General features: G+C 43.7%; 10 protein-coding genes and 4 long non-coding RNA genes across 23 annotated transcripts; 11 read left to right on the forward strand and 3 right to left on the reverse strand.

Moving 5' to 3' along the window:
* Window positions 1–2,856: 2,856 nt before the first annotated feature.
* On the reverse strand, window positions 2,857–9,973 carry aspa (aspartoacylase). Of its 3 annotated transcripts, none has more exons than XM_056409907.1 (7): window positions 9,888–9,973; window positions 9,401–9,698; window positions 7,458–7,653; window positions 6,672–6,765; window positions 6,436–6,543; window positions 4,119–4,228; window positions 2,857–3,987 (listed from the first exon to the last, which is right to left on the reverse strand). In XM_056409907.1, the coding sequence occupies exons 2-7, from the start codon at window positions 9,643–9,645 to the stop codon at window positions 3,796–3,798; spliced, it is 945 nt and encodes a 314-aa protein (XP_056265882.1). In that variant the 5' UTR covers window positions 9,646–9,698; window positions 9,888–9,973; the 3' UTR covers window positions 2,857–3,795. The 3 variants fall into 3 exon arrangements, 2 of the variants coding, with proteins under 2 accessions (XP_056265882.1, XP_056265889.1); XM_056409914.1 differs by lacking the exon at window positions 9,888–9,973 and adding an exon at window positions 9,777–9,780; XR_008830978.1 differs by lacking the exon at window positions 2,857–3,987 and having other exon boundaries at window positions 4,144–4,228; window positions 6,040–6,543; window positions 9,401–9,964.
* A 776-nt stretch (window positions 9,974–10,749) lies between these two features.
* LOC130190464 (myosin-10-like) lies at window positions 10,750–16,707 on the reverse strand. Its single transcript, XM_056409894.1, has 5 exons — window positions 16,285–16,707; window positions 15,934–16,198; window positions 15,691–15,818; window positions 13,837–13,879; window positions 10,750–13,754 (listed from the first exon to the last, which is right to left on the reverse strand). The coding sequence occupies exons 1-5, from the start codon at window positions 16,476–16,478 to the stop codon at window positions 11,136–11,138; spliced, it is 3,249 nt and encodes a 1,082-aa protein (XP_056265869.1). The 5' UTR covers window positions 16,479–16,707; the 3' UTR covers window positions 10,750–11,135.
* Window positions 16,708–17,077: 370 nt separating this feature from the next.
* Window positions 17,078–19,965, forward strand: c3h11orf54 (chromosome 3 C11orf54 homolog). Its single transcript, XM_056409925.1, has 8 exons — window positions 17,078–17,213; window positions 17,310–17,408; window positions 17,797–17,870; window positions 17,956–18,057; window positions 18,371–18,547; window positions 18,761–18,910; window positions 18,998–19,114; window positions 19,222–19,965. The coding sequence occupies exons 1-8, from the start codon at window positions 17,147–17,149 to the stop codon at window positions 19,366–19,368; spliced, it is 933 nt and encodes a 310-aa protein (XP_056265900.1). The 5' UTR covers window positions 17,078–17,146; the 3' UTR covers window positions 19,369–19,965.
* Window positions 19,966–20,011: 46 nt separating this feature from the next.
* Window positions 20,012–30,341, forward strand: LOC130191782 (ester hydrolase C11orf54 homolog). 3 transcript variants are annotated; one of them, XM_056411473.1, is made up of 9 exons: window positions 20,012–20,543; window positions 24,074–24,549; window positions 24,638–24,736; window positions 25,516–25,583; window positions 27,925–28,026; window positions 28,393–28,569; window positions 28,825–28,974; window positions 29,073–29,189; window positions 29,313–30,341. In XM_056411473.1, the coding sequence occupies exons 2-9, from the start codon at window positions 24,483–24,485 to the stop codon at window positions 29,484–29,486; spliced, it is 954 nt and encodes a 317-aa protein (XP_056267448.1). In that variant the 5' UTR covers window positions 20,012–20,543; window positions 24,074–24,482; the 3' UTR covers window positions 29,487–30,341. The 3 variants fall into 3 exon arrangements, with proteins under 3 accessions (XP_056267448.1, XP_056267450.1, XP_056267449.1); XM_056411475.1 differs by having other exon boundaries at window positions 24,074–24,161; XM_056411474.1 differs by lacking the exon at window positions 24,074–24,549.
* Window positions 30,342–31,243: 902 nt separating this feature from the next.
* akap10 (A kinase (PRKA) anchor protein 10) lies at window positions 31,244–44,117 on the forward strand. The gene is made up of 15 exons (XM_056411513.1): window positions 31,244–31,436; window positions 33,677–33,724; window positions 34,076–34,261; window positions 37,423–37,914; window positions 38,134–38,232; window positions 38,326–38,410; window positions 38,533–38,656; window positions 39,062–39,198; window positions 40,610–40,754; window positions 41,136–41,303; window positions 41,550–41,659; window positions 41,888–41,970; window positions 42,727–42,779; window positions 42,909–43,001; window positions 43,086–44,117. Exons 1-15 carry the CDS (start codon window positions 31,415–31,417, stop codon window positions 43,089–43,091), a joined length of 1,851 nt encoding a protein of 616 aa, XP_056267488.1. The 5' UTR covers window positions 31,244–31,414; the 3' UTR covers window positions 43,092–44,117.
* A 1,990-nt stretch (window positions 44,118–46,107) lies between these two features.
* Window positions 46,108–158,367, forward strand: LOC130190775 (LHFPL tetraspan subfamily member 7 protein). Of its 2 annotated transcripts, XM_056410383.1 has the most exons (3): window positions 46,108–47,276; window positions 84,645–84,783; window positions 155,743–158,367. In XM_056410383.1, the coding sequence occupies exons 1-3, from the start codon at window positions 46,920–46,922 to the stop codon at window positions 155,967–155,969; spliced, it is 723 nt and encodes a 240-aa protein (XP_056266358.1). In that variant the 5' UTR covers window positions 46,108–46,919; the 3' UTR covers window positions 155,970–158,367. The 2 variants fall into 2 exon arrangements, with proteins under 2 accessions (XP_056266358.1, XP_056266366.1); XM_056410391.1 differs by lacking the exons at window positions 84,645–84,783; window positions 155,743–158,367 and adding an exon at window positions 51,317–51,715.
* LOC130190791 (uncharacterized) lies at window positions 52,873–54,190 on the forward strand. The gene is made up of 3 exons (XR_008831037.1): window positions 52,873–52,954; window positions 53,449–53,492; window positions 54,061–54,190. It is a non-coding gene; the product is annotated as an uncharacterized LOC130190791 (long non-coding RNA).
* On the forward strand, window positions 55,415–56,461 carry LOC130190801 (uncharacterized). Its single transcript, XR_008831039.1, has 2 exons — window positions 55,415–55,480; window positions 56,006–56,461. It is a non-coding gene; the product is annotated as an uncharacterized LOC130190801 (long non-coding RNA).
* Window positions 58,541–60,018, forward strand: LOC130190788 (uncharacterized). Its single transcript, XR_008831035.1, has 5 exons — window positions 58,541–58,734; window positions 59,112–59,219; window positions 59,531–59,626; window positions 59,761–59,783; window positions 59,970–60,018. It is a non-coding gene; the product is annotated as an uncharacterized LOC130190788 (long non-coding RNA).
* Window positions 64,533–65,107, forward strand: LOC130190795 (uncharacterized). The gene is made up of 2 exons (XR_008831038.1): window positions 64,533–64,757; window positions 64,836–65,107. It is a non-coding gene; the product is annotated as an uncharacterized LOC130190795 (long non-coding RNA).
* Window positions 158,368–158,465: 98 nt separating the features above from the next.
* LOC130190761 (spermatogenesis-associated protein 22) lies at window positions 158,466–163,837 on the reverse strand. Of its 4 annotated transcripts, XM_056410358.1 has the most exons (9): window positions 163,331–163,837; window positions 162,323–162,444; window positions 161,843–161,930; window positions 161,453–161,590; window positions 161,008–161,197; window positions 160,346–160,715; window positions 160,119–160,239; window positions 159,931–160,028; window positions 158,466–158,910 (listed from the first exon to the last, which is right to left on the reverse strand). In XM_056410358.1, exons 3-9 carry the CDS (start codon window positions 161,880–161,882, stop codon window positions 158,719–158,721), a joined length of 1,149 nt encoding a protein of 382 aa, XP_056266333.1. In that variant the 5' UTR covers window positions 161,883–161,930; window positions 162,323–162,444; window positions 163,331–163,837; the 3' UTR covers window positions 158,466–158,718. The 4 variants fall into 4 exon arrangements, with proteins under 4 accessions (XP_056266333.1, XP_056266343.1, XP_056266350.1 ...); XM_056410368.1 differs by having other exon boundaries at window positions 162,332–163,837; XM_056410375.1 differs by having other exon boundaries at window positions 162,328–163,837.
* Window positions 163,838–164,260: 423 nt separating this feature from the next.
* On the forward strand, window positions 164,261–171,419 carry stip1 (stress-induced phosphoprotein 1). Its single transcript, XM_056411603.1, has 14 exons — window positions 164,261–164,354; window positions 166,622–166,831; window positions 166,922–167,063; window positions 167,396–167,537; window positions 167,838–167,994; window positions 168,093–168,219; window positions 168,664–168,766; window positions 169,256–169,376; window positions 169,491–169,587; window positions 169,687–169,811; window positions 169,890–169,926; window positions 170,045–170,148; window positions 170,648–170,820; window positions 170,902–171,419. Exons 1-14 carry the CDS (start codon window positions 164,346–164,348, stop codon window positions 170,972–170,974), a joined length of 1,620 nt encoding a protein of 539 aa, XP_056267578.1. The 5' UTR covers window positions 164,261–164,345; the 3' UTR covers window positions 170,975–171,419.
* Window positions 171,420–173,265: 1,846 nt separating this feature from the next.
* Window positions 173,266–184,810, forward strand: rps6ka4 (ribosomal protein S6 kinase, polypeptide 4). Of its 2 annotated transcripts, XM_056409220.1 has the most exons (18): window positions 173,266–174,204; window positions 175,171–175,242; window positions 175,630–175,697; window positions 176,150–176,300; window positions 176,525–176,640; window positions 176,835–176,942; window positions 177,064–177,144; window positions 177,619–177,722; window positions 177,978–178,128; window positions 178,234–178,395; window positions 178,602–178,727; window positions 179,387–179,520; window positions 179,841–179,934; window positions 180,094–180,264; window positions 181,450–181,641; window positions 181,735–181,894; window positions 182,150–182,313; window positions 182,414–184,810. In XM_056409220.1, exons 1-18 carry the CDS (start codon window positions 174,114–174,116, stop codon window positions 182,672–182,674), a joined length of 2,406 nt encoding a protein of 801 aa, XP_056265195.1. In that variant the 5' UTR covers window positions 173,266–174,113; the 3' UTR covers window positions 182,675–184,810. The 2 variants fall into 2 exon arrangements, with proteins under 2 accessions (XP_056265195.1, XP_056265204.1); XM_056409229.1 differs by lacking the exons at window positions 173,266–174,204; window positions 175,171–175,242; window positions 175,630–175,697 and having other exon boundaries at window positions 176,217–176,300; window positions 176,493–176,640.
* A 57,079-nt stretch (window positions 184,811–241,889) lies between these two features.
* On the forward strand, window positions 241,890–255,501 carry flrt1a (fibronectin leucine rich transmembrane protein 1a). The gene is made up of 2 exons (XM_056406743.1): window positions 241,890–241,971; window positions 251,240–255,501. Exon 2 carries the CDS (start codon window positions 251,316–251,318, stop codon window positions 253,371–253,373), a length of 2,058 nt encoding a protein of 685 aa, XP_056262718.1. The 5' UTR covers window positions 241,890–241,971; window positions 251,240–251,315; the 3' UTR covers window positions 253,374–255,501.
* The last annotated feature ends 1,404 nt before the right edge of the window (window positions 255,502–256,905 follow it).

Genomic DNA, 256,905 nt, shown 5'->3' on the forward strand with positions numbered 1-256,905 from the left:
GATATATATATATATATATATATATATATATACGGATAGTAAGACGTCATGACAGCAGCAGGTGAATGGTAAGGAGCTGCATTAGGCACCAGGAAACATCGTTTTTATACTGTAAGATTGTATGAAAGTAGGATAAAGTTGATTTATTTTGTGTATATAGTTAATGTATTAAATAAAAATCAGAAGAAAGGAACGATACGATGTCACGTTATTTTGCGTAAGGAAACTCATTGTGTCTTGTTAATATAAAACTGAATTATTGAAGGTTTTGGTTTGTTGCAAGCTCCTGCAAATTCAGAATAACAGCACGTAGCAGCTGGAATATGAGTCTGAAAAGAAATATGTCTGCATCTCAAGTTTTGCTACACGTATAACAGAAATAAATATATACATATATATATACATACATATATACTAGTGCTGTGAAAAATAACGCGTTAACTCAGTTAATTCAATTACAGGTTTAACTAGTTTTTTTTTTTTTACGCATTTAACGCATGCGCAGAATGAGCTTCCAATCCGTCTGTTGTTGGTGGTCGGGACGAAAAAAAAGTAACTTGCAAAATGAGCTTCCAATACACCACTTCAATCTGAACTCTGTCCGCTCTCATGCAGACGGTCTGTTCATCGGTAATGATCCTTCCGCAGGTTCACCTCCGGAAACCTTGTTACGACTTTTACTTCCTGTAGATTAGGGGTCTCAACACGTCGATCGCGACCTGCCAGTCGATCGCGGCGTAGTGTCTGTAGATCGCATGACATTAAAGAGATTGGCCCGCCCCCTGACATGTTCTCTATAGCACAGGGGTGGCCAACCAGTCAGAGACTAAGAGCCACATTTTTTACTGTGTCACCGCAAAGAGCCACATCAGAGGGCGGCTTTAGCTCAGTGGGGGGGAGGCCGCCCACACACACACACACACACACATCTCAGTTCAACCAAAAGTCCAAACAAAAAAGAATATAAATAAATATAGCGTTTTTCTTTTTACTATTACGTTGCATGGGACTTAGATTCCTTGCCTGGATCCTGCCTTTCTTCAAACTGGCTTAATTCCGTTGTTACCGTGCGAGCAATTCCTTCATGGGTGTCAATCAGAACAGGTGTCCGAAAATCGTCGAAAAATGCGCCATGAATGCTGCATTATATGGCATTATGGGTAATCAAACGCCCAACCAAGTAAAAAGCCAGTCGGAAGATGAGGTTCGATATTCGATGCTTTCCCATGCAACTTTAACAACACCGTGCTGGCTGTGCGGCTGGAAAGCTGAAAGCGTCTAGCTTATGAACTAAGCTAGCCAGTAGTGCGGGCCATCTCAGCGTTCATGCAGCGCGCGTTCATGCAGTGTGTGCACATCTTGTATTCCGTAACGCTCATCTTGCTTGCGCACGGTTCATTACCCTCCATTCGGATCGAGAGTGGTTTCTTCTCCGCTTTGGCCTTTCAAAAAACCCCATGCGCTCCGCGTTTTTCATTGCGTTTTTGACACTTTGACGTAATGAACTGAAGAAACGCAACGACACTTCACAAATACGAAAATGAACAAAAAACAATATGAACGTAGGCGAAGAGCTATGCTGCTCGCGAGTCAGAGATTGGCCACCTGCAGCACGTCTTTGTTCTTTTATTAAACTAAACGTCTGTTGTTGATCGTATCTCCACAGCAGCATGTCATTTCTGTCTCTTCGCGTTGCGTTAACACTTATCGATCTCCGTCTCGCGCGCCACAGAGCTCCGTGCGCGCGCATCGGGACCGAGCAAAAAAAAAGTCACTTGTCCGGGCCGGTGAGGTTTCAGCTTTGCAGCGGTGTCCCCGCCGTCCCTTTCATCACGGCCCAGTTCATGAAGAAAACCCACACAGTCAGTTTGCCTCAGCAGCTGCTAGAGGAAGACTAGAGGCCTTTAGATTGTATCATGGTGGAGTTAATGGTTGACAAACAAGAGAAAATGTTCTGTTTAACCCTCCTGTTACCTTTACATTTACTAACATATTTTACCCTCTGGGTCAATTTGACCCCAGCAATTAAAACCTCCAGAAAATTATTAGAATTAATATTGCTTCCCAAGTTTAAGTGTGAGGTACTTTATGTTTGTTTGTTGACAACCTAAATAGCCCTTTAAATAAATAAAAAAGTTGATATTTCTTATATGTTTGACACAGTGAAAAACAGCCTGGGGTCAAATTGACCCCAAAGAACACCGACATTAAACATTGAATGGGGTCAAATTGACCAGAAAGGTAACAGGAGGGTTAAACATTCTGTTTAGGATGAAGATGTATTAATGTTCCATATGGAAGAAAACTGCTAAATAACTGCTGAGTTGCAGCACCATTGTATAGAAGAATGTATAAATGTATATATCCGTCTTTTGTCATAAATCTCTATGTTCTCACAAAATATACCGAGAATATCGGTAATATGTGATTAATCATGATTAATCCACAAAATCTGTGATTAACCCGATTAAAAATTTTAATCGTTTCACAGCCCTAATATATACATATATACATATATATTATATATATACACATACATATATATATATATATATATATGAGGATTCCAAATATCTTTTGAAAAACACATTTGCTGCATGGACATTCTTCCAGATATATTGAACACAAGGAACGTGCATGCATATTTGAATACAAGTGTACAGTTCAGGGTAACGTGACTGCATGCCGCCTGTCATGTATCGACGTACCGTGTGCAACTGGCTCCTCCGGTAAAAAACTTCTTTCAGTGGGCGTGTGGCGCCCTCTAGTGGCTGCAGGTGCAACATTACATGACAGAGAGGACGTCAAAGCAACACAGTGTGAGAGTGCGCCTATAAACAATAGCATAGCACAGTGCAGAATAGCACTACATTTATTGATTGGGTCTTCTTACACAGGACTTAAGGACAGCAGATGTTACTCATCAGATGAATTGGTGGCACACAAAAATATGTTGCTCGTTAAAAGACCACAGCGATGAACTTTGACATGACAAATACGTCGGCTATATTAAAACGGACATATGATTTCCATTACTCAAGTACTATATTTCACTTTTGATTCAAACAAGTATATCAAAATAGACACAGGTATATTGTTATAAATACACGTTTCAAACTGCATCTCAATTGTTTAGGGGAACAGAACATACCCCATTTCATATCAAACTTATATCGTTATCCAGCACGTATAATCTACAAACTCCACTCCAAAGTTGTTGTGCAATTCTTTGTTTTGTGTGTGTCTAAAATATCTATTAAGGCAACGATAGGACAGCACCACAGATGTAACCGCTGGAGTTACAGGTAGGTAGTATCAAAGGCCACAAACACCCTCCCAAAGACATTACAAATATATAAAAGAGGGAGAACAACTACAGTTTTGGGTCAAAGGTTTCCGGTTATGATCCTGAGCAGAAATAGGAAATTTAAAGAGAGATGGTTAATGATTCATACATCACCAATGATCAGGCCTGGCCCTTAATAATATATAAAAAATAAAAAAACTTTGTTGATTTAATGTAAATATATATATATATATTTTAAAATAAGTTTCATAAATACTTAACACAGCAATATACTTCTTCAGATCTAAAGACATTTGTTCACAGCCTCACACACGTTCTTTGCATAGTTAATTATTGTATAGTAAACGCTTGGCAAGCTCAACCGATGTAAAAGACGGTTTAGTCATTACGTGAGGGGGAAGCTCTGTCATGTGCGAACAGGGCGCAGAATCTACACGCAGATCGCCGACCAGCGCTCTTGGTTCTCCTTTGGGCTCGCCCGCCCGTTTTCATACTTTTCCGATGGCGCTCGCCACCAAGGCTTCTCGCCCGGTGGTGACAAACGCCTGTTGTTTTTCGTAATAGGCGGCCTCGTTGATGAATGTGGGGTAGACGGTGCCCGAGCCTTGGTAGCGGATGGTCTTCCCATCAAACGTCTGGAACATGGGGTCACCGGGGTTCAGCGGCTCCCAGTCACAGTCCTGCAACAACAAGTGTGTGTGTGTGTGTGTGTGTGTGTGTAGGGTAAAACAATACACTCTCACACTGACCAAAAGACGTCTCATTTCCTCTTTCTGCCCGTGGTGGGATAAACAGGCCGCTGAGGTGTTACCTGCAGATTGGGGTGCACCATGGCGATGATGTTTCCGTTGGCATCTCTGGGGTAGTCAACCCTCTCGAGGACCCGGAACACTTCCACCATACAGGGAGGGAACTCCATGCCTGAACAACACGCAGACAACAACACCCCCAGCATGGTGAGCGTCCTGCAACATCCTGTATTCCAGAAACTATTGAGGACACTGACGAATAATGGGAACAAAATGTTTCAACATAATTCCTTCTAGAAATAACAAAGATCATGAAGAGAAAGAAGAAAGAATGTTAAAAATAAAAAACTCAAATAATCAACTTCCTGTCTGCTGTGATTCCCGAGCTAACACTTTGATCTATGATCAACTGATCTGAAGAGAACTCAGGGCCCTAGTCGATGTGTCCTTGAGCAAGACACTTAACCTTGAATTGCTCCCCGTATGATTGTAAGTCGCTTCGGGTCAAGAGCGTCGGCTAAATGAAATGTAATTTAGGTTATATCCGAATAATTTAATAAATAAAAACTAGGGCTGTCAGCGTTAACGCGTTAATCTATGCGATTAATTTGGCCGCGTTAACGCACTAAAATATTGTAACGCAATTAACGCAATTTTTTTATTATTTTTTTTAATATTATTTTTTTAACCGCGGCACGTTTTCTTGACCGTGTTTGTTTTTTTATTTTAAACAAAATAAGGAGAAATAAAAGTCATAAATCAGTTAAGGATGAATCGTGGTTTCCTCCTCCTCCTCCTCTCTCCCCTCCTCCCGTCCTCCCTCTTCCTACAGAGGAACGAAGAACGACGCGGTGTGAACCGACACGCGCGGGAAACAACTCGTCACACGTCCCTTCACCGTCAAAACAACTGTCAGTTGTCTTAAAACACAACGGGGAAAAAACAACCAATGAACACTCAGTAAATCACAGGCGACCTCCCACCTTTAGCAGTAGCTCATAGCAGCCTGTCAGTCAGAGAACGAGAGAACACGCAGCCTCATGATTGAGCTCATTTGAATGTTGATTGTGTTCTGAATGGTTTGTGTGGGTGTCGGAACGTGAAGACTTTTAAAAAAGACTTTTTTTGTAAAATGTATAAATGAGCCCAGCCTCCAGAGGGTTACGTGACATATATTTTGAATGTCAGTCAGTTACCAAGCCACTGGTCTCTGCTGTTTTCTGTTTAAAGATGACAGGACCACAATGGGGTCTTTTTTTTTTATCATCCACGATATTAAATACCTCTGGCACTGTATATATGTAGGCCTTTGAATAAAAACAAAGACCAGTGGAAAGAAACATGTTTCTGTTTTGACTGAAGGATGCCAATTCAGATTCTATAAATATAAAAAACCAATAATAAAACCATCTATGAGGCTATTGCTGTATTTTAAAGTGTGTGTAGTTCATTTCAGATATACATTAAAGCTAACATGTCCTTTCTTTGAGTCCAAGTTATGTTTATTGTTATGCACCTTTCACAGTCAAATAAACAATTCTGAGGTCAAGTCCCGTAAGGTTGTAATTAGGGTTTTATTACATGTGAGGAGTTCATCACTCCTTTATCTCCTTATCTATTCACCTGGAGTATCGGCATTGATCAGCTGTTGGCATATGATCATTTTGTTATCTTAATGCAAGAGGAAGAAGAAGAAAACGGTCTCTCTGTCCAGTCTCAAATCACTGTGTGTGTGTGTTCTTTGGCAGAGATTGGACCTTAGGTAAGTAACTACTAAGCTGCATTGATATGCAAGCGACAGCACACTAAGCGAAAGAAAAAGAGAAAGAAGAAGGACGAGCAGTTTTCTCAGCGGAAGTCATTTCCAACTGTAAGAACAGTTCAATGTCTCTCGGCTAAACTTTCTTCATGCTGCTCGGCTCCTGGACACAGGAACACCGATTCATCAGCGCCCCCCCGCCCAACGACAGAAGATTACCGCACCATTGGCAGCCGGACTCCGACAACAAGCGGGCCATTCAAGGGTCCGGGCCGACAGGAAGCCGGCAGACACGGGAGCGCCACGTCAGAAAAAGGGGAAAAGGAAAGATGGAAAAAAGCAATGCGAACGCTCAGGGGGCGATGAGCCAGATGCAGGTACATTGAGAGATCTGGGTGCAGGTGCATCTGGATGAATCAGACTGGCACCCACGGGCGCTTTGTCACAAATATGTCACTCGTCGAGAGGACATCCTGGCTGACTTGTTTCTTCCCCTTGCAGAACAACGCATGAGTCACAATATGTGTGTTGTCCCGCGTCGGGGCTTTCCCTGCCATCTTTGATCTTAGCCGCCTCTCTTCCCACCGTGCGACGGGTCCCGTTGATGCCGTGAAGAATACCTTCGTTAAACAGCTCGATGAAGTCCAGCGCGTGTTTCAGGAGCACCCTCATGGCCTCGAAGACGTTGCTCCTCAGAACGCCCTGAGGCTGAGGCCCCACTTCCAGACCTGCAGTCAAACAATTAGAACACACATTTATCTTTTCTTCTTCTCGCTGAATGTCAAAGCGGACATCTTTGGGGTTAGGTCTTTTCCGTTTGCCCCCCGGAGGGCCTCGGGGGCTTGAGAGAACTCACCGACGGGGTGCTTGGCGACAGAGCGCGAAGTGGAATATTTCAAAAGGGGATGTTCGTTCAGCAGAACGAGGCAGCTGGCTGGGGCGATGGCTTTCTGCGACACCGAGCCAAACAAACAAAAACAACAACGGAGCAAGTTCTCAGAGAATTACAATAGAAAGGCCGCTGACCACGCAGAGAGATTTGTGATTGTTGTTTCCAGAAATTAACCCAAAGCTCGTGAACTTCAATCTACAGCAGACTGTTTGATCTCGCTGGTTTTGCCTGAGTCCACGCTTTTAGATTTGCGTTTCTTAAAAGTTATACAAATTTTAAAAAGCATTTCTCATGACCTCCGTTGATGACAGTCAGCGAGAGAGTGTTGTTTCTGGCTTCTCTTCTCCTCCCTGGAGTCGCTCTTTGTTTTGAGAGCCGCTTACAGACTTAGTTCAATATGTGAAAGAACTGCCGAGCAAGCCAAATTAATGATCGTCACCAAAAGTTTGGAGTTTAAATAAGCTTAAGCAAACGTTATGTGGATTTACAGGGGTTGAAATATGTGCCGGCCTCTTCTTTTTGTGTATGAAACTAAAATAATAAAAGCGTCCTCTTAGGATGGTTTGAACCTTTAAATGAAGAGACACTGGCGAAGCGGCCCTCTCCGGAGAGACCTCAGAGGAGAACGTTGACTTATTAACACACACACGATGACTTGGAAGTTAGCGGTGCGCAGACACCAGACCACCTTCCCCCTTCAGAAGTTACTAAATGTTTTGTGCGACCTTTGGGGGCAAAGAAGGTCGTCACCTTGATGTAGTTCATCATCTGCAGGTTGAAGTGGTCTGTGGAGCTCTCCAGGATCAGAGTGCAGCCCATGTTGGACGTGGTGTTGTGGAGGTCAAACACCACGTCGTAGGCCTCCGGGCTCCCTTTGGGCCCGAATATCCTGTTGATCTCCTGGGCCCGCTGCACCTCATAGGGCAGGTCATCTCCTCCCGGGGCACTGGGGGGAGGAGGAGGGGGGCAGACAGACACACAAACCATAAGAAAGATGCCAACACATCTGATGTTCTTATCACAGCTTATCAGACACTTCTCCAGAAGGGACTATGAGCTGTGGTGCATGTTAATGATTCACACACGGCTGTCTTCTTGTGTGTCCTACTTAGCCTGCAGCGCTTTCACCCGACTGTCGGCCGCAGTGTGTGTGTGTGTGTGGTGAACGTACGGCTTGTATTTGTCTTAATAATTAACTTGATTCCATCTAATCTTTGATGCAGGAGAATCTTGCTAGCCATGAAGTTGTGTTGTGCCCTGGTTCACATAAGCTGGACTCAGCAGGGACCCCCCCCCCCCCTTCTGAGAGCAGAAATCTGAGCCACTTTCTCCAACGCGTGCATTGCTGCTCTTAAGAACCCCTGAAAGGTTTGTTTTATTAGCCTGGATAAAGTTTCCCCTGCCCTTTTTTCCCCACTTTCTCTTTGTTCTTTTTGAAGCGTTTCAGAACAACCAGTGAGTGGTCCAGGACGTTCTCCAAACTACAGTAGAACAGCACCTCTGCTGCGCATATTGTCTCGCCTCCCTCACATCTGCTCTTTAGACAACAAACATCTGGCGTTGTCCGGACGCCTTTGGCACACGAGCACATTGTGTGAATGACAGCTGCCCCACAGACAATGTGAGGGGAAGGTGAAGGTCTGCCAGTCCGTTTAGGTGGAGGGAAAGGACGCCGTGAGCTGTGGTTCATCTTCTTACACGTTGTCGGAAGAGATACTAAACCCTGAGCCACGAGAAGACCCGTCAGAGATCGTTTTTAAATGTGCTGAACGAGGCAGTGACTGGAACTGTGATCCTGGCTTTTACCATACTTTCAATTTCAAAAAAGGAAAACACTAGAGAACTTGAAAATACTTTAAAGGGAACCATGGGGTAAATAATGGTAGATCAGATAGAGTCCAAATAAAATGATGGCGACAGGCCTCAATAATCTTTGAGGTTGTTATTACATGGCGGTGATTTCTGAGTGGTGTGACCCGATGATATTATCCAATCACATTAGTAAATAGGCTGCTGTGTATTTATGCAGGCGGACAATATGAGCCAGCGTTATATTTTTGCTGCTGCAAGACTATATCTTCTGGTACAACGCACACGAAGAGAGACCAATGCAACAAGAAAAAAATGTAAGAGAAGAAAATCTTCTTTATTCATCTGCAGCTCGGTTGCGTTCCCCCTGCTGGCTGATGGTCAGCTCGAGTCAGGATTGGACACGGATGGTAAGCCCACACACACGTGTAGGATTTCATTCCCATGAGTGTAAATCATGTTGTTTTTTTGGTTAATTCCTCCGTGTTAACCATCTTTTTACATGCACACACAGCCACAGACACACACACACAGACGCACACGCACAAAAACACACACTCAGGGTAGCAGAGGTCATCAGTGATCTCACATTTAGAGTTGTTTCATTCAAAAAGAAAGTACACAATATTATTCAGATACTGTCATATATATATATATATATATATATATATATATATATATATATATGTATGTGCACATGGTTTATTTTTTTATCTTTTTGTTGTCATTAATCAAATTGAGCTCAAACCCCAATCAGTAAAATCCTAATAGTTCAATAAGAACCTGTTTGGTGAGTCCGTGCCAGGACAAAGTTCCTGGCTATACACCTCTGACAGCAGCCAGAAACAACAACAACAACAACCCATCACCCCTGCCGCGTTTACCTGAGGTTCTCCGGGGTGAAGGCTCGGTTCAGGTCCGTGTCCACGTATCTGCTGCACTTCTCCACGGCCTTCGGGTTGGTGATGAACGGCTTGGTCTCGACCCGTTTCCTCTGGATCTCGGCGCCGTTCTTCATCCACAGGTTCACGAGCGTCACGCCTGACATTTCGTTCCCGTGCGTGCCCCCGAAAATAGCCACCCGCCTGGCCTCGGTGACACGCGCGCTGTTGCCGCCGGACGTGGACATGGTTCTGGATCCCAAAGCTGCGCGGAGTCCGACTGGAGACGCGCTGCTGCTCGCTGTCGGGGCAGAGTAAAAGTTGTTCTGCCGGAGCCTCGCAGCCGCACTGTTGAAATGCTGTGTGGCTGCGCGCTTACGTAACGTGCCCGCTGGGATCAGTCCCCGTGCGTAAAACGCGCCCAGTTCGCGCGCGACATCTCGAGTTACGCGCGAAACCTCCCAATTAACACGGTCCTCTCTTTGTTTACCTTTTCATTGGCCAAACCCACTGGAAGGATTAACTAGTCGTTTCCGGCCATGTTCCTACGAGATAAAATAAAATCAACGTTTGTACGCATTGACAAGGCTTTTCTCTTTTTAGCTGGACTTGTCGGGACGCGTTACTTCCGGCCATCGCCTTCAAAATAAAACCCCATTGACGTGTTTAAGAGAAACAAAATGCCAGCGGAAATAATATTCCCCCACACACACACATCCACACTATACATTAGCCTAGGATCGACGATTAACACACGTTGTTCGTAAAACATGACATTAATTATTACACATTGAGTTACACATTACTGTTCCCAGGTTATTGCTCCACTAGCAGCAATCACAAATGCAGAAGTAGATAGATATATACTTTATTAATCCCCAAGGGGAAATTAGTTCTCTGCATTTAACCCATCCTTAGTTATTAAGAAGCAGTGGGCTGCAGTGATGCGCCCGGGAAGCAACTGGGGGTTCAGTGCCTTGCTCAAGGACACTTCGACTTGCAACTAATGGGGAGAGCCGGGATCGAACCGACAACCTTGGGGTTGCAGGATGACCCCCTTACCCCACTGAGCTACAGCCGCCCCTTAATAGTAGATGAATAGGACTCTTTAAAAAATGGTGGTCTGCCAAAACCACTCAAATTAAATTTGAGAACATGTTTTACCTGAAGCAGTGGCTCGGTATTACTTATCAATACGGTACACATGTGAAACGCCGATATCAGAGCATTTGCAATAAGCGGGCACGGGTTGCTGCAGCAGTGGTACGTGGAGGAAAGCGTCTGGATTTCCAAAACACAGAACCATTCATCTTTTTACGCATTTCTTTTTTTTTGGTGGGGCAAAACAATGCAAGTTTAAGGAAAGACACCAACTTCCCCTTCTATGAGAGCCAAATGCCCATTAGGTAGCTGTGTACATGGTTGTCAACCTGAACAGTTGACATCGGCTTACTGCATATTAAAAACAGAAAACATTGCATTTTGTTTCACATTCAAGAGTGATCACAATTTAATAAAAAAAGGCATGTAATTTTATTTTAAATAACTCATTAGTCTGTTGTTATTTTTCAGTTCACCGCAACACCGAAAAGGTTGAGAGCTGTATCAGTAAAATGCTTTGATACAAAACAAAATACATATTCAAACACAAAGTCTTTTCACATCAACACAACACAGGAAGTCGATTCCGCCACTGATCAAACTCAAGTCTACAACTCATCCAATCAGCGAGTTCAAACTAGGACTCATAGAAGGACTCCACGGTTGGATTAAGAAGTTTCCGCTTGAGCTTTCTGTGCTTCTTTCTCAGGGTGAGAGGAGTCTCCGATGTGACGGCGCCGACAGGCGGCTGCTCGCTTCTTTCCTTCCCTCTGGTTTCCCCGGGCTCGGACTCAGCCGACTTAGTCAACAACTTTTCATCATTTTTTCTTCTTCTTTTTCTGGTCTTCGTGTCATTCACCGTCTCTGAAGATGCTAAATCACATTTGACCGAGGTCAGCGTTTCCGTGCTCGCATCACAGTTGCGTTTTTCCTTGCGTGAAACCGGGCTTACGGTCGTGGCAGTCGGAGGAGCCTCTACTATCACACTGTTACACACTTTCTTCTTCTTTTTCAATACCACAGCCTCATCATTGGCAGAAAACCCTGCGTCAGCTGCACTGTCCAGTCCTTCGCTTTCATTTCCCGTGCGTTCCATTTTCCTCTTCCTCCCTGCGCCGGCCCGGCACGCAGAGGGAGAGATTATGTACGTCTGTGCACAACTTTCCTCTGCATCAGCAACGAGGAAGGACGAGTGCCTCTTCTTTCTCTTAGACACTGAATCATCGCTTTGCGCCACTCTGTCTTCAGATACACCCCTGCTCAAAATGTCACTCTTTTTCTTCTTCTTAGTCACCGACTCAGTGTTTTGGTCCTTAAGGCCCTCATTTGTTTTCTGGTTGGATGCGTTTTTAAACTTCACATTTTCTTTCGGAGTGTGAAAGACATTCATTTCTTCAAAGAAAGTTTTCCTCTTATTCTTCGATGAACATTTAGCCATGGTCACAGAATCCTCAGGAGAAAAGCTTACATCCACGCCCTCTTTTTCGTCTTGAGTGGCGTCATTAGAGGAGTGATGTTTCTTCTTGTGTTTTTTCGTCTTGACCAAACTGGATCCTAATGGTTCTTGAGGAGCCGCAGTATTTTCTAAACAATTTCCAGACTCCTCCAACTGTTCTGTTGACATCGGCGGCAAATCCAAAGTCCCATTCGATGCCTCCTCTTCATTTTCCTCCGCTATTTCAATTCTTAATTCTTTTTTCCTCTTCTTCTTTTTCTTCTTCTTCTGTATCTCAGCATCATCAATTTGAGGTCCTGCTTCTGCACCGGACTGTAACTGCTCAGCATCCTCGGCGCTACCTTTCATCTTCTTCTTCTTCTTCTTTATCTCAGCATCATCAATTTGAGGTTCTGCAACTGCGCCAGATACTGTATACTGTAACTGCTCAGCATTTCCGGCACTACCTTTCCTCTTCTTATTCTTTTTCTTCTTTTTCTGTATCTCAGCATCATCAATTTGAGGTTCTGTAACTGCACCGGAATGTAACTGCTCAGCATCCTCGGCACTACCTTTCATCTTCTTCTTTTTCTGTATCTCAGCATCATCAATTCGAGGTTCTGTAACTGCACCGGAATGTAACTGCTCAGCATCCTCGGCGCTACCTTTCCTCTTCTTCTTCTTCTTCTTCTTCTGTATCTCAGAATCATCAATTTGAAGTTCTGCAACTGCACCAGAGTGTAACTGCTCAGCATCTTCAGCACTACCTTTCATCTTCTTCTTTTTCTGTATCTCAGCATCATCAATTCGAGGTTCTGTAACTGCACCGGAATGTAACTGCTCAGCATCCTCGGCGCTACCTTTCCTCTTCTTCTTCTTCTTCTTCTGTATCTCAGAATCATCAATTTGAAGTTCTGCAACTGCACCAGAGTGTAACTGCTCAGCATCTTCAGCACTACCTTTCCTCTTCTTATTCTTTTTCTTCTTTTTCTGTATCTCAGCATCATCAATTTGAGGTTCTGTAACTGCACCGGAATGTAACTGCTCAGCATCCTCGGCACTACCTTTCATCTTCTTCTTTTTCTGTATCTCAGCATCATCAATTCGAGGTTCTGTAACTGCACCGGAATGTAACTGCTCAGCATCCTCGGCGCTACCTTTCCTCTTCTTCTTCTTCTTCTTCTTCTGTATCTCAGAATCATCAATTTGAAGTTCTGCAACTGCACCAGAGTGTAACTGCTCAGCATCTTCAGCACTACCTTTCATCTTCTTCTTTTTCTGTATCTCAGCATCATCAATTCGAGGTTCTGTAACTGCACCGGAATGTAACTGCTCAGCATCCTCGGCGCTACCTTTCCTCTTCTTCTTCTTCTTCTTCTGTATCTCAGAATCATCAATTTGAAGTTCTGCAACTGCACCAGAGTGTAACTGCTCAGCATCTTCAGCACTACCTTTCCTCTTCTTCTTCTTCTTCTTCTTCTTCTTCTTCTTCTGTATCTCAGCATCATCAATTTGAAGTTCTGCAACTGCACCAGAGTGTAACTGCTGAGCATCTTCAGCACTACCTTTCCTCTTCTTCTTCCTCTTCCTCTTCTGTATCTCAGCATCATCACTTCGAGGTTCGGCAACTGCGCCGGACTGTAACTGCTCAGCATCCTCGCCGTTACCTTCGCTTGGTTTTATATGAGGCCTCTCGGTTTCTCCTCTTCCTGATGTTTCTCGCCCGGCCTTATGATCTTTACTCCTCTTTTGTCTATTTAACTGGTTGCACCATCTTTGTTGACTCGTTCTTTTGGACGATACCAGGAAGTGTTTCCTCTCCTGTAAAGTGACACACGGATTACAGCCAAATGCTCAGTTGAAAACATGCAACAACGTGTAAGGTGGTTAACAGCCTGCTTACCACCACTTTGATTTCTTCGTCCTCTGACTTCTCTCCATCATCTCTGGAACAGAATACGTTATACATTTAAAACCATGTTGGAGCGAGAATAACATGTACGGATGTAAAAGGGTAGTGGCCCTGAAATTGATCCTTGAGGGGTCCCACAAGCTATTTAATTATTGATCTCTTGCAACAGAGAACAATCTCTCTGAAGGATAAGAGGCAACACTGTTAAAAATTGCTGCTGCAGGACCACGGATGTGTTCCTCAAGGCTATTTTGAATAATTTTGGGATCAACTACATTCTTCCTAATATCATTAACTACTATTACAAGGGTTGTCTTTGTACTAAACCAAAAAAAATCATTACTCTAAACTGTAGAGTTCCACTCAAATTGGACTTTTAAGCAGGAATATTAGAGAATATTCTGTTTACTGGGAGTTCATGTATACAGGTCACAAGAATATATATATATATATATATTAGGGCTGTGAAACGATTAAAAATTTTAATCGGGTTAATCACAGGTTTTTGTGGATTAATCATGATTAATCACATATTACCGATATTCTCGGTATATTTTGTGAGAACATAGAGATTTATGACAAAAGACGGATATATACATTTATACATTCTTCTATACAATGGTGCTGCAACTCAGCAGTTATTTAGCAGTTTTCTTCCATATGGAACATTAATACATCTTCATCCTAAACAGAATGTTTAACCCTCCTGTTACCTTTCGGGTCAATTTGACCCCATTCAATGTTTAATGTCGGTGTTCTTTGCGGTCAATTTGACCCCAGGCTGTTTTTCACTGTGTCAAACATATAAGAAATATCAACTTTTTTATTTATTTAAAGGGCTATTTAGGTAGTCAACAAACAAACATAAAGTACCTCACACTTAAACATGGGAAGCAATATTAATTCTAATAATTTTCTGGAGGTTTTAATTGCTGGGGTCAAATTGACCCCGAGGGTAAAATATGTTAGTAAATGTAAAGGTAACAGGAGGGTTAAACAGAACATTTTTCTCTTGTTTGTCAACCATTAACTCCACCATGATACAATCTAAAGGACTCTAGTCTTCCTCTAGCAGCTGCTGAGGCAAACTGACTGTGTGGGTTTTCTTCATGAACTGGGCCGTGATGAAAGGGACGGCGGGGATACCGCTGCAAAGCTGAAACCTCACCGGCCCGGACACGGGGACAGATTGACAAGTGACTTTTTTTTTGCTCGGTCCCGATGCGCGCGCACGGAGCTCTGTGGCGCGCGAGACGGAGATCGATAACTGTTAACGCAACGCGAAGAGACAGAAATGACATGCTGCTGTGGAGATACAATCAACAACAGACGTTTAGTTTAATAAAAGAACAAAGACGTGCTATAGAGAACATGTCAGGGGGCGGGCCAATCTTTTTAATGTCATGCGATCTACCAACACTACGCCGCGATCGACGTGTTGAGACCCTGATCTACAGGAAGTAAAAGTCGCAACAAGGTTTCCGTAGATGAACCTGCGGAAGGATCATTACCGATGAACAGACCGTCTGCATGAGAGCGGACAGAGTTCAGATTGAAGTGGTGTATTGGAAGCTCATTTTGCAAGTTACTTTTTTTTCGTCCCGACGACCAATAACAGACCGATTGGAAGCTCATTCTGCGCATGCTATAAATGCGTTAAAAAAAATAACTAGTTAAACCTGTAATTGAATTAACTGAGTTAACGTGTTATTTTTCACAGCACTAATATATATATATATATATATATATATACACATACAAATACATACATACATACATAAACACACTTAACTTCAAAGAAGCATTACTATACCTTGAAAGAAATATTCCTTGCAATAAACTTACTCTGACAATGGGGATATGTCCTCCCCATCCATGTCAACTGTTGGGAAAGATGACTCCAGATTCGGTCCTCTCTGAGAGCTCTGCCTCAGCTCTCCAAGACATTTAAAGAAGCCTCCAAGGATGTAATACTGGGGGGGAGGAAAGACTTCAGCGCAACATAAAATGTACAGAGCCCCTGTTTAAAGTTCTAAAGCAACACCAGCAGGCAAACAAAATGTGTGTCCAAGTGTTGGTCGTCCTTACATTGAGGCTTTTGTTCTGGTCGGGTACCGGACTGCTTCTGAGCTTCCCCTCCCGCTTTTCGAGGAAAGGGAAACTGTATTTTGGCAGGGGGCAATTCTTTCTTCTCCCTAACTTGGAAGTTTTGAACTCTCCACTGTGAGAGACGGATGAGGAACTGCTTTCACTTTCCTCTAGATCTCTGATGTATTGATGTAGTCGGTCTGACCTCACATCCTTAGGTAGCGTTGCTTCCTTTTGGGTTATGAACAGGCTGTCTCCTGAGTCACTGCATAGGAACAAGCAGACATTGTTCAGGCTGCCGTTAAGGGGGAAAGGGTTATCATCAGTGTGACATGTAAAGGACTCCCTTACCTTTCTGCTTCAGCAGGACCAGTGGATACGTTATCCCGTCTGCCTTGTCCCATAGAAGACGAAAGATATCGCGATATTTTCTCCATGTAGTCTGGAGGGGAACTCTCCAGGACAACGTGGTATGACCCCTCTGTGCCAACTTGGCCCATTGCGTCGGGTTGAGTCCCATTTAGGAAATTATGGACTCCAGTCATTGTGCAGATTTGCAAAGGGCATATATTAAAATAGAAGAGTTCTTTATTGGCAAGAAATAGTGGATGAATGGATCCGCTTGTAGCCTCGAACAAAAAGACGCTCTAAATGTGTTCGTTGCCTCCGATTAAATGTAAATGGACGCGGAAGATCTTTTTTAACTCAACATCTCGCTAATGCGGCTCAAGGCCGTGTAGCTTCACCAAAAACAAAACGTAAAAAATGAGGAGAAGCGACATGTGTGTCTGTGTGAACCAACCAGGAAGTCTTCGACGTGACGCGACCAGCGGGCGGGAGGTTTCCCCCTTTCTACTTCCGCTTTGTCTCTTCTTAATACGAGCCGCTCTCAATCCTCCGTTTTCTCACATTAACAAGTGATCGTTACAATAAAAGCACATGGTAATCAGGACCAATAGAGGCACATTAGTGAGCATACTCTATTCATATTATAGTACCCAAGGATAATATATCTATATATATCTTAAATTGAAGAAGTTGTGGTAATAAATGGGCTGCATAGACGAGGAAACAAACCGTGTGGAGGTAGGAACTATCTTTCTAGTATTTACTCTTCGGTTAGTCTCCACCTACTCGCTGTGAGCTCGCTTTAGCAGTCGACTCTTCCTCCTGCACCGCGGACAGCCTTTGGGTACTTTTATCTTCAACAGTTATGGCAGATATTAGCAAAACTGAAAAGGTTCAGCTGCACGTGCCAGATTTAGAGGAACTGCGTGGCGGTAAGGTCATCAGTGACACAGCCTAGACATGTTTATATATTCACAGAGAGAGAGAGAGAGAGAGAGTGAGTAATAATGACTTATTGCTTGTTGCAGTACTGCAAGCAGGACTGGAGGACAACTTTGCCGAAGTTCAGGTGAGTGTTGTGGAGTGTCCTGATCTCACCAAGGAGCCCTTCCAGTTTCCTGTCAAAGGTAAGAGCCTTACGTTCAAGTACACTGTGTTCTTCAACAGTCTGCAGTCAGATATCACATAATGTAAAAAACAGCCCCCTCTGTGTGCATCTAGGAGGCAGAATCTTAATAGAAAAGGCAAATCAACTCCTTCATGCATCCCCTACATTATGTATTTAGTCCAATCATGCTTATTTTGACATTGTTTACCCTTATAATCCCAGGCCAAGAGCTGCCTATTTGAACATGTTGATTTATTTGATGTTACATTATATATATATATAATAAATTCTAAGCTCGTCAGGAAATAATGTTTACATAACGCAATTAATCAGAATTGTGAAGTTGTCAAATAGGATCTGTGTCATGTTGGTAATCTCCTAATGTCCCCCCTGTCCTCATATTGCAGGCCTGTGTGGAAAGCCGCGCATCACTGATGTTGGTGGGGTGCCGTACCTGGTCCCCGTGGTTCAAAAGCACAAGGTAGTTTTCATGACAAAATATTGTGTGGAGTAACCATCAAATGGCCTGTAATGCATTCTGATATAGTTTCCTCTCTTCCTCCTAGGAATACAACATGAACACCATATCGAAGGAGCTGGAGCTGCCAGGAGCCTTCGTCCTCGGTGCAGCAGCTGTTCCCAGCAGGATTGTTGGAATGAATGCAGAGGTTAGTCTTTCTTCTGGAGTGGAACGCCAAGATAATGATTTGGCAAAGCAGTGGCCTAAAAATATATATATTTTTTTTAACTGGTCCCTGGAAGGGCTTATGTCAGAGTTTTATTCTGTTGTACATGTTTTTACCAGCATGTCTGAGTAAATATTGAACAACTAAGTTTGGCTGTTTGGAGTTTGGACTGTATCCAATTGAAAGCTGCACATCTGTGAAGCACGAGACAAGTTGCTCTGCAGTGAAGCAGGAGTCACTGGCTAAATTCAAAATGGAAAACGAAGAAAAATACACTAAATATTCTCGCCCACAGCTGATTCCCCTGGTTCTGACCGAAGCGGAGGGAAGGCCCGCAGTGAACGGCAGCTACTTCTCCTCCATCAACCCGGCTGACGGACAGTGTCTGCAGGAAAAATACAGCAACAAATACTCTGACTGCAACTTTGGGCTGCTGGGCAATCTGTACGCCTGTGAGGGAAAGTCTGGAAAGGTATTGAGTCTTTATCAGATCAGACAAGATCTGCAGCTTCTGCTTTCTCATTTTGTCAAATAGCGAACACCTATAAACCGTATACCCATTTATCTGTATGTTAGTGTTCTGGGTAAAGTTGTTACGCGTGAACTTCAGCCCCACTATATCTGTGCTCTCGACATCCCGAGAGGATAAACATTAACAAAAGTCATGTCCTCTTCCCCTCTCCAGGTCATTGAGGTGCGGGTCAAGAGGAGGACAGGAGGCCACAGTCTTGTGACGGCCCTGAGGAAGACTCTAGAAGGTCGCTACCCTGATAAAAGCTTGGCTCTGGGGGGCACCTTCATCATCCAGAAGGGGAAAGCCAAAATTCACATCATGGTAAATATTGGAGATTTTCAAACACAATAGTTTCCTGATAGTTCGGCGGCGGGATTTCTTTCATTGAGAATCTGCTCACATAAATAGCCGAGAGAGTTCTCGGCCTGTCCACTTGACAGCGACGACGACGTCAACGACTGGCTGCAGCACTTTGAAGTCAGCGCCCCACTCGTCTGCCTGTCGGTGCTGGTGTCCAGAGACCCTGTGAGTACAGCACACGCTCGTGTCCACAAGGCGGACGATGCCAGGCGAGCATCAAACAGCTAAAGTACAGGCCGTGTCGTCACGCGTTTTACTGTGTGTGTGCACAGGGTTTGGACCTGCGCGTGGAGCATACCCACTGCTTCAGCCACCACGGAGAAGGTGGCCACTACTACACAGACACCACGCCGGACAGCGTGGAGTACCTGGGATACTTCCTGCCGGCAGAGTTTGTCTACCGCATCGACAGACCCTGAAACACGCACACAGTCGGGCGAGACTGAAACACAAATTAATTGAAATAAGTAACGTCTGCGTCTGCTCCTAAATCACTTTTATGGAACTTCGTATGCATTTCTTGTAAACAAAATCGGCACATTTGATTTAACAAAAAGCATGTTCATCCAGATAGTCATGGCTGTTTGCTCAATGAATGCAGTCGAGTAGTAGCCTACATGTGGGACCTTGAACTGCATTGTTGGCTGCCCACTCAAACAGACGGTGGCGGAGAGGAACTTACAATCTTTTTTTTATTTTTTTAAACATACAGGAGTTTTAGGAAGCGCTTGCTCGATAACTGCTTCATATCTTCTCTTTTTAGGCTTCATGGCGGATAGCATCCAACAAAAGCTGCATTACCGCTACCTACTGTATTGGGGTGTGAACCAGAGTTATCTCAGTTAAAATATATATACAGGACTGTCTCAGAAAATTAGAATATTGTGATAAAGTTCTTTATTTTCTGTAATGCAATTAAAAAAACAAAAATGTCATGCATTCTGGATTCATTACAAATCAACTGAAATATTGCAAGCCTTTTATTCTTTTAATATTTAATATTTTTTAATTGCATTACAGAAAATAAAGAACTTTATCACAATATTCTAATTTTCTGAGACAGTCCTGTATATATATATATATATATATTCATCCACTCAATCCTGTTTCTTTCAAATATTGCAGTGCCTTAGTTGTTTTCCAGCTCTTTTGCTCTCATCCCATTATGACACAGAATTTGTGTCCCTCCTTTAAGCGCAATTCCTGCAAAATGTTGATAAAAGGTGCCGCCCCAATCCATATTCAAACTGACAAATGTTTCCAAAATATACATAGCGTACTGGTGTCAAGATATTATGGATTTGGCCTTTAGTAAACAACACACACTTGTGGTATAGTTGTAATACGGCTTTTATTTGATGCAGTTCTTCACACGCGGATAACAGCAAAACACTGATAACTTTGACGATGTCTTAATAATTAACTTGATTCCATCTAATCTTTGATGCAGGAGAATCTTGCTAGCCATGAAGTTGTGTTGTGCCCTGGTTCACATAAGCTGGACTCAGCAGGGACCCCCCCCCCCCTTCTGAGAGCAGAAATCTGAGCCACTTTCTCCAACGCGTGCATTGCTGCTCTTAAGAACCCCTGAAAGGTTTGTTTTATTAGCCTGGATAAAGTTTCCCCTGCCCCTTTTCCCCACTTTCTCTTTGTTCTTTTTGAAGCGTTTCAGAACAACCAGTGAGTGGTCCAGGACGTTCTCCAAACGACAGTAGAACAGCACCTCTGCTGCGCATATTGTCTCGCCTCCCTCACATCTGCTCTTTAGACAACAAACATCTGGCGTTGTCCGGACGCCTTTGGCACACGAGCACATTGTGTGAATGACAGCTGCCCCACAGACAATGTGAGGGGAAGGTGAAGGTCTGCCAGTCCGTTTAGGTGGAGGGAAAGGACGCCGTGAGCTGTGGTTCATCTTCTTACACGTTGTCGGAGGAGAGACTAAACCCTGAGCCACGAGAAGACCCGTCAGAGATCGTTTTAAAATGTGCTGGATGAGGCAGTGACTGGAACTGTGATCCTGGCTTTTACCATACTTTCAATTTCAAAAAAGGAAAACACGAGAACTTGAAAATGCTTTCAAGGGAACCATGGGGTAAATAATGGTAGATCAGATAGAGTCCAAATAAAATGATGGCGACAGGCCTCAATAACCTTTGAGGTTATTATTACAGGGCGGTGATTTCTGAGTGGTGTGACCCGATGATGTTATCCAATCACATTAGTAAATAGGCTGCTGTGTATTTATGCAGGTGGACAATATGAGCCAGCGTTTTTGTTGTTGTTGCAAGGCTACATCTTCTGGTGGTAGGTCCTGCAGGAGTAAATCCTCTCTCCATCTTGTGGTCGAGGCTGGGTTTAGCACTGCAGTCAATAGAGTCTTTGCAACTCTTTGATGCTTTATTTTTCCATTGGCCAATGGCGTTAATAGTATGTTCCAGCTCTTGTTCTTCTCTGACCGCCTCTCTGCCTTGCTGCTCCCGGTAGGCCGTGGCAGCCTGTGCCCTTGCTTGTGCGTCTCATTCAGGTTCCAGCGTATTTAGTCCGGTCATCCTGTGTGGGACCGATGCATCCATTGATCCATCAGGCTGACTGTAGTTTGCGCTAGAGCCTCTTGGTGGCAGGCATGTCTCCCTTTCCATGGAGGGACCAGGTTTGGCCTCTGGTGTTTGTAGGTTGACGGGTCCGTTCCATGAGGCAGCTGGTCCACTTGTTCTGTCGGCTTCAGCTTCACTTTTTAATGCTGTAATGTCACTCTTCCCCCACTCGACCTGGACCAACTCCCCCGGATTTCCAACCCCCCATAGCCGTCGCGTTTGTCCGATTCACGACAGCTGTAAACCATATAACATTTCTTATGGATACAATGTATAGACTTATTAGGATAATACACACACACTGTTTCACCCGTGCACCTCAGAGAAACATATATACATATTTAATTATATGCTACCTCAACAGTTTCCAGAGGAATTTTTAACCCAACCCTAACCCATACATCACTCAGGGTATATGTGAGTTCATGGCCAAACCTCACATAACAATTCATACCAACAAGCATGCACATGTTAAAACAGAACAGAACATGAGCATTTTTCCTTTCTCTCCGCATTTCACACACACACTCAACTACTCGCACACCTTGTAATCTGTAATAATTCTACACAACAGTAATATTGTGCATGCATTTCACAGATGTTTGATTCAACATTTGCAACAGCGTTGTTGCAGGGACCTCATAATAAAAACAAGCCTATATTTTCCTGTCAACAGCCAGTCAGTCTTATTCACGTTTACCCAAAGAAGGCTTTATGTGTTGGGTCTGGATTTATCACATTTCTACAAATGTCCTCTCATTTAAATTGTATAAAAGGATTTATAAAGTTTTCTATTAAAGAAGGATTCATATGTTGTAGCTTCATGGCTTTTTTACAAACGTCCTCTTTATTTTGATTAGAGGCTCATTTGCTTTTTACAAAAGGTCTTTAAGGAGTTATGTCTCTACCTCATAGTATTTAAGAATTATTTCGTCCGTACCTACACAGTAAAATTTGGAGTGTCAATGTAACACTTAAAGAGTACATTTTAACACTCAGCCAGTGAACTTATGACCCTTATCTTTAAAGTGTTAAAGTAACACTGAACATAGTGTTAACATTTCAGAGTTAACGCAACTCTGTTAAGAGTTATTATTTTACTCCTCACTACACTGAGAAGTGTTAATTTTGACACTAGTGACACAAGTGCTATTAGTTTGACACTAATAGCACTTGTAGTGTTATTTCTACACTTCGCAGTGTAGAATAATAACTTACCAGAGTTGCGTTATCTCTGAAATGTTAGCACTATGAGTGGCAGCGGGCAGGTGAAAGGAATGAACAATCAAGACACTGGGGAGAGACAGGCCGTTTATCAATTCCAAATATGCCGAGTACAGACTTGTGTACATTTGGAGTTTGGACTTTGGAGTTTGGTCTTGGGATTCCAGACTCCAAAGGACGGGAGGACAGACAACGGTCTTTCTGCGATAGGAACAGCAGTTGACTTGACGTCCCCACATCAGCTGTTCTTGCTCATGAGTTTACTCCAATTATTCACTGTAAATAATTTTTTACAGTAAAAAAATATATTTTTCATTATACTTTAAATCTAATTATTTTATTTTTAATTGTATATATATATATATATATACACCCACAATAAAAAAAAATACATACATATAATTTGATGTATATCGTTTAAAAATTAAACAATATATATTCTGTTTAGAAATATAAATATATTGTGTTGAGAAATATATAGTTTATATATAATACATATGTTATATATCTATATATGTATGCATACATATATATATTTGTGTGTATATATATATATATTTGTGTATATATAAATAAATAAAATAAAAAAGTTATATTCCACATGTAATTGCAAGCAATTCGGTCAAAAGTAAAAAGACACCTCTATAGTTCTATGTTAAAGTTTAATTAAATATTAAGTTATGAATCTTAACCCTCAGTCAAGCTGAGCCAGCAGAGCATTTTTTAAAAAGAGATCAGGCTGCTCTCGGCGGGCACACAGCGAGCTGACCGCCCGACGCCACAGAGCTCACTGGTCCCGCAAGCAGAACCTTAAATCTACAGCGTAAAGAAAGTGTGGGCACCCCTGGTGTAGAGGGAGAAGAGCAGTAGGGAGAGCACATATCCTTGGGGGACGCCAGTGTTTATAGTCCGGGTGCTATATGTGATTTTTTACCAGCCTCACCTGCTGCGTCCTGTTTGTTAGGAAGTTTGTGATCCACTGACAGGTGGAGGTTGGCACTGTGAGCTGGGAGAGTTTATACTGAAGTATCTCCGGGATGATGGTGTTGAACGCTTAGCTGAAGTCCACATACAGGACCTTGCATATGTCTCTGGGGAGTCCAGGTGTTGCAGCATATGGTGCAGTCCCATGTTGACTGCATCATCCACCGACCTGTTTGCAAGGTAGGCAAACTACAGGAGGTCCCTGTAATGTCCTTCAGATGGGTCAACACCAGTCTGTCAAAGGATTTCATGACCACAGACGTCAGGGCGACGGGCCTGCAGTCATTTAATCCTGTGATGGAGGATTTCTTGGGCACAGGGATGATCATGGAGTGCCTGAAGCAGGAGGGGACTTCACACAGCTCCAGTGATTGTTTGAAGATCTGCTTGAAGATGGGGGCCAGCTGGTCAGTATAGACTTTCAGGCAGACTCTCACATTACCAAGTGAATGTGACATAAATGCACATGATAATCAGTACCAAAAGAGACAGATTAGTGAGCTAACTATATTCATACAATAGTACCCATGGACAAAATATATATCTTACATTGAGACTTCTGTGGTAATAAATGGGCTGCATAGACGAGGAAACAAACTGTGGAGGTAGGAACTATCTCGTATTTACTCCTTAGTTAGTCTCCGCCTACTCGCTGTGAGCTCGCTTTAGCAGTTGACTCTTCCTTCTCCACCGCGGACAGCCTTTGGGTACTTTTATCTTCAACAGTTATGGCAGATATCAGTAACACTGAAAAGGTTCAGCTGCACGTGCCAGATTTAGAGGAACTGCGTGGCGGTAAGGTCATCAGTGACACAGCCTAGACATGTTTATATATGCACACAGAGAGATAAAGAGAGTAATAATGACTTATTCTTGGTTGCAGTACTGCAAGCAGGACTGGAGGACAACTTTGCCGAAGTTCAGGTGAGTGTTGTGGAGTGTCCTGATCTCACCAAGGAGCCCTTCCAGTTTCCTGTCAAAGGTAAGAGCCTTACGTTCAAGTACACTGTGTTCTTCAAGAGTCTGTAATCACAGATCACATAATGTAAAAAACTAACAGACACTCTGCATCAGTGGAGGCTGCCAACAGAGAGCACCTCGGGGCTTGGCCCCACCCAGCTTGAGCCACAAAAACAAAAAAAGCTATAATAAGAATATTAATATTAATGATAAATTATTCAAATTGTCAATATTTGTGTTTTCAAAATATGAAATATACCCAGTAATATTTGTAAAAATACATATCTGCGCAAAATATATTATTTTTCTGCACTTCCTGCACGCCCTCTCCGCCTGTCGGCAGGTCTCAGCCGAATCGTTGTATTCAAACACGATTCGGAATAAATAAATGTAAAATATTTAACTACAAAGCAAAAATACGTGTTTGATACTGCGCATTTAATCATACTGGGATGTTTGCTGAAATTGATCGGATGGCCCTACCAAAGAAATTCCACCAGCCGCCACTAGAGACAGAATCTTAATTGAAAAGGCAAATCAACTCCTTCATGAATCCCCTACATTATGAATTTTGTCCAATCATGCTTATTTTGACATTGTTTACCCTTATAATCCTGGGCCAAGAGCTGCCTATTTGAACATGTTGATTTATTTGATGTTACATTATACATATATAATAAATTCTAAGCTTGACGGTAAATAATGGTTACATAAAGCAATTTGTCAGAATTGTGAAGTTGTCAATTAGGATGTGTGTCATGTTGGTAATCTCCTAATGTCCCCCCTGTCCTCATACTGCAGGCTTGTGTGGAAAGCCGCGCATCACTGATGTTGGTGGGGTGATGTACCCGGTAGGCGAGATTCAAAAGGTCGGCCAACTAGTTTTTATTATGAAGTGATCTGAGTGTATGTGTTATTTTCTCTAACAAATTGCATTTCGTCATCCATCGCATTAATTCATTCTTTTGAGTTGGATGAAGTTACAGCTTCCCTGAATGTTAGGGGTACATTGCACATTAATCTGTAACAATAATCTATGTTAGTCAGTATATGATCATCATTCTCCCCATCAGATACATATTCCCTTAAATGCTCTGGTTTTGTCCTTGTGGCAGCTGTGGAGGTGTGTGGGGGAGTGGCTCGGGGACAGGTGCTGCAAAATGGGCCTAATTGGCCCCAGATGTGGGGCATCTGTGTGATTAGCCCTCAGCTCTATAAACTGGAGGGGAGATGGAGGGAGAGGAGAGAGTGAGCAGAGCAGAGGCACAGTGTGCGGTCTGCTGAAATAAAGCATTATTACCAAATATGGTGCTTTGGGGTGGAAACCTACGGGTGACAGCCACGGACGTGTCACAGTCCTCTCTCTAGAAGGGTATTGCCTCGGCTCACAGTTAGTTTCCTTGGTTTGTGCTTGGCTATTCAACTCAGGAACAGTTACTGGAACCTGGCCCTGAGTATGCCCTGGATTCGCATCAATATTTGGTCTGGACTTGTTAGTCCTATTCTGGATCTCAAAATCATCCTCACTCGGGGTCATGTCAGTTTGTGTTTGCTGCTCTGCAACTGTTTTGGTCACAAACTTCACCAACCTGTGTTTCGACACTTTCCCCATGTTTGGATAGTAGACCATGTATGCTGGGCTATTCTTGTCGTACCCAACAAAGATTCCCTTCTCAGACATTGAGTCCAAATTTATCTTGTCCTGTTTATAGGCATAACACAATGAGCAGTACCATTCTGCTGAGTATGGTGCTGAGGTTTCATGCCTAATCCCATTTCATCCCAAAATAAAACTTTATTGACACACGTCAACCTCAGGATCTCTAATTGGCCATTCTATTTGTCCATCAAACAGTAACTGAATTAACCCTATAAAGCCTGCAATATATATATATATATATATATATATATAAACAGTAGTGCTGTGAAAAATAAGGCGTTAACTCAGTTAATTCAATTACAGGTTTAACTAGTTTTTTTTTTTTAACGCATTTAACGCATGCGCAGAATGAGCTTCCAATCCGTCTGTTGTTGGTCGTCGGGACGAAAAAAAAGTCACTTGCAAAATGAGCTTCCAATACACCACTTCAATCAGAACTCTGTCCGCTCTCATGCAGACGGTCTGTTCATCAGTAATGATCCTTCCGCAGGTTCACCTACGGAAACCTTGTTACGACTTTTACTTCCTGTAGATCAGGGTCTCAACACGTCGATCGCGACCTGCCAGTCGATCGCGGCGTAGTGTTGGTAGATCGCATGACATTAAAGAGATTGGCCCGCCCCCTGACATGTTCTCTAGAGCACGTCTTTGTTCTTTTATTAAACTAAACGTCTGTTGTTGATCGTATCTCCACAGCAGCATGTCATTTCTGTCTCTTCGCGTTGCGTTAACACTTATCGAGCTCCGTCTCGCGCGCCACTGAGCTCCGTGCGCGCGCATCAGGACCGAGCAAAAAAAAAGTCACTTGTCAATCTGTCCACCTGTCCACCTGTCCGGGCCGGTGAGGTTTCAGCTTTGCAGCGGTGTCCCCGCCGTCCCTTTCATCACGGCCCAGTTCATGAAGAAAACCCACACAGTCAGTTTGCCTCAGCAGCTGCTAGAGGAAGACTAGAGTCCTTTAGATTGTATCATGGTGGAGTTAATGGTTCTGTTTAACCCTCCTGTTACCTTTACATTTACTAACATATTTTACCCTTGGGGTCAATTTGACAATTAAAACCTCCAGAAAATTATTAGAATTAATATTGCTTCCCAAGTTTAAGTGTGAGGTACTTTATGTTTGTTTGTTGACTACCTAAATAGCCCTTTAAATAAATAAAAAATTTGATATTTCTTATATGTTTGACACAGTGAAAAACAGCCTGGGGTCAAATTGACCCCAAAGAACACCAACATTAAACATTGAATGGGGTCAAATTGACCCGAAAGGTAACAGGAGGGTTAAACATTCTGTTTAGGATGAAGATGTATTAATGTTCCATATGGAAGAAAACTGCTAAATAACTGCTGAGTTGCAGCACCATTGTATAGAAGAATGTATAAATGTATATATCCGTCTTTTGTCATAAATCTCTATGTTCTCACAAAATATACCGAGAATATCGGTAATATGTGATTAATCATGATTAATCCACAAAAACCTGTGATTAACCCGATTAAAAATGTTAATCGTTTTACAGCCCTAATAAACAGATATCTCTTCCTCCCAGGAATACAACATTAACACCATATCGAAGGAGCTGGAGCTGTCAGGAGCCTTCATCCTTGGCTCATCAACTACTGCCAGCAGGATTGTTGGAATGAATGGAGAGGTTAGTCTTTCCTCTGGAGTGGAACGCCAAGATAACAATGATTTGGTAAAGCAGTGGCCTAAAAGTAATAATAAATAAACTGGTCCCAGAAAGGTCTTATGTCAAATAGTTTTGTTCTGGTGTACATGTTTTCACCCGCATGACTTAGTAAATATTGGATTGAAAAAAGAAGAACAACATTTTCTGTTTGTGGTATTTCTTTATGTTTGGAGTTTGGACTGTATTCAACTGAAAGCCGCACATCTGTGAAGCACGAGACAAGTTGCTCTGCAGTGAAGCAACTGACTTGATTCAGGCAGGAGTCACTGGCTATGTTCAAAGATGGAAAAAGAAGAAGAAAAAAACCCTGAATATTCTCGCCCACAGCTGATTCTCCTGGTTCTGACCGAAGCGGAGGGAAGGCCCGCAGTGAATGGCAGCTACTTCTCCTCCATCAACCCGGCTGACGGACAGTGTCTGCTGGAAAAATACCGCAACAAATTCTCTGACTGCAACTTTGGGCTGCAGGGCAATCTGTACGCCTGTGAGGGAAAGTCTGGAAAGGTATTGAGTCTTTATCAGATCAGACGAGATCTGCAGCTTCTCGTCTGCGAGAGCGAACATGGCGCATGCACTCGGGTTCCTTAAAAAATTAATAAAATGCTTTCTCATTTTGTCAAATAGCGAACACCTATAAACCGTATACCCATTTATCTGTATGTTGTTGTTACGCGTGAACTTCAGCCCCACTATATCTGTGCTCTCGACATCCCGAGAGGATAAACATTAACAAAAGTCATGTCCTCTTCCCCTCTCCAGGTCATTGAGGTGCGGGTCAAGAGGAGGACAGGAGGCCACAGTCTTGTGACGGCCCTGAGGAAGACTCTAGAAGGTCGCTACCCTGATAAAAGCTTGGCTCTGGGGGGCACCTTCATCATCCAGAAGGGGAAAGCCAAAATCCACATCATGGTAAATATTGGAGATTTTCAAACACAATAGTTTCCTGATAATTTGGGGGATTTAGTGTTGCAGGATTTCTTTCATAGAGTATCTGCTCACATCAATAGCCGAGAGAGTTCCCGGCCTACCCCCTCAACAGCGTCCACGACATCGAGGGCTGGATGCAGCCCTATGAAGTCAGCGCCCCACTCGTCTGCCTGTCGGTGCTGGTGTCCAGAGACCCTGTGAGTACAGCACACGCTCGTGTCCACAAGGCGGACGATGCCAGGCGAGCATCAAACAGCGAAAGTACAGGCCGTGTCGTCACGCGTCTTTTGTCTCACGCGTTTTACTGTGTGTGTGCGCAGGGTTTGGACCTGCGCGTGGAGCATACCCACTGCTTCAGCCACCACGGAGAAGGTGGCCACTACGACACAGACACCACGCCGGACAGCGTGGAGTACCTGGGATACTTCCTGCCGGCAGAGTTTGTCTTCCGCATCGACAGACCTCGAAACATGCACACAGTCGGGCGAGACTGAAACACAAATTAATTGAAATAAGTCACGTCTGTGGCACAGCGCAAATCTTTCCTCTTAAATCACTTTTATGGAAATTCTTATGCATTTCTTGTAAACAAATCAGCACATTTCATTTAACAAAAAGCATGTTCATCCAGATAGTTATGGCTATTTGTTTAATGAATGCAGTAGAGTAGTAGCCTACATGTGGGAACTTGAACTGCCAACTCAAACAGACAGTGGCTGTCACATCTGTGACACTACAACTACAATCTTTTTTTTAAACATATGGGAGTTTCCACTTCCAGGTCTATTTTTTTTTTAGGAAGGGCTTGCTCAATAACTGCTTCTTATCTTCTTATTTTAGGCTTCATTGCAGATAGCATCTAACAAAAGGTGCATTACCGCCCCCTATTGTAGGCTATTGGGGTGTGGGACAGATTTATCCATCAGTAAAAAAAAATTAAAATCCTTCCACTCAATCCTGTTTCTTTCAAATATTGCAGTGCCTTCGTTGTTTTGTTCAGTCTGGATAATATATTTTCTTCTGTAGTGCTTGCTCTGGTTATACTCCCTTTGACAACTTCCTTCTCCCTCATATCTCACACGGTGAAATTTATTGAGGTGTGACGGTAGAGCTCTAATCAGCCATAAGTAATAACACCTGTGCTTGTAATTAGATAGCGACCAGGTGGAAAAAAAACAAAAAAGAGGCAACTCATTTTTAATGACTTTTATAAGTGTTACAGTGTATACAAATATTTTTATGAGAAGCCACAAATTGATTGTCAACACTGGACATGAAAGGAACACATCAAAACAGGTTAAATAATGTGTGCATGTGCAATATGTAATAAAGGCTCATTTACAAACCCACATGTTTGTATTGTCCATTATTCTGAATTCCAGCTCTCTTTTATTTCTAATGAAGCTTTTTTCTTCTTCTTTCCTTTAAGCGCAATTCCTCCTAAATTTAGATAAAAGGTGCCGCCCCAATTCATATTCATACTGAAAATGTTTCGAAAATAATACTGGTGTCAATAAACGATGGGGTTGTCCTTTTGAAAACAACACATACAATTGTGGTATTAAATATAACTGGGCGAGTGGAAGTAATATAACATATAGTCATTATGAAGAGAAAAACTGTTATGACCTTTGGTTCATGGTCTTTGATTTTTTTTTTTACTGTTTTATTTATCCCTTGCGATTTTTGATTATCATATATTGATACTATCTTCTTGACATCAACTATTTTTTTCCATTCGTATAACATTTTTATTGTGTATTCGTATTTAAATGAATATATTCAACGGTAGAAACCATATTTTCTCACAAAATAATTAGATTTACCATATTTTCTCCTGCACTTCGAGCGAATCACTCGAAATCCAGACTGTTTGCTGTCTTGGCTCCTCATTGGTGGAATGAGCCATTCCATTTTTTCCGACTATCTGGATTAAAACACAGATTAGCACTTCAGTGGCACTTAAATGGCTCTTATTGTAGTACTTTTGTTGTTCGACTTTCTTGAAGAAATGTTACTTTCTGTATTCTTGTTGTTTTTAGTTTGTACTCTTGGTTGAATGCACTTATTGTAAGTCGCTTTGGATAAAAGCGTCTGCTAAATTAATGTAATTCAGCTACAGTAGTGTGATTCTTAAACGTTGAAATGTCGCCATCTTGCGACCAGAGCAGGTAACGACGCACCATTTCCCACAATGCTGCTGCCGCACCAGCCCGGAAATAAGACGTTTATTGACAATATGGCCGCTGAGCTGGGCTCGGATTTGGCGAAAATTGGGATTTGACAGCACTCACCAGGGCTGCGATAATAACCCATTTCCACTTCAGGAGTGTGCGGAACAGATGCATTTGAATGAAGGGACCCGCGGATCCACGGGATGGTGTCAGTGAGCTGAGGAAACGGTCAGAGTGTGAAACCCGTCATGTCGTTTTTCAAGAGGAAAGGTGAGGAAGCTCCCTCTTGAGTGCTGCAACGTCAACGGCGGTTAGCAGCGCAGTGAGTCCGGCCGAGGGGACAGCGGTCCCCGTAGAGATGCGACGGACGTGGTCGAGACTGCGGCCGCAAGCGAATTGCCCGGAGACACCGCGGTGCTCGTGGGAACGAGCTTCCCCGCCGCTCGCCGCGGTAACATCGTTAGCTTAGCGGTGGCCTCTCTGCCCTCCCTGCCTCACCTCATGTCACACCCGGGTGGACACGCACCCTAACCCGCATAAAGCTGTCAGCAGCACGTGGTACCCGCGGGACCCCTTGTGTTGGCACGAAACGGCTCGTTTTCGCGTGAAAGACTTAACGAGCAGCGTCACACGTGACCGCCATCACTTGACACAGGTGTCGAACTGTGCGATGGCGGCTAGCGTTAGCTAGCTGCACCAGAGCTGTTCATAGACGCGTTAACCAGCGCGAGGTGTGAAAGCGAAACTTTACAACGGCCCGTTGTCTGAAGTAGAGTCTTTGAATATCTTCAATTAAATACATTCAATGTGTGTAACGTTGGTTAGTCCTCATAGAGACGCGGTTGACCCAAAGTGATGGAGCCAGTCTGACGGGAAGTTGAAGGAACTGATTGATTCGGGACCTGAAAGTGTTTAAACCACGACAGCTCAACCCGTCTCAGTTCCGACTCCTGAGTGAAATACGTGACATACACGGGTTTGTTCTACAGCTCATCATCCGCTGTTTGTGTTACATCTCGCTGCATCACTGCCTCCACGATGGCGACACTGTTTGTGTTTGTCGAGACCGTTACAGAGACATTGACTCGGCTCCGTTTAGAGGCCTCTAGTTACATGTTGTCGACGCCATTGTGAAACGACAGCGTTGTGAAACTGATTTCATTCATGAAATCACCAGAGCAAAGGGACTAAACCTCAGTTGTTCATCTTCAGTGTGTGTGTGTGTGTGTGTGTGTGTGTGTGTGTGTGTGTGTGTGTGTGTGTGTGTGTGTGTGTGTGTGTGTGTGTGTGTGTGTGTGTGTGTGTGTGTGTGTGTGTGTGTGTGTGTGTGTGTGTGTGTGTGTGTGTGTGTGTGTGTGTGTGTGTGGTGTTTGCTGGTGGGCATGGTTGAATTGTGCAGGTAAAGTTTGACTGGAGGGACAGTTTTGCAAAGACATTCTAGCACTAATCTAGTCAAATAGTAATTAGCCACGTGGAGCAATAGATTAATCAAATTGCCACTCGTAAATGTAATAAGTGTGTTGTCACTGTTAGCTGTAGGTTGTTGTACTTTGTTCGTTCAGGCGTCGCTAAAGTTTGTCTGCTATCAGTCAGATTCACTCCATTCAGTTGTGTTTGGCTCATTCACTGCAAAACATCCCGATGCTGTGAGTGGAGCAGCTTGAGACTTAAATTGAGTCCTTGTGGTGATGTTTTTAAAGAAAATATCAAGCTGCTGTTGTTTTATCTCCGATTGCGCTGCACGTCAATGCTCTCTGTCCATTTTGCTGGTAGTACCACAGACTTACTCTCTGAGCTGTGACACGTATACCCTTCAACACCGTCCAAATTGTACCGCTCAATGCGCATTTGGCCAGGCCTCCCGGCCCATTTCGTACCATCAGTGCCTGAAATTGATACGTATCCTGGCCACCTCAGCAGCCGAATCTGAAGATATGAGCTGTGAGTCACTCGTAATGAGTGGCTGCCACCATGTCTGCCCCTGGGCACTTCTTCCACTGCAGGCAACATATTACATTTTTTATTTGACAGTCGGCCTCAGAGCTTTGGAGGTGCTCACAAAAACAGTTTTGCATTAGACCACACGATTTTTATTGATGATGGGTTTTTAGTTTTAGGAGACAATCAGCAACTCTAAGAGGGCTTCAGGTGGAAGCTGCCAGACACTCGACCCACCGGAGCTGATGGACCAAGGTCACCACTCCTAATGTTGCCACATTAGCAGGACTGAGAGGGCTTTTCACATGTCAGAGCACGGCTTCTCTATTTGCCTTCTAGTCTGTCTGCAGCAGAGGGGGCGGAGCTCTGCAGGAAATATTTAGTTAGTTTCTCTAGTACATCACTCTGTCAATATGTAAGTGGATCGTGAGCTCTGGCCTTAACTTTAACTCCTACATCAATGAATATCACCGCCTATGCACTGCACACTCTTCTGGTCTTGCCCTGCATTGTGAATAAAATCGCTGTATCCTTCTCCAGTTACATCTCAACTCTCGTCTTTCTCCCCGCAGCCAAAAGCAAAGAACCCGAGAGAGTGTCGGAAGCTAAAGCCAATAGAGGTGAGCTTATCATCACAGATGTGTGCAGACATTTTTTTTTTTTTTTGCATGTGTGAAGTAAGATGAGCCTCATACAGAAGTGATTCAAGTGGCTCTCTGCTACAGTTGGTTCATAATGTTTAATGATTTCTTGCCATACTGTCACAAGGACCGACATTTCTTTTTTTAACCTCAAGCTACTGAATAAAAGGCATTCAGCTCACATTCAAACCAACACTGAGCAGCCTGTCCTCTCAAACACACTCATCACTCTAGAGGCCTCTGGAAACGAGCCCTTGGAAAACCTTCACAAAAAAAGTCTCCTCTTCTTCATCTGCCGCCTCATGCCTGTCTTCTGCCCTCCTCCCACAGCCTCACCCAGCCCTCACTCTCCATCACTCGGACTGGGGAACCACCATGCCGTCCAGCAAGCTGCCGGGCCCAGCCATGTGGCCATCAACGCCATCTCTGCCAACATGGACTCCTTTGCCCGCGGTCGCACGGCCATCCTCAAGAAACAGCCGAGCCACATGGAGGCTGCACACTTTGGAGATCTTGGTAAGGCGCCAGCCTTCATGTGTGTTTGTATTTTGCTTTTAGTGAGAGCGTACGAAGGCCTAACTAAACATTGGACTGTGTACATCTGAGTATAATCTGAAAAATCTGTTTTTAGATGAAACGTCAGCAGAGGGGGGAAAAGGGAAAAACACGGAGCTACAACTAACTTGTGATTTTCATGATTGATTAATGTGCTCATTCTTTTCTCAGTTAATTCTTTCGTCGATCAAGTGAGGCTTTAAGTTCAAGTTTTAAAACCCAAATTGATTTGTATTGTTGTCATTTACAACAAAGTCTAGCATCAAATCCTCAATGAGTTCATTTACCTGAAAACCGTAAGATTAATTGATTCATCAAGATGGTCACTGATTCCTTTTTGATGATTTAATATAAGGAATTGGAAGCGTGGCAAAGTTTGCATGTTATGCTGTGTTCACACCGAAAGCGGCGTGATGAGATCCCATGCCAAGTCAACGTCGCTGTCAACGTGGCTGTCCTGCCGTTTTTGAATCGGAACAAGCTGGAGGACACACTCATGGTTGTGGTTTGCGGGCACCTGTAGCTCTTTAATACAACCTCTTATGAGTACCGGAATCACAGAGAATAAAACGGGCACGGGTGACGTTATGTGTGTGTATATATATATATGTGTATATGATTTAGTGTTATGAACCCAAACACAAGGGCGTTAGATGTTCCGCTCTCGTAGAGCTGGAATCTGAAGCCTTTCAGACGTAACTGTGTGAGCTGACGGGTGATGTCATGAACCCAAACACGAGGGTGTTAGATATTCCGACGTTTGTTGGATTTTCACATGAAGTATAATGCGGCAATAGTGTTTATTCCTTCCATGGCGGAATGAAACGACTAACTTTACGGAGACAAGCCGTGGAGATAAGCCCCGCCCCTCTCAAAAATATCTTGCCGCTTTTGGTGTGAACACGGCAAATGGTCGTGCGAGTAAACTCACGCCTTTTGGTGTGAACGCAGCATTAGGCTCCTATTTAACCTCAAAGGGATAGTTAGGTTTCCTGTAGTAGCGACAGAGTGTGACTTCACTAACATGGCTTCAGTGGAAAACACTCTTTAGTCGTGTGTGTCGCACTTGCATTCCTTCACACGTCACGTTTTAAGACGAGCGCCCGGACATTCCGAAGCATGACAAAATACGGCGGTGAATCCTGAATGGCATGTTGAGAAGTGCACGAGCAAGTTGCTCTGAGAATAGCTGGGGTGAGTCAGGCGAAGGTGGCCGAACCCGTACGGCCGCCCGTACAGCATCTGAATGAGAAGCATCAGTGTTTTTAACACAAGATGAGAGAGGAAGGAAGGAATCAAGGAAGGGAAGCAAGGGAGGAGGATTCAAACAGGCCAGATGGGTTTGTTTCATTGACTGCTCGTAGGCGGCCACGGCAGTTCAGCCGAGAGTTAGTTAGGCCTTTGTATTCCTCTCGGATCATAGGCCATTGATGAATTGGTTCCACCCTCGTCTGTCCCGAGCCATCCTCTCCATCTGTTTCCACGTCAGCCCCTTCTTCTTGAATTCCTGCTCTGTGCTCCTTCTCCAGGTGTTTTTGGGTCGTCCTCTACCCCGTTTGCCTTGTGGGTTCCATGTCAGTGCCTGTTTTGTTATTGCTGTTGTGTTTCTTCGTAGTGTGTGTCCAATCCAGCTCCATTTTCTCCTTAACGGCTGTATATTTATCTGCTGTTGAGCTGAGAGTCAAAGCCGTAATGGCAGCGAGAAGCAGTCCGTGAAACATGGTGTGAGGATTCATCTTCTCTTTTGTTTGGGGCTGAGAGAGCAGAGAGCAGAACGTCGAACAGACGTGGACCGACTCAAAAGATGTTCCATTGAGGCTCTTTTTTGTTGTTATGATCCAATGCAGACACAGATTCCTGTGCTGGTCTTGAGGAATCTGACACGGCTGATTGATACGCTTCTCACACTCGGTGACGCCTCTTGCGGCACTATTGTGTTTTCAAAGAGCAAACAAAACACCCAAGAAGCCTCAGCCCCACGCTTCAGTCCAACTACAGCTGATGTGCTCTGATTCATAATCTGATTCATAATCCCAGAGCTCACTAGGTTTCGTTGTTTGTATTCAGTGAGCGCACTACCTTGTTTAAATAAAAATAAAAAATATATACACTTTTATTAATCCCCAAGGGGAAATTAGTTCTCTGCATTTAACCCATCCTTAGTTATTAAGGAGCAGTGGGCTGCGGTGAAGCGCCCGGGAAGCAACTGGGGGTTCAGTGCCTTGCTCAAGGACACTTCGACTTGCAGCTAATGGGGAGAGCGGGGATCGAACCCACGACCTTGCGGTTGAAGGACGGCCCTCTTACCCCACTGAGCTAAAGCCGCACTGTAAACACTATTTACAGAAGTGTGTGTGTGTGTGTTGTCTGTTTGAGAACCATCCCGGTGGATTTTACTCAGACACTCAATTTGATACCACGTAAAGTCACATGATACAGCATCCCTGGTCGCCAGGACTTTGGGGTCTGTCGAATGTTGCCATGGCTGCCAGTTATTGCACACACGCACACACACACACGCATACGCACACACACACGATGGAGACGTGTGTTTCTGGATCAGTTTTTCCAGGTGAAATCATCTGTCCAACGCTGCTTCTAGACATATTGAGAGCCTAAAATGTACAAAGCTGCAAAACCCCGACATTCAGCTCCCGTTCCAGCCTTCAGTCATAAGAGAGCCGAACACAGAAAATCCACTTTTCACAAAAAATGGTTTTACTTCCCTTCATGTTGCAAACTCCCATCAATATACTGCACAATGTATGTTCCTTCTATGATGGAAGCTGCAACCTGGACATATAAGAGAGTGCTGCTCAGTTTGTGATGGGAGTACTGTCGGGACTAATCTGAATTTAAAGGCAGTTCATGTCTTACTCCCAAAAAATACTTTTTTCAAGTTGTATCATATCCAAGTGCGTTGAGGCAATGGCCTGTGTTCCGCGCAGGTCTGTCCAGCATCACAGGGAACAAGTCATCAAACGTTGAATTGAACACACTGCATAAGTAATTAGTTTTTTCCTTCAGATTCTTTAAATAATTTTTAACAAAGATTTCCCTTTATGTATTTTAGTGACGTGCACAGTCAATAACTTAATTGTTTGCACATTTGTACGTTGCAGGTCACTCCAGCGTGAACTATCACCCCCAAGATGACCGCTCTCGGCTGTCCAAGACGGTGGAGCACGTCCTCCGGGACAACGTGGCGATACCGCACTACATGCATTTCATGGAACAGCAGGGCGCCGACCACCTGGTTCGGTTCTGGCTGGAGGCGGAGAGCTTCCGCTCCGCCAGCTGGTTGCGGGTCCGAGCGCACAGCCTGAACTCTGTCAAACAGAGCTCTTTGGCCGAGCCTGTCCCCGCCTCCCCCGATGGCTTGGAGCCGCCGGGGGAGACCCAGCGCGTCCCCAATGCTCTTAGCCGCGACAGTAGCAGTGAGCGCCCGGCGGTGCCCCCCGAGCGGCGGGACTCCTCCGGCGCCGTGGCGGGCCTGAGACCCGGCACTCCTCGAGCAGAAACCCCCACCAAGCAGGCACACTCCAGGACGGGGACCCCCTTCAAGGTGCAGTCAATCAGCACCCTGCAAGACCTCTCCGACCAGCTCATGAAAAGTGAGTCAGCTTGACACACGATTCTCTCTTTATATTTGTGTTTCTGCAAGAATTAGTATAAGTTAATCTTCTTTAAATACCCAGAGGGCAAGTGCAATGAAAACGGAACAAATCATGACGTTTGTGAGGCCCGAAAAACCCATCAGATCTGTGTGGAGCGAGACGCTGTATGTTGTCCCATCAGTGCATCATCAGCGATTCGTTTTTATTTCCCCCCAGGTATAGAGAAAGATGCAGTTACAATCTTCACCAAATACATCTCTCCAGACGCTTTGAGGCCCATCCCTGTCAATGAACAGATGAGAAACGACATAGTTGGTAAGATACGGACAACGGCAATAGAAATGGACGGGTTTCACTCACTAAAAGTCATCCCTCATAGACGATATATCTTTTCCCCCCTCCGTGTAGCTAAGATATGTGGCGAGGATGGCATGGTGGACCCAAACTGCTTTGTCATTGCACAGTCGGTAGTCTTCGCCATCTTGGAGCAACAGTGAGTTTCAGTCCCTTTTTATTTTCTTGAGGAGTTAATACTCACAGTGGGGTTTCACCAGGTCTCTACTTTGAGATTAAAGTACTACATCCCGCAGTAGCTCGTCTCTTTTTCGTTTCCAGGCACTTTAGCGAGTTCCTGCGGAGCCACCATTTCTGTAAATACCAGATCGAAGTGTTGACCAGCGGCTCGGTGTTCCTGGCTGACATCTTGTTCTGTGAGTCGGCGCTCTTCTACTTCTCTGAGGTGAGCGGGCCCGGTGCCTCCCAAACCGCGACTCATTTGTGGCGCTTCATTATGAAAACACTGTTGTCGTTGTTGTTTTCACACCGATGTCATTGACTCTCCATCTCACACACACACACACACACACACACACACACCTCGACCACAAAACGTTGTCCATCAGTTGTTTAATGTACCTGTTCTATTGACACAGCAGTAGTGAGCTGAGGACACGGTAAACAGAACTGAACACAGAACCCCACCATGCAATCTTCCAGCCCACTTTTCTGAAGTAACGCTTCATTCACAAATACAGTCGGAAGCTTTCAGAGTAAATGCACAGAGGACATAGTAGTATAGACATATAGTGTTGACAAAAACCCTGAAGGCCGACTCTATCCGTGCTCTCCATCTCCTTCCCTGCAGTACATGGACAAGGAGGAGGTGATGAACGTCCTGCAGTTCTGGCTGGCGGCGGACAACTTCCAGAACCAGCTGGCAGCTAAAAAGGGCCAGTATGACGGCCAGGAGGCTCAAAACGATGCCATGATCCTCTACGACAAGTAGGTCTCCAAAACGCCCCGTTGTTTGTGTGGAAAAGAATGAGTTTGACTTGATACCTGGAGGTCGCCGCTATGATGCAATCATTCAGTCAGTTCTGGCTGATAGAACTTACGGGACAGCGCACTGAGAGCGAGTCGTTGTAGAGAACCCATCTAAAAGTTGATGGTGCCGTTATGTTGTGCAATCAGCATTTACTTCATAATGATAAGTCCAAGAGAAGAAAAAGAACAACCCTCTGTTGCCACTTAAAATGATTAATTTCAGTCCAGTGTTTCCGTTAATCTTTTAATATACCGGCCGGCTTAATTAACAACATCAGTTTGTAAGTCGTCTGTTGAAGGGTACAGCCTGCCCCAACAGGTACTGACCAATCGGATCGCTGGAGATAATCAAGCCATCAATCCCACAGGAACCGGCATGGACGAACGAGTTTATAAGTAAGAGAGTCGTGTTTGGCTTTATCCAGGTCTGCTCGGTCTGAATTCATAATGATGATTATAGCTGCACTTTAATTTAGCAAAGATTATTTTATTCCCGAGAGGGTTCCTGATGGTATCGATGCTTTTACGCTCTCACGCTTGTTGCGTTGTCTCTTTTGTCTTTTATTAGAAAAGTAATCCCCACGCTGTTAATTAGCTCCCATGAATTTGAATGCATCGTTTCAGACGGAGTTTATCAGACATTACCTTCTTTTCTTCTCTCTCTGCTTCAGCTGCGAAACATCTCACATCCCTTTTTTACTTTATACTGTGCATTACTCATTCGCTCTCGTCAAAACACTCACACTTATTTATGGCATTGCTTTTAATATTTAAAAATCATCTCCAGTGTTTGCACACCTTGTTGTTATGTTCCTGCGCTGGGATTATAGTGTTTAAATTACACCTTGTTGAATATCACTTGTTGCCGTCACTACAGTTCCTACCATATTAATTACTTCACGTCACCTCCTCGCATCCAAATCCGTACTCCACGGAGCCAGAGTCCTGCACGACGAACCAGGGTTTTGGGGTTAGCGAGGTAGCTTCAGGGTTAACTCCGTTTTTTCCAGTTCTTCGACGGAGGTTCTCAAGCCGGACAACCTAAAGAGACCCTGTGTATGTTGAATTATCCTCGTAATTGTCATTCTTTTTGCTGTGAAAACGTTGTTGTCGTCCAACTCTCCTCCTCGTGAGCTTGGTAAGTTCCAGTTGAGTGAGGCTGAGAAGGTAAAGGAGACACTAGCAGCAGTAACAGGAGACTACAGGAGACTTTCTTGGTGCATTTCCTGCCACTGTTTCATTAATATTGAGATATTATTTCATATTTAAAATGACACGCAGCCTTACAGGAGGACGGGCCGACAGCCTCAATTAAAGGGCAGGTGCCCTGGTCTGAGTCGAGTCGCTCATCGCTCTGCTTCCTCTGCAGGTATTTCTCACTCCAGGCTACCAACCCTCTGGGCTTCGGCGACTCTGTGCGGATGGAGATAGAGTCGAATATCTGCCGGGAGGGGGGGCCGCTCCCCGACTGTTTCACCACTCCACTCAGACAGGCCTGGACCACCATGGAGAAGGTCCGATTCTCAAATAGCCCCACGCCAAGGGTCTTATCTTAGGTTTTTTTACTCTGCAGGAAATTATTAAACCATTAATTGATTTAAATGTTCCCTTTTTAAAAATTGTAATTAGACCTTTCCTAAAGAAAGAAAGAAAGATCATCTACTTGAGCTGTTTCCCTGAATTCAATTGGATCCTCCTAAAGGTTTTGGGTTGCAAGTCACTGATGAATTGTCCCATTACACTGCTGACAAATGAGTCTCATGCAAATGAAATGAGGGCTGAACACGGTTGTGAGCGCCCGAAGGTCAGGAGCAGACCTTTTGTAACTTGTGGCCATAAATTAATCCCGAAGCTCATTATTCTCCAACAGCGAGTGACGTGTTGCCTCTGTTCAGGTCTACATGCCGGGCTTCCTGTCGAGCAACCTTTACTACAAATACCTGAGTGACCTCATCAACTCGGTGCGGGTGGACGAGTTTGTGAATGTCAGCGCTGCAGGTCAGGGCGGGCCCGCGGACGGCGAGCGCTCCAGTTTAAATGCCGGCGAGGGCTCTCAGACTCAGGTGACCCGCCCCCGCCCTCCCATCCCTGACTTTAACCCACATCTTCAGCCCCTATGGGGGTGCTCCTCATCTCGCCTGCTGACATTTAGAGCTGCTCCGCCTCGTTACATGAGATCTTTCTGTTAATGCCGAAAGGTTGTGGTCGTCCCCGTCGTTTTTAGTTGGACTTTACATGAGAAAAACAACTGGAGCAATGTTTACTGTAGTGCTGCCAAACATTCAGTTCACGGTTTCTTTACTCTGCAGCAAAGTGCCAAAAGGGCAGAGATCAAGATCCTGAAGAACTTTGACGAGGCCATCACGGTGGACGTGGCCAGCCTGGACCCGGAGTCCTTGTACCAGCGGCCCTACGCTGGGTGAGTTTTGTGTGGCGAGTGGATCGGACGGCTTAAACCACCAGTTTGGCCTCAAGCCGGCTCAATCCGTATTTTACCGCGCTGCCGTTCACCTTTAACGCCTGTCATCGATGTTGACTCCCTCTTCATGAGCTTTGAAAATGTTCTGCACGAGCATGATGTCATACATTGAAAAACAAAGCAGCCGTCTGTCGGATCTGTCTTCATCCCTCTCCTCTGTCTGCTCAGAAGGATGACGTTTGGGAAGGTGAATGAGATGGGCCAGTTCATCAGGGAGGCCGAGCCGGAACCGGACGTGAAGAAATCCAAAGGCACGATGCGCTCACACCTGTCTGTCTGTCTGTCTGTGTGTGTCTCTCTCTCTCTCTCTCTCTTACCTGTTATATGGGGGCGGCTGTAGCTCAGTGGGGTAAGGGGGTCGTCCTGCAACCCCAAGGTTGTCTGTTCGATCCCGGCTCTCCCCATTAGTTGCAAGTCGAAGTGTCCTTGAGCAAGGCACTGAACCCCCAGTTGCTTCCCAGGCGCATCACTGCAGCCCACTGCTCCTTAATAACTAAGGATGGGTTAAATGCAGAGAACTAATTTCCCCTTGGGGATTAATAAAAGTATATATCATCATCATATTCTCTCTCTCTCTCTCTCTCTCTTACCTGTTATATTCTCTCTTACCTGTTATATTCTCTCTCTCTCTCTACCTGTTATATTCTCTCTCGCTCTCTCTCTAAATGTTATATTCTCTATGTCGCAGAGAGCTTTTGCCCTCACGCCGTCAGGTTTTTATCTCAATTATCCTCGCAGTGAAAACCTCATTTGTGGCTGCTCCCATTCTCACTGCAGCCTTCTGAAATATTAAAGCACAACCCAGCCTCCACTGCCCTTCCAACACACTAAGTCTTTATGTATCATGTCAAAGTGTCCTCTCTTGGTCCACAGTGCAGAATAAGTAGGCCAACGCTCCGAATACTTCAGTATGTCAGCAGTCGCTCACCTTGAGTTCTTTGTTCAGTTTCTTTGCTCAGATTGAGCAACTGAAGTCTCACTCAGCCTTCCCTCTCCTCTCCATGTAGGTTCCATATTTTCTCAAGCCATGAAGAAATGGGTCCAAGGCAACTCCGACGAGGTGAGGCCACAAAGATTCAGGGCTCTTAGTGGCACATATTCAAATTCCCTTGAAGGCATCCGCAAAGGATTTCGGTCCGAGCCCGTGGTCATCGGTGTTGTTGTCTGTGCCCTTTCTCTCGGCGTCCAGGCCCAGGAGGAGATGGCATGGCAGATTGCCAAGATGATCGTCAACGACGTCATCCACCAGTCGAATCACGACAGCCCCGGCAAGGCCACCAAGGTACAGAACCTCCTTCCTTCCCGTGCGGCGATGTGTGGGACGACCTCAGCTCTGCCCTAATCGTTCTCTTTTGTCCGTCCGCAGTTATGACCCCACTGAGGAACCGGAGGGGCGTCGCTCCACCGCCGACGCTGGCCAAGCCGCTGACGAACTGTACGCAGGGTTCACCCGGCGTTGAACCGCATCACTCCGAGAACAAACGAGGCGTTTTATCACCTCCCTCCCCGCCTCCCAACCGCTGCGTGGACTCATGGGAAAAGTTACATCAACGTTTCAATGTTCCGACTCCATGACACTACGAAGGTACACAAAGTAGTCGACTAAAGGAAGCCAGGAAGCGTACAGCGCACGATGGAAGAAAGCCGTCATGAAGAAGCCGCGCGTCAGCGTGGAGAGGACCTACGGAGGGCGTGACAAGGACTGAACTACCCTCACGACACGCCTCCTTTTATAACCATTCCTTGTTTTTAGATGAAATTCCCCCTTGTGAGGGTCGGCCACATCAGGCAGATGAAAATCAGTTGTTGGCACGCGCTTCCATCCGCCCGCCCGGAGTCGTGTTGTCTGCTGTTCACCGACCCTCCCTCCCCTCCCTGTCCCCCGGCTGTTTATTTTCTGTACTGTAGGAGATTTGGAAATGAAACAGAAGAAGAGACGACTCGGTCCTCGGATCGGCTGACCTCCTATATGAACCTCCCGGCACCTTTTTACAGAGGGTAGACGAAGAAATACTCCCCTAACGAACTGAAGTGCTCCATTTGTGTCGGAAAACCCCAAACTCCATGACCAAAATGTAGATTTCTGGTTTACCCCATATATTAATGTTGGTCCTTTTTTATAGTGATCGCCGTTTTTTGTTTTTGTTTTTTTATGCATCTCTGACACCAATGTCAGTGATGACCGGACTGTTCAACTGGAAAGTGTGCTCAGTGAATAAAACCCCTTTTTTTTTTTTAAAGTAATTATTTCTTTAGAGCTTTACCAAGATGTGGAAAAGAAACAGAAAAGACTCTTGGTACTATGTACCACTAATGTTTTCTGACCTGTATGTATGTGTACTTAATCTATAATATATTTAAATTGTGTTTGATTTAAATACATATATTATGAAATGTTTGTCTGTCCTCATTTATTTTTGTTTTCCTTTTGTGTCAGTGTTTGTATATTATTGCGGTTACGTCCTACTGCGTTTGTTATTTTTACACTTATGTTTACAGACATTTATTTTATTTTATCATTTGACAACAGCTTCATGATTAACTGTTCTCACCTCTGACCAGCTGGGGGCAATGTTGGCTGCGTTGCAATGTGGGTGGAAAACGGGGGAAAAGAACATTGATAACAGAATATTAGGTCTGCGTCTGTCCTAAGAACCAGTGTGTCTACGTCTTCAACCCTGTATCATAAAAATCACGTTCCCCCAGAACTAAAACGTATTTCTCTCCAGATTACGTTTGTATTCGACGAATTACAAATACGTCTCTAATCAACGTATCTTTGCCGTTTGTCTCTTTTCTACAATGCTGTTATGAATTGGAAAAAGCGTTATCTAGTCTTATTATTATTTTATATGTTGTTTCGCCTGCGTATTATGACAGCAATAGGCGTTATAACTGATCCCCGTATATGATCTGGCGTGAAGACTTACTGCTGGTGACGCTCCTTTATTTTCTTTCTTTAGGTGACAATACATTCATTAAAACTCGTAAACTATCACCACCTTATCACGACCTTAAGAGAGTTAGCCTCATGCGGGTCCAATCAACCATTCAACTTTTTTATAAAATGCGCATCTGTCCGTGAGATCTGTAGCCGTATACCATAAAGTTCGCATTTTAACATTAAAACATTTGCGTTTCTTTTTAACCTTTCAAAATAAAATTCCGATTTATCTGTTAAGCGGAAGTAGTATAACACGTCTATATTTATTCAAACATTACAATATAAAAGCCATAGGCCTACATCAAAATCAATAAGGAAAATGCTAAACAGTCAAACAACTCAAAACAATAAACCCTTCATGGGGTTATTTAAAGGCGTGTTTACTTCTCATCAAACAAAAAGCAGGCATCCGGAAGAATCTGGGAAATAATTTGGGAATCGTTAATAAAACATGATTTACCCTTCATCTTCCACTGATATGCATGCTAACTAATACATCGTAACTCAGTAAAAAATGTTACGTTTAATAACTGCAATTTAATTCATAAAAAATATCCTCCTGCTAGAGGTAATTGGTGTGATTATTGGTCTTATTAATTAAATTAAATTAATTTAAATAAACATTAGCACAACAGCAATATGCTATCTCGCCTCGAATAGCTAAATGTTGCTTGGAAGCCCCACGAGCTTTACACTCAGGGTACCTGCACGTGCAGGGCAACGCCCACCTCGAGAGAAACGGGCACTCCCTCGCCCTGATTGGCTGAGATGCTGTTACAATAAGACGATTGACAGCGCAACAATGAAACAGGAGTCATTCTGACTACATGTCGATGCTGAAAAGTTTTTGTTTTGCAGTATAACATTGATTCGGATTAGATAAAGTTATTTTCTGTTTTAAATCAAACGTCTCTCGCGGCCTTAATGAAAGCCTTATCAATGCGCATACTAAATGTAAGTACCAGCGACTGGACTGTCAAGTTTTAAAAAAGACGACCAAAGCACAGGAAAAGTGAGCATTTGCTTTTCAGAATAAAAGTACATTTCGTTCTTAACGGCTCTCCTGCCACAGGTCCTGAATCGAAAACATTTTCTGCCAATCAACGTTATCAACCAGAGTGAACCTTACCGTCAACATGGACTGCTGCGTTCCCCAAATTCAGCAAAAAACACACCAAAAAAACCCTTAGGTTGTTATGTTGCAAGTGTGTTTATATCCACTTTTACTTGTTGTTGTTGTCACTGTTGATCGAGGACGGAGTCTATTGTTTAGCTCCATAATATGTTGAGAATAAGACATGATAATGATAAGAATTGTTTTAAAGGGGTATCCAGCAATTTGGTGTTGCAGTTCCAAGAAGTTGGAGGACTCACAAGATACACAACTGATAATAGATCAAACCTATAGGCATGACCTAACTTTTCAAATTCTGATCAACTTTATTATCTCAGACGGGGAGATGAGTTTAGTCCAAGTGCTCCATGACATGGGGACACAATAAAGTCCACAGTAAAAACAATGTAGCGCAGTTTGATGAAATCCCCAGAAGTATTTTGTGAGGCTTTTAAAAAGCAACATAAGACAAAGAATCCTCCTCGTCATCGTGAGTTAACTAACATATATTTGTAAACACCGGTGCAGTGGCCTCTTAATAGTAAATATATAAATGTCGTCCTTGTTTTGCTTTGAGGGCTCTGTGATAGAGCTCTGCCTCAAAGTCTGCTCTCGGAGTTTTACTTTGAAAGTCCCACCCGGAGGTAGTCCTTTTAACCAGCGCGAGCTTGACGTGATCCAGACGCACTCTTTCTCAAACGCAAAGTGCGCTGTTGTCTGTCTTGAGGTGGAGCAGGACAAGTAGCACTCGCACGGAGGAGACCGACGGCTCCTGCACGTGCCCGGTCTGTGGGCTTTCATCCAGCCGCTCCTCCACCTGCACTGGCATGACCACTGCGCATCCAGTTTTGGGTGTGATCTCGCGCGTGTGCGCCAGGCTTGGTCTTGTTTTCCCCATCCAAGCTGAGTGGAGACGCGGATGACTTTAATTTAATTACATTTTTATTGTGTTATTATTGTATCGCCACCACTCCTCCTGCTGACGTGTTCTGGACGTTTCCTCAGCGGGTTGTCTGTCCAGAACAGATGTTCCGGAGACGCACACACGCACAGACACACCGCTGCGGATGTCCAGTGATCTCTTTGCTGATGTAGTCCTAGTCAGGGGGCTGAAGTCCTGCTATTGAAGGCGTGAGCTCCAAATGCATTCGCTCCTGAGCCGGGAGAAGAAAGAAGAAGAAGCCGGGTTCGGGATCGATCTGGGTCTGTCTCCGGGCTTTCTGCCCCAAGCTGCCACCATGTTCAGCTGCGTGGGCTGCTTCTGGGTGCTCCTCTCCTCCGCTCTGGTTGCCGTGTGCAGTTTCAGTTTCATATCCCCGGCCTGGATTGTTAAGGACCAGCTGAGGAACAACCAACACCACCAGCACCAGCACAACAACAAGGACTCCGTGAGCTTCGGCTTGCTGTGGCACTGCTCGGAGTCTCTGGATCACATGTACCGCTGCTACACCTTCGGAGGATTGGGCAAATTCGCAGAGATCCCCTCCAGCTCCTGGCAGGTAGGTGACCATGCACGCCCATCGCATGTGGACAGAGCGCGTGAGAGCGTGTGGGGTTTCACGTGGGGTGGGGGGGGGGGCACACAAGTTGGGAAGCAGGGCAACACCCTTTTGGGAGCCAAGCTGATCCGATCTGAGCAAATCACCAAACTTTCATAATTGGATTCAAGTCTCATTACTGCCCCCAAAAAACAATGACACCCGATTAAAGAGTGAGACATCAAATCAAACCTGTTGATGTTTGCGCACAAGTTCAACTTCAAACAGGTCTAAACGTTTACTCCGCCAGCTGTTGCCCCGCGCATCATCAGTGGGTCATCAGGTTTTCCAGATGTTTTGGGAAGTGTTCATCTCAGTGTCGTTGTTCACTGACCCCTCACGACGAAACTGTGTGCCACACAACCGCCCCCGCCCCCCCCCCCCCCGCACACGCACACACACACACGCATTTCTACCCAGCCACTAATGAGAGTGTGTTGTGAAGATCCGGTCCCATCACGTGGATCCGTGTGCGCAGGGTCTGGATGCTGCGGGTTGATGCTGCGGGAGTTTCTCAGCTTGTTAGAGTAAAAATAAGTTCGAGGAGACTGTTCGTGCGAGCTGTGTGATCATTACATCCACACTAAAAACACCGACGACACCAGCCACCTCTAAGTTATGATTTATGCATAAAGGGGAATTAGCATTTGAAAGAGATACATTCATAAAGCGCTCGTGTGATTGTAGCGCGAGCGAGCCAACACGGAGCAGGTTGTGTGTCATTAACGACACGCGCGTCCTCCGCCGGGCTCAAGTGTTCCAGCCTCGCGTGCATGGCTAAAGTCGGCAGACTCGGCACTCCTTTTTTTTTTGCCAGTTAGCGGTCGGTCTGGGAGTCAGTTATTGGCTCTGGTTATGAGCTCCCCCCCCCCCTCCCCCTCCTCAGTTTGTTCGTAAGCAACGCGCCTTATTGCTGGCGGTGAACCCAAGCGCGCGATCCGGCTCCCGCAGCTCTTTAATACAGGTGAAGGGGCCATTACGCTTTCATCAGAGCCACTTTATTACTCCGCCACTCCTCGCTGATGTGCGCGCGTCGATGTGCTGACGGCCTTCATTTTTACCGACTTGTCGACAACAACATTTGTATGCAGAGACACAAACCTGCACAGCGCATGGGCTACACACACGTACTCACACGCACGCACACACACAGACAAACACACCTCAACACACCCCTCAACACGCACACACACGCGCGCGCACACACACACACACACACACACACACAAAGACACACAGACACACGCACATACACACATGCCATGTGTCACATTGTGTGTTTGTACCTGTGCATTGAGCTCAGTGGCCTCCGTCAGAGTGAGAGTGTATCCTCTTGGCTCACTGTGGGAAGACAAGATGAGGCTTGCAGATGCTGTGGGAGGGAACCCGAGGAGGATGGGGACAGGATAGAGGCTGGAGGAAGAGGAAGAGGAAGAGGAAGAGGAAGAAGCCCCTTGAAAGGATGGCCTACTTGAGCTGTCATTCGTTTCTCTGGGCTCTTTCACTGTGAAAAAAAGATTTCGCTTGGACCCCGCTGCGGTTCAGTGCTGCTGGCGTCAGGAGCCTGTGTTGTCTCAGTCGTTGCCAGCCCCCCCACACACTCACGCAGGGAATCGGTTACAATGTGGCCAATCTACTGAATTCCTTTATCAATCTGAATACAGTATACATTACACAAAGGAATTTTAATTGCAGTTTCACTTTTAATAAATTAGTTTCTGCATTAAAAAGGGAAGTACTGAATACATTGATTTCCTTATGTTTTCCTGATAGGTGTGAAGGGGGGGGGGGCGATTATTACCAAAGGTAATTTTATTAAGAAAATCATCACCTGCAAATATGGTCAGTGTCTTTAGTTACCCTAGAATAAGCCCCATTTATCTTCATACGGCCGGCCGCCATGTTTGTACGGTGGCCCATAACGGACAAACCAAACGCTGCTCTAAAGAGGAGCCAGTTGCGTTTTCGCATCGGCCACCGTAGTTCTCGGCATAATCCAAGATCTATAAAAGTGTTGATCATGACAGCGCCCGTTCAGCTTCAGCACAGCTTTTTAGAGGAAGGGAAAATATAAGGAAGAGGAAATCCTCTGACACACGAGACAAAACAATCGGTCCGCGCTGTCCTGCCTGCGCTAAGAAGCCTAATTTCACCGGGCCTAACTGCCGGCTACCTATGACGAGCACCTACTGGTGCCTAAACCCTGCTAGAAGCTCTAAATGTCATTTCAACACCCAGTGAGCCACAACTAGGTTGAAGTAGATGGATAACTCATTTCATGGAAATCCCTTCTTTTGTCTTGCTGCCGCTCAGCTCCTTTATTAACGTCAATAGTTTCAACAGGAAACTGGATGTTAATTCACTTAAAAGATTTATGTAACTTTGCTGTAAATAGTAAAGATGATTTTAAAGCATCGGCAAATGCCAATGTGTCACTTTTACACTCCCCTGAGATAGATACATATACTACAGGTAGTGCAGTATATATTAAGTAACTATATTCAACTGGACCTGGCTGTGCCTGAAGCCGGTCCTGGCTTCTGGGTTCTGCCCCCTGCCTCCTTGCCCCTGCTTCCTGCATCCAGCCCCTGGCCTGGGCCTGGCCTCCTTCCCAATGGCCCGGCCTCTTTCTTTGAGCCTCCTGCCTCAAGGGCCTGGCCTCATTGGTCTGGTCTCTTTCGCGATGCTTCCTGCCTCCTGCCACCTGCTTCCTGCCTCCTGCGACCTGCCTCCTGCGACCTGCCTCCTGCGACCTGCCTCCTGCGACCTGCCTCCTGCCTCCTACCATGGCCCTGTTGTGCAGTCCTACTTTCTTAAGTCACCTTTCATTGATGCTATTGAAGTTCAATCTGGCTGATTCGATTTTTCCTGGACTTAGTGGGTGTTCATCACAGACTATAATTGATTGACATCTTGTTAGGGGCGGGACACATGGCATCTTTTCTTTCTGAGATAGGTAGATGGAGACTTTGTCGGTACAGCAGGGGAGGGTGCTTCCTTTTCTATTCTCCTCCTAAGTATAAATACATGTCAGCCTTCCTTGGCAACAGAGTTCATAGTTCCATCAGACGGCTTCCTCTTGCACCGTGGCTCATAAAGGTGCAATGTGCCGCGTGGAGAAGAGCTTCAACATGTCAACATGGGTTATTATTTATGTGGACATTGGTGCTGCATTCATATTGAGGAACATGATTAACACACTGTTCTATCATTTGGATATTGTGTGGCAAAAGTGTTGCAGTTTCTTTTTCCTTCTAAGTCAAGAGGAAGGTTAAAAAAAAACAGTAATAACCCGAGAGGTGGGGGTTATTCTTTTTTTTTTTTTACAAAATGAAACATACCTCAACCTCACCACCCCAATCATTTCTGTAGAGTCCCTTAAAGGAGAACTCCACCGATTTTACACTTCAAAGTGTGTTTACAGGTCTTGGGGAGTAGTATTGCATACTGTATGTGAAAAAAGAGAAAGTAGTATGAGAGCTGAATGGAATCTGATCCATTCAGTGTCGGTGTGGACTGGAGATGAAGAAGAAAAAAAGAATCGGGCGTGTGTGGATAGAAAGAAGTGAGTTTATCAGACCTCTCATCACACAGCCCCTTAAAATAGTCTAGTTTGAAGTCCTCTTAGCCTTTTGAAGTCATCCAACAGTATTCAAGAAAGTCAATAACATAAATTTCGATATTTTGAAGGCTTCGCATTGAATTTGTAACCAAAGGGAGAGATAAACAAGACATTTTGCTCAGATTTTCCTGACGGCAACATTCGTCATCTCAAAATCGGCTCACAGTCTAACAGTCTCAGCGTTGCAGAGATAAGTCGATTAGAACATCGACGGGAACTATTTTAACGAGAACCTAAAAAAAAGAAAGCGTCCGAGTTATTAAGAAAGAAAAGAATAATGTGCTGGAGCCCCACACTTAAATGGGCCGCGCCGAGAAGAGTGAGGTTGTTTACAGAAACCCTGAAAAGAGTGACTGTGCTGCTATTTCTCCATAATCAGATCGGACATGTGGCCTCCCAAGCAGAACTCGCTGGTGTGCAGTTGGTGGGCAGCCGGTTCAGACGGACCCTCGCCAGTGTGCCTAATAACAGAAGGATGGACACGTCTGGCCCCCGACCCCCTGGACAACATGAGAGAGAACGGAAGGGTCTGTGCTCTAAACTGGCACACACACACACACACACACACACACACATTCCTTGCCCCTTGCTGACAAATTCGTCGGCTCAACGGATTGGCAGAGGGGCCGTGAAGCCTCCAGTGAACAGGAAGCCACCACTCCATTCCTGATGCAGGCTGGAGTCGCTCCTTTATATTTACCATACAGAAGTGAAGCTCCTCTCTCTCTCTCTCTCTCTCCCCCTCTCTCGCAGCCTCTCACATTAATGCTAATGGTGGAACCTCTGCGGTGAAAGCCATTTGTGTGGAAGTGTGTCTGCCTGTTATAAATGATGTTATGAGGTCTAATGCGCATGTTGTATTCCTGCTGCCTCCCACCAACCCCCACCGACCCGTGGGGGAGTCCACTGCCCGGTTTGCACGAGAGACAAAAGGCGGACTCGTCTGGCTGCTTTTTCCCGCTGACCTCATTCTGTTTAGAGCTTCGTGTGCAGGGCTTTACACGGAGACACATTCACCACACTCATGTATGATAAGACAACACAAGAGTGACTGGATGCACCTACACACGCAGGCATGCACACACACACACAGACACACACAGATGCACACCCACCCACCTGAGTGTGAGCAAAAGAGACGTTGTACACTGTAAAAAAAGATCCTAATTTTACGGTAAATAACTCTAAATATTTACAGTATTTTTCTTTCTTTTTAAATTACATACAAAGCTCTGTGAAATTACAGACATTATCTTTAAATTAACAACCCAACTGTTAATTTAAGTTTTATGCTCATAATACAAAATAACATTTTTTTCCCATTTTTAGAAGAAAATGACTGTATTATTAATACAGTCTTTTACCGTTTTCTTAAATGACATACAAATTCATGTAAAACAACAATTATTACCTGTAATTAAATGTTATATGAAGGTTTATGTCCATACTAACAATTTAACGATTTTCTTTGTAATTTTAAGGTAGATCATATTATATTTATATTAATGTGTACTTTTACATTCAAACTCTGTAAATCCGAATCTAAATGTAGCTAACTTTTGTCATTACATTAAACATATTGCATTTTTGAAGAGTACAAAGTAGAAGAAATAATAGGTTTTGATACTTGTTCTTTATAGGAGCATTATAAGTATTTGTCCAGTGTCGGTGTCCCGGAGCGAGACATCTAACTTAACTGTAAGTCGCTTTTGGATAAAGCGCCAGCTAAATGCATGTAACATGCTTGAAAGTTTCAACCTCAAGAGAGCAGTGCAGCAGAAACTTGCCATATAGGATTTAGTGTCAACTAGAAATAAGACCGTCACAATGGCAATGACCACCACGAGCGGAGAGCATCCCAGATAGCAGTTGATCCTATCCGCCTCCTGTCGCACTCGGTTTGGTCATGCCAGATCCGCGCACCATCAGACAGCGGGATGCTCCAAGTTGTTGCCCTTCGACTTTTCAAACTGGTATTTTCAAAACTGCAGCTCTTTGCGCCAGAAGTACGAGTTAGGTAAGTGTTGAATTGTGTTGCTACTGTCGAATTATGGCTCGTTTTCTTAAGAGTTCCTCTTCTTTTGGCTGCCGCTAACATTGCTTTGTGAAGTTTGAGGTATTGTTAGACTTCAACGTAAATAAGTTATTACCGTAACATCCCGGTTTTAAAAGAAAAAATCGTATTTAATCACACACAGTTGGTGATGGTGTATAAGCTGATGTTGCTACTGCACGTCCCCTCTGCCAGGGCTGGTCCAGCTAACTACCAGGTGTGGTTCTCATGGAGCTATCTTCTGCAGCTAGCGCTGAATTGTCAGTGGTTAGGTTACTTAAGCTCCAACCCAAGGGTGCGCGATGGAAGCTGAGCGAGCTAACCCGCCAGCCCGCGAGCTAATAACGAGCGCTTAGCTCGCGAGCAGCCATAGCGCCAGCACAGACCTGTTTTAATTTAATTCTGCATGTATTGAGTTCTCAACACGTAACTTAGAATTTGCAATGTCATCCTCACAGTTGTACAGAAGTGACAACACTTGATCGCCATCTCTACAATTCAGGTAAGCACACATTCTTTGGAAGGAAATGTTTTCACAGCAACTTAAAGACACATTTGAGAGGGAACCGTATAACCTGTTTAACTTTATAATGACCAGATTTGTATTAATTCATTAAAATACTATCTTAATAGCGTAGTGTTTGTTAGGCTCTGTGTGTTTCCTGTTTTATGTTGAAGTCCCTGTCTCGTTTCCTGTTTTCCTGCTCTTCCCTCCCTGTGCTTGTCTGTTTCTTTCCTGATTGTTTCCAGACACGCCCTGATTGTTTCCACCTGTGTCTCGTTCCCCTGTGTATTTAATCTGTGTCCTTCTGTTTGTCTGGTGTCAGATCGTCTTTTTTCGTTCCCGTGTGGTGTTGTCCGTGTTCCTGTACTGAGAATAAACTCAGTTTTCGTGAAACTCTGCTGCGCGGGTCCTCCACACCACGCATCCGTGACAGTGTTTTTATAAAAATGACTTGACATGCTATATAAGCACTACAAATTAATACAATTGAGAACAAATAGATATTGTATATTTCCTGAAAGAAAAGATGCATTTCAAACATTGTTTGTATTTTGGTTTGTTTTAGATAAAATGAACAGAAAGAATGGGCCTGTCTCCAGCGCCACCATTAGACGGAGGGTCCGTCAAGATGTTTTGACTACATCACTGTGATTGATGGGAAACTGAATACAACTTTGACTGTTCAGTAAAGTTTCTTCTCTTCAATGTGTATATAATCTCTTTTTTACGGTATACCTCGTGTTTTCAAACACAAATTTTCATACTCCTGGTTATAAAGAACTTTAATAGTTGCAAAATATTATTTTTCAAAGTTCTTGGAACAGAAGGTTATATTTCTGTGACAAGTGACACTGTTTGTTTCTTTCCTCTGTAATTAAGGATGTTCCACTTCATAATTAATTGTGATCTAACAAACCAGTAGTAGTGCCAAAGCTATACCAGCTTTGTGGCCCTACTGCTACCGCTTTGGCAATTATCCGAGGATAAAGGGTGGACAAGGCTGTCAGAAGCGAACAACCTGGACCAGACTGGCAGACACGTGACGTCAGAGTAATTGGATCATGCGGTATTATATTAATATTGTATTAATTGGCCGTTTTAAACGGATATAAAAAATCACTTTGTTATATATGTTGGGGGAAACAACATTTTAATCACATTGTTCTGTTTATAATTCTGTACTTTTTCATTGTTTATGTGACTTAATTTTTAGATAATTACTTGGTGGAAATATATGTCTTATGCACATCAGATCTCCAGTCAGAAGAGGAGGCAATTTAAAAGAGGAAGCCAATGCCGGTGTGAGTAAATATGTATACATTTTATTCTTTAGAACACTTTTACCTTAATAAAATAAAGCGCCTGTCATTCTTTTTCATAGTAGGACCAATTAGTTTTTGTCTATCACTTTCTAGCCATTTCTATGGAGAGTCGGATGGAGACAGTGAAATTGAAAATTCCCCACAAAACAGGGGTCCAACCACTAGCGGGACAGTTGTCCCTCCAATCATTGCCTCCTCCTAACTATTCCATGTACTCCATCACCAGCAGGACAGCGAACACGCCAGGGACACGCCCACCGTGGTTCAGACACCATTGCCTGCTGTGGTGAGCAACACCTCAAACGGCTATGGGATTCAAATTGAACCTTTTAATCATTTAATTTTTTAAATGTTAACAATTGTTAATTGGATACAAGACATGCAATACACACTGTCACATTGAATCCAAGTGAATATGATTATTATGATTGCATTAATGAAATTGTATAAAACTTGATATTTCCATATTTTATGTAAAATCTCTTAATCGTTACATTTTTTAACTGTTTTCGAATGGTTTTATATAGGTGTTCCAGGTCAAATCCTAGGCATGCTGGAGACAATTACAGAGGTGAGAGACCCGGTTCCGTTTCCGTACCACAATGGAGGAAGTGGACCTTTTTGAGCAACGGCTCAAAGATCCCGTCAACATTCTAATGAGTGGTGAGTTTTTTTGTTTTAAGAATCTCACGCAAAGCTGATTAAAATCTATTGTATGTAATTAACACTAGACAATACCATGTTTGATGGAAATGTTTTTTCAAACATTCTGTAAAGTATCAAATATTAATCGTACTTTTTCGATCCATTTTCGATTTCCTGACATGATGCCAAACGTGGAACATCCCCGAATGAATGGAAAAATATTCAGTCAAATGACATCTAAGACTTTGCTCCTAACTCATATTTAATGAAAACAATTTGGATTCACCCAGAGGTCTTGAGTAGTGTTCAAACAACCATCTTTCCCAGATCTTTTTAACGGTGCTAAATAAAATGTTTGAATTGCAACTTTATTCTCTACTTGGGTAAATGTTATATCTTTACATAATAGTTATATGATATATTGGCTCTAAATATAGCATAGCACACCTTAAGTGCCAGACAGCTACTAGATTTTAGACTGCATTTCTGCTCTATGTTGCACTGAGGATTCATGAGATTTTGTATCTGCTTGTGTGATTACAGATGCCGTCAGAAAGAATCATGCCACACATGCATCCACTGATGAACAGATTCTAAAGCATGCCATTAGGTGGTTCAACCTGGCAGCAAACCGGGGTAGCTCCAGGAGGCGTGCTACTGTCGACATCCCCCACACTGAACAGAATTAAAAATATATATTTATATTTTTATATATATTTATATTTTTATATATATATACACACACACCAGTTCTCAGTTGGAAGTTCCACCATTCACTTGAGGCCACTGCGACCTATTCTCTGGGAGAATTGTGGTATTTGGGTTAGGTGGTCGGTATTTATGGTTGTATTAGTTGTAGCTCTTGTGTTCTAATGTGAGCTATAGTTTTTACTCTATATGTATGTGTGTATATATTGTCTCGAACTAATTATAAATAAATATGATTCATACATGTACAAGAAATAATTTGATGTCCTTTTAATAAACTTTTTGATATTATTTCCGATTGCATTTCTTTTTTCCCCATTGATGCATATTAAATATATGTCGGTATGTAAAGTAATTGATCCGGGCCAAATGAGCTGCTTTATGGAAGGATCCAAATGGAATGAATATGGGTGCATACGGCTGTACATCTAGCCACTGATCTGGAGCCTATGACGCATCCGAGGGAGTCAGTTTGCTATCTGTGATATTAATTGTGTTACATTGAACTGGAATAGGCCTTTACTGTTCAAAATATTGAAAATGACAATGCTATTAAAAACATTTGATTTCCACATTCCAAGTTGTGCAAGTAAAAAATAGAGGGTGAGTTTGGCCTGTATTATAGAGATTTATGCCCACATGGACACTTCCAGGCCGGTTAAATTAACTGGGTTTGCCCTAACGACGGAGGCCCGATTCTGCCATAGTTGCTTGCTACTTTGGGTGTCCTTTAGCTGGCAAAAGACAGTAACCTTTGCCCATGTGATTGAGGCCGCTATAGTGCATGCCGTCTTGGGCATCCACACAACGGTGAAAGAGGGGAGTTTAGCCCTAAGAAAGTAGGCCTTGTGTTGCTGCAGTGCATGCTGTCTTGGGCATGCGAATTCAGCCAAAGACTGCATTTAGCCGGGGGAATTGAGGACAGCAGTTTCTTTATCCGAGAAACAGCGTTGTTGGCTGCCTTTAATTCAACCTTTTCAGCCTGGACGCAGAGCTCAAGTAGTCTTGAATGTGCCTCCAAAATGTATGGTATTTACGGGTTAAATCAGCCTTTTCATCGTTTTGACGCAAATTGGCAGAGATCCCGGTTATACTCAGCCAATTTAGCCTGGAGATGATGCTGTAGTGCATTATCAAACTGCACAATTACTGTTGAATCTACCTTGCTTCCATAGACAACTAACATACTTTAAAGACATTCACTGTCTACAGTGAGCAGTTGAACAATTAAAATGTACATTGTCCCATATAAAGGATGGCTAATGGCCTAACTACTTTGGCCAACACCTTGGATCTGCTGGATTTGAGCTATGCAGAAGAATAAAGACAAGAAGAAATGGATTGACTTGCTACATGCGGTTAAAAGTTTGAAAACATGTTGCAACCTGTATGGGATAATGGCCATGTTGGCAAATGAGTGTTGCTGTGGGCAAAGGCTGAACTCTAAACCAACCTGCCGCATAACACTGCAACACAGTTCGGGGGAAATGACATTGTCATGTTTGCACAGTTGGCATTTTGGTGGTTCTAAAGGAAAGGTCAGGGATTTGTTAAAATGCAAGAGGGTCATACTATGGGCCATCTGAATGTAAATAGAATGTCACCATGATATCAATCCAGCGATAAGCAATATATGCAGTGATTATTGTTGATTGTTCCATCTCAATTGCCGTCATCAGTCCTCATTTGGGTTATTGTGCAGGGAATGGCACTAAAACTTTTAAAAAATATTTGGGTGCTTCATTTTCTTTAATTAAAGAACCACTAAACACTGGGCCTCTACTTGTGTGTTCTTGTGTTGAGGCTAACCGGGGAAATAATAGTAATAATACAAATAATAATCTACCACTTCTGAGTAGACTCAATGTAGAGGAAACGCTTCATATGGATCAATGTGTTGGAGTTCTGTTGACTGTAGACTAGTAAGTATACTACAAAGGAATTGAATGACCAACCGTCGCCCGGCCTCTCAGCCGGCCTTAAAACATACTAAGTGTGGAAATATATATATATATAGCCTACCATGTGTCTATGTGTGTTTGTGTTAACCTATAGGTATTATTACAACTTTACCATATAGTATTTCATTTGTATTCATACACTGCAATGGAAAGAGTTAATTGAATATACCAGCCTATAAATACAACTAAATACAGACATTTCTTTAGTTTCTTTCAAAACAAGTCATCTTTTTCTATATTTGTTATGTTACCACGCTAAAACCATTGCTATTGGCTGTCTCCCACGTTGCTTTGAACATGATTGGATAATCTGCCTGTCACTCAGAGAACTGGCCAATGAGAAATGTCCGCGCCTCGGATTTGAAATTACGTCTGTTCAAGCGGGAAGCCGCAGCGGGGCAGGCGCTACTCGGCAGGTCTGCTAGTGTCTGCTGTTGACCTACCTGCATTATTACCTGAAGTATTTTACATATGCCTGCGATTTTAACTTGTGGGATGTCAACGGAGAAAGAAAGACTGGGACACAGAGGAAGGATCATACGGGATGTGGTGACCAGCAAAGTTACGTGAATTGATATCCTGCAAAATTATTGAAGATATCAGGTAAGAAAACATTTTCACTGTTACTTTCTGAAACAACCTAATGTAATTTTCTGTTTAGCATAGTTTAAACATATTTCATTTAGACATATGGAAACAAATTAATCATTTTATATGTTTAAAAGTAATGTTATTACATTAAAATCAGTTAATTAGTGTGTTTAATACAGTTCATAATGGATTAAATAATGCTATAGGTGGATAAACGGACTGTTACAAAGAGTTTGGTTAGCTAGTTAAGTAAACTAGCTTCAGGTAACGTTAGCTTGTTGGCATGATTCTGTCTCACAACCAGAAAAACATACTTGAATGTGGTTTAGGTGGGTGACATGGATATAATTGACAGTATTCTTCACTTTTTCGAACCGTACTGCACACAGCACTGGACCCTGAGCAGTGCATGGCCTGCAAGATCATGAGAAGGCTGAAGAACCAGGAGTGACAAGATACCACTGGATGGTGGGGCACATAATTCCACTCAGGGACAGGTAAGCAAACAGACAAGACATAAGAGAGATAGGATTTGTTCTTACAAAAAACAATATAAAACAGCAAACATGTGCATTTAAACAGAAACAATACACACATACATACTGTAAAAATGTGTTGTGTTCATTTAAGAAGCCTGCTCAAAACAAATGCATGCATGAGTTACTCTAAGTCAGACTGGGAAATAAAGCCTCTAATTTTTGTAAATGTTTCTGAGTTGGAAAAAGGCACCTTGGTGATGCTGGTGATATGATTCTTAAAATTGAGTTCACCTTCCATGGTCACTTATAGGTTTGTGATTTGTTTTTAGTGATCTGAAAATGTCTGTTTACCAACGGTCCCCATCCAACCTGACAGAGCGTGTGAGGATCTGCAGAAAAGAATGGCAGAACATCCCCAAATCCAGGTGTGTAAAGCTTGTCGCGTTTTATCGAAGAGACGAGGCTTTAACCGTGCCAAAGGTGCACTAACTAAGTACCAAGTAAAGGGTCTGAATACGTATGTCAATGTGATAATCCAGTTTTCTCTTTTTTATTACAGGGTATTGAGTGTAGATTGATGAGGTAAAAATTAATTCAAATGATTCTATCATAAGGTTGCAACATAACAAAATGGGAAAAAAGTGAAAAGTCTGAATACTTTCTGCATGCACGAAATATGTGGTGGCAGTTTTTTTCTGATTCATTTTCACATTACCCTTTTCAACACTGATAATAGCTAATTACACGAAACTTTCTTATATTTTTCAGCTCAATAAGGATTGGAACAACATTGACGGGGGGAAACACCCAAAGTCCATCACCGTGTAAGTATCCACTGCAGCATATATAAAAGATATTAGTCCATTTGAACCACTATTGCAAAACCTTACATTGTGATTAATATTAGATATGATTTCTCAAGTACTTTAATGATCTGAGCAAAGCACTTTTTAAGACAGTTCTTCCACTGGCCATAAAAACTGAGGAGCTTTTCCTTGCCTTCTTTTGAGTTGTGCGGTGGCCCTGAGAGGTCAGGGCACTGCAACTTAATAAAACATGCTAATAGACAAAACACAAGCAAATTAAGAAAACAACTTCATCAAATTGACAGCACATGTGCAGCATTTAGAAAAAGCGCTGCAAATTCAGACGACACAACACGGTACAGAAAAGCGCTGCAAATTAAGAAAAAGTGTTTCAAGAGGACACTAAATCGTGATGAACACAGCTTGGACAGGCTTGCTGTTGCTATGGTTTGTTACTCATGAAGTTATTGAAATCGGGTATTGTATCATCTGTTTACGTTGTGGACCTACAATATGCTACTGCTCTACTCACGGAAAGTGAGCTGCATGCACCTCGCAGGACCTTGCAGAGCGGAAAGCTGAATTATATCAGTCATTCTGATTATTTCTGAGGAGATTTGACAGATTTTAAACTGTACTATCCGGTTTAACAGTGTGGACAGACAGCCTGTAGCCTGCATCATATTCATGTAGGCATTATTAGACAAAAAAAATATACAGACGTATAGTCTACAGTAAGCCAAGCATTCCCATGAGACTTCTTTCCTTGAAAAATCCCCAAACAGACCACTATTACCTTACCTGAAATGAACATACCTCGTACTACTATCACCACCATAAAGTTATTGCTTATATGGTTATTATGCAAGCTACAGTTCTTTTCAATTTTGAAGATGAGGTCATATGAGATTGAATTCTGCTTTTCGCTCTGCAAAGTCCTATGAGTTGCGTGCAGCGGTCACTTTACGTGTAGAGTAAAGCAGCAGCAAAAGTCAGTTCCCAACATAAACAGATGGTATACGGCAGGGCTATTCAACTTCAGTAGCAAGTGGGCCGAATAAGAAAATCACGGGGGGTGTGAGGGCCGCACAGAATATTGATCAAATAATGGCTAAAAATGAAAAACAGTAATGTATATTTCCACAGGTAAACAGTCACACACGCATCTCTTTTCTTCCACTTTATATAATCAGTTACAGACTGTAATTCCATTCCAAAACACAGGAAGGCTATCAAGCTTTGATACAGAAGTGCAAAAGTTACATAAAAAACATAAACAAAAAATGACATTGTTTTTCTGACATGTCCATATCCACAAATGTAGAAAACAATTTGAAAATAGTATAATAGTATTCAGATATCAGATTAACAATAAATGAGCCTGTTCAGGAAACTATCAAAAACAATTCCAAGCAGAAATTAGGTAGTTACAGCAGGTCCATATCCCAAAATGCAGAATGTAAACTGAACATCTTGAAACAGTATCCATCACAATAATAGTAAATAAGCCTTCAACAACATTTCCAAGCAGAAATAAGGTGCTTTGCAGGTTCATATCCATAAACACAAATAGCCAGATAATTCTGGTAAAACAGCATACACCAGATAAACAAAAAATGGGGCGACTCATGATATTATCACAAACAAGCCAATAATAAGGTGCCTATAGCAGGTTCATGTCCATATTTGTTAAAGGTAAAAACTAAAACTCCAGACAAACCAAAGGGAGCCTGCTGAACCATAAAACAGATTTGTATTCTGTGCATTTTCAGTTTGATAGCATCACATGCTTCAGTCAGGGTATTTTACTACTACACAACTACCTTAATTATCAGACCTATGTGGTTTTGAGCCTGTTTGACTCAGTGAGAAAAATTGCATTGCCTTGATTTGGCAATTTCAACATAGTTTGGCTCATAAGTAGTAAGGGCAACCCTGAGACACTCGTGTAGCTTTTCATTGGTCATGGAGCAACGTGCCCTTGTTTTGATTGCATTCATGTGAGAAAAGCTAGACTCACATGTAGGTGGATCCAAACATTGTTAGTATTAGCATCGCCACTTTCCTGATTGTTGGGTACTGGTATTGGCTAACATGGTTACACCAAAAATTCACTGCACCTCAGACAGCAAGTGCTGCTTTAAAGCAAATGAGGACTGGACATCAACCATTTCCATCTGAAGAAGGCTCTCATCAATGCAAGACATTATCTCTTTGCTTTTACACAGAAGTCTGCCTCAGGTTTGATGGAGAATGGGTCACGAGCAAACTGCAGTACCTCAATAGGAATACTGAAGCCTTGGAATCTCTCAGTGAAGTTATCAGTCAGATTTCTCATAAAGACTGTCATGACGGGCGTTACGTTGCCCCAGGTGCTGCACTCATGAATGCACAGAGTTGTGAGAAGTGCAGCAACCTTCCTGACATTAGGTCTGACGTGAAAATCGTTAACTTTGTTTGGAAGGCGCAGGCCGCCAACCAAATCAGCGATAGACTTTCCGCCCCTGAACTTCCAGATTCAAAGTGTTCAAGTGTCCAAAATGTCACAAAGAAAGTGGACTTCTGCCATAAACTGTTCATCCAACATGCGCTCCAAGTGTGCTGCCCGTTTGTGTTTACACGCATGGAAGGAAGACACAATCTCCTGGCGGAGTTCACAGAAACGTTCAAAACCTTTCCTTTGCTGAGCCACCTGACATCACTATGAACCAGCAAGTCGGTGTGCTCTGCAGATGAGTCAGCAAGCAACATACGGAAGAGGCGATGTTGAAGGCTGGAGGTTGAGCGGATGAAATTCACAATGTTCATAACAGTGTCCATGTTGTTCTTCAGATCGCCGCTGAGCTTTGCGCACAGTACAGCCTGATGAATGATGCAGTGTAAACTGCATATGCGGGACTCGCTGCCAACCTGGCCACCAGCCCTTTCACTCTACCGGTCATAGCAGGAGCTCCATCCGTAACCAACAAGCAGACTTTTTGTAAATCCAGTTCATGCTCATTAAAAACGTGACAATCTTTGAAAAATCACTTCACCTGTAGTGTGTCCTCCAGTGGAACGAGCCCCAGTAGTTCCTCCCGAACCACTCCATCATAAAACCTCACATATATGCACAGCTGTGCCATGTCGGTACAGTCAGTCGATTCATCCACAGCGATAGACATAAACTCGGCTTTTCGAAGTTTCCAAAGCTTTCGCCGACATCCGTTGCCAGTAGCTCCAGTCTGCGGAGAGTTGATGTGTCCGAGAGGCACTTTTTAATGGACGGAAGGACTTGCCTTCACTTTTTCGTCAACAATCATTTCATCAATAACTGCAAGCATGCAGTCTTTAACAGTCTCCGACTCGGTAAGGGCTCTTCTGCCTGGCTAGTATCCAGGCTACGCCAGAGATGCTATCATGGCTCTCTCTTGTTCTGTGCAAAAGCGACTAAGGGTAGACTGCCTCGTTGAAAACATGCTAACAGTCCGTTTACTTTCCTCCTCCGTTCATCAGAGCCCTCGGAAAACTGTTCAAAATGAGCCATGATTCGACTTGTAGTGCCTCTTCACATTATATTCTTTCATCACAGCAATGGATTCGCTGCACAATAAACACATTGGTTTGTTGCTCATTACGGCTGGCAAAGTAAATAAATACTTTTCAGTCCATTCACTTTGGAATTGGCGGTTTTCACAGACAACTTTCCGGCGCCTGCTTTGAGAGACATTTTGTTGCTTAATGGTAGTGTTAGCTATCGTAGGTTTTTCAGTGGTCAGCCAGACCAGGGTTACGGCAAGCAACCTACAGGTTTGGTTGAGGCAACAGTGAAACTCAATGGCTCTGGGTTAGATGTCTCAATGTATAAAAGAGGCGTGTCCGTCAGTTTTATTTTTTCTTACCAAGCTAAAGTGATTTGCAGGCAGTCTTGCGGGCCACAGTCAACCTCAAACGGGCCGCATGCGGCCCGCGGGCCGCTAGTTGAAGAGGCCTGGTATACGGAGCCGACGTCACTTCAATACCTTCACGAGTCTCAAACTAGCAGCAACAAACATGTTCAAACCGTGCTCAGCACCATTGTCCTTTGGAAACACTTCTGTTTTCTGTATTTGCGGCATGTTTTCTAAATACTGGACATGTGTTGTCAAATTGCTAAAGTTTAATCTTAACTTGCCTGTGTTTTGTCTTTTTGCATGTGTTTTCTTAAGTGGCAGTGTGTTGATCTCTCAGGGCCACCGTAGAGTTAGCATACTTTTCAAAGACATGTCGTCATCATTATCATCATCTACCCTTTTTTATTTCTAAAGGGCATTGAGGAAAAGACCCTCAGACATGTCACAATATAATTATCGGTGGTTGGTTTGATCTAGATGTATCAATTAGCTTCTTTTTTTGTTTAGCTACAAGTGTGTTTACCTTGCTATGATACATCTGTGAACGTTGCCCATTGTTGTGAATCCACGTCTTTCTTCTTTTCGTGATTCACATGTTTCTGATGGAAGACATGCTAAGCAGCTTTACATAGGTAATAATTTAATTACTATCATTCTCAAAGCTGACTGTTCAGATTGACAGAATGTCAATTGGTACAGACAATTTCAAAATAGTTAGTTTAAGTTTGTTTAAAGGAATGGGAAGAAATGAAAGCCAACTTTCTCAGGACTTTCCAGTGAATTTGTTTGTCCTTCCCTTTTTCCCCCCAGATGCACCGAGGATCTGGCTGATTACTGGAAATTTGGAAGATTGTTCTTTATCTGCACTGTCACTTCTGGTAAATATTTATGAAGAAGAAATATACTTTATTAATCCCCAAGGGGAAATTAGTTCTCTGCATTTAACCCATCCTTAGTTATTAAGGAGCAGTGGGCTGCAGTGATGCGACCAGGAAGCAACTGGGGGTTCAGTGCCTTGCTCAAGGACACTTCGACTTGCAACTAATGGGGAGAGCGGGGACCGAACCGACAACCTTGGGGTTGCAGGACGGCCCCCTTACCCCACTGAGCTACAGCCGCCCACAATTATGGACCTTTTGTGGTATGTTTTGCTTTCACTTATCAACTGATAGTGAATAATTGGTTGATTTTGAAAATGTACATTAAATAAAATGTTTTAAAATCAATATTGGTGTGTACTTTATATGTAATTCAGTTTCTAACCCCTACTTTAATTGAAACATTGAATGTTTTGTAGATGTTTCAATGTATTTAGATTTTTCACAGTGATCTCAAAAGCTTATATTTCATAATAATTGAACACTTGTAATAGTACAGGAGAAATCTGTAAAATCACAGTATTTCACTGCAAAACCTTTATAAATATCATTTTATTGAAGGTGTTTGATTGTAATAATATAGGAAAAATCTGTAAAATCACAGTATTTCACTGCAGAACCTTTAGAAATATCACTTTATTGAAGGTGTTTGATTGTAATAATATCGGAAAAATCTGTAAAATCACAGTATTTCACTGCAGAACCTTTAGAAATATCACTTTATTGAAGGTGTTTGATTGTAATAATATCGGAAAAATCTGTAAAATCACAGTATTTCACTGCAGAACCTTTAGAAATATCACTTTATTGAAGGTGTTTGATTGTAATAATATAGGAAAAATCTGTAAAATTACAGTATTTCACTGCAGAACCTTTAGAAATATCACTTTATTGAAGGTGTTTGATTGTAATAATATAGGAAAAATCTGTAAAATTACAGTATTTCACTGCAGAACCTTTAGAAATATCACTTTATTGAAGGCGTTTGACTGTAATAATATAGGAAAAATCTGTAGAATTACAGTATTTCACTGCAGAACCTTTAGAAATATCACTTTATTGAAGGTGTTTGATTGTAATAATACATTCAAAATCTGTAAAATTACAGTATTTCACTGCAGAAGCTTTAGAAATATGACTTTATTGAAGGTATTTGACTGTAATAATAGAGGCAAAATCTGTAAAATTACAGTATTTCACTGCAGAATCTTTAGAAATATCACTTTATTGAAGGTATTTGACTGTAATAATAAAGGAAAAATCTGTAAAATAACAGTATTTCACTGCAGAACCTATAGAAATATCACTTTAATTAAGGTGTTTGATTGTAATATTACAGGAAAAATCTGTAAAAAAACAGTATTTCACTGCAAAATCTTTAATGAAAATTACTGTAAATTTATGGTTTTCGTCCTTTATTTGAAGTAAGGTATTTTACCTTAAATTTACGGTTTTTGTTTGGCAGCCGTAGCTGCCACTCATTTGACCTTCTTTTTACGGGTTTTTTTCTTACAGTGTATAGTGGCATTAGAACAGAAGAGAAAGAAGTAGACCCAATGAGTTGATTTAATAAAAGTCCTTCCCTCTAAAAGCACCACATTATAAATGCATTATCAAGGCCGAAATCCACTCGAATAACTAGCAAACCGCCCCCATGCTCAAGCACAAAGCAGCCTCCATCATCGCACTCAGTGATGAACTGAGCTTCCTTTCACTTGATATGGAAAAAAATAATTCCACCTGTAGCGCGGCGTCCACCGCCTCCAGTCCATTTGCCCACTCGGCTCTCCGCTGACCTTTGGCACGGCCGCTTGTTGTCCGCACACTTGCCCGTGAACAGAGAGCGGGGGAGAAAGGAGCAGAGGGCGCAGCGCATATGAGAGGAAAGCGGGGGGAGGAGGTCAAGAGTCGTGTTTTACTCCCATCCTTCTCCTGTGGCTGGTTTAGAGCCGAGCTACACATCACCCCTCCGCCGGTGGCGAAGCGTAGAAACAGTCGCCGTTCCCTCGGGGAGACGATCGCCTGCTCGGGCCGCGGCCTCATGGAGTTCAAAGTGTTTTGTGTTTGGTTGCCTGTTCACTTTCACTCATAGCAGGTACATACATAGACTCATTGCAACAACAACAAAATAACTTCAGTGTGGAGCGGGAGAAGAGATGGATGTTGGGTCCTTTTGACAGCAAGTCCCGCTGATTTATCATCATACTGTGCATGCGTATTTCAAGGCCGCCGTCTGACTGATGACGGAATTAATGGCCGGCCGTGTGTATTCAGAGGAGCATTTTCTTCTGATAGATTTGAGAATGAATGGGCCATTCGGATGGCATCCTGATTCTGTTTTTTACTACCTCACAAGCCACAATTTGCATTTTCTCCTGTTAGAACTATAAACCATCCTAAACCTCCAGCATGTTTATGGCTACGTAACGCAATTTGACTACAATAACTGTTGGAATGGGCTAGAGCGTTTTGACGGTGAGCTGATATGTCAGCCACTCAAAGGACGATAGTAGCGGCTCTGCATTTATTACACCGCTAATTAAAAATGGTGCCAACTATATACATAACTGCTCATCCTTTTTGAAAGTTTTCCCGTAGTTTTTTTTTAACCATCCAAGTAGCGACTGGTTTTTGACACACAATTGAATTCACCATAAAGAGAGTTTACCACTTTTAGTGGTCAAAGGTCACTGTGACTCTCACAGTAGCCTTCTTTTGGCCATAAGTAATCATATGTTAATTACTAAATGACACTTTGTAATGTGACTGGTTGGCATACAACGGTAAGGCGGTAATTCTAGTTTGAGGAGATGACGTTATTACGTGGGGATACAGACACAAGCAGGGACTGTTCTCACAGCTCTCCATGATGATGCCTTTGAGGTTGCTCTGACATCCGACACTGCAGAGTCGGCCACTGTGTCACAAAGCTCTTCTTTTTTCTTTTAACCTCCTTTTTAAAAAAAAAACCCACATCGCTCTCAAATCAGCTTTACTTGTCTATTAACAGGAAAGTTCCAAGTGTAGTGCTGTCTTGAAGAACTTTATAAAGCATGACTCCCCGGAGGGAAATAACTCAAGTTCCAAGGCTTTGGAGAGCGTGTTGGCAGTGACGGCTGTCGTCCATTCGATTGGCTTTACGAGGCTGGAACTTGTTATTGGTGCACAGCAACATCACTACACAGACACGATCCACAGCCAGATATCGGACAACACGCCACTAATACACACTTATACTACACTTGAGTTACACATTGGAATGGGAAGCACAGTCAAGCAGGGTCCTTTAAACTCAGTTACACATGATTGATGGCAGTGGAGAGGCCCCGTCTCGTTTTTTCCCCATCGAGAACCTATTCGTTAAAAACAGACCCACAGAACGGGAGCATTATGGGGGTCACCCGTCTTGCTCAAGGACACATGGGAAGTGGAGGCAGACCAACCAATCCTTCACTGATGACTGTGACACCTGAGCTTCGGCCTCCCCGACTGATTAAAAAATGGGCAATTCTGGGAACCGCCTTACCGCCTTGAGGAAGGATGTGTCCGACTCGAGGCAATCCAGTCTGCCGATTTTGTCACAAATTCTTGGTTGGAAGGTTTTTTTTCGACCGGCGGAGGGGAGGATGGAGGGGGCGGGGTCATAAGGTCAAACGCAGCGCACGGGAGAGGAATTGAAAGTGCATAGGAGCAGCTGTCCAGATGATGGATAGAACAGGTGGCATAGGGAGAGATGAGGACGAGGACCACGAGGAAGAAAAGGAGGAGACAGAAGGGAACACACTGATATGCATTTCAAAACCCATCTAGGTGGAGTAGAGACGAAATCAGTCCGGCCGGGAAGGAGAAGGATTTATGAGCTCATCAGCCTTGATGGATGGGTGGCACAGTGCAACGTGGGATCATTTTCTGCTGTTTTTTTATTACGATATCTCACAGCCAAAAACTCGCCTTAACGAGAGCCACCGATGGTCATGAAAGTGAGGCAAAGGTTTATTCAAATATTGGCTGAACTCCCGGCAGCAGCACATGTCGACACTGAGAGCTTTTATCTCTCTTATAAATTAAAGTCTTATAGACTTTATTTAGAGCCTATGATCAGCAGTTCCCAGGTAGACATGGCGAGCTGTCTTGGCTGGTTGGAGAGGGGGGATAAAAGGGTGGGGGTGGGTGGAGGGGATAAGGGGAGACGGACAGCATAACTGAGCGCTGTCTCCGTCACAGAGAAACGGCTGAGTCAGCGGGCTGCGGGAGGCCACCGGCCATCTGTTAAGCGGTCTGTCACTTCCACTGCCTTCACTGTGGATCCTGCAGGTAGTTTATGTATTGATTTAACAGCGGGCCATTCTCAATTTTTTTCCATAAATGATGGCTCACTTGGCTCGATGCTCCGGAGCCGGCTATGGCCTGGTGAGGCCTCCATCAGTAGTCTAAGGACAGGGGCTGCAGGTACAAGAGCTTAGTGGTAATGGAAAATGTACGGTATTTTCGGTAAATACAGGAACAAGATGCTAGTCGAAGAGACTAGCGTGATGCAGACAACTATATTTTTGAGATACCTCACTGCTATGGGGTCAGATCAGTCTCAATAATTGCAAATGCACAAATTCACAAATAAATAAATATAAATCCACAAACAAATAGACAAATCCACATAGAAATGCATGAATATATTTGTGATTTTTCTTTTACATTTATATAAATCGTAATTTACTTGTGCATTGCAATGTATTTGTGTATTGTATTGTATTTGTCAATCTTCGTGTTTGCATTTGTGAGTCTCTCTGTGTGCATTTGCAATTATTGAGACTGATCTGACCCCATACACTGCGTCCGGATATAGTAAAAAAAAAAAATTTGTTTAACTTTTTCACTGCTCCACTTTACCGCTTCTCACAAATCCTGCAACATCAAAACACAAAGCTCCTGGGATCCCGCCAAGCTCCCAAACACAACTTCTCCGCGGAATCCCGGAACGAGTTGTGCAGCTTCAGAGGAGAAAATAGTCCTGAATGTGTAGACGTGTTCAGTGTTATATAAAGAAGGATGTCTCTGCATTTCTGCTTTGAAATCACTCGTACATGTTTTTAAGACAGTTTAGACACGTCAGACCAAAAAATGTATTTGCCGTCTGTTGGGACACAAATTGAGGAGGGATTCACAGCATCTGATCAGATTCTCTGACTGTACACTAGTAGAGGAAAAGAGTCACTGAAACTATGCAGTTTGAAGAAGTCTTTATGCCGTGCACACAGTTTAACAAAATGTACAACAGCAGGTACCATAATGATCAAACGCTATTGGTCACCTTCGCTATGGAGGTTTTTGTGTTGGTGCAGTTTGTCAGCAGGATTATGAGTAGAAACACGACTGGTCTGATTTTCATTAAACTTCGTGCAATCGTGTACCACCAAGAAGATCACCATTTTGAAGCAGATCTGAATCACAGGCCGAATATACGCGTTGTTTTTCTCTCATGGAAACTGCTTTAGCGAAGCTCTGTGCGTGTCTCCAAGTGCCCTTCAAGTCGATTCAAGCTGATTCAAGCGCCCATTATTTCTCAGTAAAAGCAGCTGAGGGCAGAAGGGCGTGGGGGGAAATATTCTGCGATAAAAAGTTAATTTCCTGCTCTGCAACTGTTAAGGCGTTGCTGCTGTGCTAATGTGCAGCTTCACAGAGAGCGCTGAATGAAAAGAAGAGACGAATACGGGCCGCCGCAGCAGGACTCGGCTAAAAGCAGACGCATAATACACTCATTTGGATGCAAGTCAATTTGTACATCAGTGTAACATCTCAGATTAAAATCTAGATGTGGTGCCATTGCAAGTCTGTTTGTGCTTGTGTGTCCTTCCAAGGCCAGGAGAATAACAGTACGCCAGTGAGTAATGACTTTAATAAAAACACTGACCATTATTCCTGCAACAACTCCCATTGCTGAAGATCCCCTTTGCGAATGTAATCCTGCTTTTAGATTCATATTATTGTTCACATGTGCTCATTACAGAAAGCAGAATTAATGGTCGAACACACGCTGAACTCCCGAGTCATCCGTCAGTGTTGGCCCAGCGAGGCATCAAGACGGCGAAATGACAAAGCCGTTCGTAATTAGCGACCCGCTGCGTGATGATGAACTGTCATCGCGTTGGATGAGGCGGCTCGGCGGCACGTTGTTGTCCAGTTACATCATCCGTTCATCATTCCCCCGGAGCCTCCATTGGGGCCTCTGTGCTGCTTAACATGCCACAGATGCTTCTTCTGATACTTCATCAGACTGATGCAACTGCGATCCAGACCTTGTAACACACTTTGTTTATTAGCCACCGAGGAGATCCGCTTTCCTCTTGATTTGTGGGGGGAAAGAAGCGTCTTGACTTATTTATTTACCAGCACGAAGAGCGCACCGCTCCATCTCCGAGGGATGAAACCATAGAGGCGGGAGTTCATATATATATATATATATATGAACTTTATTTAATCAGGTAAAATCAATTTAGAACCAATTCTCATTTACAATGATGACCTGGCCAAGAGGCAGTAGTGACACAAACAGCAGAGATACAATACAGGATGACAAACACATGAGAAAATGGCTAAAGACAACATGGGTAAAGGAATCAACACTATGTACCAAAATAAGCAATAAAATAAAAAAGGCGGATTACTGGATGTTCTTTGTAAAAATGGAAGAGAGAGAGAGAGAAGTAAGGCCTGGTCTGCAAGTCCAGCAGTCACTATGACTTGTTGCAGCTTTAGTTTGAACATGTTGAAAGAGGTGAGAGCTGGTGACTTGAGCGTGTTTTGTGAGTTCCAGTCATTTGCAGCGGCAAAATGAAAGCCGTTATGACCACACACAGTCCAGACTTGGTGCCGGTGTGTATGGGAAGCCTCCCAGCATGCACTGCTCCAAGAGACTGTCCAGTCATGCGATGGAATTGTAGCTGCTGTTATTGCGGTTTACGTTGTGCTCCACTGCTTTAAACAATTAGGTGTAACAAGTGAATATGGTACTGCGGCACAATAATGAGGTACATGTAAATGACTTAGAAGTACAACGCACATCACTTTGAGGTGGCAATCATAAGTCTGCTGCAGTGAAGGATTCTCCTGCATGCTGTGAAGTATTTAGACTGAAGAATATTAGCTCACTGAAAAGTCTTTCCACGAACACATTTGGACGAGAAGACAACTCGCTAAAGTCTCTCAAAAAGAGAACCAATCTTTGGGAAATAACTTTCTTTCTGGGAGTTTTACTTTTTGTATAATGTGCACAATGTAAACGTAAACGTTTCCATGAGCCTTTCAAATAAGATGTTTTTCTTGTTGGTGGCAGTTTGAGTAGATGGACTGATGCCTTTTATTCTCATAAAAGTTATATATTTTGTTCATCTGCAAAAAAAAAAGTGAGCCGTAGTTCTAGGCTGTAGTGCTGTTATGCCGACATGAGAGAGTACAGTATTTATTTTTCCCTTTGAAACAGCAGAGTGCTTCTCCCTTCTTCATCTTCATCTTCATCTTCTCAGCTCTCTCTCTCTCTCCTGCAGGGTTGTGGGTTTTTGATGTAAAAATATCAAACATCAACTCTGGATTGAGCCTCTTTGTGGACCAAATAACGCTCTGCGGCTTGTTGGAATGCCAAACATAAGTTGTTTTCCTCTAATGAGCAAACGTGCTGATTAACAGATTTTTTTTCCACATAATTTATTCACTTCATTTAAAATTTTAACATGATGCTATTCATCCATTTCTTATTAGCATCTGCTTTCAAAGTCAAGAGACAAAACGAGACAAATTCTGTGGCTGGTGTCTTTTGAAGAGATGCAGAGATGCTTGGGGGGGGGGGGGGGGCTAACTCAAAAGTATCAGTTGCGCTACAATTCAATTACTGCATCTTTTGAGAGAGAGGAGAAAGGAGTAACTCTGCCCGGGGTTCCTCCCTTTTGACTACCCAGCAGCCCCCACCACGACGAGTTGAATAAAGACCTCTGGTTGGCTCTGAGGATGTCATCATTAAATCAGCCTGTAAGGGATCTCATACATTGGTTCTGTTTTAGGACTAGGTCTTACAATCCCTGATTGATTTGCACTCCTGAGATGTAAAGTGGGTTGACGCAGACATGCAAGGTGTTTCCGGGTAAGGGTCATGGTGCTGTCTGTGGGACAAAAGGGTTAAAAGCCTCATTGGAGTCATCAGGTGGGCACCCTCCATCTCCGGTGTTTCGATGATAGGCCCACAACACCTCCAGAGGGCTCATCGGCAACACCTGGCATCCCAGATGTGCCCCCCTCTGCTTCAACCCTTCTGCGCCACAGATGCTATTTTGGGGCCCAGGTGGCGTCTCTCCTCTTCACCCACAGCCACCGGCTTGCCCACTCAGCAGCGCTTGAGAGGGCTTTGATGGCTTGGCGTTGGGCTTGGCCTCGAATTCCCAAATCCCTAAGCAGCCTGGTAGTTGTCTTACCAACAAAGCCTCTGCAGCCGACTTCCACTGGGCAAACTTTGGCTTTCCAGCCACGTTGCTCAGCATCAGCTGCCAGCTCAGCGTACTTAACCCTTGTGTTGCCTTAGGGTCAATTTGACCCGATTCAATATGTAACCCTCCTGCCGCCTTAATGATTTGACCCCCCATGCAATGTAATAATTCTTCGGTTCTCAACAAAAAACAAAACATAAAGTGCCTCACACTTAAAACAAAATAATAATATTAATAATTTTTTTTTTTTTTAATTTTTAGCGTCAAATTATTTAAAAAAAAAATAAAAATATATAAAGGTAATAAAAGGTTAAGGGGGTGGTTAAACATTGAATTAATAAAAGGTGGGAAAATTAATAGGAGAGGGTTAATATTTGACCATATTGAATGGAAGGAGGCTCTTTCTTTCGTAGGCCTCCTCTACAGCGTCCTCCCAGGGTACAGTCAGCTATACGATGTACACCTTCTTCGTTGAGGAGGACCAGAGCACGAGGTCTGGTCTGAGGTTCGTTGTGGCGATCTCTGGTGGAAAGTAGAGCCTTGGACTCAGATCCACCACGAGCCTCCAGTCTCGCGCTGCTCCCAGCTGACCGAGGTCTGATGTTGTATTGGCCTTGGTCTTGGTTGGCTTTGCACCTTCACAGATGAAACCTCTTGCAGATGTAGGACGGGATGATGGAGGTAGGCCATTGATGGTCGTTCGTCTGGTCTCCAGCATAGCTGCAAGGCACTTCAGCACTTGGTTGTGCCGCGTCAAACCAGCTTTTTGATCTCCCGTTCTGATCTGATCTGCTTTTGTGATCTATGAACACGAGCGCGATGGAGAGGAGAGGCGGTGTTAAGTAGGTTCTGGTTTTTCTCCCCCTGCCTGCACCTCAAGCTGTACAGGACATCAACTACTACTTAATTGACAGCAGAGGAAGATAAAAGAAGCAGGATAGAAATACCCCCCCGAGGAGTATGATGATGACTGTTATCTCACTCTTTAGTTGGGAGGATGAAGGTGAGGTGCAGCCATGTGAGTTATGCTGCTCTGATCTCTGCACTGTAGGAAAACAGTGTGTGTGTGTGTGTGTGTGTTTGGTGTTTGTGTGTGAGAGCACTGCCAGGTGGACACTTAATCACCAGCCACACAATTCTTGATTAACTCGTCGTCGTCATCGTCACCATCAGTGGATCGAGGAGAGACTTGCCTCTTAACTTTCCCCAGTGTTTCTTGGGATGTTCATCAATGCCGCTGCCGGGCCGCAGTGAGAAACAACACTTTGCGTGGATTGGAAACGGAGATATTTGTCTCAGAGCAATGCGCCTAAAATAGAAGCTTTTGTCTGCGGCCATAACATTCTCTCTATGAGTCATTGACTGCGCTGCTCCACCTATGGATTTGGTAAAGATGATTCTCCGTTGGGACGATATACCAGCATGCATCTGTTTCCTCTTCCTGCGCCGCAGCTCATGTGAAACTAGAGCTGTGCTTTATGCCTTTCTCCAGCAGTGCTGAGACCGGAGACTCACTGAAGTCCTCTGGCAGGTTGGCAGGTTCCCAGAGGCAGTTCACATTCATACAACTTCCAACCACAGACATAAATAAATCTTCTATTAAACTTATTTTTGGAAACGGAGAACACAATGGAACAGGGGTGAATTTAACGTGCCAAAAGCACCAGTAATTTCTCTCTGGAGTAATCTGTAATCTGTTGGAAACATATACACATTTTTAAAAACTTGTTTTCTCACCTTTGAACATCACGGATGAGCAGCTCATAACATGGAGTGTCCGAGCATGTCCCTCAAAATTATTCATTTGGGCAACCAGTTGTTGCATCTGTGTAGATAATTCTTCCTGAAGTGTCCGAGCATGTCCCTCGGACCACTTAATTATCATCATTGAAGAACGGTATTATCTTTAAAGAGCCTTCTGGGGGAAATTACAGTGTGTGGAAAAACTGCACAAACAATCTTGCTGTTAGAAAGATATTAAATTCCCCGATCTGCAGATAGCCCTGACGCCCCTTTAGTCTTCAGGTGGGGCAGCAGGTGGCAGTCAGTGCAGCTGTGGACAAACTGGAACCAGGACACCACATCAGCGTCATCATCATCATCATCATCATCATCATCATCATCATCAGTACCACCACCAGGTCTGGACTCCAGGGGGGGTTTATCTTGTTGCTGATCGGGGCAGACAGCCCTCAATTACAAATGTCTCTGTAGAGACGAAGCACCAATCATCACATAACATCTGTTAACAATAACAAATTATCCTTTCTTTATTTGACTGGTATTTTTGACTGGTATTTTTGACTGGTTTATTTGACTGGTTTATTTGGAATGTTTGTTGAGCCTCCCACTACACATGGCGGCTTCACTATCTCCCCAGACGCCCAAAACACAACCAGCACCAGGAATATAACTACTTCATTACTTTGGAGCTATTTAAATTAAAAACAACTTTAATTAGTACTACTAACCATGTGAGTGCAGACCAAGCATTGGATTTACAAAAGATCTTCTCCGCTGACCGCTTCTTACTAAGATGAACTCATGAACAGAAGGGGCAGGGTCGACCCTGGTACTGTGGATTTTATTTTCAAGATTCTGAGATATTAATAACAGTTTGTCACAGATTTCATACACAAATTGAATCGAGCCTTGAAGATTTGACATCAGTGCGTTCACTCACAGTGGGGTCACGCTACGTTTGGTTGGTGAAATACAAGTTGGAGTAAGAGCAGCAAAGAGGTCCATGCAGACCCTGGTGACTCTGAACCAACATCCTGCCCTGAACTGTGTCCAACTCAAACATCCTCGTGAAGCGCTTTATGAAGGTGTTTCCTGCACGGGCTCATATATGGCACTTCTCCCTGTTCATTCAACTCTCACTGTGTGTGTGTGTGTGTGTGTGTTTGTGTGTGTAAAAGCGTCATTCTGATTGTACGAGAGATTCCCACCGTGTTTTCATTTCTTATGACACCGAAGACTCGACACCACTTTAAAGCATTGCTTCTTAGACCGTTGCACTGTTTGTTCTGTACTGCACTGTTTTGTTTAGTTTGTTCTGTATTGTATTGTGTTGTAATGTATATTTTGTGTAAGCACTGAGAGACACTTTACCTAGTCAAATTCCTTGTTTGTGCAAACTTACTTGGCCAATAAAAACTGATTCTGATTTGCAGCAGGGAGCGTTCTGTGTGAACTCTTTCTAGCATTGCTGTGTTTCCTGACTCTTGCGGGCAGAGATATTGACATTGATAATATAAAGAAGCGGTGGAACCAAACATTATATATATATATATATACATATACTTATACTATATATATACATATATATACATATATATAAATACATACATATATATATTAGTGCTGTGAAAATGATTAAATTACAGGATTAATTAGTTAATTTTTTAAAACGCATTTAACACATGCGCAGAATGAGCTTCCAATCCGTCTGTTGTTGGTCGTCTCTCCAGCAGCATGTCATTCTGTCTCTAGTGTCGCGTTAACACGACTCCGAGCTCCGTCTCGCGCGCCGCAGAGCTCCGATGCCGGCGTGTGCGCGCACATTGGGACGAAAAAAAGTCACTTGCACCCCCCCCCCCCCTGCAAAACACCCTGACATATATCCACATGTGAGACACAATGGGGCCAAAAAAGTGAACAGCAGTGGGATTTCCCATTCAAAAACTGTGTTTTTCAGCTGATCTCATGTTCAAGTTAAGAAAGCATGTGTGAAGAGTGTCCTCCACAACGTCCTTTTTGTTTTTGGAATACATCTCTCTCTGAGATTCTCTTTAGCTCCTGAAGAACAAATTGCAGAGGCCGGCCTCAGGCAGAAAATGATATAGCTTGTTGTGTCTTCAAGTCATATCTCAAAGAATAATCGGAGCAGGTCGACAGCTCAGCTGTTCCAGGATGTTTTGGTCACTATATTTGCTAAAGGCACATCCACACAAACCACTCTGAAATCACAGAAACCCTTTATTCATTTGTCTTTCAACTTTGATTCCACATTCAGTTATTCATTGTTCTTCAACCAGCTGACATACGATGCTGACAGGAGAGTAATCAAGTGAGTGATTCTCAACAGTTTATATGCCTCTCCTTTATTCTGGTGTCAGCTGTCTGAAGGAAGCAGAAACCTCTGTGATTGTGTCTTTAAATGGTTTATTCATCACAGGTTGTTCTGCAAAACAACAGGCGGGTTGAAGCCGCACACATTGAAAATAATTTAAACGTTCTGCACATTTCCATGAAAAATCATAGATGAAATAATACTGCTCTCTTTAACGAATAACTCCCTCAGGGTGGTCTGTCCCTGGCAGCCCTCTCACAGTGTCTTCGTCCATCGTCTGCGTCTTAAGAGTCTCACTGTTATTTACAACGCAGGTAGACGTGTGTGGCTGTCGCGAGCAACACAAAACATTTATTTGCGGATCATCATTATCAGGACCACGTTTATGGAGCAATATGAAGAAAAGGCAACTGGTTTAATCTCAGACTTATTTTATCATGTTAAACAGTCCAATCTAGATGAATGAAACTTTATGAATCATTTCCGAAATACTAAATAGTGACATGCAAAAAAACCAGTCCGCCTTCTTAGCTGCATTTCCATTTAGTTATTGCAGTATGGTGTCATTTAACTGTAGATGGTTATTGTATGGATCATTGTGATGAGGAATAAAATCCGATGAGATCAAAGTCCATAAACTAATTTACAACAAACAAACAGCACTCGTTCAGCCAGGAGACCGCTGTTCCTCCCCCATGTGAAACGAGATGTCGATGTTGATTTATTTGTCCCATTACTTGCATGCATAAGCGACGGCACTTTCATAGTAATTTTAACCCAGCGACGATCTATTCTGAAAACTAACTAAATAGTTGTGTTCTCTAAACCTAACTAAGTAGTTCCCTGTTTCTTTTAAGAAAACTGTAAGCTTGAATTGAACAGAAATTGATATACGTGTTGATATGTTTTGTAGGAAAACGCAGGAAAAATGAGGAGTAACTTTTCGTAAGCTATCATATAGACCGTTGTATGAGGATACCTTTGATGGAATGTATGATATTTTATGTATTATCAGGCAAACTTGGTCGTGAACTTATCTAAAGTGCAGGACGCACTGCGATCTGCACATGGCTCGTGACAGTAGAGCCGTCTCTTTGGTTGTTTAGCCGTCAGGCATCACAGTTTACCAAACACTGAAACTATTCCAGCTTTCACACATGGACCAACAAGTGTTTTTTCCCTTGTGTCTGATAATACATCTAAGTATCATAGCCTACTCAGTCTGGGACTTTATCGAATGTGTCACAGCCTTTTACCCGTACACTTCACAGCAACAGAATCTCCCCCCTGAACGTACATGTGTTTGTCTGCTAACACTAAGCTAACGCTTCATGTGCGTCCCCGTGTGTGTGTGTGAGAGGGAACGGCGAGCACTTCTATGTCCTCCTAAGTGCTCCTGAATGTCACATCCTATCTGCAGCCTGTCCCCGAGGCACAAATGGACACTCCATCCACTTGTCAGGTGATTAATCTCCGCTCCACTCTCTCTCCCTCATCTCCTCTCGATCTCGTATTCACTCTGTACACACCGATTCGTCATCCATTCAGCCATTCACAGGGACGCCACACGCACACACACACACACGCACACACACACACACACTCACACATGCACAGACACGCACTCCCTCCGCCAGTCTCCGCCCAGTGAATATCAATGAGGAAGACGGATGTATTATTCAGCGCATTCATTTTAGAAGTGGAGGGAGCTGCTTTTTACATTTTTTTCATTCGTGCTCTGGCAGGATTATCAGGATTCCTCTGAAGGAATATGACTTCACCGGACGAACGAGGAGAGAGAAAGTACAGGGGAACAGAAACAGTGTACAGGCGGTGGATGGAGCAGCCATTCGATCAAGGCCTGAAAAGGAAAAGTGCGTTTAATGAGACATGTCCTGCCATCTCCGGCTTGTAAACCTCAATTGAGGAGACAATGAAATTTCATTGGCCTGTACTTTGTAATCCCCGACTTCTTTAATATAATTTGAAATCAAAGAGTCCTTTTCAGACTGTCCTTTTATTACTGGCGGTTATTGGTCTCCAACAGGCTTAGGATGTGGGCAATTTACTGTGGGAAACCAATAAAGTTTCTTTACGATGGAGCCAGGTAACATGCGTGTGGCAGCTGTCTCCAATCTGGCCTCGGCTGCTGGCTGGTTGGTAATCAGTCAGCAGCCGATGCTGCTCGTATAAAAGGGCAGCAGAGCTGGAGGTAGAGAGGAGAGTGAGCAGCGGCGCAGTGTTGCGGTCTGCTCTGTGTGTGCTGGTAGAATGAAAGATGTTGTCAAACGGAACCTCTTTGGTCATGGATGATCCTTGGAGCTTTTGGGGGAAACCCACGGGTAGCGGCGTGAGAGTTGCTACAATGCGCATCTCGGCAGAGAAACACCAAATCCATTGACGTATGTGAACTCGACGCATCCCATTCAATCTCTTTCTATAAAGAGCAGGAGATCTGGCCAAAGGTTTCAAGATGGATTATAATTTGGATCTGAGTTTGCATAACCACGATTTAACTTCAATTTAACGCTAAATGAGGACTGTCCATTGCATGGCAGCAGGCCTGTGAAACTCCAATCCAACAGTCAACTATGAATTATCACGAGTCATGAGTTTAAAACATGTTTTATGGTACTGTTAAGATATAGATGTTGTCCAATATGGACACCAGCCTTCTTGTACACAGCGTTGATGTGGCCTTCCAGTTCAGTTCAGTCGATGATGGGGCCCAGACCCAGTACTCCTCACCACCACCACGTCCACTCCCAGGACACTCAGAGGTGTAGGTCCTTCCTCTTCCTCCCCCACCATCTCCTCTGGTCTTGGCCCGTTCCAGCGGCCGTGGTTCTCATGTTACTTTACAAAGTCACCCACCACCTGCCACTACTCTCCTCCCATCCCATCCCTCCACACCCGACCATATCATCAGTACTTGCCAGTGGCTCAGAGAGTGTAACATGAGGGTACCCTCAATCGACCGGAGCAAATCGGACCGCTTTAGGTCACGCTACGTCTTTCTGTTTTTCAGGATTGGGTGTATCTCCACCATCAATCCTGACTTTAATCTGCATTGTAACACTTGCATGCTCCATGCCGGTTACTATTATTGCGAGATTAATTGCCGCTTATTGGTCAAATCCATCAGGGATTATTGCGATTTATTATGGACGTGATGTCCAAATCAAGTTGTTAGACAAAGGGATTGAGACAAATCTGCCTTCTTTCTGCTGCCAAATTAAAATGTTTATTTTCTCTCCTCCACAATTTTCCACTATTTCTCCCCCATTTCTCTTTCTCGGCTCCAGCTGTTGTGGTGGCTCTACCAGTTATTACTAAGCAATTACAATCTATTTCGTGCAGCTAATTTTCTCCTAAATTAACTTGTGCTCAGAGCCAGCACTGTCTTGAAAAAGGGCCTTCTAAATCTTTCTGTTCTGCCTGTAAGTAAACATGGGAATGATTCTGAGTTAGTTTCATCAGGGAGCTGATTAATTGATTAATTGGTTGTTTTCTGTAAAAACAGATGTGTAGCGCTGTGATAGCCTTTGTTAGTCCCTTGGGCTGTTTTTAAATGACACACAGAAAATGTGTATGAATATATTAGTGCTTGCAGATAATTGAGTGACTGTAAAATGGACAGAATACATAAAAATCAGCACAGATATGGAAATCTTTACATTTACATTCATTTACAGCCATTTACAGTATTGTAATTTTAATGTCCCTCCCAAATGCTCTGGCATCTATATGCTAATCATCAGTCAGAATTAATTTAGCTGACTACGACATCATAACGTGTTTTTTATCCTTTTTCACGAGTGAGCCTTATGTACCTGGGCATGGCTCCCCTCCCCGAGACATGATGCACCCTTAATGTGTCGTGGTGAATTGGAAACAGCAGGTTGGGAGGTATGCTGCCCACTGAGAGCCCACAAGGCACGCTGAGATCAAGCAACGGAGAGAAAGGAGACATTCCTCTGCATACATGAATATCATTCCAGAGAGAGAGAGGAACAAAGACCCACCGAGTTAATGACTTTTCTGCATTTTCAAGTGAGCCGCTACGTCTCCTCTGCCCTCTTGTAGCCGGCGAGTTCAAACGAAGAAAAACAAGTAGCTCTGGCAGGAGAAGCTGAGATAAGAGCTCTTATTGGCAACACGGTTTCGTCTTTACCCTGTCTTGGTAAATTAAAACGTCACTGACACAGCATGGACCAAATTACTATTTATGTGGGGGGTCGCTCATGCTCAACCCACAATAATTAACAGCCAAATCTGCAGTTCTTCTCAGATTTAAGGAGCTAGATAGCTTCTTTTAGCTCAATGTTTATGGCCCGGAATTTGACTATCGGTTCACTCCCAGTGCTCCCACAGCGTCATTTTGGACGCAGAAGACACCTGTCAGTGAAAAAGAGCACCAAAAAGCCAGCGCACACTAAACATCCCCATGCGCCAGCAGTTCGACAAGTTAGCAAGTAGCTAGTGAACGTATAGCTATAGCCTAAAGCCAGCAGCTAAAGATACAGATATGTCAGAAGTGAAATATACAGTGAATACTGGACGTATATTCGTCAACTGTTTGCTAACCATAGATTGTATATAAGAGTTGGACGTAATCACTGTGATGTCACTCTTGGTTTTGAAGCCTAGAGTTCAGCATTTTCTCGCCATCTTGGTTACTTGCCACCCCAAGTGATACGAGGGGGAGGAGCTAAGTACAACCAAATACTGAATAAGACCAACAAAGTTACAAATAACTGTCAAGAACTGAAAGCACACTGTAGAAGGGTTCAAAGCTGTAAGACAAAAACACAGACGAGTACCAGACTGCAGATCGCAGTGGATGTGACCTGTCAATCACAAGGCAGCCACACCCTAAAGCACAGCATGCTTTATGGTCTTGTGTACTCTAAATGGGACCATAGCTTACTCAATGAACATCCTGCCGTATTAAAGACTTGAAACTAGCGATTGAGACCGAAAAATCATGTTTACAATGTTTATTGATTAACCAATCAAGAGAGAAGTAGAGTCACTTCTTTTTGCAACAAGAGGAGTCGCCCCCTGATGGCCGTGAGAACAAATGCAAGTTGAAAACACTTCTGCATTGGACCCGGGTCCTTCCAACTGCACATGTCGGTGGTTTTGACCATCCCCGTGCTGCATTGCATTTATTTCATAACTTTAGTTCGAGAAATTTCTATCACTGCTTTGTTCATGATATGGATATACACTACCGTTCAAAAGTTTGGGGTCACTTAGAAATGTCTTTATTTTTCAAAGTAAAGCACTGTTTTTTCAATAGAGATAACATTAATCAAAAATACACACTATACATTGTTAATGTGGTAAATGACTATTCTAGGTGGAAACGTCTGGTTTCTAATGAAATATCTCCATAGGTGTATAGAGGCCCATTTCCATCAACTATCACTCCAGTGTTCTAATGGTACATTGTGTTTGCTAATCGCCTTAGAAGACTAATGGATGATTAGAAAACCCTTGTGCAATTACATTACATGTCATTTAGCAGACGCTTTTATCCAAAGCGACTTACAATAAGTAATTATTAATATATTATTAAAGAAAACAATTATGTTAGCACAGCTGAAAACAGTTATGCTGGTGATATAAGCTATACAACTGGCCTTCCTTTGAGCTTGAAGTTTGAAGAACAAAATTAATACTTCAAATATTAATCATTATTTCTAACCTTGTCAATGTCTTGACTATATTTTCTATTCAATTTTCAATTCATTTGATAAATAAAAGTGAGTTTTCATGGAAGACACAAAATTGTCTGGATGACCCCAAACTTTTGAACGGTAGTGTATATATATATATAGAGAGAGATGTCTTCCCTTATGACTGTTGAATGGTGGTATTAAGCGATTCCATTTATCTTAGTGTCTGACACAAATGCTGTCTGAGAATGTTTTTGATGACTAGGACATTTTTGTGTTGCTGCAGGAAATATTTTAATGAAGGCTGTGTTGTCCATCTTTTGTCCAGCGAAGGAAAAGAACAGTAAACCACATTAAAATGTTCCTGCAAGATACCACAGACATCACACAAATATTGAATGTGAGGTTTCTCTTGCACCACACTGTGTTTATTGATACTTAATAACTCACATCAACATCAACTTTATTACATGTATCAAGTCCACCTCAAGACCTACGTGTAAGGATGTGAATACAGTTGTCCAACTGCGTAAAGCTGAGGCTGATAAGATAAGATAAGATAAGATAATCCTTTATTAGTCCCACAGTGGGGACATTTCAGGATCACAGCAGCATGGTGCACATCAGAGCATTAATAGAGGATAAAAAAAAAACACAAAACACAATAACAATACTAAATACTAATACTTAAATACATGTGATGTTGATACAATGTGATGGCAATGCTATTAGTTTAGCAGGTACGCGGTCATAAACAAAGTATAATTACATTGAGAACTGGATCACCAAAGTAAGTCGGGTTCCTCTGAGCAGCGAGAGAAGATCACTGTGCTGAATTGTGATGCCGTTTGGATCATATACATTAAATCAAATTACACTTCAAATATTTTTCAAAATGATGTAAAATAAAAACCGTCTCCTGAAGGAGTTTGTTCTTTTTCCGCTTTCCCGCCGCTCGATGGCGACGCTCAAGGTGCCCTTGAGCTTGGCACTTTGCTCCCAGCAGTTCCCGAGGAGCTGATCTGTAACCCTGATTTGAACGAGTGGAGCGAGAGGCCTTGTTTACGTACGCGGTGCAATACCAGAGAAGAAAACAGTCATGTTCAACAAACCTGCACGGGTAAAGGTCAAAAGAACAATCATCATCATTTCCACCGACATCTTGGCGCTTTAATATTTTCCTGCTCCCCTCTCTGCCTTCCTGCCAAACACCCGGAACAAGCTAATTAAATCTTCTGTCAGGCGTGGAAATCACTCTGCTTTCATCCTTCCTCCATTCACGTCCGTCGCGTCAGGGACGTGCATAACGACACGTGTTTTGGGGGGCTGTAATTCCCTCGTGCATGTTCGACATGTCTCTCCGATCGGCCCCCGTCTGCATTCTAATCACTAATGCGCCGCTGTAGTTTTCTTCCGACTGCATTAGCCGCCTGCGCTTGTCCAAGACGGGTGTGCTTTTTGATGTTCGGAGAGTCAGTTTGAGACGTCATGCAGATCAACCACGAAGCTTCAGACGTGAACCTGTTCATTTGTCCTCGCGACCGTCTGCAGAAGGAGAACGTAATCCGTGTCGTGTGCAACCAGCCGAGTGCCGGCAGTCGACGGTCTGTAAATGAACTGAACTGAAAGGAAACTGTTCTGTGTTTGTGTTCCTCAGACCAGCGCGGTGCTCTGTTCAGGAGGCTGCGCCCTGCTGGCCGTCAGCTCCCTGTTGGCCATCATCACCATCTTCCTGCCCAGCGGAGGATGTGAGAGGAGGATCTGCACCCTGGCTGGATACATGCAGATCGCTTCAGGTCGGTGCCGATGTGAATGTGCACACAGACAAACAGCAGAAGTCGTCCACCTCTGCAACACACGCTGATATATAAGAAAAGATCAAAAAAGGAGCGGACTTTGTTGCTCTCCAGCCAACAAAGAAACGAAACAACTCGAGGACAGCTGCTGCTAGGCAACCAGTGTCTACATAGCACTCGTACGGTGAACCAGCGAAGGGAGGGCCGAGGAGAGATTTAGAGCCTGCTGTTAAAAAGACAATTACGCCTCCTTAACACAGGTCATTGGTTCAGGGTCGCGTGTGACTTATCAGGCCACCGCTCTCACTCAAACAGAAGCAGTTGTCTTGTTAGCTGCTTCAAAAGCCCTCAACAGAGCGCCGCTTGATCCGCCGCGCAGCACTGGCCTTCACGCGCTTGCTTTGTGGAGCGCAGACATTTAAAAACAGCACGTTGGCACAGACAGTTATTTATTTCTGTTGTTATGTGAGAGCATAAGCCTGCAGTTCGCTTTAACTTAAAGCGACATATGTTGTTACACGTGTCGAAGCTCTTCAAGCACTTCCTCGGGCCCCGAATTTTTATTTCAGCAGCAGTATACGTAGCCTCGATCCTTGAAAATATCGAGCAGCTTATTTAAATCGCTGCATGCGGCAGTTAACGATGCATGATTAGAGGCTGAATTCATTGGGCAGGTTAAATCTTTACAAACAGAACTAGGACTTTCCACAGTGCACGGTTAATGGTGTGTTAAAAGGGGCGCTCATTGCTCGCGGCCAAAACTCAAATACTTCTCCGTCGGACCCCAGAATCAGATCGCCGTTGCCTAGGGAGGACGAGAAGGAGTCTGCGGCGAAGCGGGAGGCCTCCCGGGAATGTGTGTCGCGTGTCTTCATAGCGACAGACTTTCGCAGAACAACAATGCGAAGCGAGGAGCCGGGCCTTTGTTCCATTTCCAGGTCGACTCTTGTCTAGATAGATTTCACAGAGAGCCCACGAAGCCCAGAGGAGGGCAGATCAGACGTGTGTTTGTTTTCCCAGCGCTGCAAGTGTGTGTGTGTGTGTGTGTTTGCCGAGTGCTCCCCAAGAAGGCAGGTAAACTGAAGCAGGTAGATAAAGAACAATGGTTTTCTCTGTGGTGTGTGCATCTTATCAGTGTTGCATATGAAAGTGTGTGTTTTTCTCGCAGTGTGAGAAATAAGCTGCTGACGAGACGCTTGTCAACTTTCCCTCTGTAGATGGAAGCCTCTCTTGATCCACATGTTTACTGCAGTACTGCTGACGGCCAATGCAGATGTCAGTGTGTGTGTGTGTGGTTTGTTACTCTACTTAGGATGGCTGGAAGTCATGATATGGACACAAATCTAAAGCGATTTCCTCAAAGTGAGGACATATTGCTGATCGTGACTTCTTCCAGGATATGTTGTTGTGTGAAGATGAGGGTAAAGATTGGAGTTGAAGTCACTTTGAAGCTTATTGAAGATTCTTGCTTTCTTTTGCACAACATCAAAAGTGTGAACCAAAGAGATCTCCGATAGGAAGGGAGCGGCGGGTCTGTTTGATGGACAGAGAACTTGGACTGGAAAATGTAAGCTGGCAGGATTGAAGAAAAGGACAATATTTCATATATATATATATTTGCACATTGTGTCATGTGACTTATATGATCATATAAATTATTGGGATTTGGTGAAAATATATAAATATGTGTCTTATATTATTAGAGCTACACAGTCAGAACTAACAACTTTATCATGTTGCAGTTAAACAATATGCCACAAAAGAATATTACATAACAAATGTCCTCTAAACAGCACTCCTCCGTCACTTGCTGTTTCCATTTCTAACAGCATCTGCTCTGTTACTGCTGCAACCACACAGCTACACACACAGGAGGCTCAACCCGGGAACGTGTGTCTGTCCTTAAGAGGCGTGCATACATAACCGAGGTCCGGTTTGATCGAGGAAAACTCTTTTTGTGTTTTCCTGGGGAAAAACCGCCCCGGCTCTTTCTTTTCTCGGCCTCGCGGGTTCCCGTGGGTGAAGTCCAGAATTAGATGTGAACTTGCTAACACTCCAGCGGTTCAGCTGCTGCGCAACGGCGAGCACCGCCATCAATGTTTTATGTTCGGAGAGAGAGAAAGAGAGGGAGGCAGAACATTTCTGTGTGCTGAGGCGGGGAGCTTCTCCTCCTGTTATGAATATTTCATCGGTCTGTTCTTTTTATTGGTCAGGATCCATTGGATGGGATGGCTCTTTGGTTGATCAATGTGTGTGTGTGTGTGTGTGTGTGTGTGGAGAGGGTGAACAGACAGATGTTCACATATGAATTCACACACTTTACTTACAATTTGACTTGGTGGCTGGTGTGTACATTAGACAGACAAAACAACAACAATCAACAGTCAACATAGTGCAATAATTTAAACATTACATTTACAATGATATAAGATCAAATAAAGTGCACACACAGATAGCAGTGCTATAGACAGGGTACTGTAAGTGTGTGTTAAAGTGTAGTGAGTGTTAAAGTGATATGTGAAATTATGTTAAATATTAAGTATAAAGATGTGTGTTGGGGAGTGACCGGAAGGAAAAGTCCTGGGGGAGTCAGTCAGTGGGGGAACGGGCTCTGTTCATGATGGGAAGAAGCTGTGATGTGATGTGCTTCCATAAAAAAAAAACAAGACTTTATAAATTGCGTCGATTGCCTGTTGTTTTCTCTTTTTTTGTCGATATGAGTGGGTTGTATTTCAGTTTTAAAAAGAGCATGTTTTCCTCTGAAAATGGCTCCTTGGGTGTTACCTGGGTTGAGGACTTGAAAGAGATACGCCTTAAGCGGTGTGTTTCTGCTCTTAAAAGAAATATGAACCTGAGTGTATTTTCTCTCCCCTACCTGTGCAGGCGGAGATCTTTGTTCTGCTTGTGGTTGTTCATTCTTACATGGAGAGAAAACAGGAGGGAAACCACAAGTGACATCTGGCTTTACTTCCAGTGCTGAACTTGTCAGCGCTCTCTGGTGAAAGGCTTTACCAAACAAACAGCATGTAAAATCAAATTGTTCAGGGGCGGTTACGAGGGATCCTGTAATTTATGACGTATTTCACGTGCGGTGTAGCGTCAAAATGTTTCCAAAATATTCTATAATCCCGTTGAAGTCCCTTTAGCTCAAGGCATCACACTCGTCAAGTGATCAGCAATTTCCAAAGTGAATTGATTATTTTTAAGTGGTTACCTCGTTATATACAGGTAAGAAGTAAGAAAACAAGTCTAACTTTTTTGGGTAAATGTAGTTTTACCTTGGTGATGTACAATGCTTGGTTTCTTATTTGCCTTTTGAATAAAGCCTGAGGGTTTGATGTAGACTTCAGCATTTAGTTTTCCTCACATCATTTGTGAAAGTTATCACTGGTTTTCATATGTGAAAACTTGTTTTGCCTGCGATCCTTTAAAACAAAGCAAACTTATCAAAGTATTTAGCTGTGCACACTTTAAGAAAACTGTGATTTTTTCAATATTTTCCGATTCTAAAAATAATGATTGTTTGGTTGCTCCAACACTTTTGGTCCAGACTGAAATGTCTCAACAGTTATTGGATAGATTGATTGAAACTTGGTACAGACATTCATGTCTCAATCAGAATGCAAATGTCAGCATGCTCACATTTAATTGGGATTGATATAAGGTGGGGAACATGGTCAACATTATGCCTGCTTGACATCAGCATTTCAGCATATTCGCTGTGAGCACGCTGACTGAATTATTTAGCTCAAAGCACATCTGTGTGCGCAGCCTCACAGAGCTGCTGTGCTGCAGAACCTCAGTCTTGTTAGAGGCTAAATATAGAAAACTATTCAGTAAATTTGTTTTTTCAAAAATAGAATTGTCCCAAAAAACAAAATTTTAAGTGGTACAAATATTATTTCCCCTTTTCTTAATAGCTTAGTCATGAACTTTGACCCCTCAGATTTTGTTTTGCATCCCTTGCGGGAACCCAACCCCCGTGTTGGCAGGTTAAATTGCTCATGGGAACATGGGAAGCCAGCCTGTTGTTGTACCATATCAGCTCCATTATTCCTCTGACGCCCTCTGATTCATCCCCAGGACGGTCTTTAAATCTAATCTGACCCTGTTGCCGCTCTCGGCACTGACGGAACGCATTTTCTCGTCTCCGCAGAATGAATGTGGGGGAATATCGTCACTCGTTCAACGAACCAACTTTAGGCCAACAAAAAAGCTTTTTCAAATTTACAGCTCAACTCCATTCAACCCGAGCTGAACCCTTTGGAGCATCGCACCGTTACACCCGCTCTGGAGCTGTGCCCCCTCATCTGCATCTCCAGCGAAAGGAGCCTGGATGCTGGGGAGCGCAAAAGGCAGTGTGGAATTCCCGTTTGTTTCCGTCACACACACATCCCCCCCCCCCCCACACACACAAACACACACAAACACACACTTACACTTGCATCAGTTGCATTGTGCTGATGCCGAAGAAGCTCGGCCTGCTGTGTCAGCGTTCCCCCGGGCAAAGCTGCTCCGCAGATGTCCTCGGAAAAGCACGCCGATGAAAATAGGAAGTTGTTTTGATCAAAGCAACTTCTGTGTTACTTCAGTGCCGCAGCCGCCGCCGCCAGAGCCCGTAAGGCACCCGCGCCAGCTGTCAATCACCTCCCCGACACCGATGAATACATCTTCCATATCAGGCTGCATTAGAGCGGCAGACTCTATTAGCGGAGTGTTGTTTTTCACCGTTCCTGTCGCTTCCTAAGCGTTCCTCCCACAGGAAGTCTTAGTGAGAGCACGGACCCCACTGACACACTGTTTGAATACTTCGGCCATCTTTCAACTCCTCCCCAGCTGCCTCCGGGCACAAGATGGAGTCGCTCCTGTCCAGCTTCCCACAGCTCTCTCTCTCTGTGTGTGATGGGACTAACTTCACGTCAGGATCCCTCGCCAGTGGATTTTTTGGGGGGTCTTTTCTGGTCTGAAGCTTTCTGCTCCGCCCTCCAGGCTGCTTCCCTCTCATTTAATATGCTGTGTGTGCGTATTGTAAATCCACTCTCATTTATCCGGCCTGTAACTCACTCCTCCATCCAATTCTTTCTTTCTTCCTGTTCTCTCAACTCCCCCAGTACTATCCCCATATAAGCACGTCTTCACCATAAGCACAACCCCCCCAAACCTCGTTTGGGCATTTTTCTCTTCGATCCTTGCTGTTTTTAATTCCGTTTCATCATGAGTCGGCTCGGCCCTGGGGGGAACTTGTTCTCACCGTTCTCGTAAAGGAATGAGAGAGAGGTCCTGGTGTTGGCGCTGACAGGACGTGACCCAGTTCAGAGGCAGCGCGATGCTGACACTGTGACCTCTTCACCTGTGACTCACAGCCCGCCGACTCTAGACACTAATCAGAGATGTGCGTCATGTCAGTCACAGTGTTTGTGCGTTTGTCACGATTTGTATGATCAGAGTGCCATTTTGCTCTCGCTGTTGACAGCGATGTGATTGGTCACATCTCACTCCCTGCACACACACACACACACACACACACACACACGTATACACACTCGTTGGGTTTGTGCTCTAGCTTAATAAATCCCATTAATTAAACAGCGCAGCACCAGATTTACATAGGAAGCATGAATATTTACTGGAGGAGCACTACACGGCCCCTTCGTGTGCAAACTTGCCAAAGTGTTCACAAACATGCAACGCGTTTGCTTCACTCATTAATAATTTCCCCTGCTGTATTACAGCATTTCTCCTCATTGCAAATGGATAAACCGGGCCTATTGTCTGCATATGAATCAGAGCCTGCGTTTGTTTGTGTGTGTATTTGTGTATGCTGAGCTCATTGGTCACATCTGATGTCTGCTGTAATTATGAATGCGGCTGCACTTGGCAAACCCCCCCCCCCCCACCCCACACACACACAAACAGTAATTGGTCCACCAGTCAATTAGAGTCAGACTGTAATTAAGACTGAACTTTTATCCTGTCCAATTCAGCTATTATATTTTCATTTTCTGGAGAGCTCTGTTATAGATCAGCTGTTTTATCTCTGATGCTGCGTTTTGAAAGGGAGCATTTGCTTTGACAATTTCCTGCTCATCAAATGTGTCGAGGCGAGAATACCAGTATGTTTAAAGGGCCAGTGTCTCTGATGTGAATGCTTGTTACAATATGAATCAACTTTCCTGAATGGAAACACTTTGAGTATCTCTGCTACTTCACACACACACACACACTTACACACACACACATAACGAAACTACCCAAGCATGTGGTTACGCCTCCCTGAGTTGTGTCTCGGTAGCAGGCAACAAATGAAAAGCTAACAGAGGAGAGGAGGAAGATGAACGTTATCATGTTCTGGTGGACCGACTCGGTCCTCTCACTTCTGTCAGATGGAGAAAAAACATCTCAGGGTCCAAAAAACCCACAAAACGTACTCGACTGTTTCTTATTCCTCCCCTGTCCCCTTTCTATCGCAGCTCCTCCGTCATCCTGCAATGAAAGCCTGCCTGGCAAACACACACACACACACACACACACACACACACACACACACACACACACAGACACACACACGCTCAAAGAAAGAGTGGCTATGCATATTACATGAGTTCTCCACCTCCAAAGGCCTCTTTGCTTTTTTCCTTATTTTTTCTTACTATTTTGCAACTCACAGTGGAGATGATGAGGTTGAAGCCAGATCCTGCACTCAAGGGCTGTTTTTCTTTCTCTACTGCAGAAGCCAATAGCTGCTGTGTTATGGGAAACCTGTGAGCTTAAAACATCAACATGCAATTCAGAAATATCTCTATGTCATGATTGTAAACAGTTGAGACCGGGAAATTAAGGATAATCTATATCATTGTGTTTCCTTTAATCGCTCCTTGAGTTTGAACTGGGAGCTGGAGACCAGACAACGCACCTGCCAACACTCAGGTGTGTGCGCTGGATGACCCGCTTTTTACTGCTATGGTCGCTGGTTACAGTCACGATAGCAGACTGGCTTAGTTTTAGTCCAAGTAAGTGTGCGTGTGTGTGTGCGTGTGTGTATGCATGTGTGTGTGCATGTGTGACTCAGAAATTCCCACTACTGTCTGTTTGATGTGAACAACAGCCAGGATGACTCACTGTTGTGTCTGTGTCTGTTGGAATGCAGCTGCTTGATTCCTCCACACTGGGCCTTCAACTGTAGACACACACACACACACACACATACACACGCACACACATTTGGCTGTATGTGTGTGTGTGCACGTTTACATGCTCTCCTTTCAGTCTCATTTCTCTTATGTATCCTCCTGCCTCTCATCCAGTGATTGATCCTCTGCTCAGAGGCTTCTCTTGAGTATGCAGTGATGAGTTAGAGCTCGCGCCGCGTTGTCGTGTTTTTGTTTGTGCCATCTGTGTTGTCGGGAATTAGTTCTTGTAGGCAATCTGAAGGGCCAAGAGTGCCGGTCCCCGTGACACACACGCACCATGATTGATTAGCCAATGCCGCTCTATTGCTGTTGCTTCGCTCGTGTTTATGACGCTCTCATTTGCATGGGGAAAATGAATATGTTAGCTCTGCTAAGTGAATTAAAAATGCTGCATCTGAGTGGGTGTGTACATGTGTGTGAGATGACCGGCCTGCTGTGACATCCTTGTACTTTTAAAGAACTCAGGGAGTTCAGCTCAAAGTCCAGCCTGTTTCGCAACATTGACATTCACAGCCGTACAGAAGCTTCGTCATGAAACGTGAAAGGTTCCAGCAGAATTCGCCCTTTGATCACCTGAGCAGTGAAGCTACGAGAAAAACAAAGTCAAAACGTCTCCTCAATATAAATGACATTTGGGAAATATGCGTTTTCGCTTCCTTGCCGAGGGTTTGCAGAGAATATTGATACCGCTCTCATATCTGCATCCAGCAGCAGGCCAGGCTAGTTTTGCATAAAGATGAACATAAATCTGTCACGAAATAAAATATATGCATTTCCAAAAAATGTAGGACTATTGCTTTAAATATATGGTAATATGTTGAGTGAGAGGAAAGGTAGAATCCCCCACAAAAATCTGCAGCTGAAGTGAAAGAAATCACAAGTTAAATGCAACGATTTCTGGTAGTTCTGCATAAGATGCTACGACAAAATAAATGGACCCAATGAACCGTTGTTCAGAATTTTTTTGTGTGCTTTCAAGTATCTGCAACAATGGCAGAGAGAGAGAGAGATAGAGAGAGAGAGAGAGAGAGAGAATCTTCTCCCACAAGGACATTACATTACATGTCATTTAGCAGACGCTTTTATCCAAAGCGACTTACAATAAGTGCATTTCAACCTAGAGTACAAACTAAGAACAACAGGAAACAGGGAAACACATCAACTCATAGTCGAACTACAAAACCAAAGTAAGTAATAAGTGCTATGCCACTGCCACTAAAATCTGTTTTTTTTTAATATAGAGATAAAAAGGTGTGTTTTCAGTCTCCGACGGACATCAGTAGCGGCACGCCGGCTGGGGCCGGACTTTATATTCAGAGTCAGCTGGATGAGAGCGTGATGTTGGAACAATTCAATTCAATTTTCAATTCAGTTTATTTTATATAGCCCAATACCACAAATTCCGAATTTGCCTTAGAGGGCTTTACAATCTGTACACATTCAACATCTGATCAGGAAAAACTCCCAAGGAAGAGAAAAAAACCTTTTACGGGGAAAAAAGTGAAGAAACCTTCAGGAGAGGAGGATCCCTCTCCAGGATGAACAGAACAATAGATGTCATGTGACCAGAATGAATCGTTATAGAGTTACACACATCAATGAAAACAGTGAAAACTTCATTGTCCTGTCATTCAGGAAGTTAAGCACAAATTCAAGACGTTTGGAAATCTATTTTAAACGTGTATATATATATATATCAATGTTTAGCATTCAATGTTATGTGTCGTCAGCTTTTCTCAAGAGCAAGATGAAGACAGGCCTGACAGGAAATCTGCAGGAGTTTGTTTGTTTCCTGAGGGGAGCAGCGAATCTCTCCGGTCTCCTAAAAAATGCGTTTACACTTAATGGACATGTGTTAGTTTATGGCTGTAGTAGCTGCGCGTCGATACGACTATACCGACTACAATGAAGCTACGTCTGATGCACTGGAAGTGCTATTTATTCATTCGGTTACATCTGCACCTGCAATACACACCGCACCACTCCGCATATTCACCACATTTACACGGTTTGCGAAAACAACGTAACCCAACTTGCATCGTCTAATTCATGTGTCACATGTGTTGTTCGCTCCTTCTTTGCTGTGGAGCTGGTGTGGTGTGCCGAACACGCAGCTGCTTTCACATGATTCTCTTTCCACTCTACACGCTACAATATACTCTTCCAATGAAAGATGGCTGGCACCCACTGAGATTACAGAAGCCGGCTGAAGCCGGAGTGCGTGTGCTTTGATGAGGCGCTCCTTTGAAGCTTGCAGTCTGTTTCCAACAGACCTCTCCATCTTTTGCGTACAAGATGGTACCCACAGGTGCATGCTACCCCCCATCCCTGTGACACACACACACACACACACACACACACACACACACACACACACACACACACACACACACACACACACACACACACACACACACACACACACACACACACACACACACACACACATATGCTCCATGCCTACAGGTAGAGGAAGAGAGAACTCCACATTCCGGTCTTGACCCCCCCGGGCCATTTCCAGTTGTGCATGATGCCTCACACACTCTGTCTACCGGCCTTCTTGTTCACACAAAAAGGCAGGTAGACATGTGGGTGAGCTGACGCACATACACACGCAATGTTCACTCTTTGTCGGTCTGGATGATACATCACACACACACACCCACACACACACACCTTCGCTGTTGGCCGCGCGATGTGTATCTCTGGAAGAGGATATGATATGTGCATCGCCCTCTGAGCTTATGTGTAGGCAGCGATCATATTTCAATATGAAGATAGAGCTCGGATCAGTATTCTGTGAAAGACCACATTTTGCACACACACACACACACACGCAGACACACAGTCTATTGATTTCATCGATCATTTCCGTAATGAAATCTGTCCTCGTGGTTTCAGCCGCTGATCCACTTGTCCCACGGCATCGATCTGGAGCTCGAGGTGTGTGTGAAGATGTTTTACTTCTATGACACTGACATGTGGCCTGTAGTATGGATTAGGAAGCAGGTCATACATTATGAATATTTAAACTGACTGAGTACAGGGGAGATAGCTTTACTTTCTTGGTTACAGCTGCAACATGTATAGTACATTTAAGTTGTGTCTCTCATGTGAGGATTTCACAAAGATTTCTCACAGATTTGTCATAGATTGATGCATGAGAGTGCATGTGAGTCTCTCTGTTGCACCCCACTGGCTAGCTCACATGTTTCTATTCATTTGTCCTCCTCCCCTTGCTGACAACCTCTCAAGCTCTCAGTTCCAGTAAATTGGGGAAATCTGTTTGCTTTCTTGATAAGTGGGTTTTTATGAAACATATTTGGGTCTGTGCAACAGTGTAAAACACACCTACGCACAAACACACACACACACACACACACACACAGCTCCCTCTTAATCGATATGTCCTATGTGCGTTGGGCGGCTCACGTTGATTGACCTGCTGATGGAATGGATGCTGTCAGGCTTGCGATTTAATCCATGACAGCAAAGAAGTGTACACACTGAAGATAGAGAGAGGGAGAGAGACAGAGAGAGAGAGAGAGAGAATCTGTATTTCCTCTTCTCTCTTTCTGTCCCAACACATCCCTCACCTCGGTCCCCTCTCTGATTACAGTTTAAAGAGGGCACCTCACAGGAGCAGTCAGACGGGGGAGGAAGACGAATGGGGCGGACCGCCAGTCTGGGACCAAACAGATTAAAGCCCCCCCCCCCCCCCCCCCACCAGATCTCTTGTTCATTGCGCGTCTTTCACCGTTTGACCGCGGGGTCAGGCCGAGCCCGTCGGGCAGGGAGGGAAGCGTGAATAAAATGGGATAACCCTGACAGCCGCATTGCTCAACCACACCCTTCATCGTCTGTTTAATTATGTCGTTCTTGTGCCCGACGCTGGCTCAGTTGTCACTGGGAAGCTTGAGGGTCACTGAATGTCCACGAAATGCCACTTTTGTGGACATTATCTGCTTAACAAACCTCTCTGCAAGGTCCTGAGGGCCAATGGCTGCCATATCCATCCATACTGATTCAATCTTAGAGGGCAATTCTCATCTATTAGAGCATGGGTATTGTTTTCGTGTTTTTGGACATATTTTGTATTGCTCTCTCGCTACATTGACGTCAGACGGAGCATGAAGCTCCAGCTTCAGCACGATCATGCAGATTGTAAACAAACCCCCAGGTTAGCCAAACATGTTTTATATATATTATAAAAACAGAACGTCTATGGTAAAACGCTGGGAACCCAGCGGCTATCGTCTAGTGATGATTTTAGCTTTTATTGGTGTGTGTGTGTGTGTGGAGGGGGTTAACATTAGCTTGTTAACCTACTTCTCTCAGCACCTCCATTGTCAGATATCAAGAAGCTAATCAGACTGTAAACCATGAGCAGGGATAGCTGAGGGGTGCAGAGATGTACTTGGGTCCGATGTACCTGCAGGACAGGCGCTACGCGGTTGTGACGTTTTCTGCTATATTAATGTTCTTAATGTCAAATGTAGCCCCTTGTAAATAATCCAGAAACAACCCAAATGTTTAATGGTAAATAATGGACACCAGTTCACTATTGAGTGCAACTTCGTGTTATTTGTACATAACTGGGTGTTTTTATCCAGAGGTGACACGGGTCTGTACGCTGTCTCGTTGTCCTCGTGTGAGCTCAGAGGAGCAACTAACCCAGTAATGGCCGTGGGCGAGGGGAGACAGCGCCGTGGGCTGATTCAAAGTGCGGACTAATGACAGCCGTGAGGAACAGTTACAGCATCTGAAACATGACGCATCCATGATAACATGTTAGTAAAGTAAGGGCAGATCAGTCCACATGCTTCAGAGGGCCGGTGCCTCCTAGATTTAGTTTTCAGTTTGAACCAAGTCAGCAACTGGTTGCAGGTTAAAGTACGCTCGACCAAGGCCAAAGACTGACACTTTGTTGGAGCAACTTTGGAGTCTTCCCAGAGTTCAGTGATGACTTTGTTGAGTACAGAGTCATCAAAACCTATACGAGGACCAAACCCCCACCAACAAAAAGGTCCATATTGAACAGTACAGCAGAAGTGTACGACAATAACGATAATGATTTTTTTTGCGATGAGCTGTTTGCTCAGTGCTCGTTGCCAGGTTCTCTTCTCATAATCCGTCCCGATATTTCCCCTATCATGCCGAAACAAACAGCCTCAGTAGGGGCTAATACCGTGTCGGCGGGTATAAATCACCAGTCCAAGGATGAGATACTCGCCATCTGCTGTGTTTACACTTTCCAACTCGCAGACTATTCTTTTGACAGCCTTGATGCATTAATGATTTTGCTCGTCTCTCGGGCCTCTCGGTTCGGTCGAGCCCTGTTTACTCTGGAGTTTGCTGCACTCTTTCATCATGGATGGAATTCCCCAGGTTCCCAACTTCTACCCGAAGCTTGTCAGAGAGACGGGGAATACGGAGAGGGAGTATATATTTGGCAGTCTGAGAAATGCAGGCTGTCATTCTTCTCGTCTGTCTAATGCTGAACAACAGTGCTCATCTCTTTGAGCCTTTTTAAAGATCCCTTCTGTGGAATTGTACAAAACAAACTCATGATCTGGATTTAAAAGTGTGAGTTTCCAGAAGTGTGGATCCTAATCTGTTGATGCAAAATCAGATGAATCATTGATGCCGATTTAGTTATTGGTATGATTGCTGATTCAGGAAAAAAATAATTTCAAGGCAGTCTTTGCCGGGAAGTCTTACATCTTTTTAGCGCCTCTTGTGATGAGACACGAGATGTGGAAACAGGCTCCAAATTGCTCCTCTTCTCTCTGTCACACAGTACCAATTTAATGCCGGGGAGCAAAGCTTCCCAGGCAGGAGACATCCAAGTCGTCTCTAGTGAGAAGACAAGCGAAAGAGACAAACGAGGGAAACGGAACCAGACCGAGGGAGAGGAAAGAGGACCAGTTTGACGTTTTAGAAACCAGCAGTGACCCATTTCCTTTTGGGTGCCGGTATGTCAGAGTGCCTCTCACGTTAAGCTGCAGCAGCGGGAGCAAGAGGTGTCATCTGCCCCCAGAGTTTACCAGCACCCTCAATCTGTCACCACCCATGACAGAGGCAGAGCTCACACACTGCTTCACCACCGCGGGATGGATTGCCATGAAATCCAGAACCGGCATTTATGACCTTTCTTGAATCCACGAATCCCTCTGACTTTGGTGATCCCTGACTTCTCCTCTAGCCTCACCACGAGGTTGACATTTGCAGGTTAAGAGTGCAGCAACTATTGGATGGATTTCCAGGCGGTTCAGGTACTCCTGTCCCCCTCAGGATGGTGATCTTCGGACATCCCTTCACATTTCACCCGCCTCCAACAGAACTGTGACGTTTTCAGGTCTTTGGTTTAAAGAGAGCTCCAGGAACCTAAAACACGGTTCCCTCGTCAAGCCAATGTGGTTTTTTTGGTCTGAAATAAGGTTTGTGGTAAACACAAGCTTGGGAAAATGTAATGTTTTATTTCTACAATATATAATCCGTCGGTAAATTCCCCGTGATATTCAAGCTTTTACGTGTCTTAAAAAATGCAAAGTTGACAAGTTGCTAAATGTGAAAAAGAAATGTAATCAGGCCAACTAGTCCGCCTTTACAGTCACATTGTGTGTACTTTACCATGTGAGGATGGGAAACTTCCTACCTGCTCAACATCAGCCCGCTATCATGCTAACGTTTTCACCTCTACGCAGCAGATCCTCAAGTCTATACAAGAACATGTCCTCCTTCATGGTAAAACAAAATCGTAGTGCCTCATTTTCATTCCTTTTTTATAATTGTATTCATATTTTCTTCATGGTAAAGTTTCGAAACTGAAAATGAAATGAAACAGAATACTCATCTGGCCGGCTTTGCAAGATCAGAAGATCTTCAGTGATCCCTGAAGGGTAGCAGCAACGAACAGACATATAAGTTGGAGTTTTATTAATAAAGCATGTGAATGAAACAGTAATATTAAGGTTGAATTAAAAATAAGATGGATTAAAACTAGGGCATCGATATTGAAGTGTAATATATAGCTAAAATATATTAAAAAGTGCTGGTTTTTGACAGATTTACAGATTTGATGTAAGGATTATATATGAGGAGTCATCAGTCTGGACACACAGGGGTCTCTGGTGTCCAGACTTCTAATAAGAAACAGAAGTGACACCGACGCCCTCATCTCTCTCGCATTTCTGCTCAGCCTTTTATAGCCCGGCTGTTTAACACGGGGTGGACACACAGAGGCCAGAGGAGGCGAACGACCCGCATGAGAGGTCACGAGGACAATCAGCAGTTTGTACGACCGAGGAGAGACGCGCTATTCATCTAATCCCGAGAGAAAAACTAAAATAATAATGAAAAAAAGATTGTTGCCTGCTGCCGAACACCGTGCAGCACTTTGAGAGCCCCCCCCCCCTCCCGTCCCTCCCCGTCTCAGAGCAGAATTACAGCCTGTCAGAAGCTCTGAGGGGAACAAACAGCATCAGCACCCTGAAAGGGCCTTCAGCAAAATGTCTTCTCCGTCAGACGACAATGAGCGGGATTTCTGCCCCGTCTTCACGACAGCAGCCCGCCACTCAGTGACCGCTATTTCAGGAGGTGAAACGGCAGCGAGGAGATGTTCCGGCATGCATCAGAGGAGATCGGAGGCGCTCCTGACAGCGGATGCAATTATCACCACGATGCCTCAAAGAGAGATGCAACCAGAAAGCCATGCAAGCGTCATGCAGTATTTCTCAGGAATATGCGCCCCTCTCGCCCTCTGTTACTTAGCCGGTCCTTTTCAACTCTTCCTTTTGTTCCTTCCTCTTCCGACTTCGCCGCCACCTCCATCGCTCCCTCCCCCGACATTGCCCAGCAGGAATCTTTGAAATTCTCTGAAATTAAAATGGGTCAGGTTTCCTGCCTAGAGGACCCAGGACTGAAAATAAGTTTGTTTCTCTCTCCGCACAGGTGTCGATTGATGACCCGAACTCTCTGACGTTGTGGCACATTTAGCTTCTGCTTCATAATTTCTCATCATCACGTGAGCACACTCGAGCGCGATGCTTTTCCTGTAGCCCCTGTGCACGTTTGCATCATAGGAACACTATGTATGTGCTATAAGAGGGGTGCCATTAATCTCCTTGCCCTGTGAGAGCCGCGGCTGTTTGTGTGAGTAATGAGCTCTGTACGTCCACACTGCGGCTCTGTTGTCTTTGATTGGTGCGCCGTGACTCTATTAGGGGCTCTAGTGTAATTAACGTCTTCTCCGGAAAGGAATCCAACCTCACCGCTTCATGTGCTGGACTCGTTTTGGCCGTTTGAAGGCGTGATTCGATCCACTGGCCTCTGATCAGTGAAAAATTTGGCGGATTTTAAGGTTTTGAATGTTGACTTTTGTTCTTTGCTTTCCGGGATTCAGCTGCGTTTTTCTCACCTGCAGCTCTGTCACACGTGTATGCAGGTGCGCAGGACAAGCCACATTGAGCTGATAAATAATAATGATATTCCCGTCTTTCCCCACCTGCAGCTTTTTAATCAGTACCAGCCATCATTACCTATACAAGCTGCCAGGCAGTGCAGATCCAAAAGTGTTTAAAGCGGTGTAGTTGTTCAGCATCCATGTTGCTGCTATTAGCCAATACTCACACCAATGGCATGGCTAAAGAACACCAATGTTTTTTAGCCATAGCGATTTACACTGAAATATCTCGATATCTCGATATCTCATCAGAGGATGAATCATACTGAATTTGAACCAGGAGGGCGGTGATATTTCTATCTACTGACTTTGGTGGGCCCTTGACTTCACATCAAGCGCCAGCAGTAGATCTCAAAATATAACTGTACCAAATGTAACAGTTACAGCACCTGTCTTCACCTTTCTGCTCTGCTGCAGCAGGTGAACACAGTGTTTTTTCTGTTCACCTTGACCTTAACAGTCTTGACAAAATATGAAAGTAATAACGTTCCAGAGTTGTAGAATTCTGCCTGTGAGTATTAAAACAGTACAAGTCTTTTAAACTGTCGTATTTCTGAATTCTGTTTCATTGTCTGATTTAGATCTTAAACAACGTTGAAGTCTGAGGATTGTGTGGCTTACTGTTGCTGTTGCTCTTGTTGTTGGACATCTTTTGAAATAAGTCACATTTCTCATGTCATTTTGATGCCAGAATACAAATTCAAGTGCAACTGTCATTTCCCGATAGCAATTTAGCTATCAAGTCCGTTTTTCTGGAAGAAATAAATAGATTCATTGAGTCATGCTTTGAATCTTTCGGGATTATCTGGGATCTGTGTGTGTGTGTGTGTGTGCGTGTATGGGTGAGTGTGTGTGGGCATGTATGTGTGTATGTGTGTGTGTGTTCTGTATCCATGCACACTGTGATCTGATATGTGATCTCTCTCCTGATTAAGGCGACTGGGTGGTGGCTTTTGGGTGAGGCGAGCAGGCTGCCCGGATAAAGATGTCAGGCATCGCTGGCAGGTTTGGGACCGCTGTGCTCCCTGTGATATGAAAAACAAATACACACACACACACACACACACACACATATTTGTGTTTGTGCATGGGCTGGCTTGGCACAGCCGTGATGTCACTGTTATGCCAGCAATCTGAAATCGGACCCTCCTGCTGCCACAGGGATGTGTGCAGACCGGCTCCTCCGATGCCTCTCCGCTCTCCCTTTCTTCTGTATCCAGGTGACGAGGGTCCTTTGCAGAGGATGAATGGAGATAGATAATCCCCGGGCTCATGGATAATGAATTTACACCTTCTCACTGCCTGTCGGCTTGCTCCCCGTGTCCAGCTCCGCTCTGAGTTATTGATCAAAAGATTTACTTCTGTTTATTCTACTTTAGGGCTTGAGTCAATCTCATTTGACTTTGTTTCTGTCTTTCTCTCTCTGCCTTTTCTGCTTGAGAGGGCCTCCATTAAGCATCAGGCTGTGGTCTAGTGTAAATGATGGGGTCTGATATGTGGCTTCTGTGTGTGTGTGTGTGTGTGTGTGTGTGTCTGTGGCTGTGTCTGTGTGTGTGTGTGTGTGGGTTTAACCGCATCCTCAGTCTTGCTCTACCAATCGTTTGCCTCACCTGAGCCGCTGCTTCTGCTCTCTGTTTCTTCTCAGTGAGGACGACGTCAGCCGAAATGTTTACGCTTGATATTCTTCTGGAGTTTAAACTTTGCGAGCAAACCAATTTACATCCAGCTGGCCATTCGTTAATTATTGTGGTTTACAGTAAACTCTGGTGCGTTTGCCCGCTCGCTTTGTTTTGCTTTTAAAGGCTGGTGTGAAAGCTGGAAAGCTCATCCGGTTACCATGGCAACACATACAGTATGTGCTTCAGCGTGTCAGTGCAATGATCAATCAGAAAGTTAGAAGCTGTTAAAAGCAGGTGTGTTGGGCTTTTGTTCTACTCCATCACAGCAGCTCGACCTGATGATGTTACAGAACAAGCAGCCTCTTCATTCTCCCCGTTAGGAACCATTATAGTCGACCAAGTCCAGTTCAGCACCATTATAGTAGAACAAGTCCAGTTCAGCACCATTATAGTAGAACAAGTCCAGTTTCAGCCCGTACCAACAGTGCAGATTGTTTGTGTGTTTCCTGTCAATCGGTATAACTTCACGTTTACGTGACTTGGCTTGTGTGTAAAACACAAACCAGACCAGAACTTAAAGGCCACAATTAGTTATCTATCCTTGGTCCAGTTGACATGAACTAAACTGCAGGTCTGAGACTACAGCACACCTGCTATTATATAAGTGTGTAAACTGTTTAATAATGAGTTGGGAATGTATATTATCCAGATTAGTTTTATTTTTTGAGTGATTAAGGTTGAATGATCAGTAAACAGAATCTACCGCAAGGTGGCAAACAGTGGCGGGTAAGATCTCTGAATGCAAATGTCTGACTGAAACATGATGAATTGGGCAAAGTTAGGAATAAAGGTCGACCTCGTACATAACTGTCTCAAATACTCTTTCTCTCTGCTGTCGAGGTAAATAATAGCTGCCTGCTGAGAATTTAAGGTATCTACGCCTCCATTTAACATAAAAGCACACACACACACACACACACACACACACACACCAGTTTTTACTTCGCCATGGGGACCAATGAGTGGAAGTAGCCTCGTGGGATCCACCCTATCTGAACGGTCTAGAGACACATTCAGTTCAACAGATCTATCAATTAAATCAAAATGGTACGAGTGTTAGTCGACAAAGCCTTTCTTTGGAGAGGACAGACCTGTTCTGCACTTAGCAGATGACAACTAAATAAATAGCACAACTTGACTTGAATCGCTTGCTGTGAGTAAAGAGGTGTTGTCTCTACTGAGACACTGACAACCTGATGTTCTGGAGCGGATTAAGCTCCAACATGTTCCGGTGTAGAGCTGCTGACACTTTAAGAGCAGCCCAGGGTCTTTTCAAGGTTTACGAACTTGAGTTGGCTGATTCATTGAGTTTCATATGTTCAGCGGTGGAAATGGTCTTATTTACACGGTCAACTGTTCAGTTTGTACCAGCAGAGTTAATACACATGGACAACCTCACAGTAGGAGATACATTGATTACTGAAGTGCCATACACACACACACATACACTCCTTCACCCCCACACACCCCTACACACATGCACGATTCCCTCACCCATGGCTGCATGTCACATCCAATTCCAAATGAAGTCTGTCCCTCTTCATGTACACTTCTCACACACACGTCCTGCTACCGCAGTGACGCCAATTCTCTCTGTCATGTTCAATCAAAGCCAGTCAGACACACATGGCTGTCAAACTGTGCGATGGCTGTGAACATCTATTGTGCTGCAGTTGAGTGTCTGTATAGCAAAGATGGATGAACAGCTCTCCTTTGTTTGGCCCCATAGCATTGGCTACACACCATAAATCCAGCAAAAACACACGATCTGTAAGTATGAAGCCACATACACACCCACTCACACACAAACACACACACACACACACACACACACACAAGCTCACTTATTGTCTACGTTCAGTTATCATCTCTTTAATGATGGCCCTATTTTCCCCTCGACTCGCATGGCCTGCACTCAGAAGCATCACTTTTACTACCTGCCCATTACAGCTCTCACCGACACACACACACACACACACACACACACACACACACACACACATAAATACACATCAAAAACAGGTGGATTCGTTTGCACGAACCAGACAGGGGACAAAGACTTACAAAATAAATCATAAAAATAAGGCTTGACTTTTTGTATTTGGAGAACCAAATTGCCACAGTCGCCTTTATTTTTGAGGATACTTTTAAAGAAAATGTTTTTGTTAAGTGCAGTACTTCCACGGCTTGAATGGGCATGACCATTTCCTTTTTAAATCAGCTGCCACATCTGAAGGACTGAGAATGTGTAGCTGGCAACATGGCACCCTCCCTGGTACAGTGGAGGAGCTGCTGGTTTTGGAAGTATTTTCCCAAAAGTAACATCCCAAAATGAAACTTTTTTTTTTAATGATGTTCTTGGATGAGTGCTTCTTAAAACCAAAATGCTTCCTGGGAGTTGTAGTGAACTCCTCGCCTCATGATTTATTCGCAGAGGCTGGTACCGTCGACTTTTACTCCAGTTGCTCATCTTTCGCCCGAATGATTTCAGGAGGACATTTCCATGCCCATTCGAGCCTTGGAAGTTCTGCTGGTTGTCTGCACATTGTATGGAGACTTGTTGATGATAACTGCCATGGATCTAAGAGCTTCAGCGTCATCACTATCAAATACACAGCGAACTATAAAGCTTTTAGAGCGGCAGGATGTTAGTGTCGCGCCATCAGCTTCATATCACGGCTTTCCAAAAACACAGTGATTAACCCCTTCTGTGCACGGAGGAATGAAACAGACTGGGAGGGTCCGTGCCCTGGTATTTATCTGTATTCAAGGAAAGCACTCCCACACACATAAACACAAACACACACACACACACGCACGCACACGCACGCACACGCCATGTGTGTTTTCCTCAGATCCTCAGAGAACAGACTGAAGCTTCTTATTGCGATACGGAGCCGTATTACTGTAACTCCAACTGGTAAAAACAGGGACACCTATGCTTCAGAAATACAAATACCCTCAGGGTGTCTGCATGTGTGAGTGTGTTCCAGCATCTGTGTATGAGGTCAGATCAGTCTCAATAATTGCAAACGCACACAGAGACTCACAAATGAAAACACGAAGATTAAAAAATGCACGCAGAACAATTCACACATATATTCCAATGCACAATTTATATAAATGTAAAAGAAAAATCACAAATATATTTATGCATTTCTATGTTGATTTGACTATTTGTTTGTGTATTTAATATGTATTTGGTTGTGGATCACTACACATTTGCACACGGATTTGTAAATTGTGCTTTTGTAAATTGAATATATTTGTGAATTGTTCTGTGCACATTGTTAATCTGCGTGTTTTCATTTGTGAGTCTCTCTGTGTGCATTTGCAATTATTGAGACTGATCTGACCCCATATCTGTCAGTGACTGCAAGTGTCAGTGTGTATGTTTCCTTCTCAGCAATATGCTCCCATGCTTCCATGTATCATATTCCATGACAGTCCCACCATTACTTTGTAACCAGACCACAAACCTGTTATCATCATGTTGTATTTGAACACAAGTTAATAAAAGGCCTTACAGACAGAATATGAATAAAAAATGAAAACAAAGGGTTGGTCTGCCACCAGAATTGAAAACAGCCAGGACTAATTTATCAAAATAATTGTAAGTCCTATTTTCTTATTAGGTAACATTAGATAATAACTTTAAAACCAATTTGATACCTGCGAATACGAAAGGTAATTGTCACTTAATAGCAGACATCTTTTACCTAGGCTACTGATAACGGGATAATATACCCCGTTATTCAAGATCAATGGCAGGGAACCAATATGGGACCCGACCACATAAGGTTGTGTAATATGGGCCTGGTCCGACTTGGGACCCGGGTCTCAGTTCCCTTTATATCTAGTGGAATATGCCTGTTCACTGGTTGGTGAAAACTGTTTACAAAAGTACCGTCTGACATTTTTTAAACAATTATAATCAAATGAAAATCACACAAAGTGTAAACCCTTCATGAAAGGTTACGGTATTTTTTAGAATCGTGAATAAACCTGTATTATACATGCTCAAATAAATAATATATCGGGCTCTTGAGGTGCTTAGTCGACCACGAGTGAAATTCACTGACATTTTCATGTATAATATATGTAGTTATAAAAGCTGTAACATGTTCTGAGAAATGATGCCAGGTAGGTGTTGCAATAGCCACTATAACAAAAAATAAATCAAATCACACCAAAAAAGAACTGCTCCTATATCAAAAGAGAGCAACTGCTGCTTAACGTGACTGCCCTCCATCCATAAGGTGGCTATCGTCCCTCTGATCTGCATCCCCAATGTCTGCGATCTATCATTCCCTCTCTGTCCTCCATGTTTCTCACGCCCCAACACCATTTCTTATTCTCAGTCTTCCTCTGCTCCCCGTGTCCAGACTCCACCTGGGTTTATGAGGAGGTAAAGGCTGGGCGGTTGGATCAGAGGAGGGGGTTCACCCTGTGATAAGAGTAGGTTCAGAGGTGAAGAGCAGAGGTAGGATCCCTGTCAGCGCTCGCTGTGGCTGTCGGACTGTATCGGGCCACGCTGAGGGGGGGAGGCTGGGAAATTGGATTCCGTCGTCCTCCTCGAGAAATAATCAAAACAACAGCGCGCTACACACCGCTTCACATCCTCGACTACTGGAGGCATGGGGAGGGGATGAAAGCAGGTGTGTGTGTGTGTGTGTGTAGGTGTGCACGGGGGGGGGGGGGGGGTGCAGACAAAAGGACTGTGGAACATCTGGATGCCGGTGATAGCTCTGCTCACACGTGTTACGAGCCAAATCAATCAAACCTGGTGAGGAGACTGTTGAGCGTCTGTGTGTGTGTGTGTGTGTGTGTGTGTCGTATATTAAGAGTCGATCCACGTCCTGGACAACCCAGTGCCGACATATAGTCATCCAGGGAGGGTGGAGAGTGGAGATGAAGAGTGGTGGTGGGTGGGGTATAAATCAATGGGTGCATGTCGGCAGGGTGGCTGCGCTCGATACTGGAGTTGGTCACAGGGAGGAAGAGGAGCACACACATTATGTTGTCGCCCTCTGAAACTCTTCTAGTCCCATCGGAGGCCGGCTGAGAACACACCTGCTTCTCTCTTGCTCCTCGTGAACACAAGTCGGGCCGAGACTGGCCGGCGTCACGTGGTCTTAAAATGACTTCGTAAAAATGTGTAATCCTTCCCTCGCATTTACTCGTTTAGCGATATTAACATAACACGTGAGGCAGGATGCTGGGACTTCAGAATGACTTAGATTAAGGGGTGTGCTGTTAAATAGTCACATTTCTTGCTTTTCGCCGATGCCAGCGGCTCCACGGACAACGGTTGGTCCCGTTGGTCCCAGACTGAAATGTCTCAACTACTTGATGGATTTCCATCATATTCCCAGAGGATGAGGCTTAGTGACCTTGATGATCCCCTGGCTTTACCCTCAATTTCCACAATGAGAATTATTTCTCTTCAGTCAGAGTGCCATGACATTTGGCCCATTTATTCATGGTCTCTGGAGGATGAATACTATAATGACTTTGGTGAGCGCATGACATTCCCTCTTTTTCCTGTGAAATATCTCAACATCCGCACACAACATCAGGACATGTTAGCACAACCCCACAGAGGTGCTGGACTCATGGATGCAGACGCTTAGTTTGGCTGCAGACTAAATCAAACTTGTATATAGAATCATGTATATAGCAGTTAGTCACTATTTGGGGACCCCTGGGTGTGCCAGACCCCAGTTTGCAAATTACTGAGGTGAAGGAGCCACGAATGTGATTAAGCCAGAGGTGTTTCCCGCCTTCCTCCCCCTCCCTCGATTTGTGAAGGTGTTGGGAAGTAAGCAGCGTCGGACCACCATCACTTATTTCCAGACTCGACCGGAGGGTCGATACGAATTAGCATTCCCCTCTGAATAAAACCTTTAGGGATTTACAAGCCATCGCTCCAGTGGCCTGTCTCACTCGCAGCCATTTGTGGAAAAAATGAACTCACTATTCTGGTATAAAATCATAGTTAAAAGTCTAATTATAAATTTTCGTTTTCTACTTTCTGTTTGCTATGATAATAATCCAACCTACACTGTTTCATTCATTTATTTTGTAAACCTCTTCATTGGAAATGTTTGCGTTTTGTATAGAATAAAGGGAGGGAGAATATGAGGGAAGAGGATATTTGTCGTTTTGCTGCTTTGCCCTATCTTAATACGAGTGTATTATATCAGCATTGATTTTCTCCCCTGCAGTCCCGCTATCGACACATGAATATATCACGTTAACTGCTGAAGCGCTGCGGGTTCAGGGTTTATGCACCGGTCAATGCAGCATCATTCTGGTTGCAGGAAGAGGAATGTCGGCTCACGGCTCGTTTCTTTCTCTCTCTTTGAAAAATCACAATCTTGTCTTCGTTATGGTCTATCAATTACTTGTTGAGAAGGAGGTGAAGTCTTTTTTTAATTTTTTTACTTTCTCGACGGGAAATGTCAATTTTTAAAAGATAATATTTTTTTTAATACTTTGAATCAGAAAGCATGTAATTTCCTTTCACTCATCTTTTAGAAAAACAACATTTTCAGGCTCTTCACCAGACAGAGGAGCAGTGATTCGTACCGTGTTTATAAGTTTGCATGTTGGCATCTCCGCCCAGATGAATATTGTGTTTATTGTCATTATTTATCTCTCTCTCTTTTAACCATCCCTCCCTCGCATTCTCCCGCTGTCTGTCGATGAGGGCCGGTAGCCCTGACGGCTGTGAAATTGAATTAAGCGTGCCTCTCAGTCTCCTCCTCCTCCTCCTCCTCCTCCTGTTCCTCTGAAATGCAAAGGTTTTAATGATCATGAACTGGGAAGCGTTCCAAATGGCAAACGCTTAATTGAGAGAAATGAAAGGAACAACGGTACAATCCATTCATCTAAATAGAGGCACGAGGGGTGCGGAGGGTTCGCCCCGTCTTCAATTCCTCATTTCTCTTCCACCCCTTCAGCCACTTGCTTGAAAGGGAATGTGGGAAAATTTCATTAGGTGAGACATGGAATAAATCAACATGAAGAATTTCCCCACTCACCTTCCGCTCAGCGGGGTGTGGGGGGAGGGGGGAGGGGTGCGGCAGTTGTGAATGCTTTGGGACGGTCATGCAGTGGGGTGGCGGGCGGCGAGATTTTATACCCGTGATATTTGTTAAGAACTAAAGGAAAAATGTGCGCAGTGAGCTTTATAAACGGCTACGGTGGAAACGTGGCCAGGGGCTGACCCGGTCAGGAACCCCTCATTAGTGACATCATTAGCTGCCGCCTCGCACGGCTTGAATCACACATCAGGGATGAGCCAGCAGATCACCTCACAGCTCCGCTGCCCAATCTCTGCTCCGTCACTGGCTGAAGCTACACCAGGTAGGGGTTAATGTGGGATGACCCCACCCCCTCTCAGCCCACCATTTTGGCTCAATCCATCACTCCCAGCCAACCCGGCCTAATCTGTGATTATGTGTTAAGCGGGTGGCCATTTATTCCAGATTAATTTATTCATCTTGCTGGTGCGACTTCCGCTGCGGGGGGATTGATGACACAATATATCTGAGGAAAAGAGGGCAGGAGAGGAGAGAGAGATCCTCAGCTCCGGGCGAAGGCTGGATAGCAGCTTGTTTTACAGCTAATGTCACGCTAACCCCTCGTCAGGCCGCGTGTGGCAGACAATAAATCAGCCAATTAAAGCAAAACAGTTTGGAGTTTGCCTTACAGATGGTCTGTTCCTCAGGTGATAGATAAGTGCTTCTCTCTAATAGGAAATAAAGAAGCATCAGAAGTCTTAGTCTGAACTCTCAGCTTCCTGTGCGCTCTTCCCCATTTTTAAAGACATACCCTCCGGTTTTAGAAAAGTCATCCCATTGGAAGCCTTTTCACATCTTCCTGTTAAATGTTGTGATGTTGCTCTTGTGATTATGCAAAACTTGCAGCGTTCTTCAATCAGGCCAAAACATCACCATGCACTTCAGACAAAGGCTTTGGAAATCATCCTGAAACCAGATCCTGGATCAAGCCGTTTGTTTCTGTATCAAAATCACACATTCACCCGTCTCATTCGCTCACTCTCATAAAGCTGATATCCAGAGCCGCTTGGTTCAAATGTGAAGTGGATCTCCAAAAACCGTGGAGGCTTATTACGGAGTTTTCCCAGATCCCGTAGATGTGTCTTCTGGCTCATAGCCGCGGTGCAGGAAGCGCTCTCCTTCTTCCACCTATTGGGTTGTGAAACCTGCCTGTGTCTTTCAGCTCCAGTAAAATCTTGCAAATATGTCTATTCCGGGGTATGTCTGATGTTTTTAGGGCCCTCCGACGGACGAGCAGAGGAGAGGTGGGAGGCTGAGGAGCCTTTAAGGTTTTCCCTCTGGCTGCCTGTTTGATGGAGCACTTGGATGGGTGGATAGAAGAAGGCCTTGCCTTGAAGCAGAATTAGTTCTGTATCGGTTACACCTGTTTAATCCCATATCAACATTACCTCCTGTGTTTGCTGTCCCTGCAGCAGCAACCTGGTGGTTGTCTTCAGGAGAACAAAAGCTCTGCCCTCTGCTGTAGAAATGTTATTCCGTTGCTGCAAGATCTCTCCTCGGTGAGAGAAATGTTGTCAAGGCTCTCGCACTTCTTGTTGGTGATTAAATTCATAGCTTATTATACTTCCCACTTGTCGCAGGTTGCCGTGGGTAAATGCGTAAGGGAAATGCCTCAAGTGTGCCGTGTAGCTGTGAGGACAGAGATTTCTGCAGGTAAACGGGAGTGTTTCTCAATAGAAAGAGAGCCAAAGTAACTTTTCATAGATAAATACAAGTGCAATATAAAAACCTTTTAACAGGTGAGACAAGGACAAGAGAGTCTTACAAATCTCTTGCTTCAGCCAGATGCTAGAATACAAAAGAGACAGCACCAAGAGAGACTATGGGGAGGCTTATTGAAAGTCAAGTCAAACATACCTCCTCCATCCCTTCATCCTCCTCCTCCTCTTTCGCTTTCTCTCTGTCTCTGTCCGTCTACTTCTATCTCGTCCTCAACAGCGCCGCTGTTTCCTCTCTGCTCCGTCCTCCCAGATGTGCCGCACTAATTCCACAGCTGCTGTTCCCATTAATGTTCACCGTCACGGCTTGCACACCCTCTTTTTCAACGCGCTCAGCCCCCCCTCAGCGCTGCTTGTGTCTGCACACGTGTGTGTGTGTGTGTATGTGTATGTGTGCGTGTCCAGGCGTTTGCGTTCGTGTGGCAGCTGTTAGCCCTCCACTTCCTAGTAAAACTATAGTAGTGGTGTGAGGAGGGCGACGGCAGCAGGTTTACTCATTCATGGAGATGTCATCAACAGCTGCGCTCATGCTTGTCTGTGACTCGTGCACACACACACACACACACACACAAATACATACACACACGCACGCACACACACACACACATGCATGTGGGCAGCATCAGCAGCCTCACTCCCTTTCCCATTTAAAACAGCCCTGCCTGAGGAGATTTCAATAATCCCCGCTCCACAGTGGGCTGTTTTTCCAACACATTGCCCAAGCCAGTCGAGCCCGATGGACGATATCTGTTCTTTACCCCATGGCAACATTTAAAAACACAACGGACCCCTCCCCCCCCCACCCAGGCCCCCACCCCTTTGAAAACAAATTGTTGATGTCCGTTAGGTTGCAAGTGGGAGAACACCCATGCACAGTTTGTGCAGCAGATACAAACTTAAATAATAATCCATAAAAAAGGTTTAAAATACAGCATCCACGTTGCGGTACAGTTTGAAATTCTCACTGCATACACATTAGTTATTCATTTGCTTACCTAGCCCTCTGCCTCTCGTTTAATCCGACCTGCTGATTAATATATAAGTGTTTTTAATTCGCGCTCATTAAAGTCTGCGGTAAGTCTTGAGGCATTAAACTGATTTGTGTGTGATTTTGGCCTTTTGCACAGTTGTATTCTGTTACCTGTTCTGTGCGTCTCTCTCTCTCTCTCTCTCTCTCGCTCTCCCTCCCTCTCCCTCTATGTCTCCCGCTAAAGACGGTTAATTTGAATGTGGAGGGGAGTAATTGAAGGTCACACCTTTGTGTTGGCTGCCTGGCTTAATGAAGGCTGATATAGGTTTGAGTGCAGCTCTGCTCGGTGAAAACACATTTTAAGATGCTACACCAGGGATGGCTGTTAAGAGGCAGCCGGTGGGAATCTTTCAGACGGCACAGATCTGTGTATTACAGAGCTGGCATCTGTTCTCCAGCTCTGCTTTGAAAAGGGGCAAGATTCCACACATCTCCGTGAGTTTACCAGTCAAGGAGAGTACTTCTCAGCCTGAAGAACAGTCTGATGATACCTTCAGTTGCTCTTGAGGAGCTTTGTCAAATCTGTGAAGAGAGGATATTTACCTTTGGTCTAATTCAGGGGTATTTAATGAACATTTCGTGAGGTCCAGTAAAAGAGAAATATAGAACATCACAATAATGTCTAAGATGTGTCCCATATATATTGTCAGCTGTATTAAAGCCTGGATGTCAAATCAAATATAAAAAGTTTAATTGAACAATATTGCAACAATATTTATTGTCAAATTTCAATTTTAATTGAATAACTTTTAAATAATACATTCTCTAATAATGAATAAATGTTCTCTCTCATTTCCACTAAAATAAGGAAAAAACAAATTAAACACAGAATAGAAAGCTTTTGAATTTTTAAAAAATTGTATTCTCGAAAATAAACTGAATTTTCCGGCAGCTTTAAATTCAGTGCATTCATGTGTGAAGGGATGCCACCCAAAACATCCACAATATTATATTCTCGTCATCTTCTAATAAGAAAAAATTGTGTGCAGGGACTTTAATCTTCATATTTGTGCTTTGTCTCGTACTGGCAGTTCAGATTGTCGCTTTTAATTATAGTCACAGTCTCCAAACATATGAGACACACTGGTTCTGAACTGCCTTAGGGAAGACTTAACATATAAGAGTTTGTTGGTTCTTGGTTAATGGCTCTGATTTCTCTGTCCACTTTTCTCTTTATGGAGAACGCCAAGTGAAATAACTTCTCTGACTCACATTCTCTCTGCCTGTTGTCTCTCTCTCCCTTTCTCATGTGTGTTTATCTCACTTAATTCGAGAGCCATGCTTATTGGAACACACATAAGTGATTGGCCGAGTAGCATCACGTGAGATGATTGACAACGCCTGTAACTGGTCGGAGTGGTTCATGGACAGCTGAACAAGTGCTATAAAGGCTAGACAAACTACACCATGGATCAATTATTTATTGTCTATGGGTTTTAAATCTGGGTTCAGATACAACGGCGGTCTGTCTATGAGTGACCCTTAACTGATATGTTGTCCACAACAAGTATAAAGCAGAAATAGTGGTTATTTCTTCCATGGTGGATGGCGGAAACGATAACTGTTTCCACAGAGTAAAGCCACGGAGATAAGCCACGCCCATCTAAGGCACAAATGAAGCTAATGACGCTCATGTGATTGGTTGAAAATGAGGGCGAAATCTGATTGGCTACAGACAGTTCTATGTTAAAAAAAACACATTTACGAATCAAGCCACGACAGGGGAGTCTCAAATGTGTCTCGATCCACAAACAAATGCAGTGCGATCCACAAACAAACAAATCATAATTTATTTATTTGTGCATTGGAATGTATTTGTGAATCGTTCTGTCTGCATTTGTAAATCAAATATATTTGTGAATTGTTCTGTGCGCATTTGTGAATCTTTTTGTTTGCATTTGTGAATCTCTCTGTGTGAATTTGCAATTATTGAGACTGATCTGACCGCAGAGAGAGCAGACTCAACAGCAGCGATCTGAATCTTCTAGGCTCACTCAAGAATTCTAGGGCCACAGATGTTTATGGCATTGACAATATATTGCTAAAGAAACACAAAGAGACACTCGCTCACCCATCACAAGCAGTCAGCAAATCTACAGCCAATGTGTGTTTCCGATAGGATGGAAATCACCCGTTTTTAAGTTTGGAGATTCTACTGATATTTCTAATTATCGGCCATTATCAGTGTTCTCCCTGCTGTTTACAAAATTGCTGAGAAATGTGTTGCAGAGCACATCAGCAGCTCTCCTTCTCAGCTACATCCTATGCAGTTTGGCTACAGTGCTAATCATTCGACTAAAACAGTCAATTGCTTTCTCCTCGAGAATGCAAAGCTTAAAATGGATAACGGGGGTGTTGTAGCAGGCATTTGACAGTTAATCACAATGTCTTGATTAATAAACTGTCAATATTCTTACTTTTCCAGAGAGTCTCTTGCCTTGCTCAAATCCTACCTCGAAGGTAGAACTCAGTATCAGAGTGGGTGATGTTTCCTCATCTAATGTGTCAGTACACCAGGGTTCTATTTCAAGACCTTTAGTATTCAGTTCATACATTAATGAGTTGCCGGGTGTCTGCAATGGGTTTGATATTCAAATGTACACTGATGATAAAGTTATTTATGTTGGGTCAGTTTCTAAATATTCAGGATTTTAAATTAATTTTAATCTTTCTTTTAAAAAGCAGGTAAAACATGTCACAAAGGTTTTAAAAGTTAACCTCATGAACTTTAGATATATAAGAAACAGTCTAACAATACAGGCTGTACAACTGTTTTTTAAATGTTACATGGTATGGCTCCGCCTCCGCTGAGTGATTTTATTAAACTAAGCACACTGGATCTGCTTCAAGAGGTGATTGTGTCATTTCACATAGGTCAAGCTCTTTTAGCAAATCTACATTTTCTGTGAATTCAGCAAACTCGTGGAATGCTCTACCATCACACATACGCACAAAAACACGTACACAACTAATTCATTTCAAACATAGCCTTAAGGAACGGCGTGTTGCCAATCAAGTGTGCAAGCATTAATATCCTGTCTGTCCTGCCTCCTTGTTTGGTGTATTGGTGCATTTGTCTTGTTCAGTGTTGATGTATGTCATGTGCCTCAGTGTTATATATGTGCTCATACTGAAGGTACACTTTTCTATTGCTTGAATGCACATTGTTTTTGTCGATACGTTACTGTCTTTTTATCGATTAATATTATTTGCATTATGTTATTGGACATTTTTTCATTTCAGGCTGCAGGGACAGCAGATGAAAATTAGCCTCTGGCTCTCTGGCTAACTCTGGCTTACAGTTGTGTGCATTGTCCCTGTAAAATATACATATATATATATATATATACAGTATATATCTTTATTTTACAGGGACAATATCAATATCATTATCAATATATATATATATATTAGTGCTGTGAAAAATAACGCGTTAACTCAGTTAATTAAATTACAGGTTTAACTAGTTTGAAAAAAAACGCATTTAACGCATGCGCAGAATGAGCTTCCAGTACGTCTGTTGTTGGTCGTCTCGAACCAGCAGCATGTCATTCTGTCTCTACGTGTCGCGTGAACACGACTCCGATCTCCGTCTTGCGCGCCGCAGAGCTCGGATGCCGGCGTGTTATTTGTCACGTGTCATCTTCAGTCCCTCTGATTGGTTGTTCTCTTTGCCCATCAAAACAGTGACAGGATTAACCCTATAAGGTCTGCACATGACAATACATATCACATCATATAATGGAGAACATATCTTGTGTATGTTAACAGTCTGATATCCGTTGTGTGTCAGTGCTCCATGATAACGGCTTCTACAGGGAATATGGCCGAAGAGGTTTTTAAGAGGCTCCGTCCTGGGTCCCCTGCTCTTCTCTGTACACAAATTCTCTCGGCTCTGTCATTCGTTCGCATGGCTTCTCCTACCATAACTATGCTGATGACACCCAACTGATCTTCTCGTTTCCACCGGCCGAAACAAGGGTGGCGGCGCGAATCTCTGCCTGTCTGACCGACATCTCTCAGTGGATGTCTGCTCACCACCTGAAAATCAACCCTGACAAGACCGAGCTACTATTCCTTCCAGGGAAAGGCTCCCCACCCATGACCTGACTACCACCTTCAACGCTCTGTGTTGGCCCCTACCCTGACTGCCAGGAACCTCGGGGTGACACTAGACAGTCAACTCTCCCTGACGGCCAACATCACTGCGACGACGCGTTCCTGTAGGTACATGCTGCACAACATCAGGAGAATACGGCCTCTTCTTACTCAGAAGGCGGCACAGGTTCTGGTCCAGGCTCTGGTCATTTCACGCCTTGGCTACTGCAACTCCCTCCTGGCTGGTCTACCCGCTACGGCCATCCGACCTCTGCAGCTCATCCAGAATGCAGCAGCTCGACTGGTCTTCAGCCTCCCGAAATTCACCCACACCACTGCGCTCCTCCGCTCTCTCCACTGGTTACCGGTGGCTGCCCGCATCCACTTCAAAACACTGGTTCTGGCGTACCGTGCTCTAGACGGATCGGGCCCCATCTACATCCGGGATATGGTCACACCGTACACCCCGGCACGTTCGCTCCGCTCGGCAACAGCCAACCGACTTGTGACTCCTGCACCTCGAGCTAATCACTCTACATCCAGACTGTTTGCTGTCCTGGCTCCTCAGTGGTGGAACGAGCTCCCCACTGACATCAGGACAGCAGAAAGTCTCTACATCTTCCGCCTGAGACTGAAAACACATCTTTTCCGACTATATCTGGATTAAAACACAGATTTGCATTTCAGTGGCACTGGGATGGCATTTATTGTGGTGCTTGTGGTTCGACTGAGTTGAGGAAGTGTTGCTTCCTGTGTTCTTGTTGTTCTTGGTTTGTACTCTAGGTTGAAATGCACTTATTGTAAGTCGCTTTGGATAAAAGCGTCTGCTAAATGACATGTAATGTAATGTCCTCATTGTGAGTTTTAAAAAAAAGTATCGGTTCAGGCACCGTTTAGGCACCGGTATCGTTTTAAAAGTACCGGTTTAGCACCCGGTCGGGAACCGGTTTAGCACCCACGAAAACCCAAACAATACCCATCCCTAGTCTTGAGAGCCCTGTAAATGTATATACAGGACTGTCTCAGAAAATTAGAATATTGTGATAAAGTTCTTTATTTTCTGTAATGCAATTAAAAAACAAAATGTCATGCATTCTGGATTCATTACAAATCAAACTGAATATTGCAAGCCTTTTATTCTTTTAATATTGCTGATTATGACAGCTTACAGCTTAAGAAAACTCTAAAATCCTATCTCATAAAATTTTAATATTTCCTCAGACCAAGTAAAAAAAAGATTTATAACAGCTGAGTGTTTGTCAAGGCTCAGGAAACCCTTGCAGGTGTTTCGAGTTAATTAGACAATTCAAGTGATTTGTTTAATACCCTACTAGTATACTTTTTCATGATATTCTAATATTTAGAGATAGGATATTTGAGTTTTCTTAAGCTGTAAGCCATAATCAGCAATAAATCAGAATAAAAGGCTTGCAATATTTCAGTTGATTTGTAATGAATCCAGAATGCATGACATTTTGTTTTTAATTGCATTACAGAAAATAAAGAACTTCATCACAATATTCTAATTTTCTGAGACAGTCCTGTATGTGATTAATCATGATTAATCCACAGAAACCTGTGATTAACCTGATTAAAAATTGTAATCGTTTCACAGCCCTAATATATATATATATCAATATATATATATATATACAAATATATAATTTCTATTTTTATAGAACATTTATTTATTTGTTTTTGTATATAGCTATTCCTTCTTGTAACATTTTCTATTTGTAATTCAAAAGGCTGAGCCCTTCCATTCACCTGGATCTCTTTATCTGTTGTTTACATGATTTGCGGCTTTATTAATGCTCTGAATGTTGTATATATTACTCCTTTCACTATTTCTACTATTAAGTATGAAAGTGATATTTTTTTTTTTAACGACTTCTGACAACATGATAAGGAGGGAAATATCAAAATAGAAACACACTACTTATTTAAATCTGACATTTTTAAAAACTTTTGATTTATAGTCCTGTATAAATCATCCAGCTGCTCTTTGGCAGCCTGGATCTGCCGTTTCAGGTCCAGCGTTATCTATTGTTAAGGTTTCCGAGCGGGCCAGTGTCACGCCCACGCTCCTCCAGAGCTTCCCCTCTTCAAGCTTCTGGTTTAGGAGCTGGACCTCCTGCTCCAGAGCCTCGTTTTGAAGGTGGGACGTTGAAGCTTCCATTGCCAGGTTGTCTTTTTGCAATGCTTCTCCCAACTGGACTTGTTTTTGCAAATCCTGGATTTGGAGTAGCAGAGCGTATGCTGTCATTGCTGATCGCCTATTTGTCAGCTTTTGTGCGGTTGAAGAGCGCTTCCTCCAAAGCTAACTCTTCTCAAAGTTTATCTTCAATTTTTTAATTTTTCAATTCTGTACATGCTCTGGAACAGGCTGTGGTTTTGTGTCTTGTCGATGACCCTAACTTGTTTTTTAAGGGTGTCACATGTTTTCATCGTGGCTGTTCTTGACGTTATAGTGTTAACATCTCTTATGAGATATCTCCCAGCTTTGGATCTCTACCTGGCTTTTGTGGATATCGACGCTGAGGGACTCATTCAACTTATTTTTTCTTTATCTCATAATAACTTCTCAATTCTGTTTGGCATTTATGTTGAAAACACACCGTGTATTTCACACAACAACCCAAGCAAACAGCAAAGCAAGTTACAACCAAAAGTCATCCATAAACAAGACAAGCACCTGAACAACTGGCTCTACAGAAACCAGTTCCACATGGAAGAATCGCCAGAGTCAGCTCTCCACTGCCACTGTTTGCTGAGCCCAGAGGCCCCTCGGGCCCGAGGGCAGAGGATCCCAACCCTTCACCCGGCCGATTGCGACCCATCCAGGGTGGAGCTGCAGAGACTCACACCGCTCCAAATCCTCCTTCCTGTTTTTTAAAGAAAGAAGGAGAAATTCATCTATAATACAAAAGAAAGTTTCTTGTGCACTGCATTTATTTAAAATATCAATTATGTCAATTACTAAAAGCCCATGACTGGTGGGAGGCGAGAAACCTCATTCAGTGTTTATAAGGTGGATAAAACTCCTTAAGTTAACTGTGTATGACATACATGCACGGCTCTGAAAACTGTCCCTGGGTCCTTAAGTTTAAAAGCATCACTCTCTTACGGGCTCAGAAGTCAGCGGTGAGAGCCGGCTGATGCAGGAGAGATCTGATTAACACCCAAGTCAATGAGAAGTTATATTGGACAGGGGTGGAGAAAGGAAAAAGTAGATTGGACCGGCCCGGGGGCCTCTCTCTCTCTCTCTCTCTCTCTCTCTCTCTCTCTCTCTCTCTCTCTCTCTCTCTCTCTCTCTCTGACTAAATCGCTGCTTGGCACGCAGATTAAAACACACTCTGGAGGTTTTTTGAAAACGGAACGACAACCACATGAGGGCAATAACCCTCCCAGACAAATCTAAAAGGACCGGCCCGCTCAATAAATCAGGCTGAATGAGTCGGCTCTGGCTGCAGCTCGATCTGCTCTCTTGTCATTTGATGTGCTAATAAAAGTTTTCTAGTGAATGATGTGCAAAACAATAAATATGTAATAATTAATAATCAAGTAATGAAAAGCCTATGAAAAGGTGTGTTTTCTCCTAAATAAGGGAAGGATTGGTTAAAATCCTAATTTTAGTTGAAATACTAGCTCCTACACCTTCAATAGTGGAACTTGACAGGCTGGTCTGAGCGACTATGGGTCAGTGGGTAGCAGGTCTCTCTTTCAAGCACAGGGTTGGAGGTTCAATTCCTGCCCTAGTCGATGTGTCCTTGAGCAAGCCACTTTACCCTCAACTGCTCACGGTAGCTGTGTCTGTGGTGTATGAATGTAACAGGATTGTAATTCAATTTGGATAAAAGCGTCAGCTAAATGACATGTAATGTAATGTAATGGTCTCATCCAGCATGTGTTGTTGTACAAAAAATGTTTTTTTTTTTAATGAAAAAACAAATTTTGTCAATATTCCACGAAGTAGAGGATATTGACACATATTCCATAAGAACAAGTTAAATGTTGTAGGATACGTTGAACTTGATATCAAGTTTCCATCAGACCCGTCTTCCTTCTTACTCCACTCCTGAGCTGCAGTGACCCACGATAAGAACCTTTCCCACGCTTATGAAGGTGACAGCTGCTGCTACCGTGTTGCTAAAGTGGAACTGACACCGTTCTGACCGAGCGGCCACTGGGAGGGAGAATTAGTTTCCTTCCAGATCGGGCTTTAAACCACAAGTTTCCCTCTGACTGGTAAAAGTCCAGATGAGGGACCAGGAGAGCTAGTTCTTGAAGTCACTGATGATAGTTTGAGGATGCAGACCTGAAAGCCCTGAGATCGGGATGCCCTGACCTCTGACCCCAAGGCCAGCGGCGAGGTTGCTGTGAAAACATTCTTTAAAAACTCTCGGAAGACGGAAGATGATGGAACAATGGGAACAATTTTCAGAGGCTTTTGCCCCCCCACAAATGGGGGGGGGGGGGTCAGTCAGACTAAAAACACACACATACATGCGCTGAATGCTTTTCCTGGAACATGCATTCAGACATTTAGAGAACACAAACACACACACACACACACACACACAAGTGAGGTGGAGTGTTGTACATGTGCAATACAGGACTAAGGGGAGCCATTGTATCTGAAGCCGTGACCCGACCCTGCCTGCCTCAGATAACAGAATTACTGCAAATTGAACTTTAGTGTTTTCTCTCTCGCTCTGCTTTGTCCTCTCACTGAATCACTCTATCTTTCCAACTACCCGTGTCACCTCCTCTGCTGCTTTCTCTGGGATTTACGTCCTCTCGAAAAACCATCCTCTGTTGTTCTGTTGGAGCGCGCTGTCCCTGAAAGAAAGAAAGAAAGAACGAGAGAGGAGGTGGAGGTGAAACTAAAGAGACGTAGATAGAGACAAAAAAAGATGGATGGCTGCTGGGCAGAGCGATAAAGAAGAGAAAACAGACATATAGAGAATCAAAGGAGAGAGGGAAGTGAGACCGATGTGTTTGGAATGAAACGGAGAGAAAGCGAGGCAAAGGATGGAGGTAACGTGACGGCAAGAGGAAGAAATCAAGTCGGGAGAAAGAGCTGAGGGAATGCTCTGCACTCCCCCACATCCACATCTTCCTTAGTTAGGAAATATAATATTGGAGGAGGATTGAGGTGGCTCATATGCGGAAGAATGGTTTTATCTATTATCAACTCAGAATTATGGACACAACTGCCAAAGACCCAGGTTGTCGACGTGGAAGTGTGCGGACAGGAAAAGCCTCGGGCCATGATTTACACAATTGAATTTAACAGAATTGTAGGAATGCTCTTGCATTATTAAAGCCCCTATTAAAAACAGAAAATGAGAGTGTCTATTGACATATAAGCGGATTTAGACCCTGAAGGGATAGACACACACCGTGACATCATTCATCAAACCCAATGCTGATTTTGGACGTTTATCAACAAATTGATGGCAATGGGTTTCTATCTGTTTGCATAAATTAGTGAGTGAAATAAAACATGGCTCAACGAGGGGTTATTGTCATTATTGATTATTCTATCGTTCTTTGATTGATTGACTAATCTGCTCCTCTATTAAAGCGATAACCCAATGATCTAGCATTACCCAAAGTTGGGGGGCTCACAAGGAGAAGTTTTTATTTTATATAAATTAGCAGAGGCTGAGATATCCTGACTTTTAGTTCCTATTATGGGTCAAGCCCCAAAACTGCTGGGTCCGACATTTCCCACAGTGCAACTCGATAGCATCTGTCGCCACTAGTCTCCTAAAGGATAATTAAGGTCTTTTATGTGTAAAATTGGTGGAGAACCACATTAAATTGAACAAAGAATAGTAAAAATGGCACCTTTATCTTTAAATTTACAAGTTGTTATATACTCACAATAACAAAAAACAGGGACTATTGCTCTCATTTCACTTAAGTGCTGTTTTTATTTTTTTTAAACAATAGACATTAAATTGTTTTGCAAATTGATAAGCCATTTCTTCATTATTAAAACTGATTTATTTTGGGACAGTGGACTAAATGATTTATCGATTTGCTGTTTCAGCACTAAATTAAAGTGGTATTCTACGTCCCAAGAGCGGGTCACACCCACGCCTCTTTAGGGTTAAAGGTCAGGCTTGTTGGCCAGTCGAGGCAGTGCGTCCGCCTCCTGATATGACAGAGAACAGTCTGACGTTTGATCAACCCAGAGAAGTGTGTCCAATTCCAGAGTATCCTCGTCTCTGATTGAATCCTAAATGGATTTCTCAGCCATAAACCTTCAGCATGCCCAATAACCTTCAGTTACTACAGCGTGCAAACCACTCCTATTTACATATCACTCTGCTTCCTGGCAAGCCATTATTAAATACTGCACAGTTAGCAATATGGTCGCCTCCTCGGGAAGGACTCTTTGAATCCCTCTTCTGGACTTGAAGGAGGCGGCCAGTGGGATGTGAATTGTGAAATTGCAAACAACACTGTGACATTTTTCAGGGAGCAAACCACAGAAAAACATCGTGTTTTTCCCAGAGTTCAGCGGGGTGAATTGACCAGAGTTGCATATCGCTCAGATGGGCGCTCACAACCTCGGGTTCTTTTTGAGTCTTGGGCTGCTATTTTCATCCCCTTCCACACTCACAACAACTCAGCTTGTTCCTAATAGTGTTTTAGTCTCCTCCATTTCCATCAGTGTTTGCCCTCTGCTAAGTGGGAGGCTGTTGTCATCGTAACCACAAGTGTCTCTCACTCTCTGTGTCACGGTTTTCCGGTTTTGCTCCCTCTGCCTCTTTGTCCGCCTTCCTCTCCTTCCTCTCCTCCCTCTCCTTCCTCTCCTTCCTCTGATGGGATAAATATTTATTTACATGCCACTCCAAGAGGGGGTGGGAGGTGTGGTGAGGTGTGGGTTTGAGTGTTTTTTAAGGAGCTGACGGAATTGGAATTGGTGACTGGTACCCTGGTACAAGGACACAGAGAGCACACACACACACACACACACACACACTCAGAAAACACACATATAGACAGATGCATGCATGGCCAGAATGGAAGGAAATCGATTGTGGCGCAGCATCATGCTTTTTTACAAACCTGTTTCGTTCATTGAGGGAGGGCTCTGGCTGCCTGCCCTCTCAGGGGGGTCTTCAATATCGGTTATGGGTGGGTGTGGAGGCCTGCGTCATGTGCCAGTCCATTTTAATCATATAAAGCTGTCTCGGCCCCTCACTGAAGGCATGCCGGCTTTATATTCCACTTCTCCTCACTCTGCTGTGGCGCCGGAAATAATGTGTGGAAGTTTTATGAGAACAAAGGACCCTCAGAAATACTTCTTTAACGTGTTAGCGGCTTGACGATAGAGACGTGGGGAAATTCAGAAGGATGATGCAGACTGAAGCATTTCTCTCTCTCAGCCTTCTCATCTATGCATAATGTTGCAACACACATCCATTCTGGATGTATAATTTGAAGACTAGGGGTGCTATGAGACATTTTACATAAAAATGTCTGGCAGTTGCATATCAGGAATTCTTGTTTTTCGTTGGCTTTATATTTCAACCTGCTCAGCCATCACATACCGCTCCCCTCAACCTTGTTCCCAGTGGGCCACAGTTAAAAATCTTCCTCCCACCATATGGGCCAAATCCTCTAATGGCTCTGGCTGAAAGAGGTGTGTTTGCTCACAGTCTCCGTTTCCTCATTCGCGTCAAAATTACACGCATGAGTAGCCGTGGGATAAAGCCGTCCTAAACAGGGGGACCTCTTTACGTGAGATGGCGTGGGGCTGGAGAAGGAGCTGCTGTTTTGCATGGCAATAGGCTGATGGATGAAGTCATGGGGCTGGCGGGTCATCAAACAGAGGCTGGATGTGAATGGAGGCCGTGCCCGGACGCTGCATGGCTAATTGTGTTTCCCAGAGAAAGCCCGGGCCGGCCCTTTCTCAGCCATTGAGAAGCGGAGGCGCGGGTTTGAGGCCTTTCAGGAGGACACAGAATGGTCCCCGGCTCAATGAAAGGAGCCTTCCAGAAACTGAGAATGGCAGCAAAACAAAACGAGAGGAGGAATGCGATCATTGGGTTTCCCAGAGAGCACACTGTGTTGGCAAACATTCGGCTGAAGGAGTTCCCTGGTGCTTTTTTAGAAACTGATACAGTCTTGGCTGAATGTGTCATGGTGAGACATTCACACTAAACAACTGGCAGAAGAATGAAAACTGTTCAACACCCCACGCTGTTAACAGCTCTTGGCCGTGTTGGCGATTAGCCTTTGATTAGCTTGTATTGATCCCTGAGAGGAATCTGTGTTGTCTGCTCACAGCTCACTTAGACACCTGGAGCCAGACTCACCAAAGGGGACTTTGGTCAGTGACCTTGACATCTATTGTGCACAAATCGAATAACCTCCTTCGGTAAAGATAGACCGAACCTGGACTGGATGGTGTCTTCCTACTGAAGACAAACACCCCTCCTGCTATCAATCTATCTCTTTTTCGTTTCTCCTTTCCTTTCTTTCTTGTTGGGGGTCATCATTTAAAATGACCATGACGATACTAAAGAAAAATCCAGATTTACATCCATCAGATAAAAGTCTGTGTCTCCTGGACAGGTTTGTGGCGTTGCAGGATGAAGCGACAAATATCCCGTCCCCATCTCCTCCACCTTGACTTCGTCGACCTTGGATGCTGGGATATTTAACCACAGATATCCTTGATCCGTGCTGTTTTTATGTCTTCCCTAACCTTTTAAAAAATGTTCGACTCGACCAAAGCCCTTAGTTTATAATCTCCATCCATCTCTGTCGGCTGGAGAATGCATAATCGGATTTTGGTGGCATTAAACAGCGAATGGCTGCTGTCATTGGACAACCTGCTGGTAACCAGGTTAAGAGGAGAACAGCACATTTGTCAAGTGTCAGGGCCGAAGCACAAGCAGCAGATATGGACATGCACTGTACACTTGCTCTGTAGGCTCAGGAATTCACACAAGCTGTTAGGATGAGGGGGAGGGGGGCTGTCTCATTTCATTTACTGTCAAGCTGGACATACGCGTTAATATGCTTCCTTAAACCGAAATGAAGATTTTAAATGCAAAGAGGTCAGGAGGATAACCTTTTAGAGGATGTGTTGCTGCATTATTTGGTTTGCTTAACCCAATACCCACGAATAGAAATAGAAAAACATTATGGCGCAAGTCACACCTAAAAGTAAAACAATGATTAGTTTGACACAGTTTCTGCTAGCCAAACAAATATGTGGCTTTTTGACCCAATGTTGGACACAAAACGCTCAAATTGGGCCTTAAAGCTGCCGCAAACATGACAAATGATAAACATTTTTTTTTTTAAGTTTAATTTTTTTTATAGAATCACCATATTTTAGTTGACCCAACAGTAATGTGAAACAGATATCCACAAGACTGGGTTGAGCAGTCACTTAGTCTCTGGTTAGATTGGTGCCCCAATGGTTTTCTACCCATCGGTAGAGGCTAAAGTAAACATAGTATAGCATCGGTGCTTTTGACTCAGTGACCTTTCAGGAACTAGAGCAAGTGTATCCTCATGTATTTCGTTCTGTCGGCCAGGCAATATTTGTTTCAGACATCTGTGTTGTTTGTTCTTGGAATGAGAATTATGAATTAGGCACAGGGCGGTGTCTCATTCATCACCGGCTGCCACTGTCCGAGTATCTCTCCACCGGAGACAGAGAGATATGGCAGGGGATTGTCTGTGGCTGACGCTGTAGTCAGAAGCGCTCATTGTGGATGTGAATGCATCTCCTTCCCGGGACAGATAAAGCAGAGCCCTCTCTCTTTCCCCTGTGATTGTATTCTGTCTCTCCGTACTGCAGATGTAAGAATCAGATGATATGGGGAATGAACGTCCTGAAATGAGATGCTTTCCTTTTTCAAGTGTCAGGCACCAACTTGTTTGTGGTTCGAGAGGATGGCTTGATTGTTTTCCGCATATGTGTGTGTGTGTGTGTGTGTGTGTGTGTGTGTGTGTGTGTGTGTGTGTCTAAGGAGGGGGAAACAGTGATCGGTAATCATTTGGAAGGGGGAAAAAGGAGCCTCATCAATCACGCAGCTTTCGGTAAAGGTTAAGTCGCCACATCTGAGGGAACGTACTCGGCCTTAGCGAGGGGAATAAGAAAGTAATTATCCTTTATCATCAGCCAAAGGAGACTTGACATAATTAGTTTTTTTTTTAGTTTGAATCTGATTTCGACTTCCTGTCCTTGGGGATTATATACATCTGCCAATCATCCGACTGTTAACCATCATTCTCCTACAAACCTCGAGGTAGAAAGTTATCCGTGGCTCCGTCTATTGATCGAGTCGATCTGTGTTGCACTGTTATTTACCGGTTTATTGGGAGGTTCATTTTTATTCATCTCCTCTGAACACTGCTGTCCGTCTGCGTTGTGTCTTCATGACCTGACACACAAGGGGTTGTGGGGGGGAGGGAGGGAAATATAATGTCCCCTCCTCAGGCATCAATAAAGTATCACGTGTTGTTATTAACAAGGCCACATTCTGCAGACTTCATTTTCCAAACAGCTCATCTTCAGAATTGAATGTCAATTTCGGAATGGACAAGTAATATGCCGCTCTTAAACTCTGAGCTCTAAATCCTGAACATATTACATCGTACAAACCTCCTTTATTGTGGGAAGGTTGCTGTGGTGAAAAAGAAGCGTGCAGACTCAATAACTACTCAGGACTCATTTTAATCGTTCCCATATTTCAGATGGCAGAGAGCTCACTTCACAGCTTCTATCGCTCCCTGAACAAGTATGAAAACATACTCAATGCAGTCACTTAATATAAACAACGTAATCCTTTTGGTGATACTATTGTTCTTTCTTTCTCAACCCTGATTTAAAAGATGGTTTTGGACCTGCAAACCCAAATCACCTTTTTGGTTAAGAACTGAGCTAACACGCGGAGCTCTAATCTGTTCCCCAGCTCTCGGTCTCTTGGTGCCGGGTAGTGAACATTGGGTTTAGGAGCTTATTTGCTCCAGAGAGAAACTGAACTGATATGTTTTGGGTCTGAAAACACAAACAACTGAAAGTTGCTTCACACAGAGACAATTTGTCACATCTGCAAGTCCCAAATATGTTTGCGAATTTCATACAGTAGTTTGAAGGAGATATAAAAAAATATATAAAACAGATCTTAAAGAGGGGATTGAAACCTGTTTAATTGATTTGTTTGAATCAATACATTAATTGAAATAATTATACAATAATATATTTACCAATCATTTTAATGTGTGCGTTTTTACGCAAATTAAAATAAAAAGGACAACATTTAGAATTTTTTACGGCTTACATTTTTTGGGACAGGGATGACATTTAAAAAAAATAGAAATCAGAATTGGCCAAAAAATTGGTCCATCTCTAATTGAAATTTCATTTATCAAGCCCAGACACAGATAACCCTGAGGGGTATCAATACTATTATTCTGAGGAGTAAACGGAGCATCAACTTAAAAACTTAAGGGAATGCCATTTTGATTTTGTTGACTGCTTGAAGGTATTTCATGACAGTTTGCTCTTTTAACACATAGTTTGTATCCCTAGTTTATACATGGAACCTTTTATTGTCATCAGTTGACAGTTTTCATATTGTTAGCGCCCTTCTGTAGAACAGGTGGTGTTCAGAGTTTAATGATCTAACAATCAGCCCTGTTATAAAAAGTCTTATTTGGCTCATTATTGAGTGTTAGATTTGCCGTGGCTGCCACCTTGATGAATCCCCAAGGTGAATAAACCTACGGCTGATAGATACATGTGTCCCTCCATCTGTCAATGCCACTTCAAACTTTATTTCAGGACTGCAGGTTAGTTGCAGAAGTTGTTCCTGGAGTGATAATGGCGGGCCTCAGAGATCCTGGCCACAGAGCGAGCTGTAATTATTTTGAACCAGAGGAGGACCAGTTGCTCTTCTTGCCACCATCACAACATTTCTAATTACCTGCCATCTTCCTTAGTCTGGTGAACTTCATGCTGGTAGAGGCAGAGAGAACGAGAGGGAAGAGAGGAAGGATTATGGGAAAAGGGGCCGAATGAAGGAAAGGGGGTTGAGGGACTGTAAGAGAAAGAGAGAGTGAAAGCCAAGTGAAAATCCATATACATGATTTATACCAGTGCGACTGTAGGCAGGAGTTATCTTTTATTTATGAGGGCATCAGCGGCAAAGCGCCCAGATGTTAAGCTGTGTGGGGATCTCATCGAGCCAGAGTTGCTCTCTGGCAATAAAGCTGGAAGGTAGGCTGTGTTGGAGCCGTGGAGGGCAGTGGGAGGATGTGTGTGGAAGGGAGACGAGGCTTTGTCTTCTTTGACAGAAAGCTTGCTGAGAGACAGTCGTGGCTGTAAGCGGTGGCATTAAAACTTCTGTTGCATCTCTTCAACCGAAAGAAAATGCAAATAAATAAAAAATAAGACTCTCAAGTGCTGATGGAGTCATTTGCCGGACAGGCTCATCTTCCTCTCTCTCATTATTTATCTGTGGAAGACATCGTTGTTTCTTCCTCTGTCAATAGCTCATCAAAAAAGTACTGAGGATTCATTATGGAAATGAAGTCCTCATTGTCCCCCTCTGCCAATCAGATGCCAGAGCTCCACGCTGAGCGTCATCATCATCATCATCATCATCATCGTCGTCGTCGTCATCATCGTCCTGATCATCAATCTAACCTCACATTAACACGGCCTGGATATGAAAAAGGCGCCTGGCGTCCTAATAGCACTAATAAAAACAGTTGCTAATGTAATGCTGCGGCCACTCGTGGGTGGAGGATGCCGACGGAGCGGCAGCTCGTGCTTCCACACGTTTGCTCCGGAGCGTTCTATTTCCTCACGGGGCAGCTTTGGTGACAAACGCCTGACAGCCACTCCGGGCGGACTGCGGAGAGATGTGCGATCTGAAGCCGAGAGGGGAAAGGTGACCCGCTCTGACCGGGTCACCGAAACCCAGCAGGCACACCAGTTTGTTTAACCGTGGCTTCTTCACAGCTCCTACAGCTGTGGCTAGCAGGATAACCACATTTCAAGCATCATATAACCAGAATGTGTTCCTTTTTCCAAGGAGTCTGAACACTGATGCTGCTTTAAGGGCTTGTGTGCATGTGTAAAGCATGTACGATGCAGCTCTGGATTCTGCTCGGCCCTCATAACTGAGGCTGGAAAGGATATTTTCCAAACTATTCTGGGTCCGCAGGGTAAATACAGAATTCATCCACAGGCTGTAATGTAAAATGATTATATAAACTGTGTCAATGACTTTGAGGAGTTACTGAGGAAGGAATACAAAGCTAGTATCATTTTAGGAAAACAAGTTTGGTGTCTTTGCAGGGAGATTATGGGCTGTGATGGTAGCCGTTAACTGGCCCCTCCACCTCTGCTCCATTATCTCAATTGAAGCAGTTAGTTACAGTGGATGGACAGTATTAAAGTGACACTTCTTGGCTCCTGAAGCAGGTGCTTACGCTATAAAACGCATTCAATTTCAGCGCTGAGCTGCAGCTTCTTAATAGCTCGTTCCCTGTTAGCAATTACTGAAAATGAAAAAGGTTTCGCCAAAGTGTTCTGTACTGCCAGTTTGGGACTTTAAAGCATCTTAATCTACCTTCAAGAGATCAGAAGGGAAATGAAGGGATCCCGAAAACATTTCCAGTTTTCCACTCGGGTAACCGGGGACATCGCGACCGTTACGTGTTTGATAACAGAAATCCATACAGCTTTCACATCAGCTTTGCGCTCCTGCTGATGAAAGGTATAATCTCAGCAGCTGACGAATAGGGACCGTCTGATGTCTGCTGGAGGAGTGTGTCAGTGTGTCACTGTGTGTGCAGTGTGAGGAGGCGGCCGGCAGACAAAGAGCCACTCCCTCCTGGTTGTTCAAGGCTGTTGTGAAGATGCTCTCCATGTGGAAACACTGAGGGCAGGCTGTGTCTCCTGAAATGAAATAATATCCACCAACACAGGGGATGGGGAGTAATATATGACAGGTTATTGTTGAGCTCCTTTCATGGGACTATTTTTTTATATTGGGAACTGCAACATGCAATTTTATAGTTTTAAATGAACATGGACAGATTTCTCTCCCAGAACGGTTGATAATGAAGGCTTCAGTTTGACTTCTCGCCACGGCGCTGTCTCATTTGAAGAACAACTAAGCAATATAGATATTTTTCACACCTCAACAGAATATTGTTACTACATAAATATCCATGCCACCTAGTCAGGCCAACAACTTGTCTTTGTTTAATAGTCTGCTACATTTGTAAGATAAGTATTGTGAGCAAGATATCATTTGGAGATGAATATAGCAGTTTGAAATTGAATGTGCTTCTCAAATACATTTTTAGTTCAAGCATTGTGTAACTCTGTTTCAATGTGAGTACCCTGCCATTGGGGTTTAATCCACACATATTTCTTGTTCGTCTTTATTAAAAGACATTTTGACGAGGGTTGGATGAAAAGATCAAAACCATGCTCACAGCGGTCCATATTCAATATGAATGATTTAGCATTGTGTAAAAACAGTAATCGGTCGAACTCTTTCTCGGCCGGGAGCAGTGACTTCCTGCAGTCGCCACTGGTTGCTTGGCAACCTCACAGTGACCACAAGGACTCCAGATGAAATTTTTTAGGTGGAAACAGGATTTCTGAATATTAAATTGAATGGTAATGGAGTTTAATTTCAATAGTCAAATAAATTAGATTAAATATGAATTTTATTGATTTATTCAACATTTCATTTAACCTGAATTCAGACTTTTTGCAATGCAAACTCAGATGAATGAAACCCAAACACAATCTGACATGAATTGCTTTTCTCCACCCTCAAGCCGGTTTCCTCCAATAACAAATAAGCATAAACCACAAGACGCAAGTATATAACATTACATCTGATAAGATTGGAAGGAATGTTTAGCTGAAGAAGGAACAAACCTAAGCTGCAGCCAGGCGACTGTTACTGTATCGTATCACAAGACAGGCATCGACTCCTCAGACAGCCCCCATTATCGTGGGCTTAGCGCCCCGTCCCAAAGGCCAATGGGGTCTCCATTTCACCGCTCCTATAATGGAAAGTGCCTCAGAGCCCCACTAGATCTCCAGGTTTATCCTGCTCCGCGATGGGCCATTAGGAATATTGCGAGGAAGTGCGATACGTGTGCACATGTGTCTTTGGTGTGTGTTGTCGTGCGCATGAAAGATGGGGCAGCGGTATTATGGGAATTATTCATTGGCAGTTAATGGGATTTCCGTAGGAGCTCGTGTTGTTGACAGTTTACTTTAGCCGCCTACCACAGTGTGAATTATTAAACGGCTGTGAATTCCTATTAGTGGTTGTGACAATGGAGCAGGCCAGACAAAGAGCTGGATCACAGACAGCACCCACACAAAACAGAAAACACACGCACAAAAAAAGGTCCATGCTCCTGAACTCTGTCCTAAAACTTCCCTTAACCGACTTCAGTAACACACCAACTGCAACACACATTGGGAAATTCTATTTGCTTGAGCCAAATATGATTATTATTCACCCAAGTTGAAAGAATTACAGAAGTGAAATAGGGTTTAACAAGATTTAGAGAAAATCCTCCACTGCTCACAGCCTGGCTACCCACACACACACACAGGAAAAACACAAGCAGACACGTAACCAACAGCACTTCCCAAGTCGCAGGGAGCCGTAATTGAATTCCCAGTGTTTGCGTTGAGATGAGACGAGGTCATTTGCATTTCCTCACCGAGTACATTTTTTAAGGCTGCGACTCACACAAAAAAAGCATTTGCTTGAATAGAGAGGCATTGTTTTGGTCTGTTAGCGTGTGTGTTGCTTGAGGTCAGCGGCGTCCACTTCTTTGTCTGTCTCATTATGCAGATGCACAATGCTCCAGCGGCGGCCTGCCGGGTGTCGGCCTGTGTTGGTTGCGATGTTTTACTCTCTGGGCTCTCCACATGAGCGTGGGCACCGCGGACAGGACTATTAAAAGCCAAGGTGCGCTCTCAACCGAGCTGTCTGTCAACGTGATCGGTTGGCTGTTTGCAATCGATGGAGCCCGGCCCACAGGCCAGCCACCTAAATCCATACAGACGGGTGGGAAAGATGAGCAGGCAGCAAGGAAACTGTCCCACACACACACATACACATACACATACACATACACATACACACACTAACACATGGCTCCCCACTGTTTAAGACCCCATAGATCAGTTAGTGTGCGTGTGGCATTTTGACTTAAACCGTGCATGGATAATGGTCTTGGCAGGCACCATTCAGATAGTGGGACAGCAGCCCAAGGAACAAGCAGAAAGAGGGGGGGGGGGGGTCATTAATCCAGAGGCATGCCGTGACATAGCCAACAGGCTGCAGCTGGATTGGGGGAGCATCTGGAGCACCCTCTCCCCACCCCCCCATCACCGACCCCACCCTCTTTTGAGCCCTGGTCTGGCCTGGTCTGGTGCGGTTGACTGCCAAGGCAGATGGTGCATTGGGTAGTTACAGGCTGGGGATGAGATATGCATGGGCAGTGATGTGGGTGATGGAGGCACACGGACATGCTTTGGCTTGCACCGGGCACACTATTCATATTTACTAAGTGAGAGAGGGTAATGCCGGATTCATGGTTGTGCATTTCAAATGTGTTTATAGGGCTGGACATTGGCTGGGAGTTGGTAGCGTTTCGAGAGTTTCTGCACAAAAAGTGTGATGAGACGGCACATGTGGACCAGAAACTGGCTTCATCAAGCAAACGACATCTGCATTGCACACAACAGTTTGCCTTTTAATCCTCTGGAATGTGTCAGAGAAGAATGATACCCACAGACTCACATGTCATCTGTTTTTCGGTGCAGTCTGATGATGCCATAAGATGCATGCACCCTCACATCATTCAAAGATTGGGATACAACTCTAGTATGAGCTGTAGCTAATGGTGGCTAACGCTAGCTAGATATTACCCTGTCACTGTATTTGTGGACTTCATGACTTGTTCTCTGTTGTCTACAACGTGGGTAAAGTTGAATAATGATGATGTGTTTCAAGCAAGTAACTCAAGGGCTCATTTTGGGAAATCGGGGTAATATATTTAACATCGCCCTGTACTTACCACACTGTCAGGTATGACTGAGTTCAGTTGTCTCACAGCGATTGCTCCGGTCATTTACAGTGACCGGCTTAACAGATGGTTTTACGGTGATATTTAGTTCACACATTCATCGCGCTCTGCCTCCGGATCTCTGGCTGCAGCTCTGCATGTTCAGTTTGTCTTCGCCGTTCACTCCATGACGAACTCTTTCGGCCTCTGACGCTTCGGACCTGCAGCACTTCAGTCTGGTTGGCTCCCTGCAAAATGTCACCGTCATTTCCGACTAAACACACACTGAGTGGTTTCCAAACTCAGACATCAATAAACTAATCACGCGCCAATGGACGAGCCAAACTCCGCGTCAATGCGCCACGATCGCAAATGTCAGTGCAAATGAATGTAAATGTATTCAGTGGGAACCTACACACACCGATTGAACTGTCGGAGGGCAGAACGCTGCAACAGTGAGCAGAGAGGTTTACCGCGCCTCAACCACGGAGCTCGGATTCAGTTTGACAACCACACTTGCTGCCGACGTGTCCTTGGCGCTCCGCTGTGTTTCGCCTGACCTCTGACCTCCCCCGTGGATGCGGCAGGAGAACTTCTCTTTCGGAAATGACAGAATTATTTTGACTCAAAAGTAGCTTTGTGTTGTCTTTTGAAATTATCCGGATTCTTCTCTGAACACACAGTCTCAGCACATCACCTCTCATGAGCCAAGATCAAATTGCTCCGCTTAATTAGCCCAAAACAGAGGGGGAGAGAATTGCTCATGACAGAGGGGCCCAGCCCACAGTAAAACTAAGAGCATGCGCACAAGCCTTCCCGTGTGATTGTGTGCTCGTACACACGCCTGTGTGTTTCGCTGAAGCCCACTCTGCCGAACACAAAGTGTTGATGAGCATAATCTGGACTGCATATAGCAGCATTCTTGTAAACAGCAGACAGCTTCCGTCTAATTAACCCACAAAGTGAGGGCAGCAGGAGGCCCGCAGTTTGTGTGGGCGTGCCGGACCAGCGCTATGAGAGGGAAACCATACTGTGGTCTTGTTGCTGCATGGGACCTGAGCTGTGGAGGGAGACATCTGACAGGCTGACTGTTCTCCCCACAGCGAGGACCCTCCGAGTCTGAGCTGTATTGTATCATCTCAGCGGGGGATTGTCGAGGAGAGACAGTGATGGTCTCATAGCTGCTTTTTAGTGCATGCTCATAGATAATTAGGCATTTCATGACTAATGCTGCATGGTTATTCTCATGACATGCTTCTTAGTACTCCCAGTGTGCCATAGCATTATGCCGAGGACAGGTAGAAGGCCTGACTTGGTATTCAGTGTGTCACTGTAAATTCTATGCATTTAGAGCTTGTTTTGTATTCATAGATATTGGATCACAGCAACACCCCCTTCTCACGCGATGCTTATTTGACTGTTCAAAGTCATTCTATATGATATGATAGAGGCCCTATAGATGCTTCTGTCAGCTTAAGTCCTCACCCAGGCTCTAGGTCATTAAAATGCTGTCTGTCAAACACCCTCCAAATTAGACACAGCACCATTACATTTAAAGAGATAGTGTGTTTGTGTGTGTGTGTGTCTGTGTGAGAGAGAGAAATAGTGGAGGGGTTGGGGTTTTTCTTCTGTTGCTCAGTGATAAAGCTGCTAATAGAGTAACCACTGAAGATGTTAACCCGTCTTTGTGCTGCGTGATGAACGCCCCAGTTATCACGATAATTTGACCCAAGGGAGCCCAGCACAGTGTTTGAATAGGGATAGCATTGTGTGTGTGTGTGTGTTTGTGTGTGTGTGTGTGTGTGTGTGTGTGTGTGTGTGTGTGTGTGTGTGGAGAGGGTCACATGGGCCTATAATAATAGAACTCCTGCACTGTTTGAGCACTGATTTGTAGCTGAGGGGTGTTGCATGAGATGCTTTTTGGATGAGGGAATGTTTGTGCACAGAGATAAGTGCTGATTTCATGCCTTAATAACTAGGTTGTCCTTGTTATTAAAGCATGACCTGTCAGTTTTGCACCTGGCTTTTGTCTTGTGCCTATTCATCCTCCCACAGACTGCGGGACAGCCAACTGGCTTCGCTCCTCCCATCATAGCTGCAACATTAAATGGAATCTTTTCACCTATTGTGCTCCAAGTGTCAAGAGGCTCCGGAGACCGTTTGAGGGGAGACAAAGCTGTGTTCGCTTGAGTTTTTGAAATCCTAGATACACACCTTTAAAACTTCAATAAATTACAGGTGCTTTATTCAAAATTCTGTTGCCTCCTCAGCACTCGCAGTACTCCCAACTATCATTTTGTCAGATTGAAACTGAACCCAGACTTGAAAGCTGAATTTCTGACATGAGTGTTGGAGGGCTAAACTGTTGGAGAAAATCCTCATGTTTGATCCCAGTGCTACACCCGACGACCTCCGTCCTAACACCTGCCGATCCAGTGGTAGGTTTCAACAGATCTGGAACTCCTAGTACCCCTAAAATCATTTTATTATCATTGCACTGTGAAAACGCTTCCTGCGATGATGACACCTTGCACCTTGTTATTGTCACGATTGCACAGTCATGGCGGTGAATACACCCCACCCGTTAGAGCGTTGCTATTTGCTGTGATTGTGTGTGTATTTGTCGAGGAGGTGGCGTCGAAATTGTACTTTGAAACCATGCGGGGGTGCAACCCATCATGAAACTCCGGTGTTTGCAATTACACGTAAGCCCGCTTGCGTGCGTGTTGACATACGGCTCAATAAATCTCTCATGATGCCATTAAGTTCTGTGGAACACGTGAGAAGAATAAGCAAAGCTGTCGGCAAAATTATCGATCAGGAAACCGAATCTGTAGACGGTGTTTAAATGTTCATAATAATGCAGCATCGAACTTGAACTACGATGATATTAAATCACTGATTCTCGACTTCACTTCGGAATGAGCATTTCCATAAGTCGCCGCCGTTGACCATTTCACCGCATGTCTGTCAGTGTTTCCGTGATAAATGCTCAGAGGGCGAAACAATGAAGTGTGTGTGATTAAGCTCCGGAGTCTCGCCTGAATGAACAGAGGTCACCCTTTGACCCTGACCACTCACACTCCGCCTTGTGAGAGGACGAAGCTTTGAATAATGGAGAGTGAGGCACACTGTTGTCACCGAGACTCTGGTCCCAAGAAGGGACACATGTCGCCAAGCCACACACAACCTTGTGTGTGTGTGTGTGTGTGTGTGTGTGTGTGAGGAGTCTTACCACCACTGCTCTGCCTGCTTTCATGAAGGGCTGCTGTAACCAAGGAAATGCTCTCACTACATTACCGCTCCTCTCCCTCGTCTCTCGGTGGTCTTCTTGATTACCTCTCTTTCCGTACTTGTTACCTAAGCCTTCATTTACAGATCTGAAAGCATGTGATCGATTCAAGGAGAGATGGAAGACATTTATCGGCCTGGAGAGTCTGAAGCTAGTTTTACCGGGGTAAATATGTTGTTGATTAAAGAGGAAGAGGTTGGGGGGAGCTGCTGATGTCCCTTATTACCCCATTAGCATGGGTGGTGCTTCAAGAGTCGTCATTAAGATGTGTGTGTGTGTGTGTGTGTGTGTGTGTTTGTGCACCTGTGTGTCGTGTTCATGCTCAGCAGAGGGAGGAAGGGAGACGCTCAATAAAATTTAAGTGATGCAAGAGTTTCAAAAGAATACACTGAGTATCTGAAGAGACCATCACATGATGACAACAGAAAACAAAATCATCTACCTCAGCATTTCCCCCCCAAAAATGTCACAACACCCACTTTTTTACAAAAATAAACCACGGCGACCCGATACTTAGGATACTTTTTCTGTAAGACTTTTTAATGTATTGGATAGATAAAAGCTGCCAATTACAAGAGATATACATTTGATTAAATTGTTTCATGCAAAAAATACAAACATAGATGAATATTGGTAGAGTTAGATTCAATGTTGTTATTTAGCTCACGGGTGTACTGCAGATATACATTTTAAATATAAGACTGTGGAGGAAATTCTGATTTATTTTGCGATCATAATAAAATGTCCTGCGACCTGAACGTCACTCAGAAATAAGTGTTATATATATATATAACAGCCGCAGTTTATCATGAGAAGAGACTCACACCTTTTTGTGACAGAGTTTCAGTCTTAACCTGCATCAGCTGTCACACCACTCCCACCCTCCCACACTTACATCAAACTGGTCCCAGTTAGACGTGAGTTAAAGCCATAAAACACACAGTAACAGTGAGCTGTGTGAAATAATTATTAATATCCAACTCTCATCAGATCGCTATGGCTGCTAATAGCATGGGGGGCGATTTAGAAGATTCAAACAAAATATATTCCATGAAGTGTGTGTGATATGTAGGAAATGTGATTAATTGTGTTGAACTGTGAAAGACAAAGATAACATTGCTAACAAATATGGACATTGCAAAATATATTCCATGAAGTGTGTGTGATATGTAGGAAATGTGATTAATTGTGTTGAACTGTGAAAGACAAAGATAACATTGCTAACAAATATGGACATTGCATGTCACCGATTAGTCATTCTCCATTCCTTGATTACTTCACAACAATAACAGAACGAGGGGAGGTGGAAAGAGGGGGAAAGGGAAGTGATAAAGGCAACGCAGAGCCAGACGGAAAGAAGCTCATCTTATCTCAAGGGTTCATCTGCGGCCGGCTGCCGTGGCGCTCCATCTCTTGTAATCAACTTGATCCCAGGGATCTGTTGATGGCTGATCTCCGGCCAATGGCACTCTCAATCTGAGAGACCCAGCAGAGGAGGACGCAGCCGCTGACACCAGCCAAAATATAATGTGTGGAGAATTAAGACAAAAGCCACGCGCGCACACACACACACACACACACACACACACACACGCGCACACACATCGGCTGGAATGTGACTGAGCGGGAGCATCCTTCTCATATATGCCTTCTCTTGGGAATATATGGCTTTATTTTACATGACACACACACACACACATGCATGCACACACACTCTAAACTACAGCCTGTCAATGTTGCGACAGACATATTCCTCATAGACAGTAGGTGTCCTGTCGGATCCGCATCAACTACTGTGACCCATCTCAACCTCATTCCTGTTCCCATTCCATGGACGTACGCACACACACACACACACACACACACACACACACCTATATCTGCTCCAGGTCCCCCACTTGGTGGGCGCAGGTGAAGGCTGATGTTAATAGTTTCCATTTTTCCTTAATGCCGGTGGGTTAGGCAGCGATGGCAGCGTAGAGCTTCATTACAGCAGCTCAGCAGGGCCCCATGTCTCCTGTTGGGATTCAATATGTAGCTGTCCCCCACCCCCCCCCCCCTGGATTCACAGTCAAAAACAGTTTCCCTCTATTACTGTGCGTAGATGATTACAGCTCCAAAGAGTCTGTTCCAGGACAATCTGAGGTCCGGTCATTGGCTGGGCTTTGAGGTGACACCGGTGTGGACTGAGACCAGAAAAGGAGTGCTGTTTATTACAGCCGTTAGTTTTGGAATGATCTTCAGACTCAATCTAGAGTCCCTCCTGTCCATTGGCAGTTTCAAACAAAGGTTAACAAGAGTTTAAACTACAATGTTCCGGGAGCAGCGCGTCACAGTTTGTATCTGTTGTTATCAAACTGTCTGTGTCTGTTTGACCTCAGCTGTTGACGCATGAACTTTAGTTTTTACTTGTTTACTGTTGTTGTTTTGTAAATAGTGTGTTATGAAATCAAAATCAATGTGCATTCTGCATCAGGTCTGGTCTTGTGCTTCCATGAATCTACTCTCAAAGTATTGGGGTAATGTGTCGGATCATTTTAAGTCCCTCATCATCCCAATCAATCCGATTATATTTCTTCAAATGTGCCTGCTGGCCCTTCATATTGTAAACTTATTTTCCAAAGACAGCTCTACTCTTTCCAGGTTTATTTCTTTAACAAACCAATTGTTGTTGGGCTGAGTACAGTTTGTCAACAGTCATAGAACAGACGGAACGAAACATCATTATTTATTTGACCTGTGTGTATTCCGTTAACCCTCCTACCCCCAATACCCCCCCCCCCACACACACACACACACAGCTGAGTAATGGGAGCTCAGATACCATTAGTGCGCCCAGGTGCAGGTCTCCTGGTCTAATTGTGCCCCAGCAGCATTGCACGTAGCACTTCCATCCCGATCCACTTTCTCACTTCCTTTTGCTTCATAAACAACACGCTGCCAAGGCGGCACTTTTTAAAACTGTCTATGGATGCAAATGTAATTCATACAAAGCAAATGTGAATTCCTGTAGCGGCCCTTGTCACATTTTCCCATTAGAGTTACGGGGTCATCTATGTGCCGACTGAGCTCTCGAACCACGGGATGCAGGGAACACGTTCAGAATACATTCTGCAATTTTAAAAATGTGTGGCAGTCAATATGAAAAATAAGTACCGTGACCAGAGCCGCCTCATGAATTCATGCATTTTGCACTTTTCATCATCCACGTTGTGTTCTGCTTGAGTTTATGAGTACTGCAGTGCATTCGATCAAACGGGGTTACTGTGTTTATGTATGAACGTATATTTATTCAACGATATCCACGACATCTTCTGTACTGTTTTCATGCATGTGTTTATCGGGGCGGGTTTAGAGAGCTTCTCATGGTGGATGAAAAAGGAGAAGACACGTTAGTACATTAGTGATAGCTATATTGCTTATTCAGGGTCAAATAAACAACTTTAAATATTCCAATATAAAATAATGGCAACAATTCAGTATTTGAGTGATTGTTAATGGTTAGTGGTTATCTTTCAAATGATGCCTGTGAGGCACTTGACGTTGAGACTGGTTGACTTCCAGGCTGCTTTGGAATAAGGATACCTCTGAGGCAGCCACCAGTTTTGGATAACTCTGAGGCATCATAGGTAGTGTTGACTGCCAGGCTGCCTAGTCGTTGGTATACAGGTTAACTCACAGGCATCCAGTTGGTTTTAGATACCTGTAAGGCATCTAGACGGACATTAAGAGGGGCTGACTCCCAGGCTGCTTCCTAACACTGGTTAGCTCTCAGGCAGCCAATTAGCTTTGGATGCCTGTGAGGCACTTGATGTTGAGACTGGTTGACTGTAGACTGATATCCCTTAGTTAAATTGTCCTCATGCCTCCTCATACAGATAGGCCTATTGAATAAATCTGCCAGATTATTTTTAACATTGCATATGCCTAACATTATGTGATAATACTAATCACACTCATATTGCCTTTCTCTTTCAGTTCATGAAGAAATGGCGCCCAGGAAGGGTAAGGTTCAACCTAGACCTACTTTAATGACTAAAAAAAAGTCTCTTTCACACACTGACATTTAACAATGACTTCAATAATTCCCCAAAAAATACTTATTAGTTCCTTGCAATGTCTTTATACAGTAGGATGGAAGCGGAAGGCCCTGCAGGTGTCAAAAGGTGGTAAGTTATTCTTTATCTTGCCATCTGGACTCGAGTACTACAACACTAGTTCATCTCCTCATATAGCAAATTTGGTTACTTCTTGTTACTTTATAGGACCATCTGCAAAGATCGCAATTTTCCACCAGTCACCACTGGTTGGTGGAGCCTCGCCCAGCCCCAACCCCATCTAGCCCTGCTGCTCCATCCACCCTTCCTGCCCCATCCGGCCCTGCTGCTCCACCAAGCCCTACTGCCCCATCCCAGCCGGCATTTCAGAATGTCCACAGCCTTTTGAGGACATGCTCAGGGCATCGGAGCAAAAGGTGAAGTGCACAGCTAGGCATAGGTTTCTTCAAGACAGGTTTATATTTTTAGTGGTAGTGTGGTAGTAACAGTGCTGAGACCATTTGTGATGGGATCTGGGAAAACCAGTCACATGGTGAAATTTGACCTTTGGAAGCTGACTTCAAGCTTGTTTCAAATATGTTTTCATTATTTGTCTGTTTCAAATGTTATGATTGCCCAAAGTCAGCTGATCAGTTAGATTTCATGGAATAGAATTTTGACAAAACAACTTTAAAGAGAGGGGTTCTAAATAGACTGGCTGTTTGAATAAAGCACATTTTAACACATTCAATTAATGAAAACAAGTAGATATGTTTAGGGATGATAGACATGTTATAGAATAATAATTGAATCAAAACCCAATTTCACCAAAATACTGAGTTTCGACCTACTAGTATTTTCACTCTAATCTCAAATGTCCCTTTTCACCATGTGACTGGTTTCCCAGAGCCCATCACAGTTTTGGGTTATAGGAACATCTGTTGGGATGGCAGTAAAGACAGAAGGGCTATGTACAGACATTACATGTGTACAATACTGTACTGTATGTAAAGAAGATGAAATCCTAATATTGTTACGAATAATATTGTTGAAACATTGAAACCTTCTTTGAGTGTGACTCAGAAATTATTTTTACAAAGATACCAGATAACGGTGGAGGAGATCAGGAGGAGGACTGCTCCACCTGATTGCAAACTATTCAAAGACAGACCACAACAAGCGGCAGATACAAACTGTCCATCACGACGGGGCATTTAAGCGCAGGCGAAGACAGCGAACCCGTAACTAGTCTTTCCCCAGTTTTCCGACCTGTCCCACACTGCCCCAATAAAATATTTAGATAATATTTATAGTGTATTAAATTCTGCCATCCTAAGCTGTTTGCGTGTGAAATTTTGTTTTTACCATTTTACTGTGTGTATGAGGGTTGTATTTGGCCTTTATTTTCAATAAAGAATATGTCACACCCCATCAGTCATGTCTCTCCTCCATCATGTGTGTGTCCTCTGACGATACATTTAAAAAAAATAATTAATGTAAGTTGGGGTTTCATTAACTTGTAACACTCTACTGGAATAAACCCTTATGTGAAGCTGTAGAAATTAGTGTTGACATATTGTGTTACCATGACTATTTGCCTTAATCCACATGCCTAACATGTCGGATCTGTAATTTACACCATGCGATTTCAGGCCCAGCTAGCTAAATTATCAGACTAGTTAAATCAAGATGCCAAGTTCAATACACTTCCAATTCACGACACATACACAGTGATGTAGAACATGAAGATATTTAATTAATGAACACAACAAACAACAAATTGCTAATTGTTAATATTTTCAATGTGTGTCAACACACTTTTTTAAAATATCCACCACCACCTCTACCATTCCTGGCCCCAAGGTGTGCGTGAGGAGGTCAAATTGATCATTTGACCTCACCTGGTTGGCGAGGTGCTGGAGCTGTTGTCTGGAGGAAAAGATAAACATAAATTCAGGATAAATAATGTCTATTAAACCTGTCAGAGCCCAGATATAGGATGTGGAATATTGCAAATTACTTGAACTCCGTGGCTCTCCCTGTGGCCACAGTGGGGTCTGATGCCGCAGCATGGCCACTTCTTTAAATTCGATGCTCCTGGCAGCCAGAGCACCGACGGAGGAGCACAGGTCCTTGGCTTCGCTTTAACAAAATGGGAAAGACATATCATGACACGAACACAGTATTAAATTCAGATTTGATGCACATACCAATGTGACAATGAAACACTTATTGACACTGGGGTGTAATAGTTTGGAGCTGGCTTTCTGAAGTTCTTTATTGATATAAAGTAGTCTTTAAAGTCTTTAAAGTAGTTATTTATTGATATAAAGTAGTCAACACTACCTATGATGCCTCAGAGTTATCCAAAACTGGTGGCTGCCTCAGAGGTATCCTTATTCCAAAGCAGCCTGGAAGTCAACCAGTCTCAACGTCAAGTGCCTCACAGGCATCATTTGAAAGATGACCACAAACCATTAACAATCACTCAAATCCAGTGATTGATCTGCAGCATTTAATTTGCTTTGTACCAACTCATTGACTGGATTAGCTCGCTAGCAGGTCCAGATGACATTACCACGGCTAGAAGCATGCTATCTGCTACTAGCAGGTTGAAATAACATTGCCAGGTGATTAGCCGCCCAAAGTAGCTAGGCAGAAGTTGTTGAACCAATGGGAAAGCGGCCAGAGCGCTCCAAGTGGGTTTGGCTCCCAATGGCGGGGTTTAAAAGAATGCGCTGCAAAGGGATTTGAAGCTGCGCTCCGCGCAAGGTTTGGATGGGGCTGATTGGATCAGGCCTTCAGGCTGGCCTCGGTTTTTTCCAGGCAGCGGCTGCCTGGCAGCCAGAGAGGGCTAAAACACCATGGAGCCTCCCTCTTGGAATATATGGCTTTATTTTACTGCACCACACACACAATGATGCAACATAAACTACAGTGTCATGTTGGACAGACATATTCCTCATAGACAGTAGGTGTCCTGTCGGATCCGCATCAACTACTGTGACCCATCTCAACTCATTCTGTTCCCTTCCATACGACGCACACCAGCCCACCACACAACACAACAACAACACACACACACACACACACACACACACACAACGCACAGTCCCACCTTGGGGTTACGGCAAGCTGTTGTTACCTTTTTCCGTTTGCAAACACGACAGTGGACACAATGGGTCACATGAGCAAACTTCTAACAAATTGACAGCTTAAAGTTATCCGACCAAACTCTAGTTTGTTTTTCATTGCTTGAAAAATTTTCAAAATCTACACTGAGGTCTTTGCCACAACTAATCTCGAGGTGAAGGGATTGGTCAAAGTTACTGTGTCAACTGGACCACACATCCAAACGGATACATTTCAGCCTTGGCTAAGAGTGAAAGCAATTTGTTGAGGCAAATCATCTGCAACATAGGGGAAGGAAAGAAAAATAGATGGTATATGGAAATGAAAGTAATTAAGATACAGATTGGTGCAGCGTAGATTATGTGCATCGTGCAGTGCTCCCGGATGGAGATTCACAGTCTACACAATTCACCTGGCTCAACGCTGGATCCGAACCCTGATCTTTGTTTGGCAGGCTTAACAATGGCTCAAACTGACTCAGTGCATGCAACAACGGCACAACTTTCACTGAGATACTCTCTGTTACTGATCCTTTGAGTACACTTATCATCAAACACCAATACAGAAAATACAATTTTCATTTAAACAGTTTGAACAATTTCCTTAAACTTAAACATTAAATTTTCTTGGGAGAAAAGTGAATCTTTCTCATGTTTATCAAGTATTGGACTGAAATTTTTAGGTAAAGAAAATTAGCAGTTGCTTCAAAGTCTGTAGTCATTTAGAATTCATAATGAGAAAAAGCGGGTAGAAAAAAAAGAGATTTTAATTGAACAAATAATTAGGCCAAATTCTGGCCGGGGCTTGCATCGCCAGTTCTCATCAACATGGATCAGTCTCATGTCCGACCTGGGATGAACCTTCGGGAGCTTTACCATCCCTGGCAGGCCTGCCTCTGAAGATAGCAGAAGCTATTTTATTCCCGGCTAATCTCTCCCAACTCCTGATTGTATTTCCTCATCTTTTTTCACCTCAACCTCAACTTTTATCTCTATGAAGGTCAATGGTTACGTTTTTCTTTTGCCTCCGTTTGACAGCCGTGGGCCATTTCCGCAGAAAACGGTTTGATCCTCTCTTTAAAAAGTGGCTTCTACATGTCATTCCCCGTGGTTTCAACCAGGCTTTTAAGGGCACTCTGAGCGGTCTGCTTTGTCTCACGTCTTTATGGGGACAGAAAAGGCAAGCTGGACCTATCAAATGAATTACCTCCAGCTTTTGTTCATTCAAAGCCGTCAAATCCACCCATTTACACACCTGCTGAAACTCTGTCAATTTTGACTGCTTAAGTGTTTATTGACACTTTTCTTTTCACTTGTTGTACTGTTGGAAATATCCCGTCCAAGGCACGTCCTTGAATCCTGGAAAATGTACCTCTTTCTCTCTCCACTCTGTCTCTCTCTCTGCCCCTCCCTCCATTGTCCCTTTTCCCCCTCGCCTCCGTAATCGCCTTCAGAAACACTCCTGAGGGAAGTTGTGTTTCAGTCGTACGGTGTGTACACGATCACCTTCAGCCTAATGTTCCGACAAATGTACGTAGACGGAGGAGCGTCATTAGCATAATTTCCCAGAGGCGCACTGAGCTTAATTATCAACATGGCTGTGTAGAGCACAGCTCATCACATTAGGATGGAGTCCCCGCTGGTTGTGCCCACGCTTCTCCAGCTACCAGCTGACTACCTTGAGATTCAACTCCGAAAACTTTCAGCGCTATGATTCCTCACCTTGAGCATGCGGAGGGGTCGGAGGGAATGGCGCAATGGAGCAATGGAGCAAACCTAATGCACATTTAGATACAGTACGTTTGTGCCGGAGACTCATTCATGGGGAAGGAGGGGGGGGTCTTTCTTTTGAAGACTATTGATTCTTTGTATAGAGCACTCCGTCCAGTGTGGCCTCCTCCTCACGCTGTTCCTCTGCCGTGGTTCCTCCTTAAAGGGACGGCACATCCATGTTTTTGTTGTTTTCCGCTTCCTCCTCCCTGCTGGTAGACTGGAGGTCGAGGGAGGAAGAAAATAAGTGTGCACTCCCGCTGTGTGAGAGAAATTATCCATCCCCATCTTCCAATCGCCTGGAGAGAGAGAGGGGTGATGAAATCCCTGCCACCCTTCTCCCTCCACGAACCCATCTTCCTTGTTCCATTTCCAAAATGAGTCTTTCTGAGCTCTACCTATATATACTGTAATATATATCTATATATATAGATATATATATCTATATATATCTATATATATATATGTGTGCGTGTTCACTAACAAGTCTAAAACAAGACACCTGCTTAGCCTTTCAGCTGAAATTGCAATCAGCAGTGTTTGAAAGGCACAAGGCTGAAATGTATTCCGTTTTGAATGTGTGGTTCACAGTTTTGACAGCAGTGTGTTAGCATTTGAACAAAGTGCTGTCGATCCTCAGTGTTGTGCAGGTTGTGGTTAAAGTCATGGGATAAGTGTTAGAGTTTTGAAAACTGTGTTCAAGCAATGAAAAACAAACTAGAGTTTGGTCCACATGAACTGCTGCTGTGCAGACTGTAGTTAGAGTTTTGCACATGTGACTCCAGTTGTGTCCACTGTCGTTTAGCAAACGGAAAAAACTGTAATGTCAGACACACACACACACACACAGACAGCACATCGACAGACCTTCGGGTTTCACCAGACCAACCGTTGTTTCCTCATCAATGATTTCCTCACACACACAACACCACATCGTCACAGTGAGCGTAACTTCCCACAGTTGATTGATGTCTTCAATCTATCCGCCACTTTCTCTCTCGTGTTATTATGTTATATTTATTTTCCCATCCATGCTCGTGAGGTACTTTGTCTCCCGTACTAATTTAATCTGCGAGGTTGGAGGGATGGATGGAGGGAGAGATTATGTTTGGTTCGGCTGCACCGACACAACCCCATGTAAGCCGCGGGGCGCCTCATAAGGGATAAGGAAGTCAAGGACAAGCAATTTGTTTGAGGTCAAAATTCATCTGCAACATAGGGGGAAAGGAAAGAAAAATAGATGGTGATATGGAAATGAAAGTAATTAAGATGACAGATTGGCTGCAGCGTGTGAGATTCATGTGTCATCGCTGCAGTGCTCCCCGGATGGAGATTCACAGTCATAAGCACGAGTTCAGATGGCTCAGCATGCGCTGGGAGCGGAGGGACCCTGAAGTGGTCTTTGTTTGGAGGCTGTGAGAATGGTGTCCAGCTGACTAACTGCATGCTCTGCTGGGCATCGTAGATTTCTTTCTTTCTCTTCTTGTTATTTTCCTTTGGTTCACTCACCGTCTCTTATCCTCAATCGACAATTTACAATTTCCCCGGGTTGAAAGTTTCCAGAGCGATCTTATTCCCTTCCAAATTAACAGTTCTACAATTTTTTTTGGGGGGGGGGAGATAAATGCTGAACCTGCTCATTGTCTATCTTCAGTAGTGTGGGGCTGAATCATTGTCTCTGTTAGCGCCGCTCCACACAGGGAATCATTAAAGCCGTGTTTAATCCTCTGATATGATCTCCAAGATGCAAAAAGCGTGTGGAGTAAGAGGAGTCTATGAGACGAGACAAAACATTCCCATTCTGGACCGGGGGCTTGAATCCCGTCTGCAGTCCTCTGTCTGAGCGTTGGTCAGTCTGAATGAGTCCGTGATAAACAGACATATTACTGAGCTGATTGACCAGACCACAGGCAGGCCTGCTCCCTCTGAAGATAGCAGAAGCTATTTTATTGCCCGGCTAATCTCTCCCAACTCCCTGTATTTTATTTCCTCATCTTCCTCCACTCTCTCTCTCTTTCATTCTTTTATCTCTTTGCGAAGGTCAATGTCAACAGCTTTTTCTTTTGCCTCCGTTTGACAGCCGTGGGCCATTTCCGCAGAAAACGGTTTGATCCTCTCTTTAAAAAGTGGCTTCTACATGTCATTCCCCGTGGTTTCAACCAGGCTTTTAAGGGCACTCTGAGCGGTCTGCTTTGTCTCACGTCTTTATGGGGACAGAAAAGGCAAGCTGGACCTATCAAATGAATTACCTCCAGCTTTTGTTCATTCAAAGCCGTCAAATCCACCCATTTACACACCTGCTGAAACTCTGTCAATTTTGACTGCTTAAGTGTTTATTGACACTTTTCTTTTCACTTGTTGTACTGTTGGAAATATCCCGTCCAAGGCACGTCCTTGAATCCTGGAAAATGTACCTCTTTCTCTCTCCACTCTGTCTCTCTCTCTGCCCCTCCCTCCATTGTCCCTTTTCCCCCTCGCCTCCGTAATCGCCTTCAGAAACACTCCTGAGGGAAGTTGTGTTTCAGTCGTACGGTGTGTACACGATCACCTTCAGCCTAATGTTCCGACAAATGTACGTAGACGGAGGAGCGTCATTAGCATAATTTCCCAGAGGCGCACTGAGCTTAATTATCAACATGGCTGTGTAGAGCACAGCTCATCACATTAGGATGGAGTCCCCGCTGGTTGTGCCCACGCTTCTCCAGCTACCAGCTGACTACCTTGAGATTCAACTCCGAAAACTTTCAGCGCTATGATTCCTCACCTTGAGCATGCGGAGGGGTCGGAGGGAATGGCGCAATGGAGCAATGGAGCAAACCTAATGCACATTTAGATACAGTACGTTTGTGCCGGAGACTCATTCATGGGGAAGGAGGGGGGGGTCTTTCTTTTGAAGACTATTGATTCTTTGTATAGAGCACTCCGTCCAGTGTGGCCTCCTCCTCACGCGTTCCTCTGCCGTGGTTCCTCCTTAAAGGGACGGCACATCCATGTTTTTGTTGTCTCTCCGCTTCCTCCTCCCTGCTGGTAGACTGGAGGTCGAGGGGAGGAAGAAAAAATAAGTGTGCACTCCCTCGCTGTGTGAGAGAGAAATTATCCATCCCCATCTTCCAATCGCCTGGAGAGAGAGAGGGGGGGGGGGGTGATGAAAATACTCCTTTCGTGCGGCCGGTGAAAAGGCAATTTCTTAGAGACACACCACTGTTATCCGCTGCCCTTCTTGTTATGCTTTCATTCCTGGACACACACAAACACACTCACATACGCTGTTCACACCTTGAACACACAGCGATTAAATTACGCAGTTAAAACCTCAACCGTTTGGATTTACTTGTGAAACTGCTGTTGACCCCCCAAGTGATTTTGGGACCACTCTGTTCCTGCACCGTTTACAAAACGTGTGCCTGCTATGTACAATATAACAGCAACACCGCAGGCTGTTGCCGTAAATCAGCTCCTCATTTACATCAGCAACTGGGCTATTAGTGTCTACATAGGCACCTGTTCTATTCATGGCAAAAGGCTCCCTTATGGAACACGACAATGGGAGAGCAGATGATGAAGAACGTGGCGGAGGAAGACGATGTAGACGAACAGCAGCTTCTGATGTACAGCCATCGGGCCTGCTTCCATAATCAAGCGCCATCTCTCAGCCCTTTCCGGGCACATGTTTCCTGTCAGCGCGTGTCATCAGTGGCAAACACAGACAAACGAGCAAACTGTGTTGGCAAATTTGAGTTTTGTTGTTGTGTCGCGTTCGCCCACACCTCCACCTGGAAGTGGGCAGGCGACATCCTCGGCAGGCAGAGAAGAAAAAGACATGATCTTTTTCTTTTTCTTCTCTCCTCCCACTGGCTCGTGGGCGGATGGATGTCTTTGCCGTGAAAGCTAATGTGACATCAAACAAGTCTGTGTCCGGCCACGGCCTAATGCGTGTGCTCATCCACGTGCCTTTTGAAGTGGATAACAGGTAATGTCCCCATCTGGACAGCATGATGAGACGTGTCTTTCAGGAGTGAGAGTGAGCAGTGGGTGCTGGCGACGCCCAAAGGTCCACTATGGTTCTTGTTGTTGTATTTTCACATCTGCCTGACTGTCTGCCTGTTGGTCTGTCTGCCTGCCTGTCTGTCTGTCTGTCTGTCTGCCTGCCTGCCTGCTTGGCTTGTAGGTTGGACAAGATAGGCAGCGCACTAGTCTCCTCTGATATATTCTACTTCTTGCTGGCTGCACTGCTCCGACATATTTATGAACCGGTCCTGTCTTATTTTTCAATGTGCGTGTCTTCCTCCTGCTGACTTGTCATTATAAAACCCTTTAAAGTGTCCGTCCCCTGTAGAGGAGCACACAAAGGCAGTTAGTTAGTCGACTGTTGGTGAACTAAGCTACTGCTCAGCTGTAAATCTCGTGTGGACAGTGGCCTCTGCTTCAGCACATTTGTTTATTAAAAAATCCCCATTAGAATTTGAGTTGCAGAAGCTAATCGTCCTGCGGACCGCGCAACTAGCATAGTGGCAATACCGAAATACACATTCACAGTTGTTGTAAGTCATTAAAACTTCGCTTTGAATCTTGTCAAAAAATCCACGCAAGTTGAAATATTTAAACGTTGGCAAAAAATGTGCCCGATGCTGAGTGGTGAAAGCCAATCAGAGTTGAGACGCTCATCACTGGCGTCGTGCCGTTGGTGGATCTAACTGGCTGCTGTTACTCTGGAATTGGCAGTCATTCAGACGTAGTCGGTGAAAGTCACCGAGCTGTGTGAGCCTACGGGTGATGTTACGAACCTGAACACGAAGAAGTTAGATGTTCCGAAGTTTGTGGGATGTCAACAACAAGAATAACGCAGAAATAGTGGGGGCTTTCCATGGTGGATGGCGGAAATAATAACAATTTCCACGGAGATAAGCCACGCCCTTTTAAGGTGCGAATGAAGCTAATGACACTCATGTGATTGGTTGAAAATGAGGGCGACATCGGATTGGCTCCAGATAGTTCTATGTTGACAAATTTGCATTTGCGAATCGAGCCACGGCAGGAGAGTCTCAAAAACCCGTACACAAATGTGTATCGATTCACAAACAAATGCAGTGCGATCGACAAACAAACAAATCGTAATTTATTTATTTGTGCATTGGAATGTATTTGTGAATCGTTCTGTGTGCATTTGAAATTATTGAGACTGATCTGACCCCAGAAGTGGGAGACTCCTCTGGTTGCTAAAAGAAGTCAGATTGAAGAGAAGTCGGTGAGTCAGTGAGACAATGTTTCGAGTCCTCGTTTGATTTATTACTGCGGTAAACATTGTACACATAAATTCAAGGTCCCAATAATGAGTCTATAAAAAAAGTAAATCATCCGCCCATTTACAGTATAATAGATGATACCAATCACATCGTTGGTGTCGAACTTTTCAAATAGGTCCTCCTCTCTGCTTCTGTCAGTTGTCATTTCAGATGACAACTGACCAAAACATATTGCGACCCTCCTCCACCCCAGCCACGTCCAATCAGCATCAGACACGCTCCTCATTCATCATCGGATTGCAGCAACTCCCTTCACCACCACCACCACCACCAATGACTGGACTCTAGTGGGATTCTGACTTTTCAGACATCAGCATCACTGCCCCTTGATTATCCTTTTTTAGGATGGAGTCCGATCGCCAAAGACTTTGCACTATTCAAATGTTATGCATATGTGAGTCTCTCTTCTGATGGAAATACAGTGATACATTTTTCACTTCAATTTCGAGACCTTCAAAGCCATTGTGCATTGAAATAACGTTTGTTCTCAACAAACGAGGAATCCCAACACGAGGTGAAAGACACGCTGCATCCCCAGAAGACGATTCCTCCGGAGTGGAACTCATCCCTTCTTCTCTAACAGGGTGATGACATGCAGCACAATAGAGTTTGATCCAAGGCAGGAGGTCTGGAAATTGTAATGAAAGGGCCCGTGAAGCTCACAGGATGGAAGGAGTAATATCCTGGAAAGAATGAAATTCCATATTAGATACAAGGTGCATGAATATCTTGGACGACAGCAGATTGGATTTCTGACTCAAGAGTCTAGATTCCAGACGACTCCACAAGTGAACCCGCTGCAATACGACACATGAGCGATCCCGTGATTGGTGCGTCTCTCGGCTCGTGGAATAACCCGAGCCAGTGTGCGACACGTCCTTGATGAAAGTGCTTCGTTGTCACGCTTTGACGCCGGGTTTTCGCACACCTTCCCGCCCCACAGACCCATTCAATCTCTTTCTCTCATTTTCTGTTTCACGGTCTCCGGGAGCAGCTTTCTACTTTCTCGCGACACCGCTGAGAAAGAGCGGGACAAGAGTCTTTGTATGGTGGTACAGTGTTTTGATTCGGTTTTGCGACTCATCTAACACCCAGGCCATGCGCACACACACACACAAACGCACAAATGCAGTCACACACACACACACACACACACGCCTATGCGGCCTCTCAGCTGCCTGTGAAAACGGGCCGAAGCCGACAATGAGCATCGGAATCAGGAGCTCTCGGTGCTTCTGGCTCTTTCGCCTTCACGGATACTTTATTTCTTTGTAACTCCCTCAGTCTGAAGTGTGCATTCAAACAAGTTGTCAGTATTGAACAGACTTTAAATTTGAACAACTCTGCGAGTTAAACAAATTAAGTAGGACAAATGAAAAAGAAAAACTGAATTTCTTTACCCGTACTCTCTTCTTTGGCCCTGTGTGTAGAGTTTGCAGTGAAACTGGGGCACATTAGTGCCATGCAGCTAACTGGATGTCCCTCCATTATTCCCGGTCTCTTCATCTCTGAGACTTTACGATAGCCCGGTGGACTCAGCGGATCAGGGCTGACATTTTTATTCCTCTCTGTGGAGAGAGGTCAGGACTTTCCTCCATGTCCCGATCTCTTACAAATGCAGAGCGTTAATTGGGGGTTGGAAGGTTAGTAAACTGTCCGCTGCCTGGGTCTATTAGGGGGTAATTGATGGAGGCACTTGTAGCCTTTTACTGCCTGGTGGCCAGTGTGGACAGCTCTTTAATACCTGTGGAGGGGAATGGACTGTTTTTTTGTATATTTGTTTTCAATATCAAAACAAAAGCCACATTTGCAATGTGACCATTTTTAAAATATATTATTTCGTTATATTTTGTATATGTTTTACAATAGACAGAAGACATGTTAATAAAAATAATAAAATGGGCTCCTCTGCTCTACCTTACCTTCAGCTAAATGAAATAACCCCCCACCCCATTTCCTATTGGGCCAGTGCCATCTCTGTTTGGAGGTCAATATACACTACCGTTCAAAAAGTTTGGGGTCACTTAGAAATGTCTTTATTTTTCAAAGAAAAGCACTGTTTTTTCAATATAAATTACATTAATTAAAACTACACACTATACATTGTTAATGTGGTAAATGACTATTCTAGGTGGAAACGTCTGGTTTCTAATGAAATATCTCCATAGGTGTCATGGAGAGTGTAACGGGGTGAGGCTCAGGCGCAGAGAGACAGGCTGGACGAAATATAAATAACAAAAAGCACTCTTTAATGAGGCAAAACAGTTGCAAAATAAACAAGGTCCAAAAGGGGCAGGCAGAGGATCGTCGGTCAGGGCAGGCAGGCAGGCAGGCAGGATCAGGAACACGGACAGGACGACAGGAAAAGGACACGGAACCATAGACGACAATCCGACAGCAGACAAGGGAAAGACTGACACAATATATAGGGGGGGAAACAGGTGTACGACATCAGACAGTAACGAGACAAGAGTGGCTGAGGGCAGGTGCAGGGAATTAAACAATTAAGACAGAGAAGACACAGAGGAGACATAGGAGACACGGAACACAGGAGAAACCGAACCGGGTGTTACAATAGGTGTATAGAGGCCCATTTCCATCAACGATCACTCCAGTGTTCTCATGGTACATTGTGTTTGCTAATCGCCTTAGAAGACTAATATCTGATTCGAAAACCCTTGTGCAATTATGTTAGCACAGCTGAAAACAGTTATGCTGGTGATATAAGCTATACAACTGGCCTTCCTTTGAGCTTGAAGTTTGAAGAACAAAATTAATACTTCAAATATTAATCATTATTTCTAACCTTGTCAATGTCTTGACTACATTTTTTATTCAATTTTCAATTCATTTGACAAATAAAAGTGAGTTTTCATGGAAGACACGAAATTGTCTGGATGACCCCAAACTTTTGAACGGTAGTGTATATAAAAAAGAAGTCCAGTAGCTTTTCATAAGAACAACACGGTATTGTCGTGACCTCGTTCTTATCTTACCTCAGTGCTGTCAATTCGTTTGGCCTCGTTCAGGGTGAGAGTTTCCCGGCTGCACAGGTAATGAACTCCTTTCGTCTTCCTGCGTGCCATCTCCGTGTCATGTCAGCCTCTTTCATCACACTGCCCGTTCTTCAGAGGAACAGCTTCTTGCTCCATGGTTGAAAATACGTTCGCCCACCCTGTCGGGGGGGATTCTGTTTCACGCTTTCTCCTCACCTTAATTGAGGGTTCGTCACGAGACATAGACACCGTTGGTTTGAACTACATTCAAAGTGCTTTGGCATTGCCACAAAAAGGAGGGGGAAAGAAACAGAGTATCTTTGTTATTCTGTTCTCTTTTCAAAACGTTGATTGCCAACAGTTGGGTCCGTGGATTCAGGTGTTATACCAGTAGCCTCGAGGTACACATGTCTGTAACTTTGTTTCCACCTCCACGTCCTGTAACTTTTTCCAATTTTCAAGCTGAAAGTCTTCAGCCCCATGCGGTTTTGACTCAAGTGACATCACATAAGGCACTTTGTCAGACTTCACACGGCTCCCTCTGGATCCACACAGGTCTTCATACATCAGCAGTACCCCATCAAGACCCGTAAACACACTTTGATGTGCGTTACCATTTTAAAGGTGTAGATGCACTTTGCTTTCATCCCTTTCAGATCTGAAGTGTGGAATTGATCCATTTTTGTGTTAGCCTCTGATATGAGGTCGATTAGTTTAGGGTTTTCGACGGTTCTCCTCTCATTAAAAGGCTCGTGGGGATCCAGTCGGCCGAGCTGCAGTTTATTTGATGCAGACTCCCGCCCTGCATGTTCCTGGTCTAATTGATAAAATCCCGTCCCCGTCCTGCTTTCCTGACACTGCCTGTATCTTGTATGGATTATTTGGGGCTTATGCCGAGTTTTTCCTTGCTCATCCGTCCAAGTTTTGTTTCCAAGTTTTCTTTTTGTCACCGAAGAGGCCTTTGTTTCGCCAGCGAACGGCCTTTGTGTTGCTGCCACAAAAGCCAACGATAGTCTGAGAAAGAAGGTCATTAAAGCGCCATGAGGCAGTGAGCCCTGAGCCGCTGGGCCCCAGCAGATCAAACATGGGGGCCGCTCTGGACTGGTTGGGGCGGAGAGGCGGATCCTCAATGAACTCCACAGAGATGCCAGGCTTCACAAACAGCACTCGAGAGATACCTCTCCTCGCTTTGTGATTCCTCCCTCTCAGCCCTTGTCTCCTCCTCACAGTCAATCCCGAAGCCCCCAGTGTGCAACTAGAACATCAGAGAGGGGCTGCCTGCCTCCTCGCCCTGCGTTCCAAGCACAACCCCAACCATCGATTTGACACTCGTACAGTCATCGCAGAGCAGCGCTCACATGAGCATTGTTTCCCGTCGCCCCTCGAAAAAAAGAAAAAAAATGACATCTCCTGAAATCAAGAGAGCGTAATAACAGATATGTTTGTTGTGTTTTCTGGAGAGCCGCTCTCTTTCACAAGTTCAAGCTTTTTCCAGGGACCCCGCCGCTCCCAAGCATCAATGGTATAGCCAGCGGCGCGGTCAATAACTGCCTGGCAGCGTGGCCTGGAACACTGGACTCAATTTGTAAAAGTGAGCCGCTATCTGGCTGAGGAGGCGTCTGAGGAAGAAGAATGTGGCAGAAGTGCTGGGGGAGCTTTGTTTGAAGCTGCCTCGGAGTGAAAATGGATTTCATTTTGCATTTGAAGTCTCAAGTCGGTTTCTGGTCATCAGCGCTTGTTGCCAAAGTACTGTTGGGCCACCGTTGGACCCTTAAAACTATCGACGTCATGATTTATTTATTTAGATGTAATCACTGATGAAGTATTAATTTACTCACCAAAGTTTAAGCTTTTTTTTTTTTAAACCTCCGCTGCCACCAAGTGGCTTTCAGCGGGCAACATGTGTGTTATATCAACGAAACACAGCACGATTATACGAATGAATAACTATGCTGGATGATTAAAGAAATTCTCTTTTCCTGCTTGTGTTTTGGGGCTGAGTCTGAATCATTGCGTGACGCCGTCCATCTGTCTAACCCGCTGCGTCTCCTCTGCAGTGTTCATCATGGCTGCTGGACTGCTGGTCTACCCCTTCGGCCTCAACTCCTCGCTGGTGCGATCCTTCTGCGGGGCCTCGGACATCTACTACGCCGGCGAGTGCCGGATCGGATGGGGCTACATGCTGGCTATCGTTGGAGTGATGCTCACCGTCTTCTTGCCCTTTTTTGCCAAATATGCGCCGAAGGAGCAGCTGTCCCCCACCCCTCTGCCCACGCTGTTATAGTGCATTGATACAACAACATCCTTTCCCCCCCCCTTCTGACCAACCCAGGCTTGATGTCACGGAGAGACCACCTGCATCTCGTGTTCAAAAGGTGATGCTGTTTGGGACGCTGTCTTCCTGCATCTGTTACGTGGCTATTCCAGATTCACTTCATTGAGATGAAATGTTTTGTGTTACCATTTTGCTCCCTGGTTATAATTTTGACTTCAGGTCAGTTATGGAAACGATGCACACAGAAGATTTTTTTTTTTTGGATTTAAGGAAATGACTACAAATAAATGTTTTTTTTTTGTACTTTCTTCTCTCCTTCCTTTCTTTCGTGGGAAACAAAGTCCACATGTGTAACATTCCAAAACTGACGAGAGGGGCGGCTGTATAAAGAGATTGGAAGTGTGAGATTATGTGCCGGTGGGACTCGTCCAATCAAATGTTCCAAGAAGAGGTTTTTCACACGACACAGCGAGAAAGACACTTTGTGTTTACCAGAGCTGCTGTTTGAGGTTTCAAAACACCACGTTGAAAAATAGGGAAATCTGATGCGTTGAAAGATTTTTGCTCCTCAGACTTTTTCTGCCTTCCAGTCTCGCGACCAGGCGTTAAAACCAGTGAGCGTCAAGACGACGTTTTAGCTTTCAAGGACAGTTCATTTAGTGCGAAGAGGTCAATGGACAGAGCATCAGAGCGGCTGACATCTCTTCCCACAACGGAATTCTGAATCACACTCATTAGTCGGGGTTTCAGAGCGGTGTTGTAAAAAAAAACAAGTGTTATGTTGGGATACTGCATCCTTTTGTTAACCTTTTCCCCAGAACTGTTTCTGTAACGTAACCCGTTTGTTAATCATGAAACAATTGTTTTCTGTCTACAACACACAATACAAAACACTTTAATCCAGGAAAAGAAAAAAGGGTTGCAAAAGGCCAGGAGATATGGGAACTTTGTCAAAAATGCATGATGAGATGGGCTTTGTTAATGGGAGAACAATTGATCTAGATTTTAAATGTGATCTGACCAACTTGTGCCTTTTAACATAACCAAGACAAGTGTTTAATACGATTATCAGGTTATCATCTTTTTCTGCTGAAAAACTGTGGATCCTGTTGTGTGATGTGTTGATTTGATTATATTGTCCCCTCTCAGAGGCTGCGTCTTTCTCCTGTACTCGAGCAATGTTGAGCAAATCTTCTGGAGGATAAAAAAAAGAAGAAAAAAAGATGATGTCTTCTAATCCTTGGAGGTAACGGCAGAGAAAGGAGAAATAAAGCAACTAGTGTTCCCCAATGCCCAAGACATCTTTTGCTAATTATCTAAAAGAGGTAAATCACTTGATTTGTGACATGCGGCTAACGGATTAATTCCTGGCATCCTTGTGATTTAAAAATGTAATGGTTGAGGAGGGAGCTTGTGGCAGCTGTGTCTGATTTGGCCTCGGCTGCTGGTGATTGGCAATCAGTCAGCAGCCGAGGCCACCCTTATAAAAGCTCCCACTTGAGAGTGGAGGAGGGAGGTGAGCAGAGGCGCATGTTTGGCGGTCTGCTTGGTGTGTGTGTGCTGCTGAATAAAAGCATGTCTTCAGACGAAACCTCTCTGAGCCTGGCTGGTCCTTGGTGCTGGTGGGGGAAACCCACGGGTAGTGGCAGGAGTCATGCTACAGTGGAACCCAGTGCCTGAAAGGGATCCGCCAGGCTCAGAGAGGTTTCGTCTGAAGACATGCTTTTATTCAGCAGCACACACACCAAATCAGACACAGCTGCCACAGAGCTGTACAAATTAAACTTCGCCTTTGGTTATCTGTGCTGAGTGGACACATCATTTACATTATGTGCACAACATGGTTAAAAAATAATTTGCTCCTCAAGTAAGCTAAAGTGTTGCTGGTGTTTTGCGTCGATCCACTTCTCCTTTTAAGTGCTGGCACCGGTCCGGTCATGTTCCAAGGACAAGATGTCTACTTCTCCATTTACGCTGCCAACTTCATCAAGCTAGACTCCCTTTTCTCGTGGGTGTCTATGTGCGTACTCACGTTGAATAATGGGTTGCATTTCGCAAATGAGTTGATCTTCTAATATTTCCCAAATGTGGGTTCCCATAATGACGTGTCCCGACATTGAGAAAATGACTGTGATTCTGTTGCCATATTTGAAAGAAGGTCCGGAGAGACTTGTTGGTATTGTATTGGACCTCATCCTGTGCTTGACTGTGGGGATGACTGGCGTGACTGCACTGGACTCATCTCCCCTGTGTGTTGACCCATCGTGTGTAAAGTCTCAGCACTGGTGAAACTGTTTTGGTAGAGTAGAATTGTTGTTTTTTCCATTTTGATGTTTGACTGTAAATAAAATAACTGTACTTGGTATCACATGTTATTCCTAACTGCCCTTTTTTCAAAGATATTTTGAGATATTACCTCATTGTGTTTGCTTTTACCTGAATTAACCTCTAAACAATGTTTGCTGTTCTGTGAATTTTTCTTTGTAATAAAAACATTTCAGAACTTACGAAAAGAGAGACTTTACTTTCTGAAACAACTCTTTCATGAATTTGTTTCTCAAAAGCAAGGGAATTCAACTGTCAAAAGTCCAGTACAACAAGCGCAACAGCGCCCTTTACAGGTCAAAAATGTGAATAATACTTTAAACATGCTTTTTAAACTACTGCGACCTCTACCCATAACAACAGTTATCTATTCCACCCTCATAAATACTGGTATACTGTCTTCCACTCAGTCTTGTACCTGCGGTACTCTGGCTCAGACTTCACTGAGTGATTTAACCAGCGCTCTCATCTCGGCATCGCAGGCTTTGACGGCCTCTTGAGCGTTCCTCAGCTCTGAGGGCAGGCCGGGTCTGACGGACACACACATCAGGACATCTCTACTGCGGTCATAGTTTCCCACACAGCGATGGACTTGACCACGGATGAGCCGGGGCAGTTCCTGTTCCTGTTGGACAAGAGGGACAACTAAACATCAAATCACCTTCCAGTGCTACTTTATATTTTGCATATGAAGTGTCTCCACCCAATAGAAAGGGAAGATGCTGTTGCTTGTATATTATTCATCCAACTAAAGTTTGCTGCAGCCTCAGCTGTCGTCTACACCCTCCCTTTACTCCAGTGAGTCATTACAGCTCCTCATCCTCCGCTATCCGGAACCTCACACCACAGGTAAGTGTACAGTGAGCTAAACATACCAAATTGGATACAATGTAATTGACTATTTTACTCATCTTCCTACACCTTAGAAGTCCCATTTCCCTCAAACCTGAATTGTGTTTCAAATGGCAAACTTTTTCTTTTTACTTTTAGTATACTGCAGCTGCCCTTACAAAGTACATACTGTTACACGGTATATATTTAATTAGGGCATTCAACGATGTCATAGCATTGCTCCTTGACCTTTAAGCCTCTTGCTCATGAAGACACTGCACAGAGAAAAATGTGTCAAAATATCCAGAAAAGGATGCTGGCTTGCATACGGCACAATACGACTGGATTTGGCAAGCTGTCCTGTATTTGACTATGTATTGGGTCCTACTGATGTTTTCTCTTTCCCTGATGGAGCACACAATTGTGTTATTTATATAACCTGAATGGTCATGTATTAGATCAACTTAAACATCGGCTGGAATTCATTATTTAAAAGATTTTTTTTAAACACTATTAATGTTGGGGAACAGGGTCCAATGAAGATGGAGCAACATTTTCACAGCCATTTAAAAAACTAGAAGTAATTCCTTTGAGAGTTTGAGAAGATGTGATAGCCTCAAAAATCAAAGGAAGGATAATGTGGATAGTAACATATCTATACAAACGTATACCAAAAATGGATAACACAAATTCTCAGTGAAAAGCTAGTATTTTATGATTGTTGTGGAGACTTGGGGCAAGTTAATGTGAGCAGATGGACTTTGACACATTCATTCCATTTACTTCTGAAGAGGAAGCTTGTTTCCCAACTCACATTTTCATAGAAGACACACGTCACAACCTCCTTTCCATCTCTCATGAGGAAGTTCTTAGCTCCTAGGTGACCCAGTGTGACCGCCGAGTCTAGAGTAGCTGAGGGAAGAAAGAGCACAGCCTGTTTAATGGTGTTTAAACATTCATAAACAGTACACATCAGAGACTGCAGCAACCTAATCAACTGACCAAATATCTCAAACATGTATGGGACTTTGTCTTTAAACTGGCTCCAGTGTCTCATGCCATCAATAACTGAAGTCAGGATCCTCAGTGAGTTCTCAATGGCTGGCTTCATAGGAAATTTGACCTGATTAGCAGAAACACAAATGATTAACTAATCACAAGAAGGTCATGACATATTAATGGCATATTTTTTAATATTTGTATATTAGTATTAGTATCTTTTTTTTTACCTGAGTTTGAGTTTGTTGTGTAGTCTGAGGTTGCTTTGGGCTCTTTTTTCCCTCAAAGAGGGATCGCTGCGGCCCAAAGCTGTTAGTAAACTTCCAGGAGTTATTTTGTGGCTGCGCTGCAAGAGCAGAGGGCCTGCTGGGTGGTGTGACAGGAGCAGGCAGAGGTCTGGGCTGCTGAGAATACTGATGTGTGGGATTGGGCAGTTTGTAAGATGACTGCTGACCCATCGGAGATAACCCAGTATGGGATATTGGTTTATTTTGTGGAGTCTCACTGATGTGTGGGGCTTGATATCTGCTCTGTCCGGAGTTACCACGAGGGCTAAAATCATGTTGTCTCATTGGGTTGATGGGCTGTCCCATCTCAGAGCTGAAAATTAAAATACATTAACTTACGTTCACATATTTGGGATCTAAAACATACAAACATCAAACACATTAAAGTTGTAAAATTGCAACATATAAGATTATTTAGCATCCACTCTCTCCTGTACTGAGCATATCATATTACAGTAAAAGTTGAAGTTTGCTGCCTGTTTTCTGGAAACCTTTTCAACTTTTTCTCTGGTGTCTGTAAGGATAACTACCCTTTTTAATTTTGAGAATATAAATATCCATCAAATAACCATCATTATAATGGTCAGAGAGTCTTTGAACCATACCTTCTGCTTCCAACTTTGTATGGATGTGCTAAGGGTGTATACGTTCTCATTGCGAGAGCAGGTCCGGGAGCAGGTCTGTTGCTGCCATACTGCTGGGGCGGAGTAGACGGTGGGATGCTCTGCCTGTTCCACTGGTGGCTTTCTGGAGCACCAGATGACGGACCTGAGGCCTGGTAACGTCCATAGGTACCTGAGAAAAGGAACATTCTTATGGCAGCCTTCTTTCTCTGTAGCTGTATGTTATAATTCATGGGGATATGTTTTACAATATTGTCCTAAGCATCATGAGATGGTGATTTTCACGTTGTGTCGAACATTAATTAACATACAGGGGCAACATTTGCATTTTTAGAATATGTATATAGTTTGTATGTTTCTTTGGGTGTCCTGCCACCTAGTGACTGAAATACAGTATATGCTTAAAGAGCCTAACTGAATGCTTCACCTGATGTGCTGTGAGATGCAGCTGAGCTGGCACTTGTTATGTATTCACTGTGAGAGAAGAACTCATTTTCAGAGGGAGCAGATGTCAAAGGAACTCTGTTTCTCTTCTTCTGGTTGAAGAGCGGCACAGACATGCAGCCTGGTGGACACAGCAGAGAAAACACTTGTGAACCTATCATATTTAACATTTTAGGATAATTTTAAGATCGAAGAACAAATCACATTTGACCTCCTTAAATTGTACTGACAAATACAGTCTAGAACCAGCAGAACCTACTTCATATTGTGTTCTTTTTAGATAATGTTATACCACAAAAGATTCATAACTAAATCTGGTTATGAGGAAATTAATACATTAGGCTGGGGATTGTGAATGACATCTCTTACAAACCTGCTGTAGGCCTGATAGGTTGGTTTTCCTGTCTCCTCATTGTGATCCGTGGAATAAAACTGCTGATCCAACTCGCGGGTTTTATTACCTGATAATGTACAGATGAGGCACCAATTACACATTAAACGGAAAAGACATTAAAACTGCTCCGGTTAGTGTTGGTCAACCACTCAGTTGGAAATACTTTGACAAGTTAAGCAAGTTTAAAGTGTGAGGCCTTGTTAGTTTAGCAACAATTGCCCTTCTCAGTAACTTAGTTAGCTGGTTGAGCGTACTGCTAGTAAGCTAGTCAGCTAGCGTTAGCTTAAACACTAGCTACTATTTTGACAGGTCATCTCGCTCGGTAACGTTACAGCAGGTGTGTAACGTTAATCTACAGCTACAAGTTACCGCTTTTGCTTTTAAAAGCCCACAGTGTTTTCTACAAACATTAAACTACTAACTATTTTTTTGTTAACAAAAATTCACAAAAGTCACAACCTTACTGACAATATTGGACGAAATGTCGTTTTCCGTTCAGAACCTTGGAAAGCGACACGCGCCAAATCCCCGGTGACGTGTTGCCTTCATGTTCCCCGAGAAAGCTTGGAGGTCCTAAACACCTGTCAGAGGGGATTACAATACTTCTGGTCGAAAATACTGACAACCGTAATTTGTGTGAGTTACAGCGCTTGTTTAATGTGCATTTTCAGAATAAAGGGACGAAAACATCCTCGGCACATGTTTCTGATGTTACTGCATGACTCTTATTGTATAGTCGCATGCATCACGCATCATTTAATGACCTTCATTGCTCTTGGATCCCAACAATTTACACCTTCCTGTTAACCACTTTATTTAGGATCAATGAAATTAGAACAAAACAATGTGTATCATTTAAGGAGTTAGTATTTAGTCAGTAAGCAACACTTAAAAAAACATAGTCCCTATATTAAATAAGGATATTATATGTAAGATAGCACCTGAATCCTGTTTTTCAATACAATGAGGGATAGCTTAGATTTTGACGAAGCAGTTTGGCATTCAGGTCTTAGGTTATTATTCCTCTTGCTTGAATGGATTAATGGATTACTGTCCACACACCGACAGACTATTTGTATTACCCTAACTAGCAACAATACAATTGTAAAATTATATCGCATCTCTTTGAAGAATGTTTGTGAAAAAAAGGAAAATAGGTCACATCAGGGAATTTGTCCAAGGATGTTAAGTTTTACTTTACATATGGACTAATATTGTAAATATCTCAATAGTTTAGGCATTACAATACAACTATGATAATGAAAGAGGGATGTGAGTGAACAAGTGAAGAAAGTATAATATGAGACAGTTAGCAGAGCTGCAACAAGTATAGGGCTTCTATCACACTGTAAACCCTTTTCACAGACACAAGCGTCAGCATCTCTCTCTCATCCATGATGGGATCGTCCTGGCAACATGTCCATTTGAACATGTTATGAGCTGGTATGGCTGCAATGCTCTGCTCACCTGTGGAGCATCATTGAGTCCTTATGTGAGGTGAGGTCAGGGGATGAACTACAGTAGATATAAATGAAGACGGTGTGCAGGAGAGTCAATAAGGAAAGATAATTAAGGCAAAGGCGATACACCTGCCTGCTCTGCCAGTATGGTTTTGCACAAAGCCTGGGATAAGCTTTAGCCGGTCTGTGTCCCTGTCGAGAGTCCAACGGCTAACATTCACACACGGCTCTTCTGTCTTGTGTTTCCTCCTTCTGTGAATCCATGGCAACAGCGTTATGAATGGTCTATTCAGGGATGGCCGACACAGCATCCATTGCCTCTGAGAAATTCTGAATCATCAACAAGTTAAATCTCACCATTTTAGCTGCTGCCTGAATTTCTCTGTATCTCGTTAATTTCTGCTCTGGACTCCAAAACGAATTATTCAGAGACCGAGTCATGATTACTTTACCACCAAAAAAAAAGAATACATACATTATATCCTCACGTGGGTGGTTCATATAATGTCTGCTAAAAAGAGATTGTGCTTTGACAATCAACCGGTCTACTGTGTAGCGCCCTGTAATTATAATGACGTATCATCATATTTTGTAATATAATGATGCCATACAGTTATTATATTAAGTAATAATGACGACGCCATATGATGACATCATCATAACCTTACAAGTTGCCTTAAAAGACCATGCACTTTACTAGCTAAAGGTTTTACCCCCGATTGCATTAAGATATTATTTTGTGTACGTACTAACCACTTTCGAACTAAGCCCACGGACCCACGTGTCCCCAACGCATTTGCAGAGAGCGAGGAACACGTCTTGTGTAAAGTCACCCTGTTTTGTTTCATCATCTTCTGGAAGTTTCCTTGAGAGGGCTATATATTGTCCCTCGGAATATCTCGTGAGACGTAAAGTGGAACTCTGTTTGCGGATTTCGTACATCCCGAACTGGCAACTTGCATGTTATTCAGTGGGAGGCGCTAGTCCGCAGTAGTTTCTAGAAGGAACCTCATGCTTGCACCATGGAGAATGTGAGTGTCATGCAACTATCTTGATAAATATTTAGCATTCAATGTTTCATAGAAATATTGCCGAGTACCTTTTAATTGTACGTGTTTTGACTGTAATGATTTGGATAATATTCTTGTAAATCACCTCTTTAAGCTGGAACTTCACTGTTTGCTAATATCGGAGCGCTAGCTAGCTTGTTAGCTTAGCGTCAATCCGGTAGTAATGTGTTTTAACTGTTTGGCCGATGATGTCTGATTGGACTTGAGGCTGTTGCCCAACACTGTTAGATAACTCATCAACAGTGTGATGGGGACTTGATTCCATATTGTGCACCGTTTGGATACCTGTGCACCGTTGTGGCTAATTTATGATTATACACGTCAAGTTTAGCTAACGTTAACTGTTAAGCTAGCGCACAAGACTTAAAATGTACCACCGCTGCTTTATCGTAAATAAACTCCACAGCACGGGTAGCCTGCCACTGTGGCCCTGGTCTGTGACTCGATTTAACGAAGCACTTCTCCAACCCCTTTTGAAAATCACTGGCACTATACCGAGTGAACTACTAATAACTAACGTTATTTTTAAAGCTAATAACGTTAAGATAATACAAACTAGCTCACAATACAATTTAAAAAAGTGACGGAAAAAGGAAGTCGTAATGTAGCCAGTTAATAAACGCCTGCGTTACAATGCTGTGCGGACGGGCAGCAGAACTGCGACAGTCCGTCTGTCGCACATGCTGCAGGATTATTTCTGGATCCGCTTCAGTAGCTCTGAGCCTGGAGGATCATTCGAGATGCACGCGGCTCCGCTGTCATGGCTACAGCCGCAGTTTGTGGTCGACCACGCCGTGTCTTCATGACAGTTCATGTCTTTTCGGCGATTAATTCATTTTGAGACGGTACATCTGTTCTAAAAAAAATGCATGTCTATTATCATGCCTGGCTGAGCTGATGAGGCATTATTACTTATTTGGCAAAACATGCCAGTGGATAAGGTGCACAAGCACCTGACGGGTCAGTCAGAGTTGTTGAGCACCCACAATATGTCCATGTCTTCTTCCATGACCAACTTTCTCCCATCATATCAAAAAAGTAATACTCTTCCAGGTTATATTTTTACTGACTGTCTTCTTGACCATGGAGTATCCAAAATAAACTCCATGATCAATAATAATTAGTCCTCCAATGAGATAAACATTCTTCATCCCTTCTCCGGGTTGTTCCGCGATTGCTTAATCTAATAATAGTTTTGAGTACAGCCATGGTTTTCAGAGTATGTGGCTGCTTACATGACTTTGGATCAGACTAGTGTCACATATTTTAACATTTATCCGAGTTGGAAATGTACACAAATTGTCAAGCAGCCCAACCGTTTTTTGTGCCATGGACCGGTTTGGTGTAAATAGTTTTTTCAAGCACCGGCCTTCGAGTTGTGGGGTATAAATATGACAAAATAAAAGTATATGACCGGTATAAACACAAATATATAAAGTACAACTCACCATTTGAATCGTCATTATGCAGACTTGGCACATTAGAATCATCTGTAGCTATAAACTAGTATTTTAAGTAGGAGTCCTGATTGTCTTTTCTTTATCTTGGAAGTTGTAGGCTCTTCTGTCTCCTCATGACCGAGACAAGCGTCTTGACATGTGTAAAGAGGCACTGACAGATGACTCTGACATTTTTAATAATAATATACCTTTTTGACCGTGATAAATCAATTATGTTTTTTATTCTTTTTTTTGGTCTGGTACGAAAGGACTCAAAAGATGTTTGGGGACCACTGTTCTAATGTGTTCTGATTGGCCGTTGAGGCAGTCATGCCCCTCAACACTTCTTCTTTTTTGGATTGCGTCAATGGGATGGAAAGCCTCTTTTTAGAGGCTCAGTTCTTTTGGCTCAGTGTAAATTAATCCGTCACATTTTGAGAAGATGTAGTGTAATAACATGTCAAATGGCAACAAGAAGCCAACAAGAGGTGTTATTAAATCAGTCTGTGAACTCTCACACAGACGGTGTTTATTTTCTGGAACTGACTATTTGAAATAATTTTTCAGGCTACAACCTAATGCTCATGTCATCTTATTTTTAGGCTAATAGAATAGATTGTACCTAAAAAAAGAATAGATCTGATTGCATCACTGCAGCCTCACATGAACAGCTGCCAGAAGATGTCTTCTGTCATTCAATCCAATCAAGGGACTATGTTCATTGTGCCTTTGTGTAATAATAATAAAAAAGTTTATTCTTAATTTTATTATGATCTTCTTCTCTTGCAGGTCTCAGCATTAAAAGACCAGGGCAACAAGGCACTGAGTGCAGGAAATATTGATGAGGCTTTACGTTGCTACACCGAAGCTGTGGCCCTTGACCCTTCAAACCATGTCCTGTACAGTAACCGCTCAGCTGCCTACGCCAAGAAAGGCAACTACGAGAATGCTCTCCAGGATGCCTCTCAGACCATCAAGATCAAACCTGACTGGGGCAAGGTGAGATGTCCATTTTTCTGGCATTAATCTGTTAACAAGATATGTTGAAATTTAAATGCCAATTTACAACGTTTCTATTTTTTCTACTAGGGCTACTCCCGCAAAGCTGCAGCACTGGAATTTCTTGGCCGATTGGAGGACGCTAAAGGAACTTACCAAGAGGGACTTCGACAAGAGCCGAGTAATCAGCAGTTGAAGGAGGGTTTACAGAACATAGAGTCCCGGCTTGCAGGTAAACATTTTTTATTTGTGATACCTTTTTACTCTACAGAAAAAGTAGTTTGTGACGTGGAAAGTGACTTTTCCTACCTAGAGGATTTCAAATGTCTGCTGACACGACCACTGAAGTAAAATCAAATTGTAAGTGCTCAAGTTCTCAAAGGGAGAGTGGCAGTCCACTTGTAGTGAGTGTTGTGATTCATTCAGACACGGTCCAAGTAGTGGCGGTTGCAGAGGCGAGAAAGCTCAGCTGAATTTAATCCTAGACCAGTACAAGGTTACTTGAAATCCTGAGTGTTTCTGTGGGACCATATAAATTACACTAATATTTGTTTGCTTCACCAGAGAAATCAATGATGAACCCCTTCGCCATGCCCAACTTGTATCAGAAGCTGGAGAATGATTCTCGGACCCGTGAACTCCTGTCAGACTCCAGCTACAGAGAGTTGCTGGAGCAGCTCAGGAACAAACCGTCGGAGCTTGGCACGTATGTGCATCAAAAAAATACTTGTCACCTTAACAACATGGTTTGATTTTAGACTAACAAATTATGTCTTGAGACCATTTTTAAAAAATGGTTAATTTGGTTAATTTACACAAAATTTGGAAAATAATTGAGAATTGTTGTTGCTTAGTGACATTACAGCAGATATGTTTGTGTTGTGACCCAGTAATCATTAACACATAAAATCTAAAAATAATAACAAAATCATACTCTTGGATTAGATTTTAAAAACGTCAAACCCTGAGTATTAGAAATGCTTTCTTTTGCCTGACTGTTCTGTAGGAAGCTGCAGGATCCCAGAGTGATGACCACTCTGTCTGTGCTGCTGGGACTGAACCTCTCTGAGATGGAGGAAGAAGAGGATCTCACTCTCCCCAAACCGAAACAGACTCAGCCGCCTCCCCCTAAAGAGGAAAACCTTCCTGAAAACAAGAAAAAGGTAAAACAATTTATATCGATTCAATCGGACTCCACATATAATGAGTTTAAGCCATTATCTATTTTTGATTTTTAATCCTTAATTATTTTTTTTAACAGGCCGTGAAAGAAAAGGATCTTGGGAATGCTGCATATAAGAATAAGGACTTTGACACAGCGCTGAAACATTACGAAGAGGCAGTCAAACATGACTCCACCAACATGACCTACATATCCAATCAAGCAGGTACATATTCACAGATGGGAAAACAAATGCTAGCCATTTGAGAAAATAGGGCATAAAACAATTCAGAATTTCTCATATACAGCGTTAATGTGGGTTGTCCACCGGTTCTTGGATTTCCCTTCCATTTTGTGATTGGTTGGAGTTCTTGCCACTGAGCTGATCACCACAGCTAAATTCTCGGTTTAAATAAAGAATTGTGATTGTTGGCAACACATTTTTTTATTGCAAATGTTGCCAACTTTTTTCTGAGGAAATTAATATTTCTGTATGTGTGTGTGTGTGGTTACAAAGGCGCTCCAATCGCTCAGAAATATAGAATGCAACAAACTATTGACTCGTCGTACAACCAGTTCACCTAAGTTCAACAATAATTGAAAACTGACATGATTATAACCTTTAGTGCAGACTGAATGTTAAACATACACATTTGTGTTTTCCCTTCAGCTGTGTTCTTTGAGAAGGGCGATTATGAGATGTGCCGAGAGTTGTGTGAGAAGGCCATTGACGTTGGCAGAGAGAACCGGGAAGACTACAGACAAATCGCAAAGTGAGTTCTGCTGGAATTGTTTCTCTAGTTTTGTTTTTATTTTTGGTCTTTCCTGGAGCGAATCCAAACACTCAACCTAGAAGGTGGATGGGTGCTGAGTGGGTCTTTTTAGGACCTCTTATAAGTTACTAATTTACTTATCTGGATGGAAAACGACATGCAGCTAAACAACATGCGACCAAAGACATAGTATTATTCAAGAACCGTTAGGTGGCAGTGTTGCCCTATTACTTCCCACTCCCAACAACAAGATGGAGTGATGTTAAAGTAGGACATCAATTATCTGTCTATTCAACCTGAGCATTTTGCTTAACACATGTGGTTGTGACTGGCGCCTGTTATTTGTTTCGTAATTGTTACTGAACTGCTTTACAACCGACTTTACACTTCATGTAGTTAAGAAAACAAGAACATCAGATCACTCACTTCTGGTGCAATAACATATTTATCTTTTTCTTTCTCCTCCTCCTCCTCCTCCTTTGTTTATAGAGCCTTGGCCAGGATTGGAAACTCATACTTCAAGCAGGACAAATTCAAAGAAGCGATTCAGTTTTTGAACAAGAGTTTGTCGGAGCATCGTACTCCCGACGTCTTAAAGCGGTGTCAACAGGTGCAGTGCAAGCTGAATGAAGCTTTTGGATTCTAACTGAAATTATTAGCTGTGGAAAAAATTGTAATGTAAGTTTAAGCGATTTATACCGTGAAAATTGAATTTGCTCCGCAGGCTGAGAAGATATTGAAGGAGGAGGAGAAAATAGCATACATCAACCCCAACTTAGCCTTGGAAGAGAGGAGCAGGGGCAACAACTCCTTCCAGAATGGTGTGTGTGATAGTTGTAGTGCGTGTTAGTTGCGCGTCGTCATTTGATTCTTCTTTCAAGAGCGTGAATGAAGATGAACCCCTCTTTTTCATCCTAAAGGAGACTACCCCATAGCCATGAGACATTACTCGGAGGCCATCAAGAGAAACCCAGAGGATGCCAAACTCTTCAGCAACAGAGCGGCCTGCTACACAAAGCTGTTGGAGTTTCAACTTGCCCTGAAGGTGCAGTGCGTCCTCACCATGCCGCTCTGTAGTCCCTTTTTAATGAGATTCTTACCTGAACCTTTTTTCATTTGTCAGGATTGTGAAGAGTGCATCCGACTTGAGCCCGCCTTCAGTAAGTATCAAACTTTGTAGTTGCTACTGTTTAATAAAGTAGAGGTTTATACTCTATAATTTAGATTCAGGAACAGTCCCTCTGATTTTGCACCCAATTAAAACACATCTGTCCACAGTAAAAGGCTACACACGTAAAGGAGCTGCCTTGGAGGCCATGAAAGACTATACAAAAGCTGTGGACATGTACCAGAAGGCTCTGGAGCTGGATTCTTCCTCAAAGGTAATTTATAAGTTGTTACACAGCTCAGAATAGTCTCGAAAGTTATCTTTGCAGTTCCCAGGGCGGCCTGTGTGTGTTAGTGTTAATCAGGAAGTAATGTGAATTGATTGTATTTACTCAAAGGTATAATATGTAGTCACATTGTCGATTGTTGTGAATGTCGAGAGGGTCCACGATTGGTAAGAACAAAGCCATTAATCGGAGGAATAAAACTTTATGTTCTAATTGTTTCAATGTTGTTATGTTCTAAAGCACAAATAAACGCACCTCCTGACAAACCTGTGGGAAGGTGCCAGATTTTTCATGAACGTGGCCCTGGGCACCCATCATCCTGCTGTGGCCCGTCTGCTCTCAGTCAAAATACAATCTGAATAAATGCTGTGCACCTAAATCAATAAAACAAAGTGCGACATCTGTGACAACAACATATTTTTGTCTTGTACATGCATAACTGCAGGCTAATAATGACTTTACTTTTTTCTCCACGTGCCACATTCAGGAAGCCACAGAAGGCATTCAGCGCTGTATGGTCAGTCAGACCATGAGGAACGACACCCCTGAGGAAGTGAAGCAGAGGGCCATGTCTGATCCTGAGGTGCAGCAGATTATGAGTGACCCAGCCATGCGCATGATCCTTGAGCAAATGCAGAAGGACCCTCAGGCGCTTAGCGAGTAAGTTTACTAACTTTTTAGTGTTGCACTCTGTCTCTCTGCATGAAGAATCTAATGTTTATTTTTCTGTGTGCTCCTCAGGCACCTAAAGAATCCAGTCATTGCTCAGAAGATTCAGAAACTCATTGATATCGGACTGATAGCCATTCGTTGATGTGAACCAAGAGACTTCAAGAAATCAGTGGATCAATGTGCAAATCCCTCCAACTATTGCATCCTACTCTCTTGCCTTCAAATTCGAATTTATATTGTCGTTCGTTTCCCTGAGACTGTGTATGTTATGCTTCTTTTTTCTTTAAAAAAAACAAAAAAAATCAGTTTCACAACTGTTTCATTGTATTTAAGAAAGCATCTTGTAAGACATGTGGAAAAACTTCCAGACTACAGAAAACAACTGGATTCATGTGTACAGATGCTCACACATAAACGGCACAGTTCAGTGCACTAACACGCCCAATGTTAATGGGGAAATCTACCCTGCAGCAGATCACGTGTTCCTATTGGTTTAAGAAAATACAACAAAAAGAAACAGGAATTTCTACATTCAAAATAAAGATTGTATTGTTGATCACAAATGAAAATGGTCAACATTTGTCTAACTCTTTTGGTCCTCTTTTAGACTGAATCTATCTGCTGACCACTCAGAGGGAGGTCTTGACTTGTATGCATGTTGGGTGTCATTTTTGTACTTTACCCAAATATTTGAATTTATTTTTTGAGCTTTGCCATATGGCTTAATGAATGATACTATTGTGTACTGCTAATACAGGGGAATGCATTGAGGAGGGATTTAAACAAATTGAAACTTGGATAATAATTCTCAATGCCATTAAGATTTAACAGTGTTTGCCACAAGTGATTTAAGGTTGATTATTATCCTTACATTAAATCTCATCATACAGCAATTAAGAAAGCAATGCTGTTTTGAAATATACTTAACTACTAATATATAAAACAGTGTAACAACTTTAAGTTGAAGTTCCTGTCACAGTAGAAGAATCAGTAAAATGTTAGAAAGATCCTGATGAGTTGACTTGACTCAACAGTCCTCGCAGTGTTTAAACTCTAATATTAGTTTCACCAAGCCTGAAGGTAGAAGGCTGCTTTTTAAAATATTACAACTTGCCTGGCTTAAATACTTCCATATCGTGGGAATAATAGGACATTTTAAGAGTAGATTTTTCCTTCTAAACGTGATGGCTATTTGAGTTGTGGGAGTCACAATTAGTTCACTTCCTGATGCGTCTTGAATGTTTGTCAGAGTATTGAAGCCCTGCTGCTACCTGTAGATCTTTTCTAATGTGTACTTTGTGCAGCAAGGAAGTTCCTCCCTCGGCGAGGGAAGGCTCGCTTCCGTTTTCAGATAGGATAGTGTTAGAGATGTGTTAATATTGTGATGGAACATGACTTCATACGCCTCAACACATTGCCATAATATCTCCGCTACGATTTCCAAGAGGGACACATATGTTAAACATGAAGTGTGGCACCTTTTCACATGACCACAGTAGAATTGCTGAATTTGGATTTCTCTAGAACTTCTGAAAAAACCACACAGCCAATATTGGGGTGGTTTAGGAGTTTCATTCAATCACACAGCAGATGTGGAGCACGCACATGTTGAGAAAGAAGCGGTCCCAAGAAGTGTAATGTACTAATGGAAATCAATCGTACAGTGAAATATACAGTGATTGTATTTAAAGGGTTGGTTTTGACTTTTTCCTCCTATAAGACCAACAATGTTGACGGACTCAATGCAGTAGGAGACCTTCATTTTATCGTAGAGTAGTCGGTGTAATTTAACACCTTACATTACACGGCAGTAAAAGGGAAAGATCTTTTAATACAAACACAGGGCTCTCAAGTCTCACGCATTGAGCGTGAGACTCACGCAATTCGGTCTTATCTCACGCACTCCCGCCACACATCGAATTCCTCACGCTGAAAAAACCTCTCGGCTATTTAATGCTTGAATGCAGGGGTGCTCAATACGCCGATCGATTGTTCCGCTGCAGAGCTCCGACGCCGGTCTGCGCGCATTGGGATGGAGCAAAAAAATAGTCACTAGCACCCCCGTCAACAACTTTTCTCGGAGTAGAATAGTCACTAGCACCCCCCCCCCCAGCTGTATCGGGTGCTGATGCAAATCTCACGCTTGCCTGTCTTCAAAACTTGAGAGCCCTGCAAACAATTGTGTAAATCATTACTATTGTCAACTTCAACACACAGTACCATTGATAGATGCGTGTTGTGTATAGCAAATATATTCCTTTCCAGATGTACTATATGTCAAAGCCTCAAAGGTTAATGAATTCCTCTTGTATCAAAAATGATCACAATCACGAACTACCACTATAGAAGACGGATGTTTTCCTGGGGTTCGGAGCCTCGTAGCTCCGCCCACTGAGGGGTCACGTGACCGACCGTCGCCCTGGTTGTGTCGAAAGCATCCTGGTGTTAGCCGTTAGCTCACCGCTAACAAAAACATTATTCAGTGAGGTGTGAATATTTTTTATATTAATGGGTGAATATTAACGTGGCTCTAGGAAGGACAAGGGAGACAAGGAACTACACAAACTGGCTTTAACCCCCACATACTCCCACAAGGTTGGACAGCCGCTATCGGAAGAGGCTAGTCAACAACTAAACAGCTAGCTAACGTCCAAACTTTGACGGGCACCATCAGCAACTCGTTAGCTCGTTGTTAGTTTTGTAGCGAGCCGGGACATGTACCGTGTTATTGTAGCTAGTATGCTAACTAGCGAGTGTCGTGTGTATCGGCGTCTAGTGACGCGTTATCTTGACCACTCGTTCGTGTAAAACAGAGTTTACGCCATTACTAAGCTTGTGAATAATGACAGCCGTGGAGCAGGCGGTGCTAACGTTAGCCACTTGTACTCCTCTGTGACCGAGATGAATTCGGTTGGTCAAAGGCGTAAACGTTGCTGATCGTCTCTCGCTTACGTCGATAGTAAAATACAGCGACCAGCAGCTCGTAAACACTGCAGCGATCTGACCAGGCGCACGCCTGTGAGACCCGATCGATATCGGCCAATCACTAAATGATGCGAAACGTCAGGATGTCAAACTTGTGGGGTTTAACGTCGGGGCAGAAGTATTGTGTCGGAAACACAGCTGCCCGCTCCTTTCGGTAATCCTTGTATTCCCCACAATGCAGACACAGTAGACGTGTGTGATTGAACGTGTAGGTTAACGTCCTGTGTGTGTACCACGACATCTGACTGCGAGTTCCCTTGAACGAGTCTCCATAAGAGGCACGGTGTTCTTGTTGAATGATGCCGGGGGACGCGTCCGACAGTAGCGACGACTCCGATGCCAACACGAATGAGCGAGCCTGTACGGTCAAGCATCAAATCACAAATGGTAAGTCGAGTAAACAGTTTTTTCTCAAGCACTTTATTTACACTGCTCTACCAGAAACCCCAGCACACTGTAATCCATTCCATAATTAGATGTGTTCAGCGTTTCTATTATATTTATATATAGTAATATTGTTGACATAGCTTCGTCAGAGAGTAGTTAAACTCTGTGGGGTTAAACACAATGACCAGATGTCGTCATTTCCGAGGCTAAACTTGACGGTGATTTTATATTGGATTGCATTACATTTGAAGGTGTTTCTAACATTTTACCTCTATGCCCGCTTCTCCACACATATATATATATATATATATATGAATATAAAATGTTTTTTTAATAATGTATATGTGTATATATAATATGTATATATACGTGTATATATATAGTATGTACATATATGTATAATGTGTATATATACGTGTATATATATAGTATGTATATATATATCTATATGTATAATATGTGTGTATATATATGAATATAAAATGTTTTTTTAATAATGTATATGTATATATAATATGTATATATAAACGTGTATATATATAGTGTGTGTATATATATATATGTATAATGTGTATATATATACGTGTATATATATAGTATGTATATATATCTATATGTATAATATGTGTGTGTATATATATGTATAATATGTGTATATATATATAGGTATGTATATATATATGTATAATATGTGTATATATATAGTATATATATATACTATATATATAATGGTTTTTTAAATAATATATGTGTATATATATATATACATATATACACACCAAAATGAAAATATGCCAACTAAGTTTGACAGCTGTTTCATCTTATTTGAAGAGAAGCCAATGCATTTTTTGTTAAACGTGCCTGTTTGTCCCTTTTTAAAATAAAAATGCCAGTGTTTGCAGGGTACAGAAACTGCATGTAACGTATACCATATGATTTAACTATGTTATTTTTTTCTGCTTCTAGCTAACCTCACGGGTCACACTGAGAAGGTCGGTATTGAGAACTTTGAGCTGCTCAAAGTCTTGGGCACTGGAGGTGAGTGTCTATGTGAAGCATGATAGATTTGAAATAGAAAAACAATGAAGAAAAACAATGAAGAAAAACTTGCGTAAGATATCAGTTTTGGGTAACTCCAAAGCAGCAGGATATATGCCCCTGACATGGTTAAATATCTTATGGTCAAAGTGTTTCTAAAGAGAAAAAAGATACCTGAGAACTACAATTTGCAGCAAACACATTTTTTTACCTTCACATCCTGTTTTGGGGTCTTCTGAAGGTATAGACCATATGCTGTACATGTATTTGTTATTAGATATCATCCCTTATGATTACCTCTCAGAGATCCAAGAGGCTGTTTCTATCAATAAAACAACACCAGAATGAATTTGAATGACTGGATGAAATATTTGTTTGTTTTTCTAGCTTATGGTAAAGTGTTTTTGGTCAGGAAGAATACCGGTCACGATGTGGGCCAACTATATGCTATGAAGGTGAGATCATATGTACACTTTCATAATATAAATCACAAACTGTTTTTCTTCATCATGGTTTTGCACTCCAATGTTATTGTTAATTATGACTTTACAATCTCACAAATGTGATTTTTTTTCCTTTCTCGTAAATTGGCCACTTTAATTTCAGAGAATATACCACGTTTCTTTCACATATATTTACGACTTTAATCTTGAAATTGTTTTTTATCTTTCTCTCTGAATTCCCTCCTCGCCCAACTCCGTAACTATTCTTTTTATATACCTGCAATAACCCTAGTACACCGGCCAACAAAACTTCATTATATACTGGGCTATGTTTAAAATACAAGATGGGAAAACCTTTTAGATTTTAAATAAACGATTCCCTGATTTTATGCCAAATGTATTTAGAATACTTGCCCAGCACATGGTGAGATGTCGTGCCAACTTTACTTTGATTACTACCCTAGGTGTTAAAGAAAGCCGCGATTGTTCAAAAGGCAAAGACAACCGAGCACACTCGCACTGAGAGGCAGGTGCTGGAGCACATCCGCCAGTCTCCCTTCCTGGTCACGCTCCACTACGCCTTCCAGACGCAGAGCAAACTGCATCTCATCCTAGGTGAGTGACGGCATGCTCCAACCAAATATGGACAACTCTCACTTCCCCGGTTTTGAAGTGCTGAATCGATGTCCCCTTCGCGTTTCTGTCTATAACTGTTTGTATGTTTTACTTTTGCATTTCTGTTTCCGTTTTGTGCATCGTGTGTGTGTGTGTGTGTTTGTCTATATCGTTGTGTTATGTCTATTTAAGCTCCCTGTGTGTTTGCCTGTGTGTGAGTACAGACTATGTGAGCGGCGGGGAGATGTTCACTCATTTGTACCAGCGGGATCACTTCCCTGAAGAGGCGGTGCAGATTTATATCGGGGAAATAATCCTGGCTCTGGAGCACCTGCACAAGGTGGGGGTTGCTCCTTCTCGCTCAATAACTTAAAGCTACATTGACAAGTTTGTGGTGGATTATAACTACTGACTGGGGTTATGTAATGCTATGATTACTGAATAACAAACAGTAATATGTAATCTTTTGTTTTCTTCACTTGTCAAAATACCACGATTATTGCTGCCGAGTTTCCACTGTGTGTTTTTGTGCAGCTTGGGATCGTGTACCGAGACATCAAATTGGAAAACATCCTTCTAGACAGTGAAGGCCATGTAGTATTGACAGATTTCGGACTCAGCAAGGAGTTTCTACAGGAAGAGGTATGTAAGCAGGATGCCAACATCTAAACATGTGTACAATGTGAGATCTGTATCATATTATGTTTATGTAAGAATTGGTTTTTTTATGGTTATGCTTTATCTTCCTGTGTCCTCATCACAGAAGGAAAGGACCTACTCTTTCTGTGGCACCATTGAGTACATGGCACCTGAAATCATCAGGGGGAAATCTGGCCATGGCAAGGTAAATATATTAAAGATATGAAAATGTATGTATGTATATATATATATAGATATGTGTGTATATATATGTATGTGTGTATATATATATATGTATATCTATATATATATCTCGATTTATATACATATATGTATGTATGTATATCTATATATAGATATGTATGTATATCTATATATAGACATGTATGTATATATATGTTTGTATGTGTGTATATATATATATACATGTGTATGTGTGTGTATATATATATATGTATATAGATAGATAGATAGATTAGATAGATAGACAGTAAGGCCTTTTAAAATCACTGGAGAGCCCATGTACCATACATTAGATCAGAGATAAGATTTACTTTGTGGTTATGAAATGTGGTCATGAGTTTCATGACAGACAACCTGGGTGAATAACTAGGCTGTGGGTGCCCTACCTGCTCATATTATGTTCCCTTTCCTTTTATTTAATGTTTCTCACCTTCAGTCGGTAGATTGGTGGAGCCTTGGGATCCTGATGTTTGAGCTTCTGACGGGTGCTTCTCCTTTTACCTTGGAGGGGGAGAGGAACTCCCAGAGTGAGGTGTCAAAGTGAGTGTTCCATAAACCAATTCCAATTCCATAAAGCATGTAGTCAAATGATCAACCTGCCTTATTCTCAGGTCATAACATTTATCTCAGACATTGTTCGAGGTACTTTCTCTCTTCAATCTGTGCATTATCATACATGTGGTTGTCATAGTGAAAATCAGCTTATGCCACACAGTATCTTTAGAGGGTGCTATGTCAACAAAATGGACATTATGTCATTACTTATTTACCATACCCCCCCCCCCCTTTCACCAGACGTATTTTGCGCTGTGATCCTCCGTTCCCTTCCATGATTGAACCCACTGCTCAGGACCTGCTGAGGAAGTTGTTGGTGAAAGATCCCCACCGGAGGCTGGGCTCTGGACCACAGGGGTCCGAGGACATCAAAGCACACACCTTCTTCAAGGTCCTCAACCGTCAGTCATTCATTACACCCGTCTCTCCCCTACCCCCCCGTCACCTCTTCTCATTCATCCGTAACGCTCTCTGTCTGCTTTTGGCTTCCTCACAGGGCCTGAACTGGGCCGACCTCGCACAGAAGAAGGTGCCAAGTCCTTTTAAGCCAGAGCTGAAGAGTGAACTGGACGTGGGGAACTTTGCTGAGGAATTCACCGGGATGGATCCCGTCTACTCTCCAGCGGGCACACCGTTAAGCACTGACCGCCTGTTCCAGGTTAGTGTTGCTGTCTGGACCGTGACCCTCGTTAAAGCTGAATAATAAATCAGAGAGTGGTATCAGAGGTCTAAATACCTTTTCTAATAATACAGTTTGGGGTAGGCCCATGCTTTTTATATCATGTGTCATTTTATTTGTCTCTCTCTCTCTCTCCGAGTGTACTGCCTTGTCATACCCTTAACATTACATCTCTTGGATTTTAGGGTTACTCCTTCATTGCTCCCTCCATCCTGTTCAACAAGAACGTGGTCATGGGAGACTTTGTTCAATCCCATATCGGTGCTGATCGCCCGGCTTCAGCCTCTGTCCAACGAAGTGCAATATTAGAGGTACGGAGCTTGAACCAGGGCTTCCTGTCTTATTAATAAGCATTTTGGGGATGACTTTGGGATGAAAATAAACTAGTTGTTTCAGCCTAGTTTATTACTGTACCTTATTTCATTGCATGTTTTGTCTTGTTTAATCCTGGGCTCGGCAATATTGAAGCATTGTAACAATTTTCAGGAGACTTTGTTCTGACAGCCTGTTACAGTGGTATAGTATCTGTTCGGGAATGGCACATCTCAGGTCAGCTTGTCTCTTCGATATTTATCACACTAGACTCCACAAGGTTAAACTACTGCCATGTTTTCAGCCAGAAACAATAGAAGTCTGACTTAGTTTTGGTTATTTAACAACAGAAATGGGAATCCTAGCTCATTATATAAAAGAACGTAGGATTGCTCTGATGGGTGATGAAGGATAGATGTTGATATGCTTACTAGCATGATATAATTTCACTTTAAATACCAACTGTATCTCCAAATAAAGCCAACCATGTTCCTCTCCAGCAAACCCTTCTCCGGTGCTTGAATATCAACTTCTTTTACACTAAAGTCAGATCCTTTTTGATCCATCTCTGCTGGAAGCCACGTCCTATTGCACGAGGGAACAGACCGAACGCAGCACATCTCTTTTAACTGCTCAATGTGACTCATTCTTTGTTCAGGAATCCCAGTTTTTTCAGCACTATGAGCTGTGTCTTCATGGGCCACCCCTGGGGGAGGGCAGCTTCTCTGTGTGCAGGAAATGCCGACACAAGCAAAGTGGCCAAGAGTATGCCGTCAAGATCGTCAGCCGCAGGTGAGATGTGACGCTGCAATATCCGTGTGCAATTTTTATCCCCTTTCATATTTAATTGAGAAATTCAACATCTGAAAAAGACGCACACAAAAAGGTTTTGAAAAGAGTCAGACTTTTTATTTTATTACGTTTTTAATATATCAGATCTGTGTGTCTGATTTTGGATTCCCTATTGAATGTGAAGAGAAGAACTGATGCGCAGATTCTGCCACACCGTCTTAGCGATAGCTTTGAGCGTGTGTGATTCACAGTATCACGTCTGATAGCACAAGTCACAGAATGTCCTCGTCAACATGTGGACACTGTGTTCTCTTTGTTAGGATGGAGGTCAACACCCAGAGGGAGGTTGCTGCTTTAAAGCAATGCGAGACTCACCCAAACATCGTGAAGCTGCATGGAGTCTATACGGATCAGGTAGAATAGAGGACACACACACACACAAACACACACACACACACAGAGGATGACATGTGCAATGACAAATAGTCCATTTGACTGTTCTTTCAAGGATGGAAACTTAAGCACTGTGCAACAACAAAAGCACCCTTTAAACTCTTTTCTCTCCTCCGTTAGTATCACACATATTTAGTGATGGAGCTTCTGCGAGGTGGGGAGTTGCTGGAAAGGATAAAGAGGAAGAAACTGTTCGGGGAGGCAGAGGCCAGTCAGCTGTTACAGAGCCTGGTCTCGGCAGTCGGCTTCATGCACGAGGCTGGAGTCGTGCACAGAGACCTCAAACCAGAGGTGAGCTGGGCTTTGATGGCTCTATTCAGTCCATAAATGTGAAGTCTCACATTACAAAAGACAAGTAAAGTGAGGACTCGAATGGTGCAATAGCGCGAGCTGTAGTCTAGTCACGCACGCACGCACGTATCTATGATTCTTTTTGCATGAAAACATCGGTCCAAAGTCATTGCATCCATAATTCCACTATCTCATCGTATTGAAATTAAAAAATAATTTTCGGTAATTAGAAATGAAAACTTTTCCAGAGACGTTAGATGTTACAAAGGAAGCCACGGCGTGTGGAATTAGTGAATTAGTGAGAGCAGAATGAAGTTTTAATTGTCTCCGTATTTCTCCACTGTGAACTGCGTGTGTTCTGTTTTCCCCGAGGATGTCTCGCATAAACTGGCTTAATACGTAGTTATAACCGACCTGTTTGATGTGAGGGGGGGGGACTCTCTTTTTTTGCCGCATCATTTTGCACATGATTTAATCGAGGTAATCACAGTGGACAACGGTGCATAATGTGTCTGCTGCGGTGCGGCATTTTTCAAAATGAAGGCTGCAGATTTATCACACGCATATCCTGCCGTCTTCAGATGGCTGTGGGATTTAATTAACGGAAGGGGTATAGAGCAGCTGTGAATGACAGATAGTGGTACAAATCACCCATTAACTTTTAGTAACGCTCCAGTGTTTTACTAAGACGCCCGTTGTAATCGCATAGACTTTTTTATATGATGCCAATCTGAAGGAATTAACTGGTTGGAGAGTGTTTCAATTAAAATAGTTTATCTACATTATGCCATAATTCTGGCAAATTTCTTAAGTATTGAGGTTGTGCATGTTGATAGAATCCCCAAATGATGAATCGTGGTCCGATGAGCCGTGTCCTCCGGCATCTAATCCAATTTTCACTGAGATATCAACTAATTTTGGGGCGCCTTTTTTTCTTTGTTTTCAAACCTTTTTTTTTTTGAATTAAACTCCCATCTGTTCCCCTCTACTCTACCTTTGCACCACATGTGCTGCACTGTGCACGAAAATGCAATTCACAAATTCAAGTAAAGCAAAAATGTAGGTCAGGAACGTACCAATTTACAGTATTTAGTTTTAGGACTAGTTTCTACTCATGGTATTTATAAAAACCAGAGTAAAGACGAGAGTAAAAAGTAAAGAAAACATTGTTTGCCCCCCTTGCAGAATGTGCTGTTTGCAGATGAGGCGGAGGACTCCATCCTGAAAGTAATAGACTTTGGATTTGCCCGCCTGTGCCCTGCAGGCAGCGCCCCCCTGCAGACGCCCTGCTTCACGCTGCAGTACGCTGCACCTGAACTTTTTGAGAGTGCAGGATATGACAAAGCCTGCGACCTCTGGAGCCTCGGTGTCATCCTGGTAATTTAACCTAAAACCGCTGATTTGGTTAAATCAGTATGGCTAATTGAAGTACTAATGACTCTCTCTATCTCTCTCTCTCTGTGTGTGTAGTACACCATGCTGTCAGGCCAGGTGCCATTTCAGAGTGAGCAGCGGGGGATGACCTCATCATACGCTGCTGACATCATGCAAAAGATTAAAGAGGGCGATTTCTCATTGGACGGGGAGGCATGGAAGGGCGTATCGGAGGATGCCAAAGAGCTTGTTAAAGGTCTGTGATTGATGGGTTTGAAGTGACCCACATGCAGTTTGCCTTAGTTGTTTGGGCCATATTACATGTTGGTGCTTTGGTGGAGTTTCTGCCTGCCCTGTGATGGTTTAGAGTTCCCTCCGAGTGGAGCACTCGTCGGAAGTCAGAGCCATTTTTGTATTTTCCCCTCATCCCTTCCTTGTATGTCAGCTTGTTTTTGGTATGCGTCCCGTCTGTTGTAAGACTGACTGTATTGATCCTGTCCTGTGATTTAAGGCCTATTGACGGTGGACCCAGAGACGCGTCTCAAACTCTCTGATCTGAAAGAGAACAGCTGGCTGCAGGGCGGAGCATCCATGTCCACCACTCCCCTGTGCACTCCAGATGTGTTAGAGTCCAGTGGGCCTACGGTCCGCACCTATGTCAATGCCACCTACAAGGTAGGATGAGCATTGGGGACACAATTTGGCAAAGTTCTTAAAAAAGTAGATGATTGCTTCAACTCAATGTGTTTCATCTCCCCCTCCACTCCCCGGCCAGGCTTTCAACCTTGGTAAGAGAGAGGGCTTCTTTCTGAAAAGTGTCGACAATGCTCCACTCGCAAAACGCAGAAAGCTGAAGATGACGAGCACAGGCGTTGAGACCCGATGGAGTTCATCTTCTTCCTCCTCCTCTACTTCGTCCTCTGCCTCTGCAACAGCATCCAAAACGCAGCCAAAGCAAACTGGGACCTCAAAGAAGACTGGGACCCCAAAGCAGACTGGTTCCCCAAAGCAGACTGGGACCCCGAAGCAGAGCTAGCCTAAATGGCAGCTGAGAGAACGAATGGGAAATTAAGAAGTATGTGCTTATACGGGTACCACCGTGTCCTCCAGTGGTGATGGGGTCACCCAGTTCTCAAAAATCAACAACAACATACTGAAGAACCAAAAGACTGGTTTAGGTCAGTGTTACGTTTTTAATAACAATTTTAATTCCATCATTCATCACACCGTATTCTCCCCAAACCAGTCTGTATTTTCCTTGAAAGGATGGAGGAGAAGACGGTGGAAGTCTAGTTTGGCATCATTAAGGTATACAGAGATCTGTGGCCTTGAGAAAAATATTATTATCCAGTATTCTCTGACCATATATTACACACTAAAAGTTTTTAAAAAATTGATATTTACCTGTTTTCACTGTGGATAAGAAACATTGCCTGGCTATATCGGGACAAAGGGAAACGGGAGCCATAAATGAGCAGGAGCCATAATTATAGCAACGCGGTGAAAGAATCACATTGTGTGTGTGTGTGTGTGTGTGTGAATACACACATATTTGCACAGAGCAAATGAATAGCCCATCCAGGAATTCACAGGCTGAGTTTCCTGATTGTATCTAGTTATTTTTTAACTTTGCCACGCGCATAATGATCCGGCAAAGGTTTGGCCACGAGTGCTGTGCCACACGAAAGCACTCATCTTTTAATTTTTTTTTGCTGTTGCACGATTTGCAGAAGGGCGTAAATGGTCAAAAAGAGGCCAGACTGAGCTCAGCGGGGAACGCCTCGGATATGCGTGACCCTTGCGATCGCGGAGGATGCTGTAGTTGAAACGGTTTCTTCTCGGATGCGGTCTGAACCGTCAGTCCGGCGGGTCCTGGCTGTGCAAAGCGGTTCCAGGTCTCCAGATTCTGTGAAACACAACGTGGGGGGCGCATCGCTCCATCCACGGCTCTGATAACGTTTACATTTTTAAGCGAACAACTCTGAGTGCCGCCTGAAGTGGTCTCAGTACGAACACGGTGCCCAACAGTAGCACTTGTAAGCGCAGACGAGACTGGGGTCTTCTCGTCCTTCTGGCTGTAAATTGCTCGCATTATTGTGCCGCTACGACCCTTTTCTAATATGCTAATCCGTTGTGAAGATGAACTGTAAGAACTTTTCTTTTTAAAGTTTGGATAATTTAAGCGTACGACGGAGATGTTTTTATGCTCCCGAGTGCACAACAGTGTTCGCACTTCGATTGGAGCAAAATCCTCTTTGGTGGTTTAATGTGTCCGTCGCCTTTTGGCTCGTGAATCTTTGAAGGGTATTCCAGTTTCATCCGGTTGCTCGACCGACCAGCGCCCGATGCGGCTCTCACCAATACAATCTGATTTGACACAGTGAAATATTATGTCAACCTTTTAATCAATTGTTGTCGCCTGGGATGTAATGGTCATTACAATATGTGTTTTTACAGATGTGCTTTTAAAACGTTGTGCTTGGGAGGCGTTTCAGAAAGAGATCTTGATCATGAATCTAATGGAGTTCTGATGAGCCGCAAGTTCTGTATATACTCATTCTTGATTTAGAGAAACAAAACAAAAAATGATGTATGTAATGATTTTAAGATTTGAAAACCGTTTCAATGGTATATTAGTCCTCTGATGTATTTCTGTTAGACTTTTTCCTTTTCTTTTTTTACATGTTGCACAGACCGTTGATCAATTAAACACATTTCAGCTTTAAAGGTGCTTTCCCTGATATTTATTACATGTAATTGATATTAATGCAGTGGTAATGGGATTAATGATTGATTTGGCTCTTGTTGTGTACCGAGTGTGTGTGTACTGTGTGTGTGTGTGAGAGCATGGGAAGTTGGCTGTTTTCCGATATTTCTGTACCAGATGATGCTTTATTGCTTTATTTTGTATTATTTCCTTGTTGTTTGCCGCCTTTGTCTGTTTATCAGATAACAGGCTGTTTGTGTTTGAACATTTACATTTTTACTTTAAAAAACGGCTTTTATTGGTGTTCTTTTGTTGTCGTGAATAATATTTTTTCCTATTTTGCTTTCTTTTTTTGAGCGTTACTATCTTACTGAGAAGCACTGTCACTGATGTCGTAACTGGGAATTTTATCTTTTGCACCAATGTTTTTCAGTTGGTGCAAAATAAACTTTACTTTTAAATAACTGGTTGTGCGTCGAGTCTTTTCAGTGTTGTGATTGTTGTGTGATTGTTGTGTGATTGCTCGTGAGCGCTTTGGTTTCCGCTCTGTAAACACTGGTGGTGACACTTTTAATTATTGGTACTAAGTCAATGACACAGGAAGTTGTTTAACCTTTCCATTTGACAGAAGCCATTCTGTTAATGTACCTATTTTATAACGGAGGTAAAACCGTGTTCAAATAAATTTGTCTAAACACCATGAACCATTTTCAGTCAGCTGCAAGGTGAGATGTTGCACCACAGAATATTATACTCTGTTCTCTTTTGAGTCATTGCCACCTACAAATTCATGATATGTTATTCAAAAGCATCTTAAATCCCCCGTTTAATTATCATCCGTCTGCAAAAGAGAGTCGTTACCGTCGGTGTGCATTTTCTACCTGTGAGGCGAGATTACTGACTACTTGGATCCTGCTAAGTATCTTCTTTAAACTAGTTTGTATCTGCTAAGTTACTGTTGTATTTGTTGTTTAAAGCTGCTAGATTGTTAGTGTGTCCTGTTTTAAGGATTTGTTTTGGTAGATAGTTGAGTCCTGTGTTCCGACACCTGAATCTTCACTGATTGGACGAGCGCTCATCACCGGGTTTCAATTGAGTGTCATTTGAATACCAAAGGCCAAGGGGCGGGGTCAACGCAGCTGGAGGTAATTGGCACCAACTTGGGCTCATAACCGGATCGGGTCTTTAGCGTCAGCGTGACTCATCGGACGAAGACATAGGAGTCTTCCGTTGGAGTCTTCGGGGGTGGCTGTGTATTTCCCCATTTTTTAAATATGTGTGTATTTTCCATACCTGTGCGTATCTCTACTCGTAGTTACTATAGGACTCGTTCATTCATGTACCGGAACCCCTCCTCTGTTATCCTTCCTAACCGTTCTACTCACACCCAGCACCTTGTCACAGGAGGCCTCTGGAACTGTCAGTCAGCCAACCGCAAGGCCGGTTTCATCTCTGGCTTTGCTATGGAGCAGTCACTTGACTTCCTGGCTCTCAGAGACCTGGATCACAGCAGACAACACGTCTACCCCGGCTGCTCTCTCCTCTGCCTTCTCCTTCAGCCACACACCCAGACCCTCTGGTCGGGGTGGAGGTACAGGTTTACTCATCTCACCCAAATGGTGTTTCTCTCCCTACTCGCTTCCACTCTTTATCCCACTGACTTGTGAGTTTCATGCTGTGACGGTTACTCATCCGGTTCAACTACACATTCTGTCCCTCCTGTCGAACTTCTCGGAACACGGCCCCCCGCTCATCCTTCTGGGTGACTTCAACATCCAGACAGAGAAGTCATGTGATCTCTTACTCTTACTGTCTTCCTTTAACCTCTCACTCAGTCCCTCCCCTCCCACTCACAAAGCCGGCAACCACCTTGACTACATTTTCACTAGAAGCTGCTCTACCTCTAACCTCACTGTGACTCCTCTCCATGTCTCTGATCACTTCTTCATCTCTTACTCTCTCTCACTCTCTGGTACACATATCTACAGATTCTGCACCTGTACGCAGCAACATTCGCACCCTCTGTCCCTCCTCCCTGGCCTCCTCTGTCCTATCTGCTCTCCCCTCAACTGGCTCCTTCTCACTCATGCAGCCTAACTCTGCCACAGACACTCTCCTCTCTTCCCTGTCTTCATCTCTTGATTCTCTTTGTCCTTTTAAGACACGACCGGTTCGGAAATCCTCTCCGGCTCCGTGGTTGTCGGACTCGGTGCGCGCCGAGAGAGCCACCCTGCGAGCGACGGAAAGAAAATGGCGCAAATCGAATCAAGCGGAAGACTTGCTCTTCTATCAATCTCTCCTCTCCTCTTTCTCTTCCTCTATATCTGCAGCCAAAAGCTCGTTCTACCTGACCAAAATTCAGTCTTCCTTCTCTAACCCCAAAAAACTCTTCTCTATCTTTTCCAACCTCCTTGATCCCCCCTGTCCCCCTCCTCCTTCCACCCTTTTGCCGAGCCACTTTGTCGACTACTTTACAAACAAGATAGACGACATACGCGCCTCCTTTACTAATCCATCTTCTATCACCTCACCAACACTAACTTCTTCATCCCCCTCTCTTTCCTCTTTCACCCCTGTCTCCCAATCAAGTTCTTAGCTTGGTGACCTCCGCTCGACCGACCACCTGCGCCCTTGACCCTGTCTCCCATTCTCCAGGCTATTGCCCCTGACCTTCTGACCTTTCTCACCCATCTTATTAACGGCTCCCTCTCAACTGGCTGTTTCCCAACTCTCTGAAGGAGGCGAGAGTCAACCCTCTCCTGAAGAAACCCACGCTCGACCCGTCTGAAGTCAGCAACTACAGACCGGTCTCTCTTCTTCCTTTTCTCTTCAAAACTCTGGAGCGAGCTATCTTGAGCCAAGTGTCCTCCTATCTCCACAGTAACAGCCTTCTTGACCCTCACCAGTCTGGATTCAAGGCCGGCCACTCAACAGAGACTGCCCTCCTTGCTGTCTCTGAGCAGCTTCACACTGCTAGAGCAGCCTCTCTCTCCTCTGTCCTTATCCTTCTAGACCTTTCTGCAGCATTTGACACCGTGAACCACCAGATCCTTATGTCTTCTCTTCAGGACCTGGGGATCTCAGGCACTGCACTCGCTCTTTTCTCTTCCTACCTTAACGACCGGTAACTTGGAGAGGATCTGTGTCTGATCCTTGTCCTCTCACTACTGGGGTTCCTCAAGGCTCCGTCCTGGGTCCCCTCCTCTTCTCTCTGTACACAAATTCTCTCGGCTCTGTCATTTGTTCGCATGGCTTCTCCTACCATAGCTATGCTGATGACACCCAACTGATCTTCTCGTTTCCACTGGCCGAAACACGGGTGGCGGCGCGAATCTCTGCCTGTCTGACCGACATCTCTCAGTGGATGTCTGCTCACCATCTGAAAATCAACCCTGACAAGACCGAGCTACTATTCCTTCCAGGGAAAGGCTCCCCACCCGTGACCTGACTACCACCTTCAACAGCTCTGTGTTGGCCCCTACTCTGACTGCCAGGAACCTCGGGGTGACACTAGACAGTCAACTCTCCCTGACGGCCAACATCACTGCGACGACACATTCCTGTCGGTACATGCTGCAAAACATCAGGTGAATACGGTCTCTTCTTACTCAGAAGGCGGCACAGGTTCTGGTCCAGGCTCTGGTCATTTCACGCCTTGACTACTGCAACTCCCTCCTGGCTGGTCTACCCGCTAAGGCCATCCGACCTCTGCAGCTCATCCAGAATGCAGCAGCTCGACTGGTCTTCAGCCTCCCGAAGTTCACCCACACCACTCCGCTCCTCCGCTCTCTCCACTGGTTACCGGTGGCTGCTCGCATCCGCTTCAAAACACTGGTTCTGGCGTACCGTGCTCTAGACGGATCGGGCCCCATCTACATCCGGGATATGGTCACACCGTACACCCCGGCACGTTCGCTCCGCTCGGCAACAGCCAATCGTCTTGTGAGTCCTGCACCTCGAGCTAATCACTCGAAATCCAGACTGTTTGCTGTCCTGGCTCCTCAGTGGTGGAATGAGCTCCCCACTGACATCAGGACAGCAGAAAGTCTCTACATCTTCCGCCGGAGACTGAAAACACACCTTTTCCGACTATCTGGATTAAAACACAGATTTGCACTTCAGTGGCACTTAAATAGCTCTTATTATGGTACTTTTGTAGTTCGACTATGCTGAGGAAATGTTACTTCCTGTATTCTTGTTGTTCTTAGTTTGTATTCTAGGTTGAAATGCACTTATTGTAAGTCGCTTTGGATAAAAGCGTCTGCTAAATGACATGTAATGTAATGTAATTTTCTGAAGCTTAAAGCTCGTGAAGTTCTCTGGTCTGAACAACGAGGACCGGACATGGAACGGGCTGGCTGGACTCCTCAGGCTCTTTAGTCCATCTGATCCTCTCTGGATGCGGCCGTCTGTCCTCTGACAACACTTTAAACATCAACTAACATTACTTTACTAACCACAGGCAGTTTGGGGTTGGAAAAAGGGAGAAATAGGGAAACCTAACAGTGTGCAACACTTTTCTTTAGAATTTAGAAAATCTTCGATGGTCTTGAAAAAAGTCTGTCGAAATCAAGTTTCCCAGCATTTAAAAATGCATGTTTAAAAAAAAGAAAGTATGGCAAGTTATCTGTACTTGTGCGGTATATATCTTTCATACTGATAACTTGTGGTAATGTTTTACTCGGCCGACACTCTGCAGCCAAGTAGTTTGGGTCCACTGAATGAAAAAAGAAAAGGCCCAACAATGCAGTCAAACTAAGGATCGCGTCCTCATGGGCTACGGCTGAGGGGATTATCGACTGCACCTCTGCAGAGTAAAAGGTTGCGTCTACCGTTGCCTTCATTGATGGCCGACTTAATGCACCACCTGGCGAGCACGTATGACCGGCGTCTGGCGAAATGCTTCAGTGTCAACTCAGGAAATGTAACCTTCAAGGTGTGTGAGGATTTCCTGCTGTGTTCTGACAATGAGCCTCTTGCACTCTTTGAATGTGAGGAGGCTTACAGAGAGGCGGGTTGGACCGCTTCTATCCTGCTATGAGAATGAAGGCGCTGGAATATATTCTCGCGGAAATAAATACATTATTTAAAATTGTCTGAGAAAACATTGTGTGTGACTTTCAGGCTCTTGTGCAATGTCCATTATTGCAGCAGAGAGTTGCAGCTCTTCAGTTCACACATCCCTTCGTCTTCCCTCCATGCTGAGGCGCCACCTGAAGGGGGCCGAGTGGGTCTTTAACGTGCACAAAACTCCCAGAATGCCGTTCAGAAAGGTGAATAAAACGACAACAACCAACTCCCTGAACCCACATATGAGAGCATCAACATGCAGCTGTGGTGGCATTTATATGGTTTATTGTTATAGCATTACATATAGTGTTATGCATATACACGTTACATCTATGTGTTTGGTGAAGTTTTACTGTCCTGTTGATTTTAAGGCTCAGGCTATTTAATTTGCGTGGCTTATTAAAACTTGCTGCACCCGTTTTTTATTTTTATTAAATACTTTCAGTTGTTTTCTGGTTTTTTCTTGTGAGGCTACACAGAGGAAGGAGATTATATATTTAGAGTTAAAGTTGTACGCAGGTTAAAACACTGCCGTCTATGAAAATATTATGTAATGTTGATTTGGATGTTAGAGCTCATTTAGCTGATGTGTTGTTTACATTTAATGTAATTTGTTTTGTTGCATGAATAATATAATAATTTTATTTTACTTGCATCACAAGTACATATTTATTTTAGCACAATATTCAAATACTCTTTCCAACCCCCATGGCCTTTTTTTTCTCTTGCGTATTAATTTCTGTTTCATAACTTGACCTTAATGTTCTTGAAAATCCTGAGCTTGTTCTTTAACACTATAACTGAAGAAGAAGAAAAGAAAAGAAACAAAACAACTCTCCTGAATCCCTCGTGTCCTAACTCACTTCATCAAATGTCTGGATATTTTTAAATTCCCAAATATTGGATTCCTTGATTGTTCTGTTACTCGTCTCATTGAACGATGTGAAGCTGCACATTAATCACTTGCATGAGAGCATATGAATGTTTGAGACATTGTTTTGGGGACACATGACACGAGTAACTGACCAGCCGTCGCTGGGCAGGGCTAGAAAAGGACGCAGTGACCGCCGGCCAATGGGAGAAGTTCATTGCACAGCGCAAGACACTAAATTACAGTCTCACTTAATTACATGGACCACCAAGCCGGGAGCCTGTAAAAGGACCGTGGGACGGGTTTGTGGCAACATCTGCATGCTAGAATAATAATAATAGTAATAGCACAATGAGCATCTTATTCTCTAGCAGGTGTCATTGGTTTTTTTACCAGGCATTTGGTCATAAACATGTGCTGGAGGTGAAGTCGTGGGATATTCATGGTCATGAGGGTTCATCCTCTGGGGTCCGTGCACATCGGCATCAGCTTTCCACACTGTCCATGGAACAGTTGTTGAGACATTTCAGTCTGGACCGAAGGGGTGGAGCTCCAACGGAGCCACGAAAGGTATGCATCATATTGGTGGGGGTGATGCATGGGACAACACAAAAGCAAGGAGAAAGCCATAAAACTGATTGTCATGCTTTGCAGTCCGCTCATTGATCGCTGGCAGCAGATGAAGCACCAGCTGAGCCTCTGGGCTAATCAAACTCTCCGCTTCACATACTCCACAGACGCTGTTATTGGCAGCACATCGCTAACAAACAGCTGCACTTTCTGAAGGGCAAGACTTTTGTCTCTGCAGGAGGAAGCACATAAAAACTCTTGCTTCCAAACTCAACACCAATGTAAGCCAACAAACCGTTGGGGGGTCTCTTTCGGCATGGTGAACTGAAAATGTGTTTTAGATTTTGTGAGGAATTAAATGTAAATCAGAAGGTAAAATTAAAGTCTCATCTTAAGTATTTTTAAGTATTAGCTTTTCTGGCAACAATTTACAGTGTAGCAAAAAGTCCTTTCGAGAGTCCACAGCGACAACAGTCCTTTGTGTTGCGTTCAATGTCCTCATAGTGTGAGACCTTGCAGCTTTAATCAAGCAATGAAATGAAATGTTGCACTTAAACTCTCTTCGGTCTTTGGGAGACTAGCTGCTCTTGTCTGCGTGAGCTTTATGTAAAACAACTGAACACTAAGTGTTTTAACTGAATGGGAGGGGGGGGGGGGGGGCTTAATTAATTATTAAACAGTCTATTAAAATATGCAGTTTGTGATATGCACGTCACAAAATGCTGACCGTCAAGGACCCAAGATGCTCTATTAGTCCACTAATAGGTTTGATGAACTCTGACGCTGTCCGTGGTCCTGAGCGCTGCACCATAAATTCCACGCCACCGGGGGTCAGTAGGGCGCCGATGAGCGATAGAGGAGCGATGGATAACATGAATATAATGTGACACCGGGTCATTAATCAAATCAATACCCAGGTGGCTGATTTGCACAGAGTAAATGTAATATATTGGGCATGACTAAGACGGATCTGGATGGAACGGTCGCTCAAAATCATCAATTACCGTCCATAACTGGCCCAAGAACTGAATGCACTTCTTTCGGTCAGCCAGCAGACGTTTGCCAGCAGCGACATCGCGTAAGAACTCAGTTATTGATGAGTTTTCAGAGCAGATCACAGACACATTTCATGAATGCAGTTGAAAAGTTAAAGGATGTGAGTTTTGAGTTGTGCGTGTGGAAGCAAAGTGTCACACAATGGAAACTGCAGCACACTGGAGAAAAGAAGACGTGTGAAACTGTTGATGTGGAATTGCGTTCAGAAAATGATTTTTTTTTTAAAGAAGCCAAAAACCAAGACGGCGAAGGCCAAAATGCAGAACTCAAGGCTTCAAACCCGCGGTTCACGTACCAATGTTTGACGTCACGTCCTCTTCTGATATATCGTCTCTGCTTGAGGGAGTGCCGTTGCCGTTGCCTGTATCTGCAGAGAGTGTTTGTGACGTTTCTGGGCGCCAACTTGGCCGGATGTAAAAACCGGGTGCCAGATGCGAGGCAATCATCCAAGAGGAAGCTACAAAAATGGCCGCAGAAACAACCCTAATACACCCGAACCCTCGTCGAGGAGGGGGTCAACTTGTTGTTGTTTTTAGGAACAACGATCAACAGATTTGAATTCAACCGGCAAAGATACCATGGAGCTGCATTCTGGGATTTGTAGGATCCATCTTTTAAAAAAACAAACAAAGCTTGTCGTATACTAATGAATAAGACCTGGGATTTCTCAGCTTTTGCAGCATTAATTTGGACTATTCTTAAATTCGGCATTGCCCCAAACTTTACGGATGCGTATTATAAAATCCTTGGAATCTCCTAATAAATCCAAAGTCACGCCTTTGTGCTCCAGTTAAACCCATTCTCGTCACGTCGTCGCTGTAGCAGGGTAAATTAATGCCCGAACAAGAAGCAATGCTAAACATGTCACGATGCAGGCGTTGTTCAAAATTGCTCTTGTCAGTTGATCCCCAAAGCGACGGTGACTGAGTTTTGAATCGGATGACCGAGCATCTTTAGTTTAAGTTCATGTCACCGCGTGGAAGAGGTTTCATTAACCCGAGGGTCAACACATTTTCATCGCATACATATTTTTCTAATTGAAGTTAGAAATTAAAAAACAGACAAATTAGGTGGCTTTCACCAGGCAGTGGCAGCATAAATGAATACTTTGCGGCTAATAAGTGAATCACCTTTCACTCGTGTGAGGGTGCTTCAATTTTGTGAAACCGCTCCACGAGTCTCCGAGTGCATCGTTGGCCAACAAGCTGGGGTCGCCGGAGCAAAACGGCTTCTTTTGTCTTGCATGTCTACTTCCTCTTAACGTTGTCCCCCTCTGACTTGGTGACATTTACACCAGCAACTTTAATTTAGTAGGAGCCAACATCTGTGAATAGATGTCAGAAAGACTCATGCGAGCGCACATCACTTAATCATGAAGGTCGACCCAGGAGACACTTGTAGGATCAAGACACACATACTGTATATTTCTCTTGCGGCATATTTCTTTGCTGTATTGACCGGGAGGTTAACAGTGGAGCTGAAAAACGACGAGGATTAAAAAAAAAACTGAGGTGAACCTAAGATGCCTTCTAAAAATATCGACACAATGGGATTTCTCTTATAAGTATAAGACGCACGTAGTAGATATAAAGGTCTTTACATGGAGTTTTCACCAAACGACAGGTTCTCAGAACAGAGAAACGTGTATTGATTCAGCAGCTAAAAAGGTATTTTCAATTCCCATTTAAACAGCCTTCCCTGCGCTTTTCGTTTTTAGTCCACCAGTTCCATTAATCTCGCTCTGCAGTCTGGAACCCATCACCTCCATCACTGTTTGTTAACCCGGTTCGCTTTATTCTTATCCCATCCTACCTGAGATGTGGCCATTACCTTTCCGCACACGTCCCTCTCTAGGCATGATCGTGCGGTGACACGAAGACCTGTGTAATGTGTGTTGTAAAAGATGTAGAATCTCTGGCGGTGAATAATAATATCCACAGGACAGTAACATCCACTTTAACAAGCCTGTTTGCACTGTTATAGATGCAGCAATGATGCTGTGTTCAGACGATCAACCCAAGTCTGTTAACAAAGACAAACAGGAAACATTATGGCAGCATATAAAACGAAGAAGAGTGTTCAGCAGGGCAAACCCGGAAAGATGACGAGGCAGCTTTGAGAAGTGCTGAACTAAAGATGAAGATTGCGTGGCGGGAGAAAAGAGCTTTCACAATCGCAAAGAGGAGGACGGAGCCGAGCAAAATGAAATGAAAGGAGGGGGGAATCATGGACGGTGCACTGGTATGATTCCCTAAGCTTTTGTGTCATATAAATGATGAGGCATATCTATCTCTCCGGCATTGTTAAGTGCACCTCCTCGGTATCTGATCTGCGGGGCTGTGAGCAGTTTATTAAAAATGGAAGTCATTCTAAATGAGCCCGTAATGCTCAACCCTTTCAGGAAATCTTAATGGATCCCAGCCTATCTGACAAGGTTAAACGCTTCAGGAGACAATGAGAAGCGCTAACAGACTAGATTATGGAGAGAGATGAATACTAACCAGCACAGAGATTCATCTGGAATATTTAGTCAGTCATTTCGTTGGTATGTTTACTTGCAGCAGGTATTCCAGATATGAACAGCAGAGGAATATGCCGCCCGCGTCCTGTGGGCTTTGTGTTATCCATTCTTCTCAACGTTTTATCTATTGCACTGAATTGTCCTCATTGAAACTTCTCCGGCGGCCCTTGAAGCTGAGCGCGCTGCAACAGTTCTCTTACCTGGCACAGTTTCCTAAATGCACCTGTGTTGTCATATTGGTGACGATCTTGTCTCCATTTGCACGTCTTTTCGTGATTGACAGGTTGCTGCCGTGGCGTTTTTGTGTCCGGGCGTTTTTTCTTCTCACAGCTTTAATCCTTTCACAGTGTGTGTTTCAGTTCATGGAAGTTGACTGTAATAGTTTGGTCTCTTAGTTTTGTTAGCTCCCCTCTCTCACTTGGTTGCAACAAACAAGATGGCGACTGCCAAAAACAAGTTGCCGACTGCCAAAAACCAAGACGGCGAAGGCCAAAACGCAGAACTCAAGGCTTCAAAACTGCGGATCACGTATGAATGTTTGACGTTGCGTCCTCTTCTCCTCTCTGCTTGAGGGCGTGGCGTTGCCTGTGTCAGAGAACAGAGAGTGTTTGTGACGTTTCTGGACGCCAACTTGGCCGGGTGCCGGATGCGAAGCAATCATCCAAGAGGAAGCTACAAAAATGGCCGACACAGCGCAGAAACAACCCTAATACACCCGAACCCTCGTTGAGGAGGGGGTCGACTTTGATTGTTGTTTTTAGGAACAACGACTAACAGATCCGACACACACTGTTGACGAAGGATCACCAAGCAGGGCAGCCATTGTTGGATTCCCATTCACAAGGTAGAGTTGGTTACATGGATTATAAAATGTCGGTGTTCTAAGGATGTCACTTCCCCCTCCGATATGCCCTTACGATCACACCTCAGTGGATACATTCAGCCTCATTAACCCGGAATAACTCAAAGCAGAGGATCATGTGGTCCAGTTTCACAACATGAGATTGTTTGAATAATACAGCGTCTTTGTTTGCTGAGGAGCGCCTTGAAAGTCTTCCAGATAAGCTGTTGGTATGCATATTTAATGGCGTGCACACGTGTCCCCATGTATAATGAATACATGTAATCTGGATACACTCACAGATGCCATGGAAACTGCTGAAGTTGACGTCCTCAAATCCCACTGATTAATGTGTGTGCTCAATCTGACGACAATTTCCACATATGTCCTTATGAACTCTGGTGCGTTTACAGTGGGAAATGTCTCAGAAGTTTCCAAGGAGGCCAAATGCATTTTAAATGGGAGGATGAGACGTCTCAAATGAAGCTGCCAATAGAAACGCGGTGACTTGTGTTTCAGGAAGCGTCATGCAGCTGTGAAGGAACTGCAGCAACAAACAGTTACTGAACACACGTGTGAGATCATGTCAGACATGTGGATGTGTTTTACAGGCGATACGGGGAAACTCAACAAAGGGCAATCTTAGACGTTTCCTTTATTCACCAGGGGGTATATCAGACATGGAGGCTGTAAATAGCCAGTCTGCCTTTTAGGACATGGGGCTTTCAAAAGGACAACATGTCATGCATTATTATGTCTGTCTGTGATCTGGGTCAAGCCCTTGTAATGCCTGAGTGCCCTTACATGCACGCACCAGACCATCATGCGGCACACTGGACCACCATTTCAGAGGAAACACAATCGGCTCTATTGTGGACTCTCGCGGCGCTGCTGTTATTAACAGTCACCAAATTGCTCTTAGTTGATGTGCACATTTACAGCGGCCACCGGAGCGCCCGCGGCCGCCGCTCGGGCCTCTTTCCTAGCAACAGCCACGTTTGTGCTGGAACTGACACACAGGATTGCTGAGAGGAATCATGGAATGCATCCTAGCTCCTGTGCACAAACAGCACAGCATAGTATTCACTGATGTGTGTGTGTGTGTGTGTGTGTGTGTGTGTGTGTGTTGTGAGGGAACGACGTGGAAGCTGGTGATAATGCACAATGAAATCTGTGTTGTGGAATCTTCATTATTAATTTAGTTCCTCCTCATGCGGTGCCTCACAGTTATTTCGATGTGTTGTTCTTTACTTGCATAGATGGTGCAAACGGACACACACACGCACACAACTTTCCTAAATTGAGGATGAAGATATATGTTTAGTCTTCAAGTGTGTTCGATCTGAGCAACAAAACAAAAACAAATCAATCTACCTGCACCCTCTAGCACTTAGTTGGTTTTGGAAATAAATATATTCATAAGGAAACTTCGGGATGCACCGAGAACCCACTGGAGATTATATGGATATATATATATATCATCTTGCTTGGGAGCGCCTTTTATTCCCCGGAAGGAGCTGGAAAGTGTTGCAGTTGAGAAGCACATCTGGATGTGTGGTGGAATGTATTTATTACAATAAACACGGTCACTGAAGCTTATTTTAAGGTTCTTCTGGAAATACTGAAATACGTTTAGAGCGCCAAATGTGTATTTATCCGTGGCTGAAAATAGTCCTCAACAAATGCAACTTCTACTCCTGTTAATTGATGACCATTAAAAACTACAGCGCCCAGCTGTCATAGACTTGAGATGAAAGTCATGTTCAGTTTCATTTGAAAAATCCAGTTCGCTCAATTTCAGCAAAAGGTCATTTACTGAAACATTCAGGTAAAAAAAGGGGAAACATCTGTCACGTGTGACCTTTTGGATCCGGTTGAGGTTCTGGCAGATGTTTGCCCTGGGCGGGACAGATGCCAAAGGTGTGACTGAAAGAGAAAAAGAAAAGAAAAACGACGACATCCAGAGCGTTTTCTCTCAGCTTGGCAAGAAGCCATTTACTGCACCAGGGAGCTCGGGATCAGCGTCTCCTGCCATAAAAGCATTCTCCGAGGTTAGTGGGGAATAAAGGACTGTATTGCACTTGTGACTCCCTGGACACCTTCAGAGCAGATCAAAGGATCGATAGTCACCCTCAGTCTCTCTCCAGAGAGAGAGAGAGAGGCGACGGTACCTTGAATAACACATTTGAAAGGTTCCTGCCGCTTCCATCTCCTCAAACCCAAGGCCCATTTTCGCCGAAGAATCACTTCATAGCATTTAACGTGTCATAGTTACTTTTTTAAATGAAAAATAAAAACACTTTTAGATTTAATATCATGTCTTATATCATACAACATAAAGTGAGATCATATAGGCCCATTTTCAGCAAATGATCTGTCTATACTTAGGGTGTAGACCGAAACAACAACATATATTGGAGATATAGCTTTATAAATGGAGCTGTGGGGAGCAGCTGCTGATGTGTGGAGGCAGAACAACCCGCAGGTCTGACTGCTCTGACAGCCGGCTTCTTGCCACCCCACACATGGTCCTGCGTGGGACACGCGGCGCCACTCTGAACATGGACAATGTTGAACATCTGACCGTTTGATTCTTGTTCGTGCTGAGGGCTGAGACGTCCCCGCGTTGTCATCTCACGGTCTCACCATTTTGTTTCGGACTGCTGAGCTCCTGAGAAACTCTCGAGCCAGAAAGCGTGTTCTGTTACTATGACAACTGGCAACCGTGGTTTGCAACACTGTATATAAAACGGTTCTTAAAGCGGGGATTTTTTATTGCTTCTGTTTTGATGCGTCTGAAAACATAAAACCACATTCTTAATGTGTTGTCACACAATAAAAAACACACAACAAATAAACAATGATGTGGTCAATCTGTATGTCCCCTGTTGCGGGAGCCACTGATGTTAAAGCTTTACGGTAACTGGAAGCACTGGCTTTAGTTCTGAGCTAGAAGGAGCTCTCGCTGTCATTGTGAGTTAACAAACCAACATGCCTGTCAGGAAGCAAACAATCAAATAAACAGCCTTGTCTTTTTTTTAAACTAATAATCCATTTTTATATTCAGGACTTTGTGTGAAGTGGTACGACTGCACTCTGGGGCATGAACCCAGACCCTTTCTCACCTCACATCCTTTTGACATGTGACCTACTTGTTCACCTGTAAGAGAGTCAACATGGGGTTTCATGAACCAAGAGGACAATATTTGACTCCGACTCGGCCTAAAGACACAGATATCTCCCTCAAAAGTAAACACAGCCGTGCTGTTTTCTGATCACCAGACGGCGAACAAACAAAGGTTATACACACAACTTGTTCTAACACTCTCACAGAGGTAAGAGGAAGGAGACACATGTTTTCCAATCAAAAGGGCAGAGGTCAGAAGACGGCCTCTCTTTTATGCGATAGGTCCTAAATGTTGTCCATGTGAGGACGGTAAGTACAGCAGAGAGTACTCTCTCCTCACACTCACTCCCACCCCCCACAAATATGCAACTGGGTATTGTGTCTCCCTTCCCGGCCTCCAGTATTTCTGTTCCGTATGTTGTTGAACGGAGCAAGTCGGCTCAGTGGTGTGGAAAATTACATCATTAATTGGGAATCATCAACGAGGAATCTTTGATAAGTAATTTAGCCGGTCGTCAGTGGCTGTGGGGGATACGCTGAGAACAGCTCCCTCTCTATAGTCTATGAAAGGATAAGGCTGTTATAGACAAAAAGAAAACAACAACAACCTTATCTGCCTCCCAACACTTTCCGATGTCCCCACCCTGTCCATGGCTCTGAGCCTGAAGATATAATTCCGTCCTTACATTTTCCAGCAATTGCCAAACAGGAATGAATATTGCATTAGTTGGGGACTATTTCCAGCAGCGGATTAATACACATGTGATGCAATGGTGAGCTGTAGAACCCTGTGTGTGGGATTGACAGTGGACATATAATAGCACAGAGGGATGACATGTATCTATACACTATTTGTTAGTTTTGACTATCCACTGTCGGAGGGTTGGAAATAAGAAAAACAGATGGTATCATATGGACAGCCTTATTACCGCTGCTGACCTTCCAACATGTGGCGATGCCCAGCCCAAGCACCTCTTTAGCCCCGACTGTCTCTCACCTTGCCTTCCACTTCCTCTCCTCCCCGCTCGCCCCGCTGCGCCAGCCCGCTCTGTGCCAAGAATGCTTCACATCTGCCTCTGCAGGGTACAAATTATGACTGCGATGTGGATTTAAGAACGTGCGCCTCTGTAAATATTTGGTTGTGCCGTGGTGAGCCCCGTGGGGAAAAGCCACTCTGTATGGCAAAAAGAACAAGAGTGTCCCAGTGAGGCCTCTTCCCCCGACAACAGCAGCAGGAAGTGAAGTATGGACAAACAAGGACAGCCATCGCTTTGATTAATATAATTAAATAAACCACACTGAGCAATTTGGATTTATTAGTGAGCAGGTCACGTCATTTAAGTTGGATGCGTCTGCTCCTGAGTGGTCTGAATCATTGTGACTGTTATCACGCTGTAATGGATCACTAGCCTTTGCAGTGCGGTGAGACGTGTTGTTGAATGCACGAATAGGAGAAAGGAATCTAAAATGAACATTTTTAGTGCTCTCAATCACTCCCTTTAAAAAAAAGAGGAAAACAAGATTTATTCATTTTTTCCTCCTTTTGTTGTTTCTTTGCTGATTGACGTTGTTTACCCATCTACTGCGCACTCGATGCAGCTCTAACGTTGAGACAATGCCGCTGGATGGCTGGCTTGAAGGGAGAATGAACAACGTAATTGTAGTTTGAGGCCCCACAGAAAGGTGATATGGTTGGAAAGCTGACATTGTTATGGTTCTCACAAAACCCATTTACTTGACTGTGAAATTTCCCACTTTTATAAGCAGTCCTTTGAACATTATCTGCTTTTCCTCAGTTTTATCTCACTGTTTAAAATTGGATGATGACAGGTAGGGGAATTTCAACTTCAGTTCTTTCATCTTTATCCTGAAGCAATTCTGAATATGTAAATATGTTTAAGATGAAGAAAGCTTTGAGGCATTCTTTTGGTTGAACTGCACTGTAGCAGGCTTCACACGCTGTACACTAAATTTTATTATCCACAGATTATTCTGTGATTGTGTTTTATGAGGTTCTTCCATTGAGGTCTTGAGGGTTTTTTGTGGAAATGTAATGCAATGATTTATATCTTTTTTCACCCCCAATTCCTGGTTTACTTAAAAGGATATAAAAAACAACAACTAAAGAACTATACCATCCAAAAACTTAACACAAAGACAATCTTTCTCCCATTTACAGTGTTTATGGGCTTATGTGGTGTCTAATGGTCCCATTCAGTGCATGTATCACATCCTAACTGACCTTACTCAAGTTACTCTTTGTCAGATGAGCAAAGTGTTTCACACTGAAGCATCCGGAGGTAACGACTCTGCACTGAAATGAGAAAGTAACGGCTGCATTCGTAAATCTCGTGACAAATAGCATCTTAAATGGTCAATACATGCAATGATTCATTCAAAAGGGTGAACATGTTGTTTACAATTGTTCGAGCTTATTCAGCACGTTTGTCTTTGTTTCTGGGCCAATTGAGATGCACATTTCCCTTAAAAGTTTTAAAAGAAGACTTTAACGGCCGTGAAATCCTATTTTCTAATCAGCTTTTTACTTGCACACCATTTTTTTTATTTCACTCATAGATGTCAGTGTTGTTTTTCTCTCTCCACTCTTCTCAGTGGTTCGATGTGGGCGAGACTGATTGAAAAGGGAGGTCATGTATTTCCGCTTACCAATCAGATTTGAGCAATATTCGAATCGGGTAAATCTGTATCATATCTGAACCAACTACACCCACGCAGTCCTGACGAAGCAGATTTCCTCTTTTCTTTTAGTATCAGGCCCTTGATAGATAATAGCTCAGGGAATTTTTTTCCAAATATAACTTCATTGTTAGTCTGACAATGATGAAGGGGTGCAATGCTACATTGGCTGGAGTGCTCCTCGGAGACAGTGGGGTTGAAAGTGGAGAGTGGGATTGTGTATTCTTCCTATGTTGCTTCTTGTGGTAATTCATTGTTAAAGCAATATTTCATGCACAAAATGACTCAAATTATTTAACAAAAAGTCCTCTGTGATTTGAGACTCAACAGAGGGAGAAAAGTACAGTGGTATATTATTTTTGAGACGTTTGGGAGAGGCTGATGCAATTTGTGACCATGCGCGGCAATAATTTCTGTACAGTCTCTCAGAAGTGTATGGATTGGACATCGTTTACCGGCTGCACCCACAGCCGTCCAGCGTGTCCTTCCTCGCGTGCTCTCTTTGAATGAAGGTGGGTGGAGTTCAACAGTTTGTGTGTGGACCACTGGCTCATCACGACCCAGTGATATCATTTACTGGAGGAGACTTGCCAATACCGTGTGTTTTTTTGCCTCTGACATGTGTGACCGGTGGCAGATGCAGCTTATTTACCAACATATGACTTGGTCATGTTGTGGTACTTGTTTGTGCGTGTGCTCTTCGGTTGGCTCTCTTTCCCCCCCGCAGCGACAGAACTGTAGCTACACCCAACGGCACGTCTCAACCACGGTTCATCATTGGAAGAGCTTCTTGTTTCCTAATTAGAGTTTCTCTTTATCTAAATGATCATTCTGATGTCTGCTGCATTCATTGTTAGCCCACTGGGGCTTTGACTCTTATACTAATGATCGTTAAATGCTTCTCTGTAATGTCGGCTATCCAGTAAATGTGAGTCTCTTCTAGCATTCCACTTCATGCAATTTGATTTTGAACGAGAGCTTAAATTGAGAAGTATTTAGTGTTTGTTTTCTGCATGAAAACGCCAAATTACAGTCTTCACTCATTGACAAACAAAGATCTGGCTCCTGCTTTCTTTTCCGTTCTGACTTGTTCCTGTTTCAAATTGCCATCAACAGCTGCCTCAATACAGCACGTTGGTGCCGGGGATGGAGAGGCGTGCTTCCTGCGCCAGCTGCTTACAGTTCAGCGGGCTTCTTTTCTCCGGTATCTTGACATAAGTCTTTCGGTGCGGCCTTTAAGGTTTTGTACCTTGCATCACACGGTTTCCTAAAGTCAATACGGAGCCGTTGACGCTGTTCTGAGGCGGCGGTATGAATGTAATCAATGCCAGTTTTCTCACCAGCGTTCACAGCTTTAGAGGGACTTTGTTTAGGGAACCACAGGAGTAAATGCACCCTCGGCGTGAAAAGACTCCCCGCTTGTGCTGCATCACACATTACACAGGCTCAGAACCTGTTTACAAGAAGAGAAGTGTAACACATCGCTGTGGGTGAATTACTACCCGGTCACAGTGTTGATTAAATGGCAGTAAAGACAAACTAAACCACCCTTCAGTCCTCTGCTTTTGGTTTACGGCCACTGCCAGCCGTCCACTGCTGCTGCTTATAAAAGAGGATGATAATGATTACTGAACAGTAACACTGCAGACGTGTCCGAGCTACACATAAAACAGCCACGGACATCTTGTTGTGCGTGCTTCTCTTCCACCACAGAGCGAGTCAAACCCACCGTAGATATGAAAAGAAGAAGGAAAGCGTTGCTGTGCAGTCAAGAGCAACGGTGATGGCTTTAACGTGAGCTTGCAGTCGTTATAGTCAACTGTAATATTCCATCCATATGCTCACCCACTCTCCCTTGTTCTCTACTTCCATCGTTTTCCCACTGGGTGGAGGAGCTATAAATTAAAGTGGGGAATTACTGCTAACTGTTGGAATAAATTAAGGCGCTTTTGCGTCTGTAAACACCGTCTGACTGCGTAATTACACTCCCACTCCTACTGTGATGCCATCGAGAGGGGGGATAAGGAAGGGAATGCGGTAGAGATGGAGAGCCGTGGCAGTGGGTGAGAGACAAGCTGAACAAAATATCACAAGTGGGGGTCAGACATCAGATTCACACCTTCGCTGAGTTCTGATTGCTGGATGGGCTCTTCTACAGATTGGAGGGGGAGGAGGGGAAGGTGACTTTGAATATCATGATCACAATCACCGTATAGGTTATTAGGCCTTTTAGAGAAGAACAAAACTGCAACTAAACTACTGCAAACGGCAGTTTCCTTTTGGAGTCGCATTCCGTTTTCTGTTGGAGACATTTTCTTGTGTAGGAAAATGTGTGGAACATCTCGCTGCACTGAGGCTCTCACTCAATCTGCAGTCTAATCGCAGTGCGGCCGCGCTAATGGCGAATCAGATTCAGCAGCAATAGTTCACTGGATGGACTGAAAGCCACTTTATCCCCAAAAGATCTTAACAGCTGGCTATGAACAAAAGTCTTCAAGGACAGCAGCGTCATCGGCCACGAGCATATGGCCTGTATTAGGAGGACCAGGTCAATCGAATTAACACGCTCTGAAAACATGATATCAACTGCTGGCGAGCCGTGCACTCACAACTAACATCGTGTTGCAGCAGCTGGAAAACAATTACACCAAAGATGATTTTAAAATGCAGTGTGCAAAACGTGTGAGTAAGAAGTCTACAGATGGAGACGCAAATGGCAAAACATTTAGCTGAGGAGCGCTTTGCAACTTGTTCGAAACACAAAGAAACACAACTCGGGACGCAACCCTCAGGACTTGATCCCAGCTGACGAGGCCACGTGATGATGACGCAGAGCTCCCCAGGCGGCGTGGACGTGTCTCAGGAGCGCGCACTTTCAGCTCACCTCTGGTGTCACATGTGTGGGAGCACTTTCGATAAGCAGCCGTGACAAATACAAAAACGCCTACTTACTCGTCGCTTTCCCTAAATCATCTGTCACGACACGTGTTGTGAATTCTTTGCAGCTTACTGCAAAATGTGCCACGGGCACACAGGGCGCCGGTTCTCTGGCATTGTAATAATTACAAGGGCCACTGATCTTTGCTCACAGTTGTGTCTGTTTTGCATCAAATTCAGCTTCTCGGGCGCAGATCACACGTCGGGCTTGATGGAGGCGCGTGGAGCAGTTTGCGTACCGGCACACACCGTCGTGGTGTACCGGAAGAGGGGCCTCGAGCTGTGCCACTGCACCTAATCACACCGGCGCTTCATGGGAGCCTCTCAGGCCGACACGTATTGGTTCTTGATGCACAAATGGAGGCTAAGCAGCTGGTCCGGGCTCAGCCACGCCGGTGGGATTCACGCGGTTCGGTTCCTCCCTCTGTGAGACGCGGTCCACACCACTCTGGGGACCGGAGCAGATGTCCAACCAATTTGGGGAGCACTTTGGAAAACAAAACCCTCTCCCCGTCCGGGCTCGCGCTAAACAGTGGCCCGATTGGACAGACTCACAACCTGCCCAATGCAGATCCGAGTGGAGCTCTAATTACCAACAAATACTCAAATTAACAAATCCATCAGTGTGACAAGGAGGTAAAGAGACGGAGACGGAGCAGAGCTATGTGGGGAACTGAAAATGCAACTGCACAGACTCCCCTGGGGATGTTATTCATTCAAGGATAGATTTCTAGATCCAGACAGACAGATAGATGGCGAAATAGATGGACAGATTGATTGATAACATAAATAGATAGACAGATACTAATCTGTATATTTTTGAACAAGTTCACAATACGGTTAAAACGCAGTGAACAGCTGAGGGAAAGACACACACACACAGAGACATGGGAAATATGCACCGCGTCTCACTATTATTCAAAGGACACACAGAGGAAAGGCTTTCACAAATGCGTTCCAGTCTCCTCCGCCTCCTCCCTCTCTTTTAATCCTCCCCATCCTTTTTCTTCTTCTTTTTTTCCGCCTCAGTCTTTCTCTCCTCTGCTCCTCTTCTCCAGCCTCAACCGGCAGATTGGAGAGGATTTTTTTTCGTCTTCTCTCTCTCTCTCCTTCAGAGAATAAAACACGTTTCAGCTTCATTCAAGGCACATAGCCTATAGCGGATATAGCTGAGAGCCTGCACATCTTTTGGGTCTTTTTTTGTCAGCAAATGTTGCGCGGACGAGCGAGCACCTACCGGTCCGCTGACTAATTGCCATAATACGGCGCACAAGTTCGCCAGCGACTCGGGGACGTTTTTTTAAATTGTTTTTTTATTTCTCCGTAGCCTATTACCATGTAGCCAGTGCCGCAGCGGGGAGATAATCGGGTGGAGGGAGCAGTTACAGAGCGAGAGGGAGAGAGAGAGAGAGGGGGAGAGCGAGAGAAGGGGAGAGAGAGAGTGAGTGAGAGAGAGAGAGAGGAGCTCGCAGCACATTATCGCACAGGCTATCCAGTCACTGATCAACTGGAGCATTCATAATTGCGCTGGCGACATCATATGGGAATACAACGAGGCGAGATTGTGGTCACACCTGCTTCTGGAGGACACCGGAGAACCCGTGCGGCCGAATAAAAGAAACAACAACAAAAAGAGGGTCGGCTAAACGCGAGGGACTTCGCATCAAACAGCCGAGAGAACGCGTGGCGTCCGAAGCGCCATCCGGTAGGTGAGCTTTGATTGATGTGCACGGACTGCCAATATGCGGCTCATCATGGGATCTGGCCGTGAGGGGGGGGGGGGGGGGTAAAATCACCCCATCGGTGATTCGGTGCGCGTGACGTTCCCAACAGGTATTTGACACATATTAGTCTCACGACTGAGGCTCGCTTCAAGAATCAGGTCCGCCTTGTGAAACGATACAATCGCCTCTTTGCAAATGCCAAACCACTTGATTGTGGATTCACGTTTGAGTGAGCAGCATGTGTCACATTACATGAGCAGTGGATTCTGGTTCGAAGGCCCAGTTTGCATATACATCCAAACAAAGGAGAGAAGAGACAAGATAAAAGATACAGGGAGTAGGCAGTGATAGGCATGTCAGGAAAGAAAAGAAAAGAAGAAGAAAAACACAACATATTGAAGCAACAAGATGTAATACAAATGCACTTGCAATTTGAATGTAGCTATTGATGTCCAAATTTATCCCAATTTGGTGGAGAAAAATTCAAACAAATGCATTAAAAAGTCAGTCTGAAATTACTAAAATATATACATATACGTATCATACCGTTCAGCATGAAGACTGTAAAGTTGGTGAGTTCTGAATAACGTGAACGCACGCAGGCACGCACGCGCACCCCACCCCCGCTACCTGGCTCCCATTGACTTATCTGACTTGTGGACGGAATGACTGCATATATTACTCCTGCAGCAGTGCCTCCCACCATGAATGCCCATTAAATTGTCATTAAGTTGGTAAAACAGTTGGATGTAATAGCGGCACAAGCTGAAATCAACACGACGGGCAGTAAATCTAATGAAGTGAATGAGAAACATTGTGACTTTTTTTAAATATTGTGATATCATTACAAATATCAAACAGCAATTGCTCTTTCAACCCCTCTGAGGAAACCAGATTTCGAGCATTAAGGTTCGATCGTGACAGCATTTGGGGACCAGATGTCGACTCAAACGGATTTCCAATGCAACACCTTAATTAATGCCGTGGGCTGAATATCCGGATGAAGGTAGATTTGGTGTCGGAAACCTCCGACCAAAGCCCACAGAGGGGCACTTTACAGAGGCGAAAGAAAACGGGTTGAAGAGGACTCGTATGAATAAGGAGCAGCAGAGGCTTTGAGACATGCCTGCTGCAATAACTTGGTCCAACCTGCGCGCACGTCACACGGCCGATAGACAAACAGATGGCATCTCCAGAGGAATTAATCTTGTGGAAGTTGGAAGAGATATTCTTGGATGGACTACACTCTGACTCGCTGGCACCGAGGCCTCCGTCTGACACCAATGACGGCAGCCGTGCTGAATGGCCTCGCTGATGACGTCGCTCACTTCTCTGACTTACCCATACCTTTTCAAAAAGAAGTCCCTGTAGTTGCACTGCAGCTGTGATGCCCAATTATATTTCTTCTGAGAACGATGCTGGTATCTTAAACGCCTCCAATAGGGTTTATAAATGCTGGATAAGGTATCGGCGAGTACGCGAGTCTCTATGGCGATCTGTTTTGGTGTTTTCATATCATTTATCGGCTCATTTGCATTTCACGGAAACAACACGTGTCACTCGCTGGCCGACACATACATACATCGTGCCGGATCTGTACTGTGCACGTGCAGCCGGCGACAGAGATGAGAGAGAAACAAGACGGCTCTCTCTTGAGCTTCATCCATCACCAAAGAAAATGGAACCCCGACCTCCAAAATTGTTGATGGAACTAGCAAACAATTGAGCCATCCTGTTTCTCTCTCATCTCTGCTGGCAATATTTACCACTGGAAAGTCCCACCAGCGAAACAGCTCGTCTTCCACACATTGGTATCGGATCGCCGCTCCGGATCGTCTGATACGCGAGGTCAGGTATTGCAATCCGGAAAGAAAACATGCTAACGCAACGCCTCTGATGGCGGCGCTGAATCGATTTGCGCGGCGGCTTTGTCATACATCAATGACTATGCAGGAAAAGGAGATGTTGCTGTTCGATGACCAGGCACAATGCAGCCTCTGATATGGCTCGTGTGGACTTCCAGTCATTTGCTTGCAGCTGCAGCACGCACAATACAGTGCAAGGCATCCGTCGCGTGAAGATCCTTCAGCGTGTTATTTGTCGAGCTACTTCTTATTGACAGTCTGTGCAGCGGATCGGCGATGGGTCTATGTTGCTGTGGTTTCAGCCCTTTCCTCAGCATAGCCGTGCATGCTAGTCTCTGTGGCTGCACTGCCGAGCTGCCTCGTTGATTACTTCATTGCATTACAGCAAAACATTTCAAATCAGTATATTGTGTCGGCTGATTAATGTCATTGGTAAGCAGCTATGTAATAAGCAGGATAATGTAGAGGGAACCATTCATTATGGCTCTCGGTCTTGGGCTTACTTTCGATAATGACCACCTCGCCTCGCTTGGCAACCTGTAGTGGATCGGAGCCTCGCGCTCTCGCTGCCAGTGATACGCCCGTCTCCAATCATCACTGCTTCTTTCAATTGGCTGCCAATCCAAGGTGACGTGACTGACAGACGTTTGACTTATTCACGTTATTGACGTTATCACTTTGTTCTTGGTTTGTACTCTAGGTTGAATGCACTTATTGTAAGTCGCTTTGGATAAAAGCGTCTGCTAAATGACATGTAATGTAATGTAATGTAATGTCCCGACCTCTGGCAGAAACTCAACATGGCTTTTTCCTCGGAGAAATTATAAAAAATGTGCAGGAACAGGCTGTATGAATTATTTAACATGGATAGATATACAGATTAAAAGATCCATTGGATCACAGATAGATGATGCAGTCTCAGGTCAGCCGAGCGGGCAGCCCTCGGCCGCTGTGCTTTTTGCTCACACTTTCAATCTGCAAACTTCCTCTCCATAAAACATAACTGCATAGCTATTACATAGCCATTCATGACAGCTCAGTCATTATGACAGCCTTCCCGCTGTCCATTGTTGCCATTACCGCAGAGAAATTGATGGTTTGCAGTGTTTGTGGTGGTCAGTAGGTGGAAACCTGTCTGAGCAGACTGGAGGTGGACTGACAAGCAGGATTTAAGTAGCTCACGGAACAATGCTCAGATTGATTCAGACAAAAATGATCTATACTTACTCATTATTCACCTTATATTGTTAATTGTAAGGTGAGTCAATCCCAGAAGAAAGAAAATCCAGTGTTATGCCATATTGGTAAAGCTGATTATGGAGATGCATGAGTACTAAATAGTCCCACTCAGAAATAAATTGAAAAATGTATGAGCGTGTGATCAAATGATGGGTATAAAAATTACTAGTAAAGCCCACCGACATTTATCTGGTGGAACACATTAGAAGTGCTCTTATACTTCCATAGCAGGGGAAAGCAGATGGATTTAAAATTGTGTGTGAGAAATGAATGAGCCTTTATATGCCATGAAAGGAAGTGGTAGTTTCTCTGCCAAGTGTCTGTGGGCATACACCTTCTATTTATTTTCAATGGAATTTGTCATAAATTAACTGCATTTTGCATCCAACTGTTTTTGTTGTTTTTATGAATGTTCTTGAGCCACGTACCATTTGCAGCAGCAGGAACAGAAACACAGTCCCTCTCCTCTCTTCTCGTCCCCAGTGCAAGGGAAGGGAAGGCTTTGCTGTTGTGGAACCAGTGGGGTGGTGTTGGTACCCTTGCCACAGGCCTGCGCTGAGCTGGACAGCCTCTATCTTCGGCCAAGACCACAAAATAATTAGTTGTACATTTGCAGGATAAACAGCACGTTGAACCACTGCTGACAAAACTGAGGTTCATTGGAGCAGCGTTAGTCATCTGGCTGGGAGGCAAGAAAGGGGCAGTTTGTGTCTCTCTACCAGCTAATGAAGCATCTCCATGACTCAGTCCGAGCTCCACAACATCCATCTTTCTCGTTTTCATGCTGCATCTTCTTCCATTCGAATGACGCGCACCTATTAACGTCATTTACATGTAAATGAAGGTATTACATCATCTTCTTTGTGTGACTTTTTGAGCAGCCATTAGTATATTTCATTGGTGAAGAGTTGGCAACACTGTCTTTTGTGGATATATCCGGACATTTATTGTAAACTTCCTGCCATCCTGTGCAGCAGACGCCGGAGTTTTATGATTGTTATTTATTTGGCTGAGCGGGGACGGCGGTATCAGCACATGGACTCCAAAACAAATTCCTTCCAAGGCAAATAAAATACAAACGGACATGAACACATTTCCAATTGTTCCCTAATTGCTGTTGATTGATGTAATGCTGATTAAAACTCAGTATGAAATATGACATACTAATTAATCAATATTAACCGCCAGCAAGATCTTAATACTTTCAACACTATGTGGTTTTTGCTGACTTGTTATGCAACGTAATAAAGCTATTAAGGTTAAGGCATAACTACAAAAACTAAATTGTCCTCCATACTGGCTTTTTTTCTGCAGCTTAGCATGTGATTGAACAGACACGAGACAAAATTAATCTTTTCAGGTGTTGCGATGGATGAAATGGACATTCAAACATGTCGTCATGTTACAAATCGCTCTTTCCAAGATTCTGAAAGCATGCAAATAGACCAACATAATGACCGCCAGTGTAGCACCTATTACATGATGCATGGTGCTCATTAGAGCTGATGCCCATTGCAGTCACAGTCACTCTGTCTGTTTTGACATTTCGTATCTTCGCTTAGCAATCAATCGACTCGTCTCCGACACGCACAACTGAGAGAAAAGCAGAGTCCATCTTTATTGGAATCGGAAATTTCGTAAACGAGAAATCAGTTCATTAAGTTGTCATTGTGAAGAGCCGTAAATACCCAGCTTGTCAAGCTGTCTACCCAAAAAACACAACAACAACAACAACATATCTGTGTGTCATACCTCTGGATATAAAGAACACCCTCCTCTTTGCCTGCATTGCATCTGGTTTAGTATGTTGTTGTTTTTCCGGTTAGAGCTGGTTCAAATTGTTTTCATGTCTAACAGATTGCATTCTGGGTTCTGAGGTTGGGTGGTTTGAAGCCAGATGGGTCGGCTGTTTCCTTCAGCTTCTTGTAGATATTGATAGTGACGTTGGAGCGGCCCGGCTAACATTACGTTTCCATGGTGTTTTAGCTCGACTAAACGTGTGTGATGGTCTTCGTTCAGTAAATCAGAGGTACTCCTACACCTGGGGTTACGTTGCTAGGGGTTACGGGAAAGATTGCGGAGTGGCTTAATTTAGAATTTTTTTCAAGCATCAGAGAAGAACAGAGTATTGAAACATCTAAAGGTTAAGGATAGAGACAATTAATGCAAATCGGTTGATAGAGATAGCTGAATCATTTTAATGAATCCCTCCTTTGTGTAATTAATAGAAAACACATTTGGAACATGAAAGACGGTGAAGGGGTACTTGAGTTCATCTGGTCGGATGATAACCAGTGTCGCTCTCACAGCCAGTCCCACAGCACACACACACTATATGGACGCCACCTATCAGATCACCGGCTTTTGGTAAATATACCAGGTCTGTGAGGTTCAAGCTCCCATTCTAATATTGAATCTAAGCCAGTGCAGGTGCAGAGACGAGAGATTGACATGATATCACTAAAAAGAGATGGCAGGAACTGCTCTGCCCCCCCCCCCCCTGCTATGCTTCAGTCTTGCTGTGTGTGCAGTGCATATCCTCCCCTGATTACATCAGCTGTGGTGCTGATATGACCATTTACTGTGGTTCTAGGCTAAAGAAACACAGCTTCCTGCATCCTTTTTTGTCTTTTTGAGCATTTTTTAACGTCTGCCATTTTTACAGACGAAAAAATATATATAGAAAAACTCTTGACGTGTCTTTTCAAAGCAGACGGTTCTATGCTGCGAGTGACTGAGTGGCGACACTTCGGCCGTGCATGCAGAGTGACCAGTCCATCCCCAGATGAAAGCCCTGCGCTGATGAAAGCCGCAAGAGGGTGCAAGGGTCATCGTCACTGGATTGGTGCCGTCTGTGTATGTGGCTTTACTTTGAAAAGTGCTATCCTGGAGTCCCTGAGTTGAATGTGGAATAACATGAGTTGCGGGAACAGACATCAGTAGCTTGAAGCTGCTTGTGAGAGAGTACTGAGCTGGAATGAAATTACAATGATTCTGTCTCAAAAGAGCCTGTGTTGGCAATATTACTTCCTGCTTCATACATCACACTGCCACGCTGAGAGACTGCTGAAGCAAACATCGTCCTTGCTCCATTTTCATTTGTGCTTCATTTTAGGAGCAGGCTCCAGGTACATTGATGCAGGAGATATAGTGGCGATCATATTCAACACGGTAAATCAAACCTTCTGGCCGTGGGAAACATGTTCTTCTGGCATGTGAACTTAATTTCCTCTATTTTACGCATTCATGGAGCTTCTTTAATCTAAAAAATATACTTGATGAACCTACAGCGAACAGTATGATCATAACCGTTTCAATACAACATGGAACACAACAATTGCATGTAAAAACTAGAATGGGCACTCGGTAGAGCGCATACCTTCGCATATCACAAGATTGGGCATTGAATTATGAACATGTTGGCATTAGTTGCATGCCAATTGGATATAAATTGACCGCGCTATGGTAAAAAGAAGATGTTGACCTTTTCATGACCTTGACCTTTGACCCGATCGATCCCAAAATCTAATCAAATGGTCCCCGGATAATAACCAATCATCCCACCAAATTCCATGCGATTCAAGAAGATTTTGACCTTTTTCATGACCTTGACCTTTGACCCGATCGATCCCAAAATCGAATCAAATGGTCCCCGGATAATAACCAATCATCCCACCAAATTTCATGCGATTCGGTTTAATACTGTTTTACTTATGCGAATAACACGCATACAAATAAATAAATAAATAAATAAATACACGGCGATCAAAACATTACCTTCCGCATTTTCAATGCAAAGGTAAATAGGGTTTATCTGAATATAACAGCAACATCTCTTTGACAATGCAGTCTCATGCCTTGAACATGATGTTTTATTATAAGATGCAATGTGTAATACCAAGCCTCATGCTCCAAAGAAATAGGAGGTAGCATTTCACCTCTACTTCTGGGGCCATGCAATCTCAATTTATATTCATTATGTAAAAAAAGAAAAGACAACTCCCAAGTAAAAGCATGGCAAGAATGTGGTAAAAATGACATCAATGTCTTCTCCTGTGTTGTTATCCTGTAGTCTACGTTAGCCATCTCTGTGCTGACTGTGCCGCTCACCGCCGCTTTATGTTCCGTGTTCGCCTTGATGGCTTGTTTATTGGATTAAATCCAAAGTGGCAGAAACAAGAAAATGGCCGACTTGTTTCATTTCGTCCTCTCCGCCCACAGACGACTGGACCTCACAGAGTGGCTTTACGAGACGGCACAGGCTGAGGCTAGCTGGTTAGCATGCTCATTGCATTTAGATAACGCCGGCGCCGTAACCTCCTCACGTCCTGTTCTTAATATTAATTCATAGGAGATACTGTTTGAGGCCGAAGGTAAGGCGAACACGTCAACATTTATGACTTGTGTTTGTTTGCATGAACTATTGAGGGAACGCCAGAGGCGATCGTGAAAACAAAACAGACATTTTGAAAGCTGAGACATGAAATCTAAAAAGCCAAACAGCAGCAGCTATTGGTGGTTTTGCTCGTCGGCTCTGAATGAGACATGCAGGAGGCTTTCTGAGGCCCAGTAGTATTGACATTTGCAGACACTAAAGCGTTTAAATCCAGCACAAGTCACAGAATGTGTCTCCCAGTGATTTAGTGATCTGTTAAACCCCCTTGTACACTGTAAATCACAGAAATCAGTGTCTTATGAAAAGCCTAAGCGTGCATGTGCAGCCCCGTTTGTTCGTAGAGCTGTATCTGACATGTATTGACCAAATACACATGTGCACATTAAAAACTGGTCAGAATCACTGTATAGCTGCAGAGTGCCGCTCAGTTCTAAGACTTTTATATGGGCCACATGTATTAAATATGAATGTTTCCCATGAGGTGCAACACGAGCAAGTTGTATCTGCATGTGTCATGCCTGGTTGTGTAACATGGAAGGCTTTGAGAAATCTACTAATCTGTAAATCTGCTGCAGCAGAGAAAAGAATATCAAGTGACTTCATGTCAAATCCAATGTATGTGCTGACCCAGAGGATTTCCAACTAACACATGCTGCTGACACTTTTTCAGAGTAACTAAGCTGAAATTCTCTCTTTGTGCCGCTGTGACTGTTGATTGATGGCCCCAAAGTCAGAGAGAAGCCTTGACATCAGATTTGGCAAAGCGTGTTGGTTGGTTGTTCAGAGCAGCAGTACATGTCTTCATGCGTCATGCAGGACAAACAAGCGTTTCTTTAATGCACTTCTCATTTCTCCGCCTCTTTCCTGGCATCTGTACAGTGTGCTTTGCGTTTGGATCCTAATGAGGACGCCGCACCTCTCACACCGTGATTGACTTCACTTACGTGCAGCCTGTGCTCTTCGCCGAAGTGCGATGCCAAATGGGGCATCAATCACATCCCTCTTCTCGCTCATATTGATGGATTTCTATCCCCATGCAGAGTATGCATGGAATACCACATTGTTGTGTGTGTGGTTGGTGTTGTGTAAAACCCAAGGGTGCACTCATGTGGACTAATGCATTAAGAAACAAATAATTCTGCCATTAACATGAAAAATGCTCAGTCATATTTCCTTTCTCAGCCCCCTTCAGCATTCTTTCCTCCTTCCTCTCTCTGATGTCGATCTCTCTTCCTTTGGGACTGCCATGTTTTTTTGTTATCATCAGAAAGACAAATGAGAAACAAGGAGAGGGAGAAAGCCTCGGGCTCGTGTCCTCACATCATCACCACTCCCTTTATCCCCCCCCCCCTCCCATACCCCCTACCCGCCTCGTTTTCTATCCTCCATCTTCCTGCCGTCCTGAGTGACAGCTGGCAGCCAGTAGGGTACAGTGGGCATGCCAAGCCAAGGGCAAATATTTGCCAACTGACTTGAGAAAATGCACATTTGAACGTGACTCACGTGCTGCGGCTCTGGATCTCCTATTGGTGCTCTTTTCGGGGATAGCTTGAATGCACCCAGCACACACAGCACTCCCTGCAGCTCACGGAGCTTTGTGGCCCTCAAAACGTGCAACAGCACGTTGACAAAAGGCCGGTGAATGAATCCAGAGGGACGGAGACACAGGCAGCTGCCATGAAATCAACCATGTAAAGCAGCAGCGCATGGAGAGGAATTGATTATCATAAAACCCTGCTGTTATTATATGGGTTGATTTTAAATTTAGATAGAGTTTTTTTAAATTAAGATGAAGACGGATCGACCTCCTGAAATGCATTCCCTATATATTAAGATATTATGATGAAGATGTTTGTGTTATTTGCCGCTGCAAGAATAGTGCGGTTAGTTTATTTTGTTTTTTTACTGGAGCAATAATTTAGCTTTGCTTTGTTGCTCGTGTGGTTTTCTTTCTCCCTTTTTCTTTCCTCGAACAAAAAAAACAGACTGGTGCTTTGCTTTTAAATTTAGGAGCTTCACAGCAAAGAGAAGACACCCCCTGTAATGACTCTGCAATATGCAAACGGCACCTATTTATTATATAAACAGGCTGTGCCATCCCGCTCTGCCCTTGGCCTGTGTATGTATGTCACTTAGATTTATTTATATATATATATATTAACAAAGAAATATATACAAATATGTAAATACACCGCTGATACTGAGCTCATTCTTGCATATGCATCATTCTGACTGAGAGGTGGTGTTGAAAACAGGAGAATCCGGCATTGCAAAGAAGCAGCAATTATGCTTTCAAAATTCCCTCAATGTTTATGTTTTTCAAGAATTCCCCAATGGCAATTGTTTTCATTCATTCCCTCTAAATGGGAAGTGACATCTGGGTCAGGTTCTTTGGTTGATGTAGACTGAACAGCAGCTCTGGACATCCAAGATCTGATTACTGTTTTGTGGAGGCTGGATTGCCACATTTTACAACAATTTGTGGAGGTGCAGAGGTCAACGGTTGCATGGAGAAAATTGCAGGACACAAGATTACATTGAGCAAACATAGAGAGTAGAAGAAAACGAAATGTGTGCCACATAACGGTCATCATACATCATGCGTAACACCCACATACACACACCCCAGTATCTTTGTGTAATCTGGGATTAATGTAAAGAAGGGCATGTCCAGCACTTCAAGCAATGCAGAAATGCACAAAATAGAAAAAAGAAACACGAGAGGATACAAAGCACAAGGCTCAGACTTGTACCTTAAGGGGTAAAGCAAGACAGGCGGTAATGAAAGATCAGGGATACTGGGATTTGTTGTTTTTCTTTGATGGAGGAAACAGACAGAGGGAGTCTGAGACAGCGACAGAAACACCAGCAACAATAATCTCCTGGAAACGGTTCACAGACATTTTCTATCCAACCTCATATCTGTGTGAATGTTGTAGCGCCAGTTAAAGGTGTCAACATCCAGCATCCTGACAATGATTATGACCATAACGACAATAACAGCTGAGGCATTAGTTTAAAGGGTACCTGTAGTGCAAAACAACAACGTGCTACATCCATTCGGCGCATCAAATAAATCATATTTACCCCGCTGCTATTGTCAACAAGTCACGCATAGCCCGAGGATTTACATTTCTTTGTCAAAATTCCGAATCCGTGGGCGCAGCCATTTTGCTAGTTATTTACTCCAGCTCAAAGCTAACTATGACGTAGAGTCGTTGAAAGGAATTCAGCCAATCCGAGCCACTTCTACACGCGTTGCTTCTTGGGATAGATCGGTGGCCTCAAGAATTACACAATCTGTATCAGGGTGCTCAATATGTCGATCGCGGCGACCTGCCAGTCGATCGCGCGTAGTATTGGTAGATCGCATGACATAAAAAATTGGCCCGCCCCTGTCACTTTCTATAGCGCCACATTACAGCAGCAGCATGTCATTTCTGTCTCTACGCAGCGGTAACAGTCCACTGCCCGCCGTCTCGTGCGCCGGAGCTCCCGACACCGGTTTGCGCGCATCGGGACGGACGGAGCAAAGAAAAGTCACTAGCACCCCGAACATGTCGGCCGAACATTGCATCAATGAAAGACATCTCCAGCGCTGGCTTATGCGCGATGTAGCTATCAAGCTCACGCTTTTGTGTGAAGCAGATGAGGTCTAATGTCACTATATCATCGGACATAAGTTCGTGCTCTTTACAACAAATGCACTCTCTGTCTGTTTTTTGTGGCACATTTCCACAACTGCACCAAACGTCCGCCGACTTGCGTGCACGGTCCGCACGGTGAAGCATCTGGACCGCGGTCCTTCGCATCAACTTCATCAGAATCATCGCTATCATCGCTGTCACAATTCACTAAATGGGGATAGTCTGCTTTTAAAGGTTCAAACAAGTATCCAGTTGCTGAATCAGACAATCTTTCATCGTCCATATTCTCAATCTCTCAGCATTTGTTTGCGAGCGCTCGACGTTGTTTACATTGGTATCTGAACACATCCGCTGTGGCTGGCTGTCGATCTATCAACGATGTGACGTCACACCACCCGCGACATATTCAAGCTCCAGTGCAATGTCGCATGTCGGATTTGAGGACTTTGAACAGCCTAAACTACGTATTGTTATTGAATACTGGACCGTCAGTGCATGAATACACTTTAGAAACACATTATCTTTTGCTCTGGCTACATATTGTTTTGCACTACAGGTACCCTTTAATAACCAGCAACAAACAAACATCATGTGTCTCGGATAAATTGTTTTATGACCGAATTCCTGCATTTCTCTCATCGTAAAGTGTAAAAGCATTTTTCATGATTTACTTGTATTTTATAGCCTAATCCATTAATATCTTCCAACAGAAAGACATCATTAGTAAAGAAAATAATTCCTTATTCCAGCCATAATAATTTTCTGTTCATTTCCATGAAACACGTTGGGAGCATTCACAGTATGCAGACGTCACATTTCCGTCATATAGTTTTTTCCTTCTTATTTCTGATCTTTTTCATCAGCCAGCTGATATCCAGGGAAGCCGGAGTGAGGGCTGTTGTGGTGGTTGTTGAGGCTGCGCCGCCAATTCAGTCACACTTGGGTTTCAGTGGTCATTGTGATTCCTTTTTTACGAGCCCACTGATCAATCCATCCCGTAATTCAACCCCCCGGGTCAATCATGTTTAAATGAATAATTCACAAACCATGACAAAAGTGGGACTCAAAAGGGCAACATCACATCAGAATTTCGCAACACTTGATAGTTCAAATGTTTGATTAGTGGTTTGGTTACCCTCAATGAAACCTGACACCCACAAACACAACCATGCAGTCCCAAAGCAGCAGATACATTAATACATAAAAAAAAACTCTTAATAAAAAATACAACTAGAATAGATTAACCAGCAAAGTAAGAACGGGAGAGAAACAGAAAGGAGAACTTTGTTTAGATGAAAAAAACTTATATTAACTAAAGTAATAATGCACCGTAACTTATGAATGCATGCTGCTTGACTTATAATGTTCCTTCTGGTCACATGACATATATTGCTTCTGTCCATCCGGGGAGAGGGATCCTCCTCCTGTTGCTCTCCTGAAGGTTTATTCCCCTTTTTCCCTGTGAAAGGTTTTTTTCTATTTCTTGAGAGTTTTTCCTGGGACAGGGATGTCTATGTGTACAGATTGTAACGCCCTCTGAGGCAAATTTGTAATTTGCGATCATGGGTTATACAAAATGAACTGAATTGAATTGAAAATGATTAACTTGCTACATACCGTATAATACATACATCATTATCACGTATCATTATATATTGCAACACGGCACACACCACTGGCTTTAGCACCCTAATACATTCACACAGATCCCCTGTGAGTGCTCAAGGAACATAGAACAGGCTACTGTTGGCCGTAGCCTACGCCAAAACAACAGGAAAACGCCGTGAAAGCCTCCCAACCAGCTTCACGTCTGCTCCGGGTCATAGCTCTGCCCCGAACGGGGCGTAACACAACACCACACACACAACAACATCACTCGCTGTCCAATCACAGACACGCCTCACAGCTACCAGCTCGTGAGACGTTCACTTACATCCTGAACATAACATTTATAACATAACATTTCCCTCAGTCCGTTACACTACCCTCCCCCACAGTCCCTCGCCCCGAGGCAAACAAAGTCTCTCAGGTGGTCAGGGGCCTGCGGTTCCTCTGGCTGCCGTCGGCGCTGGGGAGAAGGAAAAGGGGTTAAGGGGACGCTGGGACCAAGGGCAGGGATGGGAAGGGAGGGGCGGGGCCAGGGACACTAAGAGTCTGTGAAGGGGCGGGCGAAAGGCTGGGCCCATTGGGAAGGGTTTGGGGGGTAGTCTGGGCTGAGTCCAGGGTTCCCCGTGCCCCAGGCTCTTGTCCTGGTGGGGTGGATGTGCCCCAGTAGGGGGCCAGCCTGTCTCTATGCAGAGCGACTTTCCTTCCTCGTGGTGGCAGTTGGACCCTGTACACCACCTCTCCAAGTCTCTCCAGGACTCGGCAGGGCCCCACCCACTCACTATCGAGCTTTGGGCACCTGCCCTTCTTCCTCTGAGGGCTATACACCCAGACCAGCTCTCCGACTTCAAAATGTCGTCCTCTGACGTGCACATCGTAGTTCCTCTTTTGCCTTACGCCCGCACTGCGCATCTGGTTCCTGGCAAACTCGTGGGCCGACTCCAAGCGGTCCTGGAGTTTCCGAGCATAGTCGAGCCCCGGGGGACCCGCAGGGGCGTCAGGAGGTTTCCCCATCATCATCTCCCCTGGCGTCCGGATTTCTCTGCCGAGCATGAGAAGGGCAGGAGAGCAGGAAGTGGAGTCCTGCACCGCAGACCTGTAAGCCATCAGCACCAGAGGCACGTGGTCGTCCCAGTCGCGTTGATGTTTAGCTGCCACTATGGCCAGCTGTTGTGCCAGCGTGCGGTTGAATCTCTCGACCAGCCCATCGCTCTGTGGATGGAGGGGTGTAGTGCGGGTCTTGTGGGATCCCAGTTTGTCACACATGGCGGCGAAGACACGGGACTCAAAGTTTCTGCCCTGATCTGTGTGGATGACTTCAGGGGCCCCAAATCTGCTGAACATTCCCCCCACCAGAGCATCCACAATCGTCTCCGCCTCCTGGTTCGGCATGCAGTAAGCTTCGGGCCACTTTGTAAAATAGTCCATGGCAGTGAGGATGTAACGGTTGCCCCTCTCTGAGTGAGGAAACGGTCCAAGAACATCAATCCCCACCCTTTCCATGGGACACCCAGCTGGAAACTGCTGGAGCTGGGCATGAGATCTGTCTGCAGGGCCTTTCTTCGCTGTGCAGCTGTCGCAGCGGCGGCAGTAGTCCTCCACATCCCGCCTATGTTGGCCCCAGTAGAACCCCTGGCGGAGGCGACGGAGGGTCTTCGTAATGCCGAAGTGACCAGATCCCGGAGCTCCATGCATTGCCCGGAGCACTGTCTCTCTCAGAGCCCTGGGCACCACCACTTGCCACCGTGTCTCTCCAGTCGCCGGCTCTTTCCACCCCCTCTGCAGGACACCATCACGCAGTCGCAGGGCTTGAAAAATTGACCAGAGTCCCTTTGTGGCTCGAGAACACATGGTAACCTCTCCCCAAGGTGGTCGCTGTTGGGATCCCACCCAAGCGAGCACTGGCCTTATGTCGACATCCTCTTCCTGTTTGCACCCCCACTCTGCTGCGTCCACAGCTGTCAGTCCATGGCCTGCTGGCGTGCCCACCGGTCCCACGGCAGCACTTTTCACATCAGGTTGCAGCCGCTCTTCTTCCTGCGCCTCTCTTTTCTCACAGTAGTTGCAGCCATCAGCCCTGCAAGGCCGGCGTGAAAGCGCATCAGCATTTCCATGGCGTGCCCCCGGTCTGTGGACCACAGTGAAATCATACGCCTGTAGCTCATCAATCCAGCGTGCCAGCTGGCCTTCTGGCTCCTTAAAAGACACGAGCCACTGTAAGGCAGAGTGGTCGGTCCGGACTGTGAAGTGGAGGCCCCCAAGGTAATATCTGAAATGTCGGATGGCACAGACCATAGCAAGCAGCTCCCGTCTCGTGACACAGTAGCGGCGTTCAGCCTTGTTAAACTGTCTGCTGTGATACGCCACCACTCTCTCCTTCAGGAGTCACTTGGGCCAGCACAGCACCTGCGCCTGCATTACTGGCGTCCGTGTCGAGGATAAAAGGCAGGGTGGGGTCAGGCGGTGAGAGGACTGGGGCCTCCACAAGGGCTCTCTGCAGTGAAGTGAAAGCTGCATGGCACTCCTCTGTCCAATCAAACACCACCCCTTTTTGCAGCAGGCGGAACAGTGGTACAGCTATGCAGGAAAAACCCCTCACAAACTTTCTATAGTAGGAGGCCAGGCCCAGGAAGCTTTTCAGGTCCTGCACAGTGTTGGGGGTAGGCCAATCCTTCACCGTCTGCACTTTATCATCCATGGTGCCGACACCGCCCCAAGCTTGTGCCCCAGAAATGTGACCTCCCGTTGCATGAAGGAGCATTTCTGTGGGTGCAGCTTTAGACCTGCTGCTGCCACTCTCTCCAGCACCCGCCTCAGGGCCTCGAGAGCCGCCTGGAAGGAGTCACCATGCACCAGTATGTCGTCCAGGTACACAACACACTCCTGCCGAGGGATACCAGCGAGTACCCTGTCCATTAGCCTCTCGAACGTGGCAGGAGCATTGCAGAGGCCAAACGGAAGGACTTTAAACTGCCACAAGCCCCCATTAGTGATGAAGGCAGTTTTGGCCCTAGCTTCAGGGCTGAGAGGGACCTGCCAATACCCGCTCCGCAGGTCCAAAGAGGAGTACCAGGCTGACCCTGCCACCGTGTCGAGGGCCTCGTCGATGCGTGGAAGGGGGTAGGAGTCCTTTTTTGTCACTTTGTTGAGGGGCCTGAAGTCCACACAGAAACGCCATGCCTCCTTCTGCTTTTTGGGGACCATGACGATCGCCGAGGCCCAGGGGCTGGTGGAAGGCTCGATGATTCCCGCTCGCTGCATCTCTTGCAGGGCTTTGTTTGCCGCAGCCTGCCTGGCCAGTGGGAGGCGTCGAGGTCTCATCCTAATCGGCCGTGCATCTCCTGTTTCGATGTCATGCTGGATGAGATCTGTGCGGCCCACATCGTCCTCCGACATTGAAAAACAGTCCTTGAACGCAAGAAGCAGCTGCCACAACAGGTCTTGTTCGCTAGGAGTCAGACCACCACAGTTTGCCTGCCAGACCTCCCTCACTGCCAAGACTCTTTCACTGTCGTCAGGTGGAGAGGCGTTTGTCACCTGTGTGTGTGGACTTGTAGCTGGCCGGAGAGAGGCTGGGGGTGGGTGCAACTCAGCAGCTGGCAGGGTGGAGGGCAGTGTGGATAGCTCATTTGAAGGGATGCAGCTAGGGGCAGTATAATTTGTTGTCTCAGCCGTCAGTGTGGCAACGGTGTGGGTCGCAACACAGCCAGGCCGGGGTGGCTGGCGCCACATCTGGATGACATGACCATCAGGGAACGTGAGAGTTCCTCTCTTTGTGTTGATGACACAGTCCAATGCCCCGAGAACATCCAGTCCCAGTATACAGTCCTCCAGGTTAGCAACCCACACCGGGCAGCGGATAGACTTTTTCCCCAGGCCCAGAGTCACTATTCAATTCAGTTCATTTGTATAGCCCAATTTCACAAATTACAAATTTGTCTCGGAGTGCTTTACAATCTGTACACATAGACATCCCTGCCCCAAAACCTCACATCGGACCAGGAAAAACTCCCAAATAACCCTTCAGGGGAAAAAGGAAGAAACCTTCAGGAGAGCAACAGAGGAGGATCCCTCTCCAGGATGGACAGATGCAATAGATGTAATGTGTACAGAAGGACAGATTTAGAGTTTAAATACATTCAATGAATATGACAGAGTGTATGAATAGTTCATAGTAGGCATATTCCACGATGGAGACCTCCACGATCCATCAGGCAGATGGCGGTGGGGAGGAGGAGTGGGCGGAGTCTCAACAGTGGGCGGAGTCTCAACAGGACAGTGGCGTAGTCAGGAGCAGGAATTCCACGACCCAGACCTCGATGATCCATCAGGCAGATAGGATCTATGCCGTCTCATAGGGTCCGTGTGATTGAGAGATGAAAATTCATCCTTAAGGAGAGAAAAAAGAGGAGATAGGTACTCAGTGCATCCTAAAACGTCCCCCGGCAGCTATAAGCCTATAGCAGCATATCAAGGGGCTGGACCAGGGCAAACCTGATTCAGCCCTAACTATAAGCTCTGTCAAAGAGGAAAGTCTTCAGTCTACTCTTAAACGAGGTGACTGTGTCTGCCTCCCAGACTGAAATTGGAAGCTGGTTCCATAAAAGAGGAGCTTGATAACTAAAGGCTCTGGCTCCCATTCTACTTTTTAAGACTCTAGGAACTACAAGTAGTCCCGCATTTAGTGAGCGTAGCTCTCTAGTGGGGCAATATGGTACTACAAGCTCCTTAAGATATGATGGTGCATCACCAATCAAGGCTTTGTACGTTAAGAGAAGAATTTTAAAAGTGATTCTTGATTTTACTGGGAGCCAGTGCAGAGCAGCTAGTGCAGGAGTGATGTGATCTCTTTTCTTAGTTTTAGTGAGAACACAAGCTGCAGCATTCTGGATCAACTGGAGTGACCTAAGAGATTTATTAGAGCAGCCTGATAATAAGGAGTTGCAGTAATCCAGTCTCGAAGTAACGAACGCGTGAACCAATTTTTCTGCATCTTTTTGAGACAAGATGTGCCTGATTTTTGAAATATTACGTAGATGAAAGAATGCAGTCCTTGAGATTTGCTTTACGTGGGATTTAAAGGACAAGTCCCGATCAAAGATAACGCCAAGATTCTTTACAGTGGTGTTGGATGCTAGGGCAATGACGTCTACAGAAACCACATCACCAGATAATTGATCTCTGAGGTGCTCAGGGCCGATTAAAATTACTTCGGTTTTGTCTGAGTTTAACATCAAGAAGTTGTAGGTCATCCATGTTTTTATGTCTTTAAGACATGCTTGAATTTTACCGAGTTGGTTGCTCTCCTCTGGTTTTATCGATAAATATAGTTGAGTATCATCTGCATAACAATGAAAGTTTATGGAGTGTTTCCTGATAATATTGCCCAAAGGAAGCATGTATAAGGTAAATAAAATTGGTCCAAGCACAGAACCTTGTGGAACTCCATGATTAACGTTGGTGGTTATCGAGGCGTCATCGTTTACAAATACAAACTGAGATCGATCTGATAAATAGGATTTAAACCAAATTAGTGCCGTGCCTGAAATGCCAATCGACTGCTCCAGTCTCTGTAACAGGATGTCATGGTCAATGGTGTCGAATGCAGCACTAAGGTCTAACAAGACCAGTACAGAGAGCAGTCCTTTATCTGCTGCCATTAAGAGGTCATTTGTAATTTTCACCAGTGCCGTCTCGGTGCTGTGGTGTTTTCTAAATCCTGATTGAAATTTCTCAAATAAACTATTATGATGTAGAAAGTCGCACAACTGATTTGCGACCACTTTCTCAAGGATCTTGGAGAGGAAGGGGAGGTTAGAGATCGGTCTGTAGTTAGCCAACACCTCTGGATCCAGAGTGGGCTTCTTCAGGAGAGGTTTAATAACAGCCACTTTGAAGGAGTGTGGTACGTGGCCTGTTAGCAGAGACACATTGATAATATCTAATAGAGAGCCGCCAATTAAAGGCAAAACGTCTTTAAGCAGCCTCGTCGGGATGGGGTCCAAGAGACAGGTAGACGTGTTCGAAGTAGAAACCGTTGAAGATAATTGGTCACGGTTGATGGGAGAAAAGCCCTCCAAATATACACCAGGGCATACAGCGGTTTCCAAGGCCATTCCACTTGAGGACAGATTGGCACTGGTTAAGGGCAAGAGAATATTAATCTTGTCCCTAATAGTTAAAATATTTTCATTAAAGAAGTTCATAAAGTCATTACCACTAAGGTCTATAGGAATGCTCGGCTCCACAGAGCTGTGACTCTCTGTCAGCCTGGCTACAGTGCTGAAGAGAAACCTGGGGTTGTTCTTATTTTTTTCTATTACTGATGAGTAATAGGCTGCTCTGGCATTACGGAGGGCCTTCTTATAAGTTTTAAGACTATCTCGCCAAACTAAGCGGGATTCTTCGAGATTAGTTGAACGCCATATGCGTTCAAGCTTTCGTGACGTTTGCTTCAGTTTGCGGGTCTGAGGGTTATACCAGGGAGCAAACCTCTTCCTCACTGTCTTCTTCTTCAGAGGGGCTATCGAGTCCAGTGTCATTCTCAGAGAGCCTGTGGCACTGTCAACAAGATCATCAATCTGGGACGGACTAAAGTTAGACCAGGAGTCCTCTGTTATATTGAGACGTGGTATCGAATCAAATACAGAAGGAATCGCTTTAAATTTAGCTACAGCACTGTCAGTTAGACATCTGGTGTAGAAACTTTTGACTAACGGAGTACACTCCGGTAGTATAAATTCAAATGTTATGAGGTTGTGGTCTGACAGAAGAGGATTCTGTGGGAAGACGTTCAAATGCTCAATGTCAACGCCATAAGTAAGAACAAGATCAAGCGTGTGGCCAAAGCTGTGAGTGGGTTTCTGCACTCTCTGACAGAAGCCAATCGAGTCCAACAAGGAGATGAATGCAGCACTAAGGCAATCATTATCAACATCCACATGGATATTAAAATCTCCAACAATAATAACTTTATCAGTTTTAAGAACCAAACTTGATATAAATTCTGAGAATTCAGATATAAACTCTGAATATGGACCTGGTGGCCGGTACAGAATCACAAATAGAATTGGCTGTAGTGTTTTCCAGGTTGGATGTGAAAGACAAAGAACAAGGCTTTCAAATGAGGTGTAGTGTAATTTTGGTTTAGGATTAATTAATAGGCTCGATTCAAAGATGGCTGCTACTCCACCTCCTCGACCGGTGCCTCGAGGAATGTGAGTATTAATATGACTTGGAGGAGTCGATTCATTTAGGCAGACATATTCTTCATGGCTCAGCCAGGTTTCAGTTAGGCAACATAAATCAATGTGATTATCTGATATTAAATCATTTAGTAACACAGCTTTAGATGACAGAGATCGAATATTTAGGAGACCACATTTAATAGACCTGTTTTGTTGCACTGCTGAAATAATGGTGTTAACTTGTATAAGGTTATTGTGTACGACTCCTCTTCTGCTTACTTTTGATTTATTTAATTGAAGTGGCCGTGGGACAGACACAGTCTCTACTCTAGAGTCATGGGTGGGTAACTGCTCGAATGGAAGAGCGAGAAGGGTGTTAAACTACAACTCTGCTCCCGGTTCCTGATCTGAACCCTGGGTTGTCATGGATTAAGTCCGGTGATCAACTTGGTCATATTCGCAGAAATGAGACGCGCTCCGTCCAACGTGGGATGAATGCCGCTCTCCTCATCAGATCAGGCTTTCCCCAGAAAGTCTTCCAGTTGTCTACGTAGCCCACATTATTCGCTGGGCACCACCTCGACAGCCAGCGGTTGAAAGACGACATTCGTCTATACAATTCGTCTGTCTGTAAATTTGGGAGAGGGCCAGAGAAAATTACGGTGTCCGACAACGTCTTGGCATAAGCACACACCGATTCCACATTAATTTTAGTGACTTCTGACCGACGGGCTCGGGCGTCATTACCACCGGCGTGTATTACAATCTGACTGTATCTCCGCTTGTCCTTAGCCAGCAGCTTCAAACAAGACTCCACGTCGCCCGCTCTGGCCCCCGGGAGGCACACGACTGTGGTCCGCGGCTTCGCTATTTTCACGTTCCTGACTATAGAGCTCCCGATAACCAGGGTGTGTTCCTCAGCGGGTGTGTCGCTGAGCAGGGAAAACTGGTTGGAAACGTGAAGTGGTTGGTGCACAGCGGGCTTCTGTATAGACTTACTACTCCTGCGAACAGTTACCCAACCACCCGGCTGCACGGTTACCGCCGGGGAACAGCTATCAGCTGACTGTAGCTCCGCGCCGACTACGGGAGAGGGCGGGCTAACTAGCATAGCTGTCTGAGCTTCGATAGCGCGGAGCCGTGCATCTAACCCACTTAGACCTGCCTCCAACCTAGCAAATAAACTACACTTGTTGCATGTATCGTTATCATTAAGGGAGGCAGGGGGATAACTATACATGAGACACACTGAGCAAGAGGGAGCGGGAGGGAGAGAAGAAGAAATCATGCTCGCTGCTGAGCTGGCAACCAGAGCTTACCGGAAGAGTGAGATGATGCGTTCAGGAGCAGCTGGGAAAATCAGTCAGCACAAACGGGGCTCTGATGAGCCAACCATGGGAGTTCGCTCCCCGGTGACTGACTGCAGTTTCACTATAGTGGGAAAAATATCAGTTCCATTTGTCACCACATCGGGCCTCACCAGGGTTGCTGACGAACCTGTGTCTACCAGTGCAGAGCAGCATGTCCCTCCAATGGTGAGCATTGCATACCAACAGTCTCCTATCCATGTTCGACCCAGCACCACTAGTCGCTCTAGCTGACCATCAAAATCCTCCGGTGGTCTGGTTGCCCTTATTTGGTCGGACGGTTGCGTAGCTTCGTTAATTAGAGGGGGCTGGGACAGAGTGCCAGGGGTCCGCATCGTCCCGATTATGCGGTCCCCGGCTCGTTTCCCTTGTTCGCGGTGGAACGGGGGCAGTGTCGGACCAGGTGGCCAGGCTGGCCACACCCCCAGCAGACTCTTGGTCGTGGCTTGTCTTGCCTCTCATCTCTCGAAGTGGCAGCCCTCACTAGCTGGGTTAGCTCCCCCACCCAGGCAGGCTGCGCCAACTCCCTTTCCATCTCACAAGCAGCGCTCCCTTTTGGTGCTTTTTCAACCACTTTACCCATGGCGCCAGCACACAGCATCTCTCTCTCCGTTGCTGACTCCAAAGCCTCCTGGAGCGACCCAGGGTGAGCGAGTAGTGTCTGGATGCGCAGGTCAGCTGGCAGCAGGGCCTGGAGGAAATGGTCCCTAGCTAGCTCACTCTGGATGGACGGGGGCATGTGGGTGTAGGTGCGGTGAACAAGCCCCTCCATGTCATTCGCGAGCTCCCTCAGCGGCTCCTCTGGCCGTCGCTGTCTGCTGCATAGTTCAGAGCGGAGCAGGCTAGTGGCAGAGCATTGTCCAAATCGTCGCTTTAGAGCCCCAATTAGTGCATCATAATCACTCCGATCATCAGGACTCAGCAGCAGCAGGCTTGATAAAGCGTCACCCGTGAGGCACATCGCTAACTGGAGAGCTTTTACTTCAGTGGACCATCTACTGGCATGGGCTAATAGTTCAAATTGTGCATGAAAAGCTTCCCAGTTGGATTTACCGTCATATCTGGGGGTCTTTATTGTGGTCGGAATAGCTTCTCTCCGTGTCTCAGTGTGCTCAGTCATGTCCCTTCCTGCGGCCGCAGTTATTCCTCTACGGCCGCCATTTCCCTCACCGGCGCGGCCCGAGTGGCCAAAGCCAGCCTCCGCAGCCATCCTAGCGGTCATTTCTTTTACCCGCTCTCGGTGCTCCGTCGTCTGCCAGGCCCCGGCTGCGCCGTCCCATTCTCGTTCGTCACTTTCTCCTTCCCGTTTAATCTTGAGACGGCTCCCCGACGTCATGTTTCTCACCGTTGACGAGCGTTAGCCACTTAGCTTCTCTGCTGCTACCTCGCGTGGCGATGTTGATGATTGCGAAAGTTTTACTTCTGACACCAAATGTAGCGACCCTGGGTCAGGAACGCTACGAGACGTAGATGGTTGATAGGGTGTTTATTCAAGGAACATAGAACAGGCTACTGTTGGCCGTAGCCTACGCCAAAACGACAGCAAAACGCCGTGAAAGCCTCCCAACCAGCTTCACGTCTGCTCCGGGTCATAGCTCTGCTCCGAACGGGGCGTAACACAACACCACACAACACAACAACATCACTCGCTGTCCAATCACAGACACGCCTCACAGCTACCAGCTCGTGAGACGTTCACTTACATCCTGAACATAACATTTATAACATAACATTTCCCTCAGTCCGTTACAATATAAACACATTAGGTCATTTTTTTAAATGTATGAGCTTTGTAGAAAATGACATCATATCCTTTCTGTACAAGTGTATCTGGTTTCTCTGCTTTTTACCTAATACAACGGCAGCGTTTGACCCCCCTGCACTCAAAGAAATGACTCATTGGATGAACTCAATTAAATTGTTGGCAGGTTTTCCATCCAATAATTATATGCAACTCCAACTCAAATTTAGCACATCAGTGCAATACAATGTAATAAAGTTAGTCCAACTCATTTGTATCAAATACATCTAAAATAAAATAACGATATTCATTAAATTAAATTAATTTGTGTTTGTTCAACTCAAAATATAAACTAACTAAGAAAATATGCAAACTCCACACAGAAGAAACGCCCCGACTGGGTATTGAACCCACAGACCTTTGGCTTTGAGGCGACGGTGGTAGCCACTACACCATCATACAGCCCTGAAAGTGTCTTCACCTTGTAAACAACTGATTTTCAGCTGGCGCATGCGCAAAAGGTAGTCCTGCATGAAACACATTTATTTTGTGTTGATATGCACACCATCTAACCTAAATAAATCTAATAAATGAAAGAATTCATATATTTTGTGTTCCACCCATTAAATATACATATCTATTTTTGTAATTGATTTATTTAAATGTATCAAACAATATTTAAATGTGTCACCTCGAAGAAGGGCTTGAATCGTTTTTGTGAGTGTAACCTAAATAAATCTAATAAATGAAAGTATTCATACATTTTGTGTTACACCCATTCAAAATAAATATCTTCGTTTTGTAATTGATTGGAGGGATTTTCTCCTATCAACCGTGACCAATTATTTTCAACGGTTTCTACTTCGAACACGTCTACCTGTCTCTTGGACCCCATCCCGACGAGGCTGCTTAAAGACGTTTTGCCTTTAATTGGCGGCTCTCTATTAGATATTATCAATGTGTCTCTGCTAACAGGCCACGTACCACACTCCTTCAAGGTGGCTGTTATTAAACCTCTCCTGAAGAAGCCCACTCTGGATCCAGAGGTATTGGCTAACTACAGACCGATCTCTAACCTCCCCTTCCTCTCCAAGATCCTTGAGAAAGTGGTCGCAAATCAGTTGTGCGACTTTCTACATCATAATAGTTTATTTGAGAAATTTCAATCAGGATTTAGAAAACACCACAGCACCGAGACGGCACTGGTGAAAATTACAAATGACCTCTTAATGGCAGCAGATAAAGGACTCCTCTCTGTGCTGGTCTTGTTAGACCTTAGTGATGCATTCGACACCATTGACCATGACATCCTGTTACAGAGACTGGAGCAGTCGATTGGCATTTCAGGCACGGCATTAATTTGGTTTAAATCCTATTTATCAGATCGATCTCAGTTTGTATTTGTAAACGATGACGCCTCGATAACCACCAACGTTAATCACGGAGTTCCACAAGGTTCTGTGCTTGGACCAATTTTATTTACCTTATACATGCTTCCTTTGGGCAATATTATCAGGAAACACTCCATAAACTTTCATTGTTATGCAGATGACACTCAACTATATTTATCGATAAAACCAGAGGAGGGCAATCAACTCTGTAAAATTCAAGCTTGTCTTAAAGACATAAAACATGGATGACCTGCAACTTCTTGATGTTAAACTCAGACAAAACCAAGTAATTTTAATCGGCCCTGAGCACCTCAGAGATCAATTATCTGGTGATGTGGATTCTGTAGACGGCATTGCCCTGGCATCCAACACCACTGTAAAGAATCTTGGCGTTATCTTTGATCGACTTGTCCTTTAACTCCCACGTAAAGCAAATCTCAAGGACTGCATTCTTTCATCTACGTAATATTTCAAAATCAGGCACATCTTGTCTCAAAAGATGCAGAAAAATTGGTTCACGTTTTACTTGAGACTGGATTACTGCAACTCCTTATTAGCAGGCTGCTCTAATAAATCTCTTAGGTCCCTCCAGTTGATCCAGAATGCTGCAGCTCGTGTTCTCACTAAAACTAAGAAAAGAGATCACATCACTCCTGCACTAGCTGCTCTGCACTGGCTCCCAGTAAAATCAAGAATCACTTTTAAAATTCTTCTTAACCTACAAAGCCTTGATTGGTGATGCTCCATCATATCTTAAGGAGCTTGTCGTACCATATTGCCCCACTAGAGAGCTCACTAAATGCGGGACTACTTGTAGTTCCTAGAGTCTTAAAAGTAGAATGGGAGCCAGAGCCTTTAGTTATCAAGCTCCTCTTTATGGAACCAGCTTCCAATTTCAGTCCGGGAGGCAGACACAGTCACCTCGTTTAAGAGTAGACTTAAGACCTTCCTCTTGACAGAGCTTATAGTTAGGGCTGAATCAGGTTTGCCCTGGTCCAGCCCCTTGATATGCTGCTATAGGCTTATAGCTGCGGGGACGTTTTAGGATGCACTGAGTACCTATCTCCTCTTTTTCTCTCCTTAAGGATGAATTTTCATCTCTCAATCACACGTTACTAACTCTGCTTTCTCCCCGGAAGTCCTTTTGACTTTACGTCTCATGGGGTCATCGGACCCTATGAGACGGCATAGATCGTCTGGGTCGTGGAATTCCTGCTCATGACTACGCCACTGTCCTGTTGAGACTCCGCCCTCCTCCTCCCCACCGCCATCTGCCTGATGGATCGTGGAGGTCTCCATCGTGGAATATGCCTACTATGAACTATTCATACACTCTGTCATATTCATTGAATGTATTTTAACTCTAAATCTGTCCTTCTGTACACATTACATCTATTGCATCTGTCCATCCTAGGAGAGGGATCCTCCTCTGTTGCTCTCCTCCAGGTTTCTTCCCTTTTTTTCCCCCTGAAGGGTTATTTGGGAGTTTTTCCTGGTCCGATGTGAGGTTTTGGGGCAGGGATGTCTATGTGTACAGATTGTAAAGCACTCCGAGACAAATTTGTAATTTGTGAAATTGGGCTATACAAATAAACTGAATTGAATTGAATTGAATTTATTTAAATGTATCAAACAATATTTAAATGTGTCACCTCTAAGAAGGGCTTGAATCGTTTTTTTGAGTGTGGGAGTGCTTCATCTTTTTATAGTGTCACAGTTTTCAGTGTCCAAGTCCCAATCATTCATGTGGCCATGGATCTCTTCCAGCTCTCTTCCATCTCTCTCTCTCTCTCTCTGGGAATAAAGGAATGAATGGCGAATAATAATAAAACTAAAATGCCAGGAAAACATAAAATGTCTTGACTTTGAGGTTATTGGCTCTGTGACTGGCGAGAATGGTTTATGGCAGGGAGCTTTTCCGAGGTCTTAAAGAAGACAAAGGAAGCTAATCTCACTGAGAACGGTACAATATGCTATATAGTTATTGAAGTATTATGCTGTGGTCAATGAGGTAGAGGCCCTGCAGAGAGCCTACGCAGTGTGTGCATATGTGTGTGTGTGTGTGTGTGTCAGTGGGCTTGAGTGAGGGGTGTTTATCAGGGGGCTGTGGAGATAATGCTGCCATCAGGAGGTGAAGCCGTTCAGAGGTTGATTTCAGTGGAAGTAGAAGGACATAGTGAAGGGAAAGACCAAAATACAAAACAGAAGGGTAGTTAGAAAATTCAATATATACAGTATCATATGAAAATAATTGTTATACTATCAGTATTTTCTTTTCTAATTTCAGTAATTTCAGAACAAGTGACATCATGTCACTTACAGGCTGATGTTGGGGAGGTGTGTTTACCATGTTCACTATCTCAGAGTACTGTGTAATGCATGCTAACATTGTGTTATTAGCACAAACAAACTGAGGCCAAAAAACAAACCATAGTATTTGACAAATCACAATTTTGATCGGAGGATGGCTCTATTGGGAAGGAAAGGTTTACAAAAGTTCTTACAGTTTATCCTGAGGAGGAGATGAAAGTCTAAACCAAATGTCATGCAATACTAGCGTAGCATTTAACAAGCGTTGGTGGAGATGAAAACAAAGCTACAAGGAGAGTGTCTATTGGACTTCCTCAGGTGGACAGAAACATGACTCCACTGAAAGCTAATTTTGCACCGTAACTGTTGAATGTGTCAATTAGCAACTTAAAAGATGATACTATCAGAGTTGTGTTCACAGCTCGTTTCCAAGACTCACGGCTTCAATGTTAATCAACAGTCGTTCACATTTCCAACACTGTTGGTTCATGTGACGTGTGTTTGCTGTATTGCAGTGAAAACAAGACAAACTCATGTCTCTGGTGTCTGGAGGAGAAATATCCCTCCAGGTAACACTGTTACAGCACAGTATATTGACCTATCAGAGTTCAGAGAGCAGTACTGTCACTTTAAAAAAACAAGATCACAGTGCTGAAGCCATAACTCTTGAGAGGGAATTGGACGTTTATTTAGTTCCGCAAAACACTGTCAGTGTCCGGACACGAGTCAAGGTTGAGCCGCTCTGTGGGAGTCAAGGGCATGCTGTTTGAACGATGACAACTGTATTCTCCTCAGCGGGAGCGCAAATGTCAGCAGTCCTACAAAATATGGCTGAGCAGCAGTGCTGAGGTCAAAGGTCACGAGGGAAAACGTTCACACACAGAGCTCCCCACCCAGAAAACATAATGATGGTCATCAGGAGGTCAAGAGGTGTAATGATGGAGATACAAACTACACGGACCCCTTCACAAGCTCACTCTGCATCATGCATATCCGATGCCGTTCAAGTGGAACAAACAATGATACAAACGGCTGAAACCTCTACAATAAATAGGTTTTAGATTATTCTCAAAATGCCAAGGTTGAAAATAAAAATGATATTATTGGTGCTTGTATAGGCATATACAACTGCTGATGACCTGGGACTCCAGATTGATCTGAGGATACTCTATACAAATGAAAGAAGCCTCAAGAAAATGGTGCAACGCATTCCTCAAGTTATTTTCATGGTGTTTCTGCCGCTCTATTCGTCAAGCCCTGCTCCATCATTGTGTGCCTGGCTCCTCGTGTACAGACAATATGGCGGCCCTCGGGAGATGTCAACATGCAAACCCATTAAATTATTAGACCTCATTTGTTGTGAACTCTGCAGCGTACGTGATTGGCTGCAACCTCTTAATATTCATGCAGCGTGACTGTTCCCAACTGATGCTCACAGGACCAAGTGGGCTCAGATTAATGCAGTCACATACATATGCAGAACAAGACGAGCAAGGACACACTGTTGACGTGTAGCTTCTGAGCGATTAGTGCCATTGTGGGTCTGGGTGTAGGTGCACACACTGCACAGCACGAGGGGCCTTTAGAACGGTCAAAGGATAAAGTGTGAGGTTCTGTGCTGCAGCCTGCTCTCATTGCTGTTGCCGGTCGGATCAGCTTGGGCTATTTCTGTCTTTTTTTTCTTTTCTTTTTTTTGTGGTCCGAGCTGGCTGAAGGCAGGAGAGGTTTGGAACACCGTCCGCTCGAGTGATCGGGCGAGGGCGACCCATCACGCAAACGGGAAGGCTTTTTAGAGGAAACATTTAAGGAGGTGAAAGCGCTCACCAGCCTGCAACCCCTGTGAGATGCAGGCTGTAGGGGTCAAAGCAGCAAAAAAATGTGTTGTTGCCGTGGATAACATGCTCTGTTGCTCTCTCTCTTGGGGCTGTGCATTTGTCATTGATAAACAGGCCATCCAGACATCTGTGGGGTTGCTCTTTGTTTTTCTGCATGCCCTCTGCCCCTCTCTATTCTTATCCTGCCTAATTTCCTCTCCCTCGCTCACGTTTTATTTCCCTCCAGCATGTTGACCTTGTCCCTTATTCCAGCTTGTTTGGTTGTGAGATGGTGTGTGTGTGTGAGTGGTGTGTGGTGTGTGTTGGGGGGCAAAGAGGATCTAGAGGTGAGAGAGACAGAAAGAGAGAGAGAGAGAGAGAGAGAGAGAAAGAGAGAGAGAGTGCAATGAGGTGTCCAGCACTTAAATTGCCTGTTTATTTCCAGTCATTGCATCAATTACACTGATACAGCACACAAACGAGCACTCAGAGTATGTGTGTGTGTGTGTGTGTGTGTGTGCGCGTGCGATGTGCGTGGATCAAAGAAACAATTAAGAATGATATGTATGGAAATGTGTGTGCTGTCCTTTGCAGTTTCTAGCTTCATGCGAGTCACACACACACACAGACACACACACACACACATTGCTTCATTTTTCCTTTTCTGTTATCAGGGAGAGAAGCCGAGGAAACTCGCTCTGTGTTTTGATTGTGATGCGCTTTACAATCAGTGAATGCACGCGTAAGGAGCGCATATCTGAGTGCGTGGAGGAGGCTGCGCGGATGTGCCCCTAAATGTGTGCTCCGTGGGGTTGGCCAGTGGCGGCCCTGACATCAGGAGCGTGAGCGCCGGCTCTCCGGGGAAGAGGGGCGTGTCTCTGACAGGCTGCAGTGATTAGTGGAGCTCAGCGGGCAGAATTTATCAGACTCAGCCGAGGCCATGAACCATTTCGGTCTGCAACTCTGCAATTTATCTCCCAATTCGTGTCATATAAGAGACTCAATGCAGCTCGCCTGTGTCCCGCTTGTGCATTTCTGAGTGTCCTCCTATGGCGAGGGATGTTTGAATTCATGAATGGGGAGATGCACATCACACGTTTGCACGATGAGGTGTTTTACAGCAACACACTGTCGACGTGTTGTGATTTATTCTGTGGATCTGTTTTAAATGCATGGGGGGGGGGGGGGGCTTCTGACCTGTGTGTCCAGAGCATCCTTTATAAAGAAGTGCTGAAACGAATTGTTGATGAATTTATTAATCGATTTGTTGGGCTGCAATGAAGGATTATTTATCCTTTAAGAAGAAGGACAGTCTGGTCAACTGAAGGGCACAAATGGTCAAAAGAAATTTCTTGACTAATCAATACAAATATCTTCTCGGCTTAAGATGTTGTCGTTAATGTCAGAAAGAAAACCAAATATATATTATAGCTTACATATACATAAACAACAGCCACAATACAATTGTGAAGATAGTTGCTCTGTAGATTAAATAATCAATCTGTCAATTGTTGCTGATCAGTTACTTGACAGAAGATTCATCTGAAACAATTGTGATTGCCAATTAATCATTGAAAGTAAATTACAAAAATCGAAAGTTCTCAAAAATGACGAAATATTAAACATATACCTTATATATAAACATATACTGTTAATCGGATCAGTATTATTGATTTGAAGTTGTGTTTCAGGCCAAATGGCAAACGTTAGTCCAATATTCTCCCCCTTTTATCTCTGGATTTGGTCTCTTCCGGCTCCTGAGGGAATGTCTCTTTAGCTGATAGATGCTGCTCTGCGTTCAGAAGCTTCATCAGAGCACTCTCTGAAAGTCTGCAGTGGACACACAACACTGCGGTGAGGGTGAACGGTGATGACGTGGGCCAAGGAGCTGAAAGCCACTTTAATGTTCTGTAAGCTGCAGGCAATGATCAACCGTATCTCACCGGGAGGTGTACACAAAGCACGGCACTTCTGCACGTCATTATTACGCATCTCGCCGGGCGTGTAATTCAACGCCACACCGTGCCTGTGAGGTGGTCACGGTTATTGCTCAGCAACACAAGTATGTTGACTGCTGCCGTTAGGTTTAGTCAACACAACCGCTTATCACTAAAAATACATCACAGTTGGGCTTAAAACAAGTGCTTTAAGTAAGAAAAACACGTACGGAAACAACGTGAAAGGAAAACTCGTCATGGGCGTGGCTTAAAAAATTAAGAAACCGAGACCTTGTGACACCGGTTTTAAACACCGGCCTCCTGTTTGCAAAGTCTCTCTCACATTCTACACATTTGAGTCGAGTCTGCCATCTTCTGTAGCCATAAACACTCACATTGCTCTCATGTTGTCTTTCTTAACAATAACATATTGTCTACAGACGCTTCAATGCATCACCTTGGGCTCCACAACCAGTGACTGCCATTTCTTACAATTCTTTTTGAAAAACTGATTCATTTATTGCTCAAAACAACAACTGAGAGACAAATTGCAAAATGAAAATAATTATTGCTTTCACCACTGTTATGAAGCCATTATGTTCCCCGCGTAAGAAATGTCAAAGTAAATCCATATATTAGAGGAAACTACTTTTAATCAGCCGCTGAGCAGCCAATCATATACTGGCCTGGCTCATTACTGTCAAAAGCAGAGAGCATGAAAAACATGGATGACAGATTTAGTGGCCTGCCGCTATCCCTCTGGGGTGCATAGTTTTTATGGTAAGGGAAACAATTCATCACAGGGCAATTCATCAGTGGATAACTTTTAATTAATGTTCAAATGTGTGGACCTTTTTATAACGGCAGCCTCAGCTCGCTTCACCTCACTGGTGTCCGCCCAGCATCTTCTTCTTTACCCTCTTCATCCCCATAGTGCAGTCGGTCTATTTACTCATCCACTTTCACTTCAACACCATCTCTATCGTCACAGCTCCTCTTTTCCTCTCCACTCTATATTCCCTCCATGTTTACATTAGTTTCCCTGGCAAGTCCTTGCAGCTCAGCCTCTGCCAATATTTCTGTTGTGCCGAATGCTGCCCCATATTTCCAGCATTGTATCATCTTAATATCTTCCCCACCCAGCTCATTTATTACCTTCGCATTGAAAATGCGGAAGGTTATGTTTTGATCGCCGTGTATTTATTTATTTATTTATTTATATGCGTGTTATTCGCATAACAAAAAAAGTTTTAAACCGAATTGCATGAAATTTGGTGGGATGATTGGTTATTATCCGGGGACCATTTGATTAGATTTTGGGATCGATCGGGTCAAAGGTCAAGGTCAAGGTCATGAAAAGGTCAGAATCTTCTTGAATTGCATGCAATTTGGTGGGGTGATTGGTTATTATCCGGGGACCATTTGATTAGATTTTGGGATCAATCGGGTCAAAGGTCAAAGTCAAGGTCATGGAAAGGTCAACATCTTCTTTTTACCATAGCATGGTCAATTTTTATCCAATTGGCATGAAACTAATGCCAAAATGTTCATAATTCAATGCCCAATCTTGTGATATGTGAAGGTATGCGCTCTACCGAGTGCCCATTCTAGTTTCTTCTTCTTCTTCTTCTTCTTCTTCTTCTTCTTCTTCTTCTTCTTCTTCTTCTATCCCGGTCTGCACTCTCCTCTGTCCTGAATGAGCAACATCAAGGCTGAGAAAGAAAAGAAATGGACGATCAGAGTGCGGTGGAAGAGGAGGGTATTGGAAAGGCTCAAAATGGAGCCGGAGCGAGCAAATTGGACATAAGCACAGCATAGATGGAGAAGAGTCCACATAATAGGGGGGGGGGGGGGGGGGAAAGGAGTCCGACGGATTAATGCTGAATGAAATTAAAGAAGACGAGAGGAGAACGAGATGAGTAAATTGAGTATTACATACTGCATTACAGTGTCTCTTAATTAACCGTGTAAAAGCTTTCTTATTAGGACTGATGCACTGCTCGGTTAACGAGGGAGGAGAGGATGCTCTTTCGGTTGTCATTGAGATGGGCCTCGCGAGGGACAAATGAAACAGCACAGCGCCGGATGGCAAAGAGCGAGTACATGTTCGTGGCAATGATAACCAAAGGTCCGAGCTAACTGCTCATTTGAAATCATCTCACTCAGTAGGCTCCGTCTCAATTATCCGTCATGTTTGTCATCCCGGTCTCTGCTGCCCACCGCCACCTCCCTGTCAGTGAATAGACAGTATGTGCTGCTGCATTGAAAGTCCGATCACATCGCAGGGGATCTGTGTGTCAGAGTAGTGTGTGTGTGTGTCTGTGTGTGTCTGTGTGTGTGTGTCTGTGTGTGTGTGCCAAATCATTTCAGTTTCAGGTTCTGCACCTTAGCTGTATAAACAATTTCAAACATACACACACACACACATTTGATTCTTTATTCATACCCACAGAGGAACTATGTAAGGGAGCCTGATCTTCAGCATGGATCCCTGATAATGAGGCAAAAATGGACACACTACATGAATATAGTCATGTACAGATGATGACTTTAATGAATAGTTTATGTTTTGGGAAGTATGCTTGCATCCTGGGAGTTACCTGAGAAGAGATTGATACAAATTTAATGTTGTGTGTGAAACAGGTTGAATCTAGGCTTTACGTTGCAAGGAAATCCTTATTTGTGATGTATGAGTTCTACAAGATGTAAAGGGAAGACATTCGGAGGAATAAAAAGGCTCTTCTGAGCTGTAGCCCTAAAAAAACCTCTTTGTTTGAACACTGTGTGAGATGGCGACATGTGAAGCCTGCTACACAGCAGTATGTGACGTACAGTAGTATAGTATAGTCTCTTATTTTTAGCAGTTTACAACGTGTTGAATGATTGTGTGTCTGCCGGTTGCACACATGCCGGAACAATAAGTCTGGACATGTTCTGTCGAGCTGCAAGAAATAGCTCCAAAGCCTACTCCTTAACATCATAAATTGTCCTTTTACATTAATGTTAATGCACAGGTTAAATAAACAAGGACCATCATGTTAAAATGAACCTTCTAGAAGTGTTGATACATGTGTGTTTAACTCAGCACAGAGCCGGGCTAGTTTCCCCTTGTTTTCCAAAATGTTAAACTATTCTATTGTATTTTTCTCTCAACTAACCAGTCACAGATGGTGTTGAATTGCACTCAAGAAATTAGCTCTCGTTTTCTCTTTTGAAAATATGAATCCAAAGCTTCGAAGTTTGAGATCGGTAATGTAGCGAAAGCATCTCAAATCAGACCTGCATGCACTACACCACCACTTTTTGTCACAGCAATAGGAAACAAGCCCACGTCCTTTGTGAAGTTCAGTCTGACAACTGTTATTTGCAGGTTGCTCAGCCGGATCGGAGCTGCAGCGACCAGATGGCAGACAAAGAGCGTTTGTACGAACAACTGCTCCTGAGTCAGCAGATTCTACACGCAGCATATCTGCAATAGCAGTTGGTTGTCTAAGATCAAAATAAACGGCAATCTGGGAAGGAGCCACTGTGCGGCTGTCACTATGATTGACGGCTCTTGTTATGGTCTCGTCAAGGTCAATCGGGAGGTGTCTGGCAGGAATCCAATTGGAGATTTCAGCTAGAAATTGGTGATATGCAACCTAACCTGTGTGTCGGAGCTGGGAATCAAAAGGTCAGTTAAGTGTCACGGCAATGGCGAGGAGGAATGATGGGACGTGATGACGGTGCCGAGGGGTTTAGAGTAGGAAGAAGACTTTGCTGCTGGTGGACCTCCGTGGAGAGGAAGATGCAGAGCCTTCTCTGTGGTATCGACTGCGCAATCTGTGCTTATGCTGTCTCCTCCCACATTAGGCCTCCGTGTTTCTTTAGCGGCAGTGAAGGCGCCGCTCTTATTGCCGTACGGCAGCCATTCTGATCATAAAATTGTTGCTGTCCTGAGGTGTGTTTGTTTCTAGCTGTCACAGGTGTACAACGTTGCTCTCTAAGTTGAACATAAGTACCTTGCTAACCAGGCCCCAGTGCGTCAGTTTGATTAGACGCAGTACGACACGAGGAGTGAAGGATTGTTTAATCACAACCCAACCGTAGAACGGATGCTATACTGGAATTAAATCACGGTCTGCTCGACATGGGGCAGCTGCTGCAGTTGTTTCACTTCCAGTTCAGTGGCAAGATTACATTAAATCCGACTGCAGATTCTGGTTCATATCTGTGTTAAGTGTTCATCGACTGTCAGAGTGGCACCTCCCCCGGGGGCCTCAAGGGAGGGACACGAGGAGAAGATGCTGCTTGAGGTGAAAGGGACAGGTGCACAGGTGTCCTCGAAAGAATGAGTTAGTTCCTATCAACAACACAAATCACCAGTTGAAGCAGCAGCAGTGGTTGTGAACATTAGAGCTCTCTGCTCTCGAGCTCAATTAGTGTCACAATCGTCAAAATTGCCCTTGTGTCGAATGCAATTTTCGAGTCTTACCTCAGTCATATTTGAAGACACACACACACACACACACATTTCTAGATTCTTACACGTTCAGAGGATATTGTTATTTCAACATGTCCAAATAATTGTCTATAAATCTGCTTTGAAATCATAGTAAAAAAAGATCCCCTTTAAAAACAAGTTTTTGAGTTTTCTTCCATATCAAAGTAATGCGTGATAGCTGTAAGGATGGGAGCGTTGTCGACAGCAACAGGTAATAGCTCATTCTGGGTGCTTTTACCGGGTCCACATTGGTCAGGGCTCAGCAAGGGGAGTCTTTGAAAACCTGACCTTCATGAATATCTTTTGCACATACCCAGTTGAAATAATCCAACAGGTGCCTTTGAGGGTTTGTTTGTTTGAAAAGATTGCTGCAGTGGCAGCATGTTGAAGAATTTAAGAAGAATGAATATTAAATGAGAAATACTGCTCAGTAGTTTTAGATCTGTGATCAGATGGGGTTTGTATTCATGACAAGAGGAGTAAGTAAGTCGACCCCGAGCGGCATCGATGTGAGGGAAGAAGAAGGTGAGATAAGGGGGGAGGGGCCTGCTGGTAGAGTTTCAAGGCCTCGTCTGGGTAAAGATGGCTTTGTTGGAAATCTTTCTTTCACGTCGAGATGTTTCACGAAACTTAGTTTATGAAACAACCTTCGGACTATCACGGTGGTGCAATCATCAACTTTGCTAAGTAAACAGCAAGTTCAACCTTTTTTCTTTTCTTTTTTGATTACCATGAGTACCAAATGCACATCTGATTTATTTTTAAAAGATGTCGTGAAAATGTTTGGAAAATGATGAATAAATTACAAAATTCTCTCACCAAGAGTAGATCAGTAAAAGTAATGAACCAGAATAATGTCTACAGAATGACATACTGAAACAACACACATGACAGCCAAGCACACCGTCATTTAATACCATTACAGTTTCATCAGAAAAATGTATCTTGACATCTACGATTGGCAACGATGGTCAGCTTTGTTCCCTTGATGATTTTTCTCTCGCTCGCTTTCTCCACAGTGAACTGATCTGGAGCCAGTGGTGACAACTGAGCTGAATATAAAAACACAGGAGGAAGAGCTGATCCTGAGACCAGCAACAAGAGTTGATGGGCTACAGGTCGACAAACGCCGGAGAAGACACGGTTTGCAGACTTTGAGGGAATCGTGTCGGGAAGAAGAGTGCAAATGGTGCTGCTGCACCTCCTTTCCTGGCAACCCCACTTCAAAAAGTAAGAACACATTCAGTTATGTTTGATGCATTAGATCCCAATTCCCAAGTTGTGTCTCTTTCTCCAAATCTAAACAAAGATGGCAGCCGGATATGACATATCTCCGTGCTTAATTTGGACCAGATAACAGTTGTGCTGGTTTGTGCTACATTTCTTTCCAATATTTTTAATTTTCATACAAAAATAATAATTTAAATGTGTTTTACTATAGGAGCAGGGACATAAGGATAGGAAATACAGCAGGGGAAATGGGTTAAAAATAGAAGTAAATGTAAAATAAAGTTGTGTCCAGAGATCAGAGTGTATGTTTTCATCCAGATGATTAGAATAGTCTTTTTTAGGATTCTGGGATTGTAACAACCTTCAGGGAAACGGTGCTCAGTGTTGTGACTCGAATGAATGAACTTGGGCTATTTTAATCCCATCTACTGTGAATATAACTCCATCAACCTTTGTATCAGGATGAACATTTCTAAACCACTAGCCGAGCATTAACGGACTTGCTTCTATGAAAGGCACAACATGCTATTCTAATTACTGCTTGGAAGTTAAAAAAAACTGTCTGTACCTGCAGTTTCCTTTCATCCAGCGCTTTTATGGTTGCCGGTTCACCTCAGAAAGTTTGAAGTTAAAAGAGCAAAAATAAACAAAGCCATAGATGCACCTTCACTGTTAATGGTGTCAGTAATTAAATAAGAGATACATGAAGCTATTAAACAAACGAACACTTATCAACGGTTGGCAATAGAGCTTGATTATTCCTCTACGTTTTTTTTCCTTTTGGGCAAGAGGCCAAACAAAGCAATCAGTAAAGGTTGTACTAAAAGCCAGCACCCAATAATAAAATATACAAACTCCATGACTGCCTCAATTGGTTTTCCAGCTCCGAAGCCAGCCAGCACATTGTTGTTCACAGGGGGAGCTTTGCTTTTTCCTCCTGCTTTACTGGTTTCTGAATATAAACCATCAACATTCAGTCCATTATGCTGAAGAAATAGATAATTATATATGTAATTTCCATAGATTTATCAGCAAAGAACACAATATGTTCTGTGTTTTGAACCCAGTCCAAATAGGTTCCAGCAGTGAAAGTGAAATCACGTGAAGTCATAATAGAGTGAAGAGTGAGACGACTTGGGGCTCAAAGAAACTTTCTTTTGAGATCTGAACACTCCCACAGCGGAAGTTTCTTGTCGGATAAACCCACACACACCCAGAAGTCAAAGTCAAGGATCTTTTCTGAGCCCCGGAGGCGGCCTGTATCTATTTATCCGCTGTGATTTCTCGTATGGTAAAGACAAACATATACACCTCAAAACAAACAAACATCCTCTCTGCATGCACTAGTGCCTTACACCTATAATTCCATCATACAAGGAAATGTTTCCTCACTTTTACTTCGATTACATTAATTTATTGGCTTTGTCATTAATTTTTTTAAAGTTGCATTGTTGCCGTCGGACAAGATTTGTTTGGATAAATGCCGATTTTTAAAAGGATGTTATGTGCCAACATCTATTTTTTTTCAATCAGTCAAAGGAAAAGAAAGTATTTGTTTGCCTTTAGATTTCTATTGGGACGATATATAGATGGTTAGAAATGGCTTTCAGCCAACGTTGCATAATGATAGATATAGACGGAGCAAGAAAGAGAGAAGCTGCAACATATTGAAATATATTGAATGGAATATGCAAAGAAAGAAATATGAAAAGATGATTAAATTCAGAAGGTTTTTTGACATTGTCAATTTAACACAAACAGGTGAGAACAGACAAAAGTAAAAAAGGAAGATGGGATTCTTCAAGGAGGTATGACGATGAAGCAATCATTCCAACAAGCCTCATATTCATATATATATACATATATATTTATATATGTATATATATATACACAAATTGATAACAATCTTGTCTTCTAACAAGAAAACACAGCTGTTCAATCCGTGTAGCCTGAAATGAGTCCTCAGAAGTCCACGCTGTGTGTACGAAGGCGTGCACAAGCATGTTTTGATTTTGTGAAAAATACAGTGTGGGGTTTGATGTGTAAATTGAGGTGCGGAGGGTGTCGATGAGATGTGAAGATCCAAGTAGCCATCAGGGATGTGTGTAATACACTGTTCTCGTGGCCAAGGACACATTTAATTGAATTGTATTCACGAATAGATGAGAGGAATATGCACAGTGCAGCAAAGTGAACCCTGAGAAGTTAAATCAAATGAATGCTTGACACAAGGCTGAGGAAGCGGCGTTACACGTGTCACTGAAAAGCAGCAGCACTGGGATCCATATTGCCGAGTTTCAAATTCGTACATATTGGGCAATTGTAAAAGATTTTTTTTACATGAACATGGTATCTTTTTTGGGGCATTGTTTCTTTTCAAACAATCTTAATGTAAATTAATTATAAATCGTCCCCCATATTAATATTGTGAGTCTTTCTGTCTTTTTCTTTTAATCAATTAGACTACTTTAGCTCAACAGCTTTTTCACTCATGAGGACTTTCATTATCATGCCAATGATGAAAATTGTGAAGAGATACGCTATCGGCTGATATTTCGGTCCTGCTCTATAAAGTAAAAACATTAATAGCAAGCATTACTTTCAAAGTCTGTTTATATTGTTGAATTTTCTCTATCCTGGAAACCATAATAACCTTTATGATGTTCAAATAAAAAACATATTTCTTCATTGGTCAATGTGATTACAATGGAAACTCCGTGGCAGCCACCTGCCAGGAACTAAATGCAAAGCCAACAACTCTCCCTGGTTCATCAAGAAAGGGCTTTGCTTGTAAACTTCATTCAGATACAGAAAACAAAAACAGACCTGACCTAAACTAAAAAGCCCAATTGGACTTCTTCACAGGGGAAAATGAACGTAAACTTTTCAGCCCTAAATCATTTCATGCATTAAGTATACATTCAAACAAATAAAAAGAGAAACGAAGCAGTCCTCTTCTTGCCCCGGCTAGCAGCTGCTGCTGATGTCACTGCGTGCGCATCAGCGGTGGTTAGCAGCAGTGAAGTGATCAGTCGACGCCCAAAGGCACTTACTGTACATTCTTCACATCATTTCAGCGGTGAGACGGTTTACAGGCGCTCTCAGTTGTTCTCGCCGTTGGACCTCCGGCATGGCTGCCAGACGTTACCTGACCGTCGGATACAGAAAGGTTTTTCATTGATGTTATCCTCTTCTCGGCCCCGATCGTTTTTTTCTGACGTGGGCTCATTTTCATCAATTTTCATGTGATGCCGCTGCCTGGGCCTCCCACAGCCCTGTATTTATATTACTTCTTGTCAGGGTTGAATTCAAATTCGACCAATTAAGCTAACCAACCCCCCTCGCTCTCTTCGTTTTTTTCTTCTTTCGCACGAATTATGATAATTAAAAAAATCCAATCAGTGTCCGAGCTGAAGCGTGACAACCACAGCCTGACTCCTTGACTTAAACCAGGGGATACATTTGGCTTTTTTATGTCCCATTTAAAATGATAAAGTATGTTTTCTCAAAATGGAGACGACTCTTCTTGGGAGTAAACTGGTTCCTTTATTTTATGCAGCGCTAAGAAAAAAAAGTAACATTAAAGGCAGTGCAAATGATTTGCGAGGCCAGTGAGGCATTGATCAAAGACTTCATTATGACCACTGACTCAGACTGACACATCTAAAGTTTATTTGCCAGCTAGTCTGCCAAGCTCGTGGTAACTTTCTGTAACATCCGCCAATGTGGCAGAACGGCAAATCTCCCGTTAAATATCAAGACCTTTATTTTAAATTGCTTCATAGATGAGCTCCAGAGGCGTGCCAGTTGTTGTTTTTGTCCCCTTAATTAGTAAACAAAAGCAGGGGAAGGTGGCGACTGTCATTGGATATCAGAAACTTTCAAAGTTTACGGTTGACGATTCAGCTTTATTGTCATTATACAATACGGGATTGCACAGTGACTTGTGGTCCCCTCCAGGATAAACACACAGAACCTGTAAACACAGATATTTAAATGAGAATAGACGAAAACAATAAGATTGGCAATTAAATGGAACAAAGTATAGCCGATGTGAACGTTGCAATAACGGGAGGGAGAAGAAAAAAAGAAACTAAATAATATTTTATATATATTTCTGTTAGCATGCTAACATGAGCTCATTAGCACTACGCACAAAGTACAGCAGAGGTTGATGGTGATGTCATTAGTTGTGCAGGTAATCTGATTAAACAGCAACATACTGGATTAGAAATGGGAAATATTTCCAGCCTAAATAACATTGTTTTTTGGACTACGTTTTGACAAAAAAAGGGGTGATTACTAAGCCAAACTACCCAGTTCATTTAGTTAAGATGATCCTGCTTTTACATTTTCAACATAACCCCTCCCCCCTTTGATCTTTCCATTGCACACAATGCAAGGAGCATATTGCTGCAAGGAGCCGCGACCCTTTAGTTAATGCTGAAAGGATGTACCTGTGATGTGACTTTCTGGAGGAAGACACACTGAGGCGCAATGATTCACAGCAGCAGCTGCAGTGGAGAGGACTGTGAAGTAGACTGGTGCAACGACAAAACATATAATAACACTGTAAAGATAAAACATGCTGTAGTGCTGTGGCGCTATATATCAACTTACTTCAGCCGTGAGCTGCACCAGCAAATGACCCCCCCCCCCCCTCCCCAAGATGGAGGTACACCCCCAACTGTGAATTAGGTGAAGCACTCTCTTGCTGCTGTGCTATCTCTATTTCTTTTCTACAGCATATGTTTTTAAAGGAATATGGAGTATAGGACACACTATACCGTATCATGTCAATTTGTAGGGCCAATATTGATTAGTGTTGTCATTTTCTTTCATATTTATATTGCGATTGGATGCAAACATCTCTGAAAGTGCTTTGTGTTCTGCAAGATTTTAACCTGGTTATAGTTAAATGTCTTGAATCCAGATCCAATCGTACATGTGTAATATGCAATTTATTAGGAATGTAATTAAATCTTTGGATTTTCTGCACATATAATTGAAGAATTTAAGTTATTTATGACATATATATATATATATATATTTATAATTATTGCATCTTAATCCTAGCACAGCAGAAAAAAAATTCACTTGCGTGTTATTATAGATTATATGACAAAAATAAGACAATTTAGTTCATCTGGAAAAACACAAATCTTTATATATGTCACATACCCTGGGTCTTTGTGTCAGCAGCTCAGATGAGAAACTGCTGAGTACAAATCCAATCACTACTTCATGCCAGGAAATTGGTGCATAAACCAAGAAAAAAACGGAGTTAGTGTGTGGGTAAAAAAACATTACTTCTTCAGCCTTTAACATGTTATTCAATATGCCTCTATCGCATACTCACGTGGCATGTTTTCAAAGGAGAGGAGACAATACAAGATTTATAACAGATTCTAATGCACTAGCAAGTCAAATAATTCACGACTGTAACTCATTTTGGGCAACAAACGCAGAGGCTGATTTGGTTTGAATGGCTGGATATGCGAGGCGATGAATACAGATGGCTTTATTCAAAACACTTGAACATCATTTGCCCAATACGACAGCGGTGTCTGTTTATTTTGACATAAAAGGGACAACGAAGATCATGATTTTGCTTATATAAAAGAAGCAATCTGTTGAGTGGAAAACATTTCATGTTTATTTTTTCATGCACGCTGTAGTGAGTATTTGTGTTTGTTTCGTTTTTAGGGATTAAAGTTCATATTTTCTTATCTCCATGTTTTAATATCTTGAAGATTACAGTACCTTATGGGATAGTCCTATCTCAAGCATTGGGAAAAATATGACATACGCGCAGATCGAAAACAACCTCTATGATTAAATGAAATTAATAGGCCATGCTTTTCTGGCCTCTCTCATTTTGTTCTGTCTCAGATCCCTAGACATATTCCTGTCATCATCATAACCATCATGTTTTGCGTCATCCTTTCCACATGTCCAATCTGTAAATCTAAAATATGATCCATTGGCATGGCATGCAAAATAAGCTGATGGCCACCATTATCTGTTCCCTGCCATCAGTAAAGTGGATTTCCTGATACATCGGAAGCCCCTTCGGTCATCCAAAATCCGGTTTACCAGATTTCCCAGTCATATCCTTCTGTGGGGGACTTAATGGGGAGATGGGATTCAAAGGTCTTGCTCAAAGCTGCTTTCTGTCACTCTCTCTGGCTCCCTGTTTTTGTATGTAAATCGATCCAGTATTGGGTTCCAGTATTAGATTGGGAGTTGTTGTGTGTGTGCTGTACTCAGCCTGAGGCGACTGGCTGTCTGGCTAGCACATTACCCCACATCCACTCTCTGCTCCCCGCTACAGATCACTGAAATATAGACTGCCACCATAGATTGTCCCTTTATTGGTTAATGTTTGCAATTTGATCGTGCATGGACAGACAAACACACAGCCGTCTGAAGCATTCACAAACACAAAGCATTGACGTGCACTTTATGCTTTTACATTATTCCATAATATTGGGAGGAGGGAAATGAGCAACCAAAGGGCAGAATATCCGAAAATGACTATCTGCCATTCTTTGTAGCACCTGCTTAATCCAATGAACCACGGCTCAATATGCTCTATTAATCCCTCTGGCCCTCTGTAGCGCTTCAATCTCACACGACATCTATGTTGTTTTTAAAGGGCTGACACAAATACTCCAGAGTCAAGAGTCTCACGACCGAAGCTCCAGGGACTCAGAAGTCATCTCTTCTTTCGCACTACTCATCCCCCCCACACATATTATACACATTTTTACACACACCAAAACCTTGTAAACAAGCACAACAACATAGAGTGTACTTAGTCAGAATAAATCAATATGAAACTGCACAATTTTAACATATTTAATATAATAAAAAATACCATCTTTTTAAAGTACAGTCATTATTTTCTCCTCAGGTTTTAGAGAGCACAGACAGCACTTCACCGTCAAGAGGATTGAAGTAGATAGGTAACAAAATTACATGTTTATCAGTGTGTTAGGAGATGACCTTGCTGATGGAGACGGACACAAACCAAACAAGAAATATGATGTAAAGCCAGAGACAAATGGTTATATTGTCATTTTTAGATGTATATTTATTTTCTGTTAAAGCTATGATACTGAAGTCCAAAGCTTGATATGCAATAAAGACATTATAGTGCAACATCTAGGCGAACACATTATCTGCATGATTTCTGTAATAATTTGCCCTGCCTTGGCTTATAAATATTGAAATATTTTACTAATATATGGTTAGAACAGAGGAGAGAATCCAATTCAATAAGAATTTTTCTTAGCATCAAATGCGATATGTCTCTGTGTTGTTGTCAATGAGTCCGTATAGAAGTGTATTACTGTAATAGGCAAAATGAAGCAACACAATCTGCTGCCAAAGAAATATAAATTACATGTAGCCAATCGACCTCAAACAATATTTTCCCCAAGAATAATGTCATCCTGACCAAACACATATTATTTTCTGAATTAGTAACCATCATACGTGTCAGTTTTTATTGTGATCAGAATTTGTATACTTTAAGAGGCTTCGTTCAGAGATTGGTGTCGACTCCGCTCATCTGTTTTGGTGGAAGTATCTCTTGGATGACCAAGAGATGCAGATGGGTTATTCTAGCTTGTCAGACCATGTTGGGAAGCAAAACTGTGAATATGTGTTCACGAAGGCAGTTAAGACTCCAGTCATTGAGAGGGTGGAGAGACACTATGATATATATTGGAATAACAGCACAATCAAAGTAAAAGAAATAGTAGAGAGAACCATACCGGCAGCTTCAAGGAGTCGAGATAGGTTTGATAGGTAGACCATTAAGTACCAATCAAATATATTAAAATGATGAATAAGATGGTTATAAAACTATGGTCACATCAACTCTCAATCGACAACAACAACAATCCTCTATTTGTAAGAAGAATTTGCAAAACATTTGAACTGATAAAGGACAGACAGTAAATGCTTTTAAATGATCTCCCAGCAGCCATGAATGTTCAAGGGTTTTGTGGGCTTTATTTTTTCATTCAGCAAATTATTTATTTATAATACTTGAAAATGAGTGTAGTGTCAACAAAGTTTTCACTCATCATTTTCTATATTTTGGTAATGAATAAGCAGAGATTAATGCTTGCAAATGTACATTCAGAAAAGTCAACTCCAAGAAGACTTGTCATTCATTTAGTTTATGATCGCGCCGACTGTCTTTCCTGGGAATCCTGTAATATGCACGAGAGCCAACTGGCTCTGGCAGATCACCTCGGATTTGTGAGGAGATCAATACTACAGCCTGACTATGTCCGCGGCTGTGTGGGACTTAACGGTTTGACTAATGGCCCTGGTTATTGAAGACTGCGATGCACTCAAGTGGTCACTCCAAATTCCAAATATCTGTCGTCAATTATGCACTTACTGTTGTGACATATCTCACTTCAACAGAAAATCGTGATAAAGTTCTGAGTACAGCTTGTGTGGACTCCCACAACACAACTGTGCTGACTAGAAATTGTTAATGAGTTGTATCATCATTTGCCTTCTGCTGCACATTAACATCTCCATTACCATTTTATTGTACTTTATTAGTTTGATATGAACTAGATTAAGAAGACGTGATTTACATGAATGTATTTATCAAGTGTTTTAGTCCCAGTGTCATCTTTACTGCATGATGAGAATTTAACTCTTCAAGACGATTGCTCTGAGCTCAAACATGTTGGTCCGTCTTGATTATGAAAAGTATCTTCAGCTCTGTCTGGCTAATGCAGCCATCTGCTTGCAACTACTAATGGAGCCATAGAGCCTCTCAAGATCTCTTAAATAATTCAGCAGCGGAGAATGTTCTCAAGAATTCACATTTATGCACAAGGCTTAATTCTAAATGGAAGATTGGATTTATCAATTCCAGAGTTGCTTTTCTTTAGACTAAATATTCACTGTGCTTTAAAGTTCACTACAAGACACACTAAAGTTAAGTCATCTAGCTGTCAGTATTCTAACTGTTGCTAATTCAACATAATGATGTTTGGCTATATAGTTATCTTTAAAGTTTTCTTGGTCTGTCTCTGTAGCTTTTGTTTAGATGTGATCATTGTAGCATGAATGTGGCCTCTAATATCATTTATACATAAGACAATGAAAGTATCGTATGAAGCTACACTGACAATATTACTGAATCACATTCGTTGTCTGTGACCAATACCTAATTCATTTGTGCATCAGTGATGACTCTAATTTTCTCTCTTTCTCTCTCTCTCTCTCACAGGGTGGAGGTAACAGGATTCCAGCTCACTGCAACGATTTGAGGATTAACAATACACCTGAAAAGAAAGACAGTGCTTATGTTCACCATAATGGCACCTGTAGGTGTGGCGAAGCTGCGGGCCCGACTCTTTCTGCTGTTTCTTTGCTTGACACTACGTGCCGGCATGCTTCAGTTCACTACAGCCACGATACAAGGGTATATTGGGGAGAGGGACATGATATGCCCATCTGTATGCAGGTGCGATGAGGACTTTATCTACTGTAATGATCGTGGCCTGAGCTCCATCCCTTCACTGCCTCCTTCGGCGTCCATCCTCTACTTTCAGAACAACCAGATAAACAACCCGGGTTTGCCCACCTCCTTGGAGCGCCAGCTTGCCATCCGTGTGGTCTACCTGTATGATAATGAACTGGATGAATTCCCTGTGCACCTGCCACCATCTGTTCGTGAACTGCATTTACAGGACAACAACATACGCACTATTCCTCGTAGTGCGCTGGGTCGGATGCCCTTGCTAGAGAAGCTCCACTTGGACGACAATTCAATTTCCACCGTCAGCATTGAGGACCAGGCCTTTGCTGACAACCCACGGTTGCGCCTACTGTTTCTCTCCCGCAACCACCTGTCCAGTATCCCCTCAGGACTGCCTGCCTCACTGGAAGAACTCCGTCTGGATGACAACCGTATCTCCACTATTCCAACCCACGCCTTCCGAGGCCTCGTTTCACTTAGATGTCTTGTCCTGGATGGGAACCTTTTGGCAAATCAGCGCATTGCGGATGACACATTCTCCCGCCTTTCCAACTTAACCGATTTGTCCCTAGTCCGTAACTCCCTCCAGACCCCACCTATCAACCTGCCCAGCACACATCTGCAGCGCCTATCTCTGCAGGAAAATGCCCTGACTCATATGCCACGGGGTTCCTTGGATGGCATGCACAGGCTGCTGAGGCTGGATCTGTCAGGAAACAACTTGACCACTCTGCCGAAAGGACTGTTCAAAGACCTGGACAGCCTGGGCCAGCTTCTGGTGCGAGGCAATCCTTGGCACTGTGGCTGCAACCTGCGTTGGCTGTATGACTGGCTGCATGCCCGCGGCAACTCCATCACTGTCAGAGGTCTCACATGCCATGGGCCTGACAGGGTGCGAGACATGGCTTTGATAGACCTGACCAGCGAGATGGAGGAGTGTGAGGTGGTGAGGACAGCAGGGACCAGAGACAGAGTGGGCGGCAGTGGAGTCGATAGCTCTACCACTCACACCCCTCCACAGGGTTCTCTCTTCACCCTCCGCTCGAAGCGACCTGGCCTGGGGCTTCCTGACTCTGGCTTAGACTACACTCTTAGCAGCAGCGGTGTGGGGAAGAGCTTGGCTCTCAACGTGAAGCCTCTCTCTCACAACAGTATCCGTGTTACCTGGAGCGTAGCCCAGCCAAGCTCCTCCTTCAGGCTAAGTTGGCTCCGACTGGGCACTGGTAATGCCATGGGATCAATCACGGAGACTCTTGTCCGGGGTGACCGTCGTGAGTACCTCCTTACCTCTCTCCAACCACGCTCCAGCTATATCATCTGCATGGTACCCCTCGCGGCCAGTTCAGAAAGCAAAGGGACAATTTCTGGAGATCCTGACCCTGATGAAGCTCTCGTGTGTGCAAAAGCTGAGACGTCTGACCTCACCCCTGTGGAAGAGGAAGAGAATGAAGACTCAAAGCATATGACCGTCCTGCCACTGGCAGGGATTATTGGTGGGGCTACCGCCATTGTATCTTTGGCTCTTATTTGCTGCATCTTTTGTTGGTATGGGCACAGGACTGGGCATTTGTGCTCTCGTGACCACTACACTCGCAGCAACTCCCGAAAAAACAAGACATATGATGATTACATTGAGTCAGGCACAAAGAAGGACAATACCATCTTGGAAATCCGCAGTCCAGGATTCCAGATGACGCCTATGGCGGCTTGCCAACCAATGCAGCCGAAACCCCTCCGAGAGGATTACATCATTCATACCATATTCCCCTCCAATGGCACTGGCCTGTACAAAAGTGACACCCATGTTTCTAATGCAGGACATGGCACCAACCGCGGCTATAGAGAAGGGGAAATCCCAGATATAGACTACTGTTACACATGATGTACTGTACCAGATCCTATTCACAGTGTTATTATTGGTAAGCTGTATAGATGCACAATTTCCCTTCGCATGGACACTTCTGAAGCACCCCTCTGTGCCTTCTTTTTCTGGTCTCCCATTCCAAAATACCTGCTGTTCCCTGCACTGGAAGTACTGTGTGTGATTAACTGGAACTGCAACCATGTGAGAACAGTTCACTGCAGGAAGCAGCAGCCAGTGCCCCAGGTGTAAATGCACAGCTGACTGTTTCTTCTCCATCTTAGTAATGGCCTGTGTATTTTTTCTGTTCTGCTCTTTCCGTGTGACATGTAAGCAAAGAATGTAAACACTGTGGAAAGGTCAAACTTAGCATAGGTGCTAAGTTGAGAGTTCCTCTCTCACACACAGGAGCCACAGCAGTCAATTCATAATGGATTAAGACATAATGAGATGACATTTTTGTTACTCTTTCCCTGTTCACCAATCATAAACAGTATGTAGTCTTCTCAAGTAATTGTTCCGAATGCCTCAACTATATTGATGTGCCCGACCAGCTATCCAAGGAAAGGGCTTTGTAAAGCTGTGAATTGTTCTATTTCAAACGACCCAATAACCACTTGTCTTAAAGTAGGCTTGTTATTACTTTATTCAGTAGTTGGCAGGGTGAAGATCTTATCATGGCTGGTCGGCCTTGGTTATACCTCTCGAGATCATTCAACTAAGGTCAGTATTGTAGTGTTGCATCAGATGAGATGCAGCAAAGGCGTGTAGATAATTTACTTAGATACCGACTGGGCTGTGTTTGAAATATGCTATGATATTTTTATCCGTGGTTTGTTTAGTAATCAAATCCTGCACAGCTCTTATTATTTATTTAATTTCGTTGCTTATGTGATGGTTTGTGATTTTGTCTCTGTTAAAACTGATTTTTTATTTTATTTTCACCCTTACTGATGAAACCCGGCTTTAAAGACAAAATACAGAAAGTGAAGAAAATAATTCTGAATGCTATCTCCAGGTTCATGTTTTCTTAAATGAAGCAGAGTGGATTCTCAAGTGAGGCTGTTTATATTATGTCATTTGAAAAATTAGACTCCTCCCAAAGACTAGCATGTCAGTCCACCAAGACAGTGGAGACCAACCTCAACCTCTCTCTTCCTATGTTGTGCCTGTGTGCTTAGCCTGTGACTTCAGTTGGTAAATGTTGGTTACAAAATGCTTCCCTCACATTTTTAAAGGCATTCACAGAGAATCCAGACTGGACAAATTACTGATGCGGAGCTTCCCGTGTGAGGCAGACTCTTGTAAGTGAACCTCGAAATGAGGGTGAGAACTGTGGATGAAACTGAGGAGATTTAAACCGCAACACTGTTGACCTGCACTGTGGAGCAGTGGCCAATCTGTGGGAGGGTGCACGAATGGACTGTCGGGGTAGTTTGAAGGTGGGGTGACTTCTCAGTGAGATGAGTTCAATGATGTTTGTTTTAGTAATGGTAAAAAGGCCTCTTCTCATTCCACCTCTTTTATTACTGAGCAGCACTAAAAATGTTAATGTATTAGCACTTAGCAGAGGAATAGGGATAAATGTAACGACAGCCACGGTGAGACGGAGGCGAAAGAAACATCTACAGGCACTGACAAAGATGGAGAATTGATGGCTCTGGCGCAGTGGAGTTCACCCATGCATAAATCTGTTTGTCATAATCAGCTTCTCCCCTTGGGTTTAATATTGTCCATCAGCTGTTTACCACTGTGTTGCTTCTAACGGGGAAACCAATTGTGCTTCCTTGACTGTTCTGTCCACCGGAGTTTTACACTGGTATCAGACAATATGTCAGTGGAATGTATTTTAACTTGCACCTGAAATCACTGGTTTAAACATCTTACCGGCCAATTCTGTTTGGGGGAATGTTGATATAGTGTAATTGCTACTTTACAGTCGGTCAATTCAAGACACATACTTCCTCATCATTTGTATAAATAAAGCCATGGCCACAGCCACATAAATATTTTTTCTGGTGAAATTATAGAAAGTAATAGTGCCATAACTTTGCTTAAAAAAGAAATAATTATGTGTACCTGAGATATGTGTGGAATTTTCTTTACAAATTCATCTTCAGAGGGGATCAATAAAACATTTTATAATCTTGTTATTACTGCAACCTGTCATTTCACCTCATGCCTGAGGGAACAGAATATGTTTATGACTTTATTGGTAGGGGATGAAGTTCTTTGTGCAAAAATGAAACCTATTGTTTTCATTTGATGAAGGCTCTGAGTAGCTCTAGGGCAGTAGTTCTTAACATTATTGGAAGTACTGAACCCTGCAAGCTTCATCGGTGCATTAGCCGAACCCTTTGTAATTGGAAAACTAAAATATGATTTCTTCAAACATAGGTATATATTGTATTAGTGCACAAAACAAACCACCAGTTAGATTCACCAATGGCACGACGTCAGTGATGACGGGCGTAGCGTCTCAACGCTGATTGGCTTTCGCAACTCAGCGTCGGGCGAATTTTTTGCCTCATTCCATTCACGTCTGTGCATTGACTTCAGAAGCTTTTGGTGTGAACGCAGCATAACACAGCGAAGAAACATGGTGTGTTGCCAAAATATCGACAGCCAATTTTTTGAAAGATGAAATTGAGTAATTAGCCTCACCCACCACTGATGTCACAGTACACAGGAGTATATTTAAATAGTTTAACACCACTATTCAGCAAAAACAGTACTTTCATTGGGTGTTGAAGTAAACCAGGAAACAAATCTTCACATTTGTCTCTCGTTATGAATTGAAATGTGAAAAGTTACCAAATAAAATCTCCATATTATAGATAGATAGATAGATAGATATATTCATATATAGATATGTTATTCTTCCCCAAGGGGAAATGTGTTGAAACAGTAGCAAGCATGTTTACAATATAAACAATACAATAAAAAATAAAATAGAAGCGCAGGACAGAATTTAAATAATAAAGGAAATGAAAATGAAGAACATTTTAAATCAAAGTATATGAAATAAAAGTGATGCAAGGTTTATTGACTTGTTCAATTTTAGGAGGATCTGGCCAGAGGTAATGTATTGTACTTATTGCAGTGTAAGGAATGTTTTGCTGTATCTGTCCTTGTGAAGCGGAGCTGAAGCAGTCTGTCAGAGAACCTGCTCCGCTGTCCCTGCAGTAGGTGGTGGAGAGGGTTTTCCGGGTTATCCAATATGGACAATAATGTATTCAGTGTCCTCCTCTCCACCGCCTGTTCCGGACAGTCCTGTTTGCAGCATATTTATAGTTTAGTGAATCTGTTGGTGTCTCCGGCTCCAATGCTGCTCCCCCAGCAGACTACGGAGAAATACAGAGCACTGGTCCAACAGACTGGTAGAACATCTCCAACATATTGCTGCACACATTGAAGGATCGAAGTTTCCTCAGGAAAAAGAGTTGACTCCTCCCCTTCTTGTACACAGCGTTGATGTTGGCCTTCCAGTTCAGTCTGTACTCCTCCACCATGTCCACATCCTCTCCCAGAACTCTCAGCGGTTGTGGATACA

This window comes from Pseudoliparis swirei, chromosome 3 (genome assembly GCF_029220125.1).
Source record: "Pseudoliparis swirei isolate HS2019 ecotype Mariana Trench chromosome 3, NWPU_hadal_v1, whole genome shotgun sequence".
NCBI classification, from domain to species: Eukaryota; Metazoa; Chordata; class Actinopteri; order Perciformes; family Liparidae; genus Pseudoliparis; species Pseudoliparis swirei.

Coding starts and splice junctions, on each gene's coding strand:
- aspa (XM_056409907.1), bottom strand. CDS start 9,645: ATGTCCACGTCCGGCGGCAACAGCGCGCGTGTCACCGAGGCCAGGCGG. Junction 6,766..7,457: donor AGATGATGAACTACATCAAG/GTGACGACCTTC, acceptor TCGGTGTCGCAG/AAAGCCATCGCCCCAGCCAG. Junction 3,988..4,118: donor TGGTGCACCCCAATCTGCAG/GTAACACCTCAG, acceptor TTGTTGTTGCAG/GACTGTGACTGGGAGCCGCT.
- LOC130190464 (XM_056409894.1), bottom strand. CDS start 16,478: ATGACTGGAGTCCATAATTTCCTAAATGGGACTCAACCCGACGCAATG. Junction 16,199..16,284: donor GGTCCTGCTGAAGCAGAAAG/GTAAGGGAGTCC, acceptor GTTCCTATGCAG/TGACTCAGGAGACAGCCTGT. Junction 13,755..13,836: donor ACGAAGAAATCAAAGTGGTG/GTAAGCAGGCTG, acceptor GTCACTTTACAG/GAGAGGAAACACTTCCTGGT.
- c3h11orf54 (XM_056409925.1), top strand. CDS start 17,147: ATGGCAGATATTAGCAAAACTGAAAAGGTTCAGCTGCACGTGCCAGAT. Junction 17,214..17,309: donor TTTAGAGGAACTGCGTGGCG/GTAAGGTCATCA, acceptor TGCTTGTTGCAG/TACTGCAAGCAGGACTGGAG. Junction 18,911..18,997: donor AAGCCAAAATTCACATCATG/GTAAATATTGGA, acceptor TCACATAAATAG/CCGAGAGAGTTCTCGGCCTG.
- LOC130191782 (XM_056411473.1), top strand. CDS start 24,483: ATGGCAGATATCAGTAACACTGAAAAGGTTCAGCTGCACGTGCCAGAT. Junction 24,550..24,637: donor TTTAGAGGAACTGCGTGGCG/GTAAGGTCATCA, acceptor TCTTGGTTGCAG/TACTGCAAGCAGGACTGGAG. Junction 28,570..28,824: donor GTGAGGGAAAGTCTGGAAAG/GTATTGAGTCTT, acceptor TCCCCTCTCCAG/GTCATTGAGGTGCGGGTCAA.
- akap10 (XM_056411513.1), top strand. CDS start 31,415: ATGTCGTTTTTCAAGAGGAAAG. Junction 33,725..34,075: donor GGAAGCTAAAGCCAATAGAG/GTGAGCTTATCA, acceptor CTCCTCCCACAG/CCTCACCCAGCCCTCACTCT. Junction 40,755..41,135: donor CCTGGACCACCATGGAGAAG/GTCCGATTCTCA, acceptor GCCTCTGTTCAG/GTCTACATGCCGGGCTTCCT.
- LOC130190775 (XM_056410383.1), top strand. CDS start 46,920: ATGCATTCGCTCCTGAGCCGGGAGAAGAAAGAAGAAGAAGCCGGGTTC. Junction 47,277..84,644: donor TCCCCTCCAGCTCCTGGCAG/GTAGGTGACCAT, acceptor TGTGTTCCTCAG/ACCAGCGCGGTGCTCTGTTC. Junction 84,784..155,742: donor ATACATGCAGATCGCTTCAG/GTCGGTGCCGAT, acceptor TCTCCTCTGCAG/TGTTCATCATGGCTGCTGGA.
- LOC130190761 (XM_056410358.1), bottom strand. CDS start 161,882: ATGAGGAGACAGGAAAACCAACCTATCAGGCCTACAGCAG. Junction 161,591..161,842: donor ACCTATCAGGCCTACAGCAG/GTTTGTAAGAGA, acceptor TGTGTCCACCAG/GCTGCATGTCTGTGCCGCTC. Junction 160,240..160,345: donor CACAACAAACTCAAACTCAG/GTAAAAAAAAAG, acceptor TCTGCTAATCAG/GTCAAATTTCCTATGAAGCC.
- stip1 (XM_056411603.1), top strand. Junction 167,538..167,837: donor AAACCGTCGGAGCTTGGCAC/GTATGTGCATCA, acceptor ACTGTTCTGTAG/GAAGCTGCAGGATCCCAGAG. Junction 169,812..169,889: donor AGTTTCAACTTGCCCTGAAG/GTGCAGTGCGTC, acceptor TTCATTTGTCAG/GATTGTGAAGAGTGCATCCG.
- rps6ka4 (XM_056409220.1), top strand. CDS start 174,114: ATGATGCCGGGGGACGCGTCCGACAGTAGCGACGACTCCGATGCCAAC. Junction 177,723..177,977: donor TCCCAGAGTGAGGTGTCAAA/GTGAGTGTTCCA, acceptor CCCTTTCACCAG/ACGTATTTTGCGCTGTGATC. Junction 180,265..181,449: donor ACAGAGACCTCAAACCAGAG/GTGAGCTGGGCT, acceptor CCCCCCTTGCAG/AATGTGCTGTTTGCAGATGA.
- flrt1a (XM_056406743.1), top strand. CDS start 251,316: ATGTTCACCATAATGGCACCTGTAGGTGTGGCGAAGCTGCGGGCCCGA.